The 229,735-nt window shown below is 43.3% G+C and overlaps 1 protein-coding gene across 6 annotated transcripts; it reads right to left on the bottom strand.

Moving 5' to 3' along the window:
* Positions 1-8,150: 8,150 nt before the first annotated feature.
* On the bottom strand, positions 8,151-165,527 carry nfia (nuclear factor I/A). Of its 6 annotated transcripts, none has more exons than XM_061738111.1 (12): positions 165,393-165,527; positions 114,305-114,833; positions 63,767-63,832; positions 61,342-61,416; positions 47,068-47,185; positions 40,429-40,556; positions 39,739-39,789; positions 35,004-35,168; positions 29,189-29,367; positions 26,829-26,994; positions 25,326-25,414; positions 8,151-18,528 (listed from the first exon to the last, which is right to left on the bottom strand). In XM_061738111.1, the coding sequence occupies exons 1-12, from the start codon at positions 165,486-165,488 to the stop codon at positions 18,514-18,516; spliced, it is 1,677 nt and encodes a 558-aa protein (XP_061594095.1). In that variant the 5' UTR covers positions 165,489-165,527; the 3' UTR covers positions 8,151-18,513. The 6 variants fall into 6 exon arrangements, with proteins under 6 accessions (XP_061594095.1, XP_061594096.1, XP_061594097.1 ...); XM_061738112.1 differs by having other exon boundaries at positions 29,204-29,367; XM_061738113.1 differs by lacking the exon at positions 165,393-165,527 and adding an exon at positions 124,663-125,177.
* Positions 165,528-229,735: the final 64,208 nt, after the last annotated feature.

Genomic DNA, 229,735 nt, shown 5'->3' with positions numbered 1-229,735 from the left:
CCCGCCCCCCCCCCCCCCGCCCCACCACCACATGTCCAGCTACAATGGGAGTCTACCAGCATTGCTAAACACGCCCAAACACAGGGAGAGCCAATCAATGTCCACTTCAAGGTGTGACCATTGTTTTTCCACACAACTCAAGCGCTAGAAGCCCACCGCACGAACACAGATTTCAGAATAAAGGCAACTTGCAAACAGAAAAAGTAAAGTTAAGAGATTAAAAAATAGATTAAGCGATTAAAAAACATAATGCGCTAAATATTAATTAATTCCAACTAATGCGCTAATTTGTTTTTCTTTTTTTATTAATTTGCAAAAATTTCTACATTTCTGTTTTTTCTGTCTGTGTTTTCAGATGGGGTGCTGAGTGTACATTAATGAGAAATAAAATGAACTTTTTTGATTTCAACAAATGGCTGCAATGAAACAAAGACGGAAAAATTTCAAGGGGTCTGAATACTTTCCGTATCCTCTATATGCTGCTGTAGAGCTACGCTACAGGGGGACCCCAACATGATCCACTGGGCCCCTTACTCCTCCTTCTCTTCTTTTCTCCTCTTTGGCCTAATCCCAATACTCCCCCTACTTTCTTTCACTAGCCCTACTTTCTTTCACTAGCCCTTCTTTTCTTCACTACCCCTAAAAAAGAAGGGACAGATTTTAGGGCACTTGAAATCTTCCCAGGGCCCTGTCCCAATACTCCCACTACCCCTACTTTTCAGCACCACCACTAATCAGGAAGCTGAGAGCCAAAAGCTGTTTTAATTTCAGCTGTAGCGCTGTTAATATGCCACTTTATTAAGTTTTAATATTTTTTCAGGCGTAAAAGTAACCGTTAAGATCCCCAATCTGGGATCAGTTTATCCAAATAACGCCTGTTAAGAAATTTGATTTGATGTTTTCGGCGATGATGAGACCGGGGCGTAGCAGCAGCAGCAGCTCACGTACAGACGTGATCGCCAGGTCAACCTGCGCCGTCTTCCCGGGGAGAAACCTGCAGCTCTGTGGAGAATTATCGCTGGCTGAAATAAATCATTTAGGAAGATAAATGTTGGTTTAATAGATGAAATCTAACAGTTGTAGCTACGCCTGTTGAGAAATTTGCTCCAAAAATTTCGGGATTTCTGCCTGCCTGCCGGCTTCGGGAGCTGATTTATGGTTCCACGTTAAATCGACGCAGAGCCTACGGTGTAGGTTACGGCGTACGGCGTACGGCGCGCGTCGCCGCGTAACCTACGCCGTAGGCTCTGCGTTGGTGTAACGGGGAATCATAAATCAGCCTTTATTCTGGTGAGGTTACAAAAACGGGCAAAAAAGTGATTATGTACATTCACTCAGTGAATATTATGAAAGTAAAATATATATTTCTCGCTAGAAATGTAATCAAAACGCATTTTTATGCAGAAACTAACTCAAAATATTGATTTTATTCACTAAAAAATAAGAAATGTCCGCCATGTTTTTGTTTTTGATTCAGTCCGCAAATGACGACGAAAAGCATTCTGGGAAATGTTTCTGTCACTAGTTCAGCTAGTCAGCATTGGAAATCCCTACATACGTAGGGACAGATTCATAGCCACTACACTACTTTTCGTCACTACCCCTAGGTGGAAAGAGGAATTGGGACACCATTACCCTCACAGGAAATTTAGGGGTAGGAATGAAAACGAGGGGTAGTGGGAATATTGGGGCAGGGCCTTTGTTTTGACTTTATAACGGAAGAACTGTACCAACTCAGTGTTTTAACTGATGGCATGACCAGATACTGGGTCACCTCCAAGCTGCTCATCCTGCGGTTATCCTTGTTCCTTGAGAACCTCTGCTGCCACATCAGCAGATCTTCATCTCCACTCTGAAGTCTCGGCGTACCAGCACTGCTCTGGACTCAGTGGTAGTGGCCTGAAGGCAGCTGTTGCCATGGCAGAAAAAAAACTGTCTGACTTCACATATTTCTACCTTCAGTTCCAAATTTATTTTGGTTTCTCGCAATTTTATGGGGCTACGTGTAATTAATGGGGATTGATTAGATCTTGTTGCCTACACCCGTGTGTTTTATTGGTGATAAAGCGTTTTTGTTGTGCGAGTTACCTGTTATAAGGTCATTCTGATTTTTTTGGGTGAGTCCATGAATCTGGTGCAGTTCTCCACTGGATTCAGATTTACTGATGGTGAAACACCAGGGGAGTTTTTCTTGCCACTGACTACGTTTACATGCAGTCAAAATTCGGGTTATTGCTAATATTCCGGTTACTGAAACATTCGGAATATTCCGTTTACATGCGTGAGCAAACAGGGTTATCCCTGTATACATGGTAATTAATCATTCGGGATATCCCGATCAAACCAGCGACGCACGGAGAACGTGATGAGGCAATTAGCGTCATTTCCGCTTCTTCTTCCTGTATCCAAATTCAAAACAAAATTTTTCGCTCACCTTCTTGTAAATCTCGCTATCCCGGTACTTTCTACCGTCCACAAATGCCAAAATGTTCAAAAAGGGCTGGATGGATGAAGGGATGATGATGAGTGGCTGAGGCAGGTCTATGTGCGGCGACCTGGGTTTTTTTCCACACATCACCATCGCTGCTGATCTGTGACTCTATGCACGCCCATCTCACAGACAATGTAAAAAAAGAAGTGAAAAATATGAACGCTGTGCTTGCTGTTATTCCGGGAGGTCTGGCAAAGGAACTCCAACCGCTGGACGTCGGTGTGAACCGGCCATTCAAAGTGAAGCCTTATGGTTCCACATTAAATCGACACAGAGTTACACCGTACCCTCCGGCGTAGGCTCTGCGTTGGTGTAACGCGGAACCATAAATCAGCCTTAAGGCTGCGAGCGGCGTGGGAGCGATGGATGACTGAGGGGGAACACAGCTTCACCAAGAGTGGAAAGCAGCGCTGGGCAAGTTATGCCACAGTTTGCAGATGGATTGTTGATCCGTGGGCTGACGTGTCTGCTGGGACTATTTTGCGAGCTTTCGCAAAAGCCTTTCCACACAGCACGCCGAATGGTCGCGAAAATACGGTATTTATATATGATATGTCAGAATATGTCATTTTTTGACGACACCCCTGAAGCAGTCAGACGACACCCGAAAGGCTGGTTTATAAGTACGTCCTGGACTGAAAAGACCAGGATTCCTTGCGAACAGAGCATGCGCAGAAAACAAATGCATGTTCCGTTTGATCGGGATATTCCATTTGGCGTTTATATGACAGAATATTCGGGTTTTAAAAGGAGTAACCCAGGGGTCATATTCGGGTTTTTAAAAACCGGAATATGAGCAAATTCGGATTATTCAAAGTGTTTACATGGCCGTGCAAATTCGGGTTATTGCCAATATTCAGGTTTTAAAAGGGTTATTGAGTGCATGTAAACGCAGTCACTGTTTGGTTTAAGGTTTTTCTCCCACTAGGGGAGTTTTTACCTGCCATTGTTTATCTTATGTTTATGTCATAATTGCTCGGGGGTCATGTTCTGGTCTCTGGAAAGATCCTAGAAACAACTTCTCTAAAGTTTCTAATCTCAGTTTAAATGGAATGTATCAGTGTTTGTAATGTGATGATTATCTTTTTTTAATGATAAATAAAAATAAGCAACCCTGATGTTTCTACAGCCCTGTCTCGATGCCGTCCGCCGACGTCTGTTCCAGTTCATGAACACTGGTGCCGGATTACAATTACTGCACGATTAAAAAGAAGAGAAACTTAACAACCCACATTTACTTTTGCTAAAATTAGAATATATTTTGCTCATTGTAATAAATGATCAGATTTTATATTTTGTTAACACTTATTTGTTAAAATATACCTCTAGTGTTGTGTGAAAAGCTGAACGGTCAGGACGTGGTCTAAAATGTAAATAAAAACAGAAAGCAATGATTTACAAACCTCATGAAGCTGTTTTTATTCCCAATAGTAAATAAACAACGTATCAGATCCCTGGTTTTAGTTTGGCAAGAAATTCAACACAGTAATAAAAAATCCTATATGTGGACAATTATTCTATTCTATTCTATTCTATTTTTTTCTATTCTATACTATTCTATTTTGTTAAAGGACATTGCCATTGTTTTGTATGTTACATTTTAGAAGTCAACAAATGAGTTTCCTTAATTTTACCTTTTGATTACATTTCATTTTTTAGACATTAAACTTTACTCATGACAACTGGTTAAATTAGCTGTAAATTCATTTTAATGTTTATTTATTCCCAATAGTAAATAAACAACGTATCAGATCCCGATTTCAGGACAATGTTCCTCAATGTTAAACTGTGAAGTTTTCAATATCATCAAAAGATTGATAGAATCAGGAGGACATGGCTGAAGGTTAAAACTGGATCTGGTGATGTTCAGGTCCTCAGGCAGTGCTGTGTTAAAACCAGACATGATTCTCTCCTGCACCGGCTCAGGAAGACATCCAGAGATCACCACCTCAGAACACGTTACAGAATCTTCTCTGCACGCCATCTTCTTTTCTCAAGGATTTCACGATCGTTTTTGGTATTTTTCACAATCAAAATAATTGATCATGTGATGGCATTTTATACTAATTTGCGAGGAATTCTGTGAAATCTTTCTCATTAAATCCTTTCCAAATCTAGCTGCAGTGCTGCACAAACACTGACCCTGACATGAACCATGCCATGAACCAAAATCATGTCCAGAACAGCTTTTACGTGTTCAGAATCACAGAGAATGCTCTAAAAAAACATATTTCTGGGAAGATTAAGTGAAATAACTTAACAAACAAAGAACTACTACATCAAAGTATTGCATTTTGATTTAGTTACCATAATAAAACTAAAATAGATACATTCACCATGGAAGTGATCGAATCTTAAAATCTTTCAGCTGTTCCAAATAAAAAGGTTTACTTATTTTGGTGTTTCTAAACAGAAACCTTCCACATTTCAGACTGAAACAACAAGTTTACCATCAAGCAGGTTACTTTTAATATTGTTATTTTACTTCTCTGTATTTTGATATGACTGGTCATCTTACGCTGCGTCCTGCATCCTTGCGTTGATTCTCCTCTTTGCATCTGCTTCAGCCTCTTTTTACAGTGCATATTGATATGTGATGGCTTGGAAAGCCAGCGGTGGACTTCCCTTGATGCTTGCTCTTGTAGGTTATTGCTGAGTGTACAAGAGAGGGATGCTGCTGTGGGCTTATATATGATGGTGAATGGGACTTCTTATTTTGGCCATGACGGTCTTGGCCGACTCACTTGACATAAATCATGGCTTGAAGCGGCAGAAGAAAGACTTTTGATCATTTTTACAGAGAATTTACAACTATCTATAAATCATGGGTTAGTGAGGCAAATGCAGGAAACTGTTGATTTTGTGTTAATTTCCACATCGTGAAATGACTCCTACACACACACATACACACCCACAGGTGCACACACACACACGTGTACGTACGCATGCAGGCACGCATACACTGCATAAAGTTGCTTTACATGATGAATTAAAAATAGTTGACTCCTCCACCACTCCCCCAGTCAACCCGCCACTCCCCCAGTCAACCCGCCACTCCCCCAGTCAACCCGCCACTCCCCCAGTCAACCCGCCACTCCACCAGTCAACCCACCACTCCACCAGTCAACCCGCCACTCCCCCAGTCAACCCGCCACTCCACCAGTCAACCCACCACTCCACCAGTCAACCCACCACTCCACCAGTCAACCTACCACTCCATCAGTCAACCCACCACACAATCATTCAACCCACCACTCCATCAGTCAACCCACCACACAATCATTCAACCCACCACTCCATCAGTCAACCCAACACACAATCAGTCAACCCACCACACAATCAGTCAACCCACCACTCCATCAGTCAACCCACCACTCCATCAGTCAACCCACCACACAATCAGTCAACCCACCACTCCACCAGTCAACCCACCACTCCATCAGTCAACCCACCACTCCACCAGTCAACCCACCACACAATCAGTCAACCCACCACTCCGTCAGTCAACCCACCACACAATCAGTCAACCCACCACTCCATCAGTCAACCCACCACACAATCAGTCAACCCACCACTCCCCCAGTCAACCCACCACTCCTCCAGTCAACCCACCACTCCATCAGTCAACCCACCACACAATCAGTCAACCCACCACTCCCCCAGTCAACCCACCACTCCTCCAGTCAACCCACCACACAATCAGTCAACTCACCACTCCCCAAGTCAACCCACCACTCCACCAGTCAACCCACCACTCCACCAGTCAACCCACCACTCCATCAGTTAACCCACCACACAATCAGTCAACCCACCACTCCATCAATCAACCCACCACTCCCCCCGTCAACCCACCACTCCATCAGTCAACCCACCACTCCCCCAGTCAACCCACCACACAATCAGTCAACCCACCACTCCATCAGTTAACCCACCACACAATCAGTCAACCCACCACTCCATCAATCAACCCACCACTCCCCCAGTCAACCCACCACACAATCAGTCAACCCACCACTCCATCAGTTAACCCACCACACAATCAGTCAACCCACCACTCCATCAATCAACCCACCACTCCCCCAGTCAACCCACCACTCCATCAGTCAACCCACAACACAATCAGTCAACCCACCACTCCATCAGTCGACCCACCACTCCACCAGTCAACCCACCACTCCACCAGTCAACCCACCACTCCACCAGTCAACCCACCACTCCATCAGTCAACCCACCACTCCACCAGTCAACCCACCACACAATCAGTCAACCCACCACTCCATCAGTCAACCCACCACTCCACCAGTCAACCCACCACTCCACCAGTCAACCCGCCACTCCACCAGTCAACCCGCCACTCCACCAGTCAACCCACCACTCCACCAGTCAACCCACCACTCCACCAGTCAACCCACCACTCCACCAGTCAACCCACCACACAATCAGTCAACCCGCCACTCCACCAGTCAACCCGCCACTTCACCAGTCAACCCACCACTCCACCAGTCAACCCACCACACAATCAGTCAACCCGCCACTCCACCAGTCAACCCGCCACTCCACCAGTCAACCCACCACTCCACCAGTCAACCCACCACACAATCAGTCAACCCACCACTCCACCAGTCAACCCACCACTCCACCAGTCAACCCGCCACTCCACCAGTCAACCCACCACACAATCAGTCAACCCACCACTCCACCAGTCAACCCACCACTCCCCCAGTCAACCCACCACACAGTCAGTCAACCCACCACTCCATCAGTCAACCCACCACTCCTCCAGTCAACCCACCACTCCACCAGTCAACCCACCACACAGTCAGTCAACCCACCACTCCATCAGTCAACCCACCACTCCTCCAGTCAACCCACCACTCCACCAGTCAACCCACCACTCCTCCAGTCAACCCACCACTCCACCAGTCAACCCACCACTCCACCAGTCAACCCACCACTCCACCAGTCAACCCACCACTCCACCAGTCAACCCACCACTCCTCCAGTCAACCCACCACTCCTCCAGTCAACCCACCACTCCACCAGTCAACCCACCACTCCACCAGTCAACCCACCACTCCACCAGTCAACCCACCACTCCACCAGTCAACCCACCACTCCATCAGTCAACCCACAGTCCTCATATCAGCTCTGGTAGCACACTTGAAATTAGGATGTTTGGACAGTTTTGATCAAAATGAATATAAACTAACATTAATTAGCATCACAGGTTAACATAAGCTAAGTTAGCTATGCTATACCAGCTAACTTTGATTGACATCAGGTGGGAATGTTCCAGTCTGCTTCCAGTTCTGTTCGTTCTGTCCATTTACAACCCGGTACTGCGCAGTACCAGGATATAGAGACTCAAAAGCACTCTTCAGAAACCTGTCGATGACATCAACGGGGGCCTGTCCACATCTTATAAAGCAGTTTATGCTTCAAATCGCTGAAAGGGTCATTTTTGTAGCATGTAGCAGCTGGCCACTTGTGTCACATTCTATTCTCTGTATGACACACTCATTTAGCTGTTTAGTTAAAAATGATCTTTAAAAAGAGAAATATACATACAAACATGAAATACACAGATGGCAACAACAGAAAAGCAGTCAGAGAGCCGTCAGGAGAGCATTAGCATCTTTATTTTTCATTATTTTTGCATAGGAAATGCACATCTTGCTTCCAGTAAATTGAGTCTGCGTGAACATGGGGTGGGGAAGGGTGTACAGTTCACCAGTTCAATGGAAACAACATTTGCAGAAGGGGAGAACTGGGAGAAAAAAAGCAGTACCATAGAGTGACAACAGAGGGCGACATCACAGCTTCAGAAAACATAAAATGGATGATGACGGCACATCACATAACTAATGGAAACAGGTTCACACTGAACATCTGGTGACACCAGGTCGCTGACCCGGAGCAGAGGCAGAAAACGGCGCCATATTCCATAAAAGAGTTGTCGAGGCACAAGGTATCAGTCAGTTCTGCTGAGGATGAAGGTCAGGTGATCATGGTGAGAAGGGGATGATGAGATACGTACATATGACTCAGACTGCTACGGGTCACAGCCCACCCACCTGTGCGCAGGTTAAGATAAAGATAAAGCTCTCCTTCCTCGAGATTGTCGTGGTTTAGCTGCGTTTAGCACCACCTCCAGAGGGCCGGAAGAAAAGGCAACGAGAGAAACGTCATAAAAGCTAATCAGACCGATCGATTATGTCTGTTAGAGATAATATCAAACAATCAAAACATCAACAGGCTGGAAAACAGGAGGGCAGTTTTAAAAATCGTAATACATGAATCCCTGGTTTTAGTTTGGCAAGAAATTCAACACAGTAATAAAAAAATCCTATATGTGGAAAATTATTCTATTCTATTCTATTTTATTCTATACTATTCTATTTTGTTAAAGGACATTGCCATTGTTTTGTATGTTACATTTTAAAAGTCAACAAATGAGTTTCCTTAATTTTACCTTTTGATTACATTTCATTTTTTAGACATTAAACTTTACTCATGACAACTGGTTAAATTAGCTGTAAATTCATTTTAATGTTTATTTATCAATTTTGGTAACATCCTTAACTTATTATCACTCCAAAACAAAAAACAAAAGCAAGCACAAATTGCAGATTCATCCTTCATCTGGGAACTTGTACTATTGCAGATGCACTGGGCGGAGCCATTGAATCAGACCTCTGCGACTGACCAATCAGAGCAGATGGGGGTTTTAAGAAAGGCGTCGGCTTCAATGACCTTCAATGGGTCCTGAAAAATATGGAAGCTCACCCCATCATGTAGCTTCTTATCAAGGAGACCACCAAGTGCTGAACGCTCTGCTAAATGTAACAAAAGTTAATCTTCTTTATTTAGGTAAATGACCGACTGCTAAATCATTTAATTTATGGAATACTACTACTAATAGGGAGCTTCATCTCTTCTGACGCAAACCCACCATTCCACCAATCAACCCTCCCCACCATCTGTCAACTCACTACACAGTAATTAAGAAACCTGCAGTTCCTCTACTGACCACTAGAGTCTGGATCCAGACCTGCAGTTCCTCTACTGACCACTAGAGTCTGGATCCAGACCTGCAGTTCCTCTACTGACCACTAGAGTCTGGATCCAGACCTGCAGTTCCTCTACTGACCACTAGAGTCTGGATCAGACCTGCAGGTCCTCTACTGACCACTAGAGTCTGGATCCAGACCTGCAGTTCCTCTACTGACCACTAGAGTCTGGATCAGACCTGCAGTTCCTCTACTGACCACTAAAGACCACTGTGGATCCAATGATAAATTAATCTCCTTTGATCTTGCATTATTTGAGCTAATGGTGCTATTTTCCAGGCAGGTTCCAGACCTGGATTAACCGGGTTGGGCGGAGTCTCTTCCTACCAACATAGTGTTGTGCAGTAAAATGGTAAAACGGCTTCAAAATCACTCTTCAGAAACATATGGGTGATATCTCCAAGAGTTTCCTCACTTTGATTAGTCTATGACGACTACATGGCTGTACAACTCTGATTAAAACATTGAATAAAATCCACCAGAATAGAGAGATGAAAAAACCTTTGTGGTACGAGAAGCATTAACTAACAGGTAAGAATGTCTTTATATGTACAATGCCACTTTCAACAGTTAATGTCATTATGATACAAGAGCTAGTTAGCAGTTTGTCAACACCTCATGAAGATCTTATTTGGAGTTAGCTAATGTTTTCTTTTGTCACAGGTTTAAAACAACTCCAAGACTGCAGAATGTGATTGTGTTTGTTGGTTTTGGACAGCTATCTCTGTGGGTTTTTGTCTCAGAGTGGTCATCTCTCTACATCGTTACAACCTGTGGAGTCTCGGCTTTCAACCACTAGTAAGCTAGTGTTGGTAGCATGTAGCAGCTGGTCGTTGGTGGTGGTTTTCTGTAGCACACTGCATTCTGACATGTTCACTTAGCTTTTTGGAGTTGGATTGTGTTTTGTTTCGGCAGAAGTGGTAGTTCTAGTGTTAATGCTAAGATCCTTTTCCTCTTTGTTTGGTGTGCTACATTGTGTGATTAAAAAAAAACCCTGAACGCTGTCATCTGACCCCGGATTCAGGAGTGTTTTGTAGCAACAGGCGAACCCATGCGTACATAATAACCACAGCCACAACCGCTAATGGGCAGCAGCTGTACTTTTAACCTTTGAATTTTAGTGACTGGCGGGTCTGAGTTGCTTGTTAGCTACAGATTAAGAATTTAGAAGATTGTGTCAACCTTTGAAAAAGGGGCATAATATGTTTCCAAATCTTCAAATAACATCTGATCCGCAGCCGAACGGAAAAACTTGACAAATCGGAGGAAGATCCTCAGCAGCAGTGCGCAGACAAACAGTGGCATTGTCCTTTAACGGAAACAGCGAGGTCATCAGTAAAGTTTGTCCACCTGAAGTTTTCTACCTAAAAGAGTCGCACGAGTCGAAGAAGCTGTATAGTTTCAAAGAGCTGAGCTGCATCGACAGCAGCGAGTCGAATGCCGAGGAGCCACTGGAGGTGAGCTAGACGAGCCGATCGACCCCAGCTGGCCTGGACCGGGTGGGAGGGGGGGTCTCACAGGTGCTAATACCGCTTTCTCTTTCTAAACCTTTTCTAATCCTACTCATTTGAAGTCCTGGGGGTGGGGTGAGGTGTAGAGGAGGCTCCAGGAGGAAGTAGGGGGTGGATGAGGGGTGGGGGTCCTAGATAATGCTGAGCGCTGCAGAAAAGAAGACCGAGACTATCGATTGGGAGGAGGAGGGGGAGGATTCACCCAGAGCCATGCGGCGATTTCTCAGCCTGCTGGTCAATGGATGTGTGGGTTGGTGGGGGTCTGGGGTCTGTGTGGAGGGGTTGAGACCAGCTGGGTGGATGCTCATGGTAACGTTAGCTGGAGATTGTCGGTCTGAAACCCTGCGAAGCCGTGGCGGGCCGCTGGTGGCCCGGGGCAGTCGTCATGGAAGCATCGCATCTCTGAGTTTTAATAACAACAAAAATAAAACAAGAAAGAGTCCAGGTGGGGGTGGGGATGAAGTTTGAGGCCTGGAGGAGGAAAAAGAAAAGAGAAAAACCAAAAAACAACAGAATGTCTCGTTTTCATCATTTTTTTCACATTTGTCGTCTCCGTATGAGTTTACTAGGCGATCTTGGAAGAGCATGCACTTATATCTTATGATTATTGTACATTAGTTATAATCAGAGAGGCCTGACAGACAGAAAGGCTACTGGTGTTCAGAAATGTCAACAGTTACAAACAATAATTCAGAAGAGCAGTATAATACAGGTTTTCACAGGCACTACATTTGATCTTTTTCAGTATATCATGTGGAATATGCTGGTTTGTTCTTATTTTTCATTTCTTTTGGAGTTACTCGGTCTGTAGAAGCTGGGATCTGGAAGTAAAAGAAGGCAGAGGCTGAAGTTTTCACAAACCGAATCAAACCAAAGTCCACGCATGCACGTGAGCCGCGCCGCGCGCACGTCTGGCTGTTGAATTTTCAGTCAGTGCATAGTTCTCATGCAGATCGGACTGCTGTGGGGAAGCATGATGGGAGTCTGTCTGGTCGCAGTTCACCTCCATTAGCACTCTGTTAGCGTTCTGTTAGCTAGGGCTCGAGTAGCGCTCCGTTAGCACCATGACTCGGGTTTACGTCGGATGAAAGTCTCTTTGGAGGAGCGGTGATGCCGTGATTCCTGCCCCCTCGCCCATGACTCTCCTTCGTCTCCCTAAAATGGTGCCATCTGTTGTCCAGCTCGCGCTGACAGAAGTCGTCCTTCCACTGCAGTTTTTTGTCCAGGGGAGTAAAAGTACCCTGGTCTACTACGCGGGTCCGGTGACCCCCGACTCCCACAGCCGCCCGCTCTGAGGAAGGTGTTTGTTGGTGGTGGCGGTGGTTGGGATGGGTGTGTGGAGGGGAGGTTTGTGGGGGTGCGGGTGACATTTCAGCAGAAGTATTTGGACACGTGTAACAACGACAAAGGCGTTAAAGCCTTCGTCCAACCCTGTTTCCTGGTGGAACGAAGAAGGACGAAGAACGAAGAAGTCTTCAAATCCAAAGGTGAGCTGTCGAAGGGAAGTGGGGGGGGGGGTTTGAGCGCTCCAAGTTGTGGTTCAGGGTTCAGGGCTTTGGTCAGGGTTCTGGATGAGTCAAGGCTCTGGGTTGGAGATGCATGATTCCTGCAGCCAGCCAGAGCAGAGGTTGGCCATTATCAACCATGTTTCAACAATCAGCACGGCCAGTGTCTGGTAACACCTCACGATTACCAGTCAGGCGTTGTGACACACACGAGACCCCACCCCTTGGTTCAAGAGGACCGGAGACCCGTCCAGAGCACAGTCTGGCTTTCCCCCACTGACAGCTGGGACAGCCTCCAGCAGTTTCCCGTAACCCTGAATGGGATATAATGAAGCGCAGATAATATATGGACGTATGCTAACTGTCGACCATTTTATCTATCTTATGGAGAGGAAAAGAGAAAAACTGGCCCAATGGTTTCTTTCAAAACCCCTCATTGGTGTCGGCTTTGGCCGTAGAAAAACACATTTCAGTCCGCCTGCAGGTGCAACTTTTCAATTCTGCCTGGATTTTCCCTCCAAAACTTCCCATCAAAGTGTGATCGGAGCTTCTGCTTCATTTCAATAACTTTCCTCCCGTTTAGGTAGAAATCTAACTTTTGGTTCTTCTCAAAGTTTTGTTACTGTCCGAGACATGGTAATTAGATGAAGTCCAAATCAGCCCTGACCTTGGAGAGGTTTCCCAGACAGCAGGGTGTCTGTCCCGAACTCGGCCCATATCTACAGGCTTGTTGGGCCCCAGGGGGTGTGTTGCCCGGCCGAGACGACTCAAGGTGAGTGCGGCTGACTCAACCTGGCCACACACCCACCAGACATGAACCAAATCCTCATTTTCCTGGGGGTTTTTGGGCCACGCCTGGCCCTCACAGCACCTGCTGTATCCCATGTTAAAACTATGCAACTGGCCAATGAGCTGCGCACAAACTCAGAGCTGCTTCATAGCAAACAAACAGGACAACAGGCAGCAGCCGTACTGACAACCCTTCTGCATTTCTATAGAATTTAACCCGCCAAAAATCCAAACAGCTCAGAGTTTAATGATCTGAGAGCAAAGAAACCGTGACGGACATTACTTTATATTTTCAGATGATGCAAAGGGCCAATGATCAAGCTGTCGGTGAGCACAGCGAGGGCAAGATTAACCGATCATTAGAGTGGCTGATCTGCCCGTGTAATCACATCTTTGAAAGCAGAAACTTCGATCACACCGTCCTTCATCGTCGCTCCTCGGATGCATGAAAGCAATGGGTATCGGTGGATGTGAGGATGGACAGAGATCAGAGTGGAGCTCTGGGCTCCAGGAGGGGGGGGAGCTGGGGGAGCAGTGAAGAAAGAAACAGATGGAAAAGAAAAAGAATCATGTTGCATAATCAAGCTGTTTATTTTCCTGCATGGAATGATGAACACAAAAAAATAAAATAAATAAAGATGCCAAGATGCATTTCTAGTTGGCGCATCCTTTGGCTGGCTATGTCTCCGGCCTAAAACTAAACCTCTTCAGATGCATTAAAAAAAAAAAAGCTTACTTTTGTAGCAGATTTAGCTTCAAAAACATACAGCATACCGTCACATCCATTTACAATGGTCTCGTCACCACAGCGCCCTAAAGAGCAGGAATACGCTAAATCATCCACAGAAGAAATGATCATAAATACATACAAAAAGAAAATAAAAACAGGAAAATGAGGAAACAGGAAAGTTTTCAACTTAAATCCAGTTCCCAGGAAGAAAAAAACAACAACAAGGTTCTAAAAGTGGCCTTGATACAAACAATCAGTTCACAACACTAGTTTTCCTCATTTGATCAATGTTACAAAAGTCCTGCATTATAAAATCGGGGAGCTTTAAAATCAGTGTAAAGAATAAAACTATACAACACAGAAATGCGTCCGAGGCCCTGTGGCTCCGCCCCCTCATCATCGCTGCCGCAACAAATTAAACCACACACAAAACACGCCGCCCAAACTATTGCTTGTAGGTACTTTTTCCACTTTTTGTTCGTTAAAAACACTTTTGTTCTGATGTTAACAGCCCAAAGTTGACGATAAGATACTTGGCTGCTTTATTTTTTTTTGTTTTTTCCTGTGCAACTTTTTCTTTTCATTCCCTTCATTCTTCTTAAGCCCTGGAAATTGTATTGTTTTGTTATTTATTTCATATTCAAGCCCCGTTTCCACTCATCCTTGGTCTAAACATAGTGTAAAATGGAGCATGCCCCCTGGTGTACGAAGCAAGGAAGTACAGTTGGACACGGACGGGTAGGCTTGATGCTAATGCTTACAGGACTAACGTTGCTATCTGCCATGACAGAGAAACTATTCTTGTAACTGCTGACGCTTGTAAATGCTGTGATGTAGTCAAACGACCACGAGAAGTTACTTTTGCAAAAGCCTGCTAGTTTTTGTTTGCTGTGCTAGCGAGCGTTGGATCCTTGCACAGTGTGTCAAATAATGCTTTGAAAAAATCGGAATGACTTCTTCAGTCACGTCACAAAAACGGTGGTTCCTGGACGTATCGTATGAGAAGCTGGTGGAAACGAGGCGGTAGTGCAGAGTTAATGCCCAACATGGCTGAAGGGTAGGCGAGGACAAAGACAGAGAGGAAGCACGCACCACACAAACGAAACAATAACAGCATGAAGTTGCTGCCAGGCCGCCGTCTGGACAGTCAGTACACAGGACGGGGCTACGACTTGTCTGAACCGGTTTCCGTGTGATGAAGATGAAGACGCTGGACTAGTTTAAGGCTCAAAGAGAGACCCGACATCGTGTCAGGGGGAGTAAGCGCCGCTGCAGGGCTTCACCATTTTCAGGGACTGACCACGGAGCACGAAAGTCATCTGCACGCTAACTTTGGTTGAAAGTCCGGACGAAAGGAAAACAAACAGCGCCAGCGATACAAAATAAGTCTGAGTGCAAGCAGGTATTGCATATTTTATGTCCTTGTTACTCGTATCTGCGAACAAACGGAGCAAAAGTGAAAACAGGAAGACGAGGAAAAGACGGGATGGTCATGGCAGGGGACGAAGGAGAGGAAGAACAAATCTACCAGACAGTTCTGCAGGTCGAAGGTTAGTCACATGAGCATCATGTCTGCTGAAACGTTCTGATAGTTTAACGCGCTGAACGCTGGTTCCAGAAACAGATGGATTGTTGTCTTAAATGGAAGAGCAAAAAGTGTCAAAATGAACTGCAAATTTCATAAACCCATATTCTAGTTACAACAGTTAAAATTGAGAGATTCTCCTTTTTCATGAAAGGTTTTCAAATTTTGAATTTGATGGCATTAACACGTTCCAAAGGATTTGGGTCATGGGCAACAAAATGCCGGAGAAACACGTGGAGGAACATCCGACAACTAAATAGATCAACCAGTCAGTGACATGGATAGAAACATTAAGACAAGCATCCTGGAGAGTCTCTCGGAAGGATCACTGATCTGAGAAAAAGTGTCAACAAATGGTCAAACAGACCAACAAGACTATTACTTCACTAACAAGAATATTTCATCATTCACAGTCCATTATATCAAAAGATTCTATGATAGTGAAGAAACCTCTGTATGCCGGAGACAAGGCTGACATCAGAACCTTCAAAAACAAATATGGACTAGTTAGAGCAACACCAAGGAGTATGTTGTACTAAAATGTCCATTTCTCTTTCATTTGAAGGAATATTTGATTAATTTGATAAATGGCGTCACTGATATCTGCAAAAAGCCCCCCTCCTAATGTGTCCTAATGTGGCTCAAACATGGGTTTTGTTGCATTCTGCTTTCCTGCTCAAGTTCAATCAACTGCAGCCGCCTTTAAATGAGCGGGGCAGTGAACCTGCTGATGGAGATGAGGCTAATCGTGGTCAAAGCTCTTCCTCAGAGTTCCACAGACTTGCTGCTCACGTGACTGGCCCTCGCCGTCTGTTGGCGGCGGCCATGACGATGGATCTGATTACAGCTAGTTTCACCTGTGAGCCGTCTCCAGGTGAGGGAGGGGCAGACGGCAGAGCTAATACTCAGCTTCTCCGTGCCGTCTCTCGCTCAGCCTCCCGGGATCAAGCCGTTAGCTCAAGGCACATTGACGAGGAACACCTGATTACGTGCGACTCGTTACCAGACGGGTAAAACGCTAGCAGAACTGACCTGTTGCTTCATGAAATGGGAGGAAAGGAAGGGAAATCGAAGGAATGGAGGGAAAGCTGAGAAGCTAAGACGATAGCGCTAGAAAAGGCCCCGACGGGGCTGAACAAACCGACGGCTGCTAGGGGTGCCCGGCGTTGGGGTTACAAGAGTGTCTTTATCTCTTTAACTACATCATCTATGGAAAAAAAACGGTCACTAACACTAGAACATGCAGATTTTTTTTGTCTTTTTAAATCATTTTTCACTTAAAGTCACTTTTCTTCAATGCGGGATGGTTGTAGGTGTGTGAATGTGTTTATATATTCATATATTTATATTTATATATATCAATAGAATAGGAAAGAAAACTGAAGCTCAATAAATGTCAAGTTGCATTTGGACAAAAGCTTCCAGAGTTGCTCCGCCTCTTCATGACTAAACCACGCCCCCTGATTACCCTCTCGCGGCCCATTGGCCGACCGTAGGAAGAAGTGCTGGGGATTGGCTGGGCCTCCGGGAGAGCCGGCCAATCACAGGGAAGCCCGTTGCCGGGCGGATTATCTCACCAGCAGAGGAAATACAATTCTTTTCCAGCTTAAATTCAAGTGAATCTTCTTGAATTTCAGTTTTTTTAAAAGAAGTAAAAATTAAGTGCTCAGTAAAATAAGTTAGTCGCTTAGCGGTTTTTTTTTTTTTTTTTGTCTTTTTTGTTTTAAACTAAACAAAAGCAGACTTTGCTGCAGGAAATGCATTAAAAACTGATTGTTTTAAATGATATCTCTTAAAGGGATTATCCTATCAAACTAAGAGCTTTACAAGATGAACAAACAACAATTACTAAACAATAAAAGTGAATACAGCTCCCCATTTGTTTCACAAGGCTGAGGGTTATAGTCTGACGCTGTTGTTGTGTTTTTTTACCCCTGTATTTTAGAGTCCCAGAGGTGTTTGTGGACTAGGAAGAAAAATATATATTTATATATACTTTTCAACAACTGTTTTCAACAGGCTATCTTACAAAGATATTTAACTATCCAACACCTCACCAACAAAATTGCACTTTCCTTATGATCGATATTCCACCAGTAAAGTTCCCTTTCCTGCCTGCCTGCTGCCCCGGACACCGGAGCTTTCTGCCCCCCACCCAGACTGGTGGATGGATAGAGGAGGAAGAGGAGGGGACCAGCTGAAATGATAGTTGAGAGAAGAAAAAATCAATGAGCCATGAAGCGAAAGCCCCCACAGAAACGAGCTGGGATTGGCCGGCGTCCGGCGGCATCGACACACTCCCACCCGACAGCCCTGTCCGCCCCGCGGCCTCCACGTGGAGTTCATGATACTGAAGCAGGCGGGCGTCGGGTGGGGCCCACTCCGCTTCCCATCGGCTCGTCCCATCGAGCACTGGTCCATGTCCTTGGAAGGGGGGGGGGGGTCAACTGGTCCATCCCAGGAAACGTGTGAGGGTCTGTGTGAGTGTTGGAGGTGTTGGTTGGCCTCCCATCTCCATCCATCGCCACCAACGGCACCGACTGGGGCCGCGGAGCTCCAGCTCAAAGGCTCGGTCCAGGAGCCCCGTCTGGGGATGGGGGTACGAGGGTGGGGGTCACAGTTCACAGGGAGGGGGGTAAACATCTGCTGGAGCCATGCTGATGCTACGGAGTCTCTGCATGGCGCTGGTGGGGGCGGAGCCAGACCCCGGGGGCGGGGCTGGCGGGAGCGATGGGGGCGGGGCTTTCTTCCCAGCTGGCATCAAAGATCAAAGGTGGAGGAGGAGACTGCAGCGGTCCGTTGTTCAGGTGGGAGGAGGCGCCTCAGGAGTCTTTATCCCAGGTACCACTGCAAAGACGGAAAAGAGGAGTTAACGCTGAGGATTCTGTTGGGTAAAAATAAAAACCATCTGATCTTAGAGGGTCTGAGAATCATTCAAATCACATGGGAATTACAGTACTTACGGTCTTTGTACGTTTTGACCGTATAGAAACGTAATTCTCGTCAGTTGTGTGAAATAAGACCTGGAAACAGGCATTGTGGCATAGAATTGTCAAATTGGTTTGAATCACTGTACGAATTGTTACAGATTACTTTTGTAATACTGTATTTGACCCGGTCTTTGGACATTTTGACCGTATAGAAACGTAATTCTTGCCATTGTAAGAATGACATGTGTACCTGCTGTATTCTACTGCCCTTACTTTGTAACAACTTGTGCTTTTTATTATTTTACATCTTTTCTTATAATTTTATTTCATTTAATTTGTTATTTACTGTTTAATTGTGTCTTGCCACTTTTAATGTTTAAGTACTTTGAATTGCCTTCAGTTGAATTGTGCTATACAAATAAACCTTGCCTTATAATAAGGCATATGGAACAAAACATTGATCATCCACAGCTGGAGTGTATATACACTGATATTTATGGTTACGGAGCTTTCACACCTTAGTTTCAGGTGATTTTGCCCAAAGAGAAGTCCAAGTGCACCAAAATGAGTTGAACGTGTAAAATCTTCCTCTTTTAGAGCTGTTATCTGTTTTCATGTAGTAAAACCTAAAGACCATCTCACCAAGTATCAGACCAAGACTGAAAGAGACTGAGAGAGTTTTAGAAGAGGGATGTTTAGAAGGACTTCTGCTAACTTTAGTTGTACTTGTGTCATTGTGAACCAAAACAAAACTGTTATTTGATATAAATGTTATTAAATGTATCAATTCCTTTCTAACAGATCAATTTTGGGTTTGTTTGTATCAGTACCCTCGGCCTGTTCTAGCGCCCCCTGTCTGGAACAGCTGCCCCGTGGGTGTTTATACCAGGACATATCTCAGGAATGATGATGAATTTAGACGATCAACACGTCTATGTTATCTTCAGTCGACAGAATCTACAGGAACCAACCAGAATGAATAACAGATCCTATGCGTTGCAAAATGGGGGCTCAGTACACTTTCTCTGAGTGCTTCTACGATAAAAAACAAAGACTAAGATCAACACGGATTCTGATTTGAGTCTTGTGATTCTATGAATCTAGTGGAGATTTACATTTCTGAATGTTAAACACCAACGATGAGACTGAATTCAGGGTTGGGCAGTAGAAACTTGAGTTGGGTTTAGCAGAGCAGTGACTTTTTGTGTCAGAGTGATCGTCTTTACACTGTTACAATCGATGGAGCCTGCAAAACCATTAGCCAGCTAGTGGATCTGGGTGTGACCTACAATCTAACAAGCTACAGGCTAACAGGTTACAAGCAAATCAACTACAGGCTAATTAGCCAAAGAGCTACAGGCTAAAAGGCTACAGGCTAACAAGCTACATGCCAAGACTGTGACCGCAGCAGCCACTAGGGGGCAGCGTTTGTGCTTTAACCTCAGATTTTTTTTGCGATTGCCCATCAAAGTAACAAGTTTCCCCAAACACAGATGTGTGTTTTTGTGTGTGCGCGCACGTGTGCACCTTCCATCTCTGATATCGCGGATATCGATTTCGTTATGAAGTCCATCCCCTGGTTACACTATGTCTGGATGCCAGGGACGACCAGACGGTCTGGGACGTGACTGTCATAGCCAAGACCCCCCCCCCCCACACACACACACACACACACACACACACACACACACACACACACACACACACACACACACACACACACACACACACACACACACACACACTCTCCCTCTCTCTTAAAAAATTTACGCACAATTTAGAAAATGTGTTGCAGAGAATAAAAGGTGAAAGTTGAACTACAACACACACTCATCTCACAGTGTGTGTGTGTACGTGCGTGTGTGTGTGTGTGTGTGTGTGTGTGCTGCAGGGTTTCTCTGCTCTCAGACCTGACTCGTTGTAATTCTATTGCTCCGAGTGTGTGTGTGTGTGCGTCGGTGTGTGTTGGGTGATAGAGGAGAAGACTGGAAGGTTAGTTTTTAATCAATACAACTTGCTGACGCTGGGACTTTTCCAGCTCGCTCTCTCTCCCAGCCCGTGTGGGTCTATGTCTCTCGCCCCGCTGCACTGCAGCTCCTCCGTCTGTCCTGAGAAGACTCTGAAGATGAAACTCACCGGCCAGACAGAGCTTGTGTGTGTGTGTGTGTGTGTGTGTGTGTGTGTGTGTGTGTGTGTGTGTGTGGAGGGGAGATGATGCTGATTCAGACTGTAGATACTACCATGTCCAAGAATGAGCAACCCCTCTTTAAACCCAGTTTCTTTTTGTTAAAACAAACTAAAATCCCCTGATTATAGTTTCTGTTATTACACCTTGTTTTCAGAATAACTTTTTTTATTCGATCAAAATGAAGCCAAACAGACGGAAGGAAACTCGTGTGGGAAATCCTAAGTACCCCCTTGCTGTTTCCAGAGGTTTTTAGAGTTGCAGCCAGGTGATGCTGGTCATCATCATTGATGAACTGATCATCATCTCTGGTGATCTGATCACCCGCAGGTCTGGAGAGCTCAGGTGTTAACACATCACCAAGATGGATAGTTGCTTAAAGAACAAATGTTGAGGGATCTGAACCATCAGCTGGAATGATACCAGTAGTATCTGACTCCAGGACTAGCGCTCCAGTCCAAGTCAAGTCCTAAATTTAACACCTGACTTGAGTAGGACTTGTGTAACCTGCAGTCCAAGTCCTCCGATCTGTGTTTTATTCTATGCAATATGTCATCATGATTCGGGAGAAGATGATATCCACATTAAGAGCCCAGATATACTTGCAGTTCAGACCGCATACGTGTACGCATCATGGCCGCCACGCGTATCCTGCGTTCATTTGACGCGTCGACGTGCATGTTCTCAAAAAGACACTGAACGCGTACACAAGTGACGTCACGGAGGTCGCTGGCGCCGTTTCCTTTGCCGAGATTGCAACCAAAGCAATGTTATAATCTCCTACATCATCCAATGGTGTCATGTAAACTTGTTCGTTGTTCTAATCTGCTACTACCGCTGCTACTAAATATTTAATCACTTTTCCAACTGTTGCTTTGCTTACTGCCCCCTATCGGTCACCGCCGGTACGACGCACTCTCCTCGCATACTACGCGGGCGACGTTACGGTTGGTGGTGCACGTGAACGGACGTGAACGCAAGCCGTCGTGAACCCTTCAGACTTATCTGTCACTCCATTTGGTCGCGGTGCAGTACCCCCCGCGACCGCTAGGGGGGTGCGATCTTTTTCTGAATGGATTATCCGACTTTTCCGGTCACAGTGAATCAAAGAGATAAGGACAACTATTGTGCAAAAAACCAAAACAAAAAAAAAAAAAAATCACACACACACGAAGAAAAGAGCGCTGAAAGTTCACGACTGCTTCACGAACCGGAACCGGAAATGCGTTGCTACCAAGAAAACCAATCACAGCCCTCTCGGTCTGTGTTGGTCTGCCACCTCTTGACGCGTAGTTACAATTTGTGGGCACGGTGTGGCGTGCGGCGTGGGGTGCTCATTGCGGCGCAACCTGCGACGCACGCTCGGCTTCGATTTAACGCAGAACCATAATCCAGCCTTAACCCAGTGTCGGCTAAACCAGCGGCCATATCTGATCTCACTACCAAAACATCTGGTAATTCTGCTATTCAGCTCTTCAGAAACCTGTGGGTGATGCTTCTTCTATGGTTTTGTACCGTCTGTGGTCTGAACCGACGACAGCCGCGAGTCTCCTGGTAAAAACAATCGTCATTTTTACTACGACGGTGCAGCGATCAATACACGAGCGTGTCCGTCCTGTTACAGTCTTCAAGGTGAAACTCCACACTCACACAATAAGTCACATAAACTGTGTGGGTGTGTGCGTGTGCATGTGTGTGCGTGCGTGTGTGTAAAATGGTAAAATGTTGAGTCAGGACAAATAAGTCTGAGAGAGACAGGGAGACTTACAGAGATGCCTGTTGCCATGGAGGAGGTCTGGGCAGAGTTCTGGACTGGGATCAGGGAGGTTTGGACTAGGACTAGGACTAACAGGAGGGTCCCCGCTTATGATCCAGGTCCTGGTCCAGGTTTATTCCCTCCTAAAGGGGAGTTTTTCTTGCCACTGTTTGGTTTAAGGTTTTTCTCCCACTAGGGGAGTTTCTACCTGCCATTGTTTATGTAATAATTGCTCGGGGGTTTATGTTCTGGTCTCTGGAAAGATCCTAGAGACAACCTCTGTTGTAATAGACGCTATAGAAATAAAATTTAATTGAATTGAATAGAACTGGATGTGTGGGGTTGGGACTGGCTTTGTTGGGGTTATAATAGAGCAGGACTGGGGGAGATTAAACAGAGTCTGGACTGGTTTCGGTAGGTGTTTGGAACCGGTTTGAACTGGAAATGGAGACCGGATGGGTTTTGATGGGTTCTGGAGAGGACGCAACCTTTTAAAGCTGGACTGGGAGGGGTCAGGGTTGGATTAGGAGTCACACAGTGTTTTGATGAGCTGTAGAAGGAGCTTGGTTTGGGTTTAGCGAGGGTCCTGTTTTGGACCAGGTCTAGATGCGGTTAAAGCAGTTTTTGGTCTTAGTGACACTAAAAGGACATGAAACCCCCCACAGAGCTCCCTGGTGCCAACTCACTTCCTCCGTCTCCGTGGACAACCATCACTGTCGCCCTTAGCAACCAACAAGTGTAACAGACCCGTGCGGGCACCATGCCCAGCCCAAACAAAGCCCACCCCATCTGCTCCAGAAGAAAAAAAGAACTTAAAAAGCAAACAGACTGTCCTGTTGGTCACCATGGCGATGGGGGAGGGACTGTTGACGATACAGTCTTGTTTCCAGGGGGAATTCGAAAGGAGGGGTTGTGCATATTTGTTTCTTGCCACAAATATATTTTAAATGTTCCCACGGAGGCTCGGCAGCATCCCAGCCAGATAAATATCAAACTTGGAACTGAATCCAGACTTAATTCAGCAATTCTCTCAGAGGACGAGGTGGTGACACTCTTCAGGTTGTCCACCGAAATGTCCTTCCGGGTTTAACAAACGTTGTCTTTTAAAAGTCTGCACGTGAGCAAAGCCGTCGTTTTTAAAAGCTGTGTTCCTGATGTCATCCAACTTCCTAGAAATGGCTTCCTGTCCCTCTTCATGTTCCTTCACGTGTTATTTACTAAAATAGTGTACAGACTAGTTTTCTTCATACTTCTACATAAAAGTGTCCCTCTACAGTTTCCTAACTTTTCACAAAATGACCACGCTTTGAAAAGAAGGTCATACTTTTCCCAAAGTGCTAAAACAAAACAAAAACTAAGAAAAGAAAAGAAAAAAGGCCTCGTCTCATGAAAAACAAATGTTTTTTTGTCCAAATACCCTGACTTGGCTAACGCAAAAACAACGTCCCCACTTTTCACAGAAATGTCTCTACTTCCAGGCTGCGACTTTCTGCTTCATTTTACTCAGATTGATCTCCCACATCTGATGACTCCCAAACAAAAAGCTTGTGCAGGAGCAGGATTTAAGGAAACGCTCCTCATTAGTCCGGGTCGGACACAAAACCGACATCACAACAGCAACCCGCTGAGACGGAGCGGGAATAAATAACCGGCTCGGGTTCTGGCAGCAGTGACAAACACCTGGTCCATGTCTTCACTACTGTGTGTGTGTGTGTGTGTGTGTGTGTGTGTGTGTGTGTGTGTGTGTGTGTGTGTGTGTGTGTGTGTGTGTGTTTGAGAGAGAGTGGTGGCCTGCAGTGAACTAGACTGTCGATTTATTGACTCTGTCACAGGCCACCACTCTCTCTCTCTCTCTCTCTCTCTCTCTCTCTCACACACACACACACACACACACACACACACACACACACACACACACACACACACACACACACACACACACACACACACACACACACACACCAGAGCAGTCAAGCATGTCTAAATTGTCAATAGAGGACTCCCAACTCATCGCCATCTACATTGTGTGTGTGTGTGTGTGTTTATGTGTGTGTGAGTGCATGTGTGTGTGTGTGTGTGTGTGGGATGAGTTAAGTCAAGGTTGCCCAGTCGTTACACTCTTCATAAATCAGCTGGTAAACAGTCCCTGTGCTACACGCACAGACACACATTGGTGTCAAAAGGGGACGTTGCGTTCGCTGACCGTTAAGTATCAAAGGCTAAAGATTAAGTTTATCAAATCTCTTCAGAAGCTTTTATCACCAACTAAAAATGGTTGGTGCTCCAAACAAGGGGTCATGAAACCATTATCCTGTTTCAGAAGCAAATCAAAAAACAGAAGAACCTTTTTTTTCCCACAGCTGTCTTACGGCGGGACTCGAGCCTCATCCTGAATTCACTGGTTAAGTTTCCGAGAGAAACTTGCAGACGTTTCTAGAACCATTGGCAGCCAGACCGGCGCTACAAGAACATGTTAAATACAGTAGAGATTATAAATGAGATTTGTCCCTGGAATGCGTGAGTCCAGGAGTTCGTGGGGCACTCAAGACGGCAGCTGGACCACAAAACAACAACAGCTCATTGCCATTTTCCATTGGCATTTTATGACTATTTTTTGACTCTCGCAGTAATACGGGACAAAGTGGGTCCCTTTTTTAGCTCAATATGAGACGTACTTTAGTTTATAAATACGGGACGATTCCGTTTTTCAAGGGATGGTTGGAGACCCTAGATGCGGGAGGCCCCGGAGCAGCCGGAGATCGGGTGCTGTTACCTGTGGTTGCTGAGGGATGTTGAAGCCGGGGTCTCGGGGGCCGACGCTGACGAACCGCTGGGCTGGGGAGGTGGTGGGGGTGGAGTAGGCTGCAGGTACAAACACACAACTCAGCCCCACTCCTGAACATCCAGGAAGTGGTTAGCACAGCTAAGCATAAGCACTGTTAGCCTAGCGTGTGGGTAAGTTAGCAGATCTCTAACACAACTTCACCTAAACATGCAGTGAAATGAGCTCACTGACAACTGACAATTGACATGTCAATAAGGTTTTGAAACAGATCTGGGATTGATCTGAAAGGACTAAAACGTTGGCAGGATTCAAATAGTTCTGGCTCAGATAAGTGTATTTCAGTCAATGGAAGGGATTGTGTGAAATTTTTTAAGTTAAGTTAAGAGTTAAGTCAGAAACTTGCAGAGCCCCCGCAGACTGCACCCCAGTTACAGCCTCAACACCCAATAACTGAGTAGAACTGAAACGACCCATCATTGATTGTCTCCTGTATAAGAACACTTGAGTCACAAATTCCGATTCTTCTCGTGCTCATTTGTAGGTCCTTTACAGCGAGGAACTCAAACTATTAACCTGATTCACTCTGTGTTGTGATCTAAAGACGTTATAAATTAGTAATTAGGTAATTTTTACCTCTCTGTCTGCTGTGCATTTAGTTTTTCTTTAAATTACCCTAATATGTTGTCATGGTAACTCCGCTAGACTTAGCAAAATGTATGTTAGTTAGCTAAATTTATTTTAAAACATGAAGTTCAATTTGAAATTTCTTCCTAAATTGTCAGGTTATGAAGTCAAATTTCTGATTTTTTTTCTGAGTTAATAAAATCAGAAACTGAAAATTTAATTGTAAAAATTATTTTAATTTTACATTTATAAGTGTATAAAAACAGAAATTCAGAGTTTCCCTTTTTCACGGTAATTCAAATTATTCTAAAACGCTGTCATGCTAGCTCTACTAGCGCCACCGCTATATTTTGAGTTCAAACTGAATTAAAACTTTAGAGTTTACTGCAAATAAATTATGAAAACTATATAAACTATATACTATCTCATTTTTAAAGTCAGAGATTTTGGGTCCTCTTTGACATAAAAAATGTTTGACAAGTTTATAAAGTCAGACAGAAAAAACTTTTTTTTGTGATCAAATGTTTTTATTTATATTTCATGATTTTCTTATCCAAGGTGACTGAAAAAAAAACTAAAAAGGGAAAATTTCAGTTTTTTTCTACAGATTTGTGAGTCAAAGAGAAGATACATTTTTTAATAAAAAGTTATTTCATTCATATTATAAAGTTTATAGAGTCAGAAAATCTTACATTGTGCTTTTATAAAATTGGAATTTCTCAATTTTCTTAAAGATTTGCAAGCTATAAAGTTGAAATTTCTGCATTATAATTTTTTTAAGTCGGTTAAAGTCAGTATACGTCTATAAAGTCACAAGTTAATTGAGTGTGTGTGAGTGTGTGCTTGTGTGTGAGTGTGTGTACTCACTGGGGGAGGTGGGGGAGTTGCCCCCCCCCTCGGTGGAGGAGGTGGAGGGGGGCTTGGCGTCGACCGGCAGCGGGACGGGCCGGGCCATGGGGGGAGGCGGCGGGGGCGGCAGCATGGGCGTCGGCAGGAAGGGGTTGTGGACTTTCCCCTGGGAGCTACCGTTGGGCTGGAGGTGGAGGGGGGCATTAGAAAACACGAAACACGTTCCACAGAGCCACAACAGGTCGGCGACGCAGCAACCCCCGAGTGTGTGTGTGTGTGTGTGTGTGTGTGTGTGTGTGTGTGTGTCAGCAGTTTCCTGCTTGGCCATAAAGTATTCTGCTGCTGTTGGCATTTTATCCTCCTGATCTGGAAGCTGCTCCTCTCTTCTGTCTCTGGCTTCTCTAAAACACACTCAAGTTCCTCCTCCACTTCTAACCTTCGTTTTTTAAATGGGAAAACAGTGAAAATCATCTGATTGTACTCATTCTTAAAGGTCAAATGCGACTCAGACATCTTTCTTCAACTGCCATTCTTTATTTACCAAAAATGTGGTGAAAAAGGATAGAAAAACTCATGTTGGCGGTCCTAAGCCCAGAGGCCCGGACTTGAAGACCCCCTAAACCGGGGGGGTCTTTGGGTCCTGAGGGCTGCTTTCCTGCATGTTTTAGACGCTTCCCAGCTCTAACACAACGGGTTTAGACAACCGGGTCATTCAGTGCGTTTACATGGGAAGTTAAATTCCTCTTTAATTCAGAATTAAAATAAAATCTGATTTAAAATTAGTAAAAATTACCGTGTAAACACCTAATTCCAAATGAAAATGGCCATTCCGAATTAAACTTATTTCCGAAGTAAGTGGCTGGTTTATTCCGATTTTAAATCCGAATAGAATAATTCCGCAATCATGTATACACTCATTCCACTTTAAATTAATTCCGGTCTTTCTGCGCTGCTCGTTCCCTCGCCCGTCTGTCTCCATGACGCTTATATTCCGCGCTGGGCTTGTTTTCAAAACAAAGTTTCAAGATGGCAAGCAGTAAACGGTGGTCAAGAGCAGAGACCATTTATTTAATAAATGGCTTGGAGGACCTGGAAATAATTAAAAGAACAGATGGCAAGAAACATAAAAATTGTGAGATTTTCAAAGTTGTAGCAGCTAAGCGGCTAAGTTTGTTTTTCTTCCGGTAGACGTAACTTCCAGTCCGCCCCCCTATCCAATCAGAACCTTCCCAACCCCCAGACCTTAAGAGGAATTGGAGAAAGACCATCAAACGTGTTTTCCATGTAACCCTCAATTCGGAATTACTATTTCCATGTAAACTCGAAGGAAAATAGTTTATTTCGGAATTATTTAATTCTGAATAATTAATTCCGAATTAAAAAACATCATGTAACCGTGGCCATTCACAGAAGTTGATCCGACCTTGGTGAAATGATGGAGATCCAATCAGCTGGGATCTATAAACATGCAGGACGGCGACCCCTGAGAGCATCAGCAGGTGTCCACACCTCTGTTAAAGCAGATGTTTGGATGTCTGGAAGAATTCAGGGCTGTGTTAACACAATGCCAGGAGGGAAAGACATCAGCAATGGATTTATTGCTGCACCCTTCACAGGATACGCCGAGGGGACACAGCTGAACGTTTCCTTGAAGCCCATGAAGCACATGTGGACTAACACCCCCCGCCCAGGATCCCCTTGAGGATGATCATATATTATATTATGTTACATTATATCATATAATAATATAACATATTATATTATATTGACAGTTGGTGATACCAGCAGGGCTTTCACAGTTTGAAGATGGAAAACCATGACTTTACAATCGAAAACCCTCAAAGAAGGATTCCATCACGGCCAGAGACCAGCGGATTCTACTGGACCCCAGGAGGAGGCCGGTCATGTTACAGCCCCGAATGACCCATTTGATAAAATGGAGGACAACATTAGCAACATTTGAAAACCACATACTGCCCACTGAACCACTGTAGTGGCCTGTGGTATTATGGGATACAGTATCAGTCTGCTGTGGACTAGTTATTTGCCTAGGAAGTAGCAAACTGTCAAGGTATTTATTGCGTATTGTCGACTACATTTCAGCAAAATCAGTTTGTTTTGACAAACCATGTAAAGCTTCAAAAACTTTAGTTTTCTTTCACTTTAAACTAATAAAACCAAAAAATATTTACATTTGAGAAGCTGAGACCAACGTTTGTCCTTTCCATATTCATGTGCGGCAACAGTTGCTCCTCTATGACTGTGGCTGATATCTTTCCCTTTTTGAACTGCATCAGTACTCAGATGATTTTGATCATGTTTTTCCACAAAATAAGTGTGTTTTGAGTGTGTGCAGGTGTGTGTGTGTGTGTGCTTACGTTAAGGAAGCCCACCTGTCCGGCCTGCTGGGCGGAGTCAGGACACACCAGCTGGACGAACTCCTTGAGCGTCTCCTGGGGGTGGTACCTGATGGCCGGGTGGGAGAAGTAGGAGCCGGGCTGCTGCAGGATGGGGGAGGATGAGAAGTGGAGGCCAGAGGGGGGGGCGTGGGGGCTCGCTGGGGGAGGGAGGGGGGAGAGAGAAGGGTATTAAATAAAGCTTCTTGAAGGAGTGCGTCTTAACATGCAAGTCCACAGACACGGTACAGGAACCAATAACAGGGCATGAGGCTCCGCCCACTCCAGCTGTCTCTCACAAAGCTCCTCCCCCTCAGAAACTAGCGGAAAAGCTGAAGGTTTTCTGAGGAAGTCAAGTCTTAGTTTCACTAGAATGTTTTCAATGACAGTTTGGAGGAAGTTCTTGCTTCATGAGTTGCATGTTTTCCCTGATAACTACTCATTTATGTGTCAATCCGAACTTGATTGACACTCTGAAACAGAAAGACCACATTTAACCTTGTATCTCTGTACACAGCCAACAAGAAAAACGTATATCTCTTCCTTCCACTCCACTCACAAACCCCCAAACAAAGACCATGAACCCCATAATCAAGAACTTTAACCAGAGACCCTACAAAACCAAGACCGTAAACCCCAAATCCCCAAATCCCAAAACCAAGACAGTCAACCAAACATGGACAGTCTTCCTACATTCATGTTTCCTACGTTCGGCCTGGGGCGGGTGGACCATGGGAGGGACTGATAGCCAGACCCGGGTATTGGCTCGCCGTGCTGCCTGGGGGGTGGGGGGGGTGTAGCTGCCTGGCTGTGCCGGGCCTCCAGGGGGAGATGGGAGTGCTGAGAGAATGATTCATGTCTTTTTTAGTGAGTGCATGTTAGTGTGTCTGTGTGAATGGGTGTCCATTGTCCAGCCTGGGGTTGGGGCTCTTTGCTGTTTGGAGGTTCCCGTTCCCGGTCTCCGCTTCCCCCTGTTGCCCTTGCAGCTGGGCGCACCTTTGCCTCTGGGGTTCCCGCTTTCATCGGGGTGGTTGCCGGTCTGCCGGCATCGGCTGTCGGGGTAGCCCCGTCTCTCCGGGCAGGCTGGCCTCTCACCGGGTGGGGGTTGTGGCCCTGGGGGGTGTGGACCTCCTGGCCGCATGATGGGCCCATGCCGGGTGGCTGGTGCTCGGCTGGTTCCTGGTCCATAACCGTGGGTTTCCGGGCTGCCTCTTAAAGCCACTCATCAGAAACCTCTGGGTGATGTCACAGGTGTGAGTCCAGTTCTTTTTATGCAGTCAGGCTTTTTTTTTAATCCTCCAAACGACAGATTCCACATAATTATCTTTTCATTTTGTTAGTTAAAAGCAAAAAAGTTCAATGTCCCAACTAAGTTAGTTAAGCAAACTCCTGAGTCGGATAGCGTACCTGCAAAATACAGTGTATCTCAACAAGCACGACTGTTTGAGGAAAACAAAGCCACCAAGTGCCCCTTCTCTCCAGTCTAATTAAGACTCTGATTGGTCTAATGTGCCCTGATTGCTCGTTAGTGGATGAAGCCTCGTTAATGCCTGATGTATGAGATCCGAGGAGGAGGAGGAATCACTTCTGGGGGGGTGGTCAGGGGGATAGAGAGACATTAGAAATGAAAGAGAGGAGGATGGAGGGATGAACAGATGAACGGATGGAGAGTTAAAGCTGCTGCACTAATTCACTTAAAGTCTGCTGTGATTTATCACTCTGACAACACACTCCAGAGTGTGTGTGTGTGTTTACAGTAATCATTGAATGGATGGCTCTCTCTCTTTCTCTCTCACTCACACACACACACACACACACACACACACACACACACACACACACACACACACACACACACACACACACACACACACACACACACACACACACACACACACACACACACACACACACACACACACACACACACGCATTAATAGAAATGACCTCAGTCAGTGTTCGACTCCTCTACTACGAAGCTCTAGTAATGGAAGTGCTCGGCTAGTATTGTGTTGCTGAAAGATGCTGCATTTGTGGGCTGCTCGGACAAGTGTGTTTGTTCTTATAAGCACATTTCTGGAAGTGTTCCTGAGTCCACGCACTGATTTCCATTACACAATCACGTATGCTTGTTGAGCGAACATATATCATAGCATTGACAGGGTACTGGTGCTCTACCCAGGCATACAGAGGTTTCTTCAGATTACATACACTCACCACTGTATTAGGTATACCAGGGGTTCCTAATACAGTAGATGGTGAGTGTATTTACATGTTACACAGTGCTAGTTAACTGTTGTAATTTAATGTCAAGTTAAATCCTTCATGTCAGAAGTAAATGCCATCCTTCAGCACATCATCCTCTGAACCAGGATAAAGACCACACGGCTTCATCCTGGTTAAGCCTGATGAGCTCACTACATTATTATTAAACAATGAAATGTCCAGTCTTGTTCCCACTGGTGGGTAACAACAAAATAAGAATAAAATAGTTTGAAATAAATAAGATTCACACAGGATGAACCAAAAGCTGATGGCCACTAGAGTCTGGATCCAGACCTGCAGTTTTGCTGAGATAGAAACATTTGAAACAATAATGATTTAGTCAAAATCAGTTAGTATTAAAAGTCGGCCTCACACGTTAACTAAGTTAAACTAAGCTAAAGTAGCTAGCTTATGGCAACTGAAATGACAATGCATGGATACAGCAGAATTAATATAAAATGACAGTTAGCACACATAGGTTAGTAAGAGCTAAGCATAGCTAAGATAGCTACCTTGGGGTTATTAAGGCAGCAACATCTGAAATGAGGGTGGAGGACTGATTACTGATTTGATCAGAATTAACATAAGACAACGTTAGTTAGCATTATGGGTTAGCATGGGCTAAGCTAAGCTGAAATAGTTAGCTTGTGGTAAGTGAATTTGAGTGGGAGTGTTTATACCCACTCTATTTCTCATTTACTACCTGTGATTTACAAGAACTTGCTAGTGCCTCAGCAGGCTAAAGATAAGCAGGACCGTTTTCAGGAAACCCGTGAAACCTGAGGAAACACCAGGAGTGTGTGCTGCATGTTGAACACACGGGGGATTAGTTTCACTTTGGAACAAGTCCCTCCTCATGTCTTCCTCCTCCTCTTCCCCTTCCTCTTCATCTCCATCTTTCCTCTGCCAACTTTTCTATGAAGAGGAGATTTACCATCAGGAGGTGAGATGGGAGGAAGAAGAGGAGGCTGTAGGTTGAGAATGAGGAGATTTTAAAGGGAATGAAGGATGGAGGGATGGAGAAGATCTGAACAAAGAGAAGGCAATTCATACTGTACCTAGTAAGATGGAGGAAAAGAACAAAGAAGGATTGGTGGGAACAAGGCCCTTAAAGGAAGATGAACTATGGACCAGAAAACCCAGACGAATTCTATGGAACTTCTTTAAAAGGTCTTAATTGATGGCCGATGAAAACAAGCCCTGCTCCACCTTCAAGCCTCCCATTCATCTAATCTGGTCCTTCAGGACAACTTTGGAGAACATTCAGCACTAAACTCATTACCACTCAGGTGCTTTTTCTTTTCAGGGAGATGACTGCAGTACTGATGTCTGCATGCAGGGGACACGGGTCCACAAGATGACTTTCAGGGGCCTCTACAGAGCATTCATTTGTCTGAACTGCACAGACCTGAACGAGTTCGTCTAAAACCGTTTTAGGGTTTTTTCAAGCTCGACGGGTTTGATTACAACTAACTGGTGCAACTGTTCAGTCAACATCTGAGGTCGTCCAAATGGAAGATGGACGCGACCTTACCAAATCCAAAACAAGAATGATGGCCACAACAGGTATAAATAAGTGGGTTTCCATTTTCAGGTGTTTTGGGTAATTTACTGGACCACAGCTGCATGCCTCCATTACCAGGAACTGCTTGACTGCTGAGATGTTCTTTGGGGCAGAAACACATCTCTGTCTCAGACCATAGAAAAGAACTAGAAAAACCTCTGATTTGCTTCTGAAGCCAAAAACCGGCAACTATGCAGAAGGAGCAGCCCTAGAAGTCGACTGGAACACACCTTTGCTAAATTACCCTAAGCTAGCTATTTTACCTTAGCTTATACTAACTTGTGATGCTAATACACTTACCCAACATTCATTTCGATCAAATGTCCTTCTTTGAGATGTCACTACCAAAAGTAAATCCAAATTGAGCACTGCCAGAGCTATAACAAGGACTAGTGTACCTCTGCTGGGACCTGGTCGCTTGGCCTGCTACTCCCAGGCCAAGCAATAGCTGGTCAGCCATGGTGGACTATGATTGGCTACCCGTTTGCAAGCGATTTGGTTAGTCAACCTGAAAGGATCCTGACATGGTCCAAGGTGAACAAAGGTTGATTGGAATATCCAGGTGCCGTTAGAAGCTGATGAACTAGAGACAGTCCTGGGAGGAGAGTTACTGTATACCAGACTGCTTTGTTAAGCTCAATCCCGGAACTCTCAAAGGCTTGAATCAAGGTAAGTAGATTTTCTTTCTCTTTTGTTCTTGATGATGTTTCAAATTTAACAGCATGACAAAACATTTCATCTTTAGACCAGAAAAAGACTCATGTGGTCACCAGGAGGTTAACATTAGCTTACTCCTAAGCTTCATCCTAGATTTGCTGCTATAGAGCTGCAGGGGGACACCAACATGATCCACTGAGTGGTGCCCTTCACCCCTCCTTGTCTTTCCTTTCTCAGTTATTAATTAGACGTATCTCATAACTATCACTGTTCTCCATTGTTCTTGTAGTTTGTAGTTCTGTGCATGTTTGCAGGCCAGAGCTTCAGGAGCTGCATGCTGCCCTGCAGTCCCACCTCTGATCATCCCACTGCTGCTTCCACCTGTCTGTATGGATGTCTGTTGGATATCTAAGGACATCTGACCTGACTTGACCTGCCTTATCTTTTGTTGTTCTTGGACTGCTGGCTCAATGAGTGATAAATTAATAACAGGCTGGTGTTTGTAGCATGGTAAAGATTCAGGTTTTTCTTTGGCATGCTGCATTTTTGTCTTTTTATGACGCGCTTTGGGGTTAGAATTGTCTTTTGTTGGATGTTAAAGACACTAATGAGGAAACCCTTACTGGCACATCACTTGTGAGTTCATCACACTGATTGTCAACCATTCCCTCACTCAGATGAAGTTGTCACCCTCAGATGAAAAGATCTCCATCATGGGGATACATAATGACTGTAAACACAAATAAAAAAAAACAACAACTGACCTTCGGCATCTGGGATGGACCATCACCATCCCCATGTATCTATATTCTAACTTAGGGCTCCGTACAAAGACCTCAGCTTCTTTAATTCTACGTGCTAACACTCAGCATCATCTTGTGTTACTTGACAAAAACATAATTGTATACGCAGATGACACTGATTTATGTTCCTCCAATCAGCCTTCCAGGTCTTGATTGGGAGAACTTTGTGTCGTCAATTTTCAAAAAGTACACTTAGAGCAAAATATACTTCCTTGATGACCAAATCTTTTCCAGAGATATCCATGCCGTTTTTAACAAGTCAATAAAAAACACATTCTGGAAACATTACAAAGACACAAGTGAGAAAGAAGAGGAAACGCCTTTTGCATTTTCCTTATCACCCCAATTTATCTGACTTGGAGTTTTAAAATACAGTCAGTCCAGGGGTTGGAGGTGTGTGTGTGTGCGGGGGGGTGATAAATAGTGTGAAAAGGAGGGATGAGGAGGTGCATGACGGAGGGGTGAGGTGGTGGAAGAGGAAGTGGGTTTGGCTGGGGGAGGACCTCACCTCGAGGCCCAGTAATGACGGGCCGGTGATGGTGTGTGAAAGCCATTCGGGGGGAAGAAGAAGAGGAAGAAGAGGAGGAGGAGGCAGAGCCGCTCGGCGATGGGGCAACGCCGCAGAAACCAGACCTCTCTGACTTCCTCAGAGTGGCGGCGGGCGACAGCGTCCCTGCCAAGAACCATGTGATGAGGATGAGGAGTGGTCACGGTTTCAGTTTAGCTGATGTTGTTACATGTTTATGCATCTCCAGGGGGGAGGGGAGGAGGGAGAGAAGGAAAGCGGATGGTGAAGGTTTGTTTGGGTCATGGTTCAAACAGCAGGAGGTGGGGCTTCAGGGCAAGAGTTTTTATGGGGAGGTAAAATGATGTTTGTATCACGTCAGTAGAATTCATATAAAACAATATATTCATTTCAAACAAGATTGATTGACATTCAGCTCATCCAATGGCTAGCCACTATCTTTTTCTCATCCGTATTGCTATCAAACTTAAACAAATCAATGAATTGATTAGCAGTCTGAACTAACCCAGCGTTGACTAAACATGATAGTAATTTTGGATATTGCCATCAAGTTAACATGTTAAACTGAATATTCCGCTTTTGACGCCGGCTGACAGCTATGGAGAAAGTTCTCTGGGGATAGGCTGAAAGACATGCTAGCTACTGCTAACTTTGATTGACATATGGTGGCTGTGTTCTTGTCGGCTTCCAGGGCAACATGGCTGTTCTCAGAGCGATGAAAAAGATGATTCAAAACTGCCCTTCAGAAACCAATGGGTCACGTGACTTATTGCTTCGTCCATCGTTTTTCTACAATTGACAGATTTACTAGGGCTGTAATAGAATGTAAAATACAATGAAGCATTGTCACATGACACACTGGTCTGAAGAACAGCGTTTTTTTCCCAAAGACTTTAAAATGCGAACAAAGACTATGTACTTTGTTCTGGTACAACGTGCTCCCATGTTGCTCTGGAAGCCGACAAAAACACGCCCAACGTATGTCAATCAAAGTTGCCTTTAGACACCAGCTCCTTCAGCTGATTCAATTCAATTCAATTTTATTTATATAGCGTCTATTACAACAGAAGTTGCCAACAGATGTTATAACAGAATGGCTTGCTTCACATGTTCTATAGGTGGCGAAATTAGCAATTACCGCTGCATTTAGCCAATGGTGGGTTAGTACAATCTCCCAGTTACAAGTGATGATGGATAGCTATTGGCTGAGCCGACTGTCAATCAAAAGTTTACGCTTCACATTGTAAACAAATGTATTCCTTTGTATGAATTCACCTGATGTGGTTAAATAAATTCACCCCCCTCAGAGTTGTCATGGATGTGAGATTAAACAATGCAAACTAGTGGTGCAACGGATCATCATTGATCCGTGATCCGTTCGGATCAATATCTTCGGTTCGGCACACACGAGATCGCATATTGATTTATGGAAAAAAAAAAGAAAAAAAAAGAAAAGTTGTGGCATGTTCAGTCCATACACACCGGGTGGTCGTGGTGAGCGGAGGCACGGCGAAGCTTGAACGCCCCGCATCATTTATATCCCCCGTATGGGAGCGTTTTGGCTTCCCTGTCAAATATAATGATGAAGGAAAGAGGTTGGTGGATGAAACCGTGACGGTGTGTAGGCGCTGTGGCACAAGGAAGCCTATGACAGTGGAATCACATCAAGCACGGCCACGCATTTGTAGCCACATCACCCCAATGTTTAACTGACAGGAGTGAAAACCGCTCAACAACCACATCACTGCGGCGTTTATGCAGCCCCTTGTTGCACAATCTGACCGGGCCACAGCCATCACAAACGCTTAGGGGTGCAGACTGGGGACGCAGTGACTGCAGAGAGGTCCACGCTCTCCCCAGACAGTGTAGACATCCTTGTCCTTTTGAAAAAGAGTTTGAAATTATCAGCTCAGGTCTTCTTTTCTTTCTTTCTTTTATTCTTCTTTGATGATGTGGACATTGGTTTATTTCACTATCCATGTTTGAAGATGATTGCACTTATGTTGCACTTTAAGTTGTTTTTTATCAATTATGTTAAAAAGAAGACATTATTGTAGACTTTAAGTTGATTTTATATATTTCAATTTAATAATTTTAAAGTGTTAATAAATAAAAAGACAAAACTTAGTTTAATTGTTGCATCTTTTTTTGTTGCGGATCCGAAAAATGATCCGATCTATGAGTTTTCTGATCCATTGCACCGCTAATACAACGAAAGTGGCTTTTTGAACCGGGCTGTAAATATGTGTTGGAAATATTTGTTAGAATTATTCAGATCTACAGCAGTTGTTGTTTGTTGTTTGACCTCTCCAGACTTTCAGGAAATGGTTTTGACATACAGAACAGACCAAAAGTTTGGACACACTTCTCCATTTGTTTGAATGAGAAGGTGTGTCCAAACGTTTGGTCTGTACTGTATAATAATAAAACCATCTGTTTACTGTACTATTGCAATCTGAAAATATATTTTTAAGGTAAACAGAACATAAAAGAAATGTATATATATTTATATTTATTTACGGTTGAGTGGCGTGTGTGATGATGAAGAGTTGGAAAGGTTTCGTCAGGTGGAATCGAGGCAGTCTCCTCACCACGTTTTTGATCTCCTCCTTGTTTATACCTCCGTTTCTATTTCATTAACTGCTTCTGCTCAGTTTGCACCACTTTCTGAACCTGATGTATCTTTTGGGAGTCATAAGCTTTTTACTCATCTCCAGGTGCATTTGCTAAATACTTACATCTGGGTTTTGTTTATTTTGCATCTTTTTGTTGGTGGTTTGCATTAACTATGTTTGAATAGGTCTAAAATCTCTAAAATAGGTCTGCCCATCGCTTCGCTGGACCTATGAAAGTCACTTCACTGAAAGCTCTGCAAAAGAGGCAACCGGACATCCGGGCTGGCTTGGTCCCCCAAGAACCCAGGAATGCTGGGCAAATGGACACTCAGCCAACTTAGGCCAATTGGGAACCTGGAATCCCTCTGTCACGGGACACTTGGGCCTTTTAGGCCAACAGAGCAGTGGGTTCCCCGGACACCTAAAACTCCTTTAAAAACTGGAATTACACCAATTGAACAGCTGTGGACAAGCACTTGGGCTACCTAGACCAGTTAGGAACGTGGGATGGCTGGCCTACTTCACAACCAGTGAATGCCAAGGCCACACCTTTAACTCCGTAGTCTCCTAGATCAACTCTTAGTTCTGTTGCTGTTGGCAGAGACTGCTGTGGGGGCTCCCATGATGCACCGAGCATCTTCACCCTGTTATTCATCTCAGTTTAAGATTGTCCTGGATCATTTAGTAGCATTGACATTGTGTATTTTTTGTAGTATTTTCTTCTCTGTTCTACAGGTCCCACCATGAGGATGTTGGTTTCTGCAGGTCCTACCAGGAAGATGTTGGTTTCTGCAGGTCCCACCATGAGGATGTTGGTTTCTGCAGGTCCCACCATGGTGTTTTTGGTTTCTGCAGGTACTACAAGGAGGATGCTGGTTTTCTGAAGGTCCTACCATAGTGATATTGGTTCTTGCAGGTCCTATTGATGGGGATGTTGGTTCCTCCTGGTCCGATTGATGGGGATGTTGGTTTCTCCAGGTCCGATTGATGGGGATGTTGGTTTCTCCAGGTCCTATCCATGGGGATGTTGGTTTCTGCAGGTCCTATCCATGGGGATGTTGGTTTCTCCAGGTCCTATCCATGGGGATGTTGGTTTCTGCAGGTCCTATCCATGGGGATGTTGGTTTCTGCAGGTCCTATCCATGGGGATGTTGGTTTCTGCAGGTCCTATCCATGGGGATGTTGGTTTCTGCAGGTCCTATCCATGGGGTTGTTGGTTTCTGCAGATACTACCAGGAGGATGTTGGTTTTCTGAAGGTCCTACCATGAGGATAATGGTTCTTGCAGGTCCTACCATGGTGATATAGGTTCCTGCAGGTCCCACAGTTAGACAGTTAGCCCGTCTGGACAATTGATGGCCACCTAGACAACTCGAACGCCTGGGTTGGCCCTAAAAAAAAAAGGACAGCTTGACACTGAGGTCATATAAGCTAACCAGGCCTCCGGGACTCCTGGGTATCCCGACAACCCAGACCGCTTGAGCAACAGTGGACAGGTTGAGTGGGTCCAGGAGACTACTCATTAATGCTGCTATTTATTCATCTATTAACTTGATCTAATCAAAATCCATCCCTCCATCCATCCATCCATCCATCCATCCATCCCTCCATCCCTCCATCCATCCATCCATCCATCCATCAAGCCTGTTTTTCAGTGCATGCAGTTCGTACTTCAAGAACGGAGCAGTTGACTGTAATAAGTTGTGACTGATCAATGTTTACATCATTAAGTGATCTAATCATGTGACCTAGAACGAGATAGTCCACCACAGCAGTAAGTAAACACTCCTTTCAAGCACTCTTAAAACACACAATGACTTTTCTCCACAGACATCGGCCAATAACGAGCCATGATGACATCATCAGCATGCTGCCAGGTGGGGGAAGAAGGCGGGGGGAGGTGAGGACAGGTGTGAAGACAAACGGGATCCGGCAGACGGAAGCAATCACATGACAATACGAACGACACCCATCCACGTATTTCTGTCCATCATGAGCAAGAGGAGGTGAAGAGGAAGAGGAAGTGACGAGGAGGAGGAGCAGGAAGAGGAGGCGGACTCACAGACACGTAGACAGAACATTAAGTCGTGTTGTCGTCTTTACCTTGTCGGGAGATGAACGAGCTAGCTAGAGAGCCACGCAGCTTATATCCAGCTTTCCAACGCAAGAAGGAAGAAAGGAAGAAGAAAAGACACGGAAAGGAGAAAGAAAAAGGCACCATGAATACACCGACTGGGAAAGAGCAGAGAGAAGGAGAGATGTCTGTCTGTGGGAGTGGAGGAGGGAGACATGAATTTCAAAAACATCTAAGAAAAACTAATGTAATAGCTAAAAATCTTGTTGAGTGTGTCACTGGGATTAGAGGAACCGCATTAGCCTGGTTTGAGACTGGTCAAACTGGTTGATTCCGGTTTGCTCATGTGAACAAGGACTTCCAGAGGTGGTCTTGGTGTCCCACAGGGTTCTGGACTTGGATCGCTGCCTTTCTGTTCATACATGCTTCTTTTAGCTACTATTATTAGTCAACGTTCCCCCTCATTTCTGTATCAGTGACTATAACCAGATGGTCCAGTTGTGGAACCAGCTCTCAGTCCGGATTCAGCCGGCAGACAGCGTCTCTCTCCTGTAGTTACGCTACGAGACTTACACCCACTCGTAAATACACACTCATACATGCCCACAGCTGTTCAGGGTGGCGCGGTGTTAGGGAGATGAGGAGGCTGGGATGGCAGTCGTGGGTGTCGGGGACGGGTGTTGTGTAATCAGAGGTGCGGCCGCCCTGGTGACACGTACCTGGTTCCACATCGTGCCAACTGCTGGCCTGGCTGCCGCTGCCTGGAGACCGGCCCTGGCTGGGGTAGTAGGACTCCTCGCCCGGGCTGTCCACGTCCTCCTCCATGCACTTTATCCTCTTAGCAGAGCTGCACACACACACACACACACACACACACACACACACACACACACACACACACACACACACACACACACACACACACACACACACACATAGAAGACAGAATGAGTTAAGCAGCATTTATGGTTTACAGCTCTGATTTCATTAAGAAAATGTCAGCGACCTGAGTCCTATCACATGACCCAGACACAGTTACTTTTCATTTGTTTCTAAAAGGACCCAGAACCATGAGCCTTCCACCACTGCTTGATTCTGGAACATCAGCGCGTTGCAGCAGTTATTATTCAAATTATTGATATCATTTTAATTTTTTTTTTTTATTGAAAATGTTACAAGGCAGCACGGTGGCTTGGTGGCTTAGTTAGCACTGTTGCCTCACAGCAAGAAGGTTCCCGGTTCGACTCTTTCTGTGTGGAGTTTGCATGTTCTCCCCGTGCCTGGCTGGGTTTCCTCCGGTTACTCCGGCTTCCTCCCACAGTCCAAAAACATGCGTAGTAGGTTAATTGATGATTCTAAATTGCCCATAGATGTGAGTATTAGGGCTGGGCGATATATCGAGATTTTAATATATATCGATATATTTTCAAAAGCGATATGGTACGAGACAATATCGTTTATATCGATTTTTTTTTTTACATTTTTTTTTTTAAATGATTTTGATATAGCTTATTTTGTGACAAATTGACTTGAATGTTTTATTTGAGATTTGCACAAATGTTTTGTTATTTGCACAACTGTCAACCTCAGTGGAAAAGTCTGCCTGTTACTGTCTACATTGTATTAATTGCACAGTGTATTTTAATTTAATTGTTATGCAGGAAAGGGATATTTGTTTTATTTTATTCAAGAAGCATTTTTATTCTATATATGCAGGCAGTTTATTTTTATTTCATTTGTTTTATACATTTTGATATTGTGCAGACCTCTGTTAACAAAGGTACCTGTGTGACATTTGGCACGAGGCTTTGTATTAAAACTGACTGTTTTTTTAAGGGTTTGCCTCAGAAAAAATGAAGCTAACAGAGATGCTATGCTATAATGTTTTGGGGGAAACCCCAATTAAGGCACAGAAAAAATATCGAGATATATATCGAGTATCGCCATTTAGCTAGAAAATATCGAGATATGACTTTTGGTCCATATCGCCCAGCCCTAGTGAGTATATCTGGTTGTTTGTCTGTATGTGGCCCTGAGATGGACTGGTGACCTGTCCAGGCAGGGGTCACTGCCTCTCACCTGAAAATAGCTGGGATAGACTCCAGCAGACCCCCGTGATCCTGCAAAGGATACAGCGGGTATAGAAGATGGATGGATGGATGAAAATGTTGTTTTTTTTGATGATTTATCATCCCAATTTGGATGATGGTGGTGTTGAGAGTCCTGCTTTGATATTTCTCTATGTTTTACATGTCTTATGTTGAGTAACCCTGGCAGCAACAGAGTTGTTTATACGTGGGAGCAGCTGATCCACATTTCAAAACCCCAAAGAAAACCCAAACGACGATGAGTTCAAGAGGAGACGTTGTGGATGTGGAGCAGAAGCAAAGTGGAAACCAGCGCATCCCCACGTCTTAGTGGGGAAAGCCAGATCTCTGGAAAATAAGATGGACGAGCTTGAAGAGCTGACGAAGACCCAGCAAGGGTTTCATCAGAGACGTGGCTGCAGGATCCCCGACTTCAGCGTCTGTCCGGCTTTCAGAGACTCGGCGGACAGAGACTGGAGGAGGAAAAGGGAAGGGCGGAGGACTCAACAACTGATGGTGTAATCCAGTACCTTAATGGAAAACATGGTTTCTGCAGATATTGAACTGCCAGCTGTGAGTTTCCTTCCTGATCATCTAACGGGAGATGACCTGAGATGACCTGAAAGACCTCCTCAACAAGAAAAGAGCCTTCGGGGGGGGAGAGGGAGAATTATTGAGGTCAGAACAAAAACAACTGAAAGTCCAGATCAGAGAGAACGAGGATGTGTACAGGAGGAAGCTGGAGGACAAGGTCCAGCAGAACAACGGGACAAAAGTGTGGTCAGGGATGAAGAAGCAGGAAGAGGATCTTCCTGCTGCTCCATTGTTTCCTACCACATCAGGAGGTGCTGGCCCCCTTCCACCTGCTCTTCCTCCTCCCACCTGTGTCTCTAGCAGTCAGGTGAGAATGAACAGGAACAAGGCTGCAGGTCCGGATGGGGTCCTGAAATCCTGTTTGGACCAGTTATGTGGGATTCTGCAGCACCTCTTCAACGTCAGCCTGACCCAGGAGAAGGTTCCAGTACTGTGGAAGACATCCTGCCATGTTCCAGCACCTAAAATATCTCATCCATCTCCTCCTAATGACTGTAGGCCTGTAGTCCCAACATCTCACATCACCAAAGTCCTGCCTGAATGAGCAAACCAGAACCTTCCAGGACCCACTGCAGTTTACTTACCATGGTGGGGTTGGAGGTGGAGATGCCTTCAACCAACCCAGTCATCTGGACAAAGCAGCATCACTGTGAGGATCATGATCTTTGGTTTCTGTGGATTAAACTCCATCCAGCCTGTATCTCTACCTAAGAACCTCCAGGAGACACAGGTGGAGCCTCCACAACCACCTGGATTACTGACCACCTGACAAACACACCACAGCTGCTGAGACTGGAGGGTTGTGTGTCTGAGCAGGTGGTCAGCAGCTCAGGAGCACCACAGGGGACCGTACTCTCACCACTGCTCTTCATGCTGTCCAGCTCAAACCTCCAGGACAAGTCAGTCTCTTTATCTACAGAAATACTCAGATTACGTTGTGTGGTATCAGTGATGGACCAGAGAGTACAGAGAACTGGTGGACTGTTTAGTGGTATGGTGTGGGGACAATCATCTCATCTGGAATGTGGACAAGACAAAGGAGATGATTCTGGATTTTAGGAGAACCAGGTTTATATTGAATAGTTTTCCATCCTGGGAGAAGAAGTGGAGGAGGAGTAGAAATACCTCAGTGTTCACCTGGAAAACTGACTAGACTGGAGATTCAACACTGATGCTGTTTACAAGAAAGGACAGAGCAGACTTTACTTCCTGAGGAAGTTTAGATCCTTCACTGTTTGCAGCAAGATGTTGGATATCTTCTATAAGTCTGTTGTGGAGAGTTCAGTCACATCTGCAATCATCTGAGACTTACAGAAACTGAACTCACTCTTAATAGAAGGCTGGTTCTGTTCTGCAGAGCAGGATACTTCATAAACCTAAGAAGATCATGGACGGCGCTGAGCACTGAAGCTTCTTCAGATGCTCCGTACTGCTACCGGAGATCCTTTTGGCCCACAGCCATAACCCCTTACACTGACTCTTCATAAACTATTATTGAATCGAACTGAATTGAATCAACAGTGGGTCTGAGGTGTTTCTGTTGAAACTCTGCGTTTGGTTTTCTCCAAAAATGGTTCTGGACATTAATTCAGACTGCACTTTGAGTTAGTTTTGTGACCCTTAGTTGTGCCTTTAGGACCCTTACTGATGTCTTTCACTCTTGGCATTGAGTGAAACATACCTTTTTTACGTCTGCAAACCTGATGAAGATTAGCAGGACCTTGCTGTAACGCTTCAATCCTTTGGAGGCAGTGGGGAGTTACTTAGGCCTGCCTGCAATCAATGATGTCATGGTGGAACTTGCCATGCGTTGTTCAGTAAGACAGAAGGAGTAGTGTTTGTATGAATGAAAGGGGTGTGTCGTCAGTTAAGGCTTAAATATTTCCATAAAAATCCGTTTGGCTGCCTGGCAGGGCTGCGTTTGAGTGTGTGGGCGGTCTCTAGGGGGGGTGTGCAGTCAGAGAGGACACCCCCCCCAGACTGAGTGTGTGTGCTCCAGGGCAGGTATCTCAGTAGACAGACAGACGACTCCTGCGACCGCATCGATTCAGAAGAAAGAGTCAGGGCAAACCCTGGAGCATCGGTTTGTGAGGATGAATATCAAGCAGCAGGCAGAGCCGTGAGGACGATCCTGCTCTGAGAAGACTTCAGAGAACCTTACAGAGAGACAAGCAGCAGCTACCAGGACCAACACCGGGACAATCACCCCCCCGCTGCTCACACTGCAAACCTCCACCATGAATATGGGCGGAACCAACAGCCCGGGACACGTCCACTCAGGACATTTACAAACAAGATAGGGCTGGGCGATATGGACCAAAAGTCATATCTCGATATTTTCTAGCTGAATGGCGATACTCAATATATATCGATATTTTTTCCATGCCATAATTGGGGTTTCCCTCAAAGCATTATAGCATAGCATTTCTGTTAGCATCTCTGTTAGCTTCATTTTTTTCTGAGGCAAACCCTTAAAAAAACAGTCAGTTTTAATACAAAGCCTCGTGCCAAATGTCACACCGGTACCTTTTATTAACAGAGGTCTGCACAATATCAAAATGTATAAAACAAATTAAATAAAAATAAACTGCCTGCATATATAGAATAAAAATGCTTCTTGAATAAAATAAAACAAATATCCCTTTCCTGCATAACAATTAAATAAAAATACACTGTGCAATTAATACAATGTAGACAGTAACAGGCAGACTTTTCCACTGAGGTAGACAGTTGTGCAAATAACAAAACATTTGTGCAAATGTCAAATAAAACATTCAAGTCAATTTGTCACAAAATAAGCTATATCAAAATAAAAAAAAAAAAAAAATAAAATAAAAATATTTTTTTTTAATAATCGATATAAACGATATTGTCTCTTACCATATCGCGTTTGAAAATATATCGATATATATTAAAATCTCGATATATCGCCCAGCCCTAAAACAAGATATCTAATTTTGTCTGGATGCAGAAGATCATGATTTTAACTGATGTAGACCTGCAAGTACTGGGATGCAAACGTCCTCATTTCATCAGAGGAGAGGACCAGAGGAGCTGAAACCAGCACTAGTAGACCTGAAACCAGGACTAGTAGAGATGAAACCAGGACTAGTAGAACTGAAACCAGACTAGTAGAGCTGAAACCAGGACTAGTAGAGATGAAACCAGGACTAGTAGAACTGAAACCAGACTAGTAGAGCTGAAACCAGGACTAGTAGACCTGAAACCAGGACTAGTAGAACTGAAACCAGGACTAGTAGAACTGAAACCAGACTAGTAGAGCTGAAACCAGGACTAGTAGAACTGAAACCAGGACTAGTAGAAATGAAACCAGGACTAGTAGAACTGAAATCAGGACTAGTAGAGATGAAACCAGGACTAGTAGAACTGAAATCAGGACTAGTAGAGATGAAACCAGGACTAGTAGAACTGAAACCAGGACTAGTAGAAATGAAACCAGGACTAGTAGAACTGAAACCAGGACTAGTAGAGCTGAAACCAGGACTATTATAGGTGAAACCAGGACTAGTAGAACTGAAACCAGGACTAGTAGAGCTGAAACCAGGACTAGTAGAACTGAAACCAGGACTAATAGAAATGAAACCAGGACTAGTAGAACTGAAATCAGGACTAGTAGAACTGAAATCAGGACTAGTAGAACTGAAATCAGGACTAGTAGAGATGAAACCAGGACTAGTAGAACTGAAACCAGGACTAGTAGAAATGAAACCAGGACTAGTAGAACTGAAACCAGGACTAGTAGAACTGAAACCAGGACTAGTAGAACTGAAACCAAGACTAGTAGAGATGAAACCAGGACTAGTAGAACTGAAATCAGGACTAGTAGAGATGAAACCAGGACTAGTAGAACTGAAATCAGGACTAGTAGAGATGAAACCAGGACTAGTAGAACTGAAACCAGGACTAGTAGAAATGAAACCAGGACTAGTAGAACTGAAACCAGGACTAGTAGAGCTGAAACCAGGACTAGTAGAACTGAAACCAGGACTAGTAGAACTGAAACCAGGACTAGTAGAACTGAAACCAGGACTAGTAGAGGTGAAACCAGGACTAGTAGAACTGAAACCAGGACTAGTAGAACTGAAACCAGGACTAGTAGAACTGAAACCAGGACTAGTAGAACTGAAACCAGGACTAGTAGACCTGAAACCAGGACTAGTAGAACTGAAACCAGGACTAGTAGAACTGAAACCAGGACTAGTAGAGGTGAAACCAGGACTAGAAGAGATGAAACCAGGACTGGTAGAACTGAAACCAGGACTAGTAGAGGTGAAACCAGGACTAGTAGAGATGAAACCAGGACTAGTAGAGATGAAACCAGGACTAGTAGAGGTGAAACCAGGACTAGTAGAGATGAAACCAGGACTAGTAGAACTGAAACCAGGACTAGTAGAGGTGAAACCAGGACTAGTAGAACTGAAACCAGGACTAGTAGAACTGAAACCAGGACTAGTAGAGGTGAAACCAGGACTAGTAGAGATGAAACCAGGACTAGTAAAGATGAAACCAGGACTAGCAGAACTGAAACCAAGTATACGTTAACTGGCTCCAGTAAAATTCTAATGTTCAACAGGTTAAAGGTAGCTAAACATCAAACAAAAAGACCTGCACCCGTTATCATGAACAGAAGGAGCAGGATGTGAGTTGTGATGGTACCTGGAGGACGACGTGCTGGGGAGAGGTCTCCTCATGGCTCCGGGACTCATGCTGTAGTAGGAGGAGCTGTCCAGGTCGGCCAGGGAGAAGTTTGGGCCGGTTCCTGCTGCGATGGGTGCTGAAAGACAGGAACAGGGCATTAGCACACAGAGACCTGTGGTCCGGTTCTGTAGACGTCCTGATGGTCCAGTACTCTGGACCTCCAGTACTCTGGACCTCCTGGTGGTCCAGATCAGTAGAGCGAAACCAATGAGCAGTTCTGAACCAGGACCAGAAAAAAGTGAAACCAGAACTATAAAAGCTAAAACCACGACCAGAACAGCTGAAACCATTTTTAACTTTTCTCCTGCAAACTTGGGAGTTGCAGGTTACAATTTCTGAGCTTTGTTCTTTCACATTTTCAACTCTCTTGCAAATAAAACATTTTTTTAAGCCACAAATGTTGGAAATGTTCTGCTATTTGTTTCATTAACAATGCAGTTCAATAGTTTGGGTTTGTTACAATTATGTATTTTCTCTTGAAATTCTAACTTTATAAACCACCAATTTCCTTTTCAAAAACTTTATTGTAGAATTCAAATTCACATGACAAAGTCACATTTTCTTGCAAATAACCCTCCAAGAATTATTTTGCCCTTTTTAACAATTTAGCGAATTTATAAAATCAAAATTTCTAGTTCACTGACACACACACTGACTTTAGCTAGCCACGTTTATTTATTTCAACTTGAATTTGACCTTTAGATTCTCAAATCGCAACTGTTTCCTTCTTAAAGTGTATCAGAATAATAAATAACCACCAATCATGTGTGCAGTCTCTGCATAATAAATTGATGAACTAAAAAATAATCCCTCTTTCCCTTTACGAGGTGTCTTCCTCCTCTCTCTCACGCTTTCTCACCTCGTTCACAAAACCCTGCCAGAACTTTCCATCTCAAGTGGAGAGATCCGTGTTCTTTCAGGCGCTTCAGCTGAAGAAGCCTTCTGAACAAAGGCAGCAATCAGGCTCAAACCCGAACATCCGTCTCCTCCCCGGCCTCCAGCCCCCTCCCTCTTCTTCATCGCTTTATTGACAGAGAGCACGATGGCGTGATGGGATGAAAGGAGGAGGAGGAGGACTGACAGGAGCCGGTGGGAGTTTTCTGCTGAGCTCAGCACCGTGAGCTCGATCCATCTATCACTGTGGCCTGAAGAGATAACATGCACGCGCACGCAGACACTCAAACACACAGGTTTGAACAACACCGCAACAGCTCTGGAAGTTAGCGGGTCAGGAGTATTACGGTGTCTGTTAACACAACAGCTACAAGGAAAGACATCAGCAACGGACAGATGAGTACAGAAACACCTCATACCCACTGTCAAGCAGGGGGGAGGAGGGATGGTGATCTGGGGTTGTGTTGATGGACAATGTAATAATCAAAGCTTTGGAAAGACCTTGTCAATGTCCAGACCTCAACCTGAGAGGTACTAACTTTTACACATCTTTATGTGTCAGGTGCTAGCTCAAATAGGCTTGTGGAGACCGAGGGAAAGTAACTGCAGTAAGGTGGGTGTGGTTACTGAAGTACAGTGGCTGTGGTAACTAAGCTAAGGTGGCTGTAGAAACTGAGGTAAGGTGGCTGTGGTAACCGAGGTAAGGTGGCTGTGGTAACTGAGGTAAGGTGGTTGTGGTAACTAAGCTAAGGTGGCTGTGGTAACTGAGGTAAGGTGGCTGTGGTAACCGAGGTAAGGTGGCTGTGGTAACCGAGGTAAGGTGGCTGTGGTAACCGAGGTAAGGTGGCTGTGGTAACCGAGGTAAGGTGGCTGTGGTAACCGAGGTAAGGTGGCTGTGGTAACTGAGGTAAAGTGGCTGTGGTAACTAAGCTAAGGTGGAAGTAGTAACTAAGCTAAGGTGGCTGTGGTGACTGAGGTAAGGTAGCTGTGGCTATGGTGTATTTCTGAGTTGTACAGCTCCAAAGACGGATTATTTTATCCGCTGAATTTTACTCCTTCTCCCACTACACAACATTTATTTTTCTTTCCGTCAATGGCTGCTGTACACATTTGTATTATTCACCAACATTTATGTTACATAACTAGGTTCATTTCACTAGATCCACTTGAATTTAAGATTCACAAATCTGTCCTGTTTTCATCTTAAAGTGGGACAGATTAATGCTCCATGCATCATCTTAAGGGGGCTCTGTAACTGGATCTGGCACAGGGCCCCGAACATCTAGAAACAGCCCTGATGAGAGTGATGCGCCGCGTCTTTGAGCCGCGGCGACGCTCTACTCCGATAACAGATCTGATAACTCACAGCTGCATCTTCTCATTTGTTGTTTCAGAGCTCTTTGTAACACTTTTATTATGATGATGATTATTATTAAAATTGCCAAACATCTCAGTGCCATTTGTGCTGCGGTGCCCATCTGGTGTTGGCATATCTCCAGGTGTGTGTGTGAGCGAATGTGTGTGTGTTGCCCAGGGCAACAGAGGGCAGGAGGAAGGAGGTTTATTCATCTTTTCATCCCTGCATCGCAGAGTGTGTGTGCGTGTGTGTGTGTGTGTGTGACAGACGGAGGTAGAACAACGTGCCAAGTGGGTCATCTGCCTCTGTATCTCTTTGAAAGTGTGTGTGAGTGTGTGTGTGTGTGTGTATGTACGTGAATGGTCCGTCATTATATCAACTACATGTAGAAGAACTACAGCAGCTGTGGGCTTAACAGACTGTAAATTAGGAAAACAACAAAGTGCTGCAAATCAGAAACTTTATACACAAATAAATACAAATATAAAAAAAAGATGCTGCAAAATATTCCAGAAAATGTTCCCAGGAAACCAAAACCAGTGAAGGACCTGGCTTATTACATTATAAGTGTTTCACACATCGTGTCACTATTTACCATGTTTGCTCTTCTCCAGCCCAGTATTCTGGGAAAAAGTCAACAAAAAGCTCATCAAAAGAGCCGTTTGGTTAAACCAGTGAGAAACCAGTCCTCTTTGGAGCCACAGCCCAGGAACAGTTTACCACGTCAACTTTAAACACGACCACAATACCATACAAACACATTCTGATCAGGTTTATGGTCTTCAAGAAATCCCAGTTAAAGCGTTCTACAGTAATCTAGAGTGTGAAGATGTCATACATCACTTGAAAATGTCTGTTTCATACCTACATCTCCTTCTCCACATACACCAATGATACATCCAAATGTACACATGTTCTCTTTTTCTGCCCGATGTGACTTTCAGTGTGGTCAGGCAGATAGTTTACTCCCGAATCCCTCCAGACTGCATAGTGACCACCGTGGATCGATAGAAATCCTTCTACTCCCTCAACACTGGTACACAACGCCCGCTCTCACACACCTTAAGTCCCAGAGTTCCCAGAGTTCCCAGTAGCATCACAGACAACCGTTCGCGAAGAATGTCTGCCAATCACGGTTCAAGGACTTATTGTTTCAACACGGAGATTTGTTTTGGTATAATTACTGTTTTTTTTGTTGGAGACTGCAGAGTCATTATCGCTTTCTGAGACGGGAACAAGGGAGTGGACAAACCCTCTGGGATCTCACCTGTGATGTCGCCTACATGTCTCTGAAGGTCCACCTGAAAGCTTTCATGGGGACTGAGGGGTAGAAGCAGACACTGCCTCAGTGAATCCGAACAATCCCTGCAGTTTGTTGGCCAACACCCACCTTACCTCGTCTGTAGGCCTGTGTTGAAAAAATCTATTTTCCGATTCTAAATCGATTTTCATATTAATTCCTAAAAATCGATTCGTATGTCTAAAGATAAATTTTTTTTCCATCATTACATTACAACTTTTGGTATTTTTTTGTTTATGCCCAAAAAAGGAATGTTTTGTTGGACACAAGAATAACCGGTGCCATGTTTTTGCCTTTAAATATGTTTAAAGCTATGAAAACATTAAAGTTTTCAGTTATAATTGTATAAATTGTCTATATTTCATTACTTTATATACTGTCTTGGGGTCACATTTGCATAAAATGCTAAAAACCAAATTCTTTCAAGATTAAAAACGGAAATAGTATGAAAATGGAAAAAATTAAAATGGAATGTGGGAAAAAATAAAAGCGATTTCATACAGTCTCTGTTTGCTGCCCTGGATCTGTTTGGTAATTCTGACCCACGATGTTTCTGAAAGCAGTTCTATCAGCATTCTGGGAGGTGATTGGTCCTTACAGCATCATTAGGTGCCAATACTTGCTGCTGAATCTCAATATAATACTAGTATTAATATGTTGCATAACTACAGTCATATCATTCATGCAACAGCTTAAAAAACTGTTTTAATAACACTAACCCAAATCAATATCGGAATCGAATCGGATCAAATCAAATCTTGATAATCAACTCTGCATCTTAAGAATCAGAATTGATTCTTGACATTTGAATCGATCCCCAGCCCTACTTGTGTGATATTTCTTTTTGAATTATTTAATCTCAGATTAGCTCATTTTAACTGATGACACTAATGAACATGACCACATTCATTCTGATCAAATGTTCCAAACATGGTCCCTTCTGATGTCACCACCCGACACGCACAAACGCTTGAAACGAGCGCTGCCAGAGCTGAAACCAGGACTAGTAGAGATGAAACCAGGACTAGTAGAACTGAAACCAGGACCAGCAGAGCTGAAACCAGGACTAGTAGAGATGAAACCAGGACCAGCAGAGCGGTGTACTGAGGGAGATGATGTCACCTCCACTAAACCCAGTCTCTGTGACATAACCTGATGCTAATGCCGGATGTGTCATATTTGATACATGACTTTCTGAGACCTTTGTACCACCCATATAATTAAAAAAGGGGGGGGAAAGTTTCCTACAAACCAAAGAAAAATACATAAGCTTACCTAACTTATTTAAATTGGTGAGAAAAAATAATTATAAAAAATTGTTAAATATAAAATGGCAGTGTTTTCACTTCAATTACAAAACATTGATTTGTTTGTGTGTTATTTGATGTGGCAGGCATTAAAGCCTTAATTTCTGTTTCAAATGTCGCTCACACCCACACGCTCTCAGCAACATGCATGAATTATACGTTAAAGCAAAGGCTTTTTAGTCTTCTTCCTACGATGTCATTTCCAAGGATATGGACCTTTCGGTTTTTACTAAATTCATCTAGATCATTTAAATTCCAAGTAGAACTCCAACAGAAAAGCGGAACACCTGAGATCTGGAGGATCTGAACACCTGCCACAAAATAACTTCCAATCATTTATTCATGTGATTGTATTCAAGAAGCGTGCCTGCTGCTCAGGGTTCAGAAATATTTAAATTACTATAATAATAACTATACTAATAATAAAAGGCAAAAGCTAATTCAAGATGTCTCTTGTTTTGATTTATTCTAACATCCTTGTCCCGTGATTCTTTAGCCCTTATAATTAACTTGACAATTAAAATAAAAACACAATACACAACTGATTGTAACTCAACATCCTGTTCTATTCTCTTTTATTGTATATTTTTGTAGCTGTCAGTGGAGCGTATTTACTGTAAATATTTACTGACGTCAGTCTGTAGGTGAGCTCCAGAAGCTCCTCCCACTCAGATGTTTGTAAAGCATCAGTCATCAAATTTAATTTGCTAATTCTTTTTGTCGGACAAGAAGTTTTCAGGTTTTTTAAATACCTGACATGTTTCTGCGATTCCTTTCGCCCTCATTAGAGTCGACTCTGATGAAGGCGGACAGGACAAAAATAAACCTTATTAAATGACCTTATCAGTCATCAGTCGGCTTCAGGTTTAGAAGAAATTCAAAATGGTTTTATTCTGCTGTCGAATCCAAAAACAGGGTGGAAACGCTGCAGAGACAGAGATGAAGAGGAAGAAGGGTTGGAGGAGACTGACGGAGAAGGAGGATTTACTCACAATTCAGTCTGCACAAATGATCCAGGCATGCTACACTGAGCTACAAGCTAACACACGCAAAACTACCGGCTAACAGCAGCTTAATTACACTCCAATACACTAATGTGAACTACAAGTTCACACAAACTAAATGACATATTTAACACTGGGTTTCACACCCATGCTAAACAGAGCTACATGCTAACAAACACTAAAATACACTTGCCTACACAGGAAGACAGAAGATGTTGTTTTACTGATTTAAATACTATGGTGTTTAAATCCTAACAGAGTTTTGCTAAGCTAGATGCTAAAACAGACTAAAGCTGGGCATACACTGTGCGATATTTTAAATCGTTTGATGCAGCCCCATCTGAAACTGCACGACTAAATCGCTGAGTTCACAGCCCACGATTTATGGTCTCACACTGTACGACCCGATGCTCGGATGCGACCCGTCTGCTCACACTATACCATCATAATACTCACGTCGGACTTCTGTTACTGGAACTGCATCGTCAAAAAGAAGTGGAAGAGGAGGAACCCCGAAGTGTGAGACACCAAAGATGCTCAGCAAAAACAAACGCGCTGCCTTAAGCCTGAATTACGGTTCCGCGTTAAATCGACGGCGTAAACGTGCGGTGCGGGTCGCTGCCGTTACCAACGCTGTAACCTCTGCGTTGGTGTAACGGGGAACCATAAATCAGCCTTTAGCAATTTGGGCCATTCTGTGTGGCTATAAATGAAAAAAGATTAGACAAAGTCGTGATTGGACAATGAATTGGCTGGGCAGACGTGGGAAATGCGTTCTTTTTTTCTGCTATTACAACATGATTTGTAATGTGAATTTGCAACACTTCTGTGAAAGGATGAGGCAAATCGGGTCGTAGCTGCTTCAACTGTGCGATGCCTTCACGAGGAGCGACCAGGATTTCAAACATGTTTGATTTTCTTGCAAGCACACGATTTGTGATCGGGAACCCGTCGTAAGGTGTTAATCTCTCGTCGTTACCCCACGTATACTGCACGAGGCACAACCAACGATTTGGTCGAAATCCGGCCCGATCCAAATAATAGTCGCACGAGAGGAAAATCGGCTCAAAACGAGCTTAAGACAGACTAAGCTACAGAGTTACGTGTTAACACTTGGTGAAATGAGCGACATGCTAGCCTGCACTAATATACGCTACATGCTAAGTTTTAAACACTGCTTTAACAAACGCAACCACACACACACACACACACAGTGATGCACACACAAACACTTTGCGACACATTCACACACACACTTGGTGTTTTTGTGCTGCTTTAATAGGATATTGATCGAAAGAGAGAGATTCGATTGGCCTGGCAGTGAATTGTGTAATAGCTGCACAACGCCAAGGTCACCCGCTGCGTGTGTGTGTGTGCGTGCACTGTTCAATACCCCCACCCCCCCACCCCATCTCATCTTCTGGTGAGCTGTAGGCTTCAGTCACCCCTGCAGACCCCTATGTTTGTGTGTGTATGTGGGTGAAAATGTGTGTGTGTGTGTGTGTTCACTCTGTTGAAAGAGGAACTAAAAGACAAATGATTTTTTCTTTGCGTTGCTCACCTAATCAAAGGTTTCTGTGTCGGACACAGGTGGGACACCTGGACTGAACTCAGGTAAGGGAACGATTAGGAACTGTGAGGTCAGGAAGCAGCATGTGAACATTAACAACCCAGATTTAACATGTCAGAGCCTCGCAGTGGTGTGGTAACCAGACAGGAACAGGGGCATGTGGGAAATACGAAGTACCACCTTACATCCTGCTGAGGATTTAGGGGATCCAGTTAGGTGCTGCCAATCACCAGTCATCCGTGAACTGATCATCAGTAGATGTGAATCTATACTGATTTTAAAAAAAGTGTGTTGGTCTGCAGCACAATGCAGAGAGGGCAAGACATCAGCAATGGTCTTGGAGAAACTACACACAGAGCTGGAAAGGGTTTTAAAACACCTATACTATTTGGAGCTCTTTTAAAAGAAACTAATGGCACTTTTCCACTAGTACCTACTCAGCCCGACTCAACTCGTCTTGCCCTCGTTTCTTTTCAACACCCAGATCAGCAGTAGGCGGGTTGGAGCGAAGCTGCTGTGACGTTTGTAGCCTTGAGCAGACGTGGACTGATAAAACTCCTGGTATATGTTTTCATTCCTCGTGGCTCCATCTAGCTCTCTCTGGATATTTTCCTCAGCCACCAGGTTTAGGAAGGTCTGCACCTTGGAATTTGACCACGGAACAGATTTCTGTGCTGCCATTGTTCTTAAAAAAAAAATGAACAAGAAGCCGCGAGTCCCCCGACCAATCAGTGGCCTGTAGTGTGATGATGTCAGATACAGCCGACTCAGCCGCTTAGAACCTCGGCAGAATAGAAACAGAAAAAGTACCTACTCGACACGTTAGGCCCCTAGTGGAAAAGAACCAAACCGAGTGGAGGCGAGTCGAGCCGGGCTGAGTAGGTACTAGTGGAAAAGTGCCATAAATGCTGCATTTTAGCAGAAACATCTCACACACACTGTCAAGGGTGGAGGGATAATAAGTCCAGACCATAACCTTCACCGAAGTGTTCAGAGCCCTTCCAGAACCTCGTTGAGTGAAGCTGCTGTACAGAAGAAGGAACCAGAATCCCTCCACAACCATGTGACACGAGACAAACCTGTATTCTTCAGAAACGGCAGAGGCTAAAAATGAATAAATTCACGGATTTGCTCCGTTCTCGCTCTGATGGCATCATATACCGCTGACGTGTTGAGACTCCTGCGTCATAAATATCGTTTAGGAGTTCACGTTAAATTAACGAGGCTCTAATTCTCCATGAAGCGACGCGGTGATGCTTTAAACCTGGACGCAGAGCTGCTTCCACACACACACACACACACACGCACGCGCACGCGCACACACACACACACACACTCGTACAACGAAGAACATCCCAGTTCTTCACTGTGAAGAACGACGGCGTTCTGGTGGGAAGAAAAGGCTCGTCACAAGTAGAAACTTCTGAAATGCTTTTTATAATCTGAACTTCATGTTTCTTTCTTTTCTCTCAAAATTCACAGGCAAACTAAATCAAACCATTATTACTTTCCAGATTTTAACTTTTGCACATTTTATGTTGCAACGTTCATAAAGTTTATATTACGATGTTCATAAAGTTTATGTTGTAATTTTTATACAGGTAATTTTACTACATTTATAAAGTTTATTTTGCTATAATTATAAAGTATATTTTGATACATTTTGAAAGCTTATTTTGATACATTTATAAAGTTTATTTTATACATTTATAAGGTTTATTTTGATACATATATAAGGCCATTCAGATTTGATTCTCAGACACTTTTTTCGCAAGTTTTTTGTAAAGTCTTTCAAATTTTTTTTAATTTGTGCTGCTTCAGTCGTAAGTCACCTTTTAATTTTTCATTTTTTTTTATTTTGCAAGTGTATAAAGTAACATAAAATCACAATTTATATTTAAATCCATTTATATTTAAATTAGTAAAAAAAATTCAATTTATGAATATTCCAGAATATTCCAGAATTTTTTTTCAGACTTTTACACTTTAACACACCATCACACTAGCGCAGCTAAGTTTAAACTTTATTCATTCATGTCAACCTGAAGTTGAGCTGCAGCTTCAGTCAAGTCACACAGGTTCTCCGAAGACTGCAGCTTGGTCTCTCTCACACACACACACACACACACACACACACACACACACACACACACACACACACACACACACACACACACACACACACACACACACACACACACACACACACACACACACACACACACACACATTCCTGCACTCTAATCTATAAGTGATTCTTCCAGAGACGCATCGCTGTAAATCTGCTGACCAACACAACACACACACATTTAGATCGCACACACACACAACACACACACACATTTACATCTCACACACACATGCTCAGAGAAGGGATATGTGTGTGTTTGTGAATGCATTTGTATCTGTCTGAACTGTGAAGCAGAAACGTTTCTCATTCTTCACGTAGCTCACATTACAGATATTAAATAATGTGGAAGATCCTGGAAACTTCAGCCTCTCCATTGCATTAAAACACGCACGCACGCACGCACGCACGCACGCACGCACGCACGCACGCACGCACGCACGCACGCACACACACACACACACACACACACACACACACACACACACACACACACACACGGGTCTCAATATCAGAGAAGTAAAACCTCGCCATCATTTATATAACAAAAGTGGCTAAAGAATGGATTAATAATAATATCTTAGTGCTTTCATAGGTTTAAGAGATGCTGCCAGGTGCTGGTCATCATCATTAATGAGCTGATCACCATCAGGTGTGCACACCTGTATGACAGCAGATGTTTGCTGGGCTGGAACATTTAGATAGGTGATTAGTGTCAGCTAAATGATGAGGGGAGCTCCTATCTGTTTGGAGCACACTAGAGATTAATGTTCCTGTTGAAAGAGTTTTTAGGAAGAAGAATATCTAGATGGACTTTTGGATGTGGATGATGGACATGACTGTGCGTCTTCACAGCCAACAGCATCAGCAGGAAGTTCAGAAATCCAATTTTGTTCCACAAACAGAAACAGTCAAAAACGATGATTCCATGGATCTGGAGGAGTTTTCCACTGGAATCTGGGTTCTGATGGTGGAACTAGGGGTGTCAAATTAGCTCGTTAATTGTGATTAATTAATTACAGGCATATTTAGTGCATTGTGCTTTTTAATCGCTTAATCTATTTTTTTATCTCTTACTTTACCTTTTCTGTTTGCGAGTTGCCTTTATTGTGAAATCTGTGTTTGTGCGGTGGGCTTCTTGTGCTTGAGTTTTGGGTGGAAAACAACGGTCAGTCCCACCTTGAAGCTAGCTAGCCATAGCTAGATCCCTCAAAATTGTCAATGGAAAAAAGTAACACAAAAGCTTTTCAAATCACAGGAAATTCATTTGGAATTAATTCGTACTTCAGTTTTTGAAATAGCCTATATCATTATACATATCGCGTTTAAATATCGCGTCTTCATCCGGCGCTGAACTCAGCTCCGCTATTTGGTTGTAATTGTACATATATTTTGAAAATGAATATGCAAACGGGAGTGCCGGCGCTCCAGCCGGTCATAAAGGATTAAGGGTCTTCCAGACTTGGGAAGAAGAAGAAGTAAATGCAGTGACTGCTGTAGTGGCCCCCTGCATCCTTTCATCTGACGGGAGGGAAAGCAGAGTATGGGACCTGAAGGCTGTTTGCTCAGAGTGGGGAGCTCTCCAGCAGCGGGGCTACAGGTGAGGAACGCCAACGCTGAAGAACGAGGGAATCCACCCAGGAGGGGGAGCGGAGATGGACGTACGACAAAGAAAGGACAAGCGGGGGGTTGGGAGGGCGGCGTGACCTTTAAAAAGTGCCAACGCGCAGGAGAGAGAGAGTGATAAAGCGCAGTGGATCTATATGAGTCTGTCGATCGCCCACTGCTAACAATAGGAGATGTAAAGTGCCTGTCAGCACACACACACACACACACACACACACACACACACACACACACACACACACACACACACACACACACACACACACACACTGATCAAACAGTGATCGACCACACACACTTCCTGTTCACCTCCACGCATTCACAATCCAAGCTGCTATGTGTGTGTGTGTGTGAAGTTGGAGGCTTGTTACAACATCTGGAGTTCTTTCCAGCTGCAAACTTGAAATATGTTTACAAACCAACAGCCGGGGCTCGGCTGTTCGGCTTAACTTTTTATCTGAATGCTGCGTCAGGCCAGATAACTGAATCCACCATCAGCAGCTGGCCACGCCCCCTGTGATGTCACAGGCAGGATTCTGAAGGTACTTTTCAGGTGTCTTTTTCCTTTCACTTCACTGTGCAATGTTGACTCCGCCCAACTCTGGATACTTGGACGGAGACACGCCCACCTGAGCCGTTTTAGCTCTGCTGACTCAGCTTATACTAACTTTAATCCTAATTACTATTCATGTGCATTCATTCTGTTCAAATGTGTTCAAATCCTGAAACCAGGACTAGTAGAACTGAAACCAGGACTTTTTGTATTTTTTATATATTTTTTATTTCTGACTTTTCAGTCTTTTTACCCCTCCCCTATATGTGTGTACTGCTGACGACAAATACGTTTCCCCACTGAGGGAGAAAATAAAGGATATCTTATCTTATCTTATCTTATCTTAGTAGAACTGAAACCAGGACTAGCAGAACTGAAACCAGGACTAGTAGAGATGAAACCAGGACTAGTAAAGATGAAACCAGGACTAGTAGAACTGAAACCAGGACTAGTAGAACTGAACCAGGACTAGTAGAACTGAAACCAGGACTAGTAGAACTGAAACAAGGACTAGTAGAACTGAAACCAGGACTAGTAGAACTGAAACCAGGACTAGTAGAGCTGAAACCAGGACTAGTAGAACTGAAACCAGGACTAGCAGAACTGAAACCAGGACTAATAGAGGTGAAACCAGGACTAGTAGAACTGAAACCAGGACTAGTAGAACTGAAACCAGGACTAGTAGAACTGAAACCAGACTAGTAGAACTGAAACCAGGACTAGTAGAAATGAAACCAGGACTAGTAGAACTGAAACCAGGACTAGTAGAACTGAAACCAGGACTAGTAGAACTGAAACCAGGACTAGTAGAGCTGAAACCAGGACTAGTAGAACTGAAACCAGGACTAGTAGAACTGAAACCGGGACTAGTAGAACTGAAACCAGGACTAGTAGAACTGAAACCAGGACTAGTAGAACTGAAACCAGGACTAGTAGAGGTGAAACCAGGACTAGTAGAACTGAAACCAGGACTAGCAGAACTGGAACCAGGACTAGTAGAGATGAAATTAATCTCCCTTCAGGGTTTAAGAATTATTTCTGAATGTTGGATTTTGAATTTAAATAATCTTTAACAATAAGAATGATTATGGTCTGTTTAGTCTGAATTCAGAGACCAGGACCAACCATCTACCATCTGGGTTTCATGCAGAACTAAAATTTGTTGCACTTCCTTACTGAGCACGAAGATCTGGGTCCAAAAGCGAGCGAGTCTCCATTGACTTTAGGGCTGGGCGATATATCGAGATTTTAATATATATCGATATATTTTCAAACAGGATATGGTACCAGACAATATCGTTTATATCGATTAAAATTTTTTTTTTTTTTTTTTTTTTTTTTTACATTTTTTTTTTAATGATTTTGATATAGCTTATTTTGTGACAAATTGACTTGAATGTTTTATTTGAGATTTGCACAAATGTTTTGTTATTTGCACAACTGGCAACCTCAGTGGAAAAGTCTGCCTGTTACTTTCTACATTGTATTAATTGCACAGTGTATTTTAATTGAATTGTTATGCAGGAAAGGGATATTTGTTTTATTTTATTCAAGAAGCATTTTTATTCGATATATGCAGGCAGTTTATTTTTATTTCATTTGTTTTATACATTTTGATATTGTGCAGACCTCTGTTAATAAAGGTTACTGTGTGACATTTGGCACGAGGCTTTGTATTAGAACTGACTGTTTTTTTAAGGGTTTGCCTCAGAAAAAAATGAAGCTAACAGAGATGCTATGCTATAATGCTTTGGGGGAAACCCCAATTAAGGCACAGAAAAAATATCGATATATATCGAGTATCGCCATTTAGCTAGAAAATATCGAGATATGACTTTTGGTCCATATCGCCCAGCCCTAATTGACTTTAATGTTAAAACGTCCAACTTTAGAGCAGAAACAAAACAAAAATACCTTTTTTGTCTCTGGTGTCGCACCCATGACAACTCTGAGGGGGAGCCGCTCTAGCTGATCCCCCTAGCCGGGCTGTGGCTCACACCTCCGCTAACATCTGACTACGTAGCTAAGTCTCATGTTGGTCCCGCCGACAGAAACTAGCTGGACCCGAGTCATCATTTCTGATGTTTCATTTGTGACATCTGAAACAAGGCTCCACACATTTACAGAATGACTAAATTAAATTTATGTGGCATCGTAGGTTAGCTGAGGCAAAAGAACTGACTAGAGGTAACTGAACTAAACTGGTCGTCTTCCAAACCAACCCCTCAGAAGGATTTGTCCAGTTCCCTTTAAGATCTTAATGACTAAAATGCATCTGTCTACCAAGTTATCAACAATGGCAACAAGAAGGGGCTCCGGGTTCATCCATGGTGCAGCCCCACTTTCACCTGAGAGCCCTCTGTTACTCTCACTACACACACTGTAAAACACATCACTGCCAGACAGCCTCTGGTTTGTTGGTCAAGAATGACATCACATCCTCCACGGATGTCTTCCAATCAGTAACCTGACAGGAAGTGAAAGGAAACTTACTCTGAGAGACTCGTACGAGCTCGGCCACCGTGAAGACTCCGGGTGTGACGAAGCTGTCCTGAAAGCCCAGGTGACCTGAGGAAGAGGAAGAGGAGGGTCATCCTACCGACGTACTACTGTAGATCTCAGTAAAGTGTAACAAATAGTAGAATAACAGCTGGTACCAAAGCTGCCAGTAAAACCAGTCAAACTAGTTGAACCACTAAAAAGTGAGTATAAGTGAGTAAAAGCTTCCCACCGAGCATCATCACCAGAGCCGTTTCTGTTTATATCCAGACTATTCAGATGTGCAGAGTCCCTGCAGCCACCAGGGGGCTCCAAACTACAAAATCAGCCTAAATATCAACAATTAGTAGAGAAATAAAATAAAAGATTTGTTTTCATCTGTAAATGCCTGAGTAATAACATTTAAATACTTCACCGACAGGATTTTCACCTTAATTTATGCGTTTAGAAATCTGTCTTTTTTTTTTTTAAGGTTTTTGTGGCACTAATGGCATTTATTTAGAAAGTAGGTAGACAGGAAAGAGGTAGAGAGGGGGAGAGACATTGCAGTATGGAGCGACAGGCCGGGACTGGAACTTGCGCTGCCCGTATGAGGACTGTAGTCTCTACAAATAGCCCACTCAACCCACTGAGCTCTCCAGGGCCCCGGAAATCTGCCATTTTTAACATTCTTTTGATAATTTGATAATGTATAATAACAGAATTTCTGTCTTTTTTTTAAATTTATGAATTTAGAAAGTTAGAACTTCTGCGATTTCTCTTGGGAATTTGTAAATTCATGATTTCAAAATTTCCATTTTCAACGTTTTCCTTGTAATTATCCAATAAATAAATAAAGTCAATTTCTGAAATCTGTCTTGTACATTTTAAAGTGTATAGAATTATCATTTCTGGGCTTTTTTGAACTTTGCAAATTCTGAATTTGAGTTGATATTTTCCTGTTGAAGGTGTTTAACAGAGTAACCACTTTTCTCAGGTGTCTGTAAAATTTCATGAAAATCCACATTTCAGTTTTTGAAAATGTATTAAACTGTAATTACCTAGATCCCCATGTACATTTGCATCTCCACAGTATAAAATTAGAATGTTTGAATTTTCTTCTCGTGAATTTCCACTTTCATGAAGTCAGAACCTCATAAGAACGTTTGCTTGTGAATTCGTGAACCTATAATTTCTGATTTATATATGTATTTTTTCAGAAATTGTTTCTGAGATTCATCCTTGCAAATTTCTGAAGTCCAAATATATGAACTTTGCACTTGCAAATTTACACATTCTAAAACTCAGAATTTCTGAGTTTTTTCTTGTGAATTTTTAAGTTGTGAGTTTTTTTCAAGAAGAAAGGAGAAAGCAAGAAAAAAATTCTGGAATTGATGTGCTTTCGTTAAAAAAACAACTCATGGAAAATAATCTCTTTCAGGGTGTTTCTATTAGATTTAATCTAAACTGATCAAATTCTTTTTGAAAATAAAGTAGTGCTGTCAGGCGATTAAAAAAATTAATCTAATTATTTACAGGATTTGTAATTCATTAATCTAATTAATCATATTTTAATCTCATATCTCCTAAAGGTCCCCAAATAAAGAATTAGAATTCTAGAACAATGCAAAATTGCAGTGCATGACTAATCAATTGAATACACTAAGAGAAGATTTGAAATCCACATTTTTATTGGTGAAGTGTGTTTCATAAATTAAATTCAAAAGAAAAAGCTCAAGCACATTAGCAAACCATTTAGGCCAGAGGTGCATTATTCAAAAATGCAATGCAAATACAGTTAAATAAATAAAATTCAGAAATAAAATAAGGCTGAGTCTCAAATAGGCACTTAAGCAGACTCTCAATTCAAAATTAAAACTAAAGCTGACTCAATACAGCAATTCAAGTACTAGTAGCTGTAACGTTTACGGTGGAACTTGTCCGGACAAGTTTAGCGTTTAAATGATAATTCAGGCTGGAGCAGCTCCGGTGATAGGAAAATTCTTTTTTACAAAATGTGAAATATCACCGCGTTCTTGTTGATAGTCCCGTCTTCTTTCTTTTTATACATAAACTTCAAAGGCCCTAGCAAAGATTTGCTGTCCTCGCTCCCCTGAGTCGTCCAAGTCTGTCACCTGCTTTGTTTGTTTGACTAGTGGCCTACGGCTCCCTCAATGGGCCAAATTTAAAATGCTCGCGCATTTTGCCACTCATAATTAATTGCGTTAATTTTCATAACACGTTAATTAGCAGTGTAATTAATTAATATAATTAACGCGCTAAACTGACAGCCGTAGTTTAAAGTCATTAATTCAAAATGCAGCTGCAAACCAACAAACAACAAAGCCAGAATCCTGGGCATTACTCATATAATTCATATATTATCAATATCAGTGCGTGTGTGTGTGTGTGTGTGTGTGTGTGTGTGTGTATTTCTCACCGTTCTCTGGCTGTTCTTTGATGTCCGAGTCACTGGCCTGGTTCGGACTGTCTGATTGGCTGTTTTCTGGAGGGAAACACATAAACAAAGATGAGTCCAGTGACAACAGTTTCAATAGACGTATATAATAGGAGTTTATAATATCCATCATATCATGGATTACTGCTCCAACGACACACTTCCAGACCATTCGAAGCAGAACCTCAGAACCCAGAACAACAACCAGTGAACCGATAAAGCCGCTGCTGGAACCAGGAAGAAACAAGTCTTTACACGTTTACGCCCCGAGACGGCTCTCTAAGTTAAATCCCATCAGGTGACTGACCTGCTGACTAAACTAATTAGTTTTTGATGTTTTTTTTTTTTTGGCTACACTTACTTCTCCAGCCTTTTCTTGCTCAGTTTAACTTTTCTGGCCAAGCCTACAGAGATTTCCTCAGAATCTTGAAAATGAGAAACAAGCTTCTGTTTTTACTGACGGTGAAATCTCTCACTTTAAATGTAAACTTTTGATTCTTTATTATGAAAAAAATACGAGTTTATCAGATTTTCACAATGTTTTCAGCAACAAGACGCGTTCTTGTCTTTAATAAAGAAAAATACGTTTTTTCAAGGTTTCTGTTGAATCGGATGATTTTGTCCGCCCTGGAGGTTTGATTTGCGGCGGTAAGCGGTGAGACCTCGCCGCTGAGGTCCGAGCATTGTGGGAGACGTCAGGCCTCTGACAGAGAAACGGTGCAGCCTCTCTTCTCCCAGCATGCTCTCTGTCGCCATGCAGCCCCTGCAGATGATTTAGCAGCATCGATCCGCTGCGCTGCAGATAAAATAGTGGAGAGGGAAGAAATATTACCCATCATCCCCCTGGGGCCAGGGCCGTGACTCAGGACTGTGACTGCAACCTGAAGGAGTCGAGTTTTTACTGAAACTGCGGGTGAAAGTGGATGTTAACGGATCACCTGTTTCTCAGAGATTTGATCAAATATTCCAGTTTTAGATGTTTGATTTCTGAAAATTATGAAAGTTCAAAGCTGCACGGGGAGAGCAGAGGAAGAGTAGAGTCAGCTTTAACCTTGATATTGACAATATCTATCAAGACTAAAGACACGTTTAGTACCCGATCCCAGGACAACCCGGTGGTTTGGACCGGCGGTGGGTTTTGATAGCAATACTACGGCAGCGGCAGCCCTGACAACAAGACATGGTACCAGGGCTGGGGATTCAAATCGATTTGATTCCGATTCTTAAGATTCAGAATCGATTATCAAGATTTGATTCGATTCGATTTGATTCCGATATTGATTTGGGTTGGTGTTATTAAAAATGTTTCTTCAGCTGTTGCATGAATTATATGACTGTAGTTCTGCAACATATTACTAGTATTATATTGAGATTCAACAGCAAGTATTGGCAGCTAATGATGCTGTAAGGACCAATCAGCTCCCAGAATGCTGATAGAACTGAAACAGAAACATCATGTGGGTCAGAATTACCAAACAGATCCAGGGCAGCAAACATCCGTTTTCATTTTTTCCCCATTTATGAGAATTTGGTTTATAACATTTTATGCAAATGAAACCTCAAGACAGTATATAAAGCAAAGAAATATAGACAATTTATGCAATTATAACCTAACACTTTAATGTTTTCATACCTTTAAACATATTTAAAGGCAAAAACATGGCACCAGTTATTCTCGTGTCCTACAAAACATTCCTTTTTTGGGCATAAACAAAAAAATACCAAAAGTTGTAATGTAATGATGAAAAAAAGAAAAAAAAAAAAATGTTTAGACACATGAATCGATTTTTAGGAATTAATATGAAAAACAATTTAGAATCGGAAAATCGATCTTTTCAACACAGGCCTACATGGTACGCGTGTAAGTCCGATACAATGGACACAAACTGAATTCTGAGCAAAAAGACCGGCCCGTGTTCACTGAGTCGACGTCACGTTCCAGCCTCAAGTTCACACGTCAGGCGCAAGCGAGCTTTTTGATGAACACCATTTGTGCTGACACATGACCACCACGGGGTTGTGTAGTTCAATTAAAACACTGTTTCGTTAGCGGGGGCCCCCCGACCCGCACCCGCCCCTCCATCAGCCTCGTTTTCATGCCGCGCACCGAGCCTGTTTGCTCCAGCAGCCTAAAACAAAGAGCATCAGGCTGCAACCACGGCAACCGCAGGGGAGGGGGGCCAGGGGGGGCTGATGGGTGTTGGAGGGCACATTCACACACTACCCCCCCACCTCCCCCAAGTCACCCCATCATCCCTGCTCTCCTCATTCAGCCGTCACCAGGTTAATTAAATATGCTAATGAGGCGTGGGAGCAGACCGGACTGTCTGCACCCACCCTTCCCCCGACAGGGAACTTGGATTTGGGGGCGGCGCACGATCCATACATGCACAATAAGACTTCAAGGTTCAAATGAAAAGTCCCAGAGACATTTTTTATTTTACAAATTAGGCTAAAAATAATTGAATAAATGGTGTGGGCGATCCCGAGTATCACCTTTCTGCCTCCAGGTGCTGCTGATCATCATCCCTGAAGAGATGATCACCATCAGGTGTGCAGACTTTATAAAAGCAGACATTTCTGCTAGTCTGGAGAATATTGGTATGTTAACAAATGGGAAAGACATCAGCAATTAGGTTAGAGAAGCCATCATTTCTGGAGCAATGTCCTATGGACACCAGCATTTCAGCAGAAACACATCACACCCACTGTTAAGCACGGTGGTGGAGGGGTGATGCTCGTGGTTGTTTTGCAGCCACGTCACTTGGACACAATCATGTCAGATCTAAGGCACGTTTCAGTTCGAGACGTAGCGTTCACTCTTTAAACGTTTCTTCACTGGAATAACTCAAAATATAGACAACTCCAATTATTCAGAAATAAACCTTTTTAAAAAGGCACTTCTCCAATTACAATACATTTATAAAAACTGTTATGGTAAATGAAAGACGGAGCGACCCCTGGAGATGCTTCCAATGACTGACTCCTTGGTGCACCATGAGAACTGAACAACAGGAACTTTGATCATAGATCGTATCAGAAGACCTGGACACGCCTCATGTGAGGTCATCAAGACTTTTTCTTAAGAGTGATTTTGAGGTGTGTTTTTCCTTGTAATGCACGGTGTCATGATGTAAATGGGTGAACTGAACAGGTCTGGAAACCAGCTGGTACACATCCACCTGTTAATCATAGTTAGCTATTTCAACTAGACTGGGTACGCTTATGCTAGCCTATGATGCTAATTAATATTATGTTTTATCAAAATTGATAAAAATCTGTCCAAACATCCTCATTTAAAGTGTTGCTACTGAAACAACACCTGAAACCAGGACTAAAGCCTGATTTAAGGTTCTGCGTTAAACCAACGCAGAACCTACGCCGTTGCTGTGACGCCTTGTGAACCCTTGGGACTCTCTGTCACTCCATTTCGCCGCGGTGCAATACTCCCCTAGAGCGCTAGTTGATACTTTGTTTAGCTTCCGACTTTTCCGGTCACAGTGAATCAAAGCGATAAGGACAACTATTGTGCAAAAAAACTTTTCTGTACTTCTACTTTGAAAACAGGATGTTCCTCATTGCCTTGTACCTCAACCTTTACCACACCTCAACCATAAATCTATCCCAGTCCTGGTTTTCTACCAACCAGAACCCCTTAACCCAGGCCCACCCCCTCACCCTCAACCTTAAAAGAAATAAACTAAACCCAACAACTTCCAACAAAAAATCACAAAGTAGGGGGTCTGGGGCCTTTCCAAAGGGTTACGACTCACGTGGTCTCTCTTGAGTGACCTCACAGTCCTTCACCCACCACAACACAGTAGTACTATTAGCAGTAGTAGTAGTAATAGTAGTAGTATTAGCAGTAGCAGTAGTAGAAATAGCAGTAGTAGTAGTAGAAGTAGCAGTAGTAGTAGAACGAGTAGTAGAAGTAGTATTAGCAGTAGCAGTAGTAATAGTAGAAGTAGAAGCAGCAGTAGTAGCAGTAGCAGTAGTAGAAGTAGAAGTAGTAATAATAGTCCTAGGGCTGCAGAGGGATAGACTTAACCTCAGCCTTAGCCAGTTTAAGTCTAACTTTGCCATGATCTTTGCTATGGAGCCAGGAGTCCAGAAATCTGGAGTCCAGAAATGAAACTTCCCTTTAGGGAAACATAAAATAGTTTTACATTTGAATTAGAATTCTGTCTCAATAGGACTGGGCTTTGATCCAGACAAGGACTTCTGGTCCCAGCGAGGTCAAAGTCCTCAAGAAAGGATAATACACACACAAACACTTCACCGGCAATTAGCCTCCTTTACTTCTTTGCAACAAACAAACCAACCAACCAGCCAACCAACCAACCAACCAACCAACCAACCAACCAACCAACCAACCAACCAACCAACCAACCAACCAACCAACCAACCAACCAACCAACCAACCAACCAACCAACCAACCAACCAACCAACCAACAAACACACCAACCCACAAACAAACACACAAACCAACCAACCAACCAACCAACAAACAAACCAACCAACCAACCAACCAACCAACAAACAAACAAACCAACCAACCAACCAACACACAAACCAACCAACAAACACACAAACCAACCAACAAACAAACAAACCAACCAACAAACAAACAAACCAGCAAACACACCAACAAACGCTAAATGTGTTTGACGTGTCTTCTGAACGACTTGGGGAGCTCAGATCCAAAATAAAACACACAAACAAACAGAGGAGGCTCCGTGTCGGCGAGACACCGCCGCTGCCAACACGGCGCCATTTTAAGAAGCGGGCCAGACGCTCTCTCTCCTCCCTCTCCGTCGGTCGTGGGAGTCTCTCGCCCCGCAGATGGAGTTTAAGAACCGAGAGAGAATCCCTCCAGTCGTCTCCAATCAGCCGCTGCTGCCAACACACACACATTTTTGAGCACCCATTTTAACATTTTTAGTCACACACAAACCCGCCAAGCGGCTGGTCTGCGTGTGTTTGTGTGGTGTGTGTGCGTGTGTGTGTGTGTGTGTGTGTGTGTGTGTGTACGTGAGTGGGTCTGGCAGCCATCTTAAAGTGTTGGCAACCATTTTGGAGCTTCTGTGTGTTTTCTTTGAGCGTCTGCCATTCGCCACCTTCTGCCAGAACAAAAGAGATGAGGCACACACACACACACACACACACACACATACACACACACACACACACACACACACACACACACACACACACACACACACACACACACACACGCACACACACACACACACCAGAACCCTTGCAGACCTGTCAGAACTCGAGTGACTTGGGTGACCGTAAACGACCCTTGACCTCTGCTGCAGTCCTGATCATGTGAATGAATGATCAGTTGTCATCAATTACTTTCAAATGAGGAGGTCCAGATGTTCAAGGCTATCCAAGAGATGGCGCTGGCACCCCAAAGGCTGCTGGGAGTGTCTCACATGTACTGAGAGGAAACAGCATGAACATTCAACTCAACACCAGTTTATGAACTGATGTCACAGAAACTTTAAACATCTACGTTTCTTTAAAGGGTCATTATGGGGGTTTACTGCTGTGGACAGGAAGGACCTCCTGTCATGTCTGAGTTTAGCAGATGTCTTGTCTTGTCCGTGATCACCAGTTTATGAAGTATCCTCTGCAAAATTATCATCAGTCTGCAGAACAGAACCAGCCTTCTTTATGAGTGAGTTCAGTTTCTGTAAGTCTCAGATGATTGCAGATGTGACTGAACTCTCCACAACAGACTTATAGAAGATATCCAACATCTTGCTGCAAACACTGAATGATCTAAACTTCCTCAGGAAGTAAAGTCTGCTCTGTCCTTTCTTGTAAACAGCATCAGTGTTGAATCTCCAGTCTAGTCAGTTTTCCAGGTGAACACTGAGTTATTTCTACTCCTCCTCCACTTCTCCCAGGATGGAAAACTATTCAACATAAACCTGGTTCTCCTAAAATCCAAAATCATCTACTTTGTCTTGTCCACATTCCAGATGAGATGACTGTCCCCACACCATACCACTAAACAGTCCACCAGTTCTCTGTACTCTCTGGTCCATCACTGATACCACACAAAGTAATCTGAGTATTTCTGTAGATAAGGAGACTGACTTGTCCTGGAGGTTTGAGCTGGACAGCATGAAGAGCAGTGGTGAGAGTACGGTCCCCTGTGGTGCTCCTGAGCTGCTGACCACCTGCTCAGACACACAACCCTCCAGTCTCAGCAGCCGTGGTGTGTTTGTCAAGTGGTCAGTAATCCAGGTGGCTGTGGAGGCTCCACCTGTGTCTCCTGGTTGCTCATTCAGGCGGGTCAATAAAAGTCTCTGCAGGACTTTGGTGATGTGAGATGTTGGGACTACAGGCCTAAAGTCATTAGGAGGAGATGGATGAGATCTTTTAGGTGCTGGAACATGGCAGGATGTCTTCCACAGTCCTGGAATCTTCTCCTGACTAGGCCTGTGTTGAAAAAATCAATTGTCCAATTCTAAATCGATTCTCATAGTAATTCCTAAAAATCGATTTGTATGTCTAAAGATCGATTTTTTTCATTTTTACATTTTCGCCCAGTGAACTTTAATCCCAGTAGTCACGTCATTTAATTCACACATGCGATTTTAAGCTGTTGCAATTTCTTTATTTTTTTGCATTTTAAATGAATATTGAAAGGCATATTTGAGTTATTTATTTCTTAGTTATTTATTTCATACAAAAACCTTTGGAATATTTTTGTTCATGCCCAAAAAAAGGAATGGTTTGTTGGACACGAGAATAACTACTGCCATGTTTTTGCCTTTAAATATGTTTAAAAGTATGAAAACATTAAAGTTTTCAGTTATAATTGCATAAATTGATTTGCAAAAATCAAATTCTTAAAAACTTTAAACCAAATAACACATAAAATGGAAAAAATAAAAATGGAACATGGGAAAAATTAAAAACGATTTCATACGGCCTCTGTTTGCTGATACCCAGCCATACGCCTGACTTTGACGTTGAAGAGGTTCTGCAGAATCTCACATAGCTGGTCCAAACAGTCTCTCGGGACTGGAGCTGGTGTGTTTTTGCTGATTTAGTAGCTGAAGTCACTGACTAGAGAACTGAACGAGCCATTAGTTTGAGACAAAAGTCAAACCTGGACAGTATTGATCTGTGTTACATGTTCCACTTAAATGTGGTTACACATTTACTGTAAAAGAAGCCTGCAGACGTGACAGCACGCTAACATGCCACCTGGAATTTCAAAATAAAGCTCCAGCTACAGAGTTCCTGTCACATGACCTCATGGATAAACGTGTCCGGAGTCTCAGATGTGATAAGAGACTCAACAGCTGGAAAACACAAGACCTGAGTCTGTGTGTTAAATAAATACCCGCCCTAATCCGTTCTTTCTCCTGCAGTCCTGGGTAATTCATACATTTGAGGGATGGATGAACTGTACACACATGCACACACGCACACACGCACGCACGCACGCACACACACACACATACACACACACACACACAAACACACACTGTGATTAATGGCAGCAGAGTCTACAGCAGATTGTAGTGAAATCACAACAGATAAAGTACTGCAGAGTGTGTGTGTGTGTGTGTGTGTGTGTGTGTGTGTGTGTGTGTGTGTGTGTGTGTGTGTGTGTGTGTGTGTGTGTGTGTGTTATCTGAGCCAGACATGCATTCTTGCCGGGCCAGAGAGGGAAAAGTGGAAGACTTAAAAGTTAAAAGTTTCCAAAATACAGAATCCAGTCACACAATCGGAGATGTTTGTTTGTTTGTTTAAACCGCCAACCTAAAAATAGACAGAACGATCACCTGACTTCACGTCGGACCTGGAATCTGGTTGGACAAAAGTTCTCACTTTTCAGAAACTCTCAGGTGAATCAATAATATATCTGAGAATTCAACCCGCATGTGAGAAAAGAGCAAGTAGGACACGAGGAGAGGAAACAGGAGAAAGGAAGGAAAGAAAGTTGAGACTGAAGGAAGGAAACATGAATGATGATCAGAAACGTCTACAGGTTGTGTTATTGACCGTGTGTGTGTGTGCGTGTGTGTTGTGGTCCATTAGAGAGCTATAATTATGGTGAGTGAGGCAGAGCTCCGATCAATACGGCGATTCATCAATCAGACCCCCCCCCCACCCCCCCAAAAAGAAAAACACACACTGTTTCAATTTGACCAAAGTCCAGCTGTAACACAGACATGCACACACACACACACAAGCAGAGGGCCAGGTGGATTGTGGGTAAAGGCTCTGGCACATGGCCACGCTCACAGATGGTAACCAACCCCACCTAGCTCCGCCCCCCCGCTCTCTCCATGTACAATATGCATGATGTGCACGAGAGCATGTGCATGCTTCAACAACACATGGCGGCGTCTCACCGACAAACACACAAACAAAAGCAGAGCAACAGAAAAACAGACCAACACCCACTGGTCTGTCCCGTTTACATTTTCACCCGTTTTAACTTGAAGAACCCAAAAGACCAAATGAAGCTGCTCCGTCAGAAACAGTTTCACTGGGACTTTTCATTGCAACTGATCGCTCAGTATTTATGAAAATTGAAAATAAAAAAAAGAAAGACATTTTTTAAATGTCCCCCAGCAAATAACTATGGAAGAGTATTAGGGCCATGCAGGAGAAAATATTTGAGAAGGGAAGATTTTTTTTTATTGTGCAAAAAAGTTGAAATGTTGAGAAAAAAGTCGAAATGTCGAGATTAATGTTGAAATACAATTTCGAGAAAAAAGTTGAAATTTTGCCTTTTTTTCCTCAACATTTCAACTTTATTCACGAAATTTTGAATTTTTTCTCATCTTGACTTTTTTCTTGAAATTGTACTTCAACATTATTCTCGACATTTCAACTTTTTACTCGACATTTCAACTTTTTTCTCGACATTTCGAGTGCATAATGAAAAAAAAAAATATTCCTCCTCTAAAATATTGTTTTTATTTTTCTCCTGCCTGGCCCTAATACTTTTCCGTAAATAACTGAGTTTGGCGAACTGGTGAAAATCCCAGCTCTGTCGTTCAGGTTACCATGGAAACGCCATCCAAACCTTAAACAGGCCCAGGAGACTCTGCGGTGAAACATATCTGGATCTCAGTTTTTATTGGGTTAATAGTCTTCAAGAAATTGCAGTTTGAGTTTGATATTTTGAGGATTTTTCTCCGGAATATTCAGCCGCAGCTTGATGATGTCAAAGAAACAATCTAAACATGTCTTTCATACACAGGCATGAGTGTTACGTCCAAACGTGGCTACTTTTATGTAGCTTGACCCGGTGTGGCGTGGGACCGACCCGTCACTATAGCGACTGCCTGCCACCAGCACCAGCCTGTTAGCGGTTCACAGCCAAGACTCCACAGACTGTAACAGTGTAAAGATGACCACTCCGACACAAAAATAATAATAACAGAAAAAAAATGTAACTTTCTACAGTCTGATCTTTGGGGTTTTACCATCACAACTCAGATTCCGGTGGAAACTCCACGAGACGCCTGGAATCACGTTTCTGAGCCAAATCAGAATGATGCAAGTTCTATACAAAAAATGATGTTACAGTTCAGAAAATCATAGCTACAGCACAAGACATGCTCTCAGAGGTAATTTTTCACTGCCAAAAATAAAGACAAACTACGGTAAAAGAAGGGTGATGTACAGAGCTATGTCTGCATGGAACCCACTTGCCAAACACTTTAAGCAAACTATTAACATAAAATAATTCAAATTGTTAGTAAAGAATATATATGTATATATATGTATATGTATGTACCGTATTTTCTGGACTATAAGCCGCTACTTTTTTCATAGGTTTTGAACCATGCAGCTTATACAAAGGTGCGGCTATTCTGTGGATTTTTCTTCCACCGCTCGGGGCGCTCTAACCGGAATTAGAATAAAAACTAAGACAAAATAAATGCAAAGAAGAATACGCTACTTCTTCTTTACCAGATAGAAGTAGAAGCAGATTTCAAACAGATAAATAGATAAATAAATACTGGTTATTTTCTCTTGGTTCTGTCCCGTTTTAATCAGAAAAGTTGCTGCCGTGTTAAAAGACACTGTTAGGAAAGGATCTATTTAGGTACAAACATGTACATCATTTACAGTTCAAAATCGTTCTGTACATGTAGTAAATATCTAATCTGACAACATAAATATCTGCGGCTTGCATATCTTTTTTTTAAATAGAGCGGATGCGGCTTATATGCAGGTTATAGTGCATATATATGCAGCTTATAGTCCAGAAAATACGATATATATATATATATATATATATATATATATATATATATATATATATATATATATATATATATATATATATATATATATGAATATAAATAAATGAATATTTGTTAAAAATTGTTATTGGTGCGAACTATGAAAACTATACATTGTTTGAATTTGTTGATGTTATAAAATGTATGAATGTGTATTGTTTTATTTATATCTAAATGTTAAACGGAATGACTTTTTATTTTTCCTTTATTTTCTGTTTTTCCTTTCTTTTTTTTATATGCTACCTCTTTAGGTTTGCTTTTAATTTTTTGTTGTAATATACTGTGTATTAGTGTATTATGTGTCGGACCCAAAGGAAGGGATCCAAATAAAACTATAAAAAATAAAAAAATTAAATAAAGTTTGATCTTTTGTTTCTGTCAGACGTACTACGCAGCCACTCTGAGTTTAGTGAATGGAGATGACGACGTAGCATGACTGGACACCCGTCAGGTCATGATGGGCAGCTGTTCCTGAGATACGTCCTTGTAGACACGGCCACACCTCAGCAGAGCCACTTAAAAACCACGAAGAACTCTTACAGAAAAACAGCAGCAGTCTCGGTCAACTAAAAGGTGAGATGTTCTGTCTCCAGGTTTGGGCTCCCTCATATCCCAGCATGCTTCACAGCGGGCCACAGCGCCAGGCCCTTCATAAACCACACAAGACACAGATCATCAGAAAGAAGCAGCGTCCCTGCGGTTCTCAGTTGGCATCGTCTACTTCTGATGTCCCGAAAGGCAAGAAAGGGGAAGAAAAAACACCCCCCGCCACAACCACCCACCCCCAACTCCTCCTGAAAACAAACAAGACGAGCAATCGCATTGAGGCGCTCAGAAGTGGAACCACATCAAACACGGATGCTAATCCGTTCTGGAAGCAGCGCGTCCTCTTTACTATTTATAGAAGAGAACATTACGGCTTTAATTCGGTTATTGTGTCGATGTTTGAGAAGATGACGACACCTCGACGCCCCCGTATCGTCAGAGGTGTCGAAACAACCACAGATGAACGACAACGTGAAACTTATTTCACTAATTTGTTCAACAAAAATGAAAAAGAAGAGAAAAAGCATGTGACCAATACGAAGTTCTCCCATAATTCAACGGTTTCTCCGGTTCCTCCGGTTTCTCCGGTTCCTCCGGTCCATGTTCAGTGTGGTGGACACCACACGTTTAACCTTTAAATGCTCAAACAGACCCAAGACGCCTGAGACATTGATTACAGAACAAACTTTGGTTCAGCATGTCACTGTGTGATGTTTATCACATCTTTTCTGGAGGTAGCCACTTATTTATTCACGGCAGCTCCGTTAGTTAATTGATTCTGTTGAACCACAAATTAAAAAACAGTGTCTGATTTTGACTCACTAGTACTGATTAATTTTTCATCTTACTTTCGTCAGTTTCGGGTGATTTTTATGTTCTGGGTTCTTTAGTCATTATAATTGTCTTTCTTTATAAAAAGAAGACTTTAAGTGTAACCAGATCTCCCTACTTAGATGCATCTTACACCCTCAAATGCTACAGAATCCATTTATGGGGTACTTTGGATTGCCCATATTTTTCTTCCCTTTTTTGCAAATTTTTTGTTAAATAATTACAAAATGTTGTATGTCATATGTTGTTGGTGTGAGGTTGTGTGTAGACTCTAAAAGCGCGTATGTGGCATCCTAGAACTGCTCTCAGCACTGAAGCATGCTGGGAATGAAAGGAGAGGAAGATGAAGAGGAGGAGGAGGACGGGGTGCGAGGAGGAGGAAGAGCGGAGCGACGGGGTGAGGAGGAGAGGGGAAAGTTGACAGATGCCTCCGAGTGTTCGCCGGCCTCCAGAGCTTTCTGCGTGGAGATGAGGTCAGCGGTCAGAGCGGGTGGGCGGAGCAGCGCCGAAGCTAACGGATACGGAGACGAATAATGATCAGTGTGTGTGTGTGTGTGTGTGTGTGTGTGTGTGTGTGAAACACATGTGAACATGTGAATGCACAGATGAAGATGAAGAAGAGGTCAGTTTGGATTTATTGAAGAACACTCCAAAATGTTTCTCGACCATTTTTGTATTTTGAGTTAGCTTTAACAGATTTGAGGGGGATGAAGAGTAAAGGGAGGCTACACACACTTAACCTGCAGCTAACTACACAAACCTGCAGCTAACTACACAAACCTGCATCTAACTACACAAACCTGCAGCTAATTACACACGCACACTTAACTACTAAACACACCTGCAGCTAACTACACACACTTAACCTGCAGCTAACTACACAAACCTGCAGCTAACTACACACACACTTAACCTGTCGCTAACTACACACACACACACACACACACACACACACACACACACACACACACACACACACACACACACACACACACACACACACACACACACACACACACACACACACACACACACTTAACCTGCAGCTAACTACACACACACACTTAACCTGCCGCTAACTACGCACACTTCTAACCTGCAGCTAACTACACACACCTGCAGCTAACTACACACACTTAACCTGCCGCTAACTACGCACACTTAACCTGCAGCTAACTACACACACACACTTAACCTGCCGCTAACTACGCACACTTCTAACCTGCAGCTAACTACACACACCTGCAGCTAACTACACACACTTAACCTGCCGCTAACTACACACTTAACCTGCCGCTAACTACGCACACTTAACCTGCAGCTAACTACACACTTAACCTGCAGCTAACTACACACACTTACCCTGCAGCTAACTACACACACTTAACCTGCCGCTAACTACACACACTTAATCTGCAGCTAACTACACACACTAAACCTGCAACCTGAAGCTGACCCTTGGTTTACACAAGCTGCCTGCTCTGAGCTAAGCTTCACCCTCACACCCTTCCAGACCCTTCCCTAGTGGTCAGTAGAGAAACTGCAGGTCTGGATCCAGACCCTGGTGGCCAGTAGAAGAACTGGAAGTGTTTTTTCCTTTTAAGTTGAACTGAACACCAAAAGTCGGATGTTGCATCTTGAACAAACCTGTATTCATCACACAGACCACCAAAAGCAGACAGCTCTGTGGACACCTCCAAGCTTGTGCTGCGTCTGCAACTCGCATCGCAACTTGAGTTCATTCAGGTCTTTCTTCACTTTGTTCTTCCATTAGTTCTGTAAAACGGGGTCAGAGGTGGTTACCTCACTCTGAGACCCCCCCCCCCCAAAAAACGCAGGTCACATGACCGAGTTTACACCTTTATACAGCTGCAGGAAAAATATGACAAGGAACAGAGAGAGGAGCAGGACACAGATGACGATGAGGAGGATGAAGAGTCGGAGGTTCAACAGTGCGACAGATGAAGAAGAAAATCAATGGTAATGTGTTTGAGTAGGAGAAGCTTCAGCTGGAGTTAGAGGCAGCGAGAGGAAGATTGAAGACGACACACACACACACACACACACACACACACACACACACACACACACACACACACACACACACACACACACACACACACACACACACACACACACACACACACACACACACACCAGCACCGCCGCTGGCAGCCCGTAGTACACTGCTCTTTTTACCACAAACAAGAAAACTTTACTAACTCCACTTCCCACAATGCAAATCTTCCCTTAGACCGGCCAAAAAACCCTAAAAACAGGTTAGGAGACAGAAATTGAGGAGACAGTAGAGGCTACGAAGAAGACGCACGGAGTAGAAACAGACAAAAAAGGGGTGGGGGGAGGGGGGTGTCAGGAAAAAATATTTGACTCAGAAAAAAGTATGAACTGCAAAATCAAATATGTGTTGCTTAATTCATTTATAGGATATTCTGTTCAACCAGCTGACATGGTTAGCCGCCTCACTAACGAGGCTTCCTGCTGCTGTTCGTTAGTGACCCGCAAAAACACAATAACAAACGTCTGCTCATCGTTTTCATATTTAACGCCGACAGCTGTACAGATTACATATTTATGGATCAGGAGTCCGGCGGGGGCCACATCTGTGGCAACATCTGTACGGCAGGAGGGGCCCCGGGGCCCAGCGGGGCCCAGCAGGGGTGGGGAGACGCCTGTCAGCAGCGGTAGGAGCTGAGGAGAGCCAGGCGACAGAAACACAGAGGACCAGACCGCTGCACACGGGCTACATGTGCACAGAAATATAAAGATAACAGTGTCAGACTATCGGGGGCCCTGGGGGCCCAAAAGTTTAAAATGCAGCAACAGCAAAGTTCCAATCACTGCTGGGCAGAAGATCCCATTGCGGTACCCGGCCTGACTCCACCCACTCCCAACTCCACCACACCTGACCCCACCCACTCAAGCACCTCCACGTTAAGTGTGTGTAGTAGTTAAGTGTGTGTAGTTAGCTGCAGGTGTGTGTAGTTAGCTGCAGGTTAAGTGTGTGTAGTTAGCTGCAGGTTAAGTGTGTGTAGTTAGTTGCAGGTTAAGTGTGTGTAGTTAGCTGCAGGTTAAGTGTGTGTAGTCAGTTGCAGGTTAAGTGTGTGTAGTTAGCTGCAGGTTAAGTGTGTGTAGTCAGTTGCAGGTTAAGTGTGTGTAGTTAGCTGCAGGTTAAGTGTGTGTAGTTAGCTGCAGGTTAAGTGTGTGTAGTTAGCTGCAGGTTAAGTGTGTGTAGTCAGTTGCAGGTTAAGTGTGTGTAGTTAGCTGCAGGTTAAGTGTGTGTAGTTAGTTGCAGGTTAAGTGTGTGTAGTTAGCTGCAGGTTAAGTGTGTGTAGTTAGCTGCAGGTTAAGTGTGTGTAGTTAGCTGCAGGTTAAGTGTGTGTAGTTAGCTGCAGGTGTGTGTAGTTAGCTGCAGGTGTGTGTAGTTAGCTGCAGGTTAAGTGTGTGTAGTTAGCTGCAGGTTAAGTGTGTGTAGTTAGCTGCAGGTTTAGTGTGTGTAGTTAGCTGCAGGTGTGTGTAGTTAACTGCAGGTTAGAAGAAAATCCTGTTAACCAATGGGCATCGGGATACACTCATGTGACATCATCAAAACCTGAGCTAAAATCAAACAAAGGAGAGACATGCAAAAAACTACATGTGAAAAAAACTGAAAAACCATTCAATATAAGTAAAAACATAAAAAGAGCCACGATAAAAACTGGAGTGTCGACATCTTGACTTTTATCATCTCCATGAACCCTGGAAGTTGGTCAAGTTAAACCTTTTATGCAGCGGTAACAGTGAGAAGTACTCAGGATAGCCCACACGGTTGTGTGTGGGTTTCATTGCTATCAAATAGATAATGAAACACTGGTTCATCATCAGAGGTGATATGTTGTTGTTCATCTGGCGCCGTATTTGGGTAATACCAACAGTCAGTCATCAGATGATTTTTATGATGTTTTTACTAGGGCTGGGACATTATCGCATTGATTACGATAAAGTAATTACAGAAAAATAACGCAACAAAAAAAAAAAAAACGTAAAAAAAAAAATTTAATCACAATTTACTTTTGCACTTAGTTGCACGAGTTCCGGGTATAAGTTGCCCGTAATACTGATGCACAGAACACAACACGAGAAACAATAATGGAAACCCAAACCGATGGGAAGTTGTTGCTGGGTTTGGTGGGCGGAAATTTTAGTTTAAAAAACTACACAGTGGAAACCTGGATAAAAGCACAGTTGTGTGCAAATTGTGCAAGAAAGAATTTGCCTATCACCGGAGCACTTCCAGCCTCCGCTACCACCTCAATGCCAAACATATTGCAGCTCGCACATGCCAAGGATATGTTAACTATTTTGCAATGTTCAGTTTCCACTTTTATGGAATGTACTTGAAAGTGCTGTTTTTTTATTTGACTAAACAAAAACAAATGTGTTTAAGACACAGAAAGTTTACAAAAAGTCCTGAAAAAGCTTGAATATAGCTAACTTGAATTTAACTTTGTGCCTTGTGGACAATGCAATCATATTCCTATTATTCATATTGCACTTTATGTTAACGCTCAGTTATCAAAATAAACACAATTTAGTTGTTTAAGCTCATTTATGTGTCAATTCAATGAGTCAGTCATATACCCAAATCCATTTAAATTGAAAAATGTTGCTTCTCGTGTCAAATATTGATATGTGATTAATTGCGATTAATTAATTACAAAGCCTTTAATTAATTACATAAATTTTTTTAATCGAGTCCCACCACTAGTTTTTACACGTAAAGGGAAACATAAACTGTTGGACGGTTGCAGCTCTGGTAAATGAAAGTTTCCTGCAGCTGTGTGGAGCGCTGCACCGACCGCCACGTGCTGCTGGAGGAGGAGGGGGGGTGTAGGTGTGCAGGACACGTCCGGCAGCAGCAGTAAAATTCATGACGGTAAAGTGCAGCCCTTGAATAAGTCAACGGAGTAATCTGCTGCATCATGAGATAAGAGGCTGTGGGGGGGGGAGGGTGGTACGGGAGGGGCGGGGCGTCTCATTAAGATTCCTGCAGCGTGGTGACTCAGCCCATTTTAGTAATGGAGAGCCCCCCCGCCCATCCGCCCCCCCACCCCCACCAGCCACCTAAAGATGGAGATGGCCATTTTTCAACCCCTCCCCTCACACACACATTTTATATATAAATTATCCCGAGCACTTATAAAGAGTGTGTGTGTGCGCCGAGGTGGGGGGGGGGGGTGCTAGAGGTACGCTGCAAGGTCATTCTGAAATGTTTTGGACGGATAGCATCGATAGAGGAGGGGTTTTAATGGGGGTGCAGCGAGAGGACAACGAAACTTCAGGAGCTATCAGCTGAGCTCCAGGAAGTAGTCCCGTCCCAGAGCGGAACAACTGATACTACACGAGAAGAGTACTCCGTGGAAATACAAACGTGTGAAGGAATATGAGAAAATGATGTCATCGTAGACAAATACAACGTTAGATGACAGCTAACTTTTTCACTGTCATTAATTATTAAACTAAATTAAGTACTTGATTAATCCCAAGTACCTCTAAATACTTAATACGGCTGCAGCCAGGTGAGCATCAGCTGCTGTGTAGAGCTCTACGAGGGCTGGTCTGGGAAATCCAGCCGTCTGTTAACACAACGCCAGCAAGGAACAGCATCAGTGGCCATGGTTACATGATGTTTTTTAATTCTGAATTAATTATTCCGAATGAAATAATTCATAATTAAACTATTTTCCTTGGAGTTTACATGGAAATAGTAATTCCAAATTGAGGTTTACATGGAAAAACATGTTTGATCGGCTTTATCCAATTCTGCTTAAGGTCTGGGGTTTGGGAAGGTTCTGATTGGATAGGGAGGCGGACCGGAAGTTACGTCTACCGGAAATTGCGTCTACTTGGTTTTCTCCGAACTTAACCACTACAACTTTGAAAAGCTCACAATTTTTATGTTTCCTGCCATCTGTTCTTTTAATTAGGAAGTTTAATTCGGAATGGCCATTTTCATTCAGAATTAGGTGTTTACATGGTCATTTTTAATCATTTTAAATCAGATTAAATTTTAATTCTGAATTAAAGAGGAATTAAACTTCCCATGTAAACGCACTGAGTGATGGTTTTAGAGAAGAAATCCAGAAACAGGTAAAAAAGAAAAACATTTCCAAACTATTTGGAGACCAAACGGGGACAGAAAAAGGTTATTCCCGAGTGGGAAATATTCAAGACAATTTTAGAGAACCGACTTCTCAGCATGTTTATCCCAGATCAGACTGTCCAGGATTTTAGGGCTGGAAAGTTGTGATGCAGCTTCAGTGTCTGCAGCACACAGCTGTGAGCAGGGAGGAGGCAAAGGTTGGGTGTGTTTCTCCAAAGATGCTCAACAAACGGGCCCGGTCTGGAACTGGGGTCACCTGGTCTGAAACTGGGTCACCTGGTCTGGAACTCGGGTCACCTGGTCTCACATTTTCTAGGGTTGTCCCCTTTTTCCACCTCAGGAGCAGCTGCCATCAGACACTTTCTTTCAAAATCTCTCCATATGGTGGGAATCCGTTATAAGAGCTTAAGAACTCTTGGAGCTAAATCTAAACTAACTTAACCTCTCCGTCACGTGAAAGGATGCTCAAAGATGAACGCGGTGATTTGCTCAGAAACGCGCTGTAACGAAGGTGTGAGGTTGTGAGAAGGGCAAGATGAGGTTGCAGTGAGGTCATGTGACCGAGCGGGAACCACAACAGTGACGGAAACTGGCAGCAGATTGTTGGTGAACCCGCGTGGTGGGATTAAAGACGCTGCAGTCGCTGCAGGTGGTGTCCTGGTCACACCTGACCTCACCTGACCTCAGCTGACCTCACCTGACCTCACCTGACCTCAGCTGACCCCAGCTGACCTCACCTGACCGCTGCAGGGGAGCCGTCGGCGACCGTGCAGGCGGAGGTAAGGGGGGCGGGGCTCCGCCACAGGATGCAAGCTTACAGTACATGCAGAGTCTGTGGCATAGACCGTTTCAGAGCTCAAAGGAAAGACTGTGTTCAGAGACTAGGCCTGTGTTGAAAAGATCGATTTTACGATTCTAAATCGATTCTCATATTAATTCCTAAAAATCGATTTGTATGTCTAAAGATTGATTTTTTTTTCATCATTACATTACAACTTTTGGTATTTTTTTTTTTTTTATGCCCAAAAAAGGAATGTTTTGTTGGACACGAGCATAACTGGTGCCATGTTTCTGCCTTTAAATATATTTAAAAGCATGAAAACATTAAAAGTTTTCAGTTATAATTGCATAAATTGTCTATATTTCATTACTTCATATACTGTCTTGGGGTTACATTTGCATAAAATGCTAAAAACAAAATTCTCATAAATGGGAAAACAAATAAAACCAATGTTTCTGAAAGCAGAAGCATTCTGGCAGGTGATAATAATATAAACCTAGTAGTAATATGTTGTATAACTATACATGTTCTACACAGTCATATCATTCATGCAACAGCTCAAAAAACTGTTTTAATAGAACTAACACAAATCGATATCGGAATCGAATCGAATCGGATCGAATCTGCGAATAATCGATTCTGAATCTTAAGAATCTGAATCGAATCGATTCTTGACATTTGAATGGATCCCCAGCCCTACCAGAGTCATAGCTGGTACTCAGAACCAGATCAACCATCGACCAACATCTGTCTCGGTTTCTTTTTTTCCCCCTTTACATCAGTAAATTCCTCTTCAGTTTTTCTCCGGCCATTGAACGCATCACGAGGAGCCCAGATTAGAAAACTGGCCCAGACTGGCACCATATCTGCCGGTTTGGGATGAGAACTGAGCCACAGAACCACCAGACAGGGACCAGTTCAACATTGACCATATCCAGGTCGAAGCGGGCAACACATGCCCAAGTCCAGTTTGGAGCAGCTGATGAACTCTGGGACACACCTGGCCCACAGGCCAGCGCCGTGGCTCAGCCAGGAGGGCCAGCAGTGGCCCACACGAGGCCCGCATGGGGCTGTTACCTGGAAACACATCTTTCTTATAGCAGTTTAGTTGAGGGCGAGAAGATAATGGAGAACAACAACCAAAAGTTATGGGACAACAAATGTAAACCAATACTGAGCATGCTCAGTGTGATGATGCTAACAAACGCTAGGAGGCTACAGGTAAAGATAGTAGAGGAAACAGTCTGGTACCGTCTAAGTTGATGGTAGTGTATTATAAGTACTGTGACTGGTGTTTATTATGAAAAGAACCCTAAAAAGCCAAACAGTTCTCTCATGTCACGGGTCATGTGATCCTCCTGAGCAGAGCAGGAGCCTGAGGCCACGTTTACACATAGCCGGCTATTTACAAAATCGGATATTTCCCCCTCTAGGTTTTGAAAAATACCATCATTTACACAAACCCGCATGAATACGCTGTTACGGTGCTATGCCAAACCTACAGGGGGCAGTGTAACGAGAAGCATAAAGTCATGCTAGCCAATCAGAATCCTGGAAAAAAACGTCAACAAATGACACGAGTAACTTCCAGTTACTTCCAAGATGAACGAGAGTCTTTCGTTTGGAGTGACAGAGAAGTGGAGTTACATTCAGTTAAATGTGACTTTAGAATATAAAACTAGTAAAATACAAGAAAATATTGACGGTGGCCAAACTAATTTGCAAACACAGATCGCACACATGACGCTGGTGATGTTTCTGTCGCATAATGTGACGTTGTGAAGCCTAAATGTCCGTTTCCCTCTGTTTACAAGGAAACGTGAAGACGGAGTTTTTGCAAATCTCCACTTTGGCCGGAGTTTTCAGAAATGATCATTTCTGGTGACTTTGAGCTTCGTTTTCGTGTAAACGAATGGCCAAAACGCATGAAAACACTACAGTTTTTGCCACGTGGAAACAGAGCCTAATTCTGTCTCCTACAACACCTTGTTTCAGTATCTAAGTATTTTCTTATCAGTGTTTTCTGCATCACTCACATCAACCATCAAACAGACCTTCATCAGGATCATGACCCGGTCAGCGTGTGGAGACTGCCGACATGTACACACTCCTAGAAACTCACTTTTCAGTGAAGCGAGTGTTCACAACTTTGGTGTTTCACCATCAGGAACCAGAAAGTTCCTCTAGACTCATGGACTCACCAGAGTCCGAGATGAATCAGACTTGTTTTTGATCCCTTGGGGTTCCTGTCTCTGGGAGAGGTGTACAAATGCAGGCCCGCTGACACAGCTTCCCAGAAAACATTCACTTCATTCTGGATAATTGTTGAAGTGACGTAGATTTATGAACCATCTGATTCTATTGGCTGTGAAGATTCCACAGATCCATCATCATCCCTGAGATATGTCCTTGTCCAAACACCCAGAGCTCAGCAACTGCTCCACATGGGGGCGCTACAATATACTGACCACTGATACAAACAAACCCCAAAGGAATGATTACATTTAGAGACATTTATATAATTCATATCAAATAAAAGCAGTTTTATAATTTGGTCCTGAAACACCTCAATGACACAGGTATGATTGAATGTTAAGTCCAACTAAACATTCCTCTTCATAAACCTCTAAAAACTCAGTTCCACGGCAGGGAGATTAGTCTTGGTCCAGTAAATGGTGACAGGTTTTCTAGAGTGGGTTTCTAGAGCATTTAGGTTTTGTAGTTATGAGCTCAAAAAGTGGAAGATTTACTCATATTTCTGCTGTTTATTCAATTCAATTCAATTCAATTTTATTTATATAGCGTCTAATACAACAGAGTTGTCTCTAGACGCTTTACAGATTTATCCTCCTGTTTATCCTCCTATACTCTAACCTGATCATATTTATACATCTTTTTTTCCTTTATTTTCATACAAAGTTTATTCACATAAACCTGCTAGTTTCTGAGATAAACTTATTCTGGATCAGAAACTGGTTAGGACGAAGTTAAAGAACTCTGAGATTCTGCTTCAAAGTTTTAAATGTTCTGATGTGGAAGTGGAATAAAGTCCCCACTTTTCCTGAAACCTTGGAGTTTCCTGGGTTTGGGTCTGAGTCTGAGCAAGATGAGCGAGGAGATCAGCACCTTCAGCACTCAGCCTAATGGTTTTAAATCAGACAGGATTTCTGGATTACTCGTGGATTTCCTTCCTAATCGTGCTGTCGTGTTCCACGTCAGCCTGTCGTGTTTCCTCTGCAGACCGAGGAGGAGGAGGAGGAGGAGGAGGGAGGCAGCAGCTCCTCGGCCGGCGGCCAGGAGGAGAGGCGGCTCGCTGCTGCTGCTGCGTCGGATGTGCTGATGTCAGAAAACCCGGTTCGTTCCTGTCAGCAGGAGTTCGCTGCTGCAGCCGCCGTCTCGACTTCAGCAGCTGCACCTGCTCGCCTCCAACCAGCACAGTCACACGACTTAGAGACACAAACTGTTTCCTCTGACTGCTGCAGCCTCGCTGCTGAACTGAGACTCCCCTTTAAAACCCAGTAAAGAACACAATCACACCAGGAAAGAAGTAATGGGAGCAGGCCTGTGCTGAAGAAATCGATTTTCCGATTCTAAATCGATTATTATATTAATTCCTAAAAATCGATTCGTATGTCTAAAGATAGATTTTTTTTTTCATCATTACATTATAACTTTTGGTATTTTTGTGTTCATGCCCGAAAAAGGATGTTTTGTTAGACACAATGTTTTTGCCTTTGAATATGTTTAAAGGTATGAAAACATTAAAGTTTTCAGTTATAATTGCATAAATTGTCTATATTTCATTACTTTATATACTGTCTTGGGGTTACATTTGCATAAAATGCTAAAAACCAAATTTTCAAAATTAAAAGACCGAAAACGGAAAAAAATAAAACTGGAATCAAGGAAAAATTAAAACCGATTTCCTACGGCCTCTGTTTGCTGTCCTGGATCTGTTTGATAATTCTGCCACACAATGTTTCTGAAAGCATGAGGTGATTGGTCCTTACAGCATCATTAGCTGCCAATACTTGCTGTTGAATCTCAATATAATACTAGTATTAATATGCTGCATAACTACACAGTCATATAGTTCATGCAACAGCTAAAAAAACAGTTTTAATAACAATATATAAAATAAACAATATTATATATATATAAAAACAATAAATAACAAATCGGATCGGACCAAATCTTGATAATTGATTCTGAATCTTAAGAATCGGAATCGAATCGATTCTTGACATTTGAATGGATCCCCAGCCCTGAATGGGAGACTGGTGAAGTTGGAGATGGGGTCTCCTCCTGTCCTGATAATGTCGTGGCCTGGCAGCGTTTAACGCCGGGAGCATCAGATGCTCTGAATGCAGAAAAAAAATCAACCCATCTTCATCAAAACTGGCCAGCAAGAAGAAAGTAAACAGTGAGTGACAGAAAACAAGAGCAGCCTTGGCTTTAGCTCGCTGCTAACCAGTAACCCTGAGAAACCCAAGATTTGTCTTCTTCACTTTCTCCCGCCATCAAACACATCTTTACAAATACCGTGTTAGGGGTCAGGTCACACCTGTGTGCCTCACACGGGGCTCCAACGACACCTCCCACCAACATTTAGACCTCTTTTCTTAATCATCTCATTCTCACGTCAATAATGCTGACAACATCCAGTTTCACATCATCAGATACAAGGCACCATTCTTAATCGTGTAAATCGTGATGCACATTCTCATGATAAAGACCAAACTACCAGGAAACAGCTCTGCTTTAACCCTTTAAAAAGCATTTCCACCTGAAACACAATACCAGTAGATGAAAGCGTCACTATAGCAACCAGCTCAAGCTGTTAGCAATGCTAGCCTCTTAGCTGTTCAAAGCGGAACCTCCAGAGAATGTTAATGTGTGAAGATGACCACTCTGACAAAATGTCAATGAACTACAAAAACACAACTTCAATTTCTACCGTCCAACTCTGAATCCAGTCTAATCTTTGGTGTTTAACCATCAGAAACCAGATTCTGGTGGAAAACATCTCTAGATTAATGGAATCGCAAGACCCTGGGACAAATCAGGTCCATCAGTGGCAGTAATTCATTATCCTATGAAACCTCACATCTGTGCTAATGGGCTACCTCAGTGCAGGTTGGGTTATGATTTCGAGGATTGGATAATGTATGACGTGACATGAATGTTTGAGGTCCCACGTTGATTCTATTAATGAGTAGTCCATAGAGAAAAGCACCGTAAAACTAGAAGATTTAGTCATATTTCTGCTGTGTTCCAAGTTCATTTACTCTGCTGTGATAACACATATACTTCAGTTTACACTTCTGTTGGAATGTCATATGTGTTGCTTTTATTTAGAAACCAGATTTATTGACATAAACCTGCCATTTGCTGAGATAAACTCATGGTACATTAGTTGTTTAGAGGTTAAGGTGGTCTTGAACTATCACGACTGTCATCAGCTTAAAGTCCAGGATAACCTTTGGTGGGATTGCACCTGTATCTGGAGCAGCAGCAGAAGAAGAAGCAGCTGAATCTGAACTCTGGCAGGTTCAAGGGTTCGACACAGATGCAGGTTACCCCAGGCTAAGGATCAGTCAGCAGGTTAATCCGCTCTCAGGCCGATCCGCCAACATTTTCCTTGGTAGGATTAGACGGGCGGGGAATCCCAGCTAGTACCGGCCGCCAACCTTCCATAAAAACCGCCTAAGACGTTAGGAGACCGGGCCTCAGACGTGAACGGCATTGTGTTTTCTCAGGCTCCCGATGATTACCTGCTAGCTGGATAAGTCTTGACAGAGAGGAAGGTGTCGACTCAGATGATTTCTGATTGCGTTGATTGTGAATAAATCCCCTCTTGAGCAGCTCAATAAAAGATTTCCAGTTCAAGCAAAGTTCTGAATGTGTTACACTAGAGGTTTGGATTTGGCAATAAATATAGTTAACAACAAAAATGCTGTTTTTTCCCCCTTTACATTAAATCTGCTGATGGTACCAGCCACGTTCAAAAGAAAAGTTACTATAATTTGATTGGTCTGAACTATTGGCTGTATAAACAAAACTGGACATGCCCACTTTGATGTCCCCCCCATGTTTATGGAGAGTGTCTTTGAAGCCTCTTTTCACCTTTCAGCATAGTGCCATGCTAGGTTTGGCTGACGCTAGGCTAAAAAAAATGGCTGGTTGCTTCGCTAAGCGCAGAAGCATGACTAACACGACTACCATTCAATCATATCACAAATAAATGAATTGCTTGATATGAATTCATCCCCCTCAGTGTTGTCATGGGTGTGAAATCAAAGTATTGAGAGCAAAATGTTTTTTATACCAGACTGTAAATATGTTTATCTCTGCTTTAAAAGTTGGACATTTTAACGTGGAGGTCAATGGAGATTGACTTATTTTTGCTGCTAATTTGTAGTGGTCAGTCGAGGAACTGCAACTAAACATATTGCTGGATGTGCCTCTGTTCCTCTGTTTGTAGCATTTTGGCGCTTCATGCAAATTGTCCTTATTCAAAATTTTTCTTTTTTTAATTAGTTATTTTACAGTTGCCTCTGAAGCTCTCGTCCACTGGATTCAAATTAGTTGTCATGATGTAGCTTCCACACCTGGCGGGACCATGAGGTAGCTCTAACGTTTACCTAACCTTATCAGGACCAGATAATGGACTACGGGTACCATCTAGGTCAACGGCCCTACTAAAATCCCCATGAGGTCGTATAGACAAGAATGCACACACACACACACACACACCACGTACAGACGATCGCACAACAGCTCTTTCCCATTTTATGTTTTCCTATGTTTAAACTGAAAGTCTACGCTGCCACTCAGTCTTTCTGCCACTCAGTGGGCAAAACCCGCTGTGAAGTCACATCTGTGACGTCATGCACATTCCCTCTATTAGTCACTTTCAGACACAACAAACAATCGACTTTGCCCCTCCCCCACCTTCTGACAACCCAATTCTTAAAAAAACTTCTGACTTCCTGTCTGAACGTCTTGTGTGTTCACAGCAATGTCATCGATCGAAGGAAGTGAGAACTCGCTCACGGCTCGACCGGCGGTCTAGGAGGGAGTTTCTAGGACGTGTTGGATCCCAGTTTGGGCTCAGCTCATTCTGTTCTCCCTCGTCTTTTCCCCATCACACATACATTTCCATTTGCTATGCATCCTGGCAGAGCCTCGCTTTTATATCTATCTTAAGAGTTGACAATCTTTCGGGGCAATTAAAGCAATCGATATGGTCCTGAGAGAGACGAGAGAGCAGCCTCTTATCCCCAGTAATAGCTCTCACTAAATAATGAATACACCCAGACCACACACACTCAAACACACACACCTTGGAATCGGACACTGCAGGTTTGCAGAGCGACGCCGACACCTCTTGCGGCACATGCGGCACATGCGTGATGCATTTACAATCTAAGTGTCATGCAACCTGGAAAGTGAAGCACAGAAGTGCAACTCTCAGGGTGCATTTCCCCTCCAAACAACCAGTCCAAAGTCCTCATGATCTAAGGAAAACAAGAACACGCACACAAACCTGCGATTTCTCTGCCAGGTTCTGGTCAGAGCGTCTTTGACTTTGGGGGGGATTGTTGTAAAGTGGTGACATATTAATTCCCTCTTCCGTCTTGTGTTTGTGGACAAAAGTTTCAGCCCACAAATTTTATAACCCAACAGAAATCCTTCAAAACAGCCACTGCAAATGGAAATGGTGTGTTATGAGTTTCAGCAGGGATTCATATAAAATAGTTACTTAAATATTTATGAAATCTGCAAAAAACTATGAAAAAGTCCCACAGGAACCAACAGAATGTGATTGAACCCAGCAACAGGTTCTGTTTACCGTAGAAACATCCTTCAAACATGAAACCAGTCGCACACAACTGCAGCATACTGGATCTGTGTTTTCAATTGGGTTTACGGCCTTAAAGAAAACTGCAGTTTAAGTTTTATAATTTTTCCCAGAATCTTTTCAACCAGTGTTATGATGTCACCAACTCCAGATCCAGAACCAGTGAGATGACCAGGACATTTCTGGTGCTGACTTTCATTATTAAAATTCACAATCACATACACAAATTACACATAGAAAGGTAGGAAATGTTATTATCTTTCATCCAGTGAAAGCTTTCATTGTAATAGGCCTCAGGGTTTGCTTTTACATCACTGCGAGCGACAGAGAACTCCTACCACGCTCCAACAGAACAGCACTACATCTGATCCTCCGTTAATCCTAAAAGGTACAAACTACTGTTACAGACGTGACGTCACAATGTTCAGGAAGGGCATCAGCTGCTCACGCTTCAAGAACTTTCTCCATGAGCCTTCTAGTTTTCTGATAGTGCAGGTTTGTTTGAGGACAACTTAGACGCACGTAGACATGTCAGGGTCTTTTAGTGGATCAGTGACTGCGTTTACATGCAGTCAATAACCCTTTTCTAACCGGAATATTAGCAATAATCCGGTTTTGCACGGCCATGTAAACACCAATAACCCCTTTGAATAACCGGAATTTGCACATATTCGTGTTTTTAAAAACCCGAATATGACCCCTGGGTTACTCCTTTTCTAACCCGAATATTTGGTCATGTAAACGCCTAACAGGATATCCCCATCAAAAGGAACAGGAATTTGTTTTCTGCGCATGTTATTTTCGCAAGGAATCTTGGTCTTTTGAGTCCAGGAAGCGACATATGAAAATTCTCACGCCAGTCGGCGTGGGTGAACTCCATCATTACTACCTGTTCCCACCAGTCCTGACTGCACCTTCATCCAAAGTGTTCGGGCTGCTCTGGTGGAAACGGGTAACATGGATATGGATGGCACAGCTCCAGCTCCATTCGCCATTTCTTCACGTTCTCGCCTTCCATTAATGAAGAAGGCGGCGAGGAATAGTGTTAAGTCCTGGTGGGTCAGTACCAGCACCAAAGCGCAAAAGAAGGCGACTTCTACTGGGCTGTTGATTATCCGCCGTGCTGCTGTTATTGTTGTTGTTTTGAATTTGGATACAGGAAGAAGAAGCGGAAATGACGGGAATTGCGTCATCACGTTCTCCGTGCGTCGCTGGTTTGATCCAGATATCCCAAATGATTAATCACCATGTATACAGGGATAACCTTGTTTGCTCACGCATGGAAACAGATTATTCCAAATGTTTCAGTAACCGGAATATTGACCTTAACCCAAATTTTGACTGCATGTAAACGTAGTCATTATCTCTATAGGTATTTCTACAGTTGGCTGCACATCCAGGATGTAACGAGTCCAGGTTAACTGCACCATCTTCAGATGTTTCCAGCTGCATGAACCTGCTCGGCCTGCAGAACTGGAGTCCGCTGGACGTGACGTCCGGCTGGTTCCAGGTCCCTCTTCTTCTCCCATCAAATAAGACGAAAACTTAACCACAAGTGACACTTGTGAACTCTACTTGAATGGATTTAAAGCAGCAAACGGTCCACATGAACTTCTTTAATCCAAAACAATAAACAAAACATATAAAGGCACATTAACCCCAAAGTGCAGGAGGTTCAACGTTGATCCCAGTTGAAGTTTAGAGTCTTATTGGGACAGATATTTATTTTACTTCTCAGTTAAAACTGTAAAAAAAAAAAAACACACTATGCTTAACTGTTTTTTTAAGGAAAGTGTCATTTACAGTCGATGATATTAAACACCAGTGTAGTTTATAATGTTAAGTTGCTAAAGCGCTACTTTCAGTGAACTTGACTTCTGATCTGAATATAAACAGAGAATACCGTATTTTGCAGACCATGAGGCAAACATCGTAAGGCGCAATATCAATGATCTATTTTCGGGCACAACGGGTTGTAAGGCGCACTGCCATTTTTTGAGAAAATTTAAGGATTTTATTTTATTTTTTTATTTATTTATTTATTTTTTATACTTTTCTGTTTGCAAAAACTTGCAAATAATCAATAACTAATATTTACAGATTGTATAAAAAGAAAACAAAAGCCCAACAAACAAACTCACTGAAACTAAGAATGATCCACAAAACAATTTACCTGCAAATTTAACAGATAAAAAGGTAACTAGCTAGGTTAGCCTCTTAAAATTGATGGGGCTAAAAACTGGAAAGAACTGACTTCATACATTTGCAAATTATTTGAGAGAAAAATGTCTGACTTTAAACATATACATTTGAGAATTTCTGCCGTTATGACGTAAACCAGACGGGCTGCATATAAGCTTGACATTCAGCCATTTAATGTCAACATCAAAGTGAAAGTCGATGCAGCTTTATCGTCAGTTCAAACGGGCGTTTCTCTCAGACCGTGGTGCTCAAACAGAAACATCTCTGAACACCAAGTGCTAAAAAGTGCAATCTTTAAAAAATAAAAGCACAAATAAGGACATGCAGAAGTAGAGTATGATGAATGGAATAAAGAGATAAACAGAAAAGAGCATAAGGCCGTCTTCTTCTCTGCTCTGCAGACAAATCAGCCAGTGAAAGGTGGTTTTGGGGGGGACGGCCGCCAGGGGCAATTGTTTGGGGGGGTTGTGTAGCGTTAGTGGGCTGATCTCCTGTGATCTCCTCCCTGTGTGGCTGTGGGGCCCGGGGGCTCCCCCCCCCACAACACACACATCTGCTCCACACCCAACATCCACCCCCGCAGAGGACTTCATGTTCTCCCCTCTGACCCCCCACCAGCCTGCCTCGCTGTGCCTCGGAGCCTCGCTCAAGCTTCAAACACCGACGGAATCAACCACTGAAGGAATGAAGAAGGAAGAGGCAGAAAGACGAGGGAAACGGAGCCTCTCGGATGGACAGATGGAGCGACAGAGATGGACGGGTAGACAGACTAATGGACGGACAGATGGAGTGATATTGGGAAGTTTCAGGCATAATCCAGCGGTACAGACACTTCGCAGTGGGACAATCATTTCCCCCGTCGACCTGACAAAGACAGCATTACGGTCTTTAACCCCGCAGACTCCCAGATGCTTATTCGGCTGCAAAGTCAAATGTTTTACCAACGAGTTTTCACACTAAAGATCTGCTTTTTCTGGAGATTCAAGACAGAAAAAGTCCATGACGATCACATGACGCACCAACATGAGTCACAAAGTCGAATCTGGCCCGCCGAACCATTCAATCCGGCCCGTGACTGGATTCTTCCCTGACGGGCCTCTGACAGCTCAGGATATGAATCCTTGAAATTTGTATGTTTAGTGTTGTGGTGACGGCGCAGATTATATTATTTTGCAACAGCAACAGTTTCATTGAAAATGAGGCAAACAGGTGACGCATCAAATAATCAAATAATAATGTTATGCCAAAATATGATTTTTATTTAATTTTTATTTGAGGGTCTGGCCCCCAAGGTGACTGTCTGGTAAACTTCTGGCCCTCTGACAAATATAGTTGGTAAACTGATGTAGAAACTGGCTCCCTGTGGTGATGTCATCATAACCCCGTCCCTAAACTCTGATGTCACAAAAGCCCCAACGACTTTACTGCAAAATCCGGTCGTTAATGTCCGTTTCAGGTAGATTTTTTTCAGTTCGGTCCGACTGACACAGAGCACCGCCGAACCGAACCCGGGGCAGGGTTTCTGCCACGTTGCTGGAACGCTGAACCAGACATTTACAAGGGAACTAAAAACCCTGAACCGGACATCTACACGGGAACTAAAAACCCAGAGCTAAAGACACTTCAGACTCCAACACAGTCCTAACTTTACGAAAAAGTAAACAAGATAAAACAAGGAAGTTGCACTATTTAATAATAAAAAAGTAAATGTTGCAAAAAGTCCAGTTGCAAAAAGAAAATTTTGAATTTTATGAAATTTAAGTCAACATTTCTGATTTAAAAAAAAGAGCAATGTTATGCAAAAACTAAAACCTGGCATCTTAATTGTTAACGTGTACATCTTAATTCATTTCAAATGTATGACTTTATTCTGACAAATTTAAGTTACTGTAGCAATATTATGACTTTGAATGATGATCGCTTTGTGTCACCCTTTATTCTTGTACATTTACAGCTTTATTTTATTTTAATATACAGCTTTATTTTTGTAAATTCAATAGTTCTTATGAATCTACAACTTTAAACAAAAATCTTTCTAAACTAATCTTTATTTAACAGGAAAGAAATGTGAGAATGCTGAAAGATTTATTCTCATGAAATATAGGAATGTATTTAATTTTTTTCCCTTAGCGGTTAAAAAACATTTCTCCTAAATGTATCCACATATTCTTATAAAAATATTTACGTAATTCCAGAACTGTAAGACTTTGTTTAATCCGTGCTTTCAGCTTATTCTTGAAAATCTACAACTATATTTCACTAAATGTATTATTTTATTGTGTAAAATGTATTTATTTTAAAAATTCATGATTTTATTGTCATGCATTTATTACTAAAAACATTTATAATTAAATCCTGAAAACTGAAAACTTTGTCAGATTTATTCTTATACACTTTCAACTTTATTTTAACAAATTTACAATGATTTCATTAAAAGCTTAATACTGTCACAAATGTAAAACTTTGACTTTTCTTTGTTTGAATTATTTGATCACTTTATTATCAAGAAAAATTACTGTATAGTTAAACAAGTTTATTTTCATACATTTTAAACCATAAAGTCTGGAAATGAGGACCCTATTTTTGTAAATGTACAACTTAATTGAAATTAATTTTTTACTTGCAAATTTAGAATTACATTCTTAAAAATCTCTGGTTTTAATTTCAGAGTTTTAAAACTTTATTGTATATGTGCAATTTTTTGCTTCTAAATTTCCGACAATATTGTCCATAAACTTATGACATTGTTATGTCCAAATTCAGGACGTGGACAGGATTATTTTATTTGACTTTCCCTCTTTGTCTGTAACGTTCCACCGTGGATTAGCGTGTTTTCTCTCTTCAGGATGTTTCTGCTGCAAATCTCAGCTGGGAGGTGGAGTCCTGCTGCAGGGGATTGTGGGTAGGTGCAACCACTGACACACACATCTGCAGTGCTGCACCATAAAGGGCAGCGACACGGCTCTGTGTGTGTGTGTGTGTGTGTGTGTGTGTGTGTGTGTGTGTGTGTGTGTGTGTGTGTGTGTGTGTGTGTGTGTGTGTGTGTGTGTGTGTGTGTGTGTCCAGCAGTCCTCTCAGCTCACCTGACCAATGCCACGAGGGAAAGACATCCACCACGGCGTTAGAGAAGATGCTGTTGCTGCACATCCGTCTGTTAAGAGTTATAAAACGCTTTCTCAACTATTTGTTGCAGAAAACAGCTCCGTCAAGCACGGCGGTGGAAGGGTGATGATTTGGCCTGTTTTACTAAAGAAAATTATAAGTTCATTAAGATTAATATGTAAAACAACGGGTTTCTTTTACTAGTGTAGATAATATTGTTGGTTTAAACTAGGCCTGTGTTGAAAAAAATCGATTTTCCGATTCTAAATCGATTCTCATATCAATTCTTAAAAATCGATTCGTATGTCTAAAGATCGATTTTTTTTCATCATTACATTATAACTTTTGATATTTTTTTGTTTATGCCCAAAAAAGGAATGTTTTGTTGGACACAAGAATAACTAGTACCATGTTTTTGCCTTTAAATATGTTTAAAGGTATGAAAACATTAAAGCTTTCAGTTATAATTACATTCCCAAAAAATTAAAAACCGAAATAGACCAAAAATGGAAAAAATTCAAACGGAATGTGGGAAAAAAATTAAACTGATTTCATACGTCTCTGTTTCCTCCCTGGATCTGTTTGATAATTCTAACCCACATGATGTTTCTGAAAGCAGTTCTATCAGCATTCTGGGAGCTGATTGGTCCTTACAGGAGCATTAGCTGCTAATACTTGCTGTTGAATCTCAATATAATACTAGTATTAATATGTTGCATAATTACAGTCGTATAATTCATGCAACAGCTGAAAAAACAGTTTTAATAACACTAACCCAAATCAATATCGGAATCAAATCGAATCTTGATAATCGATTCTGAATCTTAAGAATCGAAATCAAATCGATTCTTGACATTTGAATCGATCCCCAGCCCCAGTTCAAACAAATAAAAATGTGAATGAACCTTTTTCAACAACTGATGCTGTGACTGAGGAAGTTCAAACAATTACTTTTTGGTGGGAAAAAAAATTGAAGCTTTTTCTCAACACGTAGAAGTGAAAGAAAATAGGTGAGACCAAAAGTGGAGTTATTTTTCATGCTAATGAGCACCGTGTTTGGAGACACCCAAACACAGCATCCATGAGGAGTAGCACCGGCTTCTCTTAAACCACTGCTGATGCCTTTCCCTCTTGGCATTGTGTTACACCCAGATAGTTGTATGGACGTCTGCAAAACCTGCTGACGGTCAATTCATGAGATGCTGATGATTAGCAGCACAGGCTACCGCTCATAAATCCTACTGAAGCAACAGTGGGATACTTAGGATTATCCACTTGATTACACACACACACACACACACACACACACACACACACACACACACACACACACACACACACACACACACACACACACACACACACACACACACACACACACACACACATATACATATATATACACACACCCTGGTGTTTCTTGTTCTTCATTTGATTGTTAAATAAATTATGCCATCGTGAAAGAAACTGAATGTTGTTTATCTGAGGTTTTATTTATGTAATAAATTAAGTTTTGACACCAAAAACAGAGGATTAAAAGAGGAGGTACTAAATGTTCTACGTGACTGTAAAGATGGCTGATGGTGTGATTTAAGTGACGGGTGTGAAGGGGCGATGGCTGCTGGGAGGGGGAGGCTTTAATAGACCCTGAAGCTAATTGGTTTGGTGGCATCTTCCAGTCCGTCTCCCCCAAAAGCCCTTGGAGCTTGAAAAGGGAGGAGGAGGGTGGGAGGAGTGGAGGAAAAGAAGGGAGGAGTGATGAAAAGGAAGGCGCAGGGCGGAGGAGGAGGAGGAAGAACGGGAGGAGAGGGAAGAGGAGGAGTTTCTTGTCCCGCTCCAGAAGACAAACTGTGGCCGCTGTGCCGGTGAGTTATTCCTCAGGTCAGGAGGGAGCAGCTTCACAAATTATCCTCCTCACGCCTCCCGCTGCATCCCGGCCTGCGCAGAGGGAGGAGGGGGTGGAGGAGGGCATGGGGTAATAATACACCCCTGCACCTGTCACTCCGGCTCAAGACGGCCCAGAAAATAGAAATATCACTGTCCTCCCCTGCAGACTCTTGGACTGGTGAATCACCCGGAAGAGGAAGAGGAAGGAGCTGGGAGGGTGAGGAAGAGGCGCTCTGAGGGATCTGTTTTGGGTGGAAAACTGCATAAATCATGAACCCAAACCCGCAGGGTTCTGCTGGAGTCTCCCCCAACTCACCACAGGCAGATGGTAGGGCTTCACCTGAACAGGCCACCAGTCCTCTGCACAAACACCCTCACACCTACAAGCAGTTTAGAACATCAACCAACCTTCATGTCTTAGACTGGGGGAGAAAGTGTGACTGCAGAAAAACCCACGCAACCACGAGGAGGACACGGAAATGCTGACCACTAAGCCTCTGTGCTTAGTGGTTAGTTTAACAACCAAATGGAATGAATTCTCTTGAAAATAAAAATGTTCATGTTCCGTTTTCTTTATTCTTGACTCAGAATTTAATACCTATTAGCTGAAGTGATGACAGCGCTGTGGCTGTGCAGGCTGTCTGAATTTTACACTTGGTAGCTGAAATACATTAACCGGCTAATTTAGTTATTTTAGCTTTGCTTATGCTAATTAATAATGTTTTCAAACATTAATTTACATTCACTTGGATCAAATCTGTCCAAACATCTTTATTTCAAATGGCCCTACCACCAAAACACCGGAAACAAGACCTGTCAAATCTGAAACCAGGACTAGTGATGAACCGAGAACCAACAGATCTGACTAGAAAGCTGAAACCAAGTTTAGTAGATCTGAACCAGGACTAGCAGAACTGAAACCAGGACTAGCAGAACTGAAACCAGGACTAGCAGAACTGCAACCAGGATTGGTTAAACTGAATCAGGACTAGTACAGCTGAGCCAGGACTAATAGAGCTGTTTTGACATAGTCCAGTAAGAGATTAGCTATCATAATTGTCCTCCACATCTGCCAGTGGGGGGGTTGAGCTTGGAGGCTACAGACCACCACAGACCACCACAGTTGGTGCATATCCTGGTACAAACACATAAACTGGTATAAACCATCCATGTGTATAAACACATGGATGGAAGGCGACATTATGGAATGAGGAAGAGCAGGTCTGGGAATCTCTAGAGGTTTAACATGACATCTGCTACATGTGACTACATTTCCCCTTGAGTCAAAAAAATCCAGCCACAATATACAACAAGACATCAAGAAACTGATGAAAATAAAATATGGATGTCAAAAAAGGGAGTCCAAGGCACTCTTCTTGTGGAAAAATATTAAAAAGCCTTTATTGAAACATGGCTAATAAGTGTAAAAACATGGGAGCAGAGACCCACGCGTTTCAGCGCGAGCCTTCTTCAGGGTTTTTACACTTATTAGCCATGTTTCAATAAAGGCTTTTTAATATTTTCCACAAGAAGAGTGCCTTGGACTCCATTTTTTGACTAGATATTGTTTTTTTCCCCAACACCAAAGAGCACCTTCAAGATTTTTTCTGAACAATTCCCTGAGCACTTCGGATTTTCTCTTCACTTAAAATATGGATGTATCCATCCATCCATCCATCCATCCATGATCCATCCATCCATCCATCCATCCATCCATCCATCCATCCATCCATCCATCCATCCATCCATCCATCCATCCATCCATCCATCCATCCATCCATCCCTTCGTCCTGCAGTAAGCCATAAATACATAATTGTTTTATTAGCTGTCATTTCCTAAACCCTTCCCTCTCCATCCGGCAAACCTAGTCCCCAGGATGTATGAATGTATGGATGGATGGAGAGATCAATGGATGGATGGAGGAGGTAAGACCAGAGGATTCCCTGAAACACAAACTTACACATTCAAATTCACTTTTTTTCCCAAACAAATTCAATAAATCTGTAGTTTTTCTGTGACACTGACAACAGTTCCAGATGTAATCCTTCAACTGTAGACAACCTCTGAACCCATGAGGATTAGATGAGGGGCAGAGTCTTAGTTTAACATTTTGAGGCCGCACGTAAAAGCAGATGTTACTGAGATCTTAAACAAATGGACCGTGTGAGTTCACAGACTGTACCAGTCCTGGTCCTGGTGCTAGTTTTTAAAAACAGCAGAAACACGACTCTTCTCAGACTCACGCTGTCTCCACTATAAAAGAAATATTTTTTTTAAATCAATGTTTTATAGGCAAAGATTCTCCCAGGAATGACAAGGAGCATTCAGGAGCCAGATTGTAACTGACATTTAGCAGAATGAGGAAAACTGAACATGAAAAAGTTTAACTTTCACTTGTTCTACAACCCAGGAAGGTTTCTCCAGAGTCTTGCAATCTTTCAAATAGGTGGTAAAGAAACTCAACTTGAAATTAAGTTTCCATTTTTTAAAGTTTGAGTTTCCTGCCCAGTTGTGGTGGATTAGCACTCTGGTGAAACTTTGAGGCCTGCAGAGGGAAAACTTGGTGCTCCAGACACGTCGACGTAAATGTTTCTCTTTGATGAGTCAGTTCTCGCCGCAGCTCAACGTTACGCTGAATTTCTACAAAAGTGTTTGTCTCCCAATTTTTTGGTGGCTTTTCAACAAAAACAAATCAACAAACAAAATGGTCAGAAACCGTACACACACGAAAGCTTTGAACCAGAAACAGCTAACGCGGTTACCGCAACCGGCTCGCTAACGAGCTCGCTATTGTGGTAGTTTTTATCTCTCTTAATGTGCATCCCTGATGCAAGTACCAGAACTGGATTCTCTAGTCTCCTGAGTCCAGATCCTGGACTCCCTGTAGATCCAGACTAATCACCAGGAAACGTTGCATCTGGAGCATCCAACGATTACAGCTCAACTAATTCTGATTTTCGGCTTCGCCACAAACTTTTGACTTGATTTCTTCATATCTCTGAATCTTTTCTTTGAAGACACGATGTACCGTAGGTGATGGAACCGTGGTCACAGTTCTGATAACTTAACACAGAACCAGGAAATGACGTGGAAAGTGACGTTTTCTTGTCTTCTAGTGATGACTTTGAGAGGACTCGAGCTCGCCCCCAGTCCGCTCAGAGTTTGACGCTAGCAGCTCACAACCCCCTCCTCTGCACCCTTGAAAGCCTGCGGTGACCCAGGATGTGCAAAACGGGCCGGACAAATGAATTGCTGGAGCCATTACGGCGAGGAGCTGCCGTACCTGAGCTGAGTCAGCGGTCCGCTCGCTCCATCCGTCTAATGGACAGCAGGAATTTAATTAGCAGGAGCCGCAGAGCGGGCGGTGGCGGGGGTGGGGGTCCACTGCGTACATACACGGGTCTGTGTGTGTGTGAGTGTGTGTGGCCTCTGAGGCTCGACCCCTGCTGTCATCCCTCAGAAACCCCGTCCATCAGCAGCAGGACGATCCGTGCTCTTCATCAGTGCTCCGACTGTGTCCTGAAGAGGTCAGGGGAGGGGCTGCCCTGCTCGGCTGCCCTGCTCGGCGGCACTGCGGCCGCTGAGCAGCGAGGCTCTACGTGGCTCAGACGTTTCTGACCGCTTCTGATTACGCTGTTCGGACGGTACAGGTCACTTTTCAGCGCTACCGTCATCGGTCGTGAACTCATTTATGCTCTCTCAGGTGACGCTGGGTGGACGTCAGCAGGTGAATCAAAAACCTGCAGGACTGCGCTCAGGGCAACACTCTCCCGTTCAGGTTCTGAAGTCCAGAGGTGATCTCAAGGCAAGGCAAGTTTATCTGTGTAGCACAATTCAACACAAGGTAATTCAAAGTGCTTTACATCAACATTAAAAGTGGCAAGACACCATTAAACAGTAAATAACAAATAAAATGAAATAAAATGATAAGAAAAAAGGTAAAATACTAAAAAGCACAAGTTGTTAAAAGTAAGGGCAGTAGAGTACAGCAGGTACATCTCATTCTTACAATGGCAAGAATTATATTTCTATTTCTCAATGCCTGTTTCCAGGTCTTATTTCACACAACTGAAGAGAATTACGTTTCTATACAGTCAAAACGTACAAAGACCGGGTCAAATACAGTATTCCAATAAGTAATCTCTGCCGATTCGTGCGGTGAATCAAACCAATTTGACAATTCTACGTCACAATGCCTGCATTCAGGGCTTATCCATAACTTTGCACGGTTTTCAAAAATCACAAGAATTTAATTTAAGAGTACACTTAAATAACAAATAAAATTTCATTAAATGATGTACTGTGATGTCAGTGTGACAACGGATGCGAGTTGTGCCAAGAGTACATCAAAAATGCACATCTGACAATAAATTTAAAAAGGTGGCAGTAGTATATCTAGTATTTTTAGCCATGTCCCAGACATACAGAGGTTTCTTCAGATTCTTGGAATCTTTTAATCACACAAAGTGATGAAACCCTTCTAAATTAAAGAAAAAACGTAGTCATTGTAGAGAAGATAAGACGGGAACCGTGAGCATTAACTTTCTGCCAGGGACTGTGTAACTTAGCACACAAAAGTCTTTGCCTTCAGCTAAAGGATTTGTTTGGAGTCATTCATTCAAATTTTCAACCAAAAGTCAGAAAAAAAAAAAAAATCCGAGCCACAAAACACCAAAGAGAAACCTGAACAGCAAACCCCCAACCAGCAGCTCCTCTACTGACCACTAGAATCTCTTTTTGCTCACCACAACCTCAACCTCTTCTTTATTCTATTCTGTTCTGCATTTTTCCAACCAAGCAATCAGCAACCTCGAGCCACAGACATGAAAACGAGAGATGGGGTCTGCTTTATTACTTTATCACTCTATTTCTCCTTTTACCGACCAGCATGGTTGGGAGATTGGACCACCTGATGGACAACACAGGATACTCCACCGGCATGAAGAACCACAAAGGTCATCGCACCAGACAGCAAAGACAAAAGCTGCTGGGAACAGGATCTCAACAGGATCCTGGGAGGATCTTAAGGGAGGATCTCCAAAGGATCTCAGCAAGATCTTGGCAGGGTCTCAAGTGACAGCGTGCTTCCTTCACTCTCCAGACCAAACTCTGGGCCATTTATGAAGCAGCAGAGAGGGATTTTCAATACAAAACCAGAATACTTCACCAAATAGTATTCCAACCGGGCAGCACGGTGGCTTGGTGGTTAGCACTGTTGCCTCACAGCAAGAAGGTCCCCGGTTCGACTTTTTTGATTTTTGATTTTATTAGGGATCCCCATTAGCTGGCGCCGTAGCGACCAGCTAGTCTTCCTGGGGTCCACATAAAAGACATACAAAATAGATTTACAAATACAACATTAATTAATATCAGTATTCAGTACTAAAAAACCTTACAATTTAAAAACAAGTTACATGTTACAAGACTTTTTCTGTGTGGAGTTTGCATGTTCTCCCCGTGCTTGTGTGGGTTCCCTCCGGTTACTCCGGCTTCCTCCCACAGTCCAAAAACATGTATAGTAGGTTAACTGGTGATTCTAAATTGCCCGTAGGTGTGAGTGTGTCTGGTTGTTTGTATATATGTGTCCCTGTGATGGACTGGCGACCTGTCCAGGGTGAACCCCTTGCCTCTCGCCTGTAATGAGCTGGGATAGACTCCAGCAGACCCCCGTGACCCTGCAAAGGATAAAGCAGGTATAGAAAATGGATGGATGGATGGATATTCCAACCAAAACCACAACCGGAGATGATGTTGTTCCTCATCAGGACCTGGTTCTGGTCCTAACAGGGACCTCCAGCACGGATGTTGCACTCCAGCCCTCCAGGTCCGCTGTCCTGATTCTAACTGATCATCACTGCTTGTCATCAAGGTCTGCACAAGTCTGTAAATGACACCGTTGCATGTATCACGGTGTGTAGAAGCAAGGAAACATCTGAACCAGTAGGATAGCAGCCCTGGAGGGCTGGAGTCCAGGACCCTGCCCTGCGGGGTCACCGAGCGAACCACGGTCCTCATGATGCACAAACACCAGACCACTCTCCGGTGGGTGTGTGTTCTCCGCCTGCAGCTCCTTCATCCTGAAGAGGACGCTCCCTCCTTCTTCGTCTTAACTCAACTTTATTTTAGGATTTTTTGGACGTCTTCATCTCCTCGCCTGCAGTCGTTTCACCTGCGGGGGAGGAGGTCGACTCCCTCGGCTCCTGGATGTTCTGGAGGAGGAGGAGGAGGAGGAGGAGGAGGTGGAGGAGGAGGGGTGCTGCTTCATCCCTCCATCCACACACGGAGACGTGAAGACGCTGCGTTCAGGAACAAGTCAACTCCAGATTTTCTGCAACGAGACTCGTTCAGGGCCCGAAACTTTTATGTTTCACCGTTTTCACAAAAACACGAAACTGACGTCTCCGACAGCTTTAAAATATCAGAGCAAAATGTTACAATCAAATTTTAAAAGATTGAAAATGAATAACATTCATTTTAATCATAGGGAGGAATTATAGTGATACATTTCTATTATTAAAAGATTTTGATTTCAAAGTGAAATGATCCCAAAATGATAGTAAAAGAACTAGTTAAAAAGGGAAACTGCTAATAAAATCATAATTAAAATGACAGCAAACAAAATAAAAGAAAATGAAAATAAAAACTTGAAGGAGAAGAATCTGATAATAAAACAAAATACAATAAATAAATAGAATGGTTAAATACAAACTAATAAAACGTGAAAAATTAAGAAAAATAGCTAATGAAATTATTTAAATATACAAAAAATAGAAATCAATAAAAAGCTAAACATAATTTAATATTATGTTTATATAATATATTATATTATTAACATAATAAAATAATTTCCGGCCAATGACAGCAGAGTATTCATGTTTATTCTGAGGTGTTCAGCAGCTCTCAAAATGAAGAAGCAGCGGTCTCTTCATCCTCTCCTCCTCCTCCACCTCCATGTCCTCCACCCCACCTCCTTCACTTCCTCCTCCTCCACCTCCTCCTTCACCTTTTTTATCTCCCAGCAGCCGTATGGTGCTCAGTCGGGGCGGAGCCTCCGCCATCTGTCAGTTTCCCCGCAGACGCTCACAGCTGTTCTGAGCACACTGGCATCAAACTGTGTGTGTGTGTGTGTGTGTGTGTGTGTGTGTGTGTGTGTGTGTGTGTGTGTGTGTGTGTGTGTGTGTGTGTGTGTGTGTGTGTGTGTGTGTGTGTGTGTGTGTGTGCGTGTTATATTCAGAGGAATCTGCAGGTGAAAGACCACAGGTAACTTTTGCTTTCCTTTCTTGAGGAAATGTGGACGTAGCTGCAGTTCCTCTACTGACCACCAGGGTCTGGATCCAGACCTGTTAATTTCCATTAACTTCCATGTTCAAATGTCGACCTTTAACAAGGGGTCCTATTCCTTTTTAGCGCTTGGGATTCAAACGTCGTCCCCCTTTGATCCAATCCCAGAACTGCTGAAGACACGGATCAGCTGTAAGAGGAAACTGGAGAAGATTCCAGGAGCTTCAGACAAACACTTTCACTGCTCGCCACCACTGAGTGTGTGTGTGTGTGTGTGTGTGTGTGTTTGTGGTCACAGGATGGATTTCTGCGGTTTTCACGTTGCTCTTGTCTTAAACAACTCCACATGACGGCTGCAGGACGGAGAACCCGTAAGAGGAGACGAGCCCCAGACCCCCCCCCCCCCCGCCGCCGCCGCAGAGGTGTCACGGATTGTGTTTCCGTCAGTTGTCCAGAAATGATTTCAGATACACTTTCATGTCTGCTGCCACTGCCCACAATGCACCTGTGCTCAGGCCTGGTGACACGAGTCTTCACATGTACTCAGACGTACTTCAAAGTAAAGCCTTTATTTAACCAGGTTAGTCCCATTGAGATCGGGGTGTCTTTTACAAGGGAGACCTGGCCAAGATAGCAGCAACATAGTTACAGAATTAAAAGATAAAAAACAAACAAACAAATCAATTAATTACATAAAGACATAATTAATTAAAACACTTGCATACAGAGAGTCTGAACTCCACTGTTTTCATCAGAGCTTTAAATTCAGTCACAGGTATGAGGTTTCGTAAATGCAGTGTTGCATGTTTATTCCAAGCATCTGGTGCTGAAAACCTAAAAGCTTTCTTCCCAAATTCCGTTCTGAAAATGAGATAAAATACTCTTGCAAACTAACAAAAAATACTTTTGCAAAAATAAAATAAAATGCATTTAAAAAATTGAAAAAAATTGCAATCCAAACTAAAATTTAAAAAAGAATGAATAAATAAAGATGCGAAACAAAATAAAATAGTACATAAATGTATTTGCTAAATAAAATTGCAAATTGCAAAGTCGAATTAAATAAAGAAAGAAGACAATAAAACAAAATGTTGAAATGAAATGAAAATGCGAGTAGTAAAGCGGGGTGACGTGTTGCTGCAGGTTGGAGCAGGTTGGCAGCTGCCGTTTGCTGCAGACTGACGCAGCGCTGCTCACAGATCCAGTAATTAGTTCAGAAACGAAGCTCCAAATCTCTTTAAGAGCTCAAAAAGGAACTGGGTCACACTGCTTTACAAACACACACACACACAAACACACTGCTGGCGTCGTGTCAACCTGCAGAGTTCATCCAACCTCACATCACAATAAACTGGTACACACAACATAAAACACACTCATTCTTCCATTTCATCCCACTTTTCTGTCTCTACAGGCACCAAGATCTCCTTCACTAAAAAGATGAGTCTAATTTCAACCTAATGCAGAGGAGACATCTCTGGGCTCGGAGGCATCAGGGATGGAACACAGATACCATCACCATGGAAACGTGGATAGTACTAACTGAGGAGTACCACAAGGCTCTGTATAAGGACCTCTGCTTCCTTAGTTCTACTTGAGAACACTCAGCTCCATCTGGAGTTCAGTGATACGGGACTAGGACTACATGCAGATGGCACCTTGATGCATGTTCTTCATCAGAAATGAGCAGGTGTGCTCCAGACCAAACACCAAAAGGATCATCCACACTGTTATCAGCGCTGTGAGCAGGAAATGGCAACATTACAAAGTCTTGGCTCTTGCTGTAGCCGGCGCCTACAGGTTCGCCGGCTCTTTCTGAATTTTCCTCATTGCTTAGTCATGTTTCTTGTCGGTTTATCTTTTCTAAAATCAGGTCCTCCTGAATACAAAACATTTCCAGTCACATTTATTTACCTGTTTCTAACAGGCAACCATGTTAAAAGCGTTCATAGTAGGGCTGGGGATCGATTCAAATGTCAAGAATCGATTCAATTCCGATTCTTAAGATTCAGAATCGATTATCATGCTTTGATTCAATCCAATTCAATTCCGATATTGATTTGGGTTAGTGTTATTAAGTGTTTTTTCAACTGTTGCATGACTTATATGACTGTGTAGTTATGCAACATATTCATACTAGTATGATATTGAGATTAAACAGCAAGTATTGCAGCTAATGATGCTGTAAGGACCAATCACCTCCCAGAATGCTGATAGAACTGCTTTCAGAAACATCGTGGGTCAGAATTATCAAACAGATCCAGGGCAGCAAACAGAGACGATGAAATCGCTTTTAGTTTTTCCCACATTCCATTTAAATTTCTTCCATTTTCATACTATTTTGGTTTTTAATTTTTGAGAATTTAGTTTTTAGCATTTTATGCAAATGTAACCCCAAGACAGTATATAAAGTAATGAAATATAGACAATTTATGCAATTATAACCTAACACTTTAATGTTTTCATAGCTTTAAACATACTTAAAGGCAAAAACATGGCACCAGTTATTCTTGTGTTCAACAAAATATTCTTTTTTTGGGCATAAACAAAAAAATATCAAAAGTTGTAATAATGAAAAAAAATCGGTCTTTAGACATACAAATTGATTTTTAGGATTTAATATGAGAATCAATTTAGAATCGGAAAATCGTTTTTTTCAACATAGGCCTAGTCACAACTGACGGAGGGTTGTCCCTGGTTCTGATTTCAACACCAACGAGGAGACTCAACTCAGAGGCGCGCTGTGGAAAGGGAAGTTGTGTACTACTACTTGACACCAATGCAAACAAAATGATGTTTCTAGGACTAACGCTGAGCTTTTCCCCCGTTCCTCTGCAGCGCAGCATGTGTATGATGTGTGAAGGTCGGTGGTCATGTGATCCGTGAAAGCGGGTCAAATGTTGCACATAACAAGGCTGATCTGTTCATCCTGGAGGTTAAGTGACCCGGTTAGGGAGGCGGGGCGGACAGGACCTCGGTGTGACGACCTCTGACCTCTCAGCGTGTGGTAACGCTCCCGTGTGGGAACGCAGTCAGGGACCTCTGACCCCGGGATTGTTCTGGGGGCCGTCGGTGAGCTGGCATGGAAGTGGATGATCACTGGATCATTCACCCCCCTTAAACTCAAGCTAAGGTCTGCTTAGATCCACTCCCCTCCACAAGATTCAAGGAAAAAAAGTCAGGATTTATGATTTTATAAATATGCAAGAAGGAAAACTATTCTTAACTTCTCAAAACTGGAAGAAAAACCAGCAAATCAACAAACTGACAAACTTAAATAATCTTTAATCCATGATTCAGTTCTTTCTGAGGAAAGCACTTCCTCTAGCAACGGTGGAGCTGGACGCTGACCTTGCAGCCCCCCCTGGTGGTCAGGAGGGCTCACGCAGACAGCCTTAAGTTCCTTTGGTCAGGAGTTTTAGCTGAATGAAACGCAGCAGGGAGGATCAAACCACCACCGTCCTCCGCTGACCTGCGGGGAAGTCTGTTTCCCCAGATCCATCCGGGTCACGTGACCTGAAGTCTGACAGACGGACTGCAGCAGGTGACGTTAGCTGACCAGAACAACCTCACATCTGTGGAGTGTCTGTTGCCGTGGTAATCCACGAGGCCGGCCTGCCTTCACTGGGACTCTAATCTGGAAAAGCTTCCCTGCCTTCGATGAAACCGGATCCTCGCAGAACCCAACTGGGAGAGGGGGGGGGGCGTGAGGTGTCAGCCCCCGAGGTGTCAGCCCCCCCCCACCTCCTGAACTTTCTCCACAGAAAAGTAATCCAACCAAACTCTCTTTCGGGCGGGGAACTTTAAAGTTCACAGACTTTTAGCTGCCATTCATTTAATAAAAATGAAGCCTAAAAATAAAAAAATCCAGCGATTCAGCAGCTTGTAGATCCACCTTCAGCAGCGCTGTCTTGAAGGGACTAATCAGTAGGGATGGGCGGTATGGACCAAAAAATGTATCACGATAATTTCTGGCATTTATCCCAATAACGATAAGAATGACAATAAAAAAAATACCAATTCAACTCCACCTTTTTAACTATAAATCTATCACCACATTCAGTCTTTGGAGCCCCCAAATCACTGCTCTTAAAGATACTAAATACTACTAAACGTCATCAATGGGAATTTATCGTTTTGTCTTTCTTTCTTTGTGGCTCCATTCTTTCTTTCTTTTTTTCAGGCTCATATCTTTCTTTCTTTTTCTTTCTTTCTTTCTTTCAGGCTCATATCTGCCTGCCTGCCTGCCTGCCTTCCTTCCTTCCTTCCTTCCTTCCTTCCTTCCTTCCTTCCTTCCTTCCTTCCTTCCTTCCTTCCTTCCTTCCTTCCTTCCTTCCTTCCTTCCTTCCTTCCTTCCTTCCTTCCTTCCTTCCTTCCTTCCTTCCTTCCTTCCTTCCTTCCTTCCTTCCTTCCTTCCTTCCTTCCTTCCTTCGTACATTGTAGGTCGATTTAACACAGAACCATAAATCAGCTTTACAGAAAAACGTCATCAACGGGAATTTATCGTTTTTACTGCAAGATGACAAATTCTTACCGTGGGGAATTTTTTTGACGGTTTATCGTGAACGGTAAAATATCGCCCATTCCTACTAATCAGTCTCCCATATGACAACTTTGCTTAGGTTCATCAGGTCTTTCCAAAACATTGGATCTTTGATTTTCCAGTTAAACAGCCCAAACCACCATCACTCCACCACTGTGCTTCACAGAAGCTAAGAGGTGCCTCCACATCATGTGACAAACTCACGCGCAGCATCACCTGCTTCTCGAAGACTAATGTCTCCTTTTCTCAACACTCATGATTTAATGTTAGCCTAAACATGCTACATGGACTTCTAGATGATTTACCTGAAGGTTTCTGAAAGTTACTTTCATATTTGTACTTTTATACACGCCGGAGCACCTGCTGATGATCAGCTCCAGCTGGACGTGACTCTTACATCCTATGGCAGCAGCTAGGGGATACCTATGATGATGATATACTTTTTTTAAATTGATGACAGTGAAAAAGGTTTTGTGTTGCTCTTCATTTTAAATTGTATTTGTCCAAAACTAAAACTCAGTTATACAAATCATTAGACGTGCAGAAATGCCCCAGTTGTGCAGCAGAACCGGTTAAATGGACTGGGTTTCCAGGTGGAGAACCTGAAAGAGGACCTTCTGGATCAGTCTGCGCGTCCTTTCGGCGGCTGGTTTCAACAAGCTTAGCAGGAGCTCAGACTGTATGTCAAGCGGCTGTCGGGGCGTCAGATGTCCAACCAGATGATTCTGCTATCAAGGAATGGGGATCAGGACCAAGCTGAGCCGAAACAGATACTTCAGTTTCATCTGGACCAGCTGGGATGTCCTGGTCGGCAGCAGCTGGGTTTCCCCAGAAAAAACTTCTCTTAACTCATGAAAGTTCCCATATTGATCATATGGATTGATCATATTACTGATTGTGGAAGATGGAACAGACTCAATCAATCATCTTTTGATTGGATCTGTTTTTTGTTTTTTTGTCCCAGTTGACCCATAGCTGTACTGATTAGTAAAATATATCTGTTTCTGTCTCTTTTAGTCCCAGTAAGAGGATCGAGTACGGAAACTTTAGGGTTTAAAATGTACCAAATGCCTTCAGTAGAACTGGCCACGCCCCCTGTGATGTCATCCACAGGCTTCTAGAAAATGATTTTTAAGCCTCGTACTACATGGCGCTGACAGAACACGCCCACTTGATGTCAATCACAGCAGGTTGTTTTAGCTCCACTAAATTAGCCTATGCTAAGCTATGATGCTAATTAATATTATTTCGTATTTATTCTGATCTCATCCGTCCAAAAATCCTCGTTTAAAGTGGCCCTACTGAAACAACACGTGAGTGGAGGTGGGAACCGGGCTAGTGGTGCTCCGCTGGGTCACCTGGCCTGCAGCTCCCCCCCCTCGGACCAGAGGACCTGCATTTACATCCAATCCTGGCCCAGATCATGGCCCACACTTGTGAGAAAACACCAACAGAACCAGCAGCTCTGATGGGAATACTGCACCGTATCCTTTGTGATTTATGACAAGATATTTACATGATTCGCAAAAAAAAAACAAAAAAAAACAGTAAAACACAATCTCGATGGGAAACAACAGGAATGACTGCTGATCTACGGATCAGGAAGACTTTACCACAAAAATGTTGTTCAAACTTTAAACACATCATCAAAAATTGGACAACACCACATTGGATCCATCCACCATCAGACCCAACACCATCAGACCCAACACCATCAGACCCAGCACCATCAGACCCAGCACCATCAAACCCAACACCATCAGACCCAACACCATCAAACCCAGCACCATCAGACCCAACACAATAAGACCCATCAGACCCAACACCATCAGACCCAACACCATCAGACCCAACACCATCAGACCCAACACCATCAGACCCAACACCATCAGACCCAACACCATCAGACCCAACACCATCAAACCCAACACCATCAGACCCAACACCATCAGACCCAACACCATCAGACCCAACACCATCAGACCCAACACCATCAAACCCAACACCATCAGACCCAACACCATCAAACCCAACACCATCAAACCCAACACCACCAAACCCAGCACCATAAGACCCAACACCATCAGACCCAACACCATCAGACCCAACACCATCAAACCCAACACCATCAGACCCAACACCATCAGACCCAACACCATCAAACCCAACACCATCAGACCCAACACCATCAAACCCAACACCACCAAACCCAGCACCATCAGACCCAACACCATCAGACCCAACACCATCAGACCCATCAGACCCAACACCATCAGACCCAACACCATCAGACCCAACACAATCAGACCCAACACCATCAGACCCAACACCACCAAACCCAGCACCATCAGACCCAACACCATCAGACCCAGCACCATCAAACCCATCAAACCCAACACCATCAGACCCAGCACCATCAGACCCATCACCATCAGACCAACACCATCAGACCCAGCACCATCAGACCCATCACCATCAGACCCAACACCATCAGACCCATCAGACCCAGCACCATCAGACCCAACACCATCAGACCCATCAGACCCAGCACCATCAGACCCATCAGACCCAGCACCATCAGACCCATCACCATCAGACCCAACACCATCAGACCCAGCACCATCAGACCCATCACCATCAGACCTCCATCAGACCCAACACCATCAGACCCAACACCATCAGACCCAGCACCATCAGACCCAGCACCATCAAACCCAACACCATCAGACCAACACCATCAGACCCAACACCATCAGACCCAACACCATCAGACCCATCAGACCCAGCACCATCAAACCCAACACCATCAGACCAACACCATCAGACCCAACACCATCAGACCCAACACCATCAGACCCATCAGACCCAGCACCATCAGACCCAGCACCATCAGACCCAACACCATCAAACCCAACACCATCAGACCAACACCATCAGACCCAACACCATCAGACCCATCAGACCCAACACCATCAGACCCAGCACCATCAGACCCATCAGACCCAACACCATCAGACCCAGCACCATCAGACCCATCAGACCCAGCACCATCAGACCCAGCACCATCAGACCCAGCACCATCAGACCCATCAGACCAACACCATCAGACCCATCAGACCCAGCACCATCAGACCCAACACCATCAGACCCAACACCATCAGACCCAACACCATCAGACCAACACCATCAGACCCAACACCATCAGACCCATCAGACCCAACACCATCAGACCCAACACCATCAGACCCATCAGACCCAACACCATCAGACCCAACACCATCAGACCCAACACCATCAGACCCAACACAATCAGACCCAACACCATCAGACCCAGCACCATCAGACCCAACACCATCAGACCAACACCATCAGACCAACACCATCAGACCCAACACCATCAGACCCATCAGACCCAACACCATCAGACCCAGCACCATCAGACCCAACACCATCAGACCCAACACCATCAGACCCAACACCATCAGACCCAACACCATCAGACCCAGCACCATCAGACCCAACACCATCAGACCCAACACAATCAGACCCAACACCATCAGACCCAACACCATCAGACCCAGCACCATCAGACCCAACACCATCAGACCCAACACCATCAGACCCAGCACCATCAGACCCATCAGACCCAACACCATCAGACCCATCAGACCCAACACCATCAGACCCAACACCATCAGACCCAACACAATCAGACCCAACACCATCAGACCCAGCACCATCAAACCCATCAAACCCAACACCATCAGACCCAGCACCATCAGACCCATCACCATCAGACCAACACCATCAGACCCAGCACCATCAGACCCATCACCATCAGACCCAACACCATCAGACCCATCAGACCCAGCACCATCAGACCCAACACCATCAGACCCATCAGACCCAGCACCATCAGACCCATCAGACCCAGCACCATCAGACCCATCACCATCAGACCCAACACCATCAGACCCAGCACCATCAGACCCATCACCATCAGACCTCCATCAGACCCAACACCATCAGACCCAACACCATCAGACCCAGCACCATCAGACCCAGCACCATCAAACCCAACACCATCAGACCAACACCATCAGACCCAACACCATCAGACCCAACACCATCAGACCCATCAGACCCAGCACCATCAAACCCAACACCATCAGACCAACACCATCAGACCCAACACCATCAGACCCAACACCATCAGACCCATCAGACCCAGCACCATCAGACCCAGCACCATCAGACCCAACACCATCAAACCCAACACCATCAGACCAACACCATCAGACCCAACACCATCAGACCCATCAGACCCAACACCATCAGACCCAGCACCATCAGACCCATCAGACCCAACACCATCAGACCCAGCACCATCAGACCCATCAGACCCAGCACCATCAGACCCAGCACCATCAGACCCAGCACCATCAGACCCATCAGACCAACACCATCAGACCCATCAGACCCAGCACCATCAGACCCAACACCATCAGACCAACACCATCAGACCCAACACCATCAGACCCATCAGACCCAACACCATCAGACCCATCAGACCCAACACCATCAGACCCAACACCATCAGACCCAACACCATCAGACCCAACACCATCAGACCCAACACCATCAGACCCAACACAATCAGACCCAACACCATCAGACCCAGCACCATCAGACCCAACACCATCAGACCAACACCATCAGACCAACACCATCAGACCCAACACCATCAGACCCATCAGACCCAACACCATCAGACCCAGCACCATCAGACCCAACACCATCAGACCCAACACCATCAGACCCAACACCATCAGACCCAACACCATCAGACCCAGCACCATCAGACCCAACACCATCAGACCCAACACCATCAGACCCAGCACCATCAGACCCAACACCATCAGACCCAACACCATCAGACCCAGCACCATCAGACCCATCAGACCCAGACCCATCAGACCCAGAACCATCAGACCCAGCACCATCAGAGTAAGCCAGCACTCACCTGCGTGGACGAAGTAGGCCAGGTAGAGGTCCAGCTCCTTGACGGAGACTCCGATGTGGTGCGGCTGAACGCAGAGGCTGGGATTTGAGCACTGCGGTGACTTGACCAGCCGCTCACCGTCCGTACTCTCCAGAGGAATTCCTTTGAATAAAATCACCATGACCAGGTCCAGCCGCCACACCTTGTCCGCCTGCCGGAGGCAGTCTATCCTCCTCATCTTGCCCTTCTGGTCGGGGTTCGACAGCACGCAGCACGGCGGCTTCTTCCCCGTCACCGTCAGCACAAAGTCCTCCCTGAACTCGGGTCGGATGTCTTTGCGTAACTTGGCCAGGAGCCGGGACGCCCACTTCTGCTTGACCTCGGGCTTCTCGCTGAGAAGCTCGTCCTTCACAGCGCGCTCCTCCTCCTTGGACATGCGCTTCTCGTGCTTCTTGAAGTACTTCCTCTTGCGAGCCTGCAGGTTGAACCATGTGTAGGCGAAGGCCCGGACGTGAGGCAGCAGGGCTTCAATGAAAGGATGGAATTCATCCTGAAGGATGGGGATGACAAGAAAACAGGGATTACAACAAATCCGTAACTCATCATGCGACCAGTACACCATCATTGACATAAAACACTCATCAGGGGCTGAGAGAGGTCACGGTTAGGCCTGTGTTGAAAAAAACGATTTTCCGATTCTAAATCGATACTCATATTATTCCTGAAAATCGATTTGTATGTCTAAAGATCGATTTTTTTACATCATTACATTACAACTTTTGGTATTTCTTTGTTTATGTCCAAAAAAAGCTATATTTTTGTTGGACACGAGAATAACTAGTGCCATGTTTTTGCCTTTAAATATGTTTAAAGGTATGAAAACATTAAAGTTTTCAGTTATAATTAAATAAATTGTCTATATCAATCAATCAATCAATATATCAATCAATCAATTACTTTATTTGTCCCCAAGGGGGCGACTAGTTTCGCGACAGGAGAAGCACACAATGGTAAATATACATAAAATATACATAATAAGTTACAGTAGGTTACACATCATAGTATAGACCTAAGCTTAAGAGGGAAGGCTTTTTCACCCACTACCTTTTCCCTCCGGCATTTAAAAGAACAATAGCGGAGAGTACAAAGGAGTGTTTGTATCCATTTGTCTTCGCAAAAGGGAGTCTAAGCAGTAACTGATGGTAGAAACTGAAACTGTTTATTAAGGGATGTGAGCAATCAGACAACATGGAGTTTGCCTTCTTGATCAGCTGTTTGTTATAAAGTTCTTGTAAAGTTTGTTGAGCCGACCCAATGATTTTACTGCTAACCCCCCGTTCACACTGAAAGCGTCACGGGAGTCATAGGCGTCTGGCTGCCATTCATTGTCTATGAAAAACGGGCGTCGAGAGGCGGCGGGGGCGGCGGGACCGGCGGGGGCGGCGGGAGCGTCGGGCGGCGGGCGCGGCGCGTCAATTTGAAAGTTGAAAAATCTGAACTTTATGCAAATGAGCAGCGGCGAAGCCGAGGCGTTGTCCAATCACAGACCGGGATTCCCGAAGCGAGAAGCCTCAATGCAGATTGTACTTTCATGTAACACAAACGTACACTCATTCACATGCGTACAGGAGCAGAGCTGTGCACTAACAAACTTATTTTATCAGGAATTAATATATTTCATCCAGCAAAATGACATTTTTGCTGATTTGACTGCCGTTTTTACCTGAACTGCTCATGTGAAACATCTGATGGGTGAGGAGCTGGATGGTCCCAACGATTTTATTTGCCACATTGATCCAACGAAAAATAATTAAAAACCGTGCTTATTAATCACAAAACACAGGTTAAACATCATGACCAAATCCGCTGGGACCCGGTGTGTCAGTGATCAGCGCACAGACTGCAGCCTCGCCTGATTTATGGTTCCGCGTTAAATCGACGGCGTAGGGACGCGGTGCGGTGTGCGTCGCCGCGTACCCTACGCCGTAGTTCTGCGTTGGTGTGACGCGGAACCATAAATCAGCCTAGGCGGATTTATGGTTCACCGGGAGTGGGATCTGGCGGTTGATGTTGAATCCACGGACCAAACTTGTTAAGGAGCATCAAACTCACTCTTATCTACAAGGAAATAACGCTAAAATATAAAGAAGGCGTCCCAAAGTGTGATCTATGGTGAAATAGGAAACTGAAGATGTGTACGCTATATGTGTAGGCTGTTCCCACTGTTCCCTTCAGTTCTGCAGCGCAGCTTGAAACCCCGCCCACCCCCGCCCCGCTGCAGCACTGACGCTTTCAGTGTGAACGCACCAAGCGGCGAGATGCTGGCGTCGGGACGCCCGTGACTCTTTCAGTGTGAACGCAGGGTTAGACTGACAACCTTATTGAGCAAATTTCTGTCTTTGACCTTCAAAGATTGAAACCAACAAATGAAAGAAAAAGTGATAACAGATTTGATGAAAGAACGATAAAACATAGTCATCAGGGAAGAATCGACCTGGTATTTAGAAAGTTTTCGGAGACAAAAAAGGCGCTGCTGGCTTTTCTTAGATATCGAGTCTGAATTTTTCCCAAATTACAGTTTGTTGTCAATAATAGTGCATAAATATTTATAGGACTCAACAATTTCATTACTTTATATACAGGTACTATCTTGGGGTTAAATTTGCATAAAATGCTATAAACCAAATTCTCAAAAATTAAAGACCGAAATAGAATAAGAATAGGAATGTGATTAAAAATAAAACCAATTTCATACGTTTGCTGCCCTGGATCTGTTTGATAATTCTGACACACAATGTTCCTGAAAGCAGTTCTATCAGCATTCTGGGAGCTGATTGGTCCTTACAGCATCATTAGCTGCCAATACTTGCTGTTGAATCTAAATATAATACTAGTATTAATATGTTGCATAACTACAGTCTTATAATTCATGCAACAGCTCAAAAAACATTTTTAATAACACTAACCTAAATCAATATCGGAATCGAATCGAATCAAATCTTGATAATCGATTCTGAATCTTTAGAATCGGAATCAAATGATTCTTGACATTTGAATTTATCCCCAGCCCTGGTTACGGGTACTAAAGAACCTCCGTGAGTTCGCCCAGAGGTTTCCCAGAGGATCCCAGACTCATGAGGGAGGTCCTCTTGGCAGGAGCTGACTCCGCCAGGTTCCCGGTTCAAGTCCCCACAGCCCGTGTTGGGGGCCTCCAGCAGTTTGTTGCTCAAACATCATCTGAGCAGAACTTTGATCTTTCGTTCGAGAGCTGCTGTGTGAGAAAGTGAAGTGAGTTTGCTCAACGTGGAGAACCAGCTGTCATCCCCACGTTTCCACTCGTGTGGAAGTCCTTACGAATAGTAACAATAATTCTCCCCTCATCAACCATGTTCTCCTCCTCCTCTGTCATCATTTCTGTCACAACTCTATCGCTCTTTTGTTGCTTCTGTCCCGCCAGACATGTGTAGGGTTGCCCACTCTGCTTATTATAGGCGAGTTTATTTTTCTGGGAAGTTAAGTTTTGAATTTCAGAAGCTAGGGGTTCCAGATGTTAGCAGCCTCTGGCTGGGGGTCAGTGCAGCTGCGGACTTACTGGCGAAGGTTTTTTGGTGAAGAGTTTTTAAGGGTTTGTCAAGAGGAAGACGTCAGTCACAGCTGCCTCATTGCTTTGGGAGCTCGGACAAGGACTTATCTCAGGAAGGGCTTGGCGGATTTAAACGATCAAGACCTCTGAGGAATGATCACAGCCAGTGGACTCGATGGACGGTTCACCAATCTACATCGCCTCAGGAATGAATCAATCAGTAGCCAACCTGCCGTGACGCAAGTTCCAGTTTTCCACTGGAACCTGACGGATGGTGGGACATCAATCAGGACTGTAGGAGGGGCAGTAGCTTTTTTTTTTGTCTTCTTTGCATCATTCCAATCTGTCAAGCAGCAGACAGGCTAGTGCTGGTAGCTCGGAGCCGCTGGTGACTCGATACGGTTTTACCTGCTTGGTGCTGGACTGCGTTTTATTTTGGGTGAGATGGCCTTCATTGGGTTCAGGCTGAGCTTGGTGTTCCCGGTAGTGCACGCCCTAGTTAGCATCGGGCTAAACCACGCTAGTGGCCCAGCATCGGTGTCTTCTGAGCTGGGTGTGGAGGAACAGACTCGTGGGACGGTGGAAGTTCTGTCCACGTCAGCAGAAGGTTTAGTGTCCACACCTTTCAGTACCAGGACGGTGGTTTTAAAAGACATATTTGGACGGGTTTGTGTGTGTTTTGGTAGGTTTTCTTTCTTCAGAGCTGATCTGAAAGCATCAGATCAGCTCTCCGGCTCCACGGTTCTGGAGTTTTTTTGGGCCTCGCTCCATCCCGGCCTCCTCCTGCAGAACCACCGTGTTATACAAATACAAACAGTGTTTCTAGAAGCTGCAGGTCTGAGGTTGGATTTCTAAAAACAAAAGCAGCAGAGGCCCTTCAGAGTCAGATTAAACTTCAGTCTGCATCCACAGGCCTCAGAGCGCCAGCTGCATCTCTTTTTCTTTTTTACCCCCCTCCTGTCAGGACTGTGAATGCACCACATTGTTTCTTCTTGGAGACGGTCCAGGAGAACGGCTTCTTCTCCAAAATGGCCTCCAGCAGCTCAGCAGCCGACCTGCAGCCGCTTTCTGGGTCTGAAATCTCTCCGCAGGACGGCCCACAACGCTGCAGAGGGTTTCTGGGAGTGTTTGAGCGTGTTTTTGTGTTTGTGTGTGTCCTCGGGCAGTCATCATGACGACGAGCGGCTGGACGGATGAGTTCAGCCTCAGACTCACATTCCAGACTGGATCTGCAGCTCTGGGTGTTCGGCTGGAGACGCATTCCAACATTCCTGATGGCCCAGAGCAGCGTTTCCTGAACCGCTTACACCGCTAACACTTCACACTTTGTCCGTCTGCGAAAAACTAAACTCATCTTAACATCTCCTGAACAAACATCCCTGATGCCGGGATGACGCGGAGATCAGACTCACCAGACTGTAATAAACACTCACTGAACGAGCAAGTCCAAGAACAACAACAACAAAAACAACTTCACTTCTCCAGGCTCACTCTGAACCAGTCTCACGCTTGGTGTCATCATCATAAATCAGATTCCAGCAAGAAACTACGCTAGATTCATGGACTCACAGGTCTTAGAGACGAGCCAGAATCACCGTTCCCGACCATCACTGTCCCCAGAAGAAGTGTAGAGAAGCGGGACTACCAAGACTCTATTTCCTTCATTCCCACTGGATAAATCCTGCAGGGATGTGGATTTGTGAACTTCCTTTTGATTCTACTGGCTGTGTAAATCCCATAGAGGAGTCACTTGCTCACATCCCCTGATCCGTTCCTGAGATCCGTCCTGGGGGAAACTCCCACAGCTCTGCAGCTCCCGGTGAGGATGAGGACAGGTGAGGATACGGTTCGGTTCGGAGAACGACCTCGTCCGCCCTGATGTCTGTGGGAAGCAGATGTCCTGTCCCGTCGCAAACGCGGAGTCGTAAAAACACCTGACGTGAGATCACTTTTAGCCCGTCTGCTCCCTAACGAGCCTCAGCCGTTACTTCAGGTGTTTTCCCGTCTGAGCGTCTCTGACGGAGACAACATGGTCACTCCTTTCTTCAACAAATTCTACATTTTGGGGCTTTAAATAGATACATTAATTGATAATAACAATAAGAATAATAATAATGATGTTACAGGTCATCATGAAGTCATTCTTTAAACGTCCGTATTCAAAACCAGCTGTTTGGGACTAAACCTGGGCTGTTTCTAGCTTTCTAGGGCCCCGTCTGTGGCACCGCGGCAACCGGGTGATGAGGGAGTTCAGGCCCTTAACTTGAACCTGGTACACTTTAAGAAGAGGAAAACAGGCTAGATTTGAGAGAATCTAAAGTTTAAATTCAAGTTAAGATAGCAAATTAAACCCAGCAAGCTAATTTATATTCAGGTGAGGCCAGCCGAGCTAGCACAACAGCACGCTAGCGCCATCTGAGGAAAAACTAAAATCATGAGGCTGGATAAAAAAAAAAATTTAAATCACAGAGAAAAAACTCTTATCAACGTGTAAATTTATGAGAAAACCCTAAACCTTGCTGACGAACAGCAAATTTGTGAATCCACATTTACAATAAGTTTTTTTAGTAACAGCTGGGTAACTATGCTAGCAGGATTTATTCAAGAGGGATGAGATGAAAACCACTTAGATGGCCAGAAACTTGATATTCTTAACACGTATCTCTGACTTTCATATAAACGTGAAAAGTTGAGAAAGAAAACTCAACATTTCTGATCATAATTAATACAAATATATGAGAAAAATGCAAATTTCCTGACTGTCCTTTTTAACTTGACAAAATAATCAGTTTCGATTTTTTTTACTTTATAAACTTGTTATTTGTGAAACTGAAAAAATCAGATTTTATAATTTAATTTAAAATTGTTATTCAAAAAGCAGAAATACCCAGAAATTGACTTTAAACACTTTTACATAACCTTCCCATTTTACAAGAAGTAGTAACTTAGTAAAAAAAAAAAAAAAAAGTTAGTAATTCATTAGTAATAATCTTTCTATTTCTATTTTTGGTTGTTGCTTTCAAGCTGGGAAGAAGGGTTTATATCTGTAATGTCAGCAAAAATCAGCTACATGACATTTCTTCTTCTACTCCTACAAATAGGAAGTAAAAAGAAGGAAGATTTTTTTACAGACCTATATTTTATATTTTCTTTACAAACGGTGCTGCGTTTTTGAGAAACAGGTTTTACCTGTCTACAATTTGACCACGCACGGGCCCCCGGCCAGACTCTTGCATTGGGCCCCCAAACAGCTAGAAACAGCCCTGACATTTTCAGTTTTCAACACAAACAACAAAAATGCTGAAACAAACTGCACATGTGGTGAACGCAGCCGGAAATATCTGCTTAAATAAATATCTGGTTAGATAAATACTTCTGCTTTCCTTAAACTTTCATTTGAAATTAATAGAAGCAGATAGATTATTCTAAAAACCATTTTGAGGAAAAGCATCTTTACTAAATCTGGTGTTCCTTTTGTTGTCTGAACGTTAGAGAGACGTTCTTTGTGACACAGATTTCATTCACATTTCCATTCAATGTTAGAAAATGTCTAAATATCATGTGAATCAAAGAGGAATTAGTGAGTCGGTGAAGCGAGGAGCCTCTTCCTCCTGATCGTCTCTGAGCTGGATTTGTGGACGCCAACAGTCAGTCGGTCAGCGCTGATTATCGGTTTTACCAGCTGATAATCAGATTAACGCTCCTCGGGCTGATCCTCTACTAACTCTCGGACGCTTCATTCGCAGGAACAAAGTCACATTTTTGTGGAGATTTCGAGGCTCTTCCCAACGGGAACGGGAGAGAGCGGAGCAGATCAGCTGCAGGACGATCTCCTGCTGCACTCAACATTCGCCCACAGCCGGACAGATACATCCATCTAAGCTTCTCCTTAAGCCATTCAATTATTAAACATCACGAAACCAAGAAAAGCATTTCTGTAACAAAAGGTAACACTAATCAAAGCCTCTCTCCACTTTTGAATAGACGCCACGTAATTGGACAAAACTAAAATACCGCAGTAAAACCTGTTTAAACTGTAAAATTGCAAGGTTGGAGATTGAAAACATGAAGGACATAAGGCTTAGAAAATCTGACGTTAACTTCTGACTCTGAATTCACTGATGGACACAACAGAAACAGCCAATAAACTGCAACCAAGAAGAGGAAACGACAGGAGAATGAATAGAGTAAATTAAGCTCTTTAAAATGAATGACTGCGCCTACGCTGTTGCTACGTCACCTGAGCTAGCATGACACAGCAAATTTCACTCACAGACAACAATTATCATAAAGCACATATCACTGGATTACCAAGAAAGAGAAACGGTTATAAACAATTTTTAGATGTACTCCCTCAAATTGAGTCACTAAAGAAACAACGTTTCTCAAATGAACTGAAAGAAAAATGTTTTTAGCTAAAATGACTCAAATGTTTGACAGCAAATGACGATGATTGTCGTGGCCGTTGCTACGCCATCTTTGGAAATGAATTACTGTTTTTTTTATTTTTTAAATGGGACAATATGAATGAGCAGTTAAAAGAATATGAGAATATAAAAGATATGAGACAGCCTTGTAGCTGAATCCTAGATGTTTACATTTCTCCATTTTATCAAAAAACAACAAGACCTTTTTTACAAGAAATAGTCTTAGCTGCTGGACCATTTTAATTTAGCTGGCTAGCTGAACGGGCCAACATTTTGGCTTAGCGGGCCGACCGTTTCTTATTTCAAACATCCACCATTTTTAGCTAAAATGAGCCACTGTTTTTAGGTAAAATGGACAAGATAAGATGCTGGCTTTGTAAAAGTTTAAAATGTATTTTCTTATGCTGCTGCCGCACGTATCCAGAAGGGTTTGACTTCAGGAAGGACGTAGCAGACTTCCCCTCCAGACCGGCAACACAACGTCCACTCAGCAGAGCAACTACGCCTGCCACGTTGCTCTGGAAGTCACGACTCAAGAGCAGGTCACGCGTTTCTGCGTCTGAATGTTGGCAGCCATGTTGCCCAGGTAGCCAACACGATCAAAGCTTAGCTCCGCCTCAGTCATATTAGCAATAAAGTCAGTGCTTTAAATTCTCCTGCGATGGTACAAAGAAAATTCACCCCCCTTAGAGTTGTCAAACAATTCAGGCCCAAACTTTTTTGGACCAGACTGTAAATATGTTTATTTTAACGTGTATGTCAGCTCTCGCAGCCTCTAGCGGCCAGTCGAGGAGCTGCAGCCGATCTTAGCTCCGCACCAGCCTCAACCCGGTAGTCATTCGGTCCCAACGGGAGGACTCGAGGGCAGAGGTCACGCGTTTACCATCCGACCTGCAGCACATCGTCTCGCCCTTATCAAGCCTTTTGATTGGCCGCTTTGCTGATGTGGTCCAGAGAGTCAATTAAAGTTTCTCAGAGAAGTCGCGCGGGGGGGTTAGTGTGACGCATCACATTTCACACATCACGCATGAGTAAAATAACCAGGGAAGAGGATTTGTGATTTATGAAGTGAGCTTCACCTACTCTCTCAAATTAACTTTAAAATGAGACCAAACAAGGGATTTTTGCAAAGGAAATAAAGGGTAAAATAAAATTATTAAAATAAGGTACAGGTCTATTTAGCTTAGCAAGCTTTAGCCAAGATGGGCCACACACACACACACACACACACACACACACACACACACACACACACACACACACACACACACACACACACACACACACACACACACACACACAGGAATTGAGAGTAAAACCCAGATTTTTGCTGCTATAACATTAAGATGTAAAATCCTGACTTTTACATTTTTTATTTTTATAAAGTATTTCAGACGACAGAAGACCAAAGAGGACGGGACACCTGGTGCCACCAGACATTATGGGATGTAGACTACTAAATATACAAAGTCTGACTTTGCAGGCATCTTGACAACGTTGACATCTTACGTCGATGACGTTCTTTTGTTTTTGATTATTTCAAACTCTGAGAAAGGTTGTATATACACACACATACACACACACACACACACACACACACACACACACACACACACACACACACTAGTTCATGTCTCGTTTCATTTCTTAAATCAGACACTCAGTATTTTAGTGTAAAATTGAGGCACAGAAATATTTAAGTATAAAGTTCCTTTCAAAATGTAATTTTTGCAGTTAAAAATTCCTGCATGGTTCCGTCTCAGACTGGAGTCAGAAATTAGGACGCACCTGCCAAAACCTCAAACTCTCAGAAAACCCAAAAACGCTCGTATTTTTCCACCTCTTTAAAAAAAAAAAAAAAAAAAAAAGAAAAAAGAAAAAGAAAAAAAACTATCGCTTGAGAAACTCCAGGCTGTTTATAAAAACGACAAAATGACATTTAGTTCCACGATATTAATGTTCATGGAAAAAGAAAAAATAAGAAGTTGGTTACTAAAAAAAAATAAGAAAAAGTTGAAAACCGGTGCGTTTTCAGCTCCCAGATCCTGGTTTCGCCGCGGACGCGGCTGTCCGTGCCGCGGACGCGGTTTTCCGCGCCGCTCGAGCGGTAGAATCGGGCTCCGCGCGGTCTGCCGCTCGTGCCGCGTCCGCGGCAAGAGCGGCAGCCCGCGCGGTAGCGGCGCGGCGGCTGAAAAGCCTCCGTTTTCCTGGAAGTGTGAGTCGTGGGAGAGGAAGCCCCCGGAGCCCGGGGAGGAGAAGCGGGTCCAGTCCGCGGGCCGTGGGGGTCACCACCCCCCCCAGCCCTCCCCCCCACGTGGCCGCGCCGCGCCGGTACAGAAGTTACAGTAAAAAGTTGCGGTGTCACTCACCTGTGTGAGACATAGCGGAGAATACATATCTGTCCGCTCCGGGAGGCGCGTGTGTGTTTATGTCTGTGTGTGTGGGCGCGCTGTCCGATGAAGTGAGTAAAAAAAGGAAAGAAGAGAAAAAGAAAGAAGAAGGAGTGAGGAGGGAGGGAGGAGGGAGGGAGGGGGGAAACGGGGCGCCCCCCCGGGCGCGTTCACATGTCCAGCCCGCTGGTATTACTCGGACCCCCCCTCCGCGGTTACGCGCACGTCCCGGACCTGTGGGGGGGGCAGCGCTGAAGTTCAGGTCCAGACCTCATCTCCGTTCATCAGCAGGGGCTGGAGCTGCAGGGGGGGCGGCTGAGAAACCCCCCCGGACTAACTGCATGTTATAGGGAGAACCGCGGCGGGGGGCGGCCCTCGGCAGCAAGAGTGTCCGCCCTGCGGTGCGCTGCGGCCGGCGTGGGGCTGCGCGGCTCCTCGGTACCCGCTCTGGAAGTCCCGGGACAGGCGGAGCGGAGAGGAGCTGCTTCCCCGGTAACCTGCTCCAGACTGCTGGGGGGTTGGGGGGGGGAAGAGTCGCTGCTGGCCCGGACAGAGAGGAGGAGCTCTGCTGTAACCCCCCCAGAGAAGCCCCGCTGATCACTCTCCCTGATCGATCAGGAACAAAAGCATCGATTTCACAACTACGGACCGACGGGGCCGCTGCGTGGACGCGCGCGCGCGCGTGTGTGTGTGTGTGTGTGTGTGTGTGTGTGTGTGTGTGTGCGCTGCTGGATCCCGCCACTCAGGGGAGGAGATTAAACTGATCAGACTGTGGTTTTATCGATCAGTATTGATCACATCCGACGGAGAGCAAATTCAGACCGAAAACTCTGAAATATCTGAGGAGAGAAGATTGGTTATTTATTTATTTATTTTAGTTCCGTTTCGAGAGGTTGATTTTGTACGTTTACTATTTATATCATTAATTTATAATTTATAGAATACTTATCATTTCATTATTACTCTTTGTAGAAGTAGAACTTTATTTTATGTTTTAATTTTATTAATTTATTTACTTCGTCATTTTGTGCCATTTCTTTTCTTTTTATTCATTGGTTACTGTTATTATTTGATTAATCTTTTCTTTATTTATCATTTTAGTTTAATAAGGTTACATTTTGTTCTTCATTTGTTAATGTTAATGAACCAGAACCTTAACGGTCGACTGAAACCACTTCATCCTTCCACTTATTTCTTTCTTTCTTTCTTTCTTTCTTTCTTTCTTTCTTTCTTTCTTTCTTTCTTTCTTTCTTTCTTTCTTTCTTTCTTTCTTTCTTTCTTTCTTTCTTTCTTTCTTTCTTTCTTTCTTTCTTTCTTTCTTTCTTTCTTTCTGCTGTCCTTGTCATCCACATCCTACACCTGATTCAGCATCACACCTGTTCACAGGTGGACAGGAGGCTAAATGCTCCTTTAAAGCGACAAGGCAGTTTTAATCCTATTTATGTAAAATTACAAAAATGATCTCATAGTGGCTCTTAGTAGACAAAGAGTAATGTCACACTTTCATCCGTCATGATGTATTTAACATAAGTTAAAGCAGAAAAACATTCTTGTGGGCAACCCCAAGTACCCCCCCTGCACCCACAGCTGCAGCAGCTGCTTATAATCCTCCCCGGTGAACTGATCATCAGCAGAGCTCTAAAAAGCAGAGGTTTTGTCTGTTTGCTGGCCTGGAGCATTATCTGTCTGTAAACACGAAGCCAAGAGGGAAAGACATCAGCAATGGTCTTAGAGAAGCAATCTGGAAAAGGCTGTAGAAGCATCTCCAAACTATTTGTGGGGTTCATTGTTCTATAGTGAGAAGACTATCCACAAAACACAAGTGAAACTTTCACCAACTTTCACCTCAGACCCATCACAGGGGGGGGCTTGAGTTTTATGGGGCCATTGCAACATAGTTGGAAGAATCCTCCTTAGTAAAAGTTCAATCAAGGCTCCAGTTCCACTCTCAGCAGGCATAACTGCGCGATCAGGTAATTTTAGAAAAAACTGAAACCATCTCACTAACCCACACCAACACTCACAATGTCCGACTTTATAAATGCACACATTTTGAGAAATAAAACCCTAAATTTCTGAATATAAACTCACAATTTCCTAATGGAAAAAAAACTTGACAATTTTGACTTCATAAACTTGCAAAAGAAATATGAATGAATAAAAATCAGACATTCTGATGTCAAACGAGCAATAATTCAGGGGAAAAAAGATATTTCTCACTTTATAATCTTGAACCTTCTGAAGAAAAGTCAAAAATTCACCTCAAACCTCAGGATTCAGACTTCATAAATTTGCAAATTTTTTGGAGCAAAAAAATCTAAGCTACAGAATTCAGAATCAAACTGATAAGAAATTTTACATTTCGTAAACCAGAATTTATGACTTTATGTATTCATATTCATATGAAGAATCTCTCACCACAATCCAGATGGCCCATAGCTTCAGTTTGTTACAGTACTTAAACATTCTTATTTATTTATCTACAAATGAAGTTAAATAATTCATTTCTCCACCAGTGATGATCAGATCTTGTAGCTGTAGCGCCCCCTGGTGGCTGCTCTTTAAAACCCAGCTGCTGGACTGTGATGTCATCAGGTACCTGAGCACCTACAGGTGTCCTGCAGCAGGTGTGTGATGACATCACACAGCTTTAATGTGGTGTGATGTCTATGGGAAGTTACCAGGGTCATTTAATGCCACGTTGAACATACCTTTTGTAATAATTAACTCTATGTCCCACTTAATGAAATACTAGGAGTTTTACAGTTTTAACCTCAGACTGATTTTGTAGAACATAAAAATCAAAAGATGAGACCAAACAAAGGTACATAAGACGTTTATGGATGTGATTCTATCTCAGCTTTTCCTCCTCACTGGTTTGTTGACGTGATCATTCAGTTTTCATAGCTGGTAAAACCCCGAAGATGGGGGTCATTGAACTTGACCAAAATTTGAGTCCATCTTTCTCCCTTTTCATCCAGTGTGGTTACAAGAAAATACATTTTTTATCTTGCATTCTGCTTTTTTTATTTTATTTTCCCATGGCCGTTAAGGTCAACTATGCCACGTCACTATCGGATCTTGGCCGTGGACTCCAGCTCGTAACCGTACGAGCCTCCAGACGAGACCCCAGCGCAGCGGCAGGAGCGGTTCAAGGTTACAGGACAGAAAGGCTTACAGAAATAAGAGATTTCTTCAGCCGTCTCTAAGCAGTTCTGGTTGGTGACGTCAGCTGGAAACTTTATCTCCAGTCATGGCAACCGTAGAAGAACTGTACACCCCTGTGATGTCATCCACGGGTTTCTGCAGAGAGCTTTCAAGCATTCTCTTTCCTCGTAGTGTGAGGCGTCATGGTGTTTCAGTTCTGGGAGTTAGCAGACTTTCATTCAGTTACAGCGAGTTAGCCGTTTTAGCTTAGCTCAGGCTTACCTATGATGCTGACTTAAAGCAGCACTATGTAACTTTTCAACCTTAATATAATATTTCCAGAGTCATTGTGATGGTACATCAACTTCCAACAGGTTTAATGACACCTCTGTCATGATCTGAGGGGTCTGTATCACCTTCACTGGCACTATGTAACTTCGAGGTGCATGGTAGGAACCCTTCCACACTACTGTTAAAGCACTACCGCTTTTGTCCAAAGGAGCCGCCAAACTCAACAAAAGCTGAAAGTTACATTGTGCTGCTTTAAACCAGGACCAGCAGAGCTGGAACCTGAAACCAGAACCAGCAGATCTCCAGACGGAGAACACTCGGGCCGGGGCTTGTAGTCGCCGCCCCCCTGGTCCAGATGGGGCACCGCTAGTCCTGGTTTCATGTCTCTTATAGATGTCGTTTGCTAGTGGTCCGGTCCGGTCTGGTTAGTATTGGGAGGGTTGACTAGGAAGTAACATTGTAAATCTAAATATCATTTTATGAATTAAAATGAACTAAAACAAACCGGTAGTTTCAAAATTGTGAATTGGATTAAGTTAGCCTGATGCTAATGAGCGCCCTCGGTCCTGGACGGAGAGATCATTCATAATAATTAATTCATAACTACTTTAAGCTGTTTTTAATCCCATAAAAATGTCTACTAATGTCTACCATAAAATAACTGTAACACCTACAATAACTACACACAGAACCCCAAACAAACAGGATCCTCTAAAGAACGTTACCGCCTGAACTAAACACGTCAACATCGGCAGATAAAACCGTCACTATGGCAAATCAGCCGCTACCATCACTAGCTTGTTAGCGGGTTAAAGCCATGACTCCACAGATTGTAACAGCATAAAGATGACGACTCAAAACACACAAAAACACAACTGGAGTGTCTTTAGTCCAACACTGAAGACAGTCTCATCTTTCCCCTCGACCCGAATTCCCCGAAACCAGATTCCAGTGGAGAACTCTAAATGAAACAGTTGTGACTTTGCGAGACAACATTGCATGTCATCGGTTAGTGTTTGAATAGATGTGGATCTAGATTTATTTATTGGCACAGTTCAAAATTACACAAATAAAAGTAACAACTTTACAAATTAAAGTGCAGGAAGAGGCGAAAACTCAAAGAGCTTATCAGGTGCCTCCACCTATAGTTAACATAAAATGTAATATCATACTTATAAAAACAAATCTATGAACATCTCTGGATGCTATTGGCTGTCAAGATCCTACAGAGGTGTCAATCATCCAGATCCATCATCGTCCCTCACACGTGCCCTTGGGCAAACACCCACAGCTCAGCAACGGTTCCACATGGGGGGCTAGAACATAGCGAGGACGCCAGTGATACAACAAGAGCAAAAATGTTCTGTTTTAGTAACATTTTTTATCACATCAAAGCAGTTTTATCGTTTGGTTCCTGAAAAAGGTCAATGACATAAGTGTGAATGAAAGTACTAAAACCTTCCCCCTAAAAAGACCTAAAAACTCTTTGTTCCACAACAGGAACATCGGTCTGGGCTCAGTAAATGGTGACATGTTCAAGAGCGGATTCCTAGATTGTTCAGGTTTTACTACATGAATCCAGGATATGAGCTCTAAATATGGGTTTTGTCGGACAGATTTAACATTTTATTAGAGGAAACGGGTCGTCAGAGCTGGCCAATTGGACGTGAGCAGAAACCCAAAAACTCGACATGGATGTCGCCATGGAAACACACTGATGTCAGCGGTGGTTTGGGCTTTAAAAAAAATACCATTGGAACACAAAGTGTGTGTGTTTTGTGTGTTCTGTGGTGGGGGGTGGGGGCTGGAGACGAGCCAACAGCACCGGGCCTGAAACCAAGCCTCCACCCTTCTCCACGGAGGGGGAGGAGAAGGTCAGGAGAGGAAAAAACAACAGTCTTGATTTTGGGGCTCTTTTAGATGGCTGGCCCTTTTCCACCGAAGCCGAATCACGGAACCAACATCAGAATCCAAACCTAGAACCTTCAGACAAGGCAGAAGATGAGCAGCCAGCCGCCGCTGACTGACAACTGTTTACCTGCAGTCTCTGATGCTTTTCTTCAGACGGGAACCTGCAGCTTCAGAGGAGCTAACCACAACAAAGACCCCATAAGAACTAACTATAACAGTTTCAAAAGGGAAAATATCACAGAAGAACCTGTTTTTTTAACCTAAAAAAAAAATAGATAAAGAGAAAACTACAGCAGAACCTACAAAACATTTAAGACCAAACCATCGGTGAAAAGTTTTGTAATTTAGAGTCAAGTCGCCGAAAATGTTCTCTGATGTGAATAAATGTATCTTTCCATTCAATTCACCTATAACTGATTATCTGAATCGTATTTATAGCAGACACAGAACAGATCTGCAGAATTAGGGGAACACACTCCGAGTGTGTGCGCTTGTTTGCAGAACTGATGAGGACGATGTTACAAACACTGGCGTTGTGGGGTCCTGGTGAGGTGAGTGTCCTTTCTGTCACGTTCAGGGTTAGAACCCAGACGTGAAGTAGAGCAGGAAAACGAGCTCGAGGAGTGGAGCTGGCCTAAGAAACGACAGGAAGTGGTTCCAAAGTCCCCGTCACGACAGATACACCAGTTTGTGTCTACAACGGAGGAGGAGGAGGATGAGGAGGATGAGGAGGAAGGCTGGTGTGAGAGAAGCAGGAGGAACAGATGGTCTGGCAGAGCATGTGGAGAGGCCGGAACCCCCCACCTCCCCACCCCCACCCCCCTGACCGACTTTCATTGATGAGTGTGTGTTTGTGTGCGTGTAGCACGTGTTCGACACATATGCCATCACACAACATGATTTAGCACCGCGCCGGTCGAGTGTTTGAAGATTCCTGTCAGAGACGGAGGCGGCGCTGCCATCTCAACCCGACTGTGAGGCCGCAGCGGCAAACCGGTTCTACACGGATCTGGAACACAGAACCACGAGACCTTAATGAACACGCCTGCCGCAGAAAAGCTAGCGCCGTCTTATTCTCTGGAACTCGTGAAATCGCACAGTCCTTCAACAGCGTTAAGGCTGACTGAGCAGTTACCGGCACCGCCTCTAAGACCCCGCTCCAGAACAGCAAACTCGGGCCCAGAAACCCAGGAGCTACTTTCCAGTCTGCAGGTTTCTGAATCACATCTTAAAAAATGGGTTAAGCCTAGGGATGGGCGGTATGGACTAAAAAATGTATCACGATAATTTCTGGCATTTATCCCGATAACGATAAAAATGACGATAAAAAAAATAGAACCATAAATCAGTTTTACACAAAAACGTCATCAACGGGAATTTATCGTTTTTACCGTGAGATGACAAATTCTTATCATGAGGAATTTTTTTGACGGTTTATCGTGAACGGTAAAATATCACCCATTCCTAGTTAAGCCTAGCACTTGGGGGGAAGAACAAAAGTTTATGGTGCATTTACTGAGTGAACAGGTTCTGGAGAACACTTTTGGAGACCATTTCTTTGGACCCACTAAGGACACCATCTCCCAAACCAGCCAGAACCTTCAAGATCAACCAGACCAGAACTTCACAGACCAATTAGAACCTCCCAGACCAGACCAGAACCCATCAGCCCATTTGTTTTGAGGATCTTCTCTCACAGATACAGTTTTTATTCATTCAAAGACATTTTTTCAACATGACAAACGTGTCTGCCGGGTTGAACTACAAGCGACTGACTGTCCAGTCGAGTTATCGGTTCTTCAAGAAATCCCCGACCCGCCCACAACCCGCCCCCCTGAGAGAGGGGCTCTAAGTGCCTCACATTATACCAGGACAAGATCTGGAGATTGCTCAGAGAAGCAGCAAGAGGTCAACGGTTGACCTTTTCACACTCTTCTTCTTCTGTGTTACACTTCTGAACCTCACACACGCCACATTTCACCAGGACCGGCCGGACAAGTCAGCAGGATGGGCCCGTCCCCAAAACACAACCATAACACCCCTGAATCTAGTCTAGAAACCAGTGAACCAGCACAACGTTAACGCTGTCGGGCAAAGGAGACAAAATGACAGAAATGTCCATTTGGTTAGATGGTAACACAATGCCGAGAGGGAAAGACATCATTTACGGCCCAGGAGAAACAAGCTGGAAAGAACAATACATTTTCCCCAGCTCTCTCGCTCGCCTGTCTGACCCATGAAGACATGAAGGCTGAAACTGGGCCATGTGACAAGAAATGATCCCAATCACAGCTGCAATTCTACATACGAAAAATGAAACAATCACACTGTGGTCATAGTCCAGACCAGGACCTGGTTGGATGCTGCGGTGGGACCTTCAGAGAGGCGTTCAAGACCTCCATCACCTGGACAAACTCTGCAAAGAAGCAGCAGCAGTCCTCCACGTGAGTGGGCTGCTGAAAGTAAATCTGACAACTGTTGAATCATGGGAGTACTGAGGATTGCACACATATTGTTTCTCTAAGTCTAATAAAAAATAATCACAATTACTTACTCTGTCATTGATGAAAGAGTTACATTCAGAGGTGATGTTCAGAATGTGTTAAAGGATCTAAATGAAAAACACCTGAAGCAAATGATCTTGAAGTCTGACGGACAGCTGCTGTGATCACCTCGTTATGTTTGTAATGAAGCAAACACACACACACACACACACACACACACACACACACACACACACACACACACACACACACACACACACACACACACACACACACACACACACACAGATGTGCCGTTTTCCTCCAGCAGACCTGCCAGCTGCTCAGAACAGGAGTCTGGTGTAAACACACACACACACACACACACACACACACACACACACACACACACACACACACACACACACACACACACACACACACACACACACACACACACACACACAAACACACACACACACACACACACACACACACACACACACACACACACACACACAAACACACACACACAAAACTCGTGGAAACAGAGCTCCACAGTGCAGCACCGCCATCTGGTGGCCGAACTTAAGAACTATAACTTAGTTTACAACAGACAGGAAGTAGTTAAAATGACATAAGTCAGGCCCCACCCACCCACACACACACACGCACGCACGCACGCACAGGCGTGCGTCCCATCCACAGTTGTTTGTATGTGGGTCCAGACCGTACAGATGTATTTCCTCCTGCAGCCACCGGGGGGCTCTAGACCACCACCTTATTTCTCAGAGGAGAATAAAACTGAACCAACTGAACCGTCTTCGGTTATTGACACGTAAATAAAGTTGTTTAAGAAGTTCACTGGCAAGAACTCTGTCGCTCTAGAGTTTTAGTGAACAGGGGCCCCCAATAAGAACCTTTCCTAGGGACCACAGACCGCTAGAAACACAGACGTTTTCAAAGTTGTTTTCTGACGTTTTTTCCTGAGAAGGTGAGATGAAAACAAAGAAGAGTGAGGACCGCAGACAGGAGCAGGTTTGAGCTTTCAACACGCACAAACCCAACTTCAGCGTCTCACTTCCAAGTCAACACAGCTTTAAGGCGTTTGTGTTTGAGGAGCGAGAAGGAAACGCATCAGTCCCCCCAGAACACCTGAACACACACCGGCACGGACACCTGGGCACTCAGCCAGGTGTGTTTGTGGATCAGAGTCCAGGTGTTCCTCCACAAACCTTCCATCATCTTATTTCAGTTTGAAACCAAAGAGTAAATAACAACAATATGGGCAACCCTGAGTACCCCCCAGGAACCTCATAGGATGTAAGAGTTTCAGCCTGCTGCGTATAAACTGATCATCATTATTGATTAACCGATCATCAGCAGATGTGCAGAGCTCTAGAGAAACAGATGTTTTGGTATTTAACTGGTCTGGAGCGTTCACGTGTGTGTTATTACAATGTCCGGAGCAGTGGACTAACAGAAACAAACAGGAAAGGATAGTAAAACTGACAAAGGTTCTCCACATGTCCAGAACCGTCTTTGTAGAAACACAGCAGAAACTCCTCAGACCCAGTGTCAAGCACGGTGGTGAAGAGGTGATGGTCTGGGGCTGTTCAGCAGCAACCTTTAGTTTGGATTATAACTCTTTAAGACTTTTTTTTTTACTAATTCTCATAAATGATAAGATTCCGTTTGTTTCTATTGTTGTTTTTGTAACAGGTGTTACGACCATCAGGTTTTGGGATCAGTTCTATTTGAGCTTTATGGGAAGTTCAGATGGTGAGGAGACGTAGCCCCCCCCCAGCTCCCACTGGTCCCGGCTCATTTCCACCTCTGTAAACCTGCTACACTCGGCCCACTCACTTCCAGGTTTCACCAAAACTAAACCCCACACTAAAGTGTAAACTGACATCACTGCTGACATCACTTCTCTGGAGACTAGTGGCGCTTTTCCACCAGTACCTACTCAGCTCGACTCACCTCCACTCAGTTTGGTTCTTTTCCACTAGGGGTCTAACGTGTCGAGTAGATACTTTTCTGTAACTATTCTGCCGAGGTTCTAAGCGGCTGAGTCGGCTGTATCTGTCATCACACTACAGGCCACCGATTGGTCGGGGGGTTGGAGTCAGACGACTGAGTCAGGATGTGACATCAGCTGAAGAGCGACTCTGACGGCTTCTTGTTAATTTTATTCAACAGGCAACGGCAGCGCAAAAGTCTGTTTGGTGATCCAACTCTGAGCTGCAGATGTTCATAAACCTGGTGGCTGAGGAGAGAATTAAAAAGGGATCTAGACGGGTGATAAGGAACGACCAGTTCTACCAGGAGCTCTGTCACTTCATAGCTGCTCACGGCTCCAGCTGACTTTTCAGCAGCGCCGAGACAAACAAACAAAATTAAAAAGCATCGCCGCTTGAAGCTTCTCTCACTCTCATGTTTTAACTTGATATCGAACACGAGCCACAGACCCAGCAGCACATTTATCATCTCCTCCAGGTTCTACATCTTTAGTGTTGCTGTCTTCTTCGGTTAGATACACAATCAAGTACGTAACAGCAGTTTCTGGGTATTGAAAAGAAACAAGGACAAGGGGAAGTCGAGTCGGGCTGAGTAGGTACTAGTGTAAAGGGCCATCGTTCAGTCGCGTTTCAGGGCCAGTGGTCCGCTGCAGCACGCCTCCTGCAACTACCACAGTGCAACTCTGAATTCAGTCTGGTGTTTGGTGAAATCAGATTCCCGTGGGAGCCGTACCTGAGATATGTCCTTGTACAAACACATACGAGTAGTAAAAGCAGAAGATTTACTCTTATCTCTGCTGTGTTCCGTCTTCATTTACTCTGCTCTGACAATCTTTATACCTAATTGAACACTTGTGTTGGCATCTCATATGCACTTCCTTCTTTTAGATACCAGATTCATTCACACCTGCTGGTTGATGAGATAAAGTCATGTTAGATCAGACAACTTCCATCTAAACACCTTCAGGACATCAGGACTCATGATGTCATCATCGCGCACACTCGTCAGTGTGGAGTTGTGCAGTTGTGCTCAGGAGAGTGTGTGACCGCCACAGCTGGACCGTGTTTGTCGGCAGCTGGTGCATACAGAGACTCCTTTATGAATATTCATGATCCCCCAATTCCCAGGAATCTCAGTCCGTCAGCAGCTGGAAACACACTCCAGGTGGAGGAGAGTCTGTCCATCTGCTCCAGGACGCCGCAACAACAGTCCGTACACGAGGTTAGGACGCCACGAGCTAACATTTCCAGAACAAAGACGGCAGGACGCAGCTGCAGGTGGAGCAGGACCTCCACCCCTCCACAATTAACTACAAGCATGTGCTTATATAACACCTTCCTAGTCCAGGGACCAGTCCGTGACACACACACACACACACACACACACACACACACACACACACACACACACACACACACACACAGATTAATTAGATTAATAACATCCTGATTTGGTTCAACCCAACATCCATCCTACGGTTTTGAAAACTGAATTTAAAGGTATTGTGACATGAAAAAGACATTTTTCTTGATTTTTTGTGTTTTGTTGGGTGTCTTGACATCAATTACACCCAAAAAACAACGAACTTTTAACATTCAGTGTATTGTGTGCTTTCTGGGATTTTCCGCATAACTGTGCAAAAACGGCGCACCTGGTTTGGTGGCGGATCGTTACGTAACGATCCGCTAAATCACCGCCCCCTCCACCCAGCTCCCTGCCTCCTCTCCTCTCCAGCGCACCATATAGGCTGATTTATGGTTCCGCGTTACAACGACGGCGTAGGGTTACGCGGCGACGCGCACCGTACGCTGAACCCTGCGGCGTAGGCTCTGCGTCGATTTAACGCGGAACCATAAATGAGGCTTAACAAGGAGCTGTTTAGAGCCTCTTTTGTTCTAATCACCGGAGGAAAACTGCTAAGAAGACCCGCGGCCACTGACTGGACTTAAGATAAGGGGACACTGCTGCTTCGCATGCCTTTATTTTTATGATTGTTTGCTGTGGACTGTCTGCTTCGCCCTGCTGCTTTTCCGTGCATGCTTCGCCTGTCGCTCCCGGCTTAACTCTCCGACGCCGCTGTGAGCGTATGGCTGGGTTGGAGGAGGTTTGGAGGAGGATCGGAGCAATGATTGACAGGAAAGGGGAAAAAGGAAGCGTTTTTCACGGCGCAAAAAAACACTGTCATAAAAAGCCAGGAATGGAGTACTAGAGTGAAGTTTTTCTTGTTACACTCTTTTAGACACATTTGAGGGATGTTGGCCAAGACTTTTAATAGTGTTAAAAGCATGTTAAAAATGATGTCACAATACCTTTAAGAAAGAAGAACCTCAGCAGTTCCTCTACTGACCACTAGAGTCTGGATCCAGAGGTAGGTTGTTAATACCTTGGTGACAAGCTGACGGTGATCCAATAGTTTGAAGCAGGTGTGCTGGAGCTGAGCGGCATCTAAGACCTGCCGGACCGCGGACCTTGAGAAAGACCCGAGGAGTGCTTCTGTAGGAAAACTTCAGATTAAAAGACGATGGCTGGTGTTGTCAGCCGCAACCTCGTGTATCTAATCCGTGTGAATGTGTGTGAATGTGTATGAATGTTGGTGGTGGTCGGAGGGGCCGTTAGGCGCGATATGGCAGCCACGCTTCCGTCAGTGTGCCCCAGGGCAGCTGTGGCTACAACGTAGTTTACCACCACCAGAGAGAATGTGTATGGATGAATAATGATTTCTGTAAAGCGCTCTGGGTGCCTAGAAGGGCGCTATATAAATCCAAGTCATTATTATTATTATTATTATCTGCTCATCAACCAACAACCATCACAGCAGATCTCTCCTGGATAATTGGAGCAGCACGGACGGTAGTCGGAGCGTTTTTTCCAGGATTTTCTGCTGATCTGAGCCTCATCTCATTTCATTCTAACTTAGAGAGGAATCAGATGTCATTTCCTGTCTGATCTGTTCCTCCTTTCCTGAGGTGGTGGTGTTGTTGGGGGTAGGGGTGGGGGAGAGGGGGGGTTTCTCCGGCAGCCCTGGGGGCAGTTTCCATGATTCTGTTCTTCAGGGTTAGCTCAAGTTCCCTCCAAACTTTTTTCCTCCAAATGTTAGGATTTCTCCGCCGGCTGCTGAGGGGACCCCAATCCTCGGCTGGCCGTCCAGATGTTGGAGCAGTCGGCAACAACTGTCAGCTCCTCGGGGGCGTCGCCGACGTGTCCTCAGCTGGTGACAAAGCTCCCGTCAACAACATCTGCAGCATCTCAACCATCATCACGGAGCGGATATGTGCCTGTTCCACCACCGACAGGCGCGCGGAGCTTTGTTGGACTCTGTCAGGGGCCCGACTCAGCAGAACTCCCGCCCGGCCCAGGAAATCAGATCCTCTAAGACCATCAATAAACTACTCTGCTGCACTTCTGAACTCCATGTTCGGCTACTTAAACAAACATTCGTTGGGGTAAAAGTTCATAAAAAAAAACAATGTTTACTTTTATTAATTTGCAAATTTGAGAAAAAAAAATATTGTAACTTTATAAATGTCAAATGAAGTTTGATCCGGACCTGCTTGTGTCTTGACATGTCTGACCGTGAACCCAGCTAGTAACGTCCTCTTCTTCATCTGAACGTCTCATCTTCATCTGAACTTCGTCTTCTTTTTTTTTTTTTTAAAGATTTTTTTAGGGCTCTAGTGGCCCTTTATTCAAGCTGCAGATATGAAAGGGGTAGAGAGAGAGATCAGGGATGACATGCAGCAAAGGTGCGCATGGCGGGATTCGAACCTGCGACCGCTGCAGGAGGAGGACTGTAGCCTCAGTATATGAGCCACTGCTTAACCCGCTGCGCCACCGAGCGGCCCGAATGTGCTCTTCTTCATCTGAAATGGCATCAGAATGGTTGATTTACTGATGTGGTCCATTTCTAAGCATTTTAAAGTGATTCCAGCTGTGAAAGGTGTCCTGGTTGTCCTGGTTGTCCTGGTGTCCTGGTTGTCCTGGTGTCCTGGTTGTCCTGGCGTCCTGGTTGTCCTGGCGTCCTGGTTGTCCTGGTTGTCCTGGTGTCCTGGTTGTCCTGGTTGTCCTGGTTGTCCTGGTTGTCCTGGTTGTCCTGGTTGTCCTGGTGTCCTGGTTGTCCTGGCGTCCTGGTTGTCCTGGTGTCCTGGTGTCCTGGTTGTCCTGGTGTCCTGGTTGTCCTGGTTGTCCTGGTTGTCCTGGTTGTCCTGGTTGTCCTGGTGTCCTGGTTGTCCTGGCGTCCTGGTTGTCCTGGTGTCCTGGTGTCCTGGTTGTCACTCACCACCACTTCTAGCTGGTGTTGGTAAATCTCTAGGTAGTGTAAACTCTAGTGTGTTAGAGTCAGTAGTCATAGTTGCAGCTATGGAACAAGACTATAATAGTTAGTCTCAAATATAGCTTCGTGGTAGATATGCTGCTATAGGCCTATGCTGCAGGGGGACACCAACATGATCCACTGGGCGGTGCCTCTCACCCTTCTTCTCCCCTCCTCTTCCCTTCCTCTCTTCTCCATTTCCATTTTTATTTATTATAAGTATCTCATAGCCATCATTTTTGTCCATTGTTCCTGCAGTTTCTTTTGCTGGCCCCCTTTTCTCTCTTTTGTGCATGTTTGCAGGCCAGAGCTTCAGGAGCTGCGTCCTGGCCTGCGGTACACAAACCCCCCCTCCCCACCCCCACCCCGACCGGTCATCGCGCTGCTGCTTCCACCTGCCTGCGTGGATGTCTGCTGTGCTGCTGACGTCCCCAACCCCCCAGTCTGGCCTTCGGCAGGAGGGTCCCCCCTTATGAGCCTGGTCCTGCTCAAGGTTTCTTCCCTCCTAAAGGGGAGTTTGTCCTTGCTACTGTTTGGCTTAAAGTTTTTCTCCCACTAGGGGAGTTTTTACCTGCCATTGTTTATGTAATAATTGCTCGGGGGTCATGTTATGGGTCTCTGGAAAGCGTCTGGGACAACTTTTGTTGTAGACGCTATACAAATAAAATTGAATTGAATTGGATTTTCCTGCGGTCCTGGTTGTCCTGGTTGTCCTGGTTGTCCTGCTGTCCTGCTGTCCTGGTTGTCCTGGTTGTCCTGGTTGTCCTGGTTGTCCTGCTGTCCTGGTTGTCCTGGGTGTCCGTGCACTTCCAGCCCAGTGTTTTTGAGGAACAGATGGACCAAATTAATCATCACATGTATGTTTAAGCAGAAAGGTATTTATTTGCGTGAGTGTAGTTGAGAGACGATGGAGAGCTTCCTCTTGCGGAGGAAAGAGCGACATTTTGACGAGCTGGAGCCGATCGGGTTGCAGCGCCGAGTGTTCCCAGGGAATCCTAAATAAACGGGAGTGAAGCGGCGACGAGGATGCAGGGGGGGCGTCCACTCAGGAGGCCTGAAGCCAAACCTCCAAATAAACAAACACCACCGCCACAGGAAGTTCAGCCTCTTCCCCGCGGCCCGGCCCCGCTTTTATTAGCTGCAGTCCTGCAGAGATAGCAAACAATACACCTTCTCCTCATCCTCAACATGTGTGCTGCTTCTCCGGGGTTAACTCCATCCTGACCAGCTTCCTGCCCCAGAACAAAATTTGTTTATCTCATCATCGGCAGGTGTATGTCAATAAATCTGGTTCTAAATAAGAGAAACACGCGTGAAACTCTTGCAGAAGTGCACAATAAGAATAAATGTTATCAGAATCTTCCCAGCCAACAGAAGCAATAGTCAGTAGTGGTCAGTTGTCACCATGGTTGTTGTTCAGTTGCTGTTTCAATGAGGTGGTCTTCTGCACCGTAACAATCATGTCCTCTACGTACTCAAACGTCAAATGTTTGTAGTTGCTAGTTGAAAATCTTAACTGGAACACCCCAAAAGTAGTAGTACAAACAAGTGCCATATTAGCCATTAATAAAAAAGGACAGAGCTGACTTTACTTGTTAAGGAAGTTTAGATCCTTCAGTGTTTGCAGAAAGATGTTTTCTATCTTCTATAAGTCTATTGTGGAGAATTCATTCACATCTAGTTTCCTCAAAGGAGGAAACTTCATAAAAGGAAGAGATCATCAACATCTCTGAACATCCTTCACAACACAGTGATTCAGAAACAGAGACTACAGGAGACCTCTACAGGAGATCCTTCAGACCCCTACAGGAGATCCTCCAGACCAGGGGTCGGCAACCCAAAATGTTGAAAGAGCCATATTGGACCAAAAACACAAGAAACAAATATGTCTGGAGCCGCAAAAAATGAAAAGTCTTGTATCAGCCTTAGAATGAAGACAACACATGCTGCATATATCTACATGTATCTGTGCAAGATTTTTTTTTTCATTATGCACTATGAAAAAAGTCGAAATTTCAAGAAAAAAGTCGAAATTTCAAGATTAATGTTGAAGTACAATCTCGAGACAAAAATCGAAATGTTGAGAAAAAAGTCAAAATTTCGAGAAAAAAGTCAAAATTTCGAGAAAAAAGTCAAAATTTCGAGAAAAAAGTCAAAATGTCGAGATTAAAAAGGAAAGGAAAAAGGAAGAAAAAAATAAAAAAAAGGAAAAAAAGAAGAAAAAAGAAAAAGGAAAAAAGAAAAAAAAGGAAAAAAAATACAAAAAAAATACAAAAAAAGGAAAGGAAAAAGAAGAAAAAAAAGAAGAAAAAAAAGGAAAAAAAAAGGTCAAACATTTTTGAAAAAGCTCCAGGGGCCACTAGGGCGGCGCTAAAGAGCCGCATGCGGCTCTAGAGCCGCGGGTTGCCGACCCCTGCTCCAGACCTTTACATGAGATCCTTCAGACCCCTACAGGAGATCCTACAGACCTTCTACAATGAATCTTTGAAGAAACTTAAATCATGACTATTGCAACATTTAATTTCCTTTTGGCGATCAATAAAGTCTTGTTAAATTTGAAAAAAAGAATAAAAAAAGAGAACCACAAATGTTATTTTTCAAAAATATTGAACGGTGAAATCTCAACTATGTTAACAACTTGCTTCAGGGTTTACTGACTGCAATTAGTCCAAATGTTGTCTTTGTTTTGTGTATTAAAAGTTTTAAAAAGTTTTATTTGACATGTTTTATTATTTTTTCTAATTATTATTATTATTAATAATAATAATAATAATAATAACAATAATATCATTATTATTATTATTATTACCAGTATTCATAGCATATATACACACACATATACATATATGTGGCCGTGCGATAGACTGGCGACCTGTCCATGGACATATATCAGACAAAATAGGTTTTATAGTGCACCTGAAAGGCCTGGTCAGGAAGGAGTTAACCCGTGTTTTCATTGAGATCATGGTCCTACAGAAGGTTTTTGTTTTGATCCGGACCTGCTGGACCCCCTCAGAGTTTCATCATGCTCCAGCTCCTTTCACAGACTGTTCCCGACCAGTAACAGCTCTTTTATTGGGATCGGGTGTCCGGTTCTGAGTGACTGGACTCAGACGAGTCCAGTTACTTGAGTGGAGTTGTGGAAGGTGGGGGGTGGGGGGGGTGGGGGGGCTGGATTCTTTACAAACCAAACTGCAAAACCAAACCAGGCAGCAGGTTATTGTCAAATACAAGTAACATTATATATGTTATATATGGACTTTCAAAATGAGCATCTTCCTAAATCGATGAATTTGACCATGAAAGACATGATCAGTAAATGACTAAATTATCAGCGGTTCTATGAACTGGACCTGCTGGTGGTTCAGTTTGAAGCTGGACCGCGGACATCCTTTGATCCGTATTTCAAAAGCTTAACATTTTGTATCTGTCGCGTTATCAACAATGTTACTCAGGTTTGTATTTAAAATAATTTCTCCTCTGCAGACCTGAAAATGAACAAGTCATGAAGTCTTTTCTCCCAGTTACGAGTTACATGGAGTCCCAACTTTATTTCCATGGCAACCGTGGAGACGCAGATCTACAGCTTCAGCTTATACTTCTGACTGAGTCTGGAAACATCCATCAGATTCTGATGACACTGGTCTCAGCCGTTCCACTCCGGTCCGGTCCGGTCGGGTCCAGTATCATCGCCATGGCCCAGAATCCTCTCTTCCGTGTCAGACAGCTTGGAGGTGTTGTTTCCAAGGTGAAGATCTCCCTCCCTGAACCCCTGAACAACCTCAGACCTTCCCCACCTTCACCGCGGCGAGCCCAGACTCCCTCCACTCGTCCATGTGGAGAGCCCGTGTCCCCCGCCCCCCCTGCGGCGGATTAAGTGGGGAGCCAGCTGTAAGGAGGGGAGGGGGGGGGCATCGACCTCTCCAAGGTGACCCTGACCAAAAGCTGGCATCACATCTGCAGACGAGCGCTGCCGTCCTGACCACCATCAGGCAGAGAGGGGGGGGTCTCGTAAAGAGTCCTAGTTTTGATATTTCTGCTCTAATTAAAAACAAGGTTATCAGTTGTTTTACGAGACGGTGACTGGACTGTTTACGTGAGCTTGCTAACAGAAATCATCCAAGAGATCCAACAGGAACTTGTACTTGTCACAGAGACTCGGGGTCTCCTGGTTCTGGATCTGGACGGTTCTGTCAAGGCCCCCCTGGAGGTCTTGGACCTCCATATTGGACTCACAGCTGATTAAATCCCCACAGAAGACATCCTCCCTGTGTGAGCAGGTGGAGGTGGGGGCCTGAGGTCTCCCATGATGCCCCGACCAGCTGTTCATCCTCAGCTGCCCCCCCAGAGGGAGTGAGGGGGGGGTGCAGAGTGTCCACCCTCCTCCCCCCGCTGGGTGGGGTCAGCAGGAGGCCTGACCAGACAGCCGTGAGCAATGATGTTGTACACACACACGGACACACTCTGAATCATGTTAATGAGGGGTTTGGGGGGGGGGTTTGTGACGGCGGAGACGGATCTGAAGTAAGTTGGGACGTGGACAAGGAAAGGCTGGAAAAGTTCAACTGTAGAAAGAGAAACATCTGGAAACTAACCAGGTTAATTATCAGCAGGTGGGTGACAAGACCGGGTGGGAAGACATGGTCTTCCAGAGGCAACGTCTCAAAGGTGGAGACGGACAGACGTTCATCATCATCTACAGGACATGCTACTGGGATCCTGAGAATCTGGAGAAATCTCTGTGTGCTGGGGACAAGCCCCATAAACAACACTGGATTCCCATGAACACCAGCTTCTCTGCACCGGTTACCTGTTTACACTGAGTTTCAAGAGCTTATCAAAACTCTACAGTGCATGATATTAAAACATGGAGAGATTTGGAGGATAAGAAATCCACATACCGCCACGGGGGTCCCAAACTATGAGGGCTGGACCTGATTAATGAACACTACAGATTAGGGCTGTTCGATTTTGCCCAAAAATAAAATCTCGATTTTTTTCTCTCAAAATCCCATTTTCGATTACGATCACGATTATTTTGTGAATTGACAAAAGGCAAAGAAATGATTTCAAATATGCTGTTTTTTTATTGAACATTTGCCCCATTGGGCTTTAAGTGCAAACTTTGCCCTTATTAAACCAAAAATGAATGAATAAAGTGCAAAACAAGTTGAAAAAAAGTTTTAAAAAATATAATAAAATATAAAGTTTTATCTCTGAAAAAAAATCAGCAAATGAGCATTTGCAAACATACAGTAAGTTATATTTCCAATTAAATAAAACAAGACATTTTCTAATTAAACTGAACTGGGTCTTTGCATGCTAAATAATAATGCAACCCATGAAGGAGGTAGAGGTGTGTAATGTCAGTCATTACATTTGCTATTCACATTTGCAAGTTTTTTGCAAGGAACACGAGCCGGTCTACCGCATCTGGCTTGAGGGATGCCCGGTGGCATGTTACAACGCCCCCTCCTAAAAAGTGAAAAATCGATTTTACGATTTTCACGTTTTAACATCGTTCTAATTACATAATCGCGATTACGATTTAAAATCGATTAATCGAACAGCCCTACTACAGATTAATGCAGTGATGGATCCAGACCTGCAGTTCCTCTACTGACCACTAGGTTCTTGATCCAGACCTGCAGCTCCTTCACTGACCACCAAGGTCTAGATCTCCATTGACCTCCATGTTTACAGCAGAAATAAACATATCAACCGTCTGGTACAGAAGCAGTTCTGGTCTCCGTAGTTAAGATGTCACTTCCATGTTGGGTTTGGTCGGACAGTCTGTGACGTTAAGCACTAGCTGTTATCACTTTAGCAAACGTCCCCCAGCAGCTCCTCCACCGTGGACCTGCCGAAGGACGGAGGATCGTTTCAAGATCCCTCAAAGTGGAGGTCTGTTGGAACCCTCAGTACTTCAGGTGGTGGCCGGCGGAGCGTGTGTGGTCCCAGTGAAGCTCCTGGTCCTTGTTTCAGCTCTGACATTAGTGACACTTGGACTGAGGATGTTTGGGCAGATTTGATCAGAATTGAAGTAGTTAAGTTGGTTAGCTTAAGCTAAAACTGCTAACTTGTACTAACTGAGGGAAGGTGGGATGTTATGGAACCTATGTAAACATAAACCCTTAATCAACTCGAACAATATTTTAAAGACATGAGAGGCAAAATTCTTGTAAAATGTAAAAATGGTAATATAATACAGAAAGGTATTACTTAAATTATTATTATTATTATATAGGGCTGGGCAGAGTAAACATGGCGCTGCCTCGTGGGCTGAAAGAAAGACTTCAAAACATCTCTTCAGAAATCTCTGGATGACATCACAGAGAACACATTCTGATTGATTGGTTGATTGATTGATTGATTGATTAATTGAATGATTGACTGATCTATCTGACCAATTGATTTAGATCCTGTGGGACTTACAGATCCAGACCGACTGGTGATACCGAGCTGCCACTGCAGCACTGGAAGTGGTGACTGATGTACTGATCCCGTGAGAAGCTGGAGGAGAACCAGGGGTTGCAGGCAGCGATGGAGAAGATGTGGAAGGTGAAGTCAGTAATGGTGCCGATAGACCTCGAGGAACGCCATCACGTGTAGTGTGAACTAGAGGGCTGCATTGGGGTTGGGTCCCGTTGGGTCCCGCGGGACGCAAATCTGGCGGGAACGGGTGGTTTAAACTTTGCTGCGGGCGGGAACGGGCAGCAAAAAAAAACACTGCGGGATCGGGATGTAGCATAGCAACAAGATGGAAATCAATGACGTGGAAAAGAACCTCAAACAAGGTCTTTACAAAACAAAGACAAAGCAAGTCAGATATTTGTAGAAACTGTGTTTAGTGTCTGTGGAGCATCTTGGAAGAGAGATGTGCGATTGTGACCTCGGTCGGTCAGCAACATCCTCTTCCTCCACAGCAATGTAATGGCCAAGCGATTCATTTGTTAAATTGATTTGTTTCGTTCGTTAACGTTGTCTATTTTATGTTATTTATTAGTGTTATTTGAGCCACTCACAGCTACTCTCGTTGCTATAACCTCAATCACATAATTGATGCAGCATGAAAGGCGAAATAGCTTGTTGATGACAATGATGGATTTGCATCTAACTTTCGGTCAGGTGACCTATGAACTGTCAATTATCCATCAAGCTCCACAATTATGATGTTAACATTAAATCAGATAGATTTGTCTGGGACATTTCTCTTGCGGGACGGGAGAAGACACAAAATCAATGCATCACTATTATTGTGCGGCATGAATTTTCAGAGTTTTGCGGATGCACAGGTTGCGGGTGCGGGCGGTAATGGTCAGAAATTCAGCGGGACCGGGATGAAGAAAACGGTCCCACGCAGGGCTCTAGTGTGAACGAAGCCTCAGACGCTCTCGGGTTTTAGGCCGAGGTGGGCCTGGCACTCGGGCAGGTGGTAGACTGGTTTTGAGTTTGTTCTGGGCTGGTTTTGGACTGGGTCTGTTCTGGTTTCCTGGGTTACTTTGCAGCGACACCGAGACGTGAAAGCAGACCAATATGTTCACCTCCATCCGATGTAAACTGTTAATCACAGAGTAAAGACGACGGATGGAGGAGCGGCAGCTGTGATTTCCTGTCCGTAGGTGGAGCGGGCCCCTCAGCCCTCTCAGGCTGCTGCTGATGTGCAAACATCTGGCAGCTCTCGTTAATCCCACCACCGAGCCGACGAGCTAAGTGGCACTCTTGATTTTATTTGCTGGCCACGTCCGTCCATTTGTCTAATTGTTTAATCACTGGGACTGCTATTAAAGCATTAGCGGGTTCAGCGAGCGATGCAGCCCGACCAGATTAGAGGGACGTTTCACAGCTGCCGCCATCTGCAGCTTCAGGAGGAAACCATCAGCATGGCGTGCTGAGCTGAAACTGTACAGCTGCAGCTCGCTTCTGCTGTACAAGAGCTCGACTGAGCGTGCTCCAAACATACGAAAGGACATTCCAGCCCTTCCTGGGTCGAGTTCCTATTTCTGACCACAGAGGGTTGGAGAGGTCCAACGGTCTGACCAGGATGTCCCTCTCAGGTCTCCGAAGAGTAAGGATGGGAATCGAGAACCCCAGTGTTTCAATTCCTTGGAATCGTTTGCAAATTTTGTAAACGATTCGCTTTTCGCAGCAGTCAGTAGTACACATGGCGCCCAAGCGATACAAAATGCTCAAAAGTCTGGTTACATTTCAGTAAAAATGAGGACAACAGGGAAACTCGAAGGGAAAAATACTATCAACATGCTAAAACATTTGCTCAAACAGCAACCAATAACAATCAATGAATGTCATGTTTTCAATCCGCTCCGGAGCAATGTCAGTAATGCTCTAATAATACTGCAGGTAACTAGTTAACAAACGAACACTGCCTATCATATTAGCACCATTTGCTTCATTGTTGTCCTTTTTTTCCCAAATGAAAAATTGATAAGGGAATCGATAAAGAACCCAATCATTAAGCAGGATCGAAAATGGAATTCGAATCCTAATTTAATCCCTACCGAAGAGCGTTAGAAGCCTCTACTTTGCTTTTCTGCAGAGCAGCATGGGAGGAATTGACGCCCATTAATGCCCTGGTTAATGGTGTTGTGCACAACAGCATTCAGAAGCACTGTCCAGAAACACCTCAGTGACATCACAAGGGCTTTGTCCATCTTCTTCTTCTTTCACCCAGAAAGGGGTGGAGACAAGTATCCAGATGTGTTGCTCGCATTTTGAGTAGGTCTTTACTTTAACCAATCAATGTGGGGAAAACCTTTCCGTCGCCATCAGAAGTGTCGGATCGACGCCATGAAATTATGATGGTTTCTTGAACCAAGTCGTCTCTATATTCCTAAGATGAGTCTCTGCACTTCGCTGCTCGCTCTGAAGGTCAAACCAGCAAACATACGAGCGCCGAGACACGACACGAGATACCTCAGAAACTCCAGGAAGTAACTCTGCTGTAAGATGACAAAACCCCCTGAAGGAGCAGTCCGAGAACAACAAAACCCCTTCAGTTTCTACGGTCCACCTCTGAATTTAGTCCAGTGGAAAACCCCATGAGATTCAAGGAATCATAAGCCTCAGAAAATCAGAAACCTTTTAGGGTCATCTGACCTTTCTTTTCTTGGGATTAGCTTAGAAAACAGAACCACTATTGTTCTGGAGATTGTTCTCACTGAGTTGTGGAAACATACAATCATGTCATCGTTCTGATTGGATAATACCTGAAGTAACACAGATTTGTGAACTGACCATTGATTTCTATTGGCTGTGAGGATTCCATTGACCTGTCAATCATTCAGATCCATTGAGTAACTCCTGAGATATGTCCTTGTACAAACACCTACAGTCCAAGTGTCCTGGTCATCACGGAGCCACCGGGCAGTTCTGGATCACCTCCACATGCAACGTTTTGTTTGTCTGTGTTTTTTTTTTTAATTTGTGATTCAAATAAATGCATGGAGAAGAAAAAGAGCGCTCCCACATGGGGACCTGGATACTGGAACTGTTTGTGGTACAAGTGCTGACAGAACAGGTGATGCTCTGAGAAAACAGCTGGAAGGAGTCCAAAGGAGCAAACAGCCTGAAGACTGACACGTCTGCTGGCACCCGAACGCAGCACACACACCGTCCCAAACACCAGATGGTGTTTCAGGGGTCCAGGTTTTTTTCAGTCACAATCACAAAAGAGCAAGTGTGTGAAACCACACACATCGTCTTAGACGCAGCTGATGGCTTACTCGACATTACTGCATCCCGATTGGCTGAACTCCACCCAGCTTCTAAGCTGATGGAGCGCTTCCATCAGGAGAACTGATCCACCTGCAGGGGATGCTGGGATAGACGTACAAATGATGTCTACAGGACAAAGCCGTCCCTCTCAGAACATCCTGTTTCTGGAGGCTGCTATGAGACAGGACTCATCGAGCTCCTCCTTCATAAATGGTCATCAATGTCGTGATCTGACGTAAATATCACCTGCAGCCACTCACTCCCAGATTAGTGTTTAGAGTTCTCACTTATCAATACACTCCGCTGCATTCAATCCTTCATCGAAGCCACTGAGTATCCTGCCCAGTCCAGCCATCAGCTGTACACAGTCCCTGCAGCCACCGGGGGGCGCCGAGCTACAACATCAGCCTCAATATCTACAACTTGGAGGCAAAAACTTGAGCTGTCTACTTTTGTAGAATCCTAAATGAGAAAAAAAATCCTATTCTAGGAAATCTTTTTTTTTTTTAATCAGAAATTGTGTTTTTATTTTTAACAAAAACTGAAATTTAAAAGAAAAAAAAACGATAAAATTCAGACTTAATTCACTTGCAAACTTGCAAGAAAATTATTCAGAAGTTGTAATTATGAAATTGTAAACAAGATTCTGACTCTAAAATATTTTTTTTTGTCTTTCATAACCCCAAAGTTTATAAAGTCACATTGTTTTTAATTTGCACGTTTAAAAAATATGTAAATGAATGTTTACAACTGTTAGATGTAGTTTTACATCTAAAACTGTATTTAAGTTAGTACATTTACAAAATCTGTACTTTATTTTTTACCCATTTTCTGTTTGCGTGTGCTTTTTTTAACATCCTCCCGCTTTAGCTCAGCTCACATCAGCAGAATGAAAGTTAGCTAGCTCTGCTTATTTAGCTTGCTGGATTTGGATTATAGATATTCAAATGTTGCCCATTTTCATTTCATTAAGCGTAACAGAATAAAACACCACCTTGGATTATTTTAAATGGTCCGAAATGGTATCACACTGCACTTTACAAGCCGAGGGTCCCAAACAGAACCCTGCCCAGGGCCCCCACAAACCTAGGAGCAGCCCTGGTCCAGCAGGCGTCGCCACGGCAACAGTGCTCACCGGGACCGGTCGTGTTGTTGTAGGCTACGCTGATGATATTCTTGCTTACACGACCCACGATTGGATCTGTGACTCTTACCTGGTGCAGGTCTGAAGCTGCATCGCTTCAGAACATACACGAGTGTTTTTGTCTCCATGGCAACATGCGGTTGTTGTGAGCGTACTCACTAGAGCTCAGAGTAGGAGCTGATGAAGCTCTGAACCTTTGAAGCTCCTGAAAGTGAGCCTGGACCGCTCTAAGCTCAAGAACAACGCCGGCTTTGTTCGAAAGGGACCGGTAGAGGAGGCGGGGTTTATCTGTCCACACACCTGAGCACAAACACACAGCAAACCTGCAGCCAGACACACCGTCGAGTTCATGATCCAGACCAGCTGGAAACGGCTTCAAATGCTTTAAACACCCAAAATAATGGCACACAAATATCAGTGAAACCGAAATGTTAGGGCCAAGATTATTAGGGCCATGCAGGAGAAAAAATATCTGAGAGGGGAAGATTTTTTTATATTGTGCACTTCGAGAAAAAAGTTGAAATGTCAAGAAAAAAGTTGAAATGTCGAGATTAATGTTGAAATACAATTGCAAGAATAAAGTTGAAATTTCGTGAACAAAGTCGAAATTTTTCTCAACATTTTGACTTTTTTCTCGAAATTGTACTTCAACATTAATCTCAACATTTCAACTTTTTTCTCGAAATTTCCACTTTTTATCGAAGTGCATAATGAAAAAAAAAACTTCCTCCCGTAAAATATTATTTTTATTTTTCTCCTGCATGGCCCTAATACTCTTTCGTAGAAATTATCTCTGATGAAGCTCATAATTGTTATGATTCAACCGCCGCTGCGAGTCGTCCCCAAAATACACCCGCAAAATACACCCCAGATCTAAATATGTGTGAGGAGTCGACACGTTCACGTCCTCCACAGGAAGCTGCTTCATCATCATCATCATCATCATCATCATCATCATCATCATCATCATCATCATCATCATCATCGTCGTCGCCGTCCTCTTCCTCCCAGCAGGACATGAACCACAGTCTCTCAGAAAGGAGCGTCCAGCCTGAAGAAGAAGCAGCTGTGTTGGCTGGCAGCCATTCTCCTCCGGGGAGAAACAGACACCGCCGAGGCGGAGGAGAGGAGCGATGAAGAGCAGGGAGGAGGAAGAAAACAGCCCAAGAGCTGGAAGACGAGGAGCAGATAAACCACTACAAGTTTTATTTAACATTTCACTTCTACTTAAAGAGTTCCAGGTGTCGCATGACGTGAAGCTGTCGGGCAGCTGCGGACGTCGGGCTTTTATTTAGTAAAACTCCACTCCAGGAAGATTTCAGACCCTTTAAGATCTGTGGCGATGCATTTATGATACCCCTCCTGAAGAAAAGAGGATACTTTCACATTTAGACATTTAGAGACTGAAGTTTGTCAGAGTCAAATTGAAGTTGTGCTTACAAACAAGGTTTACAAACTACTAACCATTTAACAAATTAGCAAATTCCAAAATAAAAGCATAAATTAGGTGGATTTCTTTATAAACTCCCAGATGAGAGACCCAGATGCTGCATATCTGACTTTTACTTCACAACTGCTTATTCAGCCGTCTACAAGTGAAAACGGAGCAGTTTCTTTCTCCGCTACTTCTGGATGCGGAGGCTGATCTTGGAGCTCGGCGCCCCCTGCTGCCTGCACGTCTTCATGGGTCTGTACAGTTGCAAAGAAACAGCTCTGTGGCCAGTTTCTAGATGAGGAATAAAAACATGCACAGACTTCCTTTCGGTTCCGAACAAGGTTCTTACCACAGACCGTTTATAACAAGGGACGAAGCCTTCGGCCATCGCGTTTAGCCGACCCTGGGTTAATAAAAACGGGTGGTTGCTAAGCAAAACGCAGTAGCACAATGATTACAGAGGAGGAAGTGATAAACGCCAGCAATTGGCTGACCTGTCAGCCAATCATATTAGAAATAAATGTAATGCTTGATGTAAACTGTCCTGGCGCAGTACAAACCATTCACCCCCATCAGAGGTGTCATGGGTGTAAAGTCACACGGTTGAGACCAAAACGTTTTGGACCAGGCTGTAAATGTCTATTTCTGCTCTAAAGTTGGACATCTTAACACGGAGGCTGGTGGAGATGGACGCGCTTGTGCAGCCGGCCTCTAGCGGCCAGTCGAGGAATTGCAACCAATCTTAGTTCTGCACGAGTCTCAGTGTGGAAGTTATGGCACTTTTCCTTAGAACCTACTCGGCTCTACTCATCTCTACTCATCTCTACTCATCTCAACTCTGCCTGGTTTCTTTTCCATAACAATTCAGCATCTGGAGCAGAAGTAGGAGGTTGGAGTGAAGCTGCTGTGACGTATTTGATTGTGTGATCTAAACGAAGAAGACAACACTAAAGATGTAGAAGCTGGAGGAGATGATGATAAATGTGCTGCTGGTCTGTGGCTTGTGTTCAATATCAAGTTAAAAAATGAGAGTGAAAGAAGCTTGTCTCGGCGCTGCTGTAAAGTCCGTTGGGAGCTGCGAGCAGCTATGAAGTGACAGAGCTCCTGGTAGATCTGGTCGTTCCTTATCGCCCGTCTAGATCCCTTTTTAATTCTCTCCTCACCCACCAGGTTTATGAACATCTGCACCTCAGAATTGGATCACCAAACAGACTTTTGCTCTGCCATTGCTGGTCGAATAAAATGAACAAGATGCCGCTGTCAGAGTCGCTCTTTCACTGATTTCCGCCTCCTGACTCAGACGTCCGACTCCAACCCCCCGACCAATCAGTGCCACTGATTCAGTGGCCTGTAGTGTGATGATGTCAGAGGCAGCCGACTCAGCCTAGAGCTCAGCTTAGAACCTCGGCAGAATAGTTACAGAAAAAGTATCTACTCAGCACGTTAGACCCCTAGTGGAAAAGAATCAAACTGAGTGGAGGTGAGTCGAGTCGGGCTGAGTAGGTACTAGTGGAAAAGCGGCTGGTGCTTTTAACCGCGGCCAGGTACTGAAACTGTGAACCTGGAAAACAGATGCTTCCAGTTCAGAGTTAGGCTCGGCTTAATTCAAGCTCAGACTCAAGTTAGATTCAATTCATTTTAAATGTATTTATTTTCAACTTCAGATGTCCAGTTCAATTTTAAGTTCAGCTTAAGGATCCGGAATAGTTCAGGCTGTGGCTTTCAGGTTGACGGTCAGGGTCGGGCTCGCACTCGGATTCAAGTCGAGGTTCCAGCTCAGGCTCAGATACAGACTCGGGCTCGGGTTCCGGTTCAGAGATGAATTCAGGGACAGCCTCGTGTTTATAGTTCTGGCCCGAGGACCGTTTTAATGAGTCTGGATCTTTGGTAGGAGATAGCAACCCTTTTTCTCAGGATGTCAACAAATATCCAGATGTTGGAATTAAAAACCAGATATCCGAACATCTGGATGTCTGAATCTTCTGGTCCCATCCTCCTGACTTTTAAGCTTCACATGACCACATCAGTTGTATTTCGCTGGGATGTTGGGACCACAAGTACCATCAGAGGAAACTAAATGTGTCGGTCCATCAGAGGAGCTACAGTTGGAAACTTCAACTAAGTCATGCTGATGTTAATTTTATTTATTTGTAAAAGGCTGCAGCGGCTCCACGGAAACACAAAGCTCCTGGTGGGTTTATAGTCGCAGCAGAAACGGCTGGCTCGGCCCGGTTTCCCTGCAGCCGCCTCGGGCTCAGCTTTCCTCCACTAAGACCCGGATATGAGAGCCCGGAGACTCGGATCTGAGAGAGTCACGGCTCGGTGGCTTCAACACGCCTGGAAACAAACGATCTGCAGACGGGAGCGCTGAAAGACTGGGATACACACATCTGATGCGAAACTAAAACCCAAAGGCATCCAGGAAAGAAACACGGAGATGAGTAAAATACAGCACAATGAAGAGAAGTACCAAAACCAAGTGAAGAAAAGATGAATCCAGATAATGGTTCAAGAAGAAATGAAAAATGAAAGATGAAAGAAGAAGAGAGAAATAATCAAACAGGAAAAGTATCTGAAAAAAGAAGGGAGATTCAGATAAACGGACTGTGGAAGTAGAGAAAAACAGAACAGAAGCAGGTGAGGGAAGAAGAGGAAGATGTGAGGAAGAAAAGAAAAACACGAGGAGAAAATAAAGGACGAAGAGCGGTTATTGAACAGGGAGGTCACCCAGAGGTCGGTCAAGTCAAGTCAACACATGCAGCTCGACAAACAAACAGGAAACAGCTCAACTTTAATCCTGTTAAGATCATTTAAAGCTGAACTAAACACAACTCCAACCCCGAGCAGATAAAACCGTCACAACTAAAACAACCTCACTTCCTGCAGTCCAACTCTGAGTTCGGTCTCATTTCCAGGGGTCCGTTGCACAAAGCAGGTTCAACAAACTCTGAGTCTAATCCTGAACTCTTAGTTGATCTACTCTGAGATCGGAAACTCTGAGTTTTCGGTTCCAGAACAGCGGATTTGAGTTAATTTACTCAACTCTAAGTAGTTTCACCTGGAGTTAAGCTCGTGCGCCACAACTATCAAAAGCCAGTATCTATAGAGCCCTGATACAACGATTCACCATGGCAACCGGCGACAACAACGGCAAAAGATCCACATACTTTTTTTTTTTTAAACTTTATTTAACATTTCAATTTACAAAATCCCTTTGAGGAAACATTAGTTTGCATCTGAAGATCCACATACTTAACGCTGTGTCCTTTTTCACCCGAATGGAATTAGAGATTTTAATGCGCGCATACGGCGAATTTGAACATGTTTTTCAAAAAAAGAGTAACACCGCAGCACAGAATAATATAAAATTAATTTAACAGATCTCTACATCATTCACCTGCAATCCTGTGGAACATCTTGATGGCTTGTACGGGTTTATAATTGTTATGTATTATAATTGTTCCGTAATTGGGAATTAAAAGTTGCGTTCCGTATTGAACCAATACAGACACATATTATGCCAGCAGGGTTCTCCAACCCTGGTCCTGGAGAGCCCCTATCCAGCATGTTTTAGATCTTTCCCTGCTTCAGCACACCGTGATACAAGGAGCTGTGTCAGCAACAGAACTGTCCGGACCTTGATGACAAGTTAATGACGACCATTGATTAGAATCAGGTGTGTTCATGCAGGGAGACACCTAAAACATGCTGGATCGGTGGATCCAGGACCGGAGTTGGAGACCCCTGTATTATGCTCTTATTCTATTCTATTATTCATGTAATAATATACAGGTGGAGGTCGGAAAATTTGAATATATTGCAAAACTTCATTCGTAGTAAATTCAACTTAAGGTGAAACAAATATTATTTCCCACTACATGCAAAGTGAGATATTTCAAGCCTTTATTTGTTATAATTTTGATGATTATGGCTCACAGTTTATGAAAACCCCAAATAAAAAATCTCAAAAAATTAGAATATATTATGAAATCATTAAACAATTCAATCATCAAAATTATAACAAATAAAGGATTAACATATATTGCTTTGCCTGTAATGAGACTATGTGTAATATACATGTATTACGCGGTCTGATAACCATCTCCTGACGAATATTTAATTCTCAGCGCATTAATGCTGCACCTTCATCAATTGTGTCTTCATCAAAAGGACATGCCGTGTTCGTGACAATGGACTTCTAATATATACTGACTCTGTTTTTAATGACAGACGGCAGAACTTCGCCAAAACTCGCCTGCTGACTGAATGAATGAGGAAATCAAATGTGCGTGTGTCTCTGAAAGAGGCGGAGACGCAGAGAAACTCCAGGTTCATTGAGATAAACCTGGTCCCGACCAGGTTAGGTTCAGAGCGTCTGTTACTACGGTAACTGACCGAGAGCTTAAGTTACCTCTCTTTGTGAAACAGGCTAGAGTTACCTCTCTTTCTCTGGTTTGAGTTACCTCCCTTTGTGAAACGGAAAACTCAGAGTTTCCCTCATTTCAGGGTTAACAGACTCAGAGTTTTCACTAAACCTGCTTTGTGAAACGGACCCCAAGTGTTCCCTCATCAGAAGTCTGAGTCCAGTCTCATCTCCGGTGAGTCCGGTCTCATCTCCGGTGAGTCCGGTCTCATCTCCGGTGAGTCAGGTCTCATCTCCGGTGAGTCCAGTCTAGTCTCCGGTGAGTTCGGTTTCATCTCCGGTGAGTCCGGTCTCATCTCCGGTGAGTCCGGTCTCATCTCCGGTGAGTCCGGTCTCATTTCCGGTGAGTCCAGTCTAGTCTCCGGTGAGTCCGGTCTCATCTCCGGTGAGTCCGGTTTCATCTCCGGTGAGTCCGGTTTCATCTCCGGTGAGTCCGGTCTCATCTCCGGTGAGTCCGGTCTCATCTCCGGTGAGTCCGGTCTCATCTCTGGTGTTCCTCCATCAGAACTGAGTCCGGTGGAAGACGCCACCAGATTCAAGGAATCACAAGATCTCTGAGTATTTCTGGGACTGATGCAAGCGGCACCATAATTCAGCCTTCGGACAACTTCCTGTTTACATCACCAATACCGATGCTGTCACTTAGCAACGCTGATGGAACACTTTTGTGTGTTGAAGTGGAAGGAAAGTTTGTACTTATAAGTGTCTTACAAGTATCAAGTTACTCACTGACTTAGAATTTGATACCATGTTTGCAATCTGTTGAGCAACCAGCAACTGTGCAAAGAATTCTGGGATATGCCTGGCTTCCAAGGCTCTATGTGAGGCAGCTTCCTCAGCCCGGGAAGACAAGGAAGCATCTGTAGACCACATTCAGAGAAGTTGGCTTCGTGGCAACGCTGTGAGGTGATCAGCCTTCAAAGGAGGCGCCCGCTATTAACAGTCACACGGTCGCCATTGTGAAACGAGACCATGACTTGGCGTGATTGGATAATGTCTAAAGAGATGGGGATTTGAGAGCTGTCTGTTGGCGCCATTGGCTGATTCCACAGAGGTGTGGATCCCCCAGATCCCCCCAGTCCTTCCTGAGATATGTCACTACAAACACCCACAGCTCAGCAACTGTTCCACAGAAAATGTAGGCACATTTCTACCATGTTCTAGCTTCTAGCTCCTTAATTTTAAACTTCTGCTTGATTCTCACATTTGTTCCCGTTCCCGTTACTTTGAAACCAGATTTATTCAAATACTTCTTATGGTTTCTGAGATAAATTCATTTCAAATAATACGTGTCATTGTAGAGCAGTCTCAATGATAGGCATTATCAGGAGGGGTGATGTCAAGCCAAGAAAAATATCAATCATAAAGAGTCACACAAAACTATAACAAATGAAACAATAAAAACATAATGCTGAAGGGGAAAGAAACAAGAGCATTACAATTTGAAGACAATGTTATCTAAAGTTACTTACAGTTGACCAGTTGACTTATCAGTTGATCAACTGAACATATAATTTCAACATGTTTCTTGGATTAACACGACCTCAGTGAGAACATGCAAACACCACACAGAAACACTGCTGATAATTGAACCAGCAACCTTCTTGCTTCGAGAGAGCAGTGCTGACCACCACATCAACATGCAGCAAACAACCAAAATACCGAGGAAAGATGAATGGGAGGTGAGCCGAAGTGAGTCATGTTCAACGGCCTGAAACTCAGCAGGATTTTGACGAAAACGAGGTGGGATGGGATGGGGGGGTTTGCCAGTACGAATGAATGGGGACGGGGTTGGGGTGGGGGGTTGCTGCGCTGTTCAGGAAGTTCAAGCAGACAATTCTAATCCTCCAATTTCCTCCTCTCTAATCATCTCTGCCTGCTCAGGGCCGCCTCCAAATTGGAAACATCTTCGGCTCAAGATGACAGTACCACACACACATACAGAAAACACACACTCGTGCAAACACGTGTCGTCTCTGTCTGCACTGGGAGCTGGAAAGGTAAAATCAGTGAGAAAAAGATACTTATTCCCATCAGCTGACTAAATCAACTCTGGATTACAGCAAAGTCACATCGATTTTTGTTAAAGGAACAGTTTCCATTAAATAAATGGTTTGCATTACATGAACAGTTCGTCCATTAAAGAAACAGGGTCCATTAAAAGAACAGTTTCCATTAAGGAACACTTTCAATTGAAGGAACAGTCTGTTTGATTCAATATAAGCAACGTTTCTTTTAAACAAACAGCTTCCATTATAGTAACAGTTTCAATTAGAGGAACAGTTTATCCATTACTATTAATGCAACAATTCCCATTAGAGTAGCGGCAATCCATTTCCATTAAAGGAGTTTAGATGTGAGATTACAGCAGAATTTTAAAATTAAGATGAAGATGGAATACAGCAGGACTGCGACTGTGACTCCACTTTAAGAATGCATATCTCTTTGTGTAACAGCTGCTGAGTTGCTAGTGTTTGTACAAGGACATGTGTCAGGAACAACTGGAGGGAGCAGGATGATTGACACCTCGACAGAATATTCACAGATAACAGAAACTACCATGAGTTAAGAAGTCCACATCACTTTGTTCATTATCCAACCGGAACAAAAAAAAGATTGTATGTTTTATCAACATGACTACTTGCCATTATTTCCAACTAAGGTTTTAACATTAACATAAACATCTGAAAGGTTAAAAATACTTTTGATTTGTCTCAGAAACTTGTGATTCCATGAATCTAGAAGAGTTTTCAAATGGAATCTGATTTCTTACTGAGAAACATCAAAGATTAAACTGAATTCAGAGTTGGATTGTAGAAAGTGAAGATGTCTTTTCTTGTTCTTTGTTGATTTTTCTTTACATTGTCAGAATTTGTGGATCTTTAAACCGTCAACAGGCTGGTGTTTGCAGCATTTCTGGTGCATGTATTATTATATTATTATTATATTTTTCATCCAGCTGGTTGGTGTGGAATTGGGTTTTTTTTTTTAGGAAATGGTCATTACAGGAATACAGCAGAGCTGTGACCCTTTCCCGTAGAATAGCTTTGCATCCAGAAGAACTTCATAAGACTGTAATTATTTCAAACCAACAAAAATTTACCACAAGAACACAAGTCTGCAATAACCAGAGCTCAGGTAGCGTTGGCTCAGGTAGCAGTAACTAATGCAGCGTTAGCTCAGGTACCATTGCGTGCGTTTACATGGGAAGTTTAATTCCTCTTTAATTCAGAATTAAAATTAAATCCGAAGTAAGTGGCTGGTTTATTCCGATTTTAAATCCGAATAGAATAATTCCGCGATCATTCTGCCTTTAATTCCGGTCTTTCTGCGCTGCTCGTTCCCTCGCCCGTCTGTCGCCATGACGCTTATATTCCGCTCTGGGCTTGTTTTCTAAACAAATTTTCAAGATGGCAGCACGCAGTAAACGGTGGTCAAGAGCAGAGACAATTTATTTAATGAATAGCTTGGAGGACCTGGAAATAATTAAAATAACAGATGGCAAGAAACATAAAAATTGTGAGTTTTTCAAAGTTGTAGCGGCTAAGTTTGTTTTTCTTCCGGTAGACGTAACTTCCGGTCTGCCCCCCCCTATCCAATCAGAACCTTCCAAACCCCCAGACCTTGAGCAGAATTGGATAAAGCCGATCAAACGTGTTTTCCATGTAAACCTCAATTCGGAATTACTATTTCCATGTAAACTCGAAGGAAAATTGTTTAATTCGTAATTATTTAATTCGTAATAATTAATTCCAAATTAAAAAACATCATGTAACCGTGGCCATTATTTCAAGTTGCAGTAACTAATACAGTGTTAGCTCAGGTAGCCTTAGCTCAGCTAGCATTAGCACAGTTACGTGTCTTCAAGTGTTTCCTGATTGGCCGAAGTCATGTACCCATGCGTGCTGCGTCCTCTCTGAAGAGAGGAAATGTGGTTAGTCGTCTTTCACTAAACAGACTGTTTTAAGACACAAATGCTTCATGAGTGTCCGGTCATGTTCCAGATGACATTGCAGAACAAAGAAAAAACACAAAAAGCACAGTACGGTCTTGGTATATGAGTTTTAAGTGTCATTAGCATACCGTAGCTAACCGGAGAGCTCTAACACACTAAATGAATTCATGCTAGCAGAGCATGATCGTCTCATTCTTTCTCATGTTAACTGTTCAGCTGCCTCTGAAACCCAGACCAGAGTCTCCATTCCCGTGTCCTCTGCACGGTGATCGCACCGAAATCTGCAGCCGTGGGTGGAGCTAAGGAAAAGGATTCTGGATAAATATATTCTGAGCTTGGTTTGGAGAGACTGGCCAGGTCCTCAATACAGGATTTTCACGCCACTTGAGCCATCGAAGAACAATATTTTTTCATGTACACAAAACCTCCAAACAAGTAACTGGGTGTATTTGACATTTGGAACTGAGACTGCGTCTCTCCACCACTGCGTCATGGCAGTAGTGATAGCGACGCTGAACCACAATCCGTGTGCCAAGAAAAATGCCAGGTTCATGTTCCGGATGAACATGTCCGACGGTGTCCTGACCCTGTGGTTCTAGGCTTTGAGAGTAACATGTAAATATGTTCTGATCCACTTCACAAACACACACGACCTCCAGATGTTTCTCTGAATTAACGTTACATCCCGTCACTATTCTCTTTTACACATATAAAATTACAAACCTCTTAAGAAGGCGAGTTGACGACGAGGAGGACAATAGTGACGAAACAGGTGAAACAGTCCAGAGAGCAGACAACATTAAATTAATACGAGAGATTTCAACAAAAAAACAAAAAGATTAATTTAGGAATGAAAGTATGACGTTATAAAATGTTTGTTTTGGAGAGACTGAAAACTAGTGAAGATTCTGACGAGTGAAGACGAGAGTAGTTAAAGGAATATGTCAAACAGCTCTGCAGCGTGCTCTCTGTACTTTGTCTTCAAATAGTTTTTTTTATTGTTTTAGCCTCATTTTTTCATTCTTGGGGATAAAAGTAGTGGCTCCTTCCTGACAGAAGAATGTAAAGCCGACACTGGCCATCAGTTTGGAGTTAAACATCTTGCAGGTCACGATGAATCGCGTTTCTGTGTCTGCGGGTTCAAAGTGACGGAAGAACAACTGCTGGGTTTTTCCAGTCCTGTAAGAAGAGTCGCAGTGCTGTTCAGAGCTGGTGAGCAGTTGTTCTACGGACTCCCATGTCTTCTGGTCCATCATGAATAATTACTTCAGTCTAACACTTGCATGGCAGATATGATCAGCTGTTTCAATAAAAATAATAACACCAAACGCAACACGCTCCGCAAAAATATTGCAAACCGCAGATTTGGTCTCCGGGTATTTTGGATTTTTCCGGTTCAACTGGTTGTGGAAGGAAAAAGAAAAGCTGAACCTTTGTACTTGTACGCTCCATGATCACTGACGCTTGTTCATTTACTTACTTCAATCAAATTACTTGTTTGAAATAAATGATACAAAATAATAAAACATTGTAAATCCTTGCAGAAAAGAAACACTTTTAAACTTAATTATGCTATATAAAACACTTTGTCTTATTTTATATTAATATTCAGAAATATTCCAAATACACACCTCATCTTATATTATTTTTTTATCTCAAAACGTAAATAAATAAGAAAAGCAACCTCTAAACGTTTATCGTACGCAGACAATCGGAATATGTTCATTTGACCTATTTATGTGTTTTTATAATTTTATAAACGGTTCCAAAATAGTAAATTCATGAAAATAAAAAAATAAATTGTAGAATTATAAAATTATATCTATTAAGACACTTAGTACACATTAACTTTGTATATTTACGACTGGTTATTATAAAATTATAATTAATTATAAAATCAGAATCTTCAATCATATAGTATCTTACATTTTCCAAAACTGCAAATCCTTAAAGAAAATAACAGCAAATGGAAGTGTTTAGATTAAATCTCATCCAGACCTTTGGCGCGTAATAATTGTTTATATTTAATAAATAAAAGTTCTTATCTTATGTAATTGTAATATTTTTCCAAAAATTGTGAATTCATTAAAAGAAAAAGATTTTACATTTTCAGACTCAATTTTATTCTAAGATCTTTTACTTCTGAAACTAAGAACACAATAATTATATGTGTTTTATCTCAAGTGTTGCAAAGCTGTAACCTGTTAAAGATGGCCTCGATATTGTTAAACGATGTTGATCCAGGGACCCGTGGCTTCATACTAAACATTATTTACAACCTGATGCAGTTCTGCTCTATTTCTGTAAAAACAAGATCATCTACTGACAATCTTATCTTAAATGTCCCAGCATGTAATCTGACTGTGGCGCTTTAATGTGACTCAATTCTCCCAGTTGTGGCCAAAACAAGTAGATATCCTCTCCCTCATGAGCGCAACCTGCCAGCACATAAGCCCCCTTGATTCTATTGGCTGTGAGGAGTCCATGGAGGTGTCAATCATCCAGATCCATCACCGTTCCTGAAATACGTCCTTGTACAAACATCCACAGCTCAGCAACTGTTCCACGGGGCACTACAACATCCTGAAGAGGTCCACTGTACAAACAAACCCAAAACTGCTCCTTTTAAAGGAATTCATCAATTAAATTACCTTCATATAAAATATCTATGTTTTATAGTTTGTAACTGAAAAACCCTTAGTGACACAGGTATGAGTAAATGTAGCAGCGGCCTGTCCAAACATCCCTCTTCTAAAACCTCTGTTTCACAGCAGGAACATCTGCCTTGGTCCAGTGAACGGTGAGATGTTCAAGAAACACTTGGCTTCGACGGCAAGCGTTAAAGCTGCATGAAGGACAGCTGTCGTGTTACACGTCCCAGTTACCAGGTTTTCATGAAGGACAACTGTTACGTTACACGTCCCAGTTACCAGGTGTGCATGAAGGACAGCTGTTACGTTACACGTCCCAGTTACCAGGTGTTCATGAAGGACAACTATTACGTTACACGTCCCAGTTACCAGGTGTGCATGAAGGACAACTGTTACGTTACACGTCCCAGTTACCAGGTGTGCATGAAGGACAACTGTTACGTTACACGTCCCAGTTACCAGGTGTTCATGAAGGACAGCTGTCATGTTACATGTCCCAGTTACCAGGTGTGCATGAAGGACAACTGTCATGTTACATGTCCCAGTTACCAGGTGTGCATGAAGGACAACTGTTACGTTACACGTCCCAGTTACCAGGTGTTCATGAAGGACAGCTGTCATGTTACATGTCCCAGTTACCAGGTGTTCATGAAGGACAGCTGTTACGTTACAGGTCCCAGTTACCAGGTGTTCACCTGGTTATTCACCTGCGTCATTCCTCCGTGAGAGCGAGGAGACGCTCCAACCACGAAACTCACAGCAACCACCAGGCTGACATACTCAGAGGAATCCTGCCAGGAACGGTAAAAATATCTGCAACAATGTAAAAGCGATGCAGCTTTTGCAGAATTAAAGAGTCTGAAATTAAAGGATTAAATAACAATATTGAATGATCGGGACAGAAGAGTTACAGACGTGATAAAAGCCATGTAACGAGATTAAAATGCTGAATCCATCAGATGAAAACCATCCTCAGCTGGTTGAGCTACCTACGCTACAACGCATCAACGCTGGATCACTACAACACCAGAACCCTACAACACTGCAACATTACAATGCTGGAACGTTACGACATCAGTTTAAGACAATTCCAGATTTAAACTGAAACACAAAAACTTTAAATTGGTTCGAGAAATTTTAGGGTGGACACACACACACACACACACACACACACACACACACACACACACACACACACACACACACACACACACACACACACACACACACACACACACACTACAGGACTACTAGATCCAGAAAATAACCAGGTTGATAAAATAAATTCTTTAAAATATTAGAAAATAAATAAATTACTACATTTTTAGTCACACACAAAAATAATATTTTAGTCTGAAATATTTAATTATATCTTTTACAATTGTAAGTATTAGCTGCTGTCTAATATTTATGGGTCATATTTGATCATATCTTCCTGTAAACAAATATTATCATCACGTTACACAAACACGACAACAGTAAACATAAGAGAGCCCGAATATTTTTTATTAGGTTATTCTTAATATTGTAATATTATATAATATTGTTTTTTTTTTCTAAAATTATTATTATTTTTTTTTTTTCTAAAATCCTTTATGTAATTATTTTCCCTTATTTTCCATCCAGGTAGACTTTTTTTGACTGAATTGAATTAAATTACTGAGTTATCTGTAATAGTATCTATATTTATGTAAAGTTTTTATTCTCTAGTTTTCTCCGGAGGGGGAACAGCAGCGAGGTTACCAGCTTCCCCGTCAGCCACCGATCCAGCATCTGACCTCACGGCTGCACATCAGGGAAACCTGCCTCGTCTCCTGTTCCAGCAACACGACTGAATTCAATATACTTTTAATATTATTATTAGTTATTTTTAAAAAGTCAAAAACTGCACCTGCATCAAGAAAAACACCCTAATAAAGCATCTCATTTACAATGTTATCTGTAATTAATTAACAATTACAGAAGATCACACAGCAACATTTATCAGATGATTGTAAATATAAACAGTACGTGTGTGTGTGTGTGTATGTGTTCTAACGGCTGGACTAGATGAATGTGTGTATGTGGTTCATGTATCCCTAAATGTTTAAATGTAGAGTTAAAACATTTTACAAGTCAAACTGCTGTAGATTTCAGGTTTGATAATAGAAGAAGTAGAAATCATCTTTTAGAAAATCCAGAATGCTGCAACTGTTTCTGCTGCCACTCCTTTCCTCTTTTGTGATTCACTTCCAAGTTGTAAATTCAGCCATTATTATTATTTTATGTATTTTTATGAACCAGTTTTTGAATCCAGAAGCAGTTTTTTATGACACTTTGGGGTGAGAATATATCAAGTTCTCTCAGCGACGGAACAAAAAATTCAAATAAAATGTGAACGGACCAGGACCAGAACCAGAACCAGCCCGGACCCTGCAGGAAAGTCCAATCACATGTGCAGAAGATGAGCCTGTCTGTGAATGGTCCCGGTTGGGGGGGGTGCGGGGTTGACTGGCTGGTTCTGTGAAGGGGGGGTTGGGGTTGGAAAGAATCCAGAAAGTCCCTGGTCCTGGGACTCTTGTTTTTGGAAAATCCTGGACCACCAGAACCCTGTCCAAGTTCAGACCAGAGCTCTGGGTCCAGGCAGAACCCAGATCCGGTTTTAAACCAAAAAAAACCCCACAATGAGCAGTCTTGTCATGAACTCTTCCATGTCAGGTCGGACCGGCCGGAACAATGGAGCTTTGTGCGCCTGCAGCGGCCCTCCTCTCCTTGGTCAGCCCCCTGGTCGGACCTCACTGCCCTCCCTCCCCTCGGTGGCGGAGGGGGTCAAAGGGGGCCAAAGGTCCCCGGCCCCCGCTGACCAACACTCCGCCGCAGCGAGCCGCGGGTGCGCTCCGGTGAGGCGCGTCCCCGGGACGCGCCTCGCCGGAGCGCACCCGCGGCTCGCTGCGCCGCCGTTCGGCCGTGCGGGGGTTGAGAGTGGATTTCAGGGGGGGTGGGAGGGGTCCCGGTCCCTGGCTCCCCGGACCTTTCGTTTATTTCCCAAAAACTTTCTCCTAAAGAGACGGAGAGGGGCAGAGAGGCTGCGCGGGGGCGCACACCGCCGCTCTCCGTGCGTAAAGAGCCCGTGCGTAAAGGCTCCCGGACCCCCACGGAGAAAGGAAATGGGTTTTTGCGGGTGAAAAGTGGCCGGACGGAGTCAGAAAGAGGACAGAACTCACCATCCACCAGGTCCTGGCCGAGATGTCGTAGCACAGCTGCCATTTGATGGATCCCTCCGCGCTCTTCGCTGCCATCCCTGCGTCACAGAGCCGCATCTGCGGCTGCCGGGGACCGTCTACTACTCTGGCATGTTGGCCCGCGCGCAGCCCGCTCCATACCATATGGAATCATGGGTAGGGAAAAAAAATGAACCAATCTCCTGCGGAGCCCGTGGCAAGGTGAGCGGCAGTCATCTGCTGCGGAGAACACACCCCCTCTCACGCACGCCGCTGCTGGGCGCTACAGCGCTTCTTTCCGCATGGAGGAGCGCCCGGGGGTCGGAGTCGGACCCTAAACCCCCCCCCCATCCCTCAGGATCTAATCAGGACCTCATCTTCATCATGTTCAGCAAGACTCCAAACTTCCTCTTTCAGGTCACTTGAACTCTTGTATCCTATGTGTGTGTATTCGGGGTGTGTGTGTGCGTATGTGGGTGGATGGAGCGTCCCGTGGAGAGTGTTGGGTTGGGGTTCAGACAGACTTCTGTAGCTTTTTTGGGGGCCTATGTGCTAGAATTTGGTTGCAGTTATAGTCTCACAAAGGGAAATGACAAAAAGCTGAACTTGACCTCAAATCTAGTAAACCTGCACATGCGCAAAATGATGGAAGTTTAACGTAATACTTTTGCAGATTTTCAAGTAACACAACTTGGACTTGTTAAATGTGCAAATTTCTTAGAAAAAAACGTTAGATTTGGACTTTTTTCTCGACATTTCAACTTTTTTCTCGAAGTGCATAATGAAAAAAAATCTTCTACCTGGCCCTAATACTCTTTTGTAGAACTCAAAAACCTTGAATCTAGTAAACCTGCACATGTGCAAAATGATGGAAGTGTATACGTTTTGCAGATTTTCAAGTAACACAACTTGGACTTCTTAAATGTGCAAATTTCTTAGAAAAAAACGTTATCATTGTTACCTTATGTCTCAAAATTCAGATTAATGTTGAAATACCATTTTAAGAATAAAGTCGAAATTTCGTGAATAAAGTTGAAATTTCGTTAATAAAGTTGAAATTGCACTTCAACATTATTCTCAAAATTTGGACTTTTTTCTCGATATTTGAACTTTTTTCTCGAAGTGCATAATGAAAAAAAATCTTCCTCCTTTGAAATATTATTTTTATTTTTCTCCTGCCTGGCCCTAATACTCTTTTGTAGATCTTGGCCTCAAAAACCTTGAATCTAGTAAACCTGCACATGTGCAAAATGATGGAAGTGTATACGTTTTGCAGATTTTCAAGTAACACAACTTGGACTTTTTAAATGTGCAAATTTCTAAGAAGAAAACGTTATCATTGTTACCATTCAAAAAAGCCTAACGTGGGTGTCTGCTACAGTAATCTAAGTGTAACATGTAGCCTCTACCATATATAGTCATGTTTTGGGGTTGAACATCATTAAGTAATGTTATTTTAGCATGATATGCAGCACCAAAGTACCCATCATACTACTGTAGCTACTTTTAACTTGCACTTGAGTCATTAGTGTAGGATTTTTTTATTTAGCCAGTTACACTTTAAGTTCGAGTGGAGTAAAATAAATAAATAAGCCTAACTGACGTTACAACATATAAGGCCTGTTCAGGAACAATGAAGGTAAAAGGCATGTTGGTAAAAGGGAAATAATTCTACCAATAAAAGCTAAATCTGACTTTATAAACTCATAAATTCCTAAGAAAATACATAGAAGTTGTGACTTTATAAACTCACGAATTTTCAAGAAAACTATTTCCATCCGGGGATGATCAGAGCCATTCATTTAGTTCTTCACAGTTTTTTCTTATGTCTACAAATAAAACATTATGGTTTCTTATTTCAACACTAAATGTGGATATTGAGGGTGACCTGCTAGTCTGGGGGCCCCTGGTGGCTCGGGGGTCTCTGAACAGCTCCGTGGTCTGGTTCTGGAAGGCCCCCCTGCCCCCCTTTACTCTGCTGGGCTCATTTCCATTTAAACACTCATTTATGGCTTCAGCACAAACATTTCAATTTGGTTTTCATCAACATAGTTTATGTTAAAGAAAATTACAATAATTCAGATACTGTAAATATACAGCAGGTTACAAAAAAAAGAGCTTTCACTTCTTATCTCATAACAAAATAATCCGACAGCACGTGCAACATATTTTACTAATCTGTTTTCTAAATGAAAACATAAATCTGTGCTCTCCAACAGCACCATCTTTATTTATAAAGCACCTTAAACTGCTACAGGGGACAAAATTAAAACAGAACTTTCTCCATAGATTTTAATTTTGTTCATTCTAATAATAATAATAATAATAATAATAATAATAATAATAATAATAATAATAATAATGATAACATGTTTTAATGTCCTTTTCTAACTTCACAAAGATAAAACAATAAAACAGTAAGCAGAACAAACAAAGAAAACTACTGTTATCTTATTTGTTGTTCGATATTCATCTGTAATGTATCCCATTTTCATCCCATTTCTCTTGTCTGATCTTATTATAACTCATCTTAACTAATCTTATGTAAAAATGTAAATAATGTAAAAATTAAACTTCTTAATTGTGACATTATATCTTAACTAGCCAGTTGGAGGGTATTAACTGTGTTTACTTTGTCTTGTTTGATTTTCATCTGACATCAGATTTTCACAAATGTCCCAAAATTGTAAATTCTTTAAAAAAGAAAAACCTCTTAACTGTATTATTATATCTCATCTAGACTCTGAGATCATATGAATTGTTTCTATTTAAAATGCTATTTTAAGTTTTTTCTTCGTGGCAGTGTAAACAAGGTCTTTGCCTACTATTTTAAAATTGACTTTGATCATTGGATGATTTTCTAATTTTAACCCAAAAACCTTTCAACTAAAAATTGGACACTGATCTTGATGAGCCCAAGACGGGTCGTGAGGTGGAAGTATGTGTCTTCGTGTCATTCATGAAAATGTTTGGATATATTTGTGTTGAAACTGCGGGTAATCTGGGGAATAAAGTAAGGCAAGGCAAGTTTATTTGTATAGCACAATTCAACACAAGTTCATTCAAAGTGCTTTACATCAACATTAAAAGCAGCAAGACACAATTTAACAGTAAATAATAAATAAAATGAGAAGAAAAGAGGTAAAATAATAGAAAGCACAAGTTGTTAAAAAGTAAGGGCAGTAGAGTGCAGCAGGCACACATCTCATTCTTACAATGGCAAGAATTAAGTTTCTATGCGGTCAAAACGTCCAAAGCCCGGGTCAAATACAGTATTACAAAAGTAATCTGTAACAGTTCGTACAGCGATTTAAACCAATTTGACAATTCTATGCCACAATGCCTGTTTCCAGGTCTTATTTCACACAACTGACGAGAATTACGTTTCTATACGGTCAAAACGTACAAAGACCAGGTCAAATACAGTATTACAGGTAACAGGTAAACCCACTTCCTGCCCGTGATGGATTGGTGCAGCTGCAGTTTCCAGGTCATCCAGGTGAGCCCCGGGTTTCCTGCCCGGACAGGGCCGCGGCCGAAGGCCCACCTGGCAGGTAGGAGTGCATGTGAACGTGCAGGGTAACGTGGTTTTGTTGGCGGTACAAAAGTCAGCAGGTCCGGGGGGGTGTCGGGTTCCTGATCGGGGGGAATACCTGAACCAGCAGAGCTCGCCGCCACACAGTTCTCCCATTGTGGCGTCCGGACGGAGGAATGTGATTCAGCCGGAGATACCGAGGGCCAGCAGGGTTAACGGGGACCGGGGGAGTGTGGGGGGGGGGGTTTCTGGGACCACAGAGCTGTACTGGTCTTAATCCACCCCCTGGATTCCACATTAGTGTCCCGGTTTACCACATTTAAAGGTTTTGCTGCTCCTTGACGGCTGTGAGCTGGGAAACTAAAGTTCTGCCTCGACACGACCCATTTACAGCTGGAACCGGAACACCAGGGTGAGAACACACGGCATCAATGTTGCAGGACCTGCTCCATATTTTATGAAAAGTGTCAGCTCTAGCACCACACACACACACACACACACACACACACACACACACACACACACACACACACACACACACACACACACACACACACACACACACACACACACACACACACACACACACACACACACACACACACTACAGGACTACTAGATCCAGAAAATAACCAGGTTGATAAAATAAATTCTTTAAAATATTAGAAAATAAATAAATTACTACATTTTTAGTCACACACAAAAATAATATTTTAGTCTGAAATATTTAATTATATCTTTTACAATTGTAAGTATTAGCTGCTGTCTAATATTTATGGGTCATATTTGATCATATCTTCCTGTAAACAAATATTATCATCACGTTACACAAACACGACAACAGTAAACATAAGAGAGCCCGAATATTTTTTATTAGGTTATTCTTAATATTGTAATATTATATAATATTGTTTTTTTTTTCTAAAATTATTATTTTTTATTTTTTTTCTAAAATCCTTTATGTAATTATTTTCCCTTATTTTCCATCCAGGTAGACTTTTTTTGACTGAATTGAATTAAATTACTGAGTTATCTGTAATAGTATCTATATTTATGTAAAGTTTTTATTCTCTAGTTTTCTCCGGAGGGGGAACAGCAGCGAGGTTACCAGCTTCCCCGTCAGCCACCGATCCAGCATCTGACCTCACGGCTGCACATCAGGGAAACCTGCCTCGTCTCCTGTTCCAGCAACACGACTGAATTCAATATACTTTTAATATTATTATTAGTTATTTTTAAAAAGTCAAAAACTGCACCTGCATCAAGAAAAACACCCTAATAAAGCATCTCATTTACAATGTTATCTGTAATTAATTAACAATTACAGAAGATCACACAGCAACATTTATCAGATGATTGTAAATATAAACAGTACGTGTGTGTGTGTGTGTGTGTGTATGTGTTCTAACGGCTGGACTAGATGAATGTGTGTATGTGGTTCATGTATCCCTAAATGTTTAAATGTAGAGTTAAAACATTTTACAAGTCAAACTGCTGTAGATTTCAGGTTTGATAATAGAAGAAGTAGAAATCATCTTTTAGAAAATCCAGAATGCTGCAACTGTTTCTGCTGCCACTCCTTTCCTCTTTTGTGATTCACTTCCAAGTTGTAAATTCAGCCATTATTATTATTTTATGTATTTTTATGAACCAGTTTTTGAATCCAGAAGCAGTTTTTTATGACACTTTGGGGTGAGAATATATCAAGTTCTCTCAGCGACGGAACAAAAAATTCAAATAAAATGTGAACGGACCAGGACCAGAACCAGAACCAGCCCGGACCCTGCAGGAAAGTCCAATCACATGTGCAGAAGATGAGCCTGTCTGTGAATGGTCCCGGTTGGGGGGGGTGCGGGGTTGACTGGCTGGTTCTGTGAAGGGGGGGTTGGGGTTGGAAAGAATCCAGAAAGTCCCTGGTCCTGGGACTCTTGTTTTTGGAAAATCCTGGACCACCAGAACCCTGTCCAAGTTCAGACCAGAGCTCTGGGTCCAGGCAGAACCCAGATCCGGTTTTAAACCAAAAAAAACCCCACAATGAGCAGTCTTGTCATGAACTCTTCCATGTCAGGTCGGACCGGCCGGAACAATGGAGAAAGTTCTGCCTCGAGGCAACAAAAAGAAGAAAGAAAACATTCTTTAACAGAGAATCTAAACAGACAGTTTAGATATAATAAGAACATATTATTTACCTGTATTGAAACACAAAATTGTTATCACAAATATTCCACGTGAATTTCTTTTTTTTATTGTTCCAGATTAGAAATAAGTAAATTGTCAGATTTCTCACTTGTGGCACTACATTTTATTGGTTATGTCTCTAATCCCATTTTATCTTGTCGGAATAATTCTGTGTAAAAAAGCGTTAAAATTATCCCGTTAACTCTGGGAGTTAAATCTGGGAACTTCAAATTTAGTTAAAATATTTGTATTATCTTGATAATGTCCATATTGTTAATTGAAAAAAGAGGTTTCTGTCCATCTTTTTCAGAAACTGAAAAAACATGTTTTCTAAAAATATATATATATATATATATATATATATATATATATATATATATATATATATATATATATATATATATATATATATTATATATATTATATATATATATATATATATATATATATATATATATATATATATATATATATATATATATATATATAATCAATCATACTGTTGGTTTATGTATTATATTAACACTTAAGACATACAAATTTTATATAAAAGCATATTGTGTATATTGTGTATGTATTAGAGATGAAAAAACACAAAATTGTCCGATTTTATCTTATACAGGCTCCTAAAACATATTATATGTGTATTTGAAACAAGACACGTGTTGGTTTTTTTTCATTTATCTCCATGCTTGAAGATGTATTTTTCCTTGTCAATAATGAATATGAAAATATCTCAACACCCCCGAGCATCACTTTTAAACATTTTAATAGTTTCAGTTTTGTAATTATTTATTTGGCTGTACAATATTAAGGGGTTTATAGACAGGACCGGACCGGAAAGCCGAGCCTCCAACGTGACGAAGTTTCCAGTTCAAGCCGTCAGTTTTTCTAAGTGCGGTTTGGCTCACGAAGAAAATGAAGTATAAATAAAAACCGAGGGTTCTGACCTAACGTCTCTTATTGATCTGAAATGCTAGAAACAGCACGTTTCAAGGTGAAAGAAAAAAAGGAGCTAGCATGAATTCAGCACCAATAGCGGCTTAAAAAACATCTAAAGAACAAGATTGACTTTAAAAATGATATTTATTTTAGGCTATGAACCTGTTTCATCATGACTTGTTTTTGCTAGTAAAACATGGTTGCCATGGTTAGCATAATTGATCGATTGCTAAAATGTGCTAATGTGCTAATTACAGATAGCAGGGATTGCTTGAAAAAGCTCAAAAGGAGCTGCTAGCTGATTGAATTTTAGACATTTCACCACCATAGTTAGAAATATACTATAATAATAATAAAAACACAAAATGTTGGAGGTTTTTACTGGTTCATTTATTGAAATGTGATGATTGGGTTATCAGAAACAGAATGCTGCCTTAATCACCTACATTTAAGCAAACAGGCTGTGTTTTGGAAATCATTTATGATCATTTACTTGAAAAACTAAATATATTTCTTTTGTAATTTTGCAACTACTATTTTGTCCACAAAAGAGGAGACAAAGCCATATAGAAATCTGTTGCTTAAAAATTGCTTAATAAATAGTTTTTTTTTAAGTCTTCTTTTCGAGTCCGTTGAAATCTCAGATGTGGTTCTGTCAGTATCTGGCGCAGGTCACAGCTGTTGGGGGGGGTTCCTGCATTTAATAAATAATAAAAGGTTTTTTTTAACTTCCCTGTTAAAAACTGCTAATATTTAGCATCGGGTCACATTTCCGTTTGGGAAAACTTATGTTTTTCCAATAAATAAATCTAGTTCAGCAAGTTGAGGGAGTTGGCTACAAAACTGCCGTGCATGTACATGCGTGCTCGGTTTCATTTCTCCTGCTTTGAACAATATTGTGTTCATTCTTTCAAGTTTTCCATTAAATGTGACATTTGCAATAAAATTGACAGGGTTTTCATGAAAGTATTTTAGCAGTCAATGACCTTCAAGATTTTCAAGTTTGGTAATTTTTCTTAAAAATAATTTATTTTAAAACTATAACAATATATTGGGTTAAGTCATTCACTGTAATGGATTAACATAAAGTAAAAATAAAACTTTGAGGGTTAATAACAGTGTATCAGTGTTGTGGCTAGTGATTTCTCCTTCAGGATGACCAGTGAGCCGCACATTCTTAAAATCTGGGGCAATAAAATGGCCTGATGGCTTTAAGTGAGTTTTAAATGACAATAAAGGGTAATAAAGTCCAAACAGAAGCGGTCCTCCGCATGTGTCATTGTTAATGAACCGGAGGATGCTGAGCATTGAAGCTGAAGCTGCAGGTGCAGTTCCGCGACGCCGCCAGCAGGAGGCGGTGTCGTGTTTCTAAGCGGTAGGTTTAGGTTTATAGTGTCAGGCCTTGGCAGGCCGTGAAATAACATCTCTGTTCACTGTCTGCTCATTCCAAACGTTTTTAATGACACAATCTGAAGGCTTTCAAAGCTGTGTAAGTCAGTAGTCACTCTTTTAATCCTCTCTTTCCAGACTCAAATGTATTTTAATTTAGTGGTTTTCATTATTAGACAAATAAAACTAGGGTTGCCAACCGTCCCTTAAAAACGGAATCGTCCTGTCTTTATAAACTAAAGTACGTGTCCCGTATTGAGATGAAAAGGGACGCACTTCGTCCCGTATTACTGAGAGTCAAAAAATAGTCATAAAATGCCAATGGAAGATGGCATTGAGCTGTTGAGTTATTGTTTCTGTTTTACTACAACTATAGCCTACATTCATGGCCTTTGAGGCAAAAATAAGTTTACAAGTTTTCTACAGACTTTCTGTTTGCACTTTTGTTATTGCACAAAAAATGTGCACTATTACAGAATTGATGTTCTGCTTTCTTTCTATTGTTTTATATTAATTTATACAATTTTAAGTTAAGCAGGACAGGTTTCTGTTTAAGAAAGATACTTATTTTATTCAGTTCATTTTGTTATTTTGCATTAAAGTGAATTGCTGGATAATAATTTGTTTTCTATGTATTCATGGCATTCAAAAATATTGCATCTAATTCAATTCAGGTTTGAGTCAAATCGTTAGAAAATCGTTTCACTCACAAAAAAGGGGCTAAAAAAATTCACCACACCAGGAAGGGTGAAGACAATCGGGTTGGCCGGCCCTGCCGATGAGGGGTCCCTTATTTATTTTTCAGGGAGTTGGCAACCCTAAATAAAACCTCAGACCAGTGACCGAAAAAATCCTATTGGCAGATTCTGAGTCCCCCTTTACTGCTAACATAGTGCTAAATAGTTGCAGCGGGTGCTGCTGATGGTCGTCACTGATGAGCTGATTATCAGCAGGTGTCCTCTAGAAAAGCAGATGTCCCACATTCTTCTATGTCAGAGATGTCCACATCCGGTCCTCATGGTCCGGCGTCCTGCAGGTCTGAATGTTTCCCTGCTTCAATACACCTGCTTCAGATTAAATAGATCTCTTCAAAAGATTAGGTTCTACACAAGCCTGCTAATAATGCATTGATATGAAAGTCGGTCCCTCTGAGACTGACTTTGGACATCCCTGTTCTATGTGGTCTGGAGCATTCAGGCACGTGTTAACATAATGCCAAGAGGGAAAGACATCTGCAGTAGTCTGGAAGCAATCTGGGAAGGATTATGAACCATTTCCAAACAATCCCAAAGATGATTCACGAGACAGTTGTCAGTCTACCCAGTGGATGTCCCAGCGGACTGACCCAAAGATGGGACCAGTTGATGCTCAGAGAAATACTGAAGAACTGAACCGGTACGTCTGTTTAGGAGTTTCCAGGAAAACAAGTACGTGGAAGCAGAACGGAGGTTCACAAAACTGCATCTGACCAAACCAGAAGACCTCTGGAACAATGTCCTCCGGGCAGATGAGACCCAAGTGGAGTTGTACGGTCTTACCCTCCAGAACCAAGTGTGGAGGAGACCAAAACGGAGCCTTTCAGCAGAAACACCTCATTCCCACTGTCAGGCACGGTGGTGGAGGAATGGTGGTGTGGGGCTGCCAACGGGAGGTCAGTCTGAAAGAGTGCTTCCTCTCTCACAAATGTTGTGAGACAGGAAGTGATCGCAAACAGCAACAAAAAAGAAAAGACTGAAGGTTTGATCTGGTCAGTGCCCAGACCTCAGCCTGATTGAAGTTCTGTGGTGGAACCGTAAAGAAGAACGGACCAGAACTCCTCCACAACCATGCCAGACGCTGATCCCCACCTGCCGAAGCCCTCGGGACAGGGCTCCTTGGTAGGGCTGATATGTTTTTCCCTTTTGGTTTGATTTTACTTAAATAAATAAATAATAACACAACGTTTATTTATCTAATAATGTGAAAACAAAGAGACCCACTTCCCCTCCAGTTCAGGAAAACATTGGCTTCCATCATTGCTAAAGGTGGATCTGCAAGCTGTTGAATTGTGGGTACTTGGTGTTGCCCAAATGTTGTTTTTTTTTCTTCTTTTTAATTGCTTCGTTTTTGTTAAATATATCAATATATCAATATATATATATATATATTTTTTTTTTTTCAGGATTAATTATAGTTATATAATCATCATATAATCATTACTATTAACTACCTCACATTATAACTGACAACCACAACTAGTCACACTTACAACAATAACTAAGCACCGGACTCTGCATTGCTGCAACTTCAAACTTCATCTACACACCCCATACAGGCTCCTACAAACATTATTCTTTGTTTATTTATTTTTATTTTTTATTTATTTTTTTTTTCCTATGATTAATTTCTGTCTATCATCACTTCGTATTTATGATTGTCTGGTTCCTCCTCCACTGCTTATCAATTAATTAGTTCACAATATAACAACCACAACTAGTCACAATTATAACAATAACTAAGCACCGGACTCTGCATTGCTGCAATCTCAAACTTCATCTACACACCCCGTACAGACCCCCCTCTTTTTCTTTTTTTTTTTTTTTACTTTCACTTATTTTATTCTTGCATGTACCATACTCATGTACTAGCAGCACTTTAATATTCAACTATGTACCACAGCAGATACAAAATAGCACTTCAGCACTTTAGTTCTCAAACCATTCATTTCCCCAGCACGGTTTTTATCGTCATTTTTATTGTCAATGCATATGCCAAGTTATGTGTGCTATATTGTTTTTCTTTTTTTGTGATTATTATTATTGTTGTTGTTATGATTTTTGCTGATTACATCTGGCAGGGGGATTACCGATGTAAATCAGCCTATGGCTGCAATCTGGGTGCATCTACATTTTATTTTTTTATTAAAAGAAAATGTTGATTGATGTACACTGTCCCTACCAAAATAAATACATTGAAATTGAAATTGAAAGGACATATTGTTGTAGTTGATCATAAAGAATCCTCTTTATTGTGGTGTGGCGACGTTCTGCTGGAGACTCTGCAGACCCTTCACCTGCCTCCAGATCTGCAGCTGCTGGATGAACGCTCGCATCCATGACGTCTGCTCAGAGCTCACCTGAGTTACCTGCCTATGCCGGATCTGATGTCATCACTGCAGTCGTTGCCAGGAAACAAACACAAGCGAATATTAGAGAAGTTCATTTAAAAATTTTGCATTGTATTTACCCTTGTAACAAGTTAATTTCTAGGTTTGCTGAAGTGGATGAAAAGTGTACTTTTTGTGGAGATGAGCCAGAGAAAATTTTCAGGAGTTGGTTTCCATAGCGATCTTGTTGGATCCATCTGTTTGGCCGCATCCCTCCCGCTCAACGCGCCTCACCGCATCTCTTCAGTTTATCCACAAAATCCCTTAAATCAGTGGAATGTGTTCCCGTACGGGAGAGTATAAGGGCCATGCAGGAGAAAAAATATTTGAGAGGGGAAGATTTTTTTTATTGTGCACTTCGAGAAAAAAGTCGAAATGTCGAGAAAAAAGTTGAAATGTCGAGATTAATGTTGAAATACAATTTCAAGAAAAAAGTCAAAATGTCGAGAATAATGTTGAAATACAATTTCGAGAAAAAAGTCAAAATTTCGTAAATAAAGTCGAAATTTTGCCTTTTTTCTCAACATTTCAACATTAATCTCGACATTTCGACTTTTTTCTTGAAATTGTGCTTCAACATTAATCTCGACATTTTTACTTTTTTTCTCTACATTTCGACTTTTTTCTCGAAGTGCACAATAAAAAAAAATCTTCCTCCTCTAAAATATTATTCATTTTTCTCCTGCCTGGCCCTAATCTGGCCCTAATACTCTTCCGTAGTTCCGGTCTTCCTCCCGCTCACTGCAGTGAGAACAGCCCGGACCGTCGGCATCTGCCCCCCCTCCCTCGTCCCTGCGTTCACGGTGGACGGCCCTGCCCCCCGGGGGGCCGGAGCCGGGCCCTGCCACCCAGCGCTGCATCCACCCACCCATCCGTTCATCCGTTCAGGCGTCCGGCCGAACGGCGAAGCTCAGTGAAGCCAAAGCGAGCGTACGGAGCCGTGGACGGGGGGGGGTTTCCCCGCGTGGCCCCACCAGCTGTCCCGTCCGCGCCGCAGTCCCACATCAGGCATATTAAATGACCCTTGCCCGTCATCTTCTGCCTCCTCGCGTATTAGCCGTGCCTCATGTGCAGATCATCAGAAGAACGCTCCGACCAAGACCTTTGACAAAAGCCAGGAATGCTGCTCTCCAAACACCGGTGTTTGTTTTCCAGAGTTTTCCCCTCCGTCCTGATTGCTGGCAGATGTGCTGGTGTTCCAGGTGGATGCAGACGGAGAACCGCACATCCTCCTTCATTTCTGCTGTCAACACACACATCCAGGCAGAATGAAGTGCAAAAAGGCCAAACGGCTTTGAAAGCCACAACAGGAACTCATTACAGGCTTGAGGGCGGCGCAGGAATCACAGCCATCTGACGGCGAAAGTAAATGTAATCAGACAAAACCCACCGAGGCCTCCTTAACCTGAAAATGTGGTTTTTGGCTCCGGCAAACATCGACAACGACATGACATTTGTAATTTCCTGTGAAAACCGGCCACAAAAGCTTCGCAGCTCGCCAAGAGACTGACAGGGTTCCAAGTACACTCATGTACAAAAGCTAGTGCCACTCTTTTTTAACCAAAATGAAGGCAAAAAAAACCATGCAGGCAATCCCAAGTACCCCTCAGTGGGTTTAGGAGCTGCAGCTCCTGCTGACCCCCAGCAGGTGTGCAGACCTCCAGAAAAGCAGATTTCCTGCTAGTTTGATGGTCTGGAACATTCAGGTCTGTGGTAACATAATGCCAACAGGCAAAGATATCAGCAATGAACGTAGCAAGGACCTACGGAAAAGGTTATCAGAATCAGAATCATGTTCATTTGGCCAAGTCAGGTCAAACAAGACATGGAATTTGACTTGGTTATTTTCGCTCACTGTAAAGTAGGTAGGCAAATAGGCAAATGACAGCTCGTATTAACATATATACAATTTTAAAAAGTGAAAGGTTCAGCAGTATGAGGTAGACTTATAAAACGATTCCCAAACTATCTAGAGTTAAAAATCAGTGAAAAAGATTATTGATGAGTGGAAAACATTCAAGACAGTTGTCAGTATCCCCAGGGGTGGATGGAAGATCAGAGAAATTGAAAAAACAGCAAGAGCTACATTTCATTTGATCTCAATGTCAAGCGCGGTGTGTAGAGAAAACGTCATTTCAGCAGAAACTCGTGATGGCCAGAGGGATTGAAGCTGGGTCCTGTGACAGGAAATTTTACCAAACACAGTAGCAGATCTGCATCAGAATGATGGAAAATAAAACAGAGACGTTTTTGAAATGACCCGGTCAAAGTCCAGTCCAGACCTGAACCTGGTTGAAGTCATGACGACCTGAAGACATGATTAGTTCATTTCCCTCTGGGAATAAGAAAGTATTTTGAATTTAAATGAAGGCATATTTCCATTGCCAGGGGGCCGGTGTTTGCATTGAATGCTGTTTTGTTAATGAGCATAATTCTTGTAAAATGTCATCCTTCTTTTTTATGAGTGTCACTTTCCTAGAATCTGATCCTGCGAGACTTCTCCTCAAAACAAAAACGATCTCGACTTCTAAGAAGAAGCTTCTAAGAAACATCTTTAGTTTTTGGAGAAATCATTGCGACCACCGCTGTTGCGGCGGATGATCATTCAAATGGTCACATGGTCGGATCATATGACTGACATCACACCCAGTCCTGCCAGAGATGTGCAAATGCAAAAAAAAAAGGGTTTCCTTGATAGTTTTGCGTTAAACTTGACTATCAACGCCCCTCAAAAACCCCTCATGATGTGTATGAAATCGTATGAAGATTTGGTGATGTTGACGTATACGAGAAGCTCGTGAATACCTTGATGAAGCAGGTGGAGGCTTGGGAAGTGCCGTAAATGATTAGGTAGAGGTCCAAGAAGGCCCCAAAGATGGAGGATGGAGTATCCAGCTGTCTCTGCTGGCCGGTCGGTGCAGCAGGGCGATGGTCCAAGTAGACTAGCAACTAGCTCACAGGCAACTGACGGAGATATCCTCCATCACTGCTGTCACTCTGGGGGTTGGTAAATGGTGTCATTTTCGGGGGATGTTGGGGATGTTGAAATTGTTAGAAAAACAGCCCAACACATGAGAGAAGCAAAGGGGAAGTTTATTCAGTATAAGATAATTCATTTATTCTGTGCAAAACTGCACAGAATGGGTTTAATAGGAAATAACTTGTGTTGGAAATGTCAGAATGATATAGGGACATTTTTACATGTGATCTGGGGATGTAAACTAATGTAGTGCAAATAAAAAGTGCAAATATTTTCTGTTAAAGGAGCTTGAGGCAGGATTTATGAAAAAAATTTGTATACGTTTTAAGTTTTCTAGTAATAATGTCAGATGAAGCATTCCAAACCCAAAAGAATGAGCCCTCTAGTGTATCTCTCCGTTGCCTTGAACAGGCTGTGTGCCGCAAAATGTACTGCAATTCGGGCCCAAATTTCCCGCGCTGTCCTGCGGATGTGACGTCACATGACGCTGCATGTGCGTTCTCCCCGTTCTCCCGTGCCAGCTTCACTGTTGGCTGCAGTACCCCCAACGGCCGTCGTGGTGAAGGGTGGCGCTAGAGAGTCTCATTTCTTAAAAGGAGCCTCATGCTCCTTTAATTAAGTGTGTGAATGATGCTCTGAGGTTCCTTCAGTGCACAGCCTTGTGTCAGGGTTAGAAACCCAACATCGTTATGTGTGTGATTTAAATGGATAGATGATTTGAATCCCATTGTTCTGCAGAGAGGACCACAAATCAGTAGGTCCAACACTGAAGCAGAAAAGATTACAGCAGTTTTATAAGATTTATTATACGAACACAGTCACCATCAGACTCTACACCAACTTCATGTCTGAAAAAGATATCCATACACACTTATATGTTTACATTTATACATTTCCAGTTATCTTACAGCTATCAATGAAGTTCTTCATACAATACACAATCCTTATAGAGTTACCAATATACAGTTATACATGTGGTGATGGAAATCTGAAAATAAAGACTGATATAACCAAAAATACCAAAGATACTGAAATAACCAAATGGTCTTTATATCATTGAATGAAAACCTTGCAAGGGATCAGCATACAATCACAACAAAGTATAATTGCACAGTGATGGTTTGCTCCAAGCTGTAGGTGTGTTTTATAGACAAAGATTGTGTAAGTAAATGTATAATAATCTATAGGCGTACTGTAATGCCAAATGTCATCAAGTCTGTAAACAGTCAAGAAAGAAATTACAATGTTCAGGTGATCAGTGGTTTCTTCCTGGATTCAGATAAAGTTAAACAACAAACAAAGAGCATAAGATAAGATGATTGCATTTCCAAGACTCAGACAGTGAGTTCATTCAAGGTACAAGTCTGGAATTAAAAAATGCATCATATAAAGTATTACCATGTGTCCGAAATGTATTATTATTTTTCCATTACAATGTACAGTTACTTCTACACAGTAATCCTGCACAGTTATGTGTTTACAATACCTGTGTCCCTATAGTTGTCGTACACACTGATCCATATATACTGTAGTTACCTGAAAAGAGTCTATCCATCCATCCATCCATCCATCCATCCATCCATCCATCCATCCATCCATCCCTAACGGCCCCTCCGACCACCACCAACATTCATACACATTCACACGGGGCAAGGTGCGTAACGTGTCTGTTGTTAAAAAGTGTTGTTTTTCCTTTCTTTTTTTATTATGCTACCTCTTTAGGTTCTCTTTTAATTTTTGGTTGTAATGTACCGTGTATTATGTGTCGGACCCCAGGAAGAATAACTGCAGTTTTGCTGTAGTTAATGGGGATCCAAATAAAACTATAAAACTATAAACTTCAAACATCCCATCGGGTCGTTCCAAAGACGTTCCCAGGCCGGCCAAGAGACGTGCCAAGTGACTCCAGCATGTCCTGGTTCTGCTCCCAGTGGGTCGTGCCCTGACAACCTCACCAGGCAAGTGTCCAGGAGACATCCCTTACCAGATGCCCAAGCCACCACATCTAGCTCCTATCGATGCAGAGTAGTAGCATCTCTCTTTCCTTCAAAAGAAACTGAAATAGAACGAAACATTCCCCCTGTAACTGTTGTTCCAGTTGAGTTCTACATCACTTTAGGACTTTTCCATGGCTTCTGGGTGGAGAGTGGCTGTAGGTTTCTGTTGAATGTAAAAACAAAAGCAGGTCATGGTGGCGGAGGGGAGCAGCCTGGAGGCGCTCGTAGAAAGACCTTCTGCGTCAGAAATCCTGTTCACAGGTGTTGCGGTTATTTTGTCCACCTTTACAACAAACGTGACAGGCCACCGAGGAACAAACACCTCCATGTTCAGATTAATGAGGACTTTCTTGCGTGGGCTCCAGCAGCGTCCTTCAAGGTTATTTCTACCCCGTGACCTTTTAGCTGTGTCTTAATGGATTATCAGAAGGCTCTCATCAATCCTGCCGTGTGAGGCCTGACGGTCACGTTGGCACCGAACTCCAAACTTTGAGCTGTTTTGCTGGGAAGACCGCGGCTCCCTCCGAACAGCAGGCCCTGCAGACAGCAGCAAGGCAGCCAAAAGACACCAGGCTCGCGCCAGACGCCAGCGGAGCCCCGCAAACAAGACGCCGCGCCGTCGGTGTTGGCATGCGAGCGGACAGGCGGGGGCTGGCGGCCAGGGACGCCCCGGCCTTGCTGACGTCCATCCTGGCACGTCAGCGTCCATCAGGAAGAGCGGCGGTGAGTGGCAGCCAAGCTCGTCATCCTCATGTCCTCTGACAGCCAGGAGCCTCCCAGACCCCCCCAGATCTGCCGGACCGCCGGGACCGCTCTGAACCGCCGCCAAACGTTTGTGTCTCCAGGCCGACACCAGTGCACAGCTGGAGAAACGGGCCACTTCCTGAAAACAAGCAAGTCATTGGTGGCCGTCTTCACGGCGCGAGGAGCGAGGATTTTTCATCAGTCACTGAGGGAGATGAAACTTCATCAGTGAGATCCAGTTTCAAACGTGAAGCGCAGCTCTTCTTGATCATTTCAGACCAATCAATCAATTAAGGCAAGGCAAGGCAAGGCAAGTTTATTTGTATAGCACAATTCAACACAAAGTAATTCAAAGTGCTTTACATCAACATTAAAAGCGGCAAGGCACAATTAAACAGTAAATAACAAATAAAATGAAATAAAATGATAAGAAAAGAGGTAAAATAATAAAAAGCACAAGTTGTTAAAAAGTAAGGGCAGTAGAGTACAGCAGGTACATCTCATTCTTACAATGGCAAGAATTACTTTTCTATACGGTCAAAACGTACAAAGACCAGGTCAAATACAGTATTACAAAAGTAACCTGTAATAATTCGTACAGTGAATTAAACCAATTTGACAATTCTATGCCACAATGCCTGTTTCCAGGTCTTATTTCACACAACTACGAGAATTTCGTTTCTATACGGTCAAAACGTACAAAGACCGGTCAATCAATCAATGGCTTCCTTCTCTAGTGACTGAAGAGAAGATAAACTGAGAGACCAGCAGGAATAAAACAAAGAACTATTAAAAATAATAACTGAAATGTTGAATAAAAACTGAAAATGTATATTTAAAGTATGAAGTAAAATGTTATTTTACATTAAACAAATACAAACCTAAATAAATAATACATAGTAGTTTTGACATAGTTTTGACTGAACAACATTATATTTTCTAAAAAGAAATCAAAATTAGAATAAAATGAAAATGTTAATTTATTTTAATTTTAATTGATAATTTCAAATAATAAATATCAATAAATAAAATGCAGAATTTATTTTAAAATAAATAACTACATTTAGTGTACTATTTGCTAAAGCTGGTAAACAGTTAAAACCATTCACACTTCTGATATTGGCTGTTTTATTGAGTATCTGAGCTTCTCAGCGTTCAGCACTGCAAAAATTATCCAAAATTCCCCTTAAACACATGCCATATGTATTAAAAAAAATATAATAAATACTTCTGTTTAAAAAAAAATCACCCTAAATGCCCTAAGAATTAAATGTGATGCACAGCAATTTAGTTATCAATAAATAAAATAATAATTATGGCAGTTAAAAAAGGAGAAAGTTTTGTTTATCCCTTTAATCCCTGACATATGAAGTAATAAACAAGCTTTTATTATATTTGACATTTAAAACAGTCCCGATTTTGGGGTTATGGGCTGAATCAAGTACAGTTATGTAAAACCACTCATTTATGAACAATTGTGAGAGACAGCTGCAGTCCACCAGCTGGCTGTCATCCCGTTATCATCCGGAGCTGTGAATGAAGACCTCACAGAGTGCCATCATCCTAATTTTAAAGATAATGGGTTGTTGTGCTGTTAATTGTACTAACAGAGCGTCTAAACGTCCTGGGTTGCACCTGTTTTCAGTCTTGCACGTCTTGCTGTGTATTTGTAATTTGCTTGTGATAGTGTGTGTTTGTGCTCCGTCACATCGGCCCCCTGCAACACGAGTAAAGCACATCTTCCTTCAGTGGTCAACGAATAAATACTATAAACATAAAGTCTATTTAGCCATGACTGCTGAAAGGCTGCAGCCACAGATAAGTAAAGTGACTGTGTGAAACATGGTGTGTGTTTTGTATCCCGCTGTGATGTGTTCTCTGGCACTCGGACAGCGGCAGATGAAAGCCCCCCCCCCCCCCCCCGATGGAGGTGTCTCCTCTCCGGACCGGCAGCCTCTCTGGCTGCAGGCCGGCAGCTGGCAGAGCTGCAGGGTCTCTACAGCCAGCTGCAGCGCAGCAAACACCCACACATCTGCTGGAAAGTGGGCCGACATGTCGGCCATCGGCCGCCCGTCCCCAGCTTTCTCACAGAAAAATCCAGCTGCCCAGAAGCTTGTGGAGATAAGGTTTGAAAGATCCTCGTGTTCGTTCATCTGGTGCACCATAACCAGTGAACAGAATAAAATGTTAATACAAGCTTTATTATATCATGCACAACGTTTTCCAGCCGGAGGTTCACGTCTCTCAAACCACAAAGGCAGGAGAGAAATGCACACTGTGGTCATCAATCCAGTCATATTTATACTGAAAAGGGAGGTGTTTTGTACGTTAAAGGAGACGATGTTGAAGCTTATATGATATTATATGATAATGATTTAAGAATGTACCTCAATTTATGTTTTCAAAAAAATGTTTAAATATAAAATGATAAACAGTTATAAAGAAATGTGTTAATTATGTTGGTATAGCCTATTATAGATTAACATGAAAATAGCACCACTATATACCCCTTTTTGCATTATTGGTTTTACTATTTTTATATAATATAATGCAATGACAGTTTCTCTTTGTTTTCTTTTTATATATTTCTTTTCTTATTTGTGTATTATCATCCACCGAATGATATACACTGCACAGGATAGGCTATAATAAGCCCTTGGCTTCAGCCTACTCCTTTTTCGGACATTTCTATTTACCTTTTATTTTATTTGTGAAACGAACATGTAAATGTTTCAATGTATTCTGTCCGAAATAAACCATTCATTCATTCATTCATTATCTGTGAGGCCAACTGCATGGAAACAAACTTAAACATGCTACACTTTCAGCCATATATTCTCTGTTTTCTATCTCTAATCCGACATGCCAACCCAGTAAATATCTATGACGACCAAAACCCAGAGAAAAACAGGAGGGGACCAATCAATCTTAAACATCCGTTCCTCTTCACCGTCCTCACCTAAAGAAGAACTCAGCTAATCAGTCTGCTCATAAAAACAGGAGGTGGTTCTGCACTGACAGCAACCATCAGTGTACAATCTTATAGAAAAAACCCTCATACTTTTAACAATTTAATAAAATCCTTACAGGTTCGAGGTTAGTTTGTGGGATTTCAAGCGCAGGAGCTCAACTTTAGGCTCTCATGGAGTTTAATAAACCTTCCTAAAAAGGATGTTTGGGAGTTTTCATCTGTCGAAATGCGTTTCTCCGGTGCACCCAGCACCAACATTCCCTGGAGGTCAGAAGGTGCAGTTCCTCTACTCACCGCTACGACCTGGATCCAACCACTGGGGTTATATCTTTTTCAAACTGCAGGTAAAACCCCTTTTCCTGCTGAACACTGAAACACGTACGACTCCCTGGTATTTAGCTGTATCAGGTGTAAGGACTTCCTCTCCGCTGGAAGGAGCTGGTCATGTGATACGGCGGCTTTAGAATGACTTGTGATTGGCTGAAACCTGGATCTAAGACTTCCCGTCTCAGAATAATGCCTCCTTTGTTGCTGAAGTTAACAGAATACTGCTTCCCCCCCTCCCCCGAACACCGCACACCTCAAAGCTCACCTTTATTCCTGCCATCTTTGAAGCTTCCCTCTGGAGGCGGCATCGGCCAGCGGCCCGGATCAGCCTGCTTTCATCTGCTGATGTTATGGGAGGCGGCGGCTCGCACTGCACGGCCTGAGAGAGGCCGTCCATCCGGACTGTAATGACGCCGAGCCGCCTTTGATACACGAGAAGAGAAGAAACCTTCAGCTCTGGCCCTTCAGAGGACTTAAAGACCAAACCTTCAACATGTTTTCAGAAACCGCTCTACCCACCATCACTTCTTGGTTTAATAGGAGAATTCAAATGAGTTAACTGTGCCAAAAAGAAAAGAGGACCGATGGAAAGGGTAATTAAACATTCCTAATGTTGGAATAAAAACTCCAACCAATTTGTACTTCAGCATTCTGCAATAAGAAACATAATATTATAAGTGAAACTGCATGCTTTATAAAGGTCATAAAACTTAATTAACCTTGTATTATTATACAAATTCAACAATAATGCTTAGAATGCAAAATCATGAAAATGTATTCTGTATCATCAGCTCTGAGAGCAAAACACATCATAATGGCTTTGGAGTAAAAACTGGTCCAAACTGGTTTGTTACTTAGTCTGAGTTGAGGGAAACTGGTCTAAACCGGTTTGTTACTTAGTCTGAGTTCAGGGAAACTGGTCTAAACTGGTTTGTTACTTAGTCTGAGTTCAGGGAAACTGGTCTAAACCGGTTTGTTACTTAGTCTGAGTTGAGGGAAACTGGTCTAAACCGGTTTGTTACTTAGTCTGAGTTCAGGGAAACTGGTCTAAACCGGTTTGTTACTTAGTCTGAGTTCAGGGAAACTGGCCTAAACTGGTTTGTTACTTAGTCTGAGTTCAGAGAAACTGGCCTAAACCGGTTTGTTGCGGACCAAATCATGGAATGGGGCATCCAATCTCTAAAGAGGGCAGTGAGGGTGCCACAGGTTAACAACTTTAGCTTAGCTTAGCATGTTGTAACAATAGACTGTATGACAACGGATGAAGCATTTGGTCACGTGACTCATTGGTGTCTGAAAAGTGGTTTAGACAGCCATTTTTCTTTGTGCAGCCATGTTGTTTGAGAAGCCAACAGGAACACGGCCACCACATGTCAATCAAAGTTGGCTTTGCTTCCAGCGCCTTCAGCCGAACCCTGCCGAAATATCTGCAGAGCTGTCATCGGACTTTTACAGCAGGATATATTGCTTCACATGGATATATAGATCAAATCTTTATTGTCATTCAAAATACACATCACAGGTGCACACACGAACAACATTTTGTTGCAAATAGCTCAGATAACAACATTCTAGACACACATACTTAACCTGATCTAAAAAACAGACAGTAAAAGTATAGAAAGCACAAAAACTCAGTAAAGTGCAAAGTGATAAAGGTGCACAAGAACACTGCACTGGATGATTGTATCATCCTCAGACCGAACTACAGACTATTTGCAGTTCAGGAGTCTTATGGCCCGAGGTATGAAGCTGTTACAGAGCCTGGCTGTCAGCGCCTCAGGCTGCGGTTCCTCCTGCCAGAATCCAGCAGAACGGTCTGTGATGTGGATGTGTGCGGTCTCCGGTGATGTTTTTTACACACGACGGACAGCGTTTGGCACCCGTGTCCTTGATGGCAGGGAGAGAAGTCCCTAAGATCTTCTCTGCTGTGCTCACCACTCTCTGGAGGCCCTTCCAGTCTTCAGCCGAACAGCTGCTGGCACCATGGAGAGATGCCATTGGTCAGCATCCTCTCTGTGGTGCTCCCGTAGAAAGTGGTGAGGATATTGGCAGGCAGATTAATTGTTCTGACGAAGGAAATGCAAGCGCTGCTGCACTGGCTTTATCAGAGACCTGGTTTTATGGGTCCAGGTTAGATTGTTTGTTATGTTTTGTGCTTTTTATTATTTTACCTATTTTCTTATCATTTTATTTCATTTTATTTGTTATTTAAGCATACTCAATTAAATACTTATGATTTTTGAAAACCGCGCAAAGTTACGGATAAGCCCTGAATGCAGGCATTGTGACGTAGAATTGTCAAATTGGTTTAATTCACCGCACGAATTGGTACAGATTACATTTGTAATACTGTATTTGACCCTGTCTTTGTACATTTTGACCTTATAGAAACGTAATTCTCGTCAGTTGTGTGAAATAAGACCTGGAAACAGGCATTGTGGCATAGAATTGTCAAATTGGTTTAATTCCCTGTACGAATTGTTACAGATTACTTTTGTAATACTGTATTTGACCCGGTGATGGCGTAGTGGGCTCTTCCTGAGGTCAATAATGAGTTCCTTTGATTTGTCCACATTCAGGAGAAGGTTGTATCTCCCGCCCAGTCAGCCAGGAGCACCCTCTCTGTAGGAGCGGTCGTCGTCGTTCCGAATCAAGCCCACCACTGTCGTATCATTTGCATACTTTACGATGTGGTTAGGAGGAGACCTGGCAACGCAGTCGTGTGTCTTCAGCACAGAGTAACAGACTCCGGATACAGCGCTGAGGAGCGCCGGTACTGAGGATGTTCTTTCCCACAAGCACGGACCGGGGTTAATCCAGGACAGGGCCGGCCCAAGCCTCCATGGGGCCCTAAGCAAAACTTTTTTGGGGTCCTCTATTACTGCCAATAATACTGATTATTGATCCTTCACACCCCCACTATAAACTTATTTCATGTTCTTCCCTGTCATTACAAATAAACTTGTAAAACTAGATGTAATTGATTTTTGTTGTAGTTAGATTGTAATCCACAGTGATTAAGACCATGGAAGCAGACAACAGATTAACAAACTTGCAGAAAAATCTTTCCATTAATATTTTGCAAAGTCAGCAACTGCCCCTACTGGCCACACAGAGAAGCAATAGATAAAACGTCAAAGAGCTATTGAGGGACTTTCCTAACTTGAGGAAACTTTCCTTGACACCAAACGTTACACTAAGACATGCAAACATACCTTTATCTTTCCGTTTCTTCTCCTCTTCATCTTTCATCCTCTTTCATTTCTCTGCTCCTGACGGATAAATCCTTTTTTGCGACATGGTGGGCCTTCAACCTACTCCTACTCCAATGCACGGTTGAATGAACACATTTCTAGTGCAGCTCTGGAGCCGAGAGGCAGCAGTCAATATGCCAGCAGTATCTACTCTAGTCTGTTAACATAATATTGTTTATGTAATAATATTAATTATTGTGTTTTTGTACAATAACATATTGATAATGGTATAACAATTGATAATGTATGAATCATCACTCACACATTAAAATGTTTTTATTTTTTTTAACTCTTGGGGGCCGCCTAGTGGTCACGGGGCAGCCGCTTAATTCACTTATGCCTTTGGCCGTCTCTGGTCCAGGATCCAGTTACACAAGGTGGTCTTGAAGGCCAGGGGCCAATTTAACTACCAGTTTCTGAGGAATGATGGTGTTGAATGCAGAACTTCTCCCTTAGGTGGTTACGGCCTAATTGCATCTTAGAGTAGAACGTTAACGGTATACAAACTAGAACTGTTGAACATGTTGACTCAGCAGTAAATTCAAAAATGACAGTTAAAGGAGTAAGCTGGGTCGACACAAACTGGTGGTTGCTTTGCTAGGTGCGGTTTGCTAGATGACGGCTAGCCATTGGCCAAGCCGACTGTCAATCAATCATATCAGAAACACATTTCATGCTTTATATAAATTCTCCTGAGGTGGTACAGAAAACTCATCCTGCTCAGAGTTGTCATAGATGTGAAATAAAACGACTGAGACCTAAATGTTTTTTGAACCAGGCTGTAAATATGTTTATTCCTCTAAAATTAGACATTTTAACGTGGAGGTCAGTGCAGATTGATCGGCTTCTCGAGCCAGCCTCTATTGATCAGTCGAGGAACTGCAAGGAAACTTTTTTGCATGAGACTCAACCCAGAAGTTAGATGGTTGGCCCTTGATGGCAGTCTATGCTAATCTAAACTGTAAGGCTGTCTACTCTGGACCCTAGTGGTCAGAAGATCAACTGCACCTTCTGGCATTTCAGAGTTGGATTGAGTTTTCAGGTTGGTTCCTGGATGCTTTTCAGTCGGTCTGTCTGGTCTCCTCTCTGTGCTCCACATTAATAAAAAAAACATTGATTTCTCTTCGGAAGACGAGGAAGGTCGCTCTGATAAACAGCTACCCAGAAGCCGAAATTGCTTTAAAGTTTGCACTCTGAGAAGAGCTCTGTGTAAAGCTTATCATGGAAACCTGAAGGAATCATTAGTAAAACACAAGACATGAATGAAGGTTGTGCCCCACACCCAGAGGAGGCTCCATCCAGAATTAGGCTGCTCCCATGTGATGAATGACGACATTAGAGGGGAATGGTCTCTACAGGAGATCCTGACATGAGGCTGGGGTCTTCCACAGCCCGACAACACAAGGTGATTCATCCATTGTTATATCTTTGTCATCACTCTAAAATCTCCACAGACAGATGGTTCAGATACACAGGACCCCTGTAGCCATCAGGTGCCCCCCAACATGCAAGGTCAACCTCAATATACACTTTTTTGCTTTTCTTTTTTCCTAAATTTGTGCATTGTAAAGACACAATTATCAGGTTTTTCTCGCAACTTTTTGACTTATGCCATCATGTTCACAGAGAGACTAGCTAGCTGGCTAACTTTGGATCCACAAATATAGCCTGTTTACTTTTCAAAATGCAACCAATTAATGGATCGACACAAATCTTCTTAACCCCTCTACAAGGCGAGTGACCATATTTGGTGGTCACTCGCCTTGACCACCAAATATGGTCTGCCCTGTTTGGTCCACCTCAAACCCCAGAGTTCATTTGCCCGAGAAGTCCGGCTTGTTTGGGGCTGGTGAATGTGCAATCAAACTCTGATGCTGATCAAATAAGTGAATTCTGGTCTGCCTAAAAATGGAGGCCTCGGTCTGCTTCAAGTGAACCAAATGCAGGACGTGGGCTACAAAGCAGGGCATTGTGGGTAAACACAGCCCAAACAACCGTGTGTGACGCCTGGTTTTAAGGAATAAATGTCTTGGGGCCTGATGTGGCGTGAGGACGAGTATACTGTAAGCTCTGATAGTAAATATGGTCAGATGAAAATTAAGTAAAGACAGACAGAGGTTCAACGACGAAAATAAATCATGATCTATTGAGATATTGGATATTATATACTCTAAAGATACTTAAAATAAGTGGAGAACCAGGAAGAGAGCCGTTAAGGCCCAAGTGTACAATGCAGCACAGCAAAGAGAAGTGGCTTTGAGGCTTTACTCACAAATTCAAGCAACTTTTTTTTTTTTTTTAAGTAAGATTTCAATTTCATTTAAACATCTTTTCTTTTTTTCTCTGTCGTATTTAAAGTAGGGGGTTGTGACATCTTTAAATCCTTGCATTCTGTTTTCATCTTGTCACACCGTGGTGAGGTTTTCTTGTCTTGGGTTTGTTTTGTCCTGTCATTTCCTGTTTTATTTTGAAAAGTAATTCTCCTCTCGTTTCAGGGCCCTTGCCCTTCCTCATGTGGCTCAGTCTGATTGCCCTAAGTGTTTCCACCTGTCCCCTATTTCCCTCCATGTGTTTAAATAGTCTGTGTTCCCCTTGTCTTGTGCCAGTTTGTCTTCGTCCTTGTCCTGCACCAGCGCCTCGGTCCATGTCCACAGCCGTATTAATCGCCATAGTGAGCCGTTGGTTCCTCGTGACGAGTGATTTTTTTTTTTTCCTTTTTTTTGTTTTTTTTTTGGTAAATTTTGTACCATAGCTAAGATTCGTAGCCCTTTGTTTATTCCTTGTTAAAGAGTGATTTTTTAAAATTTTTTTTGCTTAACTTATATCCTTGCCTAGATTCATAGTTCTTGGTTTTTTCCTTGTTAAGAGTGATTTGTGTTTTTTTTTATTAGTTATTTTCCCTCCTCTTGGAGTGTTTATTGTTCTATCTATAGTCAGCGTATAGTGTCTAGTTTTGTTTATAGCCATTTGTTTGTCACTCGGTCCGAGGTCTCCGGTGGATTCAATAAAAGCCTGTTATCTAATATCTCTGCATCCGAGTCCTGCATTGAGTCTCTCCCTGACACATCTACATTTTCTGCAGCGTTCCAGCTTCATTTAGAGCAGGTCTGTGTTTTAGGTGGAGTTAAAGTCAAACTGGTAACTGCTGGTATTCTGGGGAGCAGAACAATGCCGGCGTGCCCTTATCACCTCCAGCACCTCCTCCTCTTCACCCTGTTGTGTGTTTGCATGGATCAAGCTGGAAGCTGCCACAACACTGCAGCGCCACCCTCCCAAACCCCCCCCCCCCCACCGCCACTGCTGACCGCAGGCTACGGTTCGCCGTTTACGCCCCCCACCCCAACGTTCTCACTGCTGTTTAGCATAATTAATCTGAAGGGCCCCCGGCCAAGTGGAACAAGCCGCAGCCTCCTGCCACGGGGAATCACGTCGTGGCACTTTAACGGCCAGGAGACGAGGACCTGGAGCGCTCGGACTCGCTGTGTGTGTGAACCAGAAACCAGCAAACCCTTCAACCAGGATGTCCAAGATGTCCTCACAGAAGAGCTTCTGAAGGTTCCTGACCGACAGCTGCTGTGTGTGGAAAATATCTGGTTTCAAAGTAAAGGCAATCCAGCAGAAGTGTAAAACGAAGTGTATGTATTAGCAGGTCCAAGTAAATGAAGGTGGAACACAGCAGAAATATTAAGGCCACGTTTACACGGGTATTTACTAAAACTGATATTTCCCCTTCTACTTTTTGAAAAATACCATAATTTACACGAACCCGCAAAAATACGCTGTTAAGGTGCTATGAGCAGCCAAACCTGCAGGGGGCAGTGTAACGAGAAGCATAAAGTCATGCTAGCCAATCTGAATCCTGGAAAAAAACGTCAAATGACACGAGGAACTTCCAGTTACTTCCAAGATGGAACGAGAGTCTTTTGTTTGGAGTGACAGAGAAGTGGAGTTACTTTTAAGTGCGACTTTAAAATATAAAAAAAGTAAAATACAAGAAAATATTGACGGTGGCCAAACAAATTGTAAACACAGGTCGCACACATGATGCTGGTGACGTTTCTGTTCCATAATGTGATGTTCTGAAGCCTAAATATCCGTTTCTCTCCGTTTACAAACAAACGTGAAGACAGAGTTTTTGCAAATCTCCACTTTGGCCGGAGTTTTCAGAAATGATTGTTTTTGGTGACTTTGAGCTTCGTTTTCGTGTAAACGAACGGCCAAAACGCATGAAAACACCACCGTTATTGCTACGTGGAAACGGGGCCTAAATCTTGCACTTCTAGAGGCCACATCTGCTTCAGCACCTGCAGGGACATGTGTCAGCAGGGCCTGGCTGATTTAGATCATTGACGTCTCGCTGGAATCTTCACAGCCACCAGGAGTTGGTCGGTGTTCATCACTGGTAGTCGCCAAGTCTCCATCTTGTTCTGTAAAGGTTTACGTTAGCTCCTACTGCTTACATGAATAGGATGATTCTGACTGGTCTCAGACTCGAATCGAGTGGAGATTTCTGCAGGAATCTATAGATCCTGAGCTCTGTCTTTATGTATTTATCTTTATCTCAAAGTGCTCCTCCTTACACAGGACATTTTGTGGAGTTTTAGCCTTCATCCACCTTCAAACAAGGGGACACATCCGGCTTTCTAGTCTCTTTCTAGTCTTTTTCTAGCCTCTTTTTAGTCTTTTTCTAGCCTCTTTCTGGTCTCTTTCTTTCCTCTTTCTAGTCTTTTTCTAGCCTTTTTCATCTTTTTCTAGTCTCTTTTTAGTATCTTTCTAGCCTCTTTCTAGTCTTTTTCTGGCCTCTATCTGCTCTTTTTCTAGCCCCTTTCTAGCCTTGTAAAGAAAAGCTGCAGTCCCTCTCGTGCCCACTAGGGGCTTGCTCTACATGTGAGTTAATCTCCACTGATCTGTGTTAAAATGTCCAACTTTGAAAACAGAAGAAATTATATAAAGCAACATATTTCCGTACAGTTGGGGGTGTGATGGACTGATCATTGGATAGCGCCAATGGTTAGCTGTCATCATTTATCTATGTCTTGATTCCTGAGCTGTGAATGAAGAGCTAACAGGATATAACCATTATTATCTTAGAAATAACAGGTCTTGAGTTGTTAACTGCACCACGAGAGCACTGAGCCGGTTCTGCTTGGTCTGGGTGGGTTTTAGGGTGGAAGACTACTAGTCAGCAGTAACCGGAGGACGCCAACTAGACTCCTGATCATTAGCTTCTACCTTTGGCAGCGGCTGGATCCTCAGGATTAGAGACTTCAGATCATGTCAGGACCTTTCCAGGTGGACCAACCAGACCACGAACCAAACACACCTGAAACAATAACCGCTGGGACGCACTGGCACTCGGCCCATGACAGGGGAAAAGTTCTGCAAGTGGATGAGAAAAGCTCTTATCTTATGAATGCTCATGATTTAACATTAGCACGCTACGCATGCATGTTGTAACGTTTGTTTGTGTTTTTATGGATCATTTATGGATTTTATGTGGATTAAATGCCTTTCTGTGCATATGCAGCAATCTTCCACTGTTGAAATAAACTTTTAGTTTGAATTAATTATTTTGTGATCTTGTTTATGATTCTTTATTTGACCAGAGTTTAAGGAAGTGTGATTCTGTCATGGTTCTGTTTTTATGGAGGTCTGAACATCTGCTGATGATGAGCTCCTCAGTGATGATTAAGGATGGGAATCGAGAACCAGTTCTTGTTCAGAACCGGTTCCCAGTGTTTCAATTCTTTGGAATTGTTTGCAAAGTTTGCAAACCATTCTCTTTTCAATTCCAGTGGGACGAATGATGTCATTACACACGTTGCGTAAGCCAGCAGTCAATAGTAAACATGGCGCCCAAGCAATACAAACGCTCAATAGTCTGGTTACATTTCAGTAAAAAAGAGACAACAGGGCAACTTGAAATACTTGCTAAGTGAATATTTCGTCAAAGGGAGGAAATACTACCAACATGTAAAAATATTTGTGTACACAGCAGCAATAACAATCAATGAATGTCGTGTTTTTGATCCACTCCGGACTAATGTCAGTAATTCTCAGCCCAGCAGCAAATACGTTACCTAGTCCTTAACTAATAATATTTCTGGTAACTAATTAACTAACGAACGCTGCCTATCATATTATCACTATTAACTACTATCATTGTTGTCCTTTTTTTCCAAATGAGAATCGATAAGGGAATCGATGAAAAACCGAATCATTAAGCAGAATCTAAAATGGAATTGGAATCGTAAAAATCTCATCAATTCCCATCCCTAGTGATGATGATCATCAGCAGAACCCGGTAGCAACGTACGGTGGTACTTAGGCTGGCCCAGGTGACTTTGTGAAACTATAAGATATAGCTGGTTTCCTTTATAAACTGGGTTTTATCTTTTTCAGCTGAGAGGTGTGAGAGCAGGTGGAGGAGTGAAATGTTTACATTGTTTTTTTTGGGAGGATTTCAGCCTGGTTTCAGGTTGGGGATTGGGGGGGTGGGGGGGGTGACGTGCCGCTGAAGGTTCGCCATCTGCAGCCTGCTGGCTCGCTCTCGGCGTGGTGTCTGTCAGCCATTTCCAGCGAGTGCAGATTAAGGGAGCAGCCAACAGCCTGGCAGCCGTCCCCCCTCCCCGGAGAGACGATGATGCTCCCCCTCTGTGGGCCCTGAAACACCACTCCCCCCACAAAACAGCTTTTCACACCCAAACACCCAGAGGATGGAGCTCGGGGAGCGGCATCGTTCCCGGGTCCGGCTGCCAGAGAGCCGGGGCTGGATCCAAGCCTCCTCCACCGGGCCTGCTCGGCTTTACCCCCCCCACCCCCTCACAACTAACACACACCACTGAAAACCTTCACTGGCTGAAGGTTGGTGGACTGAAAACAAAGCTTGGCTCAGCCCGGGACGCCTGGCTCCGTCCTCACAGTCCTCCCCCAGGACTGAGCCTCCAATACGTGGGTGGGGGTATAAGGAGGTCTTCAACATCTGCTCTGCTCGGCTCGGAGCCCTGAAACATGATCCTGCGAGTGTTCTGACTCCAGCCAGGTCCATTTGTACCTGCGTCAGGATGAAAAAAGGCCCCGGGTCACATGGCCACCAAATAAAGTCGTACAACTCTGGAATTGTAGCTGTGAACAGATGTGTGGAGGCCACATATCCCCGGTCCAAACTCAGGAATGGAGATCTCCAGCAGAACCTGGCAACCAGATCAGTGGCACTAAACTGCAGTTCTTCTACTGGCCACTAGGGCCTGCATGCAGACCTGCACTTTCTTCTCAGATTGAGAGTGATTCTGACCCATCTATGTCTCCATCATGCTCAGATTTTTTAGAGCAGTGACTTCTTGTGTTTTACAGGAGGTAGTTCATCAGTTACAGCCGCACACTTCTCCTTCAGATCTCAGTGACAGATGTTTTTTCAGACAGTGAGTTCATGTTTTTTGGTTCATAAATTCAGCTGCTTAACGTGCTGGTGTGCAGCTTCTCATAAAACAGAGATGTCTTGACCCAACCGTTGTTTATAACTATTGGCCCATTTCAAAGTTGCATTTTCTGTTGAAAGTCCCGGAGGTAGTTGCGTTTTAATATACTCCAGGCCTTTTTGCACAATAATGACATTTGTCACAAGTTTCAGTCTGCTCTTAAATCACATTGTGGCACAGGAACCGCTCTTTTAAGAGTTGTCAATGACCTCCTTTTAACTGCTGACTTCGGTAATCTTGCTGTTTTGGTGCTTTTGAACCAGTTTGCAGCTTTTGACCTGGACATCAAAATGTCTGCACATTTTGATGGCCAGACTTGAAATGGTTTGATATCAAAGGTATGGTTTTAAAGTGGGTTGGGTCTGTCAGAGTGAACCAGAGTGAGGCCTTTCTTCTTCACCTCTCTTAATTTATGAGGTTCCTCAAGGCTCTGATTTGGGCTCCATGTTGTTTTCATTGTAAATGTTGCCTGAGGAAACATAATATTACTTTTCATTGTTTTTCTGACGATATCCAGGTTTATATTTCCATCAGATCAGACAGCATCCCTTCACCACAGCCTCTGTTCGACTGCATCAAACATCTTGTAACTTGGATGGCGCTAATCTTTCTGAGCCTTAATGAAAAGAAGACAGACGTTCCTCTGCGGCTCCTCTGACGTTCTTGGCCCTTTGGCCTCAAGTCGTCGCTCTGCCGTCAGGAATCAGGGGTGATTTTTGATAACTCTCTTAAGTTTGACAAACAGGTAAATGGTCAAATCATGCTTTTAAACTGACGGGTCATTGCTAAATGAAGCCCTATCTCCCTGACAAGTACCTAGAAAAAGTAATTCATGCTTTTGTTACCTCACGTTGAGACTACTGTAACGAGCTGTTCAGATCAATCTTCTCTCCGACGTCTGCAACTGGTTCAGAACGCAGCAGCTCGGCTTTAATGGGCACCAGGAAGCGTGATCATATAACTGCAGTCTTGGCATCCCTCTGTTGGCTCCCCATCTGATCCCAATGGATTTGAATATTTTATTGTTGACTTTTAAAGATTTAAATGGATTGGCACCTGTCTATCCATCAGAACTCCTGCACGTCCACACACCAGCGCTGTTGCGGTGGCAATCCAAAGCACTTATCGTGTTTTGCACAGCCAAGACTTTAGATGTGTTCAAGTTCTTGTTAAAAACATGTTTCTTCTCTTTGACTTTCATTTCTGAGCAGAGGATGAGACACAGACAGATATTGGACTGTACTACTACTTTGACTTTATTGTTCATTAAATACTTTGTATTATATCTTCCTGCTTTAAGATTACAGTTTTTGTTTGATGGTTATTTGATTGTAAAAAAAACTTTAGTCAACTTTGTTGTTTTTTAATTTGCTGTATAAATAAATTTGACATTCTGGATCCAGACCTGCAGTTCCTCTACTGACCACCAGGGTCTGGATCCAACAGTGAGTTACTCTCCTTTGACCTCCAGGTTAAAGTGTCCTTTACAACTTTATAGCAGAAAGATTCATATTTACAGTTTTGGTCTCCAAAGTTATAGTTCCGATCCACGACAACGGTACCAGGAAACTTGTATGAACCTCATCAGGTAAATTATTTAAAGTAATACATTTATGTATGATTAGGGGATATGTCCTTTGATTGACAGCTACCACAGCCCATGTCTGCACTTCTTCTGAGCTGCGAATAAAGACCTGACAGAAGATAAACATCCTTATTTTAAAGACGACCTTGATCGGTTCTGGGTTGGACTTGAGGATCAAAAGTAGCTCCCGGACCTCAGCTGCATCCAAAAATGACTCAACACATTAGAATGAAGTTAAAGACAAACACGGGACACTGAGGACATTCGTCCAAAGAAGACGGTTTGCTGTGGGTCACTAACATTTGGTCACTAAGCTGAGGTAGGTCACAAGTTCATGGTCCGGGATTTCTGATGTATAACATGTGTTATATTATTTAGTAAAGTTTCCACGAGTGGAAACCTTGAACTCAGACCCCGTCCACACGTAGCTAGGTATTTTTAAAACCGAATATTTCCCCCCCTCCGTTTATAAAATTATTTGTATCCACATTACATCATTTAAAAAAAAAAACCCTTCCACACATAACCGAAGATCTGCGTTTTCGACCACATTCATAAGCATTCTAACCTGTAGATCATCTGCGCCTCCACGGCGCAGCTTCCCCGGCAGGTGCGTCTCTCGGTAACGAGCCCGAGTCCCCCCGTGTCCCGTCACGGCGTAGGGTGCGCGTCGCCGCGTACCCTACGGCGTAGGCTCTGCGTCGGTGTAACGCAGTAAACGGTGGTCAAGACCAGAGACCATTTATTTAATAAATAGCTTGGAGAACAGATGCTGGATCATCTGTAGTTCTGTAGTAAACAAAGGTTGCACGTCAGAGCAGATTTGTTGTTGTTTTGGCGCATAATGTGACAAAACTGCGGTTGTCTCTGTCTACACGCATTTACATAAACAGAGTTTTCAAAAATCTTCACTTTGCCCGGAGTTTTTTTAAACATTCGTTTATTTGCGTTTTCATGTGGATGACAGGTCCAAACGTATAGGAAAATATCTTCGGTTTAGCAGATATCCGGCTACGTGTGGACGGGGTCTCAGTTTAGCCGAGCTGTTGGCTAGCATTAGTAACATAAAATAAACCAGCATTTGACCTCCTTTTCTTTTCCTCCGATGCCGTCGCGCAGCGTAGCTCCGTGTACTTAGTTCAGCCACCTTCTCACCTGTTTGCTTCTGGAAGTTTAAAGATTAAATCCTCACCGGGATCATCTTAACGGGTCTGAACACTCGCACTCTGGAGCTTGACTAAAAACAAGAGTCCATGTTTTGGTGTTTTCATTTTTAATGTTGCAAGAAGCTTTAACATTCATGAGAACATATTTGGTTCTTCGCTGCCGCTGTGATCCGGATGAACGATCTGAGACGAGAACAAGCTCATGAAAGTCAAACGGACGCCGTTGCGAACCACAAAATATGTCGAGCATTAATGTTAAAGTATTCCTGGCTGCAGGCGGCTCTCAGAGACTCAGACGGCGTCTGGAGTGGAGCCACGGCGGCGTGTTGGGGCGCTGGCGGCCTCGGGTCACATGTCCTCCCACTCGCAGGTGAGAATGGGGGGGGGGGCTCTGTGGTTTTGGATGGGGGAGCTGCAGGGCGACAGCAATGATTAGTCTGCATTAATAGCTGTTAACATGGTTGTTCATAAGTCCTTTAATTGGAGCCGTTAGCAGAGTTGGTCCTGATCTGGATCCGTTTAAGTCCTGAGATCAGAACCACTTCAGAACCCGGTTTAAACTGCCTCCTGCTCATCTGTACATATTACCATCATCTGATGGTGCATATTAGTATTAGATAAAGGCATTTGTTTTCCATTGTGCCATTAGTTATTTAATAAAAAATGATATATCGATACCAAGTACCCCCAACTTGAAGATTTAGTGAGGACCAGGAAGGTCAGATTTGCACGGTCCCCCCACAGCACTTCAATCAGGTTCCAAGACCTTGATTCTTTCTTTTTCAGCCATCTGATGTGGGTTTGCTGTTACGTTTGGGATCATTGTTGTGCTAAATGACCCAGTTCCAGTTCCTGCAGCCTTCTGTGGGAGATTTCTTCAACTTGTCCAAAACTGAAGAAATCTCTGTATGCATGAGAAAGATCTTCCTCCAGATTATTGGACTCCTTTGAGGATATTTTTTATAACTCGTGGGATTTATTTGATTTAATTTATTTTCCCGTTTCATAAATTATATTGTCTTTCAAATGTCCAAGAATTTGGAGAAGTCTCTGTATTCCAGAGACAAGGCCATAAAACAAACCGGCAAAAAAAAGTTAGAATGGGCTGGAAGAGTGAGTGGTGCTCAATAGAAATACCTAGAAGAATCTACGATTAATTGAGTTAATTAATTAAATGTATGTAAGTGACATGATTGGTCATAAAATGATTATCTCACAAAGACAGAATCCCTCAGAGGTAAAGATGGACAGATATAAATTCATCTTAGGACAACTGTCCACGAATGATTTAAACAATTTCAGGATAATGACCATCAGACTCTAAACAGCATAATCATAAGATGCCCACAATTTTGTTGTTGTATTTACAGTTTGCACTTTTTGACGTTGAGGTTTTAATTGGCTTTCACTAGACTTTATTAGAAGTTCAAGACAAAATCTATTTATAAATGCATTTGTGTGACTTTTACTTCATATATTAGGTTACTTAATTGATGTACTTATTGTTCACAGATTCTTAGACTAATTAATCAGTTGTCTAGTAATCATGTGGTCTCAGTGTGTTAGCCAGCGGTCACATAAAATTCCCATCATCCTCTGTGGATCAGCGTTAACAGGAACAGGAGGCTTGCTGGCTGAGCTCATCTGACAGCGCTCGTTAATTACCTCATTTAAGCAGCGATTACCCAGCAGCTGACGACGAACAAGCAACAGGAGGCTGAACAAAGACCCCGCTGCCAGATGATTTCAGAACCAGAACGCCGGCATCAGATCAGCTTAAGATCGAGACCCTGCAAGTGAAATATTGTCCCAGATATGGAGCCCGTTGACCAACCTAACTGTACCTGAGAGACCTTACAGGTATCTTACCCCGCTCAACCTGTGACAAAGTCAACAACACAGAACTCACCTCCAATGATGTGACAAACATTAGATACTGAAAGATACGTGTTCTTTTGTCTGGAGAACCAAGAAAGACTAGTGGAAAGAGTCACAGGTTAATACAACTTTTAATCATGTCAAGCACAAGGTTTTTCTGGCCGGAGGTACATTTGTCTCCGGCCGGGGTACACCTCTGTCAGACCGCGTGAGTCGGAGAGAAATGCACGACGTTTTCATGAGTCCAGTCTATTTTATACTGAAAAGGAGGGTGTTCTTGAATCTCATTGGTCTCCCACCTGGGGTGTCTACCCAGATCGCAGGACCCCCAAATGCTAAAACATCTGTTCCTCCCCATTGTCTCCCCTCAACAAATGGTATGCATATATGTAACTGAATTTCATTTCATAAAGCCAGCTCAAGGGGGAAGATACCCCCGATCTCCTTTGTTATTTCTCTCACCTGGTGTGCCACCCCCCAATGCTAAACTACCTATTTCCCCCCAATGTCTCCTCTTGACAATGGTATGTATTTTTTAACTATCTGACATCTGCATCTAAAGCAAGCAGTCGAGCCGTCTACTGAGGCTGACTCTGTGACTACATGAAATCCTAACAATACTTAAGGACAGAAGTACAGTCATGTTCAAAAATCATCAGCCAAAACAAAAATCGGTGGGTAATCCTAATTATCCCATTTCTGCTTTGATTTAAGAGTGATGGTAGCAGCCTGCTAATCACCAGGTGTTCATTTTCAGTCATATATATGACTAAAAATTCAAGAAATATTTACATCCTGAAAAATATGCAAAAGGCGTGCGAAAGCTAATATTAAATAAAAAGCTTTAGCATGCTATAGCTAACATTATATCATGAACATTAGCAAACTAATCTAATTAAAATGTCATGAGCCATAGCAAGCTAAACATAATGATATAAGCAATAGCAAGCTAAAACTGCTTTCATATTGAGAGTTTTTAGCATAATGCAGCTAACATTACATCACAAGCATTAGCACTCTAAGGCTAACAGCATGTCATGAGCCTTAGCATACCAAAGCTTATTTATATCATGAGTGTTAGCAAACCAAAGCTGACGTCATATTCTGCGGTTTAGTATACTAAAGCTAAGGGCCTTCAGCATCCTGAAACTAATTTCAGGAATGTTAGCATGGTAAAGCAACATTATGTCCTGGGCTTTAGAACTATTAGGCTAATGTTATCTCCTAACCTGTAGCACGCGTAACATGAATGGAACATTAGAGGAACTTTGGCGTGCTAAACCCGATGTTATCTCAAGAGCTTTTGCAAGTTTAGTATGCTAAAGCTGAAATTACATCATGAGCACAGGGTGCTCAAAGGCTAACCATATCTCAGCAGGCTTAAACCGTCAAAGGTGGAGTGGTTTGGTTTTAATGTCAGAACCATGTTTGGAGAAAGCGTTTTAAGCACAAACGCCTCATGCTCACTGTCAGGCACGGCGGTGGAGGGTTGGTGCTCTGGGCTTCACTTTATTTCTGTTAGTGAACATGAAAGACTGTTGTTTTGTTGATCTAAAAAAGGTTTCTTTCATCTTCCATCTGTAAGTCAGAAATCCTTCAGACCTGTCGTTTTCAAGACTCTTTCTGATTGATTGTTGATCAGAGGCAGGAGCTGATCAGCAGTCAGGACTTTGAAGTTAAAACTCAGACCCTTCATGAGCGTGGTGGTGGGTCCAGCAGGGTATCATGTGACCAGCCTCCTCCTCAACACTTAAATTAAATATGCTTTATGAATAAATCAAAGGTGTTTGTGGCTGTTTAAGCTCGTTCTCCAGTCGACTGACAACAGAAACCAGAGCTCCTGGCAACATCTGGACCCCCCCCCCCCTACCAAACACACACTCCCCTACATATGCATAATAGATGCATGATCTCTGGCGTGTTAAATCCTCATCTGAGAATGTAGACAGCATAAACAGAGCTGGACACTCCCCCTGTGATGTCACTCAGATGTTTCTGCTTCTGAAGGCCCAGTTTTCATGGATGTGTGAGTTCTGCTGCCCTCATCATACTGTCAGTACTGAGGGAACAGCTGGATGTCCTTCATGAGATGAAACGTGCAGGTAAATCTTGCTGTGTTACATGCGAATGTAAGAATGCTAAAGCTCCTGTTATATCTTAAGCTGTAAAGCTTACAAAGATTTTATCATGAACTTTTCTAATAAATAAAATAACCTGGAGAGTTGTTTTGTTAATGAAAATATTTCTTCTTTATGAAACTTCTACAGCATATTTTCATAATTTCATAATTTTCAATTTTATTTATATAGCGTCTAATACAACAGAGTTGTCTCTAGACGCTTTACAGAGACCCATACCCAGAACATGACCCCCGAGCAGTTATTACATAAACAATGGCAGGTAAAAACTCCCCTAGTGGGAGAAAAACCTTAAGCCAAACAGTGGCAAGGAAAAACTCCCCTTTAGGAGGGAAGAAACCTTGAGCAGGACCAGGCTCATCAGGGGGGACCCTCCTGCCGAGGGCCAGACTGGTGGGTCAGGGACGGCAACAGCACAGCAGGCAGGTGGAAGCAGCAACGGGATGACCGGGGGTGGGGACCGCAGGCCAGCACACAGCTCCCGAAGCTCCGGCCCAATCAGCAAGTCCCAGGTTGGGGTGCAGGGTCAGGAAAAGACTTGTGCTCCGTAATGTAAGCTACAAGCCACCCACGACCACCATATGGGACTAAAACGAACTTAAAGAACACAAACTGACTAAAACCATTTAAAACTGACAGCGAAATCCCAGCTGGACAAGTCTGTAAATGAGGGAACATCGAAAACCTGCAGGACACCGGCCCCCAAAGACTGGAGTTTGACACCCCTGGTCTAGAAACTTCTGGTTCTAAAATCTGGACGTGGGTCGTGAGTCAGCGCAGATAGAAACAGCCCTCGGAACCTAATCAGCTAGTAAATTGGGCCTACAGTACCTAAGCATCTGATCTAGCGGGATGAAAGAGAAGTGGCCCTAAGAGTGAGCCCTGAGGAGCTCCAGAGTTTACAGCAGCAAATACCAGATGAGATCCTGATGCTGAAGTTCTGCTAAAATTAATTTGTAGAAAAAGTTGCTTGAATGATTTGACTGGATCTCTGGATGAGGTTTGTGTCTGATAGGAATCTTCTGTGGTGAGCCATCGGAATCTCAGGTCTGTGTGTGTGTGTGTGTGTGTGTGTGTGTGTGTGTGTGTGGTATCAGTGTTTGCAGAAGAAAGTGCCTCAGGCTCAAACATGACCTACATGACCATGGAGAGCAGATCAGCCTCAGCGGGTAATCGCTGTCGTAAATCAGACCTTGTTCTGTGAGTGTGGGCGGCAGGAACTTTAACTCACAAATGAGTGTGAGTGTGTGTGTGTGTGTGTGTGTGTGTGTGTGTGTGTGCAGATATTCATAACCAACACGATTCAGCCATGTATGATTCAGATGTCAAGGCTCCGAAAGATCAAATCATGGATCCAGTCGGTCATGATGTCACCCATGAAGCCACGCCCCCGTCACCACAGTTCCACCTCCAGACTGCCAAATCTTCAGTGACTTCCTGTCTGGATCAACATGTAGATAAAACCTTGATCAGATTCACAGTTGTGTAAACAGCACTGGACGTAGAAGCGGAAGCTATCGATGTAGTCAGTCCTCCTGGTGTCGTCTGGGTCGTCCTGGTCACAGGGGGTCAACCTCAGGACCTTCCAGACCAACCCCAAACCATCCTGACTAAACCAGGACCTTCCAGACCAACCCAAAACCATCCTGACTAAACCAGGACCTTCCAGACCAACTCAAAACCATCCTGACCAAACCAGGACCTTCTAGACCAACCCAGGGCTGGTCTCAGACATCTGTCAGCACAAGAAGACATTATCTCACAAAATTATGGTCATTATTTCATTATTTCCAGACAAGAAGTCCACCTGTGTGCTGCCTGGTTAGGAGCTGTGATGCTCCACAGCTGTTTAGATCCACATGCTCTGACTTAACTGAAAGTGATTCATTAGTGAGTTTTTATTGAGCTCCCTGTGTGTGAAGCAGCAACCCAGCCCCAACCATGATGCTCCCACCACCATGACTCAGTTTATCTCCCTTCCTTCACCAGACAAACGTATCCACCAATAGCAGTGTGAACCGGGGTGACCTGGGACTGGGAAATATTTCACCAAATAGGCCACTTGAAGGTAAACCCCTGTCCCCGAACCCCATCACCTGAAGCTGAACCCCATCACCTGAAGCTGAACCTCATCACCTGAAACTGAACCTCATCACCTGAAGCTGAACCCCATCACCTGAAGCTGAACCCCATCACCTGAAGCTGAACCTCATCACCTGAAACTGAACCTCATCACCTGAAGCTGAACCTCATCACCTGAAGCTGAACCTCATCACCTGAAACTGAACCTCATCACCTGAAGCTGAACCCCATCACCTGAAGCTGAACCTCATCACCTGAAGCTGAACCCCATCACCTGAAGCTGAACCTCATCACCTGAAGCTGAACCTCATCACCTGAAGCTGAACCTCATCACCTGAAGCTGAACCTCATCACCTGAAGCTGAACCTCATCACCTGAAGCTGAACCCCATCACCTGAAGCTGAACCTCATCACCTGAAGCTGAACCTCATCACCTGAAGCTGAACCCCATCACCTGAAGCTGAACCTCATCACCTGAAGCTGAACCTCATCACCTGAAGCTGAACCCCATCACCTGAAGCTGAACCCCATCACCTGAAGCTGAACCTCATCACCTGAAGCTGAACTGAACGCACTTCTTTTTTGTTCTTCATTTTCTGTTCCACTGATTCAGATCATCTTCAAGTGAACAAGTGAACTTCGATGCAGCTCCGCACTCCGGCACTAATTGGTTAAATGAAGCACTCATTAGCATAATCTACTTCTCCGTGGGTCTGCGAGGCCCAGAGCGACCCCTCCTCCGTCCATCCGTCCGTCCATCACTCCACCCTGTCAGTCCCCATCAGTCTCCTCGGCGACAGCAGGCGGGCGGATATGTAAAACAGGCGGTCTGGACGCCAGCCGAGCTGTCGGGGCCTGCATAGCTGCGAGGGAGGCCCCGCCCACTTCTATGATAATCTGACATTTCCAACTCATTTGCATTTGGACACATCAAAGTAGTTTGTGTAATTCCTCCTCTTCCTCCTCCTCATCCCCCTCTTCACTTTCATTCGTCCGTCATTAACGTCACATCAGCCCACCGGACAGGAAAGAAGGGCACAGCTCAAAGTAATCAGATTACTGCGTGACGGTGAAACATAATACAAAACAACAAGAACAGAATGCCATTATTTACTAAACAGCAAACAAAGTAAAAGAGAAAGAGAGACGATGAGGTCTGTGTGAGTATGACTTCACCCGACCGAGGGATTCAGGAGCAGTAGCTGCTGATCATCGTCATCGATGAACGGATCATCAGCAGGTGGACAAACCTCTGTAACAGCACATCTGTTGACAGTTTGGAGCATTCAGGTGTGCGTTTATACAACGCCAAGAGGGAAAGACATCAGCCAGCTCAGAAACAGTGGTCATACATCTGGCAGACAGGAGGAAGGATGAAAGATAGCACGTCTTGTGACCACAGACAGATACCAGAGTCAGAAATCCTACAACTACTGACGCGCAGAGGTGGACAGAGTACTCGACCCAAGTACTTGAGTAAGAGTACAAATACTACTGGTCAAAATTTACTCCGTTACAAGTAAAAGTAGCTCAGTCAAAATATTACTCGAGTAAGAGTAGAAAAGTACTTGCTTTTAAAGGTACTTAAGTATCCAAAAGTAAATGCTTTTAAATTTACTTTAAGTAAAAGTAAGAGTAAGAGTAAATTTCTTATTTTCCACATCAGTAAATTACTATATTTTTTCTAAATTAATTTAAGGATCTTTTAACTCTTGTTTCTGAGAATTAACTCTTTGAAACCAGCTGCACTGATGTGCTGCTTTTAGAACCACAATGTTATATAAAACCTGCAGAAACACCAAAAACAAATCAAATGAATGGGATCATAAGAGGACAGCAGAGGATGCAGAGTTTATTAACAATCATGAACTGAAACCAAATGAACCTGCACCATCCAACTAAGTCTGGATCCCCCTCAAAGACCACTGCTTTACAAAAAACTACATCTCTGCTTTCAATAACTCAATGTTGTAGCCATTGTTGCGGCTCTGTCTTGACTTGTTGCGGCTCTGTCTTGACAAACGCAGGCTACTTTGGCGGTATCGTTTTGAGGAGGCTTGACGTATTTCCGCTTTACGTACATCCCAGTGGAGAGCGTGCACTGTGATAGGTCTCCTCCTTTGACAAAAACAGCTTGTGTCCAATAGGATTTTAGGGAAGAAGAAAAAAGAGCAGACCTGAAAGTAACGAGTACTTTTCAGCCTTCCTAGAAATTTACTCGAGTAAAAGTAAAAATATTTGTCTTGGAAATGTATTCAAGTAAGAGTAATAAGTACCAAAGAAATCTAATACTCAAGTAAAGTACAAATCCTCTGGATATGTACTTAAGTACAGTACTCAAGTAAATTTACTCCGTTACTGTCCATCACTGACCAATTAAATAAAATGCAATTTCATATCAATGTGACCCGATTCAATTCCTCCAGAAGAAGCACTTCTGAAGGACGAAACACAGACTACACTTCACGAGGCCTGGAGAACCAGGTTAGTTGCAGTTGTTAAACCAGAAGTCGACACTGTAAAGACATTAAAGTTGATGTTTGTATCTGCAGTCTGGGTCACGTGACGGTGTACCACCAAGTCTTTGTGAGGCTGACATCCCAACGTGCTCTTCTCCTGAATCATGAGCGGGACGGAGTTTCAGCTCATGTAAAAGCTACTACAGTGTGAACTTTACTGCTGTTGAGGATGTAACCTGCATTCCTCCACATCCCTCCAAACGAGAAGACGTCACCGTCCACTCAGATCACACCATTCTGGACGTTTGACCGAGATGAAGCAGATCCAAGTCGCACAGATGTGAAGATCTTGTAAAACTGTAAACATCACACCGCGTAAACCTGGCCATAGGCGAACAAATAAAAGGCTAAAGATGACAAATGCTCTTTTTTTGAGGCAGTAATCAAGAATTGACATCAGTTTTATCTAAAAAAGTTAAATCCAAAACACTTCATGAGCGAAGACATCGAGGTTAACAACCTTCATTCTTGTATTTATTTCTTCAGAGTGATCAAACTATCAGTAAAAGTAATTAAATAGTAAAGATTTTTTTTTAGATTTATTTTTATTTGTCTCGTAGGGAGATTTATCTCAAGTTCATCTTTCGACTGGGTCATGTGACCTCACAGCAGCTATGTAGGAAACAATAATAACATGAAGTAACACATTGTGCAAGTAAAAGATGACAATTACGCATGGCTGTAATGAACCCTCTGGCCTCTGCGCTGGCCATTTGTGTCAACTTCACTTTTTATTTATTTATTTTTTATATTTTAACTGCGTTACAGCATACGTCACGCAACATTTCTTGAGGGTGTGTAGTTTTTATTACACTTTTAAGGTCCAACTTCAGCTCCTTAAGGCTCCATGGTGACCCCTTCTGGCCTATTTAACCCACGAAAACTACATTTTTCTCTTCTTTGGTATTCACGGTTTTAAATAACTCATTCTGGGTTGAACTGCTTGACAACTGTAGTATTTTGCTGTTCGAATTTTACAGCTTATATATATATATTCACATATATGTATATTCACCTGGACCCAAAATTTTGGAATATTTTTGTTAAAACAAAAATGTGAATTATAGATCTGTTTAGAAATGTGTAAGTAGCATATCTCACCGTAATAAACGTATGATAAATCCTAGATAAATGGGTTAGAAAGTTGAGAAGTATGTTGGTTTTTAGGTTCGACGTCGCTCATTTTTTAAGGAAAACATCTACAATCACAGTTTCATGTCCTGCTTTTCAAATAACAGAAACATAAAAGCTGCAATGATTTAAATATATTTAATTGGATTCTAAACTGGCAATAAAGCGCAATGATATTGTGGAATACTGGAAGTGGCTGCATGTATGTATGTGCTGTTGATTTGTCAAGATTGTCCACTCCTATAAATAAATACATTTGACAAGGACACGTAGTTCGGGAGGGGGGGGGGGTCTGTGTCAATCGATACTTGGCCCTCCCTCCTCCCTGTTTTTATGGCATTAATCACATGCACTCAACACAAGGGGCGGGAGGGGGTCCCACATCACCCGCGTTCCCTCACCGGCTTGGGCCTGGGACGGGTGGGTCGGGTTACCCGGGCCTGGCGGGGCCCGCCGTGCAGCCTGGGGTGCCTTCTGGCGGTGCTGGATCCCCCCGGGGAGGGGGAAACGGTGCGTGATTGTATGTCTGTGTCGGTGAGAATGCGGTATGGAAGGGTCCTGCCATGGAGGATTTGAGCCTCCATTGGCAGGACATCAAAAACTTAATAATTTATCAATATTATATTATACAAAGATGGTTATTATTATTATTATTATTGGTATTATTATTAGTATTATTATTAGTATTATTATTATTATTATGTATAGTATATTATATTATTATTAGTATAGGTATCGGATAGGTGAATGGATGAATGAATGGGATGCCTGGGTCTGGGGCCCTCCGTTGTCGGGCCTGCGCGGGTGTCGCCTTGTTGGGGGGTTCCCTCTCTCCGGGCCCGTCTCCGGTCCCCCCCGCTGCCTCTACGGCGGGGCGCCCCTCTGGTCTTGGAGGGCCACTTTCGTGGGGGACGGGTGCGCCTGCCCGCGTCGGCGGCCGGGGCGGCTCTGTCTCTCCGGGCGGGCTGGCCCCCTGCCGGGTGGGGGTCGCTGGCCTGAAGGGTGAGGGCCTCCTGGCCGCGTGTCCGGCCCGGACCGGGTGGCCGGGGATTGCCTGGGTCGCGGTCCGCCGCCGCGGGATCCCTGGCTGCTTCTTTCCGCGCCGTGGGGGCCCCGCCCGCGGGCCCCCTCGGCCGCCGCCGGGTGGGGGGGGGGGCCTCGCAGGCGGTGGGTTGCCTCCCTCCTACTTCTCCCCTCTGTGGGGTTGCCGGTGGCCTGGGTTCCGGGCTCTTCCTTGTCGGCCTCTGGTCTCACGGGTGGCGGGGTTGCTCCCCCCCCTCCCCCACTATAGATACACTTCAGGTGGAGCTTTGTTTGGTTTATTACACACACACACACACACACACACACACACACACACACACACACACACACACACATGCATGATCATATACATACACACACACACACACATAGACATACACACTGGCTTGTTCACCTGCATGCTGGCTCTCTAGTTTTTGGGTTTAGGTAGCGGTAGCGATAGCGTAGCTCAGACTGCGATCAGATCTCAAGATTTAGGTCGATTGCTGTTCGTGTTTTGGATGGCTCCGTGCCGGTTTCGTGCTTTGTTTGTGTTTTTTTTGTTGCAGATTTCCAGTGCTTGACGTGTGTCTCCGTGTGTTCCTGCTTCCTGGATTGGCAGTGGATGTCGTCACCACCCCCCCCCCCACCCCCTCCCCCCCCCCAAAAAAAAAAAAAAAAAAAAAAAAACACTGGGTTTGTATGTGTATATTTATGTATGTGTACGCATATGTGTGCGTATATATATGTATATATTACATATAGTAATAATGCACATATATACACTTTTGGTTTCTACCGTCATGGTATCAATCAATAATATGTGTGCAGACAAGGTAAAAAAAAAAAAAAAAAAAAAAAAAAAAAAAAAAAAAAAAAAAAGATTGTCCACTCCTACTTTGTTGGTGTTGTTCATCTATCCATCCATCAATCCATCCATCCATCCATCCATCCATCCATCCATCCATCCATCCATCCATCCATCCATCCATCCATCCATCCATCCATCCATCCATCCATCATCCATCATCCATCCATCATCCATCCATCCATCCATCCATCCATCCATCCATCCATCCATCCATCCATCCATCCATCCATCCATCATCCATCATCCATCCATCATCCATCCATCCATCCATCCATCCATCCATCCATCCATCCATCCATCCATCATCCATCCATCCATCCATCCATCCATCCATCCATCCATCCATCCATCCATCCATCCATCCATCCATCCATCCATCATCCATCATCCATCCATCCATCATCCATCCATCCATCCATCCATCCATCCATCCATCCATCCATCCATCCATCCATCCATCCATCATCCATCCATCCATCATCCATCCATCCATCCATCCATCCGTTGCAAAAGAAGAACCTGTTCTTTTAATCCAACAACAGAAAACCATCTGATCACAGTGGGCCAGAGTGTGGCACAAGTACAACTTCAGGTGAACATTTGACATTTTCCACAGTTCCAGTGAATATTTAACAAACATTAAAGCAAAAGTAAAAGATGACTCCTCCATCGCTGTGCTTGACAGTGGGTGTAGGATGTTTGTGCTGAAAGCTTGGATTTGTCCCCAAACATGGCCACTGAGCCCTGGAGTCTCTGAGCTGGAGATCCTGGGCGTTGTTTTGTTTCTCTGAGCATTTCAAGGGGCTGATCTAAGCACAAGTCTGCTGGGATGTCCACTCCTGGCGAGACTGGCAAATGTCCCCAAGGTTTTCCTCTTATGAAAAATCTTTCCTGCTTTAGAACGTTAAACTCATAAATATGTTGTTTATAACACTTTCCAGACTGATACGCAGCAACAGTGTTCTCTGACACCGCTGCTGATGCCCTTCCCTCTTGGCGTTATTTGAACACATACCTGAATGCTCCAGACCAGAAAACTGACAAACTGAGACAGTTTCTTCAGCCAAACTGTTACCATGTGACCCCCACACCACACACACACACACACACACACACACACACACACACACACACACACACACACACACACACACACACTGATGTCAGCTGGCTGTGAACAGCTGCCAGTGACCACTCGCTGTGATTCAGGACCAACTGGTCTCCAGCCAGACGACTGGAGCGACGCCACGTGCCGCTGATGCACCAGCTTCCTTCTCCTCCTCTGCTTCCTGCTTGTCTTCCTCTTCCTCTTCTTGCTCCTCCTGCTCTTCTTCCTCCTCCTCTGTGGTTTATGTTCCTACTGCAGCAACAAGTGTCTCTATATCAGACAATAGACTAGGATTTGGACCTATAGTAATAATCATACTAATACTAATACTAATACTACTACTACTAGTAGTACTTATAATAATAATAATAATAATAATAATTATTATTATTATAATAATAATAATAATGATAATAATAATAATAATAATATTTAACATTCCTCTCCCTCCGTAAGAAGATAATAGTTTAAAGTCCTTTCGATTTACATCTTGGTCTATTTTGTATTTACACTAATTGCGGTCGTTCTTTTTAATTTGAAAGCAATAATACAGATTTTATATCCTGAAAAAAAAGTTTCGGTTTATTTCTGCTGATGGAGGATGTTCTCCTTTCAACCACATCCTCAGCATACAGCCGGATGGTGTTCCTGGAAACCAGCGTTCCTAACAGAGGCTGTTTTGGTCCTTGAAGCAGCCACTAAAGGGTCCACAGCCAGGACGTGTAGTAAATGCTGAAGGCCTGGTTCAGAGACATTATTACTGGTCAGTATTTGCACAGTTGGATCTGTTACAGAGTTTCATCCACTTTATTCCAAAACACCGAAGCGCTTTAAAACAATTGTTCTACTAGTTCTCATCAACAGCTCAACATATGATGGCGCCACTGCCTCCTCACGGTCATAGGATATACTAAGATATGTCAGATATTATGAAGCCAGCTTATCAGAGAAAAACCTTTCCGGTTAGATGAGCTGTGGAAGAATTTCTTCAGGTCTTCTGGCCAGAACTCCAACCATCAGACGGGTCCTGGTGTTCATTCGGCTGGTCAGGTTTGTCAACTAAAGTCATCAATACGAGGCTCAAAGGAGGACATAGACCAGAGAACATAACATCATCACTTGAAGGCAAATAAGCTCATAGGCTTTCTTATTTAAGTGCAGTTCACATAAAAAGACGTTTAATGGGACTGTAACTATTACCCAATTCATGAACACTTGCCCTAATTATTGCTAAATTGCACAAAAAAACACACACAAATATTATTATGAACACAGCAGTAAGAGAATTGTGGGAACACATATTTAATTACGCCTCCCAACGCCTGGTCAGCTGTCATTTAAGCCCATTTAGTTGAAACTGATCCTGATGCTTCAGGAACTGCTTTCTGCTGGTTCAGCCGGACTGGCGCTGAGGTGAGGTCCTCTTTCTAAGGATCCAAATCCTGTTCCGGATCTAGGCCTTGCCAACCCGAACCCGGGATTGGACACTTTATGTCTAAGGCAGTCGGACCAGTTTCAGAACTGGTTTTGGACCAGGTTTTGGACCAGTTTCAGACAAGTCCTCCAGATAATTCACAAAGTTTCTCAATTGATATGCAGCGACAGCTTCTTTTCTGAGACCATTGCTGATGTCTTTTCCTCTTGGTGTTGCTGAACACTCCAGACCAGCAAACTGCCAAACGGCTGCTTTTATAGAGGGTTGTTTTACATGGGCAAAAGTTCCAAGGCTCGTCTCTGATCAGAACCAGCGTTAATGATCTGCTCCTCCGTACATACATGATCAATCACATGGATTCATACTTTAGATCAGAAGTTGTCATGTGGACAGATACACAAAACCTTGTTCGGAGCAGAAACTATATGGCTGCGAGCTGAGCAGAAAATATACAACACACTGTCTCTTTCTCTGGCTGACGATGCATGAAGCCGGACTGCAGCCAACTCCTCTCCAGCCTCGGCGGCTAATCCGAAGCTACTGCTCGCCTGCTGCCTCACTGAGCGCGCTCTGTGGGACATGCGCCATCCCAGCCTCTGGTCCATCCCTTCCTCCCACCCCGGGCCGGGTCAGCCGGAGCCCACGCAACGTCCAACGCACATGGCAGGTAGGTTTTTTTTCCGTCAGGACCCCCGGGGACAGATGGGGAGCACGGCGAAGTCAAGTCAGAAGAGTTTAGAGGAGTTTGTGTTGAAGTGACAAGACGGCACAACAAATGCCTGCGACAGAGTGGAATTATATAATTGCTGTGAGGAGGAGCTGGTTTCTCACATGTTCTTTTGGACTTCTGTTCAAAAAGTCATCATTAACTAGAGATTTTACCAGGTCCCGCACATTTTACCTGGCCTTCCCGCAATTAGATGCAGTTTTTCATAGTTTCACTCAGTAACTGCTGGCGTTTCTCAGACTAGCTTTGGACCTGGTTCTGGACTGGTTTCTGAACAGGTTTTAAACTATAGTTGGTCTTGGCCTTAGTTTAGTTTTGGACCTAGTATTAGTCTTGTGCTAATTCTCGCTGCATACGCACTCAGCAGCATTGGAAGTGCATCATCGTTCATTCCCTTTGATTGGAGTGATGTCACTGCTGCCAAACTGAGCACCGTTTCCGTCCAACGCAGCGGCAGCTTTGCTTCCTTGATTTGGGAAATGTTCAGTTGTTGATGCTTCAACACGAGCGACAAGTGCCCCAAGTGCTAGCCAAGGAAATTGTATTTGGGGGCGGGACATTTATAAACTACGCGACTCATTTGGGGGGCGAAAAAGAGGACATTTGAATGGTTGTTTATGGTCTGATGGGATCACATCAGAAGCACCTGTCGCGCGTCAACGCCACATTGCTGAGGGAGCGTATTGTGTGGAGAAAACAAACAGCGATCTGAACAGACCACTGAACAAAAGGGAATTAACAAAGAACATAACTCTCAATACTTTAGGATGTCCACCACTATTCTCCTTTTAGTTCAATGATTGACTCAATACTTCCCCCCGCAACCTCTTTATTGACAAGTCACATGAGCTCTATGTTCACAAAAATGAAGCCTTCAAAGAAACATGGAGGAGGCTTGGTTCTGTTCTGGAGCATTGCTGAGTCTGCTACCGGGGGTCATGAATCTGTGCAGGTTCAATAAAATCTCAAGACCACCAATACCTTCTGGGGGCAAATGTTCTGTCCAGAGTCAGAAAGCTTGGTCTCAGTCACAGGTCACGGGTCCTCCAACAGGATCATGACCCAAGGCCAGAACTAGAACCAGCCCAGAACCACTCGGAACCAAACTGTTCTGAAGTCCTTCTACAAGTCCTGATCTGAATCCTGTTGAACATCTGTGGAAACATCTGGAACCTGCAGTCTGGAGGAGAAACCCTTCGGAGCTGAGACACCTGGAGACGCTTGTCCATGAGGACCAGAACACCTGCCTCCAGGTGGACACGTCTACAGAACACCTGTCTACAGGTGGACACGTCTACAGAACACCTGTCTACAGGTGGACACGTCTACAGAACACCTGTCTACATGTGGACACGTCTACAGAACACCTGTGTACAGGTGGACACGTCTACAGAACACCCGTCTACATGTGGACACGTCTACAGAACACCTGTCTACAGGTGGACACGTCTACAGAACACCTGTCTACAGGTGGACACGTCTACAGAACACCTGTCTCCAGGTGGACACGTCTACAGAACACCTGTCTACAGGTGGACACGTCTACAGAACACCTGTGTACAGGTGGACACGTCTACAGAACACCTGTCTACAGGTGGACACGTCTACAGAACACCCGTCTACATGTGGACACGTCTACAGAACACCCGTCTACATGTGGACACGTCTACAGAACACCCGTCTACATGTGGACACGTCTACAGAACACCCGTCTACATGTGGACACGTCTACAGAACACCCGTCTACATGTGGACACGTCTACAGAACACCCGTCTACATGTGGACACGTCTACAGAACACCCGTCTACATGTGGACACGTCTACAGAACACCCGTCTACATGTGGACACGTCTACAGAACACCCGTCTACATGTGGACACGTCTACAGAACACCCGTCTACATGTGGACACGTCTACAGAACACCTGTCTACAGGTGGACACGTCTACAGAACACCTGTCTCCAGGTGGACACGTCTACAGAACACCTGTCTACAGGTGGACACGTCTACAGAACACCCGTCTACAGGTGGACACGTCTACAGAACACCTGTCTCCAGGTGGACACGTCTACAGAACACCTGTCTACACGTGGACACCTGTCTACAGGTGGAGATGTCTCATTGAGAGCTACACCAATCACTGGATCAAAGTTATTGCTTCAAAAGGTTGTGAAAATGAATATCACGTTTAGGGTCCATCATTTTTACTTCAAAAGTGTATTTTTTAAATGAGTCTGTTAAACCATAATTCAAAATTCAATTAGCTTATTTTCAGTAAACTACTGTATGAATCATGATTACTTTGTGTGTTGATTGTGGGTTTTTCTCTCTTTAGTCGACGGTAGCAACCCACCCGTCCTGTTCTATATTTGTCCATCAATCAGACTTTTAGAGACGGTTTGCTGCAACAATTAAAACCAGGTTGTAAAAGCTCCTTTTCCAGAGTTCAACCTGATTCGACCTGAAACAACAAACGAAACCCGTTCCAACTCAGGTGTGATCTCTTGGTTTCGGGCCCAGGTTATCCTGCTCTTTGTTTCTGGGACGTGTTTGTGAATTTGAACTTCTGAGGGGCCCCTCCAGGCTCCTGGAGGCTCCTCCATGTCCACAATGAGACCCTGGGAGTGTGTGGTTGACGTGTGTGTTTGTGTGTGTTTGATGATGCGAGAGTAAAGATCAGGGGTCACTTCCACAACAGAATAACAGAAGAGAGGAGGAGGAGTAGCGGGATGTCCTCGCGGCAGTGAACGCACCGTCGAGCCGCTTCCTCATTTCATGTGGAAAAACCAACTAATTACGTGGAAATATGATAATGTGCAACGCTGCGGGAGATGCCGCCCGGTGCCGCTCATTACCCAGAATGCCTGGCTCCTCCCCCATCACCCCCACCCCTTCCACTCCCCCTCCTGGTATTTCTTCTAGGGAGTCTCGGCCTTTCACGACTGGAGAAACATTAGCAGCCAGTCCGGCTTGTTTTGCATCAAAGCGACACTTCATTAGCATAATCTGAGTGTGAGCTCCTCCCTTCTCATCACCGCCAGAGAAGGTCACCCCCCCCCCAACCCCGACCATCACCACCAGCTCAGACGTCTTGATTTCAGGCTGATTGGGCCTCACCTGATGCTGCCAGCCAGGCTGCTGGCCCTGACCACTCAACTTCCTCTTTGCCTGTCTGTCATGGCTGCATCTCCTCCGAGCTCCAGGGTGGGGTTAGGGGGTTAGGGGGCAGCGGCGAGGGTGGCGGCGGGGGGGGACACGTGTCGGTCAGTCATGGTAATGTGATTGCAGCTGACAGGTTCCCAGTAGGACTATGAACTTCCACTGGTCCCCAGTAGGACTCTTTAATGATACTCTACACAACATGTCTTGTTCTGCTTAACTGTATTGAGAAATCAGTGACTACGTTTACATGCAGTCAAAATTCGGGTGATTTCTAATATTCCGGTTACTGAAACATTCGGAATATTCCGTTTACATGCGTGAGCAAACAGGGTTATCCTTGTATACATGGTAATTAATCATTTGGGATATCTCGATCAAACCAGCGACGCGCGGAGAACGTGATGACGCAATTAGCGTCATTTCCGCTTCTTCTTCCTGTATCAAAATTCAAAACAAATGCTGCTTCACGCAACTTTTCGCTCACCGTCTTGTAAATCTTGCTATCCTGGTACTTTCTACCGTCTACAAATGCCAAAATGTTCATATCCTTCATTACATTTATGAAGTGATTAGTCTCCTCCTGGTCTTGCGTTTCTCCGTGTTTATAAGAACTTCCTGGACTCAAAAGACCAGGATTCCTTGTGAACAGAAGATGTGCAGAAAACAAATTCATGATATCCCGTTAGCCGTATACATACATTGAAATGGTTTGGACACATAAAGCTTTGAATACAGTGGTAGACAAATGCTGAGGATGGAGCTGCCAGCCAGGAGAACAAGGAGACCAGGGAGGAGATTTATTTAAGGGGTGAAATGAGGATTTTCAGTTGTTTGGTGTGACAGAGGACGACGCAGAAGACGAGGGAAGACAGAAACCGGGGGTGTGCTGTGGTTACCCCGAAAGGGAATTGTTGAAAGAAAAGGAGGGTTAATACATACTCATATAAGAATGAGTACATATTCAGTTTATCTTTTTTTATTTTTGGTGTTCAAAAATATCCAGGTTTTTCAAATTGTCAACTTTATTAAACTTAATAACTTTCATATTTGGTCACTATCTCAGGGAGGCGTTTCTTTTTTGAGTAAAGACACTAGATAAGCATCCCGAAGCAGCTGTCTCTGAAGGCTGCTCGCAGGACTGTCTCTGGATCATGAGCGTTCACCTCTGGCAGCAAGCGGGCCTCATTGAAGGGACCTTCAAATCAGAATCTCATTTATTTCAGCACTTTCCATTCAGTAAAATACAGCACAAAGTGTTTAACAACATAAAAACAGAGTTGCTACCGACCATCTTCCCCCCCAATTCCAATCAATGATAAAACAGGTGTGATACAACTTTAAAAAAAAATAATTATTATTTGTTGTACTTATGCTAGTTCTGATTTTTGGGGGGATTTCTTTTAGCTCTGGCAGGAGTCAGATGTGTTTTCATACCAGCATCACAAATGAGGATGTCTGAACACTTTTCATATGAATGGATGTAAAGTGATGTGAATTAGTATCATATATCAGCAAAAGCTAAGCCAGCCAAGCTAATATAGCTGTGTATCTGTGACTTACTGTGTCTTATTTTCTAAAATTTTACCTAATCAGGTGCATAAAAGTTCTCCCATACGGTTGTCATGGATGTGACATCATATGATTGAGACCAAAACGTTTTTGTACCAGACTGTAAATATGTTTATTTCTGCTCTAAAGTTAGAAATTTTAACATGGATCCAGACCCTAGTGGTCAGTAGAGGAACCGCAGGTCTGTTGGATTGATTTGATTTGATGAAGATTTTATTTTGAACATGCATAAAAAAGCGTACAAAAAAGTGAAAAAACAGAATACAAATATATATATATATATATATATATATATATATATATATTGAAAAAACAGAATACAAATATATACTGTATATATATATATATATATATATATATATATATATATATATATATATATATATATATATATATATATATATATATATATATATATATATATATGTACAGCACTTTATATAATATTAGTTCATGGATCCACCAACATGCTCGAAATGGAGTAGGAATGAAGTAACCACTTATCGAGTCCTACCCCTGAATCTTACATACATTCTTACATGTAATAATTCAACCGGATTCAACCGGAAGTTGTTTGGAGAAAATTTATTTTGTGTTTTTAGAAGAAAATATTTTAAAGGTGTTTTCTCATCCAGGAATTCTATTTTATGCAGCTTTGACCAAATTTTATTTTTAAAAACATTTTTTTCTAACAAACATCCACCCAGATAATTGTGTTAAAAAGTGAAACCTGCTTTGATGAGGAGGAGGAGGAGCAGTGTGGCTGTGGTTGCTTAGTCTCAGCTCAGCTGTCTGTAATGATGGAGAATATTCACGTTGGATCTTTAAATGAAGACATGCTGGAGTCCAGGACAGGCGGCTGTTTGTGGGCCGCTGCCATGGACCTGAACAGGAGCCACGGAGCTGGCAGTGGCCCGCCACTCTGATTCTGCTGCCAACGACCACGGCGGAGAGGCTGTGGCTTTAATCTCTGGCTTGGACCGTGGCTGTGAAGAGGCTCCGCAGAACTCCCCCGGTCCAGCCAGGGCCCGTGCCAGCAGTCCTGTTTCATCTTCAAACCTTCATCAGCCAGAATCCTAAACTAACGTCCAACAAAGTGGAAAACAGGATGCTCTGTCCTGCCTCTGCTCATCCACACGGATGGTTCCAAGATTAAATTATGGGTCAGCGAGGAAGGGAAATTAATTTGAGGCGGTGGAGGAGGCTGACAGGGGCCCCAGGGCCAAGGAGAGGTGGGCAGGGGGCCAAATGCTGCTGTGGCGAGCTCTGAAGTCACCACGCAAAAGGGTAGCAGTCAGAAGTGATCAGAGAGCAGAGGACAGCCGGCTGGAAGTCTGTCAGAACGACGTTTCTGGCAGCGAAGCCTCTAATGGATATAAATCCATGTGACAGAAGAAGTTCTGAACAAGTTTGAGTTCAAGAGGACTTCTGCAGGCGAGATGTTTGCCCTGGACTTCCATAGTCTGCTTTCAGCAGATGTCATCAGTCTGTTCTGCTCCAGCAAGCTCCTCCTCTGTCCACTTTTAATTTGAAATCCTTTAATATAAAAAGCCATACAGACATGACACAACTGTAATTTAATGATTCAGTCTTTTCTGTATCTGTTCACTTTCATCTAGTCACTTTTACACTTGTCATGTCCACATTTCCAGAGACAGAATGTTTTATAAACGGATGTGAACGACTCCAAAAGGACTAATGAAAGCTCCAACACAACGTACCAGACCGTCAATGGACTGTTGGATCCAAACTTTAGTGGTCAGTAGAGGAACTGCAGGTCTGGATCCAGACTCTAGTGGTCAGTAGAGGAACTGCAGGTCTGGATCCAGACCCTAGTGGTCACTAGAGGAACTGCAGTTTTCCGAATACCGAGATGGAGGTGGCTCTTTCGTATCATTAAATTACGTTTTCAATTTTCATGGCTGCAGGTGCAGTTTTGAGATGGATACACACAGTAGGGAACCAGTTCTGTTCTTGGAACCACAAGCATGAATTATTGTCATCTAAAATCCCTGAACAAAGACAGAAGACAATCATTGATTCATGGAAACAAAAGATGAATTGATCATGAAAGATTCAGTTTGACACATTAAAACAGGAAAGTCTGATAAATGACTTTAGTTCAAGATTTCATTCACAGATTCACTTCTTTCACTTTCTCATTTCAGTTTCCATCAGCTCATCTGAACATCAGTTTCAATAGATTCATTCCGATAAACCAGTAAATGTAAAAGTAGTTAATTTAGTTGGATAAAAACCATCATGAGCAGTGATAACCTGCAGACACAGGTAGCAGTGCCACCAAAACAAACTCACACATCAACAAAACAACAAGAATAGGTCAAAGTACCGTCCAGAAAGTATGATTGACAGCTGATCTCTGACCAGTGAAGAAATGTCACAACAGTGAGTTCTCAGTAACAGTGATGGAGATGAAAACTGGAAACTGAAATACACATTTAAACAGCTGTCCCTGAAATAACTGCTGTCTCTTTTAACTTCATCAACTTGGCAATAGTCTCCATGACAGTATTCAAACTGGAATCCTGCTCAGACCGACACAAGGACCAAGATTCATCATTCAGTCCCGATATGCATTCATCTGAACCTCCTGCTCTGATATTCTTGTACACGACAGCTACATAAACTCCTCCTCCTCTCAACTCCACCTCCCAGTAACAACGTCCAGTCAGACTCTCTCTCAGGACCTGAAAATAACCAGTGAAACTGTCTGGATGACTGGAATAAGACTGATTATCTTTCATTACTTTCCTGTTTCCCTCTGATAATAACAGACGTGTGTTTGCTGTGTGTACTAGGCGTATCCAGGGGCCGGAGGGGATCCGGTTTGGGAACCTCAGGATTTCATCTCTTTTTTTTTGCGGATGACGTTGTCCTGTTAGCTTCATCAGACCGGGACCTTCAGCATGTGCTGGAGCGGTTTGAGGCCGAGTGCAACACGGCAGGGATGAGAATCAGCACCTCCAAAACCGAGGCCATGGTTCTCCAGCGGGAAAGGGTGGCGTGCCTTCTCCGGGTGGCGGTCGATGTACCGGACCGTCATGGTGAAGAAGGAGCTGAGTCGAAAGGTGAAGCTCTTGATTTACCGGTCAATCTACGGCTTCCAGTGCAGACATCACAGGCAACCTCTTCAGGTCCAGCAAAGCAGTGATCAGCTGGAGCAGCTTGGAGTCCAGTCTTCTCAGCTTCTGAACACCTTTCTGCTCTATTCTAGTGGTAATGACTTGAGGAGTTTCTTAACTATGGTGGGCCAACTATGTTGATGTCAATACTGAGGCCTAGTTCTGAGGCCTAACTCTGAGGCCAGCCTTGATTTCTTAGAGCCGACTGCATGGTTCGAAATGAAGGAACCTCCATAATGACTCCAAGCCCCAGCAGGCTTTGCATTTACGGCCCTTGGTGATAAGGAATAGCCCCCTCATTGGGCATGAACCCTATAAAGAGTAGGCTCCCCCCTTTCTCCCTCTCTTTTTGTCTTTTTCCTCCTCTCTTGCTCCCAAGGTCTCTTCTACCTCGGACCTGTCCATGGTCCCATGAAGTTCTCAGTGAGCTATGAAGAAGGCCACACCTCCTATTTTAGCATGAAGAGCTACTAGCTATGGGCCGGCCTCCTCCATTGTCTTTCCTGAAGAAGCGTCTGGTTGCCTTGAAATGGCAACCACAGTCCTGGGCTATACATGCCCCCTCTGGCCAACCGGGACGCCAGATGGGGTGGGGAGGATCTGGCCGGAATAACGTGATCCTTCCACGCGCTACATCCGGCCGGAGAATCCTCACCCTGTCTGGTGAAAAGAAGCTGCTGCTCACTCCTCAAGTAAGGAGGAGACTTGAGTCCAGTGTAGGGCCCTCCCGGGGTTGGTAGAGGATGGCAATGCACAGGACTGTTAGGTAGGAGCACTGGGTGATATAATAATTATCATAAGATAATTTTTAATAACTTTTTAATAACTGAACCAGCACCCCCTTTGTGGCACAACAACTACAAATGTTTAACTTGAAGATAAACTATAGACCTTCATGAGAAGAAACAAGGAAGCATGGACATGGATATCCCTGGGAACGCATTATTAAATGAGAAAAAATAAACTGTTTTAAGAACAAAATATCTATGTAGAGATGACTTAGAAATGATTTTGAAAAATACATTTACATCAGCCATGTAAATGAACAGATGGCAGTTTCCTCTTTAATGGAACATACATGGACAAGATCCATCCCTCTTGGTAGGATGGAGGACCAGTGGTCTCAGGAGGTGCTATGGTTCCCAAACCTTTGGAGCAAAGAGATAATCCAGGATAAAATAAGGACCAGTTAATGAAACAAATACATTTCTGAAGACGTTTCAGCAAAAACGGTAATGTAGCTCAGGCACCAACATAAAACACGAGTATGTACGTAAGTTTGATTTACTTTTTAAACATAAGCAGCAGGTTAAAAAACATGACTGGAAGCTGGCTTTGCCAGCTTTCCGTTGTTATGACAGAAGGTTTAAGCAAGACAAAGATGCTGGAGACTACATAACAAAGTTCTTTATTTAACCAATAAACACCACCCCAAGGAAGAAATCCAGAAACCATTGTCATTATTTTTGCTGTTCCCTTCAGGGGTCAGCACAGTGAATCATCCATCTCCCTCTAACCCTATCCTCTCCATCCTCTTCTCTCATACCAGATGACTTCATGTCCTCTTTCAATACATCCTTGAATCTCCTCTCTGGTCTTCCTCTCTCTCTCCTGGAAGTTCTAAGCTCATCATCCTCTACCGATATGTTCACTGTCCCTCCTGTACACGTCCAAACCATCTCGGCCTGGCCTCTCTGGCTTCATCTCCAAAACACCAAACAAATGTTGTCCCTCTGATGTTCTTGTTCCTGATCCTATCCATCTTCCTCATTCCCAGAGAGCCTCAACATTTTAACCTCTGATACTTCCAACTCTGCCTCCTGTCTTTTCCTCAGTACAACGGCCTCTAAACCAGACATAGTCTCACCACCGACTTGTACACCTTACTTTTCATTCTTGCTGATACTTTTATGAAACATCAACTCTGACACTTTTCTGCACTTGTTCCAATCTCCTTGCACACACTTCTTCACCTCTATTCCACTCTCTCTTTTGCTCTGGCTGTTGATCCTAAGTACCTAACATCTTCCTCCTCCTTTATCTCTGCTCCCTGTAGCCTCAATGCTCCTCGTTGTTTCCTCTCATTCACACTCGTCTTCTGCCTTGCTGCAACTAACCTTAGTTCCTCTCCTTTCCAGGGCATGGCTCCACCTCTTTAGATTTCCCTCCACCTGCTACCTGTTCTCACTATAGATCACAATGTCATCTGCAAACATCATAGTCCACAGAGATTCTCGTTTAACCTCATCCGTCAGTCTGTCCATCCCCAGATCAAATAAGAAGGGGCTCAGAGCTTATCCTTAATGCAGTTCTATCTTCACCATGAACGCTTCTGTCACACCTGCAGCCAGTGGAGAGTGTGGGTCTCAGTACAGAGGGGGCGGAGCATTCTCGATGGGCCCTTATGATAGTCATTTTAACGTTCAACAACACCTCATCCTACCCATCAAACAACATTTATTCTCACTATTTATTGAGCTAAGCAAGCCTATAGGCCTAAGCTGCAGGAAGCAGAGTAAAGTCACAAACTTGTTCAGAAGAACACACACACACACACACACACACACACACACACACACACACACACACACACACACACACACACACACACACACACACACACACATCGGTCTGACAGCTGTCAATCACATGGCGCTGAAAACTGAGATAGTCACGGACTGACTCAGTTCCATCTTTGATACAGATTAAATACAAAAAAAAACCTAACTGGTCTAAAATTACACCATCTATTTAGATAGATAGACACAGCGGTCTATAACATCATTTCTGAGCTCTATAATAGAGAATAGACTCTAGTCTAGTTGACAACAACACAAAGCTCATTCAAATAGGCAGCTGGTCAAAGCTACACAACATTCTGATAAAGACATTATTTATGAAGGTTACACTGACTCACCAATGGTAGTTGACTCTTCCATAAAACTTTGTACATGCTTAGTCCTCTTTTAAAGTTTAGCACTCATCTCCTTCATGGTAGCAAATTTGCCGAGTTGGCAAATTGGCTGTAACTGTTAAGGCTGATTTATGGTTCCGCGTTACACCAACGCAGCGCCTACGGCGTAGGTTACGCGGCGATGTGCACGTACGTTGCGTGTCGCTGCGTAACCTACGCCGTACCCTACGCCGTAGGCTCTGCGTCGATTTAACGCGGAACCATAAATCAGGCTTTACAGCCAATCAGCGTTGGCTCACAGTCCTGATGCGTTCAGGACAGTTGTAAAGTAAGAATTAGCCTACACTGGCCGCACAATGCACATTTTATCGTAATTATAGCCTACAATTTACGATTATATATGAACGTATCACACAAAACGTGGCCCTATCATTGGGCCCTATGAGCTTGTGGGCCCCGGGGCGCCCGCCCCCTCACCCCCCCTCTGGCTCCGCTACAGCCTGCAGCACACCTTCCACGTCTTACAGCTCCCATACTCCACTCTAACATACTTCTCTGCTACTCCAGACTTCCTCATAAAATAGCTTCTCTCTTTGCAGCCCATCATACTTTCTCAAAGTCTACAAAGACACAATGGAGGTCCTTCTGACTTTCTCTGTATTTCTTGATCAACATCCTCAAAGCAAATATTGCGTTTGTGGTACACCTTTATGACATGACATCATATTGATGTCATATTGATGTCAACTGTTCTTTTATGAGCAGCAGTTGTTCAACGTTCTAACCATAGGAGCTTAACTCCCTGGTATAATTCGCATTGCTGAAATCATAAGTGCATAAAATGGAAAGGAAGTGGTACTCTTCTCTTATCATGCATGGAAAGATAGTCTAATAGTATATTTAAAAAGGCCCATCACAAAGCTAGAACTGTCATGGTTTTACCACGTTTTTTGGCCCACATGCAGAACACACTCAGGAGACCAACGAAGGTGTAAAATGTTTATTGTAAAGAATGAAGCTGGTCAGGAATCCATGAATGGGGATTGGGGTAACAGTATCTGAAGAGGAATGACTCATTTAGTAATATGGGAGGAACGAGGGAGATCTGAGATTAGCCAGGGGGGGTTGACTTGAATGAATGGAGAGGATCCAGGAGGCAGGTAGGGTCGGATCCATTTGGTGGGTTCTTTCAGAATGGTCCCTGATAGGAACCGATGGAGGACTCGATCACGGGAGGAATGAGAAGAGAGGATCCGGGAAGCTGCAAGCCAGGAACTTTGGAACCAGGAGACTGAAGGAATGCAGGGGGGTACAGAAAAACGTCAGGAGAACCAACTAGGCTGGAAACCTGGGTCAAACAGGGCTAGACCCCAGTTGAGTAACACTCTGGCAACAAAGTGCTAGCAGCATGCTCCCTTTATCCTGCTGCTGATGAGGTCTTGATAGAAGAGACCTGTCGCCTCACCCAGCCACCACATTCACAAATGCCATTTAGTGGATAAAAAGACAAAACAGGAGACAGCCTCCCAGACCCTGACGAGAACAGCTTATTATTCATTATTGATAGAAGATAATAAAAATAATCCACATTTTCTGTTCAGCACTGTAGTCAGGCTGACAAAGAGTCACAACTCTGTTGACTCATGCATTCCTGCAGCTCTCAGTAGTGAAGACTTTATGAGCTTCTTTAATAGTAAAATCATCAGCATTAGAGAAGAAATCAACCAAGCCCACCCAGTAGCGGTTGTGGGATCTGACTTGACTCTAGACTGTTTTGATCCTATAGACCTCCCTGAGGTGACGTCAGTTCATCAATAGAGCTAAATCAGGGGTCGGCAACCCGCGGCTCTTTAGCCCCGCCCTAGTGGCTCCTGGAGCTTTTTCAAAAAAGTTTGACCTTTTTTTTTTCCTTTTTTCTTCTTTTATTCTCTTTATTTTCTTTTTTTTCTCTTTTTTCCTTTTTTCTTTTCTTTTCTTGGTTTTTTGTCTTTTTTCTTATTTTTTCCTTTTTTTCTCCTTTTTTCTTCCTTTTTCCTTTCCTTTCTAATCTCGACATTTAGACTTTTTTCTCGACATTTAGACTTTTTTCTCGACATTTCCCCTTTTGCCATTTGCCTTCATTCTAAGACTTTTCATTTTTTGCGGCTCCAGACATATGAGATTTTTGTGTTTTTGGTCCAATATGGCTCTTTCAACATTTTGGGTTGCCGACCCCTGAGCTAAATCAACCACATGTATATTAGACCCCATCCCGTATCGACTATTCAAAAATGTTCTTTCTCTTATTGGTACGACAATACTGGACCAGATCAACTTATCCCTAAACTTAGGATATGTACCACTGGTTTTTAAAGTTGCTGTAATTAAACATTCACTCAAAAACCCTCTCTTGACCCAGACATTTGAGAAAATAATTTACCAATTTCCAACCTTCCATTTACATCTAAAATTGTGGAACCACGTGCAGAACCCAATGAAGAACTATGTGTTCAACCATGCAAAGAACCATCTTATGAACCGCAGGAGTGCATGTCAGCAACATCAAGGAGTCTCGTATCTCTCTTTCTAAGAGGAAATGGACATTTCTTCTTCTACTATCTATGTTTTTTTCTGATGGAATAGGTACTATTCTGGCCTGTTCTCCAAGGTGACAACATCCCGGGGTCAAAGCTCTCTGCAACAATAATGTAGCGATTAAAGGAGGAGATTTACATTCTGACCCTCACCTGTAGTCACCAACTGTGGTAAGGGACATAATGTTCCCTTTAAACACATGATCATCATGATCATCACATGATATAGAGAGAGGGGGGGGTTAGCATAAAAACTGGACCAGAGAGACCAGAACTGGACTGGCGTCTCCAGCGTGAACATAAATCCTGGATGGAAACTCCACGTTTGCTCTGAGAATTCCTCGTGTCTGTTGTCCTCATCACTCCTAGACGATGGAGAGGATCCGGTCTGATGGAAGAACCAGCAGCACGTCAGCTGACTCCACGGGAAGTGCTTCCTCAGCTGCTCAATGCATTTGACATTGCAGTCCAAAAACACCTTCACCTCTTAGGGAGTTTATTTTCAGACTAAACATCCACGATGTGTGATTTCAACACTCGAAAACAGACATAGACAGAAAATATCAGGTTAAATGGACAACAAACATCTGTGAAAGTATGTAATCTCTCCTCTGATCTATGATCAATAGAAATTAAGTGAATAAAAAAACTAACATTTATTATAGCTTCCCCTACTGAACAGTTGGTCTGAGATTTACTTAATCTTTTCCATATGACACCATTAACAAATCTGTAAAGTTTCATAAACTGAACTACACTCTACACACACTGGTCCTGGTTTCAACTTATTGTTTCAGATGTCATTTCCTTAGTGACATCTGAAATGGGGATGTTTTGACAAGTTTGATTCAATTCACTTCAATTCAGTGTAATTTTATTTTATTTATGTAGCACCAACTCATAGAAAAGTCATCTCAAGGCACAGTTCAACTAATCCCAAAGTAGTCCAATTATAGCTAATAAAATAACAATGATTATTATTGCTTCGCTGAGGAAAGAAACAGAATGCATCAAAACTTTTTTGGATACAATCCGCTGTCCTGAACAAGCACCAGGTGACTGTGGAAAGTAAAACTCCCCATTAACAGGAGGAAACCGCTGGCAGAACCAGACTCAGTAAGGACGACCATCTTCCTCGACCTGCTGGGGGTTAAGAGGTCATAAAAGAGGAACAGATCAGGAACAATGTCATTAATAGCTTGAGTAGAAGAGAACAAAGTGGGGGGAGGTGCATCTTTATATGTGAGAAGAATTCTGAATTATATTCTTGATTTGATAGGAAGTCAATGAAGAGAAGCTAAAACTGAAGAAATATGATCTCTTCTGCTATTTTTAGGATGGCTCAATTTTAAAGAATTGCAGTCGTCCAATCTTGAAGTAACAAATGCATGGATGAGCTTTTTTTTGCCTCAGTCTGGGACAGAATGTTCCTAAATTTAGCAACATTATGTAGGTTTTATCCAGGTTGAGACATCCAGGTTTTTATCTCTTCAAGACATGCGTGTAGTCTTACCGCCGTGTTAGTTTTCCCTGGTTTCACCTACAGGTATAATTGAGTATCATCAGCATAGCAAAGGAAATTCATGGAATTCCATATGATAATATTACCTAATGGAAGCAAACATAAGATGAAGTGAATCGGTCCAAACATGGGACTCTGTGGCTTATTAGTCTAGGCAGATGAGTCTAATTCAGTTTCAAGAATTGTGGCTATAAAAGGGAGATTAGATATATTTCTATAATAAGGTAACAATTCGGGATCAAGAGTGAGTTTCTTAAGTAAAGGTTTAATTACAGCAACCTGAAAACTATACAAAATATATAAAATAACTCCATTGTGGTTAGTAGGGTCTAAAATACAAGTTGGTGGTTTGGATGAAGCTATGGTTCTTGTTACCTAAGAAAACTCAACTGGACAGAAAGAGTGAAGGCACAAATCAGGTTCTACTTCTGAAGCTGCTAAACTTGATACATTGATATTGTGCCAAACCAAAAAGTATTTCCCATTGCTGTTCTGAGGGATTTCACACTCATTTTCCGGTTTTCCTGCTCCCATTTTGGAGAGCCAAAAAGCAAGCCAGTTCGTTGTAGAACTTTTTTTCTAATGTCACGAGTGAAGCCTATGGGCTCTGAGATGTAGAGCCCATTGTTTTTGTTCTGACTTTGGAGTAAATTTGTAAATAATGTGTAAATGTTTTTTTGGTTTTGCCGACCATTTAACTCCTATTAGTCTGGAAAAGGTTTTAAAACCTTCTTATATTTTTTCACTAAAATCTTGCCTGATATCTTTTCTTCTTGGATCAATTTGTTCGACGGCTGATCTTTACATGCACCTGTCTCAGACTCTTAAATGTTAAAGAAGCTGCAAGACGACTGCC

The sequence above is a fragment of the Cololabis saira genome, chromosome 13 (genome assembly GCF_033807715.1).
Source record: "Cololabis saira isolate AMF1-May2022 chromosome 13, fColSai1.1, whole genome shotgun sequence".
In the NCBI taxonomy this organism is placed as follows: domain Eukaryota; kingdom Metazoa; phylum Chordata; class Actinopteri; order Beloniformes; family Belonidae; genus Cololabis; species Cololabis saira.
Note: the sequence above shows the minus strand (reverse complement) of the source record. Positions and strands in the feature narration are given on the sequence as shown.

Bases quoted from the DNA above. Each gene is read 5' to 3' on its own strand.
- nfia (XM_061738111.1), bottom strand. From the start codon at position 165,488: ATGCGGCTCTGTGACGCAGGGATGGCAGCGAAGAGCGCGGAGGGATCC. The intron at 63,833-114,304 runs GTGAGTGCTGGC...GTTTCCCTCCAG, and splicing joins GGCCTACTTCGTCCACGCAG to AAAACAGCCAATCAGACAGT. The intron at 39,790-40,428 runs GTACGTGTCACC...TGCGTTGGAAAG, and splicing joins TTGGCACGATGTGGAACCAG to CTGGATATAAGCTGCGTGGC.